Consider the following 288358-nt stretch of genomic DNA (forward strand, 5'->3'; position numbering starts at 1 on the left):
ATCATCAGCAAAGAGTGATAATTTGGTTTCCTCATTGTCTACTCTAATTCCTTTAATCTCTTTTTCTTCTCTTATTGTGAAAGCTAGCATTTCTAATACAATATTGCATAGTAATGGTGATAGTGGGCAACCTTGTTTCACCCCTGATCTTAATGGGAATGGTTCCAGTTTATCCTCATTACATATGATGCTTACTGATGGTTTTAAATGGCTGCTATTGATTATTTTAAGGAAAAGTCCATTTATTCCTATACTCTCAAATGTTTTTAATAGGAATGGATGTTGGATTTTATCAAATGCTTTTTCTGCATCTATTGAGATAATCACATGGCTTTTTGTTAATTTGGTTATTGATACAGTCAGTTATGCTAATAGTTTTCTTAATATTGAACCAGCCCTGAATTCCTGATATAAATCCTATTTGGTTGTAGTGTATTATCCGGGGGATGACTTTCTGTAATCTCTTTGCTAATATTTCATTTAAGATTTTTGCATCAATATTCTTTAGGGAGATTGGTCTATAATTTTCTTTCTCTGCTTTTGTCCTACCTGGTTTAGGTATCCATACTATATCTGTGTCATAAAAGGAATTTGGTAAGAATCCTTCATTCCCTATTTTTTCAAGGAGTTTATATAACATTGGAGTTAATTGTTCTTTAAGTATTTGGTAGAATTCACATGTAAATCCATCTGGTCCTGGGGATTTTTTCTTAGGGAGTTGATTAATAGCTTCTTCTATTTCTTTTTCTAAAATGGGACTATTTAAGCAATTTACTTCCTCCTCTGTTAATCTGGGAAGCCTATATTTTTGAAGGTAGTAACTTTTAATTTTATTAATCTCTCCTCCTACTTTTAGAATTTCAAGTTTGGTATTTGATTGGGGGGGGTTTAATTTGCTCTTTTTCCAGCTTTTTTAGTTGCAAGCCCAATTCATTGATCTTCTCTTTCTCTATTTTATGCAAGTAAGCCTCTAAAGATATAAAAATTTCCCTTACCAAAAAAAAAAAATTCCCTTACTACTACTTTGGCTGCATTCCACAGATTTTGCTATGTTGTCTTATTATTGTCATTCTCTTGAATGAAATTATTAATTGTGTCTATAATTTCCTGTTTCACCCATTCATTCTTTAGGATGAGACTGTTTAGTTTCCAATTAATTTTTGGCCTATTTTCCCCTGGCCTTTTATTGCATATAATTTTGATTGCCTTGTGATCTGAGAAAATGCATTTGCTATTTGTGCCTTTCTGTATTTGATTTTGAGGTTTTTATGCCCTAATATATGGTCAACTTTTGTATAGGTTACATGAACTCCAGAGAAGAAAGTGTACTCCTTTCTGTCTCCTTTCAATTTTCTCATACCTATCTTTTCTAAAATTGTGTTATCTATTTCTAATTGTCTAGTTCTGAGAATTTGGATGCTATACCACTTGGCACATATATATTTAGTATTGATATTGCTATGGTACCCTTTAGCAAGATACAGTTTTCTTCCTTATCTGTTTTAATTATATCAATTTTTGTTTTGCTTGATCTGAGATAAGGATGGCTACCCCTGCTTTTTTTTTTTTTTTTTTTTTTTTTTTTACTTTACCTGAAGCATAGTAGATTCTTCTCTAGCCCTTTACCTTTACTTTGTATGTGTTGCTCTGCTTTAAATGTGTTTCTTGTAAAAACATATTGTAGGATTCTGGCCTTTAATCCATTCTGCTATCCATTTTATGCTTAATGGGAGAGTTCATCCCATACACATTTACAGTTAGTACTATTAATTCTGTATTTCCTATCATCTTATTATCCCTAGATTATATTTTTCTCTTTCCTTTTCCCTTTTCCCTCCTCCCCAGGATTTAACTTATGAGCACCACTTGACTCAAGCAGCCCTTCCCTTTTGGAGTCCCTCCCTTTTTCTTATACCTTTCCCCTCCTATTTCTGTTTTCCCTTCTATTTAGCCTACTCTTTTTCTTTTTGCCTTTCTCCTCTCACTTTTCAGCAAGGTGAGAGAAGTTTCTCTGTAAACCAAATATGTCTAATATTTTCTCTTTGAGCCAAATCTGATTAGAGTAAGATTCACACAATGTTCTTTCCCTTCCCTTCTTTCTTTTAAATATAATAGATTTCCTTTGAGTCTTTGTGAGCTGTAATTTCCCTCATTTTACCTCCACTTTTCCCTTTTTTCTTGTACAATTCCCTTTCCACCTCTAGTTCCTTTTTTATATAATAACAGTAAAATCAAAATATAATACACTATGTATATCTAGAATAGTTCTCAAGAGTTCTTTTTACCTTTTTTATGCTTCTCTTGAGTTCTATATTTGAAAGTCATATTTTTTTGTTTAGCTCTGGTCTTTTCATCAGAAATAAATGAAATTCACCTATTTCCTTGAATGTTCATCTTCTCCCCTGGAAGAACATGCTCAGTTTAAACGGGTTGTTTATTCTTGGCTGCATTCCAAATTCCTTTGCCTTTCAGAATATCAGATTTCAGGCATTTTGAGTCTTTAATGTCAATGCTGCTAGATCCTAAATGATCCTTATTGTGGTTCCTCGGTATTTGAATTTTTTCTGGCTGCTTGTAATATTTTTTCCTTGGTCTGATAGTTCTGAAATTTAGCCACAATATTCCTTGAAGTTTTAATTTTGGGGTCTCTTTCAGGAGGTGTTCGGTCAATCCTTTCAGTGGCTATTTTACCTTATGATTCTATGACATCTGGGCAGTTCTCTTTGATGATTTCCTGAAAAATAGTATCTAGGCTCTTTTTTTCATCATGGTTTTCAGGGAGTCCAGTAATCCTTAGATTGTTTCTCCTAGATCTATTTTTCGGGTCAGTTGTTTTCCCGAGTAGGTATTTCACATTTTTTTCTATTTTTTCTTTCTTTCTTTTTTTTGTTTTCCTTGACTGATTCTTGATGTCTCATTGAGTCATTCATTTCCATATGTTCACTTCTGATTTTTAGTGAGTTATTTTCTTCCTTTACTTTTTTTTTTTTTTTTTACTTCTTTTTGTATTTGTACAATTGAGTTTTTAAATGAGTTGCTTAGCTCTGTGGATTTTTTTTTTTTTACATTTCACAAATTTTGTTTTCCTTGGAGTTATTTACCTTATCCATTTCACAACTTCTGTTTTTCAGGGAGTTGTTTTGTTTTTCCCTTTTGCCACATCTATCTTTTAATGAGTAATATGCCTTTTCCAAAGCCTCTTGAAAAGTTTTTATTTCCTTTCCCTATTTTCCTTCTAGCTCTCTCTTAAGATTCTTTTTAATTTAATTTAATTTAATTTAATTTTAGGAGAGTTTTGTGTGGGGACCAATTTATATCACCTTTTGGGGCTTCATCTGGAGACAATTTGCTTTTAATTTCCTCAGGGTTTGAAATCTCTGGCAGTGGCTGTGTTGAGCGTCTGCTGACTCACTTCTAGTGCTGGGTGGGTGTGGCCATATCCCATGAGATTCTGGTGTTTCAGGGTTCACTATTTACCTTTTGTGTTTGTGTTGGAATTTTTATAACTTTTCTGCTGATCTACTGGCTTGCAGCCAGGGCGGAGTGCCCAACACTGCTGGAGAATTCTCCCCCTATATTCTCCGCTCGGTGGAGTCTACACCCCACCCCGGGTCTGCATAGCGTGTACTGGCATCTATACTACTTGACTTGAGTCACTCTATATGATTCAGAGACCCAGTACCTTTTTGCTCCTCTTGTATTTGAAACTTTACTTCCCATCTCCATATCTTTTCACTGGCTACTATGAGAGGTATGCTTTTCATTTTCACCTCTGTATTCTGGCTCTCTTTGGGTGCCCTCAAGACTCGGCTCGAATGCCATTTTGCCAAAGGGTCTCTCATTATTTTTCCCCAACATCCCCCCTAAGAATACTTATAATGTAGTATCTTGTATATAGTGTTACATATTGTTTTCTCCTTTAAATATAAACTTCTTGTGGGCAGGGACTGTCTCTCTTTGTATTTTCCAAGTTTATTTAGTCATTCCTGGCAATACAGTAAGTGCTTAATAATTGTCTGAGATGACATACAACAAAAAGAGGCACAGACAAGCAGGACAATATTGAAAAGTAATAAGAAATTTTATACCAACATATCTTGCTAAGTAAAAACCAAGCAGAAATGGAGGTGCATGACTTCATAAGAAATTTTCTCTTTTCATGTTTTGCTGTAGTTTAAGTGTGTATTTTAAGTTCAGAATAAAATATGAAGTCAAAGGCATTTAAATTAATGGAAGTGAACCCAGTTTGTTATTACTCAGTACATGTTTTTGCAGATATCACTTCTTACCAAAATGACCATTTCTGCTAATGGTCTTTCTTAAAAAGCCTATCAAAGTAGGTTTGTTTCACTTTTCATTAAAGTGGTTTGTTTTATGAATAGAATAAAAGCATAAAAATTGTATGAACTACAAAAATTCATTTAGTCAAAAAAAAATTCATTTTTGACTGAAAATATAATATACCTGCTTATGGTCACAGGACGAATGATTGGCAAATAATGATTGAAGCACTCTACATTTTCCCCAGAATATTAGTGTTAATGTCATGAATCTCTGAAGAATTCACACTATTTGAAGTTATAATTATGTAGGTTATTTGGAAATACCTAAAATAATTTCAGAAAGAACAAATCAGGGGATACATTGTTCACACTAATCAGAGCATATATAAACCTTATTATATTACATGCCTTTAAAATACTCACCTAGTAAGTACCTTAACTGGATACTAAAGCCTTCCACCAGAAACACTTATTAGGATCTTGTAATGGATTTTTGATATACAGATTTCTAAACGTGGGAGAGAATGGATGTATAAGGAGTGCAATTTGGCGTAGCCAATTTGAAAGTAAATTCCCCCAATTCTTATCCTTTCAAAACTTTAAGAGTAATGTCCCGCTAGTGAAGAAATGGACTCAAAGTTTTGACCAGAAGTTGACAGAAAGTGAACTTGTGGCACCAAACCCATCTCTGAAACCCAGCAGCTCCAGGAGTCGGTATGTTAGGAGTTTGACTAACAGGGAAATAATAGCATTTTGCCCATAGCATATGGGGTGTGATCTGTAACACTGAGTTTCTCTCAAAGAAAGTGTCCGATGCCTTTGAATGTCCCCCATCGTTTCAGTAAAATACCCAGCTCATAAAATGATTTTTCCATTCTTTAGACTGTTTCTTCAGGCCAACCTTAGGCAAAATGGTAGGCCATCTGGACCCTCCAGATTGACAAGAGGGACCTGCTTCATGGGTTGAACTGTCCTGCGTTCAAACCAGTCCTGGCCAGCCTGTGGAAATTTTCATGTAAGTTCTGCGGGAAACTGTGGTGAGCTTTTTCTTCTCAAAACGCAGCCAGGTGATAAAAGTTCAGATCTTTTATTATCTCCAATATAGCCCGGTTAGCTTAGAGGCCTATCTCTCTGCTTGGTTCCAAGAGCTCTCTCCGAATGTCGCCAAATCCAAAGGTCTGGTCCTTCAGCCTCTGCCTCTGCTTTCTTCAGCCTCCAGTCAGCTCCATTCTTCATGTCATTCCCGGAGAAATCTCGACTTGTAGCGTCTTCACTCTGAAGAACTTCTTCGACTGGCCCATTGGCCTATTTATGCTCCTTCCAGAGAGAGGGATTATGGGTTTTCTCCCATAGTGCTCTCTGGCCCAAAGAGCTTCAAGGGAGGTATGAACTCATTGAACTCCAATGAGTAAAGGTGTGAACACAAGCCTTGTATTGATTAGTTCTACTTAGTACCTTGTTTCAGGTTCTGCCCAAAACATCTTCTTGTAAGATTAGATCAACTCTAATTAGTCAACAGTTAGTAAGGATTCCAACAAGAAACCTCTATCTTTTCTATGGTTTTTTATTGTTGATATGACACATATATTTCAGGTTTCATGTCACTTTCTGTTACTTCCCAGATAACAGATCGGGGGTAGACATAATCATGACGAAAGAGATGGGTAGGTATTGAAGCCCGGTAGGTATTGGAGCTCTACTTACTCCAGCCAGCCATTAGACTTCAATTAAATTTGAGAAAGGGTGTTCACTAGGGTATATATAAAGTAGCTACAGAATATCCTTCCAAATATGTAGAGCACACACACTCTCCTTCAAATATACATAGTAACCAAAGGAAGAAGTGAGATGGTGGATGAGAGTGAATCACATGTATAAAGAGACCAGTGACTTCTGGAGTTTCCCTCCAACATTTTGGCTTTCTGCTTAAATTTGTCTGTATTTGATCTCCCTGTATCTTTTAGTCCTCTAGATACATTCATTGCTTATGACTGATGTTGAAGGTGGAAGATGAGAAGGGGATCTTGTCCAAGATCCGATTGATGCTCTCGGTGCTTGCCTGAAAGAATTGCTACAACTTGCTTGCTATTTCAACCCTCCAGCTATTGTGGTTTGCCTAGATGGTCAGCCAGTCAATTCTCCCAGCTTTGGTCCTGGTCAAAGATGAGTTGAACAAAGGAATAGGCTCACAGGATATATACATATTTTTCTAAACCTCTTCATGTCTATTGATGATTGATAAATGAGGATACTGGAAGTAGGGAGCTCCTGTCTCTTTATTTTAATATAACTTTTAGTTTTATGAACTGAGCACCCAGAGTAATTGCTTATTTCCATCTTAGCAACCTGTCTAGATATCCACCTAAGTGTCGCCCACTGGTATCCCTCAGCCCTCTAGGATTAGCTCCCATTTTCACTAGAGATAGATAGATATAGAAGTAGATAGAGCTAATAGAGATAACTATGGCTAGATATAGATACAGAGATAGAGATAGATAGACATGTACTTACAGAGAAATAATAGATATTGATTACATAATACTTATATAAGTGTGATGAAAGTCAACTTGGAGGAAACATTTCTTTTTCAAGATGGCATTCAAAAGGAGGCTCAGCCTCTTGGATGGCTGCGGATCTGACCGACATCGCTAAGGCACCTTTGCCACCTGTCCAGCCACTTGATACCATAAGCGACAACCAAGAGCAGCTGTCTCTCTATGTGTTTAAACATATCTATACACAAAATTTTGGTATGGTTGATATTTGGGTGCAAAGAAAAGTGATTTGGGGGGAGGCAGTGTAGGAACACCGTATTTTTCAGTATATTTCAATGTGTTATGAAGAATAGGTTTTATATGTCTTCCAAAGTGATGTGTGTGGAGAGAAGTGATATTTATAATTTTTTGAAAATCCCTTCATCAGAGAATCAGGTGACATCACCCTGACCTGGGGCTCAGCCCCAGCCTCTGGTACTTTTCAGGGTTGTAACCATGGCTAGTTCCCTTAAGCTCTGTGAGTTATAGAGTAATCCATGTGCTATTACATTCTCCCTTCTCGTTAGCAAAATGACGTTTAAGAGTAGCAGAGGAATTTGTCAACGCGATTGGTAGCGTAAGTTTTCCCTCACTGGGTGATGGGCACTGCGTCGTCACCTTATTCTTGGCCTTAAATCTGGGTGTTTTGGGGTGTAGGGTGGTGCCATAAATGTAGGAAGCAGTTCTTTTTTATGGCCTGTACGGGTATAAAGAGCCATTGATTAGGAAGATCAGGCTCATCTAGAGAGACTTAGTTTAAGATAACACCAAGACTACACTGGAACACTTTATCCCTTTGGCCAGCATTGGAAACCTGCCGAGATGACTCGGTGTGAAGCTTGCAAGTGACTTTGGAGAGTTAGATGTGTGCAATCTGGGAGCAGGGCTGTCTGAGAGCAAGAGAAGTGGGGAAAGGAGCCCTGAAAGAGGGTTGGGCAAAGGAAGGTGGAGCATAAGATCTCTGAGGGTTCTGTCAAGCTGCAGGCCTGGCCCTTAATTAGCATGCCTTAATGATCTTAAGACCATTCTCCTTTTTGGCTTCAAGTTCTCTGTGTGTGACATATATGGACTTTTTCTCTCTCACACCATCGGATGCTTTGTAACTCTAACTGTTGGGTTTTGTTAGTGATATATAAGAATGCTGATGACTTATGTGGGTTTATTTTGTATTCTGCAACTTTGCTTAAGGTGTGGATTGTTTCTAATAGCTTTTTAGTAGAATCTCTGGGGTTCTCTAAGTATACCATCATATCATCAGCAAAGAGTGATAATTTGGTTTCCTCATCACCTGCTCTAATTCCTTTAATCTCTTTCTCAACTCTTATTGCCAAAGCTAGCATTTCTAATACAATATTGAATAGTAACGGTGATAGTGGGCAACCTTGTTTCACTCCTGATCTTATTGGGAATGGTTGCAGTTTGTTCCCATTACATATGATGCTTACTGATGGTTTTAAATAGGTACTACTGATTATTTTAAGGAAAAGTCCATTTATAAGGAAATACTTTATCTTCCATCAGGCTTGGCAGGGTAGGTTGGTGCTTTCTCCTCCCTTTCTCCCCATCCTTTGTGGTTTTGAGATTTTGAGTTGTAGCTGATCTCAGAACCTGGCTAGGTGACCACAAAATCATTGGGAAACAAGAAAACTTCAAGTCTTGAAGTTTCACCAGTCCCTCGCTGCCCCCACCCCTCATCTCCCAAAGTGTGATTTCTAACCTCGACTTTGCAGCAAGGATATTTTTAGCAGTGCTCAGTATTCCCCTGGGATTTGAGGAAGAGATGGAAAACAGGTCATTTGGTAGCAGTGTCACTTACAATTAGATGTAATGGGGCTAATCGGCAGACCAGCTCTGGCCTGGAGCAGGGGGATCTGGGATTCGGGGGTTCAATTAGCTTCTTGTCTCGGGCTCTTTAGGCCTCCATCCGAGAATCCAGCAGAAAAATTCCTTCAACTTTATATCCGATTCCTCTCAAAGGTCTGCCCAAAAGGGGAAGAAAGTTACTTAGCCCGGTGTCCATTGTATTTATTTCTTCCCCACCAAAAAAAAAATGTTTCAAACGCAAAAACCTCCTAAGGAAGCACATAGTAGCCAAGACTTAAATCAGAGTCAGGAAATTGATGATCCTCTCCAGGGGAGTTGATTCATTAAAACTAAGGCTTGCTAAGTGGGACTGTTACATTCTATTTCACCAGCTGACTGTGCTCTGTGCAAATCACTTCCTGAAGATTCATGTCTTCTGGCAAGGCTGGCCAACACTTGAGCCAAACTCCCATCAGAGAGCCATCATCTCGTTGGAATCACATTTGCAGGAGATACAGGGGCATTTTGTCCCCCTTTGAAGGATAGTTGGAGCTACTTAAGGAAGTCAAGTTCCTCTGTGTTTCTCAAAACCCCTCCCAGAAAGAACATCTTTGCTGATCACCTAATCTCAGGAAAAGAAAAACAAAACCTATGAGTTATACAAGAGACCCAAGCACATATTCTTGTTTTCATGTGTGAGCAGCCAGCACAGGTAGGTCTGGGGGAAGTTTTCTTCCCTCCAATCCAAGAGAGCCTTACAGAGTGTCACAAGCTCAGTAGGTGCAGAGAGAAATGGCAAGTGAGCAAAGTGTTCCCTTGTGGCAGATGGGCAATTCTTTCAACTTGGTGGCTCACGAAAGGGACTTTGCTTCAGTATCCCAAAGCACGAGCACTTGAGCTCTTAGGCCCAACTGTCAGGAAAAGGAGCCAGGGAAGCTCAGCTTAGGTCCAGAGGTGCTCCATTGCAGATGTGCAAGAGACCTCCATTGCAAAAATGGACCTAGTCTCTGAAAATAAGGTAGAGTAAAAATCCAGCCACATCAGTTCCAATCCATTAACCAATAGAAAGTAAATGGTAATTTTCCACCATATTGCTTAGCTTTTTAAAGACCCAGGGAGATGCTTTTGGTGAGGAAGAATGATATAGATGAAGAGACAGAGAAACAGTAGTCAGACAAGGCAGAGAATCAAGAAAGAAAAGAAAGTTTCCAAAATCCAGGGAAGAAAGGGGACACCAGAAGAGATGGTATTCAGTAGTGTTGCAGGATGCAGAGAAGTCCAGAGAGATTTGAATATGGGACCCTTCGGTTGGGCGGTTCAATGCGAGGTCTTTGGTAACTTCCCTCAGAGAGAGAGAGAAGAAAGGCTATCGAGGTATTGATTGTTGACAGATCTTCTGCAAGTTTAATTGAGAAGGGAAGGAAGGAAACAAGCATTTATTAGTTGCCTACTATGTCATGCACAAGTGCTTTACCAGTTTTATATTATTTGACCTTTTCAGCTACTCTGAGAGTAGATGTTTTATTATCCTTATTTATTGGTGAAAAAAGCAAGCCAGACAGAAGTTAAGTGCCTTGCCCAGAGTCATAGAGCTAGTAAATGTCAGTAGTAAAAGTTCAGAATTGAACCCCCATCTTTCCAACTCCACAGCCAGTGCTCTATCCACTGGGCCGCCTGGCTCCCCCTAGGAAGCAGAGTAAAGGTGAAGAATAGTGGCTGGTGGGCCGGGGAGGATCTACTGAGGGGATTATTTTTTGTAAGGATAGAGGTGGGACCGGAGCATGTTTATAGTCAGCAGATAGGGAGAACTTGAGAGAATATGGTAAGAGGGACAATCTGTTATAGAAGGCAGGAGAGAATGAGATCAATGGTGCATGTGAAGGAAGGGTTAGCATCTCAAAGCAGAAGGGCGGGCTCCCTTGTCATTAAAGTCCATAAGAAGTGGAGACAATTGTCAGGTATATGTAAAGCCAATAGGAAGTTCTCAGTGAATGGTAGCCATTATTTGTTTGTTTTTTGATGAAGCAGAAAGCAAAGTGTTCAGCAGAAAGAATTGGGAGAAGTGTTATAAGTCGGAGGAGAGAATAAAAGGTTTGTAATGGTTGCCCTGGGGTGTGGGAAAGGGAAGCCATGAAAAAGAATGATAGGGCTGCTTTGCTGTGGAGCAAAATTGGGATGAGATTAACAAGCAGAAAGTGAAGTTGAGTCCGGTCACTGGTGTTCCTCCATATCCTCCTGTTCTGTTTGGGAACAGCATGTCAGATGGCATTCAGGAGGCAAATGGAGGCAATAATCCCCGGGATAGGATCTGCTCAAGTGACATGATATTCACGGGAGAGTCTAAGGGAAGCAGTCGAGCTGCTTCAACAAAGGGTCAGGATTGTTTAGTGAGAAGGGTGTGGCCACTTTGGGGATGATTACCAGGGAAAGGATAGAGGGAGAGAGGGAGAAAAGGGAATGGAAAGGCTGCAGAATAATTTTAGGGGCTATAAGATATAAGGGAAAGCTGAAAGATTTTGATAAAGGAAACAGAATTCTTGAGCATCAGAGTGGAATTACTTGTGTGTGATCCAAGGAGACTGGGAACTAGGAAGGTAATGTCGATAAGTATATTGAAGTCCTCTAGAACAGAGGAAGCGTGTCTGTGACACATTAGCTCTTTGCACGTGGAAAAGGCAGCCATTCAGAAGCATAGCTCCTTCAGAAGTCACGGAGGCCACAGACTACCCGGCAGTGGCATTCGGTATGATTTCAGGACACCCTTAGTGATGGGAAATACCCTTTGTGATTTCATCCATCACCTTGCTGGTTGTGATCCCCCCCAGTGAATTTGTGTTTGTTGGATTGGCTTATTTTTGCTCCCTTTGGCTTGCCCCCAATAAAATGGAACGTATCTGTGGGTAGGGACTGTTCCGGTTTCGCTTTTGTCTTCTTAGTCCAATGTGGCATATAGTAGGCACAGTTAAATTTTTTTTTTTTTGGTAGAACCAAAGAATGGCAGGTGCTCAGAGAAGAAGTCTTGAGTATATCCTAAGTTGGTACGAGGTGGGAGATGGGAGTAGAGATAGACACAATGGCTTATTTTTCATGAACTAATCTGGGCTACAAATTTGACATGAAATCTGTGAACAAAGATTGATAAAGTGAGGCACTGGATCCATTGAGGGGAGAAATTCCCTGGCATGGCCTGCTAACCAAAGTTGATGAGTTGATGACTCAATTTTAAGATTCCACAACAAACCTAAGGCAGCAAGGTTTACCAGGAGGATTTTAGGATTTCTCTTCGGAGGTCCAGCTTCCAGACCCAGCTTTTTCTCCTTACCGTTGGAGTACAGTGGAAAAAGTGTTGGCCTTGGGGTCTAGATCTTCCCTTCTAGATCTAAATCCAAATCCCTTTGTTTTCCTGGACTTCAGTTTCTTTGTCTGATGAAGGGGTTGCGCCAGCCCTTTGAGGGCCCTGATCGTTGGCACTCTTTGTGGCTAGATTTTACCAGTAGGTTAGAAGCATCTCCATATAAGGGAAGTCTGTTGTACAGGCTTCAGAGCAACAGAGTCACATGTGGGGGGCTGCCAATTGAGCACCTACCTCGGTCTCCTCGTCTTCGAAGCCACGGATGTGTACAGTGGAGAACCCCCAGGAATATTTGAGAGCAGCCTCCTTAGGTAAGGGTAAAGACACCTGCCAGCTCCGCTCACCAGCTGTGTGCTGGCCTTTCCCTGGCAGGATCTCATTTGCTCCGGGAACGTAGGTTGAGCCGGCTCATTCCCCTCGTTTCCCAAGTGAGGAAACTTATGGGCAAAGGTTAGAGAGTCCAGTCTAGAGCTCGGTCAGATGTGCTGACTAATCTTCAGCTTTTTCAGCTCCTAGTCTAAGACAATCTCCATGACCTCACTCTGCCCCATTGGTGATCGGTCTATCAGAGTCCACTAATCAAATATAGCTTCCACCTTCATTAAATACAATATGGCAAAATAAAGCTCTCTGAGAAAAGCTTTGCATGGGAAATTTCCAGAGACTCTATCTAGAGGGCTGTTCAGAACAATAAGAGACAGCTCCCCATTGGCTGTGTGACTGTAGAAAAGTCACACACTTTCTACGGTCTTGGGCAACTCTAGACTAAAGAGCAGGTGCTGAACTTGATGAGATTAGATTCAGGGAACCAAATGATGAGGTTAGGGTTCCTGGTAGTCAGGGAGTTAAATGATGAGGTTAGCGGCAGGTTCGGGGTTCAGGGAACCAAATGAAGAGGTTTGGCTCCCCTAAATCCCCCTAGGATTAGGCACAAGGTAGGGAGTTGTGGGAACCCCTTCTGGTGGCGCAAAGGTCCTTCGTAAAGGAATTTACGAACCCGAAAAGCTAGACTGGTAAAAAGAAGTTTATTATAGGCATCGCGAAGTCAGTCTTTGCTATGCATGAATAGAAAGACTGAATTCTTTGGTGGCAAGGCCCCGAAAGAAGTAAAGTTTCTAGCAGAGAAATCTGGACAGAGGTATAGAGTCTCATTAGGGAAATAGGTGAGGATAAAGAGAGAGTAACTCTGAAAGAGAATATTCCAGTGGGCAGAGATTGCTACTATGCCAGGAAGAGAGAAGAGTTTCCTTGGCATGGCATATTAGACCCTCTGCAAGGAGAGGGTTTAAGATAGGCTCTTCTTATAATAGAAGCCTTGGCTCCAAGCCGAGGGCAGTTCCCGGTGGGGGGAGTTTGGGCTGGAATTGAATAGAATTGAATGAGTCTCCTTAATTCAGTAGGATTGGAATTCTCCAGCTCTGGACTCAACTAGCCCCACCTAGATAACAGAATGTTATCCCACAGACGCAGGGTTCAAGGAGACTCTCTCCTTCAAGGAGTTTTAGAGAGTTTCGGGCTCCCTTCGTCAAATTTCCTTGGCAGAGGGAACTTGTTTATCTTGATCTCCTTGTACTGAGGAGATCACAGATCTGGAAATTCCTCCCCCCCCCCAAAAAAAAAAAAATCATCAGATCCCATTTAGCAAACATACTTACAAAGTACATTACCAGCTAAACCCAGAACTGGAGAAGATAAACAGAAATGATCACATTCTGTTTGGGTGATGGGGACTCTTAATAGAGAGTTCCTACTAGACAAAGAAATTGGCCTGATCATTTTGCAGAGAAACCTTGTACTCCTATAATGAGCATTTATTTTCTTCCTAGTAAGTGCCCTGCCTTGGGGACACAGAGATAGGTGAAAGTCCCTGCCTTGAAGGAGTTCATACTCCAGGAAAGAGACCAAGTGCCCAAATAAGGAAAGAAAAATGGACATAGCAAAGAAATATCCTTGGAGAGTAGCAATGAGGGTACTAATGCTAACAGGATGGGAGGAGAGTTTGGGTTAGCTGTTAGCAACTAAGCAGAGTCTGAAAAAGGGAGTTAGGAGTTCCAAGAGAGACAAAGGTGAGGAGGGAGGATAGATATTACAGGCAACAGAACTGAGAGATGTATGGGATGCTATGTCACAAGTGGGAAGGTTTGGTTGGACCGTAAAGAGGGAGGGTGGAATGTAATGTGAAATCAGTCTGAATAATAGGTCGGAGCTTTTGATTACACACGAAGGGAGCCGTATCTTGGCGAAGCCATTGAAGTTTTCCCCCGTAGGGATGTAACATGGTCATATGTGTGCCACAGGAAAATCATGGTGAAAAGTATCTAGAGGTTAAACTGAAGAGGTGAGAGAGTTGAGCCAGGCAGGCCCAGTGAAATGACTATTGGAATAATCCGTGTGAGAGATCGCGCCGGACCGTGGCATAAACCAGATTATACTCTTTTGATTTCATTCCTCTCTTGGAACTATAAGGAAACAAATAGAATATCCTATAAGACTAGTCATGCTATGGAGTGAAAGAAACTGGAAACAAGCTAGTTGTGAAATGGCTACACAGACTCGTTCTGAGGGACTTGCTGTATCATCATAACGAATAATGAGAGAGTGAGAGAGACAGGCTGACTCACTCGCACGCTTTTTATTAGAGAATATGAGAGGTGAGAACCTCAGAAGCCATCTCATCCAACCCACGTGTGACATGAGTGCCCTCTTAAACTGTAACATGCCTGACAAGGTTTTGGTCATTGTAATGTTCTTCTTTAAATTATAATGTTCTCTGGGAGCAGGTTTCTTGGTGAGCTTCTAGAGGCAGCCTTAGTTTCTGTCCAGTTTAATCACCCCAAATGCAGCCAGGAGTTAAAGTCCAGTCCTTTATTGTCTCTTCCAAAATAGCCCGGTTAGTTTTCTTAGAGGCTTATCCCTCTCCTTGGTTCCAAGCGACTTGGTCGCTAGTCCTTTGCCTCTGCCAGCTTCTGCCTCTAGCTCAACTCCAACTCCTTTGTTCTGCCCAACTGAATCCTGGCTTCTCAATCTCCCAGAGTGCTCCCAGTGGGCTTGTCCTTTTATATGCTCTTTTCGATGTGTGAACTCAAAGGTTGACTCCTCCTCTGAGAGTGGGATTGTGGGCTTCTGACTTGTGAATCTTCTCCATTCCTCTCTGACTTGTGCATCTTGTAGAACTCCAATGAGTACTAAATACATTAGTGAGCTAGAGAATTATTAAGTACCATGCTAAATTAGATAACTGACAGAGCACCCTGTAAGAATTCTAACAGGTCGTGACCACTGCCTGAAGCCCCTCAAAGAGAGGGAAGCCTCCTGGGAACCCCAGATAAGCATTTATAATGACAAATGCTTTCTGTGAGATGATCCAGACTGAAAAACATACCAGAGCTTCCCTAGAGCTAGAATCGTAGACTTAGACCTGGACTGTACATCAGTCACCCATACACAACGGGAATCCCTGCCGGAATATGCCCGATGAGAAATTTGAGCAAGCCATCCTTGTAATAATGCAACTCTGAAGTAGTACTGGGGTGTGGGGGAGGTGGTAGAGATCCAGCTTTATTGCCGTGGCTGCATGAACTCCTCCAGGGTGCCGTCCTTTCCAGTTCCTTAGGTGGCAGCTCCTTGACCTGCTTGTTCATGTCTTTTCATAAATCCTCCTCGGAGGCTTTCCTCTAGATCATATAGCATTCTCTAGTCCAGCATCTCATGGTTCACAAACGTTTACACACACACACACACACACACACAACACACACACACACATACACACACACACACACACACACACACACACACACACACACACACACACAAAGATGGAAAGGGATTTAGAATGACTTTCTACTGAACTGACCATTTCATATTTGTGTCTAGATTACAAGCTTCATAAAGCAGAAACTTTGCCTCTTAAAAAAGTTTTCTTAGTTTTAACTGAATTCAAGCTTAGCAAGATATCTTAGTAGTCATTTATTCTGGCTAATGCCCCAAAAGAAGGACGGAAAGGAACAAATACTTATTAAGTGCCTATTATATGCCAGGCATAGTGCTAAACACTTGATAGGTGCTATGTTATTTGATGCTGACGATCACCATGGGAGGTAGGGGCTATTATTATCTCCATTTTAAAATTGAGGGAACTAAGGCAAGCCCATTAAATAATTTGTCCAGGATCACACAGCTATCGAGTGCCTGAGAACACATTTGAACTCAGGTTTACCTGAATCCAAGGCCAGCACTGTCTCCATTGCAGCACCACCAAAGTTCCTTTACATCGAGTGTATGGCCATCTGGCTTCTGAGGGAGGCGAGGCTCCTAGCTCCCGAGGCAGTCCATTCCACTTCTGGAGAGCTCCCGATGTAGAGAAGCTTTTCCTGGCATCGAGCCTAAAACCATTTCTCTGCCGTCCTCACATCTCTTTCCTCTGTAGCCAAACAGAACAAGTATAATCCCTCTTGTACATGACATCCTGTGAAGTACTTGAAGATGGCTCTCGTGTTCCCTCTCAAGTCTTCTCTTCTTTAGGCCAAGTATGATTTGTGCTACATGGACACAAGGCCCTCCCCGACCTGGGCACCCTCTTTTGGCCACTTTCCATACGATCAATATTCTTTCTAAGCTGCCGTGCCCGGGATTGCACGCGCCACTGCAGATGTCGTCTGACCAGGGCAGAATACGGGGGATTAGCACGTCCTCCTTCCTAGAAGCCAGACGCTTGTCTCTCTTAATCCCACACCAAATTGCAGGAGCTTTTTCAGGTGCCTTATCACACTTGCCCATATTGAGCTTACAATTCATTAAAACCCTCAGATCTCCTCACACTTCACCCATCTTTTATTTCTGAAGCCGATTTTGTTGAACCCAAGCATAAGACTTTCTCTTTATTCCGATTGTGTTTCCTTAATTTATTCGGCTCAGTAATCGAGCCTGTCGAGATCCTTTTGGCTCCTGACTGTCAACTGTTGTGATGGCTATCCTTAGCTCCGTCATCCAAAAATGTGAAGAGCGTGCCTTCTATAGCTTTAACCCAAGTTTTTGAAGAATATGTTCAATGGCAGAGGGCCTGGCACAGATTCCGTCTTCCTGGTGGTGATCTCACCTAAAGGTGACAGGGAACCACTACTTGCTTCTCTGTGCCCCTAGCCATTGAACTACCTTCATATCCTTCTAGTCGCACTGTCGTCCAGCCTATTTTTCTCTCCATCTTTTCCAAAGAATAGCATCACATGTTTGATGAAGCACTTTGCTAACATTGAGATAAACTAGCTCAATATCATTGCTTTAAGCTTCTAGTTTTATCTGGTGTGACCTGTTCTTCTTGAAGTTGTGCACATCCTGTGATCACTATTTCCTCTTGACATGTGTACCAACCATCCCTTTAATAATCCATTGTTAAATCTTTCCAGCAATCAAAATCAAGCTCTCTCTTAAAAAAAAAATGGACATTTCCTCTTCACCAGTCCCACAATACCTAGATAGTGTGATGGTTGTAGAATGCTGTGGTTGTTTAGTCATTTTCATTTATGGCTGACTCTTCGTGACCCTTTATGTGGTATTTCCTTGGCAGTGATACTGAAATGGTTTGCCATTTCCTTCTACAACTCATTTTACAGATGAGGGAACTGAGGCAAACCCAGTTAAGTGAGTTGTCCAGGAGAAGCAACACACAAATAGTAAATACCTTGAATCCAGTTGTGAAGCTGGGCCTTTCTGACTACCAGCCCAGCACCCTATCCACTGTACTTTTTTTTTTTTTTTGAGACAGCTAAACAATTCTTTTCTTGCTGAATGCAATCTTGGGAAATTTTGACTTGAAAAAACCTGCAGCACAAAAGTAGACATTTGGAAAATCAAAGAAAAAATTTGCAAAAAGACCATTGAAGTCATCAATGAAAGATTTAATTCAACAATGATTTTGTAAGAGTGTAATATGAAAGAACAAATTTCCAATATAAAAAGTAATAAGGGGAATCCACAATAAATGTTGAAAATCCAGGAACTTGATTTTCCTCTATTTCTATTTGAGCTTATGAAGTTATCTGTTGAATTTCTAAGGTTTTTCATTTGTGTGATCAATTTCTCTCTCTCCTGTGTGTAATCTCTCTCTCTCTCTCTCTCTCTCTCTCTCTCTCTCTCTCTCTCTCCTGTCTCTCCTGTCTCTGTCTCCTTTTGATGAGATTAGTGTTAGGGTGATCAGGGACTTAAAAGAGGAGGTTAGGTTACCTGGTTTGGGGTTCAGGGAACCAAATGAAGAAGTTTGGCTCCCCTAAATCCCCTTAGGATTTCATTCAAGGTAGGGAGTTGTGGGAACTCCTTCTGGTGGGGCAGAAGTCCTTCGTAAAGGAACCAAAAAGCTAGACTGGTGAAAAGAAGTTTATTATTGGCATTGGGAAGTCAGCCTTTGCTATGCGTGAATAGAAAGACTGAATTCCTTGGTGGCAAGGTCCTGACAGAGAAGTAAAGTTTCTAGCAGAGAAATCTCAACAGAGAGGTATAGAGTCTTGTTAGGGAAGTAGGTGAGGAAGATAAAGAAAGGGTAATGCTGAAAGAGAATATTATTTCAGCGGGGAGAGGGTTCCTTGGCATAGCATGCCATGGCATGTTAGGTCCTCTCCAAGGACTGAACCCCAGGTAGCTGTTTTTATAAGGAAATCTGAGACAGAAATTTGAGATTCCCTCAATGCTGTCACTGCCCCCAGGCCTAGATGAGACCGCTTACTGGGAGTGGTCAATAGAAATCCAGATGTCCTGCTAAGTGAGATTACTTCAACTAGTCCCACCAAGATAAAGCACTTTATCTTGATTCCCTGGGAAAGGTTTTAGAGAGTCAGGGTTCAAGGAGAATTTCTCCTTGAAGGAGTTTTCAGAGTTTCAGGGTCCCCTCATCTCTTTCTTTCTTTCTTTCTCTCCCTCTCTCTCCCTTTCTTCCTCTCCTCCCCCCCCCCCCCAATATGTGTCTCATCCCCTTCTCCTTCTCTTTTACTACTATTAATCTTGAAAGTTGTGAGTTGTTCTGAGGACTCCTTTAGCTACATTCCATGAACTTTGCTAACTAGACTCTGGCATCATTAACACAAGAGGCTAAATGCTGATGGCTACTTCAAGAGGCCAGTGGATGAAAACTGAATATTTGATAGAGGGAACTCGCTCTGGGAAAGGCATGATGTAGTGATAGGAGACATAGTCTGGGAGTCCATGTGCCTTGGGTTCTTACCATTCCTCTGACACATACTGGCCTTGGGCAAGTCACTTAACCTTTCACTGCTCACAGATGACTCAAGCACAGAATAATTCTCCAGCTAAATAGGTGGTCCTGAAGGAGGGAGAAGTGGTATTAGAAGTGTGCCTTGCTGAGATCAGAGGTGGGAGCTCTTCTAGAAAAAGTCCTGATTAAGGAGACAGCATGCCCACAGGAACAGGATATTTGACCAGTCAAACCTGGATTCAGATTTTCAGCTTGGCTAAAATTATAGAAACTCTATTTCCAGTTTTCTTCTGGTCTCCCAGTTTAATCTGGCTGTCTAGCTCTTTGAAATCACCCCTTCTTTTGTAGGTGTTCCCTAACAATGTCTTTAATACTCACTGCTAGAATTTTGCTTGAAATTCAAGTCACACTGTTTTTAAAAAAAGTTAGGACCACATGAATGATTCATGGAAAACAGGCCCTGGCCATTTTTACTTCTTCTTTACTGACTGCTTTCCTTGACATGTTTGTCTGTAATCAGATACTAATAATGTGATTTAAAATGTTTACCAGTAGTTTTTTTTTATTTTTAAAGATTTGAATTCCAAATTCTCTCTTTCCTTTCCCCTCCCCCTCATTGAGGAGGCAAGCAGATTTTATCTAGATTGTACATAGGCAGCCATACAAAATATATTTCCATATTAGTCATGTTGTCATTAGTCATACAATCCACAAAAAAGGGAAGAAAAATAAAATAAAGTAAAAGTGTACTTCGATCTGCATTCAGACCATCAGTTCTTCCTTTGGAATTGGATAGTTTTCCTCACGAGTCCTTCTGAATTGCCTTCGATCACTATCCCTGAGAATAGATGAGTCATTCATAGTTGATCATTTACGATGTTACTGTTACTGTTTCAGCCATCCCCAATTGATATGCATCCCCTTGATTTCTAATTCGTTGCCACTGCATAAATATAAATATTTTTGTACATAGAGATCCTTTTCCTTTTTTATCTCTTTAGGATATAGACCTAGAAATGGTATTGACGATCAAATTGTACACACAGTTTGCCCTTGGAGCATAGTTCCAAATTGCTCTACAGAAGGATTGTTTCAGTTTACAACTCTATAATAGTACATCAATGTCACAATGTTTCCACATTCCTTCCCACATTTGTCATTTTGGCAGGTGTGAGGATTCAGAATTGTTTTAATTTGCATTTTGTTAATTAATAGGGACTTAGAGAATGTTTTCATATGACAATTGAAAGTTTTCATTTATTTTTCTGAAACTGGTCTGTTCATAGCTTTGATTTTTTTCTCAGTTGGGGAATGACTTATATTATTATGAATTGGACTCAGTTCTCTATATATTTGAGAAACAATGCATTTGTCAGAGAAACTTAAAAAAAATTTCCAGTTTTCTGTTTTCCTTATAAATTTGGCTGCATTAGTTTTGTTTGCACAAAATCTTTTTAATTTAATGTAATCAGAATTATTCATTTTATATCATCATGTTTTTTCCCCTCTTCTTTGGTCTTACATCCTCCTTTTATCCATACATGTGACAGGTAAACTATTCCATGCTCCCCTAATTAATTGCTGGCATTACCTTTTATGTCTGTATCATGTATCCATTTTGACAATATCTTGCCATATGGTGTGAGATGTTGGTTTTACCTAGTTTCTGCCAAAATGCTTTCCAATTTTCCCTGAAGTTTTTGTCAAATAGTGAGTTAGTGTCCCAAAAGTTTAGATCTTTGGGTTTATGAAACGTTAGATTACCATGGTCACTTGCACCTGTGCATTGTATACCTGTTCTATTATACTGATCCACCAATATGCTTTTTAGCCAGTAGCAGATTGTGTTGATGATTAACACTTGGTAATACAGATTGAGGCTAAGCTACCTTCCATCACATTTTTTTCATTAATTCCTTTGATATTCATGTTCTTCTAGATGTACATATATACATATGTAGTTAGTTTCCTATCTGTTAAAAGCTATATATATATATAGCTTTTTATTTACAAGATATATGCATGGATAATTTTTCAGCACTGACAATTGCAAAACCTTCTGTTCCAACTTTATCCCTCCTTCCCCCTCCTCCAAATGGCAGGTTGACCACTACATGTTAAATTTGTTAAAGTATATGTTAAATACAATATATGTATACATATCCATACAGTTATTTTGCTGTACAAAAAGAATCGGACTTGATTGTGGTGAGATCATCAAAAGAGAATAAAGAGTGATATTAGAAAAGAGAGTCTAGACTACAGAACCTCAAGGGAATGTCCACATACACCAAACTATAGTTATATGGTAGAGAAGGAGCCCATGAAACAGAAAAAAAAAAAGTTGGAGGTGAGGGTACTATCTATCAGAAAAGGTCCTGGAGGAGCAACGTATGGGAGTCAGAAGAACAAGTGGAGTGTTTAGCAAAATGAAAGCCTTTCATCATCGACTAGAGCAGAAGAAGAAGAGATTGCTCAAAAGAAAGGACATTTCAATGCAAGTGAAGCTCTTCTTGCTTGAAGGAGAGCTTTGGTGTTCTCTTCTTTATTATAATAGTTCTCTCTGGGAGAGCAGGTTTCTTGGGGAGGTTTTCTGGAGCCAGCCTTAGTTTCAGTTAAAGGTAATAATCACCCAAATGCAGCCAGGTGCTAAAAGTTCTGATCTTTTATTACTTCCTCTAAAATAGCCCAGTTAGTTTTCTTAGAGACCTATCTTTCTGCTTGGTTCCAAGAGCTCTTGCAGTTGTCCTTTGCCTCTGCTTTCTCCTCCAGCCTCCAGCCAGCACCAATGAATCTGACTCCATCTCCGAGTGTGGGCTTGTGGGCTTCCTCCCAGAGTGCTCCTCTCCGACCCCTGGCAATGTTGGGAAGTAACTAACTTGAAGCTCTAAGAGCTTCTATATATATGGTCTCCCAAAGGTTGACTCCTCCTTCTGGAGCCAGGGATTAAGGGAGGTTTGAATTCACAAAGTTACAAAGTTAACTTGGTAAATCTCCCATACTTGTGAACTCCAATGAGTACTTAAATACTTCTTGCTTCTATGAGCTCTCTAAAGGTGTGAACACAAGCATTATATCAATTCCATTGAGTTAACACTAGGATTCTAACATCTCCCTAGAGTTATCACCTTGTTTCAAGTTGAGTTAACACTAGGATTCCAACAGAGAGCTTTTTTTTAACATCTTAGGGAGATAAATATAACATGCTAACTATCAAGTTATTCCTCATTTTGGCCACATGACCAGCCCTATATCATGTTTGAGCAGACATTTATTTGAGGACCTTTATTTTAAGTTCCTTACAGCTATGGGGGCTGATTTGGGGTATGAGTAGACTGCCATTTTATCAATGAGAAATTCCAAAGATTAACAGAAGTATGGAATCAGGCAAATGTATGATAGAAAAGATGGGGTGAAAGATTACAAAAGAATGACTTCAGTGTTCCTTCCAAGGGTATTCTGATGATGGTGAGACTAAAGAGGCGGGCTTTGAGCACAATTAAACCAACTGCCTGAATCAAAATTCCAGGAGGATCTGGATGAGAGCCCCATGGTACAAACAGCTTTGGCTGAGTCTGAAACTAACCCACTACCGTAGAGCATCCATGTGGATGAGGTCAGAGATTCAATTTAGCATTGCATCATTATGGTGGTTCTGTATGAGATTATGATAAGCCACATCCCAGTTTTCATCATAAAAAATAGATTGGTTCAGATTGCATTTGTCTGAAAAAAATATATTTGCGTGGCCTTCATTTCCAAATAGGTCTCTCCTGTCTCTCTTCCCCAAGTTATGTTTAGTCATGAATAAAGACTAAAAAAGATCTAGGAGTTGAAGTTGGGGAGGGAGACAGAGCAAAAAAAACTAACAAATCCAGCAAATCTGACACTTGGCTGTTCCACATCCCTAGTTCCACATATCAAGGTTGTAGTTTGAACACTTTTTCCTCCCCTTTCTATTTGTCCAACTTGGTACCGGTTTTGATTTTCTCTAACCAGTTGGTGATTTGTGACTGTGTGGTTGATTAGAAACAACTCCCTCATTTATAATTAGTTTCCTATCTGTTAAGAGAGAATCAATTTCATTTTTTGTGATGTTTAATGCTTACTATGTCTCATATCTTTCTCACAAAAATGATTTGTAGACTTGTGATATCTGTATAGTCAGTATGTGTTTGGCTTTTTCTCTATCTTACCCCCAATCACTAATGTCCAAAATAGCTTCCAACATCCTTACCTATTCCCACCACTGTGTTGAAATCATAGATCATCATAGTTCCATTGTTTTGTTTTGTTTTGTTTTGCTTAATTTGCAAGAGCCTTTGCCGAATATTGTCAGGGTACTTTGTTTTGTTCTGGATTTTCTCTTCATCTTCTGCAGTATATGATTGTTCCCATTATTGTCATGGTGATCTTTTTGCAGATACTTCTCAGATGCAGTAGAATACTGCATGCCAAGAAATCATTTCTCATTGCTTTTGGATGCCCAAGAAAAGCCTACTTTGCTAGTTAGACACACTTATTTTCTCATCTGAAAAGAATATTGCTGTTTGTTTCTGGTGTCATTCATAGCTAAAAGAACAACCTGAAAACGATTTGGTTCTTTTAGTAATAGGTCCATTCAATCATTTGGACAAGAATCTCATATATGGAGAACCTATAGTAAAGCTTTACTATTTCTAGATAGACTTCTGCTTCTTTTTATGCCCCTGCTACAGAACAGTAAAGGGGTCTTCCAGAAAGTTTGTGATTTTCTTTTGTGTCCCTGGCTAAAAAAATTCACCAAGTGGTCAGTCTATTAGCAAGGAACTCCTTTGTGCTTAGTTATGCTGATCCTTAAAACAAAAAAAAAAAAAAAAAAAAAAAAAAAAAACTAAGAGATTTTTTCTGACTTTAGACCCATGTTGGTCATCTTTTCAGAATTCTAGAAACTAGACGTCACCTCCATGGTATAAGTTGGCATTGAAATGAGATTTTTGTAGAGTTCAGGTTAAAGAGTATAAATTTATAGTGAACTCACATAGCCTGATCATGTGATTTTCACTGCAGTGTAGTGTCAGTAGTAGTTAAAACTGAGAACTTTAATGAAATGCATATTCATCTCCCTTCTCCCCGCCAAAAACAAAACAAAACAAAACAAAAAAACAACTAGATCTCAGAAAACAAAATTAATCCAGCCATAAGTTTATTCCCAAAGGAACATTTCTCTGGTCCATATGGATTTATGCATGAGTTTGACTGAGGCATGGAAATAGCTTGCAGGCTGTAGTAAACTGTTTATAAAAATAAGGAAAGGAGGTACTTTACCCATCTCCTTCAGTGAGACAAATGTGGTCCACATAGTCTAACCAGGGAGGGATAAAATGATTAAAGAAAATTACAGACATAGCTAGAGATATGTCCACTTGTTCATTGTCAACTGAGTGGAAAGATTGAGAACTAATTCATTGTCTCTTATGTCATGGAACAGAGTCCTTTCTGTGTTCTGCTCATATGAAAAAAGAGGTCACTGGCAGATTTGGCTTTGTTATACTAATCAGAGGGAAAAAGTAGGGCTAGAAGAAGACCTGGGATTCTTAGAGAACTAGAAATGGTTATCTTGGGACAGTAGTATATGGCAGTTGCAGCTAGATGGTACATTGAGTAGCATATTAAATATGGTATCAGGATAACCTGAGTTGAGCTTCAGCTTCAGACATTTTCTAACTGTGTGACACTGGGAAAATCACTCTTTTTCCCTGCCTGTTTTCTCATCCATAAAATGGGAATAATGAGTAACAGCTGCTTTCCAGAGTTGTTGTGTGGGTAATATGAGAGAATCTCTTTTAAAAAGACTTGCAAAACTCAAAGCACTTAATAAGTACATAAATGTAGTAGTAATAGCGGTACTAGTAGTAGTAGCTATCATCATCTTGCCTTGTCAGCCTTAGAAGAGAGTTCTTAAATAATATTCTTAGATGATATTACTAAATAGAAGTGAAACTGTTACTAAATATAATAGATAATATTTATAATAGAAGTATTAAGAGCCCATTAATTATATGAATTATATTTATTTGTACTTGATATGATGGTTTACTTAGCTCTAGATTCTGAACAAAAAAGTAATTGAGATAATAGCTTCAGCAAAGTGGTGGTATACAAAATAAATGTGAGGAAATAAAATCACCTGCTTTCCTGTATATGATTAACAAAACACAGGAGAGAGAGCTAGGAAAAGTAGTTGTGTTTAAGATAATGAATGCGGTATATAAGAATTAATTTTCCAAGACATACATAGGAATTATACTTTCAAAAAATATTACTGAAACCAAAGGATCTAGATAATTGGAAAGTTATTCAATGTTATTGGTCGGACCATTCCTATGTAGAGAAAATAGCCATACTACCCAAATTATAGTATAGATTTTAATGCCATATTAATTTAAATATTATTTTAAGTTGTAGAATTTAGAGAAATAATTGAATGAATCTAGCATAACAAAGGGTCAAGATTATCTAGGAATGTAATATATTTTCCATTCCAGGAAAGGAGACTAGGAAAAGGATGGAACCTAGTATAGCCAGATCTCAAGCTATTCAACAAAGTCAACATGAAGAATCTTACTGGCCATAGAAAACAATAGAGTAAATGAGTAGAGTGTTATTGTTGTTGATCTTCCTTCATTCTCAAAGAGGATCCCTGATATCGGGAAGGTAATGACTTGATTTGAAAGTGAATTAGATTTGATTTAAGTGAGTGTAAGTGTGCAAAGTCATCAACTTCCCTCTCCCTCTGGAGGCATCCAGAGGCAAAATAGAGATCAGGACCGCTTGAGATAACCCTGGATGCAGTGGGAGACCTTGGACTTTTTAAAGCTAAGATCTTCAACAGGTCTCAATTTGTCTGAGGCAACTGCCTATTCTATGATTAAGACTAAGTAAAAAATGAGGCCAAAAATGGCTTTATAAAGTACAAACTACCAAAAAAGGGGGCTTCTAATCTCACAAAAATTACTATGGAAAAAAAGAAAGGCTTCCTAAGTAAAAATCATTTGTATCATCATTTTCCACATTGTAGAACAATGTCAGGATTTTGAAAATTACAAAAGAAAAGGTCTTGTCTTTCATAGGTGTGGATGGTTAAGGGAAATAATTGTAGTCAGGCATGGGATAGATGAAATCATGAAAGGCAACATAAACAATCTTATTGTATCAGATTGAAACTTTTACACAAGTTAATGTATTTAGAAGTAGAAGAAAAGGTAATTAGGTAAATTATTGGGATGAAAATTCTAAGAAAAGTCCCACATCTTTAGGGAATCAAGATGAATGTGAAAGATCAAGATCCACATAGTTATATGAAAGGAGATCATAGATTTAGAAGAGAGTTTGGTTCAGTGAATTTGTTTTCTTAAATATTTTTATATTGGTTCTCTTTGTAATCCTTTGGATTTTGAGATCATTCTGAGAAGGGCTCCATTACTTTCCCTAGAGAACCCAAAGGGATCCAGGACCCAAAATGATCTTAGAAACCTTTGATTTTTTTAGGAAGAGGAAAAACATTGTCTGAAGTGTGATCTCATCAGTTTTGGCTCTGAGAAGGAATAACTTAATCATTCAGTTGGGGGTGGAAATCTATTTAATCCTATCAAGAAGTAGGAGGAGAAAGAGGAAAAGGAAGGACAGAAACACTAGGAAAAAAGGTAAGCAGAAAGGGGGAAGGGCTAATAGAAAATAAGGTAGTGGGTGAGGTGGGCAAAAAATTGTGTGTACCCTTTGACCCAGCAGTGCCATTACTGGGCCTGTAGCCCAAGGAAATCATAAAGGAGGGAAAAGGACCCACATGTGCAAAAATGTAGCAGTTCTTTTTGTGATATCAAAGAACTGGAAAGAGAGTAGATGCCCATCAATTAGGGAATGGGTAAACAAGTAGAGGTATATGGAGGTGACGGAATATTATTTTTGTATAAGAAATGATGAACAAGCTGATTTTAGAAAGGCCTGAAAAGATTTACATGAACTGATGCTGAGTGAAACAACAGAACCGGCAACACATTGTACACAATAACAGTAAGAATGTGCGATGGTCAACTATAAAAGGCTTGGTTCTTTTCAGTAATTCAGTGATCCGAAGCAATCCCAATAGCCTTTGGACAGAAAATGTCATCTGCATTCAGAAAAAGAACTAAGGAGACTGAATATAAATCAACACATACTATGTTCACTCCTTTTTTCTGTTTTTTTAATCACTCCCATGGTTTTTCTTTTTTTTGCTCTGATTTTTCTCTCCCAATGTGATTGGTAAAGTAATGTGTCTTAATAATAAACATTTAAAAAGAAACCTTAATCTTGAGGAAAGGATCATAAAGTTTAATCAAAATCTGTACCTTTTATAGATTAAAAACGTGGGTCCCCAGACATGAGGTGACTTATCTAAAGTGGCAGAGAGAGTAGGTGGCATTTTTTTAAAGAATTCTATTGTATCTCTACTTGTTACAAAAATATCAATGAATTTCTGTGCATACACACGTACATAAATGCATACATCTGTGTGTATGTGTTTGGATATTAGGATCATCTTCTTATCATCTCAATTATTTGGCAGATTGCAGTATCAGGAATAATTTATGTAGCATTGGGTTTAATTCTTTGCTCTTTAATATTGGATTGAAGCTATCTCAATCATGTTTCGGTTTGATTTGGGTATTATGATGTGGGTATTAATGACGCCCATAAATACTATCTGAAATCTCTTCTGAGGCCGCTAAGTGATCTGTCCTGGAGACTCCATTCCATATCTTGATTAAGTAGGAATCTTCTATTAAGGAGGCTGAGACAAACTCTGATTTGCAAAGGGGAGTCTTTTGGGTCTTTGTTGACTGCCTGCCCCTTCCCCACCCTTTCTTCTTGTTTGTTTGGATGGTTTTCTTTGATTCCTTATTCTGAAAAATGTGACGGCAGTGGTCCCCCTCCCAATTTCACCCTTCTTTTGACCTACTTTTGGAATTCAGTGAATGATTTCTTTTTTCAATGGTCTTCAAAGTGATTTTTTTTTTTAATTAGATTTGCCTGTACCTCCAAGCATGAAAATATTGAATTAACTGCTGTCTTCTCTTCCTATACGGATTTATTTTTCTTTCTTAAATTTCTCTCTTATTATTAAATCTCTCGTAAAATTTAGATTTTCAAATTTTTTCTGCTATCTTTTGTTTTGACGCCACCTACATTTTGTAATATACCCTTTTCCCTGCACTCCTCCCCCCCAAGAGCCATCCCCTTTAACAAAATCAAACAAACAAACAAAAAGCAGTGCAACAAAATTAACACATTGGCAAACCCAGCTTTATATATCATACTCCCAGCATTTTGCAAACTGGGGAAAGTGCTTTCCCATTTGTGTCTGGGTCAAGCTTAATGATAATTTCACAGTATAGCTATCACTGTGTCTGTTGCTTTCCTGGTTAGGCTTGATTCATTTTGCATCAGTTTCTATAAATCTTTCTGTGTTTCTTTATACTAATCATATCCTTTAAAACCTATTCTTTAAAATACAGTTAATTTTCCCTTAATTACCTTGAGGTCCTACAATTTTTGTAGTCATTCCCTAATCAACAGTCATCTTTTTGTTGCCTGTTCCTTGCTCCTCCAAATAAGTGCCGTTTATGGGTGCTGTACCTTAAGCACATATCTCTCTGGGGAATTTACTAGTGGTATCACTAAGTCAAAGGCTTAGGATGTTTTAGTCCATTTCCTGGTATGATTTCAGGTTGTTTTTAAGAATGGTTGGACTAGTTCCCACTTCTACCAAGAGTGTATCAGTGTGTCTTTCTTTCGTAATTCTCTGGGTGGAAGGCAAAATGCTGGGGCTATTTGGATTTGCATTTTTCCTGTTATTAATGAATCAGAGCCTTCTCTGATTAGTTTTGTCTTTTACCTACACTCTTAGCGATTTCTATTTTCGTTGTGTTACAGTTTATAGAGTATTTCTGTTTTTTAAAATTTGTAATTTTTCCATGCCATAGACATGGTCTAGTTTTGTAAAGATGTGCCAAAAACTCAAAATTTTCCCAGGTTTCTCGAAAACTATCTCTTTGCCGTTTCTTCAAGCACAATACTGTTCCATTAAGCATAGCATATACAATAATTTAACCATTCCTCGGTTAGGGGAAAGGAACGAGCGTTTATTACGTGCCGGGCATGGGTACTATTATCTTCATTTCACAATTTAAGAAACTAAAGCAAAGTATTTTGGGCTTGCCAGGGAATAAATATCTAGGGAGTGCCTGGAGGTGAGATCTGATATCAGGTCTTCTTGACTGCAGGACTAGCATGTTAGCCACTAAGCTACTTAACTGCCTCTAGTTTCCAGATCTTTAGAACCACAGAATGTTGCTGTAAACATTTTTATATAAATAGATCCTTTTTCTCTTTTTTATTTTTTAATCTCTTTGGGGTACACTCTTTGCAGCTTGTGAAACATACTTCCAAATTGCTTTGCATAATGGGTGTGTGTTAATTTGTAGCTCTGCTGATCATGCACAAACATACCTGTTTCCAGGCAGATTGGCCAACATTTATCATGTTCTTTTATCGACTGCTTTGCCAATCTTATGGATGTGGAGTGGAACCCCCAAGATATTTCAATTTACGTTTTTCTAGTTATTAGTGATTTGGAACATTTTTTTTTCTTATGACAACAGACAGCTTGTATTTTCGGCCTCCTTGAGAACTACTAGTTTCATATCCTTTGACCGTTTTTGATTAAGTCATGACTCTTATTCTTATAATTTCTAATCAATTCCTTTTGTCTATTGAACATAAAATTTTGATCAGAGAAGTTTTATGCAAAGATTTTCACAGGTACCAGTTTCCCTTCCACTCTTAACTGGTTTGTTTGTGCAAAAGGATTCATTTCCTATATTCAAAAGAATCTATTTTGCCATCTGTGACCTACTGTATTTCCCTGAGCGCTTTCTTCCTTGATTTTCTCATTTTCTTGTTAAAGGACCTTTTCTATCTGAGTGATAAATCTTTTTAACCTACGTCATCTTGTATATGGTGTGGAATGTTACCCTAAACCTTGTATATGGTGTGGAGTATTACCCTAAACCTAATTTATACTAGGCTCTTGTTGAATCCCAAGTCCTTGATTCCAGTATTTAGGGTCTTTGGTTTACTTTAACTTTTACTTTACTACTTGGTTCGTTAGTTGTGTAGCTAGTCTAGCCCACTGATTCACCCCTCCGTTTTTTAACCAGCAACAAATCATTTTGATGGTACTTGTTTTGTGGTGTAGTTGGAGATCTGGTACCTCCAGGCTCCCTACATCCCTGGTTTGTTGATTATTCCCGTTGACTTTGATTTCTCAATGCAAATGTATTTCTTAATTGTTTACTATGTATAAAGCACCATACTAGGTGTGCCGGCTAGAGGCAAAAGGGAGACTGCATCTGCTTTCAAAAAGGGGAGCCCACGCTTGCAAGTCATGTGGAACCACAGTTCATGGATGGCTATGTCTTTTTGATAATGTCATCTCCACTGCCAAAAGTATAGCAGTTTCTGAGCTTGAATCACCAAGGATTTGGTGTAAGCCCACGAGGGGGAGGGCAGATGTGTTCCGCTCGGATTCTGCCAATTGTACCGTAACTTTCTCTCTGGGAGAACACTGAGATACCCAAGAGAGGAGCCCACGCCAGCTTGGTTATTAATAAATTTTATTAGCGGGATTAACTGAGGGAGTTCACCCCAAAGCGGTCAGTTGTCCTGGGTGGCAACAATACAGAGTTATACGGTGGATCCCCACGCTAACCCCAGCTTTGGTATTACAGAGAATCAGAACGATAGCGTGATGCCAGGATAGCTCAGGGGAGAGTGCAAGTTTTTTCCCAAGGGACAGTTAGAGTCGCTTTGGCCGTGGACCTTTTACTTTGGAGTCACGGGTCACTTTCCCATTCTGGTCCCTCCCTTTCCACTTTGGTGACAGGAATTTTCTTTGCTGTGTCTCTCCACGGATTCTGCCCGAGATGATGACTAAGGGCGCTGGGCTGTGGGCCTCGCCTGTGGCTCTTCTTCGGGACGCCTCGTCCGGTCGGTCTGCTCGCTCTCGCGTTAGTATTTGTCGGTCCCTTATGCATAAGAGTTGCTTCCCCGGATGGTCTGTGCTGGAAACAGAATGAATACCAGTATTATTGAGTAGATAGGAAAGCGAGAGAGGCTGCAAGAAATAAATGAATCTAGATGGTGGGTTCCGCCCACCCATAGGCAGTGAATTTTTGTAATTATTTCGACCTGCCTTAATTCATGTAAGTTTTTTAGTCGCATTCATCTAGTTCCTGTGAGCGTCGGTGGCTAGATTGTCAGGTATTTTGTAGTTGGATCTCTTCCTGCCGAGTTTCATCATCTGTAAACAGAAATCTTACGGATTTCTCTGTGTTTTATAGGATGCTTCTTTGCTCGGCTTGCTTCGATTCAATGTCAGTCGAGTCTAGGGAATCTCTCAACTATATTGCATCATCTGCAACAAGCGGGAATCTTGTTTCTTCTTCTAGTGTGCCTACGCCTCTTCTGGTTTGAGCTTGTGTTCTTCTCATTTTTAATGGAATTATCTCGACTTTATCTTATTACACAGAAGCGTTGCTCTCGGCTCCCTAGTGTTTTTAAGAGAACGGGAGTTAGATTTTCTCCAACCATTCTGGGCATAATTCAGACTTGGTTAAACTGTATTTTGTTTGCATAGTCATGTGTATATTGTTCAGTTTTCCTGTCAGAAAAGACTGTCCACATCTTTGGGCTTTAAGTTCACATGAAAATCTCCTGCTATTACTTTGTTAGAAATAGGTTGAAGTTTTCCGTTCATTGGTCATGGTTCCTTTAAGTACAATCTAGTTTGCTGATTTCTAGGTATTGCATATTCTGTTTGAGACTCACGGGATGTGTATTTCTTGTCTCTCATTTGGTCAAGGAGTCTCCCCCGGGCTGCCAAAGCTATTGGCTCTTTTGTTTATGTGACAGGATAGTTCACAATTAGATACTCCCTTGCGACTTATTGGCAGACATTTTCGAACGGAAAGCTTGCTGGCTACTCCGATGATTTTCGGTCAGACGACTTTAATCAAGTAGTTGGTGTCTTTGAGTTGACCCACCGTGAGGCCATTTTCAGTTGTCTAGGGGGTCTCTCGTGGAAGAATCGTTTTATCGATTGGCTTTTTGGTCGTGGTTGTTTTTCATTATTGTCGAGTTTTGTCCGTGACTTAAAACAGACTAGGAGATGTCACAGTTGTAAGATTTCTCCCTTGCCCTTATGTCATAAGTTGAAATTTTGTACCTCTTCTCCCCCACCTCATTTTAAATATTATTTTGTCTACTAGCTCTTTGGTAGTGGACTCATGGCTGTCGTCGTTTTTTTGTGAAATGGCCAGATGTGACTCCAAATAAAGAGTGTGTGTCGGGGCGGGGGGGGATAGGGGGGAATGGCGAGCACAGAAATGATTTACTTTGGGCCAGGTTATTTCATTTGCTTATTTATTTCTATGTTTTTAAATAGAAATGGATGTAGTTACATTGTAGCAATCTTTTTCTTCTGTGGGAGGGGAGAGGGAGGGAGGCAGAGGGACGAGGGGGAGGGAGGAGAAAGAGAGGGAGGAGGAGGGAGGAGAGGGGAGGGAGGAGAGGAGAGGGGAGGGGAGGGGAGGGAAGAGAGGGAGGAGGAGAGGGAAAGGGAGGGAGGAGGGGAAGAGAGGGAGGGAAGGGATGGGGAAGGAAGAGAGGGGAGGGGAGGGGAGGGGAGGGAGGAGAGGGAGGGAGGGAGGGAGGAGAGGGAAGGGAGGAGAGGGAAGAGAGGGAGGAGAGGGAAGGGAGGGGAGAGAGGGAAGGGAGGGAGGGAAGGGAGGGAGGGGAGGGAGGGAGGGGAGGGAGGAGAGGGGAGGAAGGGAGGGAGGAGAGGGGAGGAAGGGAGGGAGGAGAGGGGAGGGAAGGAGGGAGGGGAGGAAGGGAGGGGAGGGGAGGGGAGGGAGGGAGGGGAGGGAGGAGGAGAAGGGAGAGGGAGGGAGGAGAGGGGAGGGAGGAGAGGGGAGGGAGGGAGGGAGGGGAGAGGGGGGGGGGGAGGGGAGGGGAGGGGAGGGGAGGGAGGAGGGGAGGGAGGGAAGGGAGGGAGGGAGGGAGAGGGGGGGGGGGAGGGAGGAGGGGAGGGAGGAGGGAGGGAGGGAGGGGAGGGAGGAGGGGAGGGGAGGGGAGGGAGGAGGGAGGGAGGAGAGGGGGGGAGGGGAGGGGGAGGGAGAGGGGAGGGAGGGAGGAGAGGTATATAAGATAAAAGGTGCTATCATACAGAGTTCTCTTCCTTTTCCCTTCCCCCCTCCCTCCTCCCTCTCCTCCCTCCTCCTCCCCTCCCCCCTCCCTCCTCCCTTCCCCCCTCCTCCCCCCCTCCTCCCTTCCCTCCTCCCCCCTCTTCCCTCCCTCCTCCCCTCCCTCCTCTTCCCTCCCCTCCCCTTCTTCCTCCCTCCTCCCCTCCCTCCCCTCCCTCTCCTCCCTCCTCCCCTCCCCCCTCCCTCCTCCCCTCTTCCCTCCCCTCCCTTCCCTCCCCACCTTCCTTCCTTCCCTCCCCTTCTCCTCCCCTCCCTCCCCTTCTCCCCCTCCTCCCTTCCCTCCCTCTCCCTCTCCTCCCCTCCCCTTCTCCACCCTCCTCTAAATAATCTCCTCCCTCTCCTCCCTCTCCTTAACAATCTCATACTAAAGAATGATTGGGTGAAACAGTAAATCACAGACATAATTAATAACTTCACCCAAGAAAATGACAATAATAAGACAACATACCAAAATTTATGTGATGCAGCCAAAGCAGTAATAAGTCTACTTGCATAAAATAGAGAAAGAGAAGGTCACTGAATTGGGCTTGCAACTAAAAATGCTAGAAAAGGAACAAATTAAAAACCCCCGGTCAAACACTAAACTTGAAATTCTAAAAATAAAAGGAGAGATCAATAAAATTCAAAGTAAAAAAACTATTGAATTAATTAATAAAACTAAGAGTTGGTTCTATGAAAAAACCAACAAAATAGACAAACACTTAGTAAATCTGATTTAAAAAAGAAAAAAGGAAAATCAAATTGTTAGTCTTAAAAATGAAAAGGAAGAAGTTGCCACTAACGAAAAGGAAATTAGAACAATAATTAGGAGTGACTTTGCCCAACTTTATGCCAATAAATTTGATAACCTAAAGTGAAATGGATGACTACCTTCAAAAATATCGCTTGCCCAAGTAAATTGCTTTAACAGTCCCATTTTAGAAAAAGAACTAGAACAAGCTATTAATCAACTCCCTAAGAAAAAACCCCCAGGACCAGATGGATTTAGAGGTGAATTCTACCAAACATTTAAAGAACAATTAACTCCAATGTTATGTAAACTATTTGAAAAGATAGGGATGGAAGGAATCCTACCAGATTCCTTTTATGACACAGACATGGTACTGATACCTAAACCAAGTACATTGAAAACAGAGAAAGAAAATTATAGACCAATCTCCCTAATGAATATTGATGCTAAAATCTGAAATAAAATATTAGCAAAAACACTACAGAAAATGATCTCCAGGATAATACACCATGACCAAGTAGGATTTATACCAGGAATGCAGGGCTGGTTCAATATTAGGAAAACTATTAGCATAATCGACTCTATCAATAACCAAACTAACAAAAATCATATGATTATCTCAATAGATGCAGAAAAAGCATTTGATAAAATCCAACATTCATTCCTAATAAAAACACTTGAGAGTATAGGAATAATGGACTTTTCCTTAAAATAATCAGTGGCATCCATTTAAAATCAAACATCATATGTAATGGGGTTAAACTAAATCCTTTCCCAATAAGATCAGAAGTGAAACAAGGGTGCCCACTATCACCATTATTATTCAATATTGTATTAGAAACGCTAGCTTTGGCAATAAGAGTCGAGAAAGATATTAAAGGAATTAGATTAGGTAACGAGGAAACCAAATGATCACTCTTTGCAGATGATATCATGGTATACTTAGAGAAGCCCAGAGATTCTACTAAAAAGCTATTAGAAATAATCCACAACTTTAGCAAAGTTGCAGGATACAAAATAATCCAACAGTTAGAGTTACAAAGAGAAATTCCATTTAAAGTAACTACCGATAATTTAAAATATTTAGGAATCTATCTGCCAAGGGAAAATCAGAAACTTTATGAGCAAAACTACAAAACACTTTCCACACAAATAAAGTCAGATCTAACCAACTGGAAAAATATTAAATGCTCTTGGATAGGGCGAGCAAATATAATAAAGATGACAATACTACCTAAATTAATCTATTTATTTAGTGCAATCAGACTCCCAAAAAATTATTTTGATGACCTAGAATAAATAACAACAAAGTTCATATGAAAAAACAAAAGGTCAAGAATTTCAAGGGAACTAATGAAAAAAAAAAATCAAATGAAGGTGGCCTCGCTGTACCAGATCTAAAATTATATTAGAAAGCAGCGGTTACCAAAACCATCTGGTATTGGCTAAGAAATAGACTAGTTGATCAATGGAATAGGTTAGGTTCAAAGGACAAAACCAGTCAATAACTTTAATAACCTAGTGTTTGACAAATCCAAAGACCCCAGTTTTTGGGATAAGAATTCACTGTTTGACAAAAACTGCTGGGAACATTGGAAATTAGTATGGCAGAAACTAGGCATGGACCCACACTTAACACCGTACACCAAGATAAGGTCAAAATGGGTTTGTGACCTAGGCATAAAGAATGAGATGATAAATAAATTAGAAGAGCATAGGATAGTTTACCTCTCAGACCTGTGAAAGAGGAAGGAATTTGTGACCAAAGAAGCACTAGAGATCATTATTGATCACAAAATAGAAAATTTTGATTAAATTCAAAAGCTTTTGTACAAACAAAACTAATGCAGACAAGATTAGAAGGGAAGCAATAAACTTGGAAAACATTTTTACAGTCAAAGGTTCTGATAAAGGCCTCATTTCCAAAATATATAGAGAATTGACTCTAATTTATAAGAAATCAAACCATTCTCCAATTGATAAATGGTCAAAGAATACGAACAGACAATTCTCAGACAAAGAAATTGAAACTATTTCTAGCCATAGGAAAAGATGCTCCAAATCATTATTAATCAGAGAAATGCAAATTAAGGCAACTCTGAGATACCACTACATACCTGTCAGACTGGCTAGAATGACAGGGAAAGATAATGTGTAATGTTGGAGGAGACGTGGGAAAACAGGGACACTGAGGTATTGTTCGTGGAGTTGTGAACGAATCCAGCCATTCTGGAGAGCGGTTTGGAACTATGCTCAAAAAGTTATCAAACTGTACATACCCTTTGATCCAGCAGTGTTTCTACTGGACTTATATCCCAAAGAGATACTAAAGAAGGGAAAGGGACCTGTATGTGCCAAAATGTTTGTGGCAGCCCTCTTGGTAGTGGCCAGAAACTGGAAACTGAGTGGATGCCCATCAATTGGAGAATGGCCGAATAAATTGTGGTATATGAATGTTATGGAATATTATCGTTCTGTAAGAAATGACCAGCGGGCTGATTTCAGAAAGGCCTGGAGAGACTTACATGAACTGATGCTGAGTGAAATGAGCAGGACCAGGAGATCATTATATACCTCAACAACACCACCACTATATGATGATCAATATTGATGGACGGGGCCCTCTTCAACAACGAGATGAACCAAATCAGTTCAGTAGAACAGTAATGAACTGAACCAGCTACACCCAGCGAAAGAACTCTGGGAGTTGACTATGAACTACATACATAGAATTCCCAATCCCTCTATTTTTGTCCGCCTGCATTTTTGATTTCCTTCACAGGCTAATTGTACACTATTTCAAAGTCCAATTCTTTTTGTGCAGCAAAATAACTCTTTGGACATGTATACTTATATTGTATTTAACTTATACTTTAACATATTGAACATGTATTGGTTACCTGCCATCTGGGGGAAGGGGTCGAGGGAAGGAGGGGAAAAATTGGAATAAAAGGTTTTGCAATTATCAATGCTGAAAAATTATCCATGCATATATCTTGTAAATAAAAAGCTATAATACTAAAAAAAGAAAAAACACCAAGAAAAACCAAATTGGACAACTTTAACTGGGCCATGCATCTAGAACCTGTTAGGCAGAACAATGGGTAGGACTCTGGACCTGGAATAAGAAATATCTCAATTCAAATCTAGCCTCAGATAGTTATTGGCCATGTGATCCTGGGTAAGGCAATTTCTTAATGTATCTATTTCTTCTCTATGTAACCGGAATATTAATAGCATGTACCTCCCAGAGTTGCAAGAATTAAATGAGACTATATTTGTAAAGTGCTTTTGCAAAACTTAGTAAATCATCTACGTGTATGTGTGTGTAGGCTTCTTATCATCATTATGCAATATAATCTAATAATTTACAGGTGTAGTACTATATTAAACAACCCAATAACATTCATTTAAAGGAGCCCAAATCCAAAACATCATGGACAATAATGAATAAAAGAAGGGAATAAGACTTCTAGTCTTCAAATTATATGATAAAGCAGTTACTGCCAAAATCCTATCATACTGGTTGAAAGAAACGGGAAAAATATCATAAAACATAGGGAAGATTTTGCTTTTAATTAATCCAGTGTGCACTATAGCCTTAAAACTAGATGACCTGGAAGAACAGTCCCTACTTGATAAGAATTTTTCCAGGAATTCCGAAGTAGATGGGGAGGAATTAGGTTTGAAATGGTTCTAACTTTTCTACCTGTACTTGTTGACATTTTCTGTCCTTCAGATGCCTCTGGCAATTAAAGCCATTTGCACTCCAGCTCCTCTGCACCCTTTCAGCCTTACACACCACTTCCTTTAATGCCCTCTCTAAAACAGCCATGATGACCTCTATGCAGGTCCTGAGATGGAACATTCTGTCTGCCACCTTGGCAGTGGTTCTCTTCCAGGTCTGTTATGTTCCCGTGTACCTTTTGAGCTTCCTTCAAGAGTTGGCTCAAATCTCCCTTTCTGTGGTACTGAGCTAAGAGATTTGAAAATAGATACTAACGTTCTCTCAGACACGCTGGTTGCCCTATTCTTCAGTCTTCCCAACTCGCGTGCCCTGTGTTTGCCCAGGCCCCCTCCGTCACTCGCATAAACAGCCAGACCCTGGATCTCGCTAGGATTCGAACTCTGCAATCAAACACTGGAATTCCTCTGTCCTCCGAAAACGTTTATTCCTTCTTATTCTGCCATCCAAGACCCTCTTTTCTTCCTGCTGTGGCTTACCACAAAGCAGCTAATGACTACCCAACCCTCCATTTGGAAGTCCCTTGCTCCCTTGTGCCATCACGGCTCATGGTTTGCCCAAACCCCACCTGGATGATTTTCACCATCAACCTCCATCCTGTCTCCCCTTCCTTGCCGAATGGAATTGGAGGGAATCCTAGAACCCTGGGGCCAGGTCTTCTCCAAGTGCAATTATCTACCATACCCGGGGTTCCTACTACGGACAGTGAAACTGAAAGGCAGAATTAAGGGACTAACTTGATGTGGAAGACAGGCAGTTCAAAGGAGACCTTGAACCAAGAACAGACGATTAGACCAGGGGAGCTGAAGCACACAAAAGGAGAACCAAGTGTATTCTAAAGACATTAGTATTTCTGATTTCCTTCACATCTCCAAAGAAGGGCCAGAGTGAAAACGAGCAGTTTTCTTGATCCCTCTACTGGCCAAAGCATCTTTCTTGCCATAATTACCTAATCTTTTTTTTTTCCATCAGATTTCTGACTTCATTGGTTTTAAGGGCTCCGTCTGAGGAATTGCCACTCCCGCTGGAGATCAGCAGATCCCATATTCTTCTAGCTATCTAGTGCGTGTGGCCTCAGCAGTGTAACAGACACTCTTGAGGGGAAGGATCTATTCCTATTTGGCTTTGTGTATCCGGGGCTTTCTTTAGCATCTGGCATGTGAGAGACAGTTGGAAAATACTTGACCCATTGATTGATAGGATGTGTAGACAGAGCCACAGCTCAGTTTGCTCATCCTTTCATATTCCCTAATGTGGCACTAATGTTGGAATACTTGAGCTAGCTTTCCTCTCTAATCTATTGAAAAAGGTTAGAAACTGCCATTTTGAAAACTCAGTGAGAAGAAATTGATTCCACAAAGTTTAAGCCCCTCTTTTTTTTTTTTTTTTAAACTACGAGGGATGACACACTAAGAAAGCTTCCAACTTCTCCCTTACGGGGCTAATAAAGTCCTATGACACATCTGAGCAACACAATGAAATAAAGGTAGAAGTTCGTAATTTGATTATTAACGCCTCTCTTACAATAATATGCTAAATGACTGTGTAAATTATTGAGTTTATATGAAAGAAATCTAATTGCCATAACAGGTAGAAAATAGTAATTCTGAATAATGGGTGTTTAAAAAGTAATTTCATTTTAAAAAAGTACATGCTGAGAGTTGCAGATCGTGAAACTGAATCGGGAACAAGGAGAAACTGATTAAATATTTAAAAAGAGGGTTTTCTTTGCATTATGGTACAAATGAGATCTCAGATTGTCATAACAATGTGACAGGATTCTTGTATGATCTACAGTCTTATAAGTAACATGACATAATTTATGACTGTCATTTTGCCCTTTGATCTGAAACAGTAAACAGCTATTGTACCCATCTGGTAAATCTCGTTAAAGAAAAAATATCAGATCCTAACATTCATTTTGAAATATGTTCCGCACATCATTAGCACAACAACATCCCATTAGGAAGTCTTCATTTTTATCACTGATGACATTTGTTTTAGAACACTTATTCACAAGATTAAAAAAAATACACCGAGGAAAAAAAGACAGAACGTTCACCATGGAGAGACTGGTACCACTGAATCTGAAAGCCCCCGGGGAAACTGCCTCCTTCCAGGGGAGGCTAGCTACATCTAACAGTTACACATCACAGAATGAAATTCAGGAGCAAGAGGGAAAAGATACCCGATCTCCAACTCATCCCATTTATGAAAGGACGATACGGCGGCCCAAGTCGAGGCCTTAAGCCAGCTTCTCCATCGTCTCCTCCATCTACGGTGGGGAACACCGGGCCCGTGAAATCATTTGGTCTCGCCCTGCCAAGGTGACCGCGGTTCCAGCCATCTCATTGAGGGTGAGGTAATTAAATGTTTGACCAAATCTATATAGCAGGCTCATTCTTAAGCTGCTAATTTTGTATAGTCTGCAAATGATGTTATAGATACTCAAATGGCCCTTGGCAGAAAAAAGTTCCCCACCTCTGATGTCCGTGAAGAGTGATGGGTGATAACGAGTGTCAAACCACCCAGAAGGATCCAAGCTCCTACAGTGAGGGTGGACCTCAGAACTGACCTAGGCCATCTCTCACATGACAGAAGAGGAGCCTGAGGCTCAGACAGTGGGAATGAGGAATGGCAGAGCCATGATTCCATCGTGAACGAGTAATTTTTTGCTTCAAGTCCCATTCTTTTATTAGAGAATCAAACGTATTGCTAAAGAATTGGAAGATACCTGACAGGCCAAACTGATTATTCATCTAAAAAGACAGCATTTAGCTTCTTAAGTGTCATATGTTCAATTTTACATTTTATGGTTTCTTAAAAATAAATGTTAGCCGATACCCAGATAGCCAGTCACCACAGGCAAATTTTCTCTTGCCTGAAAGTCATCAGCCTGAGATCTTTTAGCCATGTTAGTGTCCCAGTTCATTAACTTTTATTTGGGAGTTTCTCATATAAAAAAGCAATGAGAAGATTCTCTTCTGAGTATCAAAGACATTTTTAGGGACCAGAAAAGATAGTTACCTCTCTATCAGACTTTCCAGGAGAACGTTAAGTGGACCGACCGCGTGGTGTCAAGAAGCCGACCACATAACAAATGGGATCCTCCAACAAAACAGCTCTAACCACTTTTGTGATCTTTGTCATCCTAGGAAGTCATAGATATCAAGAGAATTAGAGTCACTTTGACTCCAAATTGATATGTGGTCACTCTTGGAGGTTTTCTGGAGATTTCTTTCCCTTCCTCCCTCTTTACCTTTGTCTTTTCTCCTTTCCCCCTTTGCTCTTCTCTTTCTCCTACCTCCTCCTGTCTTGTTCAGTTCTTATCTCACAATGTGCTCATAAACATTGCAGACTCCAGGGGAGGGACTGTCTCTGAAGAGGACTTTGCTTTAGTTGCTGGGGATTCCCCCATCTACAATCACCCATGGGTGCAGGGATATGAGAAGCTCATGTCCAGCCCTTTTCTCCTTTCCACCACTGTGGTTTGCCTCCCACTGTCAACATGTCTCGTGTGACAACAAGGCTGCCCTTGCACAATGACTCCTTTTAGGACAGCACAAATGCACCGGCTGGCTGAGATGTGCCGGTAGGCATACCTGACCGGACTAGACGATTGGGGAACATGACCAAGAGAACACCGTAAATATTAACAGAGACTTAGCTCTTCTCGGCAATCCGATGATTGGAGAATTCCAGATCATCCAGAAGCCTGGTGGAAAATGCAGTCATCCTCCAGAGAAAGAACCATGGAGTCTGAATGGAGATGAAAGCATACTATTTATACTTTTTGGTTTTGGATTTTTCTCTCTCATAGTTTTTCCCTGTCATTCCGATTTGCCTTTAACAATGTGATTAACGTGGAAATGCATATCATACGATTGCACGTGTATAACCTACATCAGATCATTTGCCATTTTTTTCTCTCTCTGTCCTTCCATTCCCCAAGATGGCGATCAAAAATCTCATAAAAGTAAATGTTGAAAACTATCTTTACACGTAATTGGAAAAAACAATACTAGGAAGTGCTAGATAAAAGTCTATGTCTGCTCGCATGACACATGGAGATAGGTTTTATGTGATTGATTGCACATACATAGCCTGTATCAAATTGTGAACCTTCTCAATAAGGGAGAAGGGGAAAAAGGTAAAAAAAAAAAAAAATCAGAACTCAAATTTTTAAAAATTGAATAAAAATTGTGGATATATGTAATTAGTGAAGACTAAAATAGTAATGGTCTCCAGTCTCTTCCAGAGCCTCTATCCCCTTCCAACTCTATCTTCCAAGGACCAGTTACCAGACTATCTCAGAAGCCTGCTGGACTAAAATCAGGTAGAAGTAACCCAACCAAGTTAAATGTGTTCATTCCAGACTAAGAAGGACACATTCCCAACATCCCATTTTGGACACCGACTGACCGTGCGGCCCTATCCAAGTAATCTAACCTCTCGGTGCCTCAAACGACACCACCAGATGCCAAGTTGCAGAGAAGAGGCTCCTCTGCACAGCTCCAGGGAATTTCTCACTGAAGTCATTGCACTAAATGCTAACATGATCATGTTTCCCTCAGATGCAGCCACGGAGAAAGAAGACTGTATCTGGAATTAGTAGGACCACTGTTCACATCCTAGCTTTACTAGTTAGAATTTGGGTACTTTAAACAAGTCACTTAACTTCTCTAGCTTTAGTTTTCTTTCTAAAAAAAGATGGGTATAGAATTGCATGACTAAAACCTCTTTCAGTTCTCAATCTTTGATCTTATGATCTAAAAAAAATATCCAAAGTCTGTAAAAAACAATATGGGAAAGCAGTAAGTCCCGCACACAGAAAGGCCAAAGTAAAGTTATTACATTAGCCAGCCTTCTGGCTAATTTAAGAAATACATACAATAAAACATAGCTAATATTAATATGTGGGTTTCTGAATCAATGTGCCACTGCCATGGGACTGTACCATTGGGAGAACCCATTTCTACTGGAGTCTGACACCACTGTTCTAGTCCTTGGGGCCTGGAGTTAGGCATTTCCCTTGAGGCATCTGGGAAGGCCATTAGAGAAAAGGATGACACGGGTGACTGTGTCAAGGCCATTCTGGTTTTCCTTATGGAATAAGAAGAAGAGGCGAGCAGCAGGCCGCACTCTCTGATGGTTTGACTTTTGGGTCCTCACATCCTCCTGCTAGCTCGTCACCTCCATGATGGCAGGAAGTGTGTTCTCTTATTTGCTCCATCTAGGAGCTCTATGTTTGTTAATTTGTTAATAAATGCCACGATTCTGAGCCAAAGAGGAGTCATTCGTTTTGTAAATTCAAGGGTGCTTTGGGATGTGATTTTTAAGTTCACGTCATTATTGGTGTCCATGGCCCTTTATCATCATGGCAAAGCTCAATGATTAGAGTTTTTAGATGAGAGAGGCTTTTGTTTATCTAATTACAGAAGCCCTGAAATCCTGCCACCCATATGCTGCAGTCTAAGGGTCACCTTACACATCAAAGCAAATTAGACTACAATAGTGATGTCCAACTCCAGTAGAAACAGAGGCCCCTAAATGGTCCCTAAGGATCCTGGCAGTAACATATTGACTCAGAAAACTACAAAGTAACAGTATCTGAGCTTCACTGGATCTATTTATTAAATATTTTCCTAGTACATGTTAATCTAGTTCGGGGCACAGTCAAGAGCGTTGGAGGCCGTTCGCTCCTCGGCAGTGTCTTTCTTACCTTTGCCATATATAATTTCAAAGTTCCATCATGGCCTTCTAAAGCTCGATGTTTTACACTTCAGTAAAAGGAAGAGGAAAAGGACAGCCAAGTCCTCTTTTCCTTTCCACCCGTCAAAAGCCGACAGAGGTCATCCCCATGTTGTTCCACTTGGGAGTCCTTCAGGAAACCCACTTAAGCATCTATAATTGCTCTGGGTCCCACAAGAGAGGCTTAATCAAATCATTTTCTGTACTTTGCAATCTAGTTTTATTCACACACATGTGAGATTTCTTGATGTTATTTATCACTGCACTCACCTGTTGGTAATGAGGTACAATCCCAAAGAAGAGGGTAATGTCATTTTTTTGTCAAGATGTCTAATGTCATTTGCATTCTTCTCCAGTACAAAGACACCTTACTAGTGTTCATTTTATTTTGACGAATAAATCAAGGTGAATTTTTACAGGTCCTGGGCTTGACCCATTTTTACCATATTAGCATATTTGTGCATCTCACATACGCATATGCAGGATACACAGATAAACAAAGGAAAGGGGTGTGTGTGTGTGTACCTTACTTATATTTTACAAACCATTTGCCTTAGTAATTTCTACTGACAGGAATCTTTAGTAACTGAAACCATGGTCCTAGCCTAAGGTGCGATTTCTGACAGCCTGTCGTGACTCACTTTTTTCAGTGACTGCTTGGCATCCGGAGGCCATGTGGCCTCCGTCTCAGACCATGTTCTCCAAAGAAACGAACGGAATGGGAAACTTACCATTTGGAAATTCCCGAACAGACCATTCAACTTTCTCACCACATGAATTTTATACTCCTGAGAACAACACTCTGAGCTGAAGAAGGGATCAGATTTTAATTAGTTTGTCCACCATTAACAGAGAGAAACCCATCAAAACAAGCCAGCAACTCAAGCAGAAACCTCTTACTTTAGCCATTTAAATGAGAAAACCTGTTCTCATTAGACCTAACCAAGTGAAGATGGCAATTCACTTCCAGTCCCACTCTTGCCATCTACCTTTGAGGCCCTTTCTTGACCAATTAAGAGATCCCTTGATTCAATTTGAAATATATATATGTCCAATGTGAGGAGGGAAATGATTCTAGTTGAGATAACACTTTTCTGCTCTGTTGATTTTTCTGTATAGTTCTCATTTCTCAAAAGTGCCTGTATTTTAACAAACTCCTGAGGAAACAGAAAAGCATTATAAATGTAATCTGCCACCTGCTCCTACCATGGAAAATGTAGTTATCTGACCACTTAAAGGGTTAAGGGAAAAGAAATACTCAGGTATCATATTCTTTGTGAAAAGGCAAACAAAAGCAAAGCTTAAAAGAGAAGACATCAAATTTCAATCCTTATGAATGGTATTAAAAGAAAGTGGGGAAAAAAAAAGAATGGAAACAAGAGAATCTTTTTTTTTTTTAATTACTCTAATGACTTCCAAGTCCGATATAAAAAAGTATTACTGAATAGTACAGACAACAAAGTCTTCAGCAGTCAACCTGGTTGGGAATTTAGTATAGCTGAAACAAGAGAGGAGCTTGAATGAAGTCTGATGGAATTTTAAGCTGCTGTTTGAATCTGATTTGTCAAGTGTCAATAAAAAAAAAAAAATGTCACAAGTGTCATTTCCAAAGCAGATGTGCAGTACACACTGGAAAGCAGTAGCTCCCAATCATTCTGTAGAACAGCCATCTTTGGAACATCCCCAAATGCTATGGATCCCACCTATGTTATTTATATCCACGCACTGCCAAAACACATATTGACACAAAAAGCTACTTTGACTGCAGGAAACCTTTTACGGGAATTTGTATTTCACGAACAACATCAGCTTTTACACACATTTGAAAAAATAGCCCGATATTTATGTGAGAAATGTTATTCGGTTGAAAGCAGATACTTGGGCTTATTTCTAAAGGTAAAAGGCCCCTTGCACTAATACTATTGTCTCCTTCCCTCCTGCTCCCACACCACCTCCAGTTCTTAGCCCACAGGCTAAGACTACTGAAGGAAAAGATTGAAAATTCTCATGTATTATATACATCTAGACCCCCAGGAACCCCCAAAGCCTTAATCCAGCTCTGGGTCCCTCTCATTCCTCCTTCATTCACTTGTTGTACATTTACAGCCAAAAGGAGCGTGTGGGGATGAGAGAAAGGAGAGGGGATGATCCCAGTAAACTCAGATTGCAGAGCAACCACATCAGGTTACCAGCATTCAGCTCAGTTCCATTAAGCAGACATTCATCAAGTACTACCTACACACTGGGCATTGGAAGAGACTCATGATCGTCACAGACAAAAAAGAACAATTTCTGCTCTCAGGAAACTTCTACTCTCTGAAACAGGAAAGAACACAATGGACACAACTAAGGTAATAGAAAGTAAATGCAAAATAATTTAAGTGCAAGGGACTTTGAAAAACAGAAGAATCTGGATGCTGTAGATCAGTAACTCAGGAAACAGTTTCCCAGAATTGGGGAAATGAAGAGATACCGATCAAGTGCCAAAAAGAAAGGACATTCCAAAATTAAAAACTGCCTATTAATACTAAATCTACAGAGACAAAAGGAGGATTTCTACAAGGTGCCTCAAGAAAAAAAAAAAAAACAACATTTACCAAGGAAATAAGGTTTAAATAGTATTATTTACAAGAAGCCCAGGCCATAAATCCAAAATTATCTACCTAGTAAATCTCAACATGCTTTAACAGACTTCAAAAAGTTTACAGAGATGTATCCATTTGTGGAACCCTTCCTACAAAACAAACAAACAACCAACCTCCACAAGGATAAGTATTTAAAAACAACCGAGTTTTAAGAACAATTCTAACATAAGGTGAGGACTTCTGGAGGATGATCAAGGGGCGGTATTACCGCTATAGGTCAGCTCCTATCTTTGAAAAAGGAAAGTCTTAAGTTCAGATAAGAATCTGCACCTGTGAAAGAGACCCACATGTGTACAAACGTTTGTGGCAGCCCTTTCTGTAGTGGCAAGTAAGTGGATGCCCATCAGTTGGGGAATGGCTGAATAAGTTCTGGTATCTGAATGCTATGGAATATTGTTTTATAACAACTGACCAGCAGGAGGATTTCAGAGAGGCCTGGGGAGACTTGATACCTAAGTTCTGAACTGAAACCTAATTTCATCACAATTAGTTCTTCTTTCCTGCTTTCTTTTGAAAGTTTTTTGGTACATTCCCCCCACCCGCAATTTCATTTTGCCATTACATTCTCTCAAAATTCTATTTTTCTAAACCATTTCAAAGTACAAAAAATGAGGTATCAGGAGCTGATGCTGAGTGAAATGAACAGATCCAGAAGATCATTGTACACAGTAACAACAAGATTATGCGATGATCAATTCTGCTGGACGTGGCTCTTTTCAACAAGGAGGTGATTGATGCCAGCCCCAATGATCTTGTGATGAAGAGAGCCATGTACATGAAGCAAGAGGGCTGTGGGGGCTGAGTGTGGATCACAACATAACATACTCTATTTGATGTTGCTTGCTTGCATTTTATTTTCTTTCTCCTTTTTTATCTTTTTGATCTCATTTTTCTTGTGCAGCAAGATAATTATATAGAAATATGTATGCATATATTGGATTTAAAAATATTTTACCATGTTTAACATATATTGGATCATTTTCCATCTAGGGGAGGGAGTGCAGGGAAAGAGAGAAAATTGGAACACAAGGTTTTGCAAGGGTTAAAGTTGAAAAATTATGCATGCTTATGGTTTTGAAAATTAAAAAGCTTTAATAAAAATTTAAAAAAAAGAATTTGCACTTCTTCTGGGTCATTTTTCATTCATTCCTGATTTTTTTGTGAACCCATTTGAGGTTTTCTTAGCAAAAATACTTCAAGAGTTTGCCATTTCCTTCTCCAGCTCATTTCATAGATGAGGAAATTGAGGGAAACAAGGTTAATTAGCTTTCCCTGGGTCACAAAGATAGGAAGGCCAGACTTGAATTCACAGAGATGAGTCTTCCAGACTTCTGACCCAGCATTCTAAGCAGTGAGTCACCTAGCCGCCCTCGTTTGAACCTAGGGCCTCTCATTCCAAATCCAACACTCTTGCCATCTCATCATGACACTTCTTGCAACGAAGCATGAGGATCTTATCTGAGCTAAGCAAGGGAAAGGTGGAGGGAAAGAGTTCTGTGTAGAAATTCAGTTATTAAAATAGTGAACCCAGCCAGTAACAGGTAAGATGAGTGTGTGTGCCTGAGGTGGGGAAGGGAGGTAGTGGGACACGACAAAAGATAGAATGCCGGAGGGGATTTCTGTAAGCAAAATCAAATAGAGAGGGGTCATCACCAAACCAGTGAAAAGATGGCCAGATGCAGAGAGACCCTCCACAATCTCATCTAGTCCAAGTAAAGGACAACAATCGGGACTGGGATCAGACAGTACCAAATAGAACATGTGGGGACAAAGAAAGAAATATTCTAATAACATGGATTGGGGACCAAACAGACATAACCAGCATAACTGTAAATGTGAATAGGATGAACTTGCCCCCAAAAGCAGGAAAGTGACAGAATGGATAAGGAAGCTAAAAGCAAACATGGTACAATCAGCCAAAAAGAGATACATTATATACCGGGGGATCCTAGTCAGAATCAATTAGATTATCTTATGAAACCTTACTGATAATTCTGGAAAACAAGTTGGAATTACATAAAAAGTCACTAAGTTATTTTTATAAAACAAGAGCACTTGGAGTATCCTAAGAAAGTCAAAGCCCAATTAAAAGTTCTATTGATAGAGAAAAAACATGGTAGGCAAGAAATAAAGGCCATTTCCATTAATCAATGGAATATTTAGGGAACCAATAAACTAACTGGTATAGTAACAAAATATTATTGTGCAATAAGAAAAAACAAATATGAAGAATGAGAAATTTGGGAAGACATGTGTGAACTGGTACAGAATGATACAGGGAGAACCCAACGAAAACATACAGATTGATGCATATAATGCAAAATATAAGAAAAAATCAAAAATCTCATCAATAAAATTAATTGTGGCTTCCAGAGAGAACACACAGACATTAATTTGTAAATTCTAAATTGAGAGAAATATAATTTTGGGAGAATGTAATGACAAAGTGAAATGGGGGGGGGGGGGGGGCGGAGGGGAATGCACCAAAAAAAACTTTTAGAAGGAAGCAGGAAAGAAGAAATAATCGAGATCAAATTAGGTATCAGTGCAAAAATACTAAAAACTTTCAAAGAAAATACAACAATATATCACACAAGCATGTCCATAGTGTAATGGAAAGAGCACCCGATTTGTAGTCAGAGAAAATGGGTGCAAATCCTAGTTTTATCACTTTGGAGCTCTGTGACGTTTGGCAAGTTACAACTCTGGAATCTGAAGGAGGTCCTTGGCTTTCGAATTTAACACTTGCCACTGCAGGAAGGAGAGTTCTTGCTTTCTTAACCCTAAGCAGCATTAAAAATGGAATGAGAATAATTTAATATAAGGACAATAATATTATGTATCACTAACAAGAAAAATCCAAGCTGTATTATCAGATTCAGAGGGAGCTAATAGAACAAAGTACTTGATTATGCTAGCATTAGAAGTAGTGAAATAGAATAGGAAATCTTCCCATAATATCATGCAAATATGTATATCAAGTCACAAGCTCATATTCAATATGATGGAGATAGACTAGAGGCCTTCAACTTTTTTTTCCCCGAGACAAATGGGGTGAAGTGACTTGCCCAGGGCCACACAGTGAAGAAGTGTTAAGTGTCTGAGGCTAGATTTGAATTCAAGTCCTCCTGACTTCAGGGATGTTGCTCTATCCATTGTGTCACCTAGCTGCCCCGGAGGCCTTCATCTTTGAAGAAATGTGAAACACGGGTGTCTACTGTGGGCATTCCTACAGAATACATTTTTTGATAGGTCAACAAAGAAATCAGTGGAATTCTAACTGACCCCGAAGAAGGTAAAATCTCTACTTGAAAACGTCTTGATGATATGTCTTGAAAACCCACAAAATCCATAATAACAAGAGGTAACATGATTTTCATAAAATTGGGGCTCCCAAATAAACTCAAAAAATCCATCTGCATGTACCATGATCAAAAAACGATAGAATCTGCTCAAAACAAATACCCCTTATGATGACAAAAATCTGTCAAAAAGTTGCTTTGGGCATCTATTTATGAAGGTATACTACATAGAAGTCCGTCTACAAAGAACTTCTTTCAAATTAATTTGACAAAAATCAAAGAAAAAACCAATCGCTTGCAATTTTAGAGAGGAAAAAATCCATAAGCAAAGCCAGATTACAGAGGGTGACCTCAAAGAATGGTCCACACTTGTAAGAACGGTGTCAGGGAAAGTAAAAAGAAGCTGAAATTGGCAGGAAAGCTGAGGAGTGTGATGACCGCGCTAGCACCCAGGACACCTCAGAATCCGCCGGAGTCAGGATAAGCAAAAGTCCTCAGTCTTTATTCTTGGTCTTTAGACACGGATTGAACAGGATGGAAGGAGAATCTCCACAACTGCCTTCTCCCTCGTCTACTGCAAAGAATGCTAGAGAGGCTAGTCTTACTCTACCCCCTCGTCCCTCCTACAATCCTCTGTATACACCAATCATTGAGCCATCACAGGAGAGTGGAAAAGACCATTTTCCAAGTATATGCCCATAGAGTATTGTCCAATCGGTAGTTAGCCTCAAGTGCTCGGCAGTCCTGACCTCAGTGCATCGACTCAATAGTTTCCGACCTCTACAAAGGAGAACCAAAAAGACATTGTGTTTGGTTTTTGATATACGGATGGGGGGAGAAGGAGGGTCACAGAAGTGATGGTTCTACTGTCCAGGGTCAATTGGATTATTATGACACACCAAGCAGAAGAAGCTCTGAACCGGAGATGATAGAACCAAAAATCTAATAGAAAGTGAATAGCCAAAATGAATAAGGAGCCAGGAAAGCAACCTCCAGCCCTTGCTAACTTTGAGTCTCCTGGTTCTTCAAGCACATGCTTTGGAAACAAAACGTCCAGGAAATGGACTTGCTTCCCACTCACAGGGAGAGTTCCCAGGGCAAGGAAAACAGGGAAAGTTCCTTGGACTAGGAGAATGCCAAATACTCCAGTTTTCTCAAAAAAGAAAGAGAACAGAGCTATGGCAACATCAAGTAAATGTAATTGGGAGAAATAAAGTCTTACACTTCGATTCCAAAATTCAACTGCATAAGTTGAAGGCAAGAAGGACATAAATATATAGCAGTTGCTTTGGGAAAGGATATCTTGTTTTTAAAGGATGATAAACTCATTATGAGTGACTCGTGTAAGATAATGATTTAGTAAAGAGGAATTAAGTAGGTACAGTTGATAATAGAGAGCTAGACCTGGATTAAAGGAAGACATTTACTGTGACCTGGGACAACTCACTTGACTTTACTGTGCCTCAATTTCCACAACTGTAAATTATGCAAGGCAAACTTACTAGCTTTTAAGATCCCTTCTTTAAGACTATGATCCTATGAAAAGTCAATGTCTGACTATGTGCACAGAAATAGCACTTTAAATGCACTGAGGAAACCAGGTAGGTGCAGAGGAGAGAGTGTTGGACTTGGAGTCAAGGTGACCATTGTCGATTGGAGTTCTGTTGCGCACACTTACACCTAGGGACACCACTAAACCTTTCTGGATTTGGATCTCAGTTTCCTTATCTGCAAACTTGTACCTTGCTCACAGGATCTCTTTGATGACCGAATGTAATACCGTTCAAAAAACACTTTGCAAATCTAAGAGCACTACCTAAATACTAGCTGTTATTATTATCCTTAGTGGAGAATGTTAGGGAGTGACTATGTTCAGACCACATCTACAGCAGCGTGTTTGAGGAAGGACACCAGCAAGCTGGAGGGTGTCCAGAGAAAGGCAACAAGAAGGCTGAGGTGGGCCTTAAGTTCATGGCATGTGAAGATACTTCAAAGGTTTGGGAGAGTACACAATACAGGCCATACTCTGTGTTCCCATGTCTGAAGGACTTTCACATGGAAGAGGAATCAACTTTTCCCAGTCCCAGTGACCAGAACTAGGAGCCGGAAGTGAAAGAAAGTAAAGTTGGGTGTGATTGGGGAAGGGGGAGGCAAACGGCACCTACAACAAAACCGACTCCCTGACAATAAGAGCTGTTCCTGTGTTAGCTCTCAGTGTTACCTACCTATTCCAGTCCATCCCCCGCCCCGGGACCCGAACACACACATACAAAAGCCTGACTTTTACTCTGCCTTCCTCACACAGTACTCCCATGAGACAAACCATTTCAGTTGGGTTTCAGTTGTGCCAGGTCACCCCCTTCTCCGTGTACTTACTAGGCAGCGGTATTAGGATGGGTCTAACTTTCCTGTTCAAGCGCTGGCAATGAGGCTTCTTTGCTGAACTTGTGCTTCTTGAGATTCACCTGCAACTGGGTCTGTCAGGGAGAGCAAAATGAGAAAAAAACATCAAGGAGGAAAAAGAAAATCAAATAAAGCAACCGTTATACCCAGATCTCAGATTTAGAGCCCTGAAGATAAAACCTGGCTAGTTCCCAAAAAGGAGAGCTACAAAGTAGAAAGCATAGTAATCAAGCCCACTGAATCTAAAAGATCAGGGTTTGTTAAACTTACACATAAGAACTGGGGAATAGAAGGCTTTCTTCCACAGAAACTTCTGGGGTCATTGTGGGACTGTATGGCCCAAAGCTTTTTTTTTTTTTTTTTTTTTTTTTAAAGAAAGGGAGGGTGATCTTACTAGATATACCCAACCCAACCAACTTTAACCCAGTAATGTATTTTTATGAGCAATTTTTTTTATTTTTCAGTTACTATTTTCTCTGCCCAAATCCTTTATATTTCTTACCATATATAAAATGACAGTAAAATATGTAAGTCTATTACGTAATTAGTATTATTTTCTCTATTGTTTGAGGACAAGTAAGAGAGTACGTATCACTATAGCAGAGTGCCTGCTGCCTTGGGGAGCGGGGAGGTAAGAGAGAGGGAGAAAAAGTCTTACAAAAATGAATGTTGGAAAGTCCCTTTCCATGTATTTGGAAAAGAAAATACGATTGAAAAGTTGATAAAAAGAACTTGAGCACTGCCCAAAGGCTCTCTTTGAATTTCAAAAAAGGTGGCATTTAAAAGTATTTTTACAAATCATACAGACCTGGAAGAAACCTGTCTCAACTCTCGAAAAGGGGGGCCTTTTTTAATCCATCAAATAGGAAAAACAATCCTCGGCATAAAATTTGATGGTATTGATTTTAAAAAGATAAAAGGATTTTTCACAACAAATGCAGTATCTTTTCAAATAAAAATAAACAAATGATGAAAATACGGGTCTAAATATATCTGTCTAAAATCCAGCATCTAGGAGGGAGTGATAATGCATACTCTGAAGTAGTCCCAAGGACCAAAGAGAAACTGGCTGTAGCCAGACAAAAACTTCTTCAGATTCTCTAATAGAGAAATGCATATCAAGGCAATTTTAAGATACCTTTCAGATACATTCAAAACACAAAAACACACAAAAATGAAACCCAAGATGGTTGGGCTGGGGGAAGGTAGGTTCTTTGTTAGTGGTGCTGTAAAATGCCAAAAACCTCCCGGTGAAAAGTCTAGCATTACGCGTTAAGAATAAATAAAGGCAATCCCTCATCATCCTTTTGGACCGAATGATTTCAGTGCTAGGACTCCATCCCTTAAGCATCACTGAAAGGGGGAAGATGACGTATCTATGTAAAGCTATTCTCTTTGAAATTGCAAAAAGAAAAACTCAGAAGTGCCTAATTGCTCAACAACAGACAGGCTATTCATAAAATAGAATATTATGGTATGACACAATGATAATGATGAACTATACATAGAAATATGGAAAAATTTATATAAGGAGGTGCCAGAGAAGGAAACTGAGGAAACCAGAGCTGTACCACACTGACATCTATCCACACATATACATTTCAGAAAGGGAGCCAGAAAAAAAAAAGCTGTTTGCTTATTATTTTTTGTTGCTGTTAATTCTGATTGCGTCTACGAGTTAAAACCCAAATATAACAATCAAAGAACCGGCAACCCTCTAACATTTCCACACCACCAAACTCCAGAGAGGCTGGAACACACCATTCACCAAACCCTCTTTGCAGTTCCTTTGCTTCATTTTTTGCTTATTCACTTCACCTGGAACTCTTTTCTTCCTCTATGTCCAACTGTGAAAATGAACTTGATCTAAAAAAAGGATCCACATACGCAACAAGGTTTGTGGTATCCCTATTTGTAGGGGCAAGGACGTGGAAAGTGAATGGCCACCCATCAGTTGGAGAATGGCTGAATAAGTTATGGTATATGAATGTAATGGAGTATTATTGTTCTGTAAGAACTATCAGCAGGATGAATACAGAAAGGTCTAGAGAGACTTACACGAACTGATGCCGAGTGAAATGAGCAGGACCAGGAGATCATTGTACATAATAACAAGACATGACGATCTATTTAACATGTATGGGACTACCTGCCATCTGGGGGAGAAGGTGGGGGGAAAGAGGGAAAAGTTAGAACAGAAGGTTTTACAAGGGTCAATGCTGAAAAATTACCCATGCATATATCTTGTAAATAAAAAGCTATAATAATAAAAATAAAAGATTTTATGATGATCAACTGTGATGGACAGCTCTTCTCAACAATGAGACGATTCAGGCCAGTTTCAGTGGTCTTGTGATGGAGAGAGGATCGTGGGGACTGATGGTGGATCACAACATAGCATTGTCCCCTTTTTTGTCGTTGGCTGGCTTGGTTTTTTCTATTTGATCGGATTTTTCTTGTGCGGCACGATAAATGTGTGTAATGCCGAAGAAACTGAACAAGATAGAGATTAGAAAGTATTTAATAGTTTATTAAATGGGAGAGATATACTGGAACCAAATGGATCCATGATTTGGTCCCAGGGCTGAATGAGACTATCGTCTCCAAGAATCCAGCCAACAATGTGAGTTCTCAATGACATATATACACGTGCCTCAGACACAGGGGGTAGACTGAGGCAGGGGCAGAGTCAGGGTGCCAAGAGTGGGAATGGGACTCTGACAGGGTAGGATGAGCCACATGGAGCGGGGGATGATATAATTAGGGGGAGGCACCCCAGAGATGGGGAGAGGCATCTTGATAAGAGAGTATTCTTATTCTAATAGCATTCTGATATTTTAAAACATAAGATCTTTTATCCTTATCAAGTATTCTGATAAAGAGGGAGGGGAGGTTTTGCAGAACCAGGGAAACCGAGGCAGGACAATAAAAGGGAACTGTGGCGTAACATGTGGAAATAGGCTTACAAGAGTAACATAGGTTTAACCTAATTTGGATAACCCAGGGGAGGGTAAGATAGGGAAGGAGAGTGAAAAATGTGGCACATAAGGTTTTACAAGGGTGAATGTTGAAATCTGTCTTGGTATGTGTTTTGAAAAATAAAAAGCTATTATTAAAAACAAGAAAATGTCCTTGATCCTTCAAAGGCCATCTCTTCCATGAATGCTTCACTATCCCCCAATATACAGTTAGCTATCTTTCTTCTGTCTTTCTATCATATTGTGGACTGTTTTTATACATAATACTCAATTTATATCCACACTTTTGTTTTTTGTTTTTTGTTTTTTAATTTAAAATTCATTCTCAAGGCACTATGCTAGGCACTGGAAATTCAGAGGTAAAGATATTTTGCCTTAAATTATAGACAGTCGGCTATCAGCTGGGTATGTCCCTTATCTGCCTTATCTGTCTCTGATTCAAAATGTGCATCTAATTTCACTATCCCTTCACATTGGGTCATCTCCCTTTAGGCCCACTCATAGCTGCCAACATCCTTTCTACAATATGGTTTCCAATGCAGACATAAGGAGATACACTTGTGGTTTATGCTGACATTTCTTGCTTTGTTAATAAAAAGGTTTGTTCAATTAGGCTATAAGTAGGATGGGGAAAGGAGAAAAACTGTATACTCACTCATCCTCTCCCTCCCCTCTTTCCCTCTTTTTCTCTCTCTCCCTCTCTCCTCCTCTCCCTCCCTCTCTCTTCCTTTCCCTCCTTCTCTCCTCCTCTCCCTCCCTCTCTCTTCCTTTCCCTCCTTCTCTCCTCCTCTCCCTCCCTCTCTCCTTCTTTCCCTTCCTCTCTCTCAAACCAAAAAAGAATCATGAGACTTAAAATATCATACTGCTCCAGATATGGTCTGACTGGGCCGTGACAGAGCTAGATCATCCCCTTCCTTTTTTCAGGCATCAGGCCACTATTAATATAACCTCAGAGTGCACTTTTCCCCTATGCTTTATTAATGTGATTGTGTGGTACGACATGCAGTCTAGCAACCATGATTTACTGGTCTGTCATTGTCCTTCTCTCTTGGTAGATCTTACAATAGTTATTTTCTCAACTATTGTTAGATTCCTATTTATAGTATGGAATTAATTCCTGTGTCAGCTCACAATGGAGGACAAACTGGCCAAGTTTAATTTCTGAGCTGCTCCTATTTTGGAGGAGAGAAGACCCGGTAGCCAAGGTGGTAAGCCTTGTCTGATGACTGGCCGATCCCACATCATCTACACTTCCCATTAAGCAGCCTTTCCTTGCTCGGGTACTTGTTCTAATCACTACATATTATCATTTTCTAAATCCAGTCTTTAGAGGGAATCATTCCAATGCTGGCCTAGCTACTCCCTTAGAGGCTAGCCCATGGAGAAGGTTGGGAGCTGGTCCCCATGGGGGACAGGAAGAAGCTACAGAACATTTTAGAGTCCTGAACAACCACAAGAGAACAGGACTCAGGGGCCGGGGCGATAGGGCAGACATAGCCAGTCTTTACTCTTGACAGTCTTTGGCAAACCAAGCTATTACCTTGTGATTGTGGGAGGTCAAATGCTCCAAGTTCCTGGGGAAGGCTTCCTTCCTCTTGCCTCTCTCCACAAAACAAAAATAGCTTTTTTGGCACAGCTGGAACTCTCCAGTTTTCATCCAGAGCAAAAACATTTGCAATGTTAAGTGCAGAAGTATAAAGACTGCTCTGAGTGAGCCAGGAGATGGGAGAGTGTAGGCCATAGTAGTAAAAGCAAGCACAGAAGAGAGCCACCATGGTAAGGGGACCCTGAAGGTGGCAAGTGGACAAAAGAATGGGGACGTGGCCCAGCCAAGGGCTATAAGGCTATGGTATCTGCTTAAGAACAACATCACCTGTTCTCTGATTTCATGCAATAGGGTGAAAGCTGATTGGCACCATGGCAATTACAGTTCTGTCCACTGGCAGCCATACAGTTGAGTCATACAGTGTTGGAATCCTAGTGGTAACTGAACTTGAAACAAGGTGATAACTCAAGGGAGATGTTAGAATCCTAGTGTTAACTCGATGTAATTGATACAATACTTGTATTCACACCTTTACTCATTGGAGTTCACACGTTTGGGAGATTTCAGGGTTTGGTATGAGATATCCGAATTCACACCTCCCTTGAAGCTCTTAGGGCCAGAGAGCACTATGGGAGAAAACCCATAATCCCTCTCTCTCATATCCCACAATTCTTCTCTCTCATATATAAGAAACAGACAGAGGCTCTCGGAGAGAGTTCAGCTGAAGATTGAGAAGGGAGCATCAGTTCAGTTGAGGAGAAGCCCTCTCTCGGAGGCACAACCAGATTCATCTTCATCTCACTCCTGTACTTCCCCCACTGAGACCAAGCTGGTCTGAAAGACTCGCCAGAAAGCTAGCCGAGCCCCAAGTGAAGGAGACGAGAGAGTCATTCCATCTTTGTGCTGGCTGGAGGCTGAAGAAAGCAGAGGCAGAGGCTGAAGGACAAAACTGCAAGAGCTCTTGGAACCAAGCAGAGAGAGAGGCCTCTAAGCTAACCGGGCTATATTGGAAACAATAAAAGATCTGGACTTTTAGCACCTGGCTGCGTTTTGGAGTGATTATTACTTTCAACTGCAACTAAGGCTGCCTCCAGAAAACCCCCCTGAGAAACCTGCTCTCTCCCAGAAAGAACCATTCTTCTTATTATTTTAAAGAAGAAAAAGAACACTAACAATACAGTGTTAAAGATCAGGCTCAAAGCATCTAGAAGTCACTTTAGAGATCCTCTAGTCTAACTACCATTTAGGAATTACAGAAACCAGGGCCCAGAATGGGAAGTTAAGTGCCTAAAGCAATGTGTTAGTCACTGGAAAAGGCGAGAGAAGAAATTAGGGTGGAAGTTGGGGTTGTGAGCACTCCTGGCAAGGGGAACATTAGGATTTTCACAAATAAAACACTAAAAAAGTCTTGAGCACTCTGAACACATGAAGGCTACACAACTACCCATGTATCCACATCTTTGACTTCCCTATTAGAATCCAGGAGTCCTGCATCCTCATTCTCCATTCTCTCTGTGGTTTACATCGGGGTTCTCATCGTCACTGCTTTTGTTAAAGCAAACCACGTTAAACCATGATACCATTGTGTCCCCCAAATCAATGGGATCTGTTTCTACTGTTGTATATTGCTTTTTTTCAAGGCAACTGTATATAAAAGAATGAAGTACAAACATTTCAAAGGAAGGAAAAGAAAAGAAAATTCATCCGAAAATACCAAGCTGAGGGCTCAAATTATATTTGAATTTCAAAGAAGACAATGTCAAGGACTTGTTAAGGCCACAGAAACAAAGCTCTCATCACTCCCCTTTCTTACTTCAAGTCTGTCATGACTATCAGAGTGTAGGTGGTCGTAAACGAGAAAAAACACCATATCAAGGCCTGGTTGGTCCCTCAGGCTTGTCGATGTGAATCATGGCTCTTCCCTGGGAATAACCAATAGAGACAATTTTTGTTTGGTAAAGACCATGACTAACACTTGGCGGCCAGGCCTGCAACTTGTTTACAAGGTGTCCCTGAAGGCTGCAGCCCTACCACTTAGGAAGAGAACAAGGATGTTTCCTATTGTATGAAAAGATACAAACTCCACCATCGTGAGCTGATGAATCCAGCTTCCAGTCTTTTTCATAAAAGGAGTTGCATAAGGAGATGGGGAAAGCTTCACTGCTATTTCCTAAGCCCCTTCTTCATTATGAAACTGGATTTCTAAAGTGAAATTCATATGGCATAGGAGATAATGAAAGGATGCTGAACTATCTTTGCCTTGCACAAGAAATGATTGTGTCTTTTACACATCTTAATCTTGATGAAGCAAGAAGACTGTGCTTTGCCAGTTCACGTAAATACAACATTTCTCATAGGAAACGAAGAACATCTTCATGAATTCTACTGAGGTGTTTTTAATTTTTCAATTTTTTAAAATCCATTTTTTTTAACTTTTAGAAGATTCTGATTTTCTTTTTTTTTCTCCTTCTCTCCCCTTACCAAGATGGCAATCATCTGATGTAGGTTATACATATACAATCATATTAAATATATTTCCACATTAACTATGTTTTTTTCTTTTCCTATGGTTTTTCCTTTTTGTTCTGATTACTGTGTCAATTACAAAAAGGAAAGAAGAAAAACCTATTACGAGTATAAAAAATGAAAAGGGTGAACTTGCCACCAATGAAGAGGAACTTAAAGCAATAATTAGGAGCTATTTTGCTCAACTGTATGCCAATAAATCTAATTGAAATGGATGACTAATTACAAAAATATAAATTTTGCAGATTAATAGAAGAAGAAATAAAATAGTTTAATGATTCCATTTTAGAAAAAGAAATTGAACAAGCCATCAATGAACTCCCCAAGAAAAAAACCTCCAGGGCCAAATTGATTTATAAAGTGAATTCTACCCAAAATTTAAAGATCATTTAATTTCAATACTACATGAACTATTTGGAAAAACAGGTGAATGAATCCTACCTAATTGTTTTTATGATAGATATAGTGCTGATACCTAAATCAGGAAGAGCTAAAATAGAGAAAGAAAATTATAGACCAATTTCTCTAATTGAACATTGAAGCAAAAAATCATAAAGTGTTAACAAAGAGAACACAGCAACTTATTATTAGGAGAATACCTAATGATCAAGTGAGATTTATACCAGGAATACAGGATTGGTTCAGTAAAATGAAAACTATCAGCATAACTGATCATATCAATAATGAAATGAACAGAAATCATTACTGTCTCAATTTGAGATTTGAAAAAAATACAGCATCCCTTTCTAATAAAAAAGTTAGAGAGCATAGGAACAAATGGAGTTTGCCTTAAAAAGGTATCTATCTAAAGTAGTATCTATAAGAAGTATCTATCTAAAACCATCAGCAAACATTATATGTAATGGGATAAGTTAGAAGCCTTCCCAATAATATCAGGGGTGAAAGGGATACAAAATTACTATTAATCAATATTGTACTAGAAATGTTAGCTTTAACAATTAGAGAAGAAAATAAAATCGAAGAAATTAGACTAGGTAATAAGGAAACAAAACTATCACTCTTTGAAGAAGATATGATGTGTATATTTAAAGAGTCCTTAGAGAATCAACTGAAAAAAGTATTTGGAAAAAATAACAACTTTGGCAAAGGTTAGGATATAAAATAAACCCGCATAAATCATTGGCATGTCTATAGATCACCAACAAAGTCCAGCAACAAGAGATAGAAAGAGAAATCTTATTTTAAATGACTGTAGACAACATAATATATTTGTGAGTCTACCTGCCAAGAGAAACCCAGAAACTTTACAAACACAATTATAAAACACTTTTCCCCAAAATAAAGTCAGATCTAAACAACTAAAAAACTATCCATTACTCATGGGTGGGCTGAGCTAATATAAAAAATTAATCTCCTTATTCAGTGCCATACCAATCAAACTGCCAAAAATCATTTTAAAAGGCTAGAAAGAATAATGACAAAAGTTAACCAGAAGAGTAAAAGTTCTAGAGTATCAAAGGAACTATTAAAGAATGCAAAGGAAGCTGGCATAGCAATACCAGACCTAAAACTGTATTATACAGTGACAGTCATAAAAACCATTTGATACCGGGTGAAAAATAGAATGGTGCATCAGTGCAACAGGTTATATACACAAGACACAATGAAGGATTATAGTCATCAACTGAAAAACTCATGGATTCCAGATTTGGATAAGGACTCACTGTGTGATCAAAATTGCTGGGAAAATGTAAAAAATAGTAGGACAGAAACTAAGCATGGACCAATATCTCATTTCCTGTACCAAGCTAAGGGTCAAAAGGGATTCATGATATAGACATAAAAAGTAATACTATAAGCAAATTAGGAGAGCAAGGTGCAATACCAGCAGTAAAAGAGACAGCCTGAGTGGTCACTGAATTCCTTATACAAGTATTTGCAATTATGGGTGTGCCACAAGCAATAAAAACAGATAATGGACCTGCATATACTTCTAAACATTTTGCACACTTTTGTGCCCAGTATCAGATTTTACACAAAGTGAAGTTCTCTCACCTGTCTCACCCTACCCCTTAATCCTTACCTACAATTCTCTTAATCCCAAACATTGAGCAAGCATTAACTGTGAGAAGAGCAATTCCAAACATATGTTAATAGAGTCATTGTCTTATTTCGAATAGGTAATTAGCCTTAAGTGTCCGTTGTCTCATTCAAGTGCACCTATTCAGAGTTTCAGCCCTTTACAGCAAGGGACAATTTACCAGCCAGATCTTTGGAGAAGGAAGGAATTTATGACCAAAAAAGAAGTAGAGAACATTATGAAATGCAACATAATTTTAATTACATTAAATTAAAAAGGTTTGCTACAAACAAAACCAATGTAAATATCTGAAAGGAAGTACAAAGCTGAGAAATAGTTTCTATATATCCAATGTTTCTGATAAAGGCCTCATTTTTAAAATGTATAGAGAACAGGGTCAAATTTATAAAAATACAAGAATACATTCCCCATTTGACAAGTGGTCAAAGGATATGAACAGATAATTTTCCTATGAAGTATAGCTATCTATATTCAGATGAAAAAATACATCACTATTGATTAGAGAAATGCAAGTTAAAACAACTCGGAGGTACCACCTTACACCTATCAGATTGGCTAAGATGACAAGAAAAGATAATGATAACTGTTACAGATTATGTGGGAAAACCAAAACATTAATGCATTGTTTGTGGAGTTGTGAACCAATTCAGCCATTGTGGAGAACAATTTGGCCTATCAGACTGAGCAAACCCTTTGATTCAATAGTGTCAATACTGTGTCTGTATTCCAAAGAGATCATAAAAGAGGGGAAAGGACCCACATGTATAAAATTGTTTGCAATTATTTATTTATATATATATATAGATATATATATATATATATCTATATCTATATATATATATATAAATAAAATTTTATATTTATCTTTGTTTTAGATTTTATTTATTATTTATTATTTTATATGATACAAATATGTTATTTATAATATTTATAACTATAATAAACAATATATTAATATTTACATATACTATAATAAATGATATATCATTTATAATATTTATATATTTATATATAAAACTGCAACTCCTTTTGTGGTGGCAAGGAATTGGAAATTCAATAGATGCCCAATTATTGGGGAATGGCTGAATAAATTATGATAAATGAATGTAATATAATATTATTGTTCTATAAGAACCTATGAAGAGTTTAGCAAGTATTAATTGTCTAACCTGCATAACACCATAAGAAATGAAATAGGTCCATTTCAGAAAAGTCTGGAAAGACTTACAGGAATTAAGGCTGAGTGAAATACAAACAGGAGAAAATTATACGCAGTAATAGCAATATTATAAGAAGATCAGCTATGACAGACTTAGCTCTTCTCAGCAATATAGTGATCCAAAACAGTTTGAGAGATTTGGGACAGAAAATGCAATCCACATCCAGAGAGTGAATTTTGGAGTCTGAAGTATATGGATTGAAGCATACTATTTTTACCTTTGTTTGTTTGCTTCCCCCCACCCCTCAGCGTGATTTTCCCCTTTTGTTCTGATTTATCTTTTACAACACAACTAATAGGAAAATTAAATGATTTTAGATGGTTATACATGTATCACCTATACAAGATTGCTTGTTGTCTTGGGGAGGGGGGCGATAAGGGAGAAATGGAAAAAAAAATTTTGGAACACAAAATCTTAAGAAATAAATGTTGAAAACCACCTTTACACATAACTGGAAAAACTACTATTGAAATTTTTTTGTAAAGAAAGAACATTCCCTCCATCACAATTCTTATGGTAATTCTTTACCATTCGATCCTTTTCATTCAATGATTTTGTAATATTTTGTTATGTGGAAATATGTCTAAGCAGGGTGAGGGCTTTTAAAAAATGTTTAACAGTCCTTTTACCCCAGGAACATACAATTAGGGAGATGGAATCACCCATAGTACTCAGGATGGTGTTATGCAGGTTAGACAATTAATACTTGCTAAACTCTTCATAGGTTAATGATTCCTATAGCTCCAAACATGGCATGTGGCCCTTTCTCATCTGCTTCTCATAATCCCTAGCTTCCAGAAAGGCTCAAAGATTATGTGCTGTAGAACACCTTCAATTGTTAGCTTATTTTCTCTGATTGGGTATCTGCTTAACCAGCCTCTTCTCTCCAAGCCATTCTCCATAAAGTAGTGTCAAAGTCAAGTGCATATTCCCAATGCACATGTCTCACCATGTCACTGAAAAAATTCCATGTTTCTGGCTTTTAGGGTTGAAAGGGGTTTCTCTTTTAAGGAACTTCATGACTTGGTCCATACCCTCTACCACTAGGCATCGTAAGTTTTCTCTGGAGAATCCAAATGCCCTCCCCAACAGAAGGCCTTTCCTAAGCCCCCCAGTTATAACAACCTGTTCGGAATCACTCACCCTCATATCTGTCTTGACTTCTCTATGTTTATGATTTCTGCCCAATGGAACACCAGTTCTCTGTCAGTTTGGACTCGACATCCTCAGTGTCTTGCTAGGCCCAGGTAGACAGTAGGTACTTAATAAATGCTTGCTCAATTGGATCGAGTTAGACAATCTGCTAGGCAAATGTGTGATCATCTAATCTGGCTGGGATATAAACTCAGAAGAGTTGGCAAAGAGGACAACCCTGAAAATTTCTCATTTGAAACTCAACTCCTCTTCCATCTTGTCATCAGCTTTTAGTGGGCTGCTCGCTGATAGAAAGAAATTTGTCCACAGTAGCTTTGGGCCCTGAAATGCCTAGAACAAGTGTGGTCCTAAATTAGGAAAAATTTTGCCAAGTTATTCCTCAGTGAAGCCAAGTGGTTGGGCTCCTCGGTCAAAAGCCAGGTTGCTCCTTAATTGCTACGGAGAAGCTTTAGTACCACTAGGATGACAACATTTGGGCAGGATCCACTTGTCAGAGAAGTGCAGAAGTCAAAGGGCATTACCGGCTGTACAGAATATAGATACCGACTCTGAAATTAAGCACACACCGCAGGATGCCTGATGCAATTCACTGATGTGAATTGTTTGACATACCGAGACGCTCTCTGGACAGGCTAATTTTAAAACGAGACACATTGACCAATTGTCCATTCAAAATAAATCTATGTAATGCAGGATTTCCAAGAGATAGCTAATTTGTTTTAGTAAAGTGTCTGAGGGTGAGTATTTGTCTATTCTAACAGCAATATCCAGTGGCCCTCGAGCCGCTGTCTGGTAATCAATCATGCCGGACATGAGCAGACTCCAGATAAATGCCAGGGAACTCATTTGTCTCAAGAGGAGTGCCACAGTCTTTAGCATAGCCCTTGGCATGAAAAAAGGCTTTCATTTCCAATGAATAAGACTATCTGTGAAAATAATCGTGATGGTGACACCGATGGTGATGATGACACCGATGGTGGTGATGATGGTATGTGCAGTAGGGAAAGAACCGTGGTGAGTGAGGTAGAAAGCTTGCCTGAAATGGAGGAGTTGCTGTTAATTAATTCTCAGAGAAAAACAGCAGGATATGCAGAATGAAGCCTTGTGGTACTGGCATTAGGAGAACAGAGCATGGAGTACACCAGGCTTTGTCTGCAGCCATCAAACTGTGTGCATGAGTGAATCTTTCAGTTAATCACCTAAATGTCACCACAGCAGAGTAGGTGGGAGGGGAGGAAAGAGGGCTCTATGGAAACCATAATTACTCATATTTGTTCAGAGAATACACTGGAGCTTGAAACTAATAATGGAACTCTTCCATGCTAGTCCAGGGTATTGGGGAAATTTCAAACTAAAAGAGACAAAAATGAAGTCCACATCCACTTATTCAACAAGCTTTTATGAGGAGCCTGTTGTGTGCAAGTTAAAAAACAGAGGGGAGTAGTGCAAAGAACACTGATGTCAGAGATAGTAAGAATGGGGTTCAAGTCCCAGCTCAGTCACAGGGTTTTCCTGAGTAGATGATTTAAATACTTTATGTCTCAGTTTCCTCACCTGTAAAAAGGGAGTAATAACAACCCCAGTGCCTTCTTTATAGGGTTATTGTGAAGATGTAAATAATATACTTAACGTATTTTATAAATCTTAAAGTGTCATGTCAATATCAAGTATTATTACCCACTACTATACACAGTAAGCATTATTTGCCTAGTATCCCTGTGCAGACAGCTACAGAAATGTGCTTCTAATTTAATTGATTGGTTTTTGTGTCTCTATTAGGGAAAAGGCCCATTTCTATTATATAGTTTTGCTGCCGGTCAATGATAAGTCAGGGACTGTTTTGGAAAACTGCAGACTTCAAATTACTTAATTCATTAATCATTTTGGAATATCAGGAAATAGTTCTATTGCTTGAGCTCAAAGCTTAATTTCATCTAGCTTGATCTTCTTGGAAGATACAAAAGACTGGCCCTTCATCTCATTCTCCCAGGAGTAATCATTTCCCAATACATTAGTGTCTGATTGGTCATCACTTCCTCTTCTGAAGTGAACAAACATTCATCGAGTATCACTGCACAGCAGGCATCTTGCTTAGCACTGGGGATACAAAAAGAGACAAAACCAAACCAACAAGTCCTCCTGACAAGGGACTCGCAATCTGATATGTGAGACAACATGAAAACAACTCGGCTATGCATCAGTAACAGACAGACATGACAAATTGGAAATAACCAGTGAGGAATGGCATTAACATCGAGGGGCATTAGAAAAGATTTCTTGCAGAAGATAGGATTTTAGCTGAGATTTTTTAAATGCCAGCAGGTACACATGACAAGGGAGAAAATTTCCACAATAGGGGATACTCAGTGGAAATATCCAGAAGCAGAAGACAGAGAATTATGTTCAAGAAACAGCATGGAGCTCAATGGCACTGGATAACAAAGCATGTAAGAGAAAGAAGATATAAGAAGACTGGAAAGACAAGAAGGATGGATCAGGTCATGAAGTGCTTTAATAAAGCATTTTATATTTGGTGCTGAAGCCATCGTAGTTATTTAACAGGAAGGACAGGGGAAGTGAATTATATGTCAGACCTGTACTTTAGGAAGCTCAATTGGTAAATGAAATGGTAAATTAAAAGTGAAGTGGCATGGGAGGGAACCGTTCTCCACAATTGTTTAAAATCCAGTTACTAATGTTAACACTGGATGATGTATGTGAATCAGGCTTTGACACAATGATTAAAATGGAAGAAAGAAACTTGGTGGAAGGTAGAACCAAGATATTGGAGTGGAGTAAATATAGGGATTCTCCTGACCTGTCCCCCAAATCCCTCAGATACCTTTAAATAACAATTCTAAACAAATTCTAGAATGTCAGAATCCACACACAACTACCCCCCCAAACAATTATCCAGCTCATGATGGCTTAGAAGTTCAGCAGGAAAGATTTGTCACACCAGGGTGACACAATTTAGTTCAGGCCTTATCAGCGAAGTCTGAGCCCCAACAAAAAAGGAGTAGCCTTTTGGATCAGCAGTGGCAGAAACTGCTTCTGGAGCTCTCAGCCCACAGATTATAAAGAGGTTAAACAAATGATCAGAAGGAGATCACAGGGGTCTTCTCTTTGCTAGCACTGAGACAGGACTCAGTTGCTTTGTACATACTAAGATCCAGATCACAGTCATGGGTGGCAATCTCAGGGTGCTGAAGAGCAATAGCACACTACAGCATGTGGAGACTCTCCTCACAGTGCTGAGGCAGAAAAAGCGTGCTTGTGTTCACTCACAGACCAGAGCATAGCCACAAGAATAGTAAATCCATCCCTTCTTAGCTCACCCTGGAAGAACCTACAAGTAACTGACAACAGCTGCACAAAAATTCTGAAGCTTATGACAGTTCACTATCCACCCTGGAAACAGCCCTATTTCAACAAAGAGCTGAAAGTCAAGTAGTAGGCTGGGAAAATGAGTAAACAATAGGAAAACAATCCTGACCATAGAAAGTTATGGTGTTGACAAGGAAGATCAAGGCACATCAAAAGAAGATGAAGTCAAAAACTCAATCCTGAGCCTCAAAGAAAAATATGAATTAGCCTTAGGACATGGAAGAGTTCAAAAAGAAAACTGAAAATCAAGTAAAATGGGAGGAGAAAATGAGTGTGATGGAAGAAAATCAAGAAAAACAAGTCAACATCTTAGTAAAGGAGACACAAAAAATACTGAAGAAAGTAATACCTTAAAAACCAGATTAGGCCAAATAATAAAAGAGGTACAAAAAAAGGCACTGAGGAGAAGAATGTAGCCAAATGGAAAAAAGGCACAAAAATTCACTGAAGAAAATAATTCCTTAAAAATTCAAACTGAGCAAATGAAAGCTAACAGTTTTATGAGAAATTAAGAAACAATAAAACAAAACCAAAAGAATGAAAAAATGGACAATGTGGAAATATCTCATAGGAAAAACAACTGAGGGGGCAGCTAAATGGTGCAGTGGATAGAGCACCAGCCTTGGAGTCAGGAGGAAAAACAACAAACCCTGAAAATAGACCCAGGAGAGAGAATTTAAAAATTACTGGCCTACCTGAAAGCCATGATAAAAAAAAAAGAATCTTTATAGAATCTTACAAGAAATTATCAAGAAAAGTCTCCTTGATATACTAGAACTAGAGACTCAAATAGAAATCCAAAGAATTCACTGATCACCTCCTGAAAGAGATCCCAAAATTAAAACTCCCAGAAATATTGTAGCCAAATGCTCCCAAGTCGAGGAAAAAATGCTACAAGCATCCAGAAAGAAACAATATTATTGTTCTATAAGAAATGAGGCACAGACTACTTTCAGAAAGGCCTGGAAAGACTTACATGAAGTGATGCTAAGCGAAGTGAGCAGAACCAAATGAATATTATATATAGTAACAAGAAGATTATGTACTGATCAACTGTGAAGACTTGGCTCTTTTCAACAATGAGGTGATTCAAAGCAATTCCAATAGAGTTGTGATGAAAAATGCTATCCACGTGCAGAAAGAGAATTATGGAGACAGAATGTGAATTGAAGCAAAGTACTTTCTTTCTTTCTTTCTTTTTTTTTTTAATAATAGCCCTTTATTTTCAAAACACATGCATAGATAGTTTTCAACATTCATTGTTGCAAAACTTTGTGTTTCAAATTTTTTCTCCCTTCCTTTCCCCACCCATTTTCCTAAACAGCAAGTAACTCAATATATGCTAAACATATTTCCACAATTATCATGATGCACTAGAAAAATCAGCTCAAAAAGGAAAAAATGAAGAAGAAAACAAAAAGCAAGCAAACAGCAATAATAAAAAGATGAAAATACTATGTTGTGATCTTCAATTCCCACTGTCCTCTCTCTGGGTGCAGATGGCTCTCTCCATCACAAGCCTATTGGAAATGGCCTGTACCACCTCACTGTTGAAGAGCCACGTCCATCAGAATTGATCACTGGTACACAGTATTTTCACCTTTTGTTGTTGTTTGCTTATTTTTTTTTTCTTTTCTCATGTTCTTTCCCTTTTGTCTGCTTTTTCTTGCACAGCATGACAAATATGGAAAAATATTTGAAAGAATTGTGCATATTTAGCCTATATCAGATTCTTTGCTGTCTGGAGTGGGGGAAGAGGGAGAAAAATTTGGAAGACAGGGATTTGCAGGGGTGAGTATTGAAAACTATCTTTGCATATAGTTAGAAAAATAAAATACTATTAGAATAAACTTTTTTATTAAAAATAAACAATTCAAGTATTTTTGAACCACAGCAAGGATAACAAGATTTAATCACTTCTACATTAAAGGAATAGAGGGTTTGGAATGTAATATACTGCAAGGCAAAGGAGCAATGCTTACAACCAAGAATCACTTACCCAACAAAACTGAGTATAAACCTTCAAGAGGAAAACTGACATTCAATGAAATAGAGGACTTTCAAGTATTCTTGATAAAAAGATCAGAACTCAATAGAAAATTTTACTTGCGAATACAAGCCTCAAGGAAAGCATGAAAAAGTTATCAGGAAAAGGAAATTGTAAGGGACTTAAGATTAAACTGTTAACATTCCTATATGGAAAGATGATATTTGTAAGTCATAAGAACTTTCTCATTATCAGGACAGTTAGAAGGAGTTTATGTAGAGGATAAGATGCGAGTCAAACATGAAAGAATATCTAAAAAATAAAATTAAGGGGGAGAGAGGAATGTACTGAGAAAAAGCAAAAGGGAGAGGTAGAATGGGCTAAATTATATCACATAAAAGAAACAAGAAAAAGGTTTTTACAGTGAAAGGGAAGAAAAGGTAGGTGAGGGGGAGTTCTCAGAACCGTATATATATATATATATATATATATATATATATATATATATATGTATATATATATATATATATATATATTATATATATACACACACACACACACACACACACACACACATATAATTGTATATCTCATAGAGAGAACAACATACTTATTCATTTGGGTATAGAAATCTTATCTTACTCTACAGGAAAGTAAAAGGAAAAGAGGATAAAAGAAAGGAGGTGACAAAAGGGAGGGTAGATTGGTGGAGAGGATAGTCAGAAGCAAGACACCTGAGGAAGGACAGAGTGAAAGGAAAGAGAATACTTGGGGAAAGAGAAATAGAATGGATAGAAATAGCATTAATAACTATGAAAAAATCTAAGCCATTTTCTCTTAAGGCCTCATTTCTCAAACATATAGACAACTGAGTCAAATTTAAAAAAAAAAGAGCCATTTCCCAATAAATAAATGATCAAAAGATAGAAACAGCTTTCAGATGCAGTAATCAAAGCTATCTACAGCCATATTAAAAAAATACTCTAACTCACTTTTGGTTGGAGAATTGCAATTTAAAATAATTCTGATTGAGATATACTACCTCACACCTATTGAATTGGCTTATAGAACAGAAAAGGAAAATGACAATTGGTAGAGGGGATTTGGGAAAAATGAGACATTAATGCCACTGTTAGTAGAGTTGTAAGTTCATTCAACCATTTTCAAAAGCAATTTTAAAGTATGCCCAAAGGGCTATAAAACCAGACACACCTTTTGACCTAAAATACAAGAAGAGATCTATATCCCAGAAAAGATTAAAAAAAAAAAAGTACCTTTGTCTACAAAGACACTTATGGCAGCTTTTTTTTTTTTCTGGGAGCAAAAATCAGAAACTGAATGGATGTAAATCAGTTGGGGAATGGCTGGAGAAGTTATGATATGTGATTGTGATGGAATACAATTGTGCTGTAAGAAATAATGAGTGGGATGCTCTCAGGGGAAAAAAAACACTTGGATGCAAAGTAACAGCAATATTGTAAGATCAGTTGCTAACGACAGCTATTCTTACTAATATAATGCTCTAAGACAACTCAAAGACTTATCATGAAAAAAGATCCCCAGAGGGAAAAAAAAACTGATGTTTTCTGAACACAGATTAAAGCATATTGTTTTTCCTGAGTTTTTTTAAACTTGTTTTCTTCCACAACATGACTATTATGAAGTTTTATATGACCACACATGTATAACCTATATACAATTGCTTGCTTTCTCCATAGGGGTAGATGGTGAGGAGGGAAGAAGGGAGAGAATTTGGAACTCAGATTTAAAAACAGATGTTATAATTTTTTTTTTACATGTAATTGGGAAAAATAAAACTCTCGCTCTATAGATATGCAAAATATAGACACATATTTATATATGTATATACATATACAAATAGCTATAAACATGCACACATATACACACACATTAATACATATACATATATGAGGAAAAAAAGAAAAAAAATGGAAGAATAGTTTTCTGATCCTAGCATCATACCCTATTTATATCACCACATCAGAAAAATGTGATTTCACTGGCACTGGAAACTCCCATCAATGACACATCATAATCTGTTTCTAATGGAGTTGATAAACACTAGAGTTGTGTGAGGTTCAGATAGGCTGCACATGGTCACACACATCTAGTACAAATCTATCATATATTTTATTTTATCATGGAATAATTGAATGTTAGTGTGTGTGTGTATGTGTGTGTGTGTGTGTGTGTGTGTGTGTGTGTGTGTGTGTAGGTGAACAGCTTGAAAAAACCGTCAAGGAAGACTATGTTTAAGATAACATATGAATTATTATATATAGATATTAATAACAAATTATTCATTGAAAAGATATCCATCAGTGATGTTTATAATCACTTTTCTAGTACTAGAATAATGGAATCGGCATTCAGATAACTGGATTTGTTCCTGATTAAGTAGGAATTTCTGTGATCAGAGTCTACTGCCATCATTTGGTGATGGTCTCTTTTTTTAAGCAATCCCACAGATTTCCAGACTGTTAGAGCTGGGAGTGGCCCAAGTTAAGTCAATAGTTCTTATTGCTGGAGTGATTCTTTTCCCAAGGTAGGTGCATCATCTGACAGCCATATTTAAACCAGGATTTTTCTACTCATCCATAAGATATAAAAAATCACTTTCTAAAAACTGATGGACCTTGACAATATTACCAAGCTTTAAAGATGATGCACGTAGGACAAACTTGAATGACAACCAATATAATTCAATACCTTATAAACTAATCCAAAACAGTAACGATTCAGAGCTCTCTCTCTTCGGAGAGACAGCTCCATCCAGCTATTTCTTGTTTCAGTGCTGGGGATCTAGCATGACCTTTTCACTTGTCTGCTTGTCTCTATGCAGGTGGTGCCTTTGCCTTCACTAGTGACAGAGAATCCTTGCAATGACTGCTCCCCAAATGAGGCAGAAGAAATAACTCAGTGTGCCTCCTGTCTTACATTTTGTTTCTGTTTTTTGCCAAGGCTGAAAAAACCCAGAAAGAAAGTAATTATTACTAACAGGGGAATTTACACTGAATATAGAAAGCTCTCTGTCACTACTTCTCCATAATCAGCAGGTAATTTTCCACTTTACTATGAAATAGCTCCCTCCCCCCATAACAGGTATTTTACAGTAGTAGCTGAGGAATTGAATCCACACAATAATGCTTCTTCTTTGGAAATAACCTTTTTATGAACTTCCTTAGCAGGAGAAAATCTTAAAACTTACTCTTGTAAAGGGTCTGTATCTCTGAGCACCACACTTTTAAAACAAGATTTCAAAATATTCATCTGAAGTGATTTTATCATGGCTTCATGGATGAGGAATCAGGGCAACTTTGGATTTTCACCCTCCTCCACACCAGAGTAAATTACTTCAACAAGTAATACTTCCGTTTTTAACAGAATATGTGGCACAAATGAGTTAGAGGAGCCATCATGTTGTTTGCCACGCAACTCCAGATGGCAGGAATGATCAAGAACAGAGTAGGCATTCAGCTACTAGAAACCACAAGCCAGAGGTTGGCACTGCCTCATGGAAACAGGATGAAGTTGAAGGAATGACAAGTAATATGGCAGAGTGGAGGAGAGGGAGCTAGACTCAATGTAGGGAAGATGAGTTCAAACGCTAATTCAGGAACTAACTGTGGGATCCCTGGTAAGTCATTTCACTGTCTTAGTGTCAAAATGCCCATCCCTTAAAAAAGGGAGGGGTGGACTTGATCACCTTGAGATCCCTTTCTTGTTCTAAAGGATGATGATCTTACGAACACGGTCTAATCTGGAGTCATCATGAGGTAGGGGGTGGGAAGTGTCCAAGGAAGACTGGAGTCAAGAGAAGGAAGAGGGGCTGATACACATTAGCTGACTTTTTCTATAAATGTAACCCTCTCTACCTTCAAATCCAAATTTCTACTTATCTATTGCAGAAGTATCCATTGCAAACCTAGGACTATACATTTTGTTTTTGCATATATAGAGAGAGAGAGATGGGAGAAGAGATATATTTCAGAATAATGAGTTTCCTTTGTAACAGTATACATTTGAGAGTCTGAAAAATAATTGATAGGTTCACCAGGCTGCCATGCCTAGGGAGTCGATGACACACAAAAAAGGTGAAGAATCCCCAATTCTGGGTGTGAGGGGATAGCATATACTACAAACACATAAGTCACATTCTGAATGGCTTGGCTTTGTTTTTTACACTGAGGGCACAGTATCTGTGGAGCAATCATTATGAAGGTTCAGACTACTCTGGGAATTCTCTCAGTAGCCACAGACTACTGTCTTTGGGGAAAGAAAGCCAGGTCTTCTCAGAGGAGATCTATTGATGCCATATATTCCTACTACCACCCATGCCAGAGAACTATCAGGGTCAGAAATAGCCTGAAGTTCCATCTGCATGCTGGAGAACAGTGAAAAAGAAGTGGGCAGATGGCTTTTCTGATATTTCCCTGAATGCTCCTGTAGGCAAAACCAATGAGGAACTGCATATGTCTGAGTACTGTAAATACAGGGCCTTCACATGCTAGAGTATCTCTCAAAAAGATAGTCCGTTCAGCTCAACACCTTTTTTTTAGAGAATTTTTGAGCTTGCACAATTTCCCAAAGTTGTTTCTAAAACAAAAGGAAATAAAATTGCACCAGCCAGAATGGTACAACTTCTGCAGCAAGAACAAGCTAGCTCTGGCTGTTTTCATTTAATTATACATCTGTATGACTTCAGTCTTATAATTAAAACAAGGGCTCGCTATTTCCCTGAATGACAGCTAACCTGGTACATTATCTTATGGAAAGAAGCCTCCTATGTTTGTCCAATTTTGTATAGAAAAGGGTAAAAATGAGTTTTCTTATGATGCCTTTGAGAAAAGATGCTTTGAAACAAAATCAAGTTAAGGAGTCATGATGATAATGGATGGGTAAGGTCTGTAGTCTCCTAAACTTCCCCAGTTGTGTGGCTTCACGGGAGCCCAGACACCTCATTCTCTCTCCTCGGGATGTGGTGATCAGCTGGTGGTCTAGGCTCAATCTAATTTCCTAGAAGTATATTCCCGGAGCCTCACATATGGGTATTAGCAGCATTCACTGACTCTTGCTGACCTTTTATTCCAAAAGGAACATTTGGTGGATATTCTCATATAATTTTTTATGACATTTGGCCAATCAGCTCTGTATTCAAGGGCACATTCCTCTTCCCCACTGAGCGGCTATGAGAAAGAATGATCTGAAAAGGGGAAAGAGTACAACGGAAGCTACGGCTGAATTTTAATCTGTTCAGAAATCCAGACAGCTTAATGCCAACAGACGCAAATAATAATGACAAGGACAAAAGATCAGGATGCAACGCGCAAAGCTCTTTTGCAAATCCCTTCTTTGTGTCTTATACTCTGTGCCTTTCTATAATCTGTTGTACTCAGAATTTCAATTTGACAAAACATGAACAAAGTTTGGTCTTATGTTCAGATAAACATCTCTAAATTTGACAGCCTGTCTCTGTCGGATCTGAGCTCCAGAAACTTCTTGAGTTGTCGACACTGAACTGAAAGTGTGGAGGAGAGAATTTGGAGTAGAATTTCTTCTTTCCCTGTAACAAATGGAGATATTGGGGACCAACCAGGCCCCCAAATTCGTCAAGCAGGTGAGAACCTGCTAGATACATTTAGGCGACCAGGACGCCATTTAAGAGACTTGAGTACTTGAAAAATAAGAGTGCCACAGGCACATCAAAAGCACACTAGCTTTTTATTAGTGCCTGTTACATGCTGGACATTGTACTATAAGCTGGAAATACAAAAAAAAGCAAAACAAAAAAATGGCCTTCCTTCTCAAGGAGCTTATTATACTCTAATGGGAAAGACAACATGTAAACAACTACATAAAACAAGATATATATGGGGTGAATTTGAGGTTGTCTGAGGGAAGATAACATTAAGGAGAAGGTGAGATTTTAGTTGAGATATGAGGGAAGCCATGAACTCGGTGTGGGATATAGTCACTGAAAATGTCTGTGGTCTGGAGATGGGCTCTTACCGTAAGTAACAGCAAGGACTCTACTGTTACCTCGTTTCACAGAAAAGGCAAAGGAGTGTGTGGTAATTAAAAGATCATTAGAAACTTTGAGATGAAGCATTTTGGTTGAATGGTGTAGTTGGCAGCACTAACGTAAAGAGTTAAGAAAAGAATAAAAGGAACAAATACCTATTTTAGATAGTATTCTCAAGAATTTGAGCCATACAAGGGTGGAGAGATAAGGGATAACAGCTAGCAAGGAAGGGCAGATCCAGTGAGAGGGTTTTGTTGTTTTTTTTTTTTTTTTTTTTAAATAATAGCTTTTTATTTTTCAGAATCCAGGCATAGTTTTAAACATTCACCCTTGCAAAACTTGTGTTCCAATTTTTTCTGCCTCCTTCCCCACTTTCCCACTCCCCTAAACAACAAGTAATCCAATATAGCTTAAAGATGTGTAATTCTTCTAAATGTATTTCCACATTTATCATGCTGTGCACGAAAAATCAGATTAAAATGAGAAAAATTAAGAAAGAAAATAAAATGTAAGCAATCAACAACAAAAAAAGTGAAAAAATGATGTTGTGGTCCACACTCAGTTCCCACAGTCCTCCAGTGAGAGGGTTTCTGAGGTTGAAGGAGTATGCTTAAAGTCTCTCGGGAAGCTACCTGTAGACAGGGAGCAATTGAAGGAGGGGAGAAAGAGAAAGAAGAAAGAGAAGGATTGAGGGGAAGACAGGGACAGACACAGACACTATGACAAGGAACAGAGATAATTCTCTGCTGGAGAAGACGGGATAAGATTGGCTCATCTGTCGCATATAAACGGCTTTGCCTGAGCAATGAGAAGGAACACATCTTCATGCCAGAAAGGGATGAAGTCTCAAATAGTGGCAGAGGGCATCGCAGGGGAGTGAAATGAGGAGGAAAGAAAAGAGTGTTCTCAGTGAATTAGTCTCAGTTGTTTGAAATATGATACTACATTCTCATTTGAGAGACTGGGGAGAAGTTGAGAGAGATTTAAGGAGGGATTAAAAAGGTTAGAAATAGCCACTGTGGTGAGTGGGATAGTGATTTCCACCAGGCTGAATTCTCCTCTCCCAAATCTCTTTAAAAACAATGGCTTTCAACATCTCCCTTTGCCACAGATTAGTCCTACCCTTGTTCCATGTTCTTCTTTGCCCTTCTGTGTCATGGAAATGTATATGATTGACACAAATATGCTTCTCTAGGCCACAGATGGCAATCAGCACTGGTGGAGAGAATACTAGAAGGCCCTGTCCATGGTGATAAGATCACAATATTCCCTGTGATGATAGATTTCTTCTCTTTTTTATGTCCCTCATAGTCACGTTACTTACGAGATAAACTAGGAAGATAAAACAAGTGCCATCTGGAGGGGAAGGGAGTGTCTTACTGGTGAATTTTGTTGGGGCACAAGTCATGACGACGACCACACATATTTAGGTACTAGTCAAGCCATCAGAAAGGATGGGCAAAATCAGTTGGGCAGTATGTGGTTTTGGTCAGAGTGAACAAAGGATAGAGTCTGATCAAGGAGGAGATAGGCACGGTCCAGTTGAGCACAGGGAACAACCCTCCCCAATAAAGTCATGTGGAAGGGTGCCATCGCTTTAGTGTTTTTTCCTCACCCATGTTATAGGGGAAGATGGCGCAGGGAGAAGAAGGTCACAACAGGAAGCTGGGAGCCCAACTATCCAGGTGGTAGAAGAGCATGATGAATAATGATCTTGGAAGAGGTACTCTCAGCCTCAGATATCAACACCCAACCCTAAGCACAGCTCTGGGTCTGAGCCACAAAAGCAGAGCCAAGTTTCCAGATGGAACTTCTTATCAGAAGGTCAGGAGCAAACCCACAGCAAGCTGCAAGGCAGGATCTTGGATCTGAGGTGCTAACGTAGGAGTAGAGATGATGAATAAGACATCTCTGCTCTTAGCAAGGTCACAGGCAAGAAGCCAATAGCATCAGATGCTAAGAAAACATGGAGAAGGATGAGGAAGAATTAAGTCTATTGAATTTGTTGATTATAACATGGGATGATGAGCACAGCTTCCAGTGAAAGGAAGACCATCCCAACTCAGGCCTGAGAAAGGGCAGGAGAGACCCAAAGGTCTGAGAGCATCTGCCGATACATGGCAGTGTGTCGGGAGAGAGAGAGAAGATGAAGATACGAGCCAAGAAATGACTGTGAGATTTAGGCCATGGGAACCATCTTGGGAGACAGGAGGAAGCTTCTTTCTAGAAGAAAAGAGGGAAGGCACAAACAAGGTGCTCCCTTCTTAATGCAGCTGTATGCCATACTGGACAAGAAGGAAGGACCTAAAGAAAGGAAGGAAAGTGAGGGGAAGGTCGAGTAAGAAGAAAGGGGGAAAATAAAGAAGCAAACAAGAATTTCTAAGGTTCTTACTGTGAGTCATACATGATGCTAAGTGCTGGCAAAAACAAACCAAAAAAAAAAAAAAAAGAGGCACCTTCTCTGAAGAAGCATATAAAAGAGTTTTAAAAAATGGGAATGGCCAGGGTGGGGGGTGGGGGAGGAAGAATGAAGATTCCCATTGAACTCAGGAAGATGAATGGAAACCAGCATGGCTCCCTGCATAAAATGGAGACTGTAAAAGTAACTTACAAATGGGATAAGGATGCTCCATACTGGAGGCAGGAAGACAATAGAGCCCTGTCTCAGACATTTACCAGTTATGTGATCCTGGACAAGTCATTTAACTGCTCAGTCATGATTTTCTATGCTTGGTTGGTTCTTGTTTTTCCATTCTTTTTTGTCCTTTTTGCTAAGGCAATTGGGGCTAAGTGACTTGCCCAGGGTCACACAGCTAGGAGATGTTAATTGTCTGAGGTCGGATTTGAACTCAGGTCCTCCTGACTTCAGGGCTGGTGCTCTACCCACTACACCACCTAGCTGCCCCTTGTCCTTCATTCTTAAAGAAGACCAAAATGACATCATTATGTTGGAGTCAAAGCAAGTCTGACTGTGGTTAATCAGAAGGTCAGACACGTAGTTCACGTGAAAATTTGAAGTGGATACATACATACAGATATATGCATATACACATATATAATTCAACGAAGCAGATGCTGTTATTCTCAATTTACATACATATATAATACTCTGGAAACATTAAAATGCTGCATAACCATCACCTTGGAAGATGATGTGGATAATGGTAAAAACACTGTCATCTACTCTTTTCTTTCTCTCTTGTCCACCTTGTGGATCTCCCTCATGGTAGTTCCCATCCATATAAAAATGGTTGCTATCTGTACACACAGCTAGATTCCCATATCGCTTTCCTGATCCCCACATAAGCCAGCCCGCTTCCCAGAATACACAGGCAGTCGCAAGCTGTAATGTCACAGCAGACAGGCATCTGCCCAGTGGGTACTGTGAGAGTGGCAATGCGAACATATGGAAGGCTCAGCATCAATATGCACCCTGAGTTTTCCAAACAACCACGAGCAGTGACTAATCCATAGCAAGGTCACAATTAGTTGAGTACCAACTATGGTTTAATAGATATTTCCTCCATTATGTGGAATCGATTAATATTCATGTATACTGTACTTCTGTCATCTTATCAGTTCCCACGAGTTCACCTATCATCTCGGTGCCCATGACTCCCAAATCTTCCTAACCGCATCCGTCCCAAGTACCAGTCTAACATCTCCAAAAACCTACTGGACATTTTCACTCCCATATCTACAGGTATAGTAAAATGAACATGTCAAAACTCCAACATGCATGCCTGCACATCTTCCCATTTCAGTTGATGAAACCATGATCTTTCTAATCACCCAGCTTGACAAATATTATCAGTATCCTTGACTATGCCCTCCATCAATCCAGATGATTCAAATTGCCAAGTCTCACTGATCTTCACAACCTCTTGTGTTCATCCCCTTCCTTCCAATTGTAACTTTCATCATATTTTCCTCATCTACTGCAACATGCTTCTAATTTGTCTCCTTATTTCAAGCCTCTGCCTACTCCAATCCATCTTCCATTCAGCTGCCAAAGTGATATTCCAAAAGTACAGGTCTTACCATGTAACTCCCATGCTCAAAGATTTTTAATGGCTCCCCATTATTAGAACAAAAAGCAAAGTCTTTCTTGCAACATTTCAAGCTCATGGAATTCTGGCTCCTATTGATAATTCTAGACCTATTTTAATATGATCACCACATTCTACACCCCAATCCAACCAGTGGACTACAGCTTGGCTATATACGACTTTCTATCACCTGTCCAAATGACTTTATGTAAGTAATTCCCCCCTACCCCCATGTCTGGAATTCACTCTTATCTTACCTCCTCCTTGAAGAATCTCTGGCTTCCTTCAAAGCATAGTTAAGCTAGTATCTTCTCCATATGGGGCCTTTCCTGATTATCCCAATTACTAGCACTTAGCTCAAAACTGACCGATTGCCTTTGTACATAATGACATATCTGCTCAAATGTTATTTCCCCCCAATAGAATGTAAGCTTCTTGTAGGCAGGGCCTATTTCTGCTTTTGTGTCTCTATTGCCCGGCACCTGGCACATTATAAGTACCTAAGAATTGCTTGTTGAATTGAATCACATTGGATCAAGAAATCCAAAGTGATCGCCCATTATAATAGTGCTGTTATCAGAGCAACTGAACTATTATGCTTAAAGGATACCCTCAGGAATACAATATTTGCCATTAGTAAGGCATTCTTTCCAATACCTGTCACCTATGTAATGGGAAATATTAGCACTTTCAACAAGGTTCCATCTGCTTCCTTATTACTACATTGGTTTAAAAAAGTGGGAGAATGAACAAATCCTGATTCTAATTAAGTTTTTAAAAAAGATTAGAATTGGGGAAAATACTTGACATAATTACTTTTAAAAATCACACAACAAACAAGATTGTGGTTAATACATGGCCATTTTGTCTTATTGCATCTATTTGGAGCACTGCTAAATCACAAGGTATATAGAAAAGCTGTTTCCACACATCTGTCACACAGGCACTGGGTAGTTCTGCTAAGGTTCCTGATGCACTTTAATCCCACTTCACCTCAGGCCAAGCCTCAGTTTCCTCATTGTGAAAACGAGAAGGTTGAAGCGCATAACTTTTGAAATCCCTTTGAGCTGTAAATCCACAATCTTCTGTGTGTCTGTGTGCACCTGCTGCAATTATTTCAAACCTCTATGGAGGTCAGCGAAAAGTTATTCAGAATGAGTCATCTACTCCAATATGCCTCAGGGTCATAATGAATGAAAATCAATTAAGCAAGTATTTACCAAATGCCTACTATGTACCAGGGACCAAGCTAAGTACAGTATACATATGTGCTATTTTGTTGTATGATATAATCATATATCTTATTATTATATATGTATACACACACACACACACACACACACACACACACATATATATGTAGTGTGTCTATATATCGTATAATACATGTTCCAAACTTTTGGTTGTGTTATACTCAATATCCCACATATTATCTATGCCTGTATTAATCAATAGCTTCCTAAGTAGCCCCAGAAGCTCAAACTTTTCAGTCTTGTTATGGTGGTACTTCACACTAGCCCCTTACATACGATTATGAATGCCTCCATACATCTGTGATCTAATGCCACTGGTCTCCTGGCTCTTCTTTAAATAGGAGTGATCCCTCAGCTCTGGCCATTGTCACCAACTGTCTCGCATTTCCTCTTCGTGTGTGCCTCCTGGCTTCTTTTACTCCTCAGTGAAAATCTTACCTTATCTACAGGGCCTTTCTCATTTCCCCTTCATGCTAAGACTTTCCCTCCATTGCTTATCTTCAAATTAACCGGAATACAGCTTGCATATGCATACTTATTTGCCTGTTGCCTCCCAACCACTGTTTGCTCTTTGAGAACAGGGACTTTTTTTTTTTTAGCCATTCTTGGCTTGCCAGAACTTAACACAATGTTTGGCACACAGAAAGTGCTTAAAATATTTAAGGACTGGTTTCAAAAGCTTCAAGTTGACTATAACAATAAAATGAGAGAAAAAGAAGAGAACCAAGAAAGAAATGGATGAGAATTAAACTTGTGAATATCCTTTCTTGGTTCTCTCTGTGTGTGGCATTCTATCTCCTCTGCCTCTATGCCTTCACATAGGCTTTCTTCCATGATAAGAGTATTCTTTCTCCTTACCTCCACCTCTTAGAAATTCTAGATTCCTTCAACCTCAGTTCAAGTGTCACTTCCTATGAGGGACAGGGTAAGGCTTGAGAAGTAAAAAGACCTGGACTGGGAACCAGCTCTATTATACATTCCCCCGGTGACACTAAGGCAAATCACTTCTACTCATTCATTGGGCCACTATTTTCTCTTCTACAAAACAACACTAAATGACCTCAGAATTTCCTTTTAGCTCTAAGGCTATGATAGGAAAAGATCTTTCAGGATTCCCCCAATTGTGGGTACTCCTGTCAATATAACTTTGCATTTATTTGGTGCATATGTTGTATTGACTTATCTCTATATATACACTATTCCTCCAGAATTACCAGGAGAATGTTGGGGCAGGGAATATTAGTTTTCTGTCACTGTAACACCCCTGCCTATTACAGTATCTAGAAACTAATAAGTGCTTAATGAATGCCGTTAGGAATGATGAATGTGTCCATAGGATGCCAATCACTCGATTTTTTATATTACTCTTACTTCTGATAATACTATTGATAGGGGAGCAGAGCCAAGATGGCTGAGAGTAGACATGTCTCTATCTGAGCTCCTCCAAGTGTCCCTCAGGATCAGCATAACATAAAGCCTCTGAACTGGGTTTGGAGTGACAGAAGCCACAAATATTTGGAGTACAACAAATTTCCAGAAGAAGATATTTTGGAAGAATTTCAGAAAAGATTGGTTTCAATTGGACAGGGAAGAGGCTGCACAGCACAGATGCAGTGAAAGGAACCCAGGGCAGTGAAACAGGGCTTTGTGGTATCCCAACCTGGGGAATCTACTGGGGGGCTCTTAGACTACTCTGTCCTGGTTACAAGGCAGTCAATCAGCAGATTAGCTGTGAGATACCCAAAAGCAAATAGTGAGCCACTGAACACCAGAAAAATACAAGACCTGGAACCCAACACTGGAAATGAATTAGCAGCACTGGCCTCAGGGCAAACTAAACAGGCCATTGCCCCTCTGCCCTAACAGCAGATTTCAAATAAAAAAAAACTGAGCAAAAAAGCAAAAAGAACACTGACTATAAATAACTTTAATGGAGAAATACAACAGATCTCAAATCCTGAGGCAATCACCTTCAGATGAAGCCCTAAAGCCTGATATGAGTTGGTCCCCATTTCACAAGGCTCTCTTGGAAGAATTCAAAAAGGATCTTAAAAGAGAGTTAAAAGAAAAATGGGGAAAGGAAATGAGATCTTTGCAAAAGGGTATGAAAAAGGAAAAACAAATTATCTGAGGAAAACTCCTTAAAAATAGATTTGATAATATGGAAAAAGCACATAACTCCTTACAAAATAGATATGAAAAAGAAACCAATTCATTGAAAAACAAAATCTGTGAAATGAAAAAAAAAATGCAATGAACAAAATACCTCATTTAAAAGTTCAATTGGCCAAATGCAAAAGGATATAAAAAAGCTAACTGTAAAAACAATTCACTAAAAATTAAAACTGAGCAAATGGAAGTCAATGACACAACAAGACTTCAAAAATCAAACAAGACCAAAAAAAAAAAATGAAAAAAAAATAGAAGAAAATGTAAAATACCACATTGGAAACACCACTGGCCTGGAAACTAGATCTAGGAGAGACAATCAGTGGACTTCCTGAAAATCAGGATGAAAAAAAAAAAGAGCCTAGACATCATCTTTCAGGAACTCCTCAAGGAGAACTACCTGGATGTCCTAGGACAAGAGGGTAAAATTACCAATGAATGAATTCATCTTTTCACCTCTTGAAAGAGACCCAAAAATGAAAACTCCAAGGAACATCATAGCTAAATTTCAGAATTATCAAATCAAGGAGAAAACATGGCTAGCAGCCAGAAGGAAACAATTCAGATATCAAGGAGACACAATCAGGATTGTCCAGGAACTACCAGCTTCCACTTTAAAGGATCAAAGGACATAGAATCTGATATTCCAAAAGGCAAAGGAACTTAGATTGCAGCCAAGAATAAATTTCAGAGAAAAATATGGACATTCAATGAAACAGGTGAATTTCTTTTATTTCTAGTGAAAATGCAAGAGATGAATAGAAAATTTGATCTTCAAATACAGAACTCAAGAGAAGCAAAAAAAGGTAAAACAAAGAAAAAAATCACTTTCTTTTAAAAGGTAGAAAGCTTCTATCCCTATATGGGAAGATGATATGTTTAACTCTTGAGATCTGTATCTCTGTTATGGATACTTAGAGGGTGCAGGTGTAATTTGATTTTATTGTGATGAATCTATAAAAAAAGAATCTATAGGAAGAGAGGGAATTGGATTGGAAGAAAAGGAAAACAGAGATAAAATGAGGTAAATTACATTTCATGAAGAGACAAAAAGGACCGATTACAACTGAGGGAAAAAAGGGAGAGGGATGAGGATTGTGTGAATCTTACTCTCATCAGATCTAGCTCAAAGAGAGAATATCAGACATATTTAGTTTCACAGAGAAATGTGTCTCACCCTATAGGGAAGTAGCAGAGGAAAGGAGAGGAGAAAGGGGGAGGCTAAAAGAAGGGAGAAGAGTAGTAGAAAGGTAAAAGTATAAGAAAGGGGGAGGAGCTGCAAGAAGGGAGGACTGTTTGAAGGAAGGGGTGGTCAGTAAAAAAATACTATGCAGGAGGGAAAAGGAAGATAAAAGTATAACTGGAGGGAAACAAAGATTGTGGAAAATACAGAGTAATTTTATCTGTCAATGTCAATGGGATGAAGTCTCCCATAAAAAAGAAGTGGACAGGAGACTGGATTAAAAGCCAGAATCCTACAGTTTGTTGTTTAGAAGAAACACATTTAAAGCAGAATGATACATTTAGAGAAAAGGTAAAAGGTTGGAGCAGAATCTATTATGCTTCAGCTGAAACAAAAAAAAAAATAGGGCTAGCAATCCTAATCTCAGATCAAGCAAAAGCAAAAATAGATCTAATTAAAAGAGTTAAGGAAGGAAACTATATCTTGCTAAAGAGTACAATAGATAACGAAGTAATATCAATACTAACCATATATGCACCAAGTGGTATGGCATCCAAATTACTATAAGAGAAATTGAGAGCTGCAAGAAGAATTAGACAGCAAAACTATACTAGTGAGGGAATCTCAACCTCTCTCTCTCTCACAAGTAGATAAATCAAACCACAAAATAAATAAGAAAGAAGTTCAGGAGGTAAATAGAATTCTTGAAAAGTTAGGTATAATAGACTTTTGAAGAAAATTGAATAAAGACAGAAAGGAACATACTTTTTTCTCAGCAATACATGGAACTTATACAAAAATTGACTGTATGTTAGGACATAAAATCCTGAGAATCAAATGCAGAAAGGCAGAAATAGTAAATGCATTTTTTCAGATCATGATGCAATAAAAATTACACGCAATAAACGACCAGGGGAAAATAGACCAAGAATTAATTGGAAACTAAATAATCTAAAATAATAATAAACTAAAGAATGAGTCAGTGAAACAACAAATCATAGACACAATCAATTTCATCCAAGAGAATGACAATAATGAGACAACATAGCAAAATTTGTGGGATGCAGCCAAATCGGTTATTAGTGGAAATTTTATATTGCTAGATGCTTACTTGCATAAAATAGAGAAAGAGAAGATAAATGAGTTAGGCTTGCAACTAAAAACTGAAAGAAAACTATTGAATTGATAAACAAAACTAAGAGTTGGTTTTATGAAAAAAAAAATCTCAACAGTTAAACCTTTGGTTGATTTGATTAGAAAAAAGAAAGAAGAAAATCAAATTGTTAGTATCAAGAATGAAAAGGGAGAATTTTCCACCAATGAAGAGGAAATTAGAACAATAATTGGGAGTTATTTTGCCCAACCATATGTCAATAATTTTGATAATCTAAGGGAAGTAAAGGAATACTTCCAAAAACACAGATTGCCCAGATTAATGGAAGAGGAAATAAAATACCTAAATAGTCCCATTTTAGAAAAAGAAATAGATCAAACTATTAATCAACTCCCTAAGAGAAAATCTCCAGAGCCAGATGGATTTACATATGAATTCTACCAAACATTAAAAGAATAGTTAAGTTCAATACTATATAAACTATTTGAAAAAATAGGGAAAGAAGGAATCCTATCAAATTCTTTTTATGACACATTCATGGTGCTAATAGCTAAACCAGTTAGAATGAAAACAGAGAAAATTATAGACCAATTTCCCTAATGCCATTGATGCAAAATTCTTAAATAAAATATCAGCAAAGAAATTACAGAAAGTCATCCTTAGGATAATATACCATGACCAAGTAGGATTTATACCAGGAATGTATGGCTGGTTCAATATTAGGAAAACTATTAGAATGATTGACTATATAAACAACCAAATTAATAAAAATCATATGATTATCTCAGTAGTTACAGAAAAAGCATTTGATTAAATCCAACAGTCATTCCTATTAAAAACACTAGAGAGTATAGGAATAAATGGACTTTTCCTTAAAATGATCAGTAGCATCTATTTAAAACCACCAGCAAGTATCAAATGTAATGAGGACAAACTAGGACTATACCCAATGAGATCGGGGTGAAACAAGGTTGCCCAATAACATCACCATTATTATTCAGTATTGTATTAGAAATGCTAGTTTTGGCAATAAGAGATGAAAAAGAGATTAAAGGAATTAGAGTAGGTAATGAGGAAACCAAATTATCACTCTTTACAGATGATGATAGTATATTAGAGAATCCTAGAGAACCAACTAAAAAACCAGAATCAATTCACAACTTTAGCAAAGTTGCAGGATACAAAATAAATCCACATAAATCATCAGCATTTTTATATATTACGAAGTCCAGCAGCTGGAGATAAAAAGAGAAATTCCATTAAAAATAACAGTCAACAATATAAAATACTTGGGAGTCTATCTACCAAGGGAAAGTCAGGAATTATATGAACACAACTACAAAATACTTTCCACACAAATAAAGTCAGATCTAACCAACTGGAAAAATATCAAGTGCTCATGGGTAGGCCAAGTGATTATAATAAAAATGACAATACTACCTAAATCAATCTACTTATTCAGTGCCATACCAAACTCCCAAAAAATTATTTTACAGATCTAGAAAAAATAGCAATAAAGTTCCTCTGGAAGAAGAAAAGGTCAAGAATTTCAAGGGAATTAATGAAAAAAATGCAAATGAAGGTGACCTAGCCATACCCTACCTAAAATTGTATTACAAAGCAGCGGTCATCAAAACCATTTGGTATTGGCTAAGAAATAGAGTAGTCGATCAGTGGAATAGGTTAGGTTCACAGGACAAAATACTCAATGACTATAGTAATTTAGTGTTTCACACACCCAAAGACCCCAGCTTTGGGGATTGAAGAACTCACTATTTGACAAAAATAACTGCTGGGAAAATTGGAAATTAGTATGGTAGAAACTAGGCATTGACCCATACCTAACACCATATACCAAGATAAAGTTGAAATGGGCTCATGATTTTGATATAAAGAGTGATATTATAAGCAAATTAGAAGAACAAAGAATAGTTTACCTCTCAGATCTGTGGAGAAGGAAGGACTTTTTGGAAAGAATTAGGGATCATTATTGAACACACAAAAACATTTTGATTATATTAAGTTAAAAAGTTTTTGTATGAACAAAACTAATGAAGACAAGATTATGGAAGCAATAATGGAAGCAATAAAGTGGAAAAAACATATTTACATTCTAAGGTTCTGATAAAGGCCTCATTTCTAGAACATATAGAGAACAGTTATCTAACTGAAATTTATAAGAATTCAAGCCATTCTCCAATTGATAAATGGTTAAAGGATATGAACAGACAATTTTCAGGTGTAGAAATTGAAACCATTTCTAGCTATATGAAAAAGTGCTCTAAATCACCATTGATCAGGGAAATGCAAATTAAGACAACTCAGATATCACTACACACTTCTCAGATTGGCTAAGATGACAGCAAAGATAATGATGACTATTGGATGGGATGTGGAAAAACATTGTTGGTGGAATTGTGAATGGATCCAATCATTCTGGAAAGAAATTTGGTACTATGCTCAATGGGCTATACACTGTGCATACCCTTTAAACAAGCAGTGTTTCTACTGGCCTTATATCCTAAATAGATCATTAACGAGGGAAGGGGACCCACATGTGCAAAAATGTTTGTGGCCGCCTTTTGTAGTGGCTAGAAACTGAGCGAATACCCATCAGGTGGGGAATGGCTGAATAAGTTATGGTATATGAATGTTATGGAATATTATTGTTCTATAAGAAACAATCAGCTGGATGACTTCAGAGAGGCCTGGAGAGACCTACATCAACTGATGCTGAGTAAAATGAGCAAAACCAGGAGATCATGGTATAAGGCAACAACAAGATTATACGATGATCAATTCTGATGAATATGACTCTTTTCAACAGATGACTGAGGACAGTTCCAATGATTTTGCGATGAAGAGAGCCATCTATAGCCAGAGAGAGGACTGTGGGGACTGAGTATGAATTACAACATAGCATTTCCACTCTTTTTGTTGTGCTTTGTTTGCATTTTGTTTTCTTTCTCATTTTTTTCCTTTATGATCTGATTTTTCTTGTGCAGCAAGATAATTGTATCAATAGGTATACATATATTGGATTTAACATATATTTAACATGTTTAACATATATTGGATTACTTGCCATCTAGGGGAGGAGGTGGGGGATGGGGGAGAGAAATTTGGAACACAATGTTATTCATTTTCCATTTTCACAGGTTTATGACTGCCATTTTGTTTGCAACAATTATCCATGCATATGTATTGAAAATAAAAAAAAGCTTTAATAAAGAATAAAGAAGAAGATAATACTATTGATTGCTTTGACATCATATGGACATATTCATTAATTTAATGAGCATTCATTTTTCCAAAAATCATAACAGCCTCATTCCTATAGTACTTTAAGATTGACATTAAGCTCCATGAGGTAGATGATATAGGTATTTTCATTTTTATGAAGAAGAAATAAACTCATAGAAGTATTACCTGAGTCCAGCTACTTAGGTTACTAAAATGTTTACCCAAGATACTCATAAGATTAGTCCATTTTCCTGTGAACATCTGTGGATCCCATTGAAGAGCTTTGGTCAACTTATGACCTCACTGTATGACTATAAAAATAGATTATTAAACAGCCATCTTTTGAGTTGGTATAATGTTCAAGGACAAGCCTTCGAAAAAAAATGGGCATTTTTCTTAATGATTTGATGCTAACAGTTTAATTTCCTTGATTTAAAAGCTCGTAAAGTTTAACAACTTGATTATTCCATTGAGACAATGAATCTTGAACAACACTGCCTCCAAAGAGTTCAAAGTTGTGGGACACCAAATTGGCAATGAGGAAGTACATGATGAGCATAAATGTGCTATAAAGTGTTATGATCAGTGCTGACTTTGATCTTCACCATTTCTTAGAGAGATCCAAGCTTTCAAAGATTTCTGCTGTAGTTCCAGAAGAAAGTACAAATTTGGTATTAACAAGAAAAGGAAAGATGGAAAGAGAAAAAGGCTTGATCAACCTGTCTTATGGTCTGGATACAGTAGATTTGTTCCCAGAATTCCTCAGTAGTAAAATTAAAGGTCTGCCCTTGAAGATGGAACAAATTAAGTTCTGTAAAATTGAAGGCAGACAATTTTACCCAAGAAGAAACAAAGTTATGGTGGGCTTCATTCCCACCAAGTGCTGGTAGAGGATGTGAATGTGAATTCATTCAAACACTCCTTCCATCTGCAAATTTCAAGAATCATGAATTTTAAGTGTGGATTTTCTTTGTGCCAAAACAGATCAAAACTCCCGTATGATTTATAGATGGTCTCCATAAATTGCTATGATACCCAAAACTCATCCCCCTATATGCAATCCACTGATGAACCTCTTAGCTAAATAGGTCTTGAACCATAGGCCCAGTCTAACCCTAGGCCAGCACTGAAGTATTTCTAGTTTGGTAATATATATCAGCTAAGTTCATTTTTCAGCCCCATCTAAAACGTATTGGTCCCCTTTTCCGCCTTAGCAAGTACATCATAGAGAATAGAACTGGGTGTTTTTTTTTTAAAGAAAAGTATAAACCATACAGGAGCATAGGGTTATCCTTTTAGACACCAGTTATCACTGTATAAGTTGGGATCTGGGGGAGAAGGTATGAGATTTGGCTGAAGCTTTAGCATCATTCAAGAGCTAATTGCTTTCTTTCAAGCGACTTGTTTGTTTCTCCAGAAGAGGTCACCTGACTGAGAATTCTGACTAGTTGAAACCGTTACAATGGGTGTCGGAGTAGGAATGGAGTCCCATGAATTTAGAGATGCATCGTGGGAGTCATATAGTCATTAGATATATCTAATTTCATAAGCAAGGAAACACTTTTCTTAATTTAAAAATGGCTTCTATCTTATTGTACAAAGTGTAAGTAACATCATCTTTATTTCAAGTTACTTTTGAGCAAAGACAAAGAATGCGGGACTTCAAATTGGAAGACCAAGATTCAAATCAGGCCCTAACACTTACTAGATATATGACGTTGGGTAATCAATTTACCCTATGAGGTTCCATCTTATCATCTGTAAAAAAAGTAATCACATAATTCATCTCATGCTACCTTCCTTCCAGATCTGTTGTGAGGAAAGCCTTTTGTAAAAACTTAAAAGTGTTACAATGTGCAATTGTCAATGCTGAAAAATTACCCATGCATATATCTTGTCAATAAAAAGCTATAATAAAAAAGTGCTACAATAGATACAGGTTACTATACAAATGTGAGTCAGAGTTAATGGAGAATTATTTTGATTTCTTTAGTGTAGAAAGTTACTTATTCCCTTAACTTCTCTGGTCCTCAGTTTCCATACTTGGCAAATTGAGAAGTTACACTAATTACCCAATCTGTATGGAACTCTTCCAGATTTAGTAGCTCTCATAGTTATTATTTTGTTGTTAGGCCTCTTGATAGTTATTATAATGCTTATAAAGCTTTCTCAATGATAGACAATAAAAAGTTACCAGTGTGTTTTGGTACTAAGAATAATTCATTATGGCCATTTCATGAATGAAAACTGAGTCAAGAAGATGAGAGGGACAGATAACTTGTGAGTTACTTCTGTTCTCCAGTGCTACCTGTGTAGTGTCAAGAGAACTGATGAAGTTCTCCAAGCCACTTGGGTGGACTCTTTGTTGTCAACTTGGGCCGGATTATGGACACAGATCCAGGAATGGACGAGGTGTTCTCTAAATGGGTGGAGGGGAATCATCCCTTGGAACTTGAAGATCCACTAGAACACCCAATACTTCAATGAACCATAATATCATCAATGCAGTTTCTTTCGCCACAAAAGGAGACTTTCATCAGGAGGTAGACCTCATGAGACACTAAGGCCAAAATAAATTGCTTCCTCCTTGGCCAACCTAGTAATAAGTCTTTCTGATCTAGGCTCCTGCTCAGCCATTTTACATGTATTTCACCACTGAGCTATCCTTAAACCTTGCTCTCCACTGGCAGAGACTTGGAGACCACAGGGTCCCCATAGGCCACCAGAAGGCATTGGAGTAATTGGTGATATGATTGCCTCAGAAGGCCATGTGGCTACACTATATTTCTAGATACTGCTGCAAATAAAGCTTATATCTTTTCAGTTTCTCTGCCTAACAGGTAAAATTTTGGCAAGGGAAAGATTTACTCAGACAATAGAGCCATCAGTTTTTGATCAAAGATGTGATACCTATTGTCTTTGTGTATGTGTATGAATTAAGATAATTTTTCCAGAATTATTTTAGCAATTGTTGTTGACGTGTTTTTTGAACAGCACGTTTATTACAAACAAAATGGCACTCATAAACCTGCAAAATCTACCTGAATGTTTCAAATATTTTGTCTCCATTAAACAATAAAAATGTGACAGATTATGCTTTGTGTATAGTAATGAAAAAATTAAGTACACTTCAACAATGGTGAGTTTGGATCAGCAGGATGATTTCAGAAAGTCCTGAAAGTGAAAGTACAGCCCAAGAGAACTTTGTACACGCCAACAAGATTATGTGATGATCAACTCTGATGGATGTGGCTCTATTCAACAATGAGGTGATTCAGGCCAGTTCCAATCATCTTGTGATGGAGAGAGCCATCTGCATTCAGAAAGAGGATGACTGTGGGGAGTGATTGGGGATCACCATATAAAATTTTTACCTTTTTATTGTTTGCTTGCTTTTTTCTATTTTTTTCCTTTTTGATCTGATTTTTCTTGTGCGGCATGATAAATGTGGAAATATGTTTAGAAGAACTGCATGTGATTAACCTACATTGGATTACGTGTGGTTCAGGGGCAGGAGTGGGAAAAAGGCTAGGAGAAAAATTTGGAACATAACTTTTGCAAGGATGCTGAAAACTATCTTTGCATGTATGAAGATAAAAAAGCTATTATTAACAATGGTGAGTTTGTCTCATGACAAACCCCTTAGAAATTTGGGTGAAAGTAGGGTAGAGCTGGTGAATCGATTCTTTGGAATGTTATAGCAGTTCAGCACAAACCTATTTCTAGTCTAGTTGCTAAGACGACTGATGATTTGTGGTATGGCTTCCATTTTCCTCATGACCAAGTCATCAAACAAATTGCTTACTCAGTGACTAGCCTATGAACCATTAGAATCACAAGAATCACCAAGAGGACAACTGAGGGCCATGTTATGTAACTTGTACCTGAATAACAATCTAGGTCCAAGCAGATTCAGTCGAGTCCCTATGCTAAATGATAATCTTTGAAATATGTGAAGCCAGTTATGTCTCCCCCAAGCCTTGTCTTCAAGGAGATTAGTTACCTATACTTCCATTAATATATCCTGCAATGACAGGATGTTGAGGACCTCCACCCTCTGCCTTGATCTCTTCTAGTCAAGCTCCAATGTGTTCTCTATAATAAGTGGCACCAAGACCATAAGTGTTTGTCCCCTGACCATGGCAGAATACAGAGGGTATGGTTTCTCTATTTCTAGAAATTGGTGGATGGAAGATGTCTCATCCTAACTCTAATTAATATGATTACAAAGTGTTAGGCAGTCTTCTTTTGATTCTTTGTTGCAATGTTAAATGCTCTTTGATGCAATCCAGAAGGACAGAGTCTAAACAAGCTAACAAAATCCCTAGGGCTTTTATAGTATTTAGTGTAGTGGTAGAGGGCTCTAGGCAAGGCTTTGACAGTAAACTATCTGGGAGGAAGTAGAGGGGGAGAAGGAGAGGAAAAGGGAGAGGGCTCCTTTTCTTGTTCTTATAAGCTGTTGGAGTTGATAATAAAGTCCCTCAGAGGCAATAACAGTTGTCTTTGAAGCAATAGGATTCAACAAGTCTCACTTATAAAAAGATGTACAAAAAAAGTCATTGACGATGGAGGTGGCTTTGTAGATGTTGATCCTTTTTATAAATTGAGAACTGTCGGCTACGGGCCCTACAAATAAACTGACTCTCAGAGTCCAGCAGAGAGCTGTGCTTAAGAGGAACTTCATGATGATTCTACGGAGAGAGAAAAAGACTTCTAGGGACTGTGATGTACTCCTTTGTGACGGGCGGTATTTTCACGTGTACCTCATTACCATCCTGTTTTAAATTTGAAACTACTCTCTCCAATAATCTTGTGTGTATAGGGCAAATGTTTTCCCCCATCCTAGTTGGTGGGGTGTTTTGTTTTTTACCAATTGTTCTTAAAGTTCACACTTAATAAATTTACTCAAAGCTAACTGAAATCAAGCTGACTCATAGATTTTATGGGTCAAACACGGCACTTCTAGATTTCTAGTCTTGAGTAGTAGAAAGTTGCCTCTGGTGATCCAGCCCAACGATGTGAAAGGGAAATGATGAAACCGACCCCAGAGGTGTGCTACATAAGTCATTTCTTAATGTAGCCAAAGATAACATTCATTTCTTTTGGTGCCTATAAAAGATTAATGAAATAACGATTGAAATGACAAGTCTTGAACTTTTCTCTTCCCAACAAATCAGTGTTGTCTCATATAAAGCTGGTAGCCCACTAATGCCCCCAGAATATCTGCAGGCAATTCGTTCTTTAGTCAGACTTTCCCATCTGAGGCTTCTGAGCACCATCTTTTGAACGCAAGTATAAAACTTAATATTTATCCCTTCAGTTTCATCTCATTAAATGTGGCCCCTATGATAGCCTTTCCATCTCTTTGGGGTTTAGGCTAAGGATTCTCTGCTAGAAACTCTGTCCCAACATTGTCTCATGTGCAGATGTGCTAAGCTTGCCATTTCCGCATACATGCATCTGTAAAAAACATAAAAAACCACATGGGGCCAAAACCAAATTTCGGGATACTCTACTAAAGACTTTCTTGCTTGCTAACAGGGAACCATGAATGATGATTCCTTGCAACCAGGCATTGAAGTAAACAGACAATGGGCTTCGGCCGGGCCTTGGAGAGTAGGGAAGAATAGCTTGAAGTCATCACCTAAAAGAAGGCACTATTCTTTTGAAAAATATGCAACCATAATTGAATAAGCATTCCACACAATCACAGAACTCCTTTTTATCTGGCAATTAATCATCTGCTCTGAACGTTCTGACAATTATTCTGGTTAAAAGCACAAAAGCCAGGCACATAAAGTACCACAAAGAAGGTGGAGAATGGGCAAGGCAATGATCCAAAACATCAGTGATTGATTTAATCCCTGTTTAAATCAGCCTTCAAGAAGCCTGATCTAAATACATCATGACATTTATATACCTGCAAGCCAATTAATGCAGATCTGTGGATGCAAGAACACTTAAAATCTTAATTGAGTGTTCAGCAATCAATGCAATGTTGAGCCTATGGGGGGAAAATAACCCCAGAGCAAAAGAAAAAGAAAAAAAAATCCCACCCACAGCAGCAAGAACTTGGAGCTGGCTCCTCTCCAGGGATCTCTAACCCTCTAAAGTGCTGACAGCTGAGCATGCAAATGCAGAAACTCTGTCTGTGGGGCATTGGGCTCAGCGGAAATTCCAGGCCAGCACTAGAGGTGGCAAATTCAAGGAAAATACTTTTTGGAGCATCATGCCCCTTCTGGGAAGTGAAGAAGCTATTTCACGATTGCAGGAGGAACCGCAAACCTGCCTTCTCCCACCACTGCATGTGCCTTTGCAAACCATGAAGCCTAGTAAACTGGGACTTCCATGGATCTGGTCCGGGTTGGACCAAACGAAAATTCACCGGCCAAAAAAAAATTTGCCTGGATGGACTGTGAAGATTTCTTTCCAGCGTTATGAGTCAAAGAGTGGTGACAGTAATCCAATATATTGCCCAGCATTCAGAATCTGAAGACCTAAGCTCAAACCCTGGCCTGTGTGTCTGTCACTAAGTCAATTAATTTCTCTGGGTTACAATTTCCTCTCCTAAAAATGAGGTCAGGAGACTAGGTAATTTCTAAGAACCTCTTTTCTTTCTCTAAAGCTATGATCCTATGACAATCTTCATGAGGCAGGAGAGAATACACCTCCGTTTTTTTTTTTTTTTTGTTTGTTTGTTTTGTTTTGTTTTTGTTTGTTTTTGTTTTGTTTTTGTTTTTGTTTTTGTTTTTACTGGGAAAATGTATCAAAACTTTTCTGAAGCGAGTGCAAGGGATAATGTTGTAAAAAATTACCCTGTCAGGGATTCTGTCAATATAAAGTTATTATTAAATAAAATAAAATTTAAAAAAACTTTTCTGAAATGCCTCCTTCTCCTCAAGGGTTTATCAAAATCCCTCCCACTTGTCACACTGGTACATTTCTTGGAAATAATTTATCAAATGAGCCAATTCGCCGAAGCTAACGTTTGTTGAGCCCAAAGTCCAAATTAACATCAAAATAACATCTGGGAATGGATCTCCCTCCTATCTTTGGGTCGTTGGCAGCAAAGGAGTGGTGAGAGGGAACTCCCATCTAGTCAGGGTAATCGAGAGTCAGGGGTATATCATATAAATAATCTGACTGTGGTTCAGAGAGTCGTAGCTTTAGAAGTGGAAAGTACCTTAGCAGCCTCCACAAAGCCCAACACTTCATTTAACAAAGAAGGAAACTAAGATCTAGAGTGGTTAAATGACCAGCCCAGTAAGTATCTGAGGCAGGATTTGAACTCCAGTCTTCTTTACTGTAAGCCCATTGTTCTCTCCACTGTGGCACCTAGAAGCCTGGTGCATTACACTAGGATAATACCCTTCATTCTAGGAACTTACACTACAGCAGATTGAGTAACAATGGCCCTTGGGAAGATCTGTCTCTGGAGAAGGTTTCTGTCTACTACCAGGACTCAAAAGCACTCTTCCTTCCATTCTCTGGGCTCTTGGAAGGCCATCATCATCTCTAGGAGAGACACCACACAGCAGCCAAAAACAACATCCTGGCTTTGAGAGTAAGAAAACCTCTGTTTCTGTTTCTGCAGAGCCAAAAAGAATAAACAAAGATCCATTCAATGCCCCAAAGTATATAATTAGAGTAGGTGACAGTATTAATGGAGTCTAGGGAAGCAGAAAAGCTGCAGCAAACAATTAAACACTGGGGAAAAGAAGGCCTAGTGACTAGGAAATGGCAGGAAACCCTCTCAATGGAACGCCTGAAATGGCTCCAACCCAAAGCAAACAATTTCAAGAAAACATGACTCCTGACCAAGAAATTCTGGCTACCATGTCTGAAAATCTCCCGGTGCTTTTTTTCTTGATTTTTTCCTGGAACAAGTCCTGTTGCATATGGCCACAAGGGAAGGCTGGATAGTAAGACCAGCAAAAGGGATAAATATGGACAGTAAGATCACTTCCATGGGGATGGCATCAATAATGGTTATTTCATAGCCCCCGAAATCACCAAGAACCAAATTTTTTTTTTAACAGATAAGCCATTAATCCACTGTAAGAAAATGAGTCCAGAACTAAGATGTGACCTCAACTCACAAATTGTACAGTTGGAAGCAGGCAGTGACCATCAGGTCTAATTTCTCACTTGCATGACAATCCCTCCTATATTATTAATCTCATGACATACATTTACCACAGGCTTAATGTGTACAAAGCAAGACCTCAGGAACTGAGGTTAAAAAGTGTCAACCAATCCTTGTCATCAGAATGCTTGCATTCCACAAGGGGAGATACAATATCTACCCAAAAAAGTGTAATACTAGATGGGATCTGATAGGATCAAGGAAAAGACTAGAGAAAGAACTCGAGGAAAATTTCAGAAAGGAGAGATCAGAAAAGGTTTAACTGAGGAGGTGACTTGGAGCTACCAGGTAGTCCAGTCAGCCATCACTGAAGGGGACTTCACTACTTTGTAAAACAGTCTATTTCATTTTTAAACATCTCTAACTCCATTCACAAAACACAGCTAGCACTTATATCATGCTTTAAAGTGTGCAAAGTCTTTTGTATGTATTATTCCATTTGAGTTGAACCTTGTAAAGTAGGGGCTATTATTACCTCCATTTTACAGATAGGGGAACAGACTGAGCAAGATGAAGTTGCTTACTCAGGCTCACATACCTACTAAGTATCTGAGGCAGGATTTCAACTTGTCTTTTGAACTTCCAAGTCCAATGTTTTATGTACAATTTCACAGAGGAAGGATATGCAACTGGATGGGCAACTTGTTAAATTATTCCATCAGCAGGGCTTGGAGGGGTGCTACAGAGAGGCAGTATAACACAGTGAGAACAGTATTGGATTTTAGTATTGGAGAGACCTAGTTTTCAATCTCATACTTCCTAGCTGTGGGATAGTATTGAGCGTTTGAGACCAGGACTCTTATAGCTCCATTTGTGGAGACCCAGACGTGAGCTATATTCCGAGATTTCCCAGGACAAATTCTGAATGGGGGCAATATCAGTTAAAGAGTCTGGGAACTTGGGATGACCCCCAAGCCTTTGTGGAACCCACAGCTTATGGGCATTGGTCTGTGGTTCAGACGATACATCTGGTCTTGACTTCATCTGGTTTCTCTGATGGTAGGAGTGATAGAAAGAGAGTATCTCAGGTTTAAGAAAGCAAGCCTGTGAGAAAGGAGAGCACCTCATGATACCTCCCCACATGCCCCTAATTTGTATTCAAGAAGAAGTTTCAGTCTCACCAAATTCAGATGTCTATGTGTCTTAAGATAAATTCTTTTAATATGGTAATGGGTCACTCTTGGTGAACACTGCCTTAATGAGGCCAGTTCTTTTCAGTTTCCTCATTTTCAGATTTACAAAAATCAGTCTAATAAACCAAGCTCCAAAAATTGGGTACAAAACATTGGTACCTTGATCTCTAAAACAAAAGGCAAATGCCATACCTATAATTGTGAAGCAGAATGATGTCTGTCCACATTCATAGACTACACAAGGGATTTGTGAGCATATATTAGCCAAGTTAATTTAAAAAAAGGTGGCTGGTAGATGTGAGCAGGTTTCCACACATTACAAATGAGAAATTAAGTCAGAGAAACAGTTTTAAAGGAAATCTGCAGGGAAATGGTTGACAGAGCCAAAAAAGCAACCCGGGCACAAAGAAAAAAAGGCAAAAATGGCCAAGGATGCCAAGGGACGGCAGCCAGTGCCCTGGTATGATCACTGGGAAACCCTATGACAGATTGAGAGGAGGCCACATGCAAGAAGGCCACATCCTTCTCATAGGATGAGAAGGCAGAGACGGGTTGCAACGAGCATCATTCCTATAGAGGAGATCACAGATTCACCAATGGAGTATAAAAACAATGAGAAATACCAGAGTGGCACGAGCTTTATCAGTTGACAATGTACCTTAGGATTTTTTGAAGTAAGAGCATGGTCACATGTGCCAAGAATCTGCCCTGATCTGCAGGTTGACCTTTAGCTACAAAAATTTAGGCAGATCTTTCAGAAGATGTGACAAGACAAAAACTTATACCCGAAGAATTCAAAACTTGAGATCAAGCGTCCTGAACCTCGTGTCCCTGAACTTTTTTTTTTTTATTTTGATCATTGGGTTTCCAGATGATCAATTCTCTCTACAATTCAATATATTTTATTCATTTCAAAACTTTTGTGGGGAGAAGGGGTCCACAGGCTTCACTGGACCACAAAATGGGTCCATGCACAATAAAGATGAAGAAGCTCTGCCTTAGATCAAGATAAAGCAACTGTGGAGTCCAAAATATGTCTCAGGCTCCAGCGGCCTCAATTCAAGGATGTAAGTGGAGGCTGGGAGAAGTCTGTTCTCTATTCCACCAAACAACCGAAGCTACCCCAAGTATCTTTGCTCTCATGAGATTCACCATTCAAGTAAACATAGAATGATAGATGTGAGCTGAAAGGGACCTCAGAGCCCCATATTGTAGAGTTGAAGAAACTGCGTCCCAGAGAAATGAGGTGACTCGCCCTACGTCCCCTTGACTGCCCCGAGGTGGCAGATATGCCTGTCCCCTTGCTGACACCCTTAGCAAGTCCATATGGACTCGTGTCTGACATACCCCAGTGGCATACTGCTGCCTTGGTAACCACAAGTGTCTCTATTTCCCACTGAAGCAAAGGTTATCCTTTGAAACATGGCACTGAATCGCTTGTTGATTTCCATCTCACAGAAGTCATGATTTGGAGTAACATTTTTCCTTTCCATGGGCTTGGAGATAAATAAATTTTCCTCTTCACAAAACCATAAGCCAGAATAAATGTAGGTTTTTCCTGAGTTTCTTAAGCAGAATTCACATAAATCTTTCATTTAACTGTTTGACATCGTTGAAAGGGGCTTGTTAAGGAAGAAAAGAAGGGGATATTCAGCAAAGACAAGACCTGACGGCCAAGATAAGCTCTCATGCTTCCAGACAGACCACAAAAGCTCTGACTCCAGACTTTAAAACAACAACAAAAGCACCAACTCTCCTCTTATGTCCCCCAAATCACTGTTATAACTAATACCAATGGATTCTTTTATTCTCTCCGAGCAACATGGCAAGTCAGCATTAGTTAGAGACATGTTTGAATGTTGTTTGGAGCAAAACAAAACCCATCCTGTTCAGTTGCTTCAGAAACCACGTCTATCAGTGGCATGGCCTGTGGATAGTGAGAAACGTGCGCCTTCGCTGAGGGCGTGCGATAGAAGTCAAGCAAGGCCACACTGAGCTTCCTTTCTGCCGAGTAAAATTGCCTTCTCTTCTCCGAATGAACCAGAGTGTCCGTCTTGGACCCTATTAGAAGTAATCTGTCAGTATAAGAGGAGATGGGTTTTGTATAGGCCTCCCAATATCTCACATCCTGGCCGGTACATATGGTCCCCTCCTCACCTATTACTTTTCTTCCACTACTTCTGTCATCTTCCAACTACTTTTAGTTTGAAATGAGTGAGAATTCTCTCTCACATAGACTCTACTACAATGAAAAATGATTTCTTTATGAGAGAAGAAATGTTATTAGCACAAAAGCTAGCAATTATACAGCACTTTAAAGTTCACAAAGCTCTTCACAAAGGCTACCTCACATGATCCTCATAACAATTCTATAAGATACATGCTGTTATTATTTCCATTTTATAGTTGAGGGAACTGAGGCTGAGAAAGATCAAATGGTTTGCCCAGAGCACTATTCAACATCTGAAACTGAATTTGAATGGTTAGTCAGAGTCTTTGACTCTAAGAGCAGGGCTCTATCATCCAAAGAGGATTGGTAACATATCATAACTGGCTTGTCATTTTAAAAATCCAGGTCAATACAATTAATATTAAAAATCCAGCACTCTGGAAGAGAAATATTAACAAAACTTGCTCATGTGATCAAACTTATGTGTTATAGCAATAATTTAACGGACATGGTCCACTGGGTGGGTTAGGGAAAATTGCACTGAATATATTTAAACCTTTGCTGGCTTCCTACTGCCTCCAGAATAAAATCAAAGCCCCACAGGTGCTTCTCCCCTCTCTGGGCCTGGAGCACATCCTAGCATTCTTCCCTTGCTTCCCCACCATAGTCCTTCTCTCCTTCTTTACTTTTACTCTTGGCATTGTATCTGCAGTTTTGTTGTGATAAGGAACACGCCTACCACCACCACCAAGGAAATCCCATGAAAGGTAAAGAGAGAGAGAAACCTATCTTCAAAACTCACATCACCTAACGCATACATATACCAATACATACCTAACACATACCAACACCTTTCTGGGACCTTCCTGGATTCACTCAGAAAAAATGACTAGAACACTCGGTTATGGATTTCTCTCTGTTCCCCTTTGTCCAATCATTTTTTGGTATATTTGACCCTTCAGGACCCTGTTTGGGATTTTCTTGACAAAGATACCAAAGTGGTTTGCTGCTTCTTTCTCCAGCTCATTTTACAGATGAGGAAACTGAGGCAAATTGGCTTAAATGACTAACTCAGGGTCCCACAACTAGTAAGTGTTAGAGGACAGATTTGAACTCGGAGGAATTTTCCCTGACTCCAGCTCTGGTCCTCTACCCACTGCAGTGCCATCTAGCTGCTCACTTTTCCTCTCTAACGCTTTTTAACAATTATTGGAGCCCCCAGTGAGGGCCTCCTTTTGTCAGTGAAGATGGACATCTATGGTACCAATTTCTAGTCTGGGAAAGTCACTGAGTATTACAATTACTAGTCTTAAAGTTGGTCACAATTTCTAGTCTTAGAGTTTCAGTGACTAGTCCAGGATCAGAGGCAGTATTTTGTCTCAGGCCTTCCTAGGCCCTTGTCAAGGATGTTACGGTAATGATTCCTCAGTGTATGGCTTAGACTAGACAACTGCTGATGATCTTCCCAATTCACACATTCTCCGAGTCTGATTTAGAGAGGGAAGGAGAAGGAAAAGGAAGGGAGTCTTATACTAGTCATTATTTTCTGCTGTGATTAATTAAAGAATGACCTTAATAAATGAGGAGGAAGCATACAACAGAAGCATAAGTCCTGGCTCCAGAGGACTAGAAATGGAATCCTCACCACCATTTGCTGGACAGCACCCTTGCTCTCTTCTCTCACCTTCATTTTCTTCACCACAGTTCAGGGAGGAAAAGGCAGAATTGTCCTCAAAATATCTCCTTAGTCTGACTCTTAATTAATCAATGAGCTCTTTTAATATTTCTCAAACTCAGCCTGACAAGAGCTAGCATCTCTCATAGGAATTGGAGGAAACCGTTTCTGCTACATGGAAAAAAAAACATTAGTTACGGGACACCCAGAAGAGTGCCCATAATTGGAAGAAGCCCTGTAGCTATTAATGATGATCTTTGGGAATGCTCAAAAAGGAGACTGAGCCAATCGATCTCCAAGTAAAAGGTCTATTCCCCCCTTTCATATTCCTGGCATTCAGGTGGCACCTATGGAGCATCAAATGACTTGTCGGTTCTGTGAAAGAAACCAAAGATTACTTTTGGCGTCAAGACGAGGAAAAAAGATTTCTATTTCCTGTGACCTTTAGATATCACAGGGACCCAATGTTTGTGCCAAGGTCTAACACCCAATAAAAGGTCAATACAATTACCCATCCTTTGGTCAGTTGCTTCCCACAACTGAAATTACGTGATGAGGAAATAGTAAAAGGGTGATCCAACTGACAAATACCAGCTTCCTTTTCATCTCCACAGCCCTCTTTCTAAGAGAAGACTAGTGCTGGTGAAGCACAGTTTAACAGCTCAATGGGTTAGAAACTCATTTCCTGATGGTAGATGAAAAACCACATGTACAGAAGGTGAGGGGGCCTGTAAGGAACTTTTATTTAGTAAAGCTCTCTACCACCTGTTACTCTGCTGATGGTCAAAAGTTTTTCTTCTTTGAAAACAGTTTTATAGATGTACAGCTGGAAAGGATCTCAGAGGTCATTTGCTCCTACCCATACAGATTATGAAACTGGGGGCCAAACAACTTGTGAGGTTGGCAGGGCAGCATCGGAAACAAAATTTGAACCCAGTTCCTATGGATCCAGAGCTGGGGCTCACTCCACAAAGCCATTCTGCTCTTTACTGACTTCCCTCCCACTTTGTTCCCAGGAAGGCTGGTTCTTCATTTAATGCAGAACTCCACAACTTGTGACAGAGTCCAGAGCAGGTCACAAAAGAGAGAAAGCAACTAAATGGATGACAATACAAGGTGTACCATCCAGACAGGCTATGTTAACAGAGTGCCAGACACCTACTTTACTCATGGAGTAAGACCGAAAATTACACCCACATCTCCACATCATCACCAAATGATAAAACAACAACAACAACAACAAAAACAACAACAACAACAAAAAAAAAAACAACTAATTCTCTCCCAATACCTAATACTGAAACTGCTCTTTTCTGGGTACAAAGGTTACAATCCTCTGGGAACCTCTATGCTGTTATGGTGGGTAAGGACAGCAAAGGGTTTTCTCTTTGCAGCTTGGATAGGGAGTGGGAAGGACGGAGAATGATGAGGGTGAGGAAGTTGTTCTACATAAACACAACTCACACAGAGGATGTGCATAGAAGGAGAATGACATGAGATATCCCCAGAGTCTAGAAATGAGAACATTTGCAAGAAACAGCCCAAAGAAACAGAATATTAAGGAGAAGTAAGGAAAGAAGACAAGGAAGGAGAATGAAGACAAGGAAGGAGAATGAAAACAAGGTGCAGTCCATTACTGGTCAAGTGTCAATGATGGTGGGAATGGACAAAAAAAAAAAAAAAGAACTGATGTTTCATCTCAACATCTCCTTGCTATTATTGCTTACTCCCCTGCATAGTCTGCCCTTTTCTGATAAAATTTCTAAGGCAACTTTTAGGGGCAACTGACTTCTCCCATCTTCTGAAAAATTTCAACAAGATTTGCCACCATTCCCACCCCACCCCATGCCAAAGATGATCAAAGCCTGGCCGCTTCCTGCTGAGACTAAAAGTGGGCAGAAGAAGTGGAGGAAAGGAAAACAAGCTTGCTGCCAAGCAACCCGGCCGTCATCTTGCTTCCTCACCTCTCCTTTGGCTCGACTTTTCCCCACATGGAAAGAATGTGGGGTCCTTTTTTGCACTGACGCACATTCCTAGTCAATATATTATTTCCTACCAAAGATATATGTCACTCCTGGCATTGATGAGACTTAATTGGTTTTTCAGGTTTCATTTGGGGGCAGATGGAAGACGAGAACAGAATGGAAAGTGCTGTTGATGCCAGAAAAAATCGACTGTGGTCACAGAAAACTCTGGCCTCTTTAGTCTGATCCAGGATATGAGTTCTCCACATGTGAAAGTCCATGAAGATCTGGGATGTGGGTGGGCTAAGAAATTAGGCCATGTTCTTTTTGGCTCTTTCTATAGGAGCAAAAGAGCAAATTATACTAGACATAAACCCATTCTGTGGGTTTCTGGGACTGGGAGTATGTCTGCAAAACTAGCCTTCAAAGGAATTTTCTGGTTAATAGTTGGACCAGATAGTCAATATGACTTATCTCTAACTTCTGTCACATTGTGCATCCCAGGATATGAGTGAATAGATGTTGAGGCGTTATCCTGGCACTGATACGCAATCAATAACTTTCCTGTTTTCCCAAATTAGCCACTTCAGACAGCTGGTAGCTAGGCGTACCATATTAGGACTTTACAAGTGGCAGATGACAACAGTTTTCTTTTCTCATGCACAACAGCTAAGTAGAAAATCAGGGAGGGTGAGAAAGAGGGTCTTAGAAAAGGGAACTGCGACTAGGGTCAACAGGGCTGGTTCCATCCCACACTGAAGAAGGACTTCCAATCGACAATTAGTAGAACTGGTACCAAGATGACCTGAAATATGGCATCTCACAGTTCCATAGCAGGGTGGGCTATGAACATGCATAAATGTTGGGTCATATTTTCTGCTTTTTACAATAACCTTTGTAATGAGATTGTGATAGTGGGAGTTTAATGCCTCATATATTATTAATTATGCTTTTCTCCTACTTTGACCTTTTAAATATTCTGCATTTTGGTCATTTACTCCTCCCTAGATAATTGCTTTACCTGTGGGTAAGAGGTGACATTCGCAGTCAAAAGCAAAAATACAATCATGGAAAAGGTTCACCATTCGATTTAGGGGAGAGTATTAATTATTAAACCATATGTGTATGTATAATTATGTGGGCATTTATTATTCAAATATACTGTTTATATACTCCATTTATATTTCCTATTAGTATACCATCATTTCTACTTTTAATTTAAAATGCTTGAATCTATTATAAAATCTCTTTACATATATATATATATTTCTACCATATTAACCAATAATGACTCACACCAGTTTGTCCTTGGTTTGGCATTTCACAAATTCACTATTTTATATTTTTAAATAACTCAAAACTGTGACACCCGCATGAGAGCTTTAAAAAATAAGTTTGTCGTGATGTCTTATTTATTTTTATGTGACCAATTTTCCCCAGTACCTCTGACTCCCCTGTCAGTCATCCCATATACCAAAAGGGCAACAAAACAAGGAGAAAATAAGCAGAGCTGATCAATATCCTGGAACAAGTCTGCAAACATGAGCAATGCTCAATTCTTATAGACCTCTCTCCTCTCCCTTCATTGTCAACATGGTTCATGTCAGTACAATGCTAAAGGATAGAGAAAAGAATGGGAAAAGATTCACTGGCCAAACTATTGTGGAACTCCAGGTAGATTTTTTAAAATGTTCTTGCTCCAGAGTCCTCTACTTTTTGTGATGTGTGTGTGTGTGTGTGTGTGTGTGTTTGAATCTCAGTGTTTTTAAATGTGACCATGGTCGGTAAATACATCCTCTGCTGTCTGATGCCATTCAACTCAATGAGGTTTTACTGTGCAAAGAATGTGCCAAGAATACAAAGACGAAAAACAAAAACAGCCTCACAATTCAAGAGGATGGCACACCCCTGATCAAGAAATAGCAATGGTTCCCCCTTATCTCTAGGGGGAAATATTCTCTCCTGAATATGGTATTTTTAACAGCCCATCACATTCTAGCTAGATCTCACCATTGCAAGCTTGTGGCTCGTCACTGCCGTCAGTGCCTTATGTTCCAACCTACTTAGCCCACACAATCTTCTTCTTGATTGCCATTCCATGTTACATCCATGACTTTGCAGAAGCCCTTCCACGTGCCTAGAATGTTCTCCCTTCTTCACCTTCACCCTTGGAACTCCTAGGTTACCATCTCCTACATGAAACCCATCTTCTGATCCTTTGTCAGTGCTCAGCGTCCCCTCATCCAGTCAGAAATCACTGTGTTTGTAAAAAGAATAGCTAGCATTTATTTGCTTAAAAAATCTATCTCATTTGACTGTGCATACCCTTTGACCCAGCAGTGTTTCTACTGGGCTTGTATCCTGAAGAGATCAAAAAAGAGGGAAAGGGACCCCAACATGTGCAAAAATGTTTGCGGCAACCCTTTTTGTAGTGGCAAGAAATCGAAAACTGAGGGGATGCCCATCAGGTGGGGAATGGCTGAATGAATTATGGTATGTGAATGTTATGGAATATTATTGTTCTGTAAGAAACGACCAACATTCTTTGAGAACCCCAGAGATTCTACTAAAAATCTATTAGAAATAATCCACACCTTTAGCAAAGTTGCAGGATACAAAATAAACCCACGTAAGTCATCAGCATTCTTATATATCACTAACAAAACCCAACAGCTAGAGTTACAAAGAGAAATTCCATTTAAAGTAACTGCCGGTAGTATAAAATATTTGGGAATCTCTCTGCCAAGGGAAAATTAGGAACTCTATGAGCAAAACTACAAAACACTTTCCACAAAAACAAAGTCAGATCTAACCAATTAGAAAAATATTAAGTGCTCTTGGATAGGTTGAGTGAATATAATAAAGATGACTAAAGAACTAATGAAAAAAATCAAATGGAGGTGGCCCAGCTGTAGCAGATCTAAAACTATATTAATATAAAGCAGTGGTCACCAAAACCATTTGGTATTGGCTAAGAAATAGATTAGTTGATCAGTGGAATAGGTTAGGTTCGTAGGATAAAATAGTCAATAACTTTAATGATCTATTGTTTGACAAACCCCCAAACCCCAGCTTTGGGGATAAGAATTCACTGTTTGACAAAAACTGCTGGGAAAATTCTAAATTAGTATGGCAGAAAGTAGGCATTGACATTTAGCACCGCACACCAAGCTAAGGTCAAAATGGGTTCATGATCTGGGCATAAAGAACGAGATTATAAATATATTAGAAGAACATAGAATAGTTCACCTCTCAGACCTGTGGAGGACCTTTCTGACCAAAGAAGAACTAGGGATCATTATTAATCACAAAATAGAAAATTTTGATTATATCAAATTAAAAACAAACAAAACTAATACAGACAAGATTAGAAGGGAAGCAATAAACTGGGCAAGCATTTTACAGTCAAAGGTTCTCATAAAGGCCTCATTTCCAAAATATATAGAGAATTGACTCTAATTTATAAAAAATCAAGTCATTGTCCAACTGATAAATGGTCAAAGGATATGAAAATTTTTTGAATGAAGAAATGGAAACTATTTCTAGCCATATGAAAATATGCTCCAAATCATTATTAATCAGAGATATGCAAATTAAGACAACTCTGAGATACCACTACACACCTGTCAGATTGGCTAGAATGACGGAAAGATAATGCGGAATGTGGGAGGGGACATGGGAAAACAGGGACACTGATACATTGTTGGTGGGATTGTGAACACATCTAGCCATTCTGGAGAATGATTTGGAACTATGCTCAAAAAAATTATCAAACTGTGCCTACCCTTTGATCCAGCAGTTTCTACTGGGCTTATACCCCCCAAAGAGATACTAAAGAAGGGAAAGGGACCTGTATGTACACAAATGTTTGTGGCAGCCCTTTTTGTAGTAACTAGACACTGGAAACTGAGTGGATGCCCATCAATTGGAGAATGACTGGGTAAATTGTGGTATATGAATGTTATGGAATATTATTGCTCGGTAAGAAATGACCAGCAGGATGAATACAGAAAGGCCCGGAGAGACTTACATGAACTGATGCTAAGTGAAATGAGCAGGACCAGGAGATCATTATACACTTCAGCAACGATACTGTATGAGGATGTATCCTGACGGAAGTGGATTTCTTTGACAAAGAGAAGATCTAATTCAGTTCCAATTGATCAATGATGGACAGAAGCAGCTACACCCAGGGAAAGAACTCTGGGAAATGAATGTGAACCACAACATAGCATTTCCACTCCCTCTGTTTCGGTCTGCTTACATTTTTTATTTCCTTCTCAGGTTATTTTTACCTTATTTCTAAGTCCGATTTTTCCTGTTCAGCAAAATAACTGCATGGACATGTATAAATATATGTATTTAACTTATACTTTAACATATCTAGCATGTATTGGTCTACCTGCCATCTCGGGAAGGGGGTGGGGGAAAGAGGGGAAAAGTTGGAACAGAAGGTTTTGTAAGGGTCAATGCTGAAAAATTACTTGTAAATAAATATCTTGTATATCTTTATATCTAATAAAATATCTTGTAAATAAAAAACTATATATTTTTTTTAAAAAAAAGAAAGAAAGAATCAGCAGCATGATTTTAGAAAAGTCTGGAAAGACTTATAGGAAATGATGTTGAGTGATGTGAACAGAACCAGGAGACCACTGTACAAGGCAACAAGAGTTTACAATGATCATTTCTGCTGGACGTGGCTCTCTCTTCAACAAGGAGATGATTCAGACCATTTCCACTTGTTTAGTGATGATTGAGCCATCTACAACCAGAGAGAGGGCTGTGGGAACTGAGTATGGATTGCAACATAGCATTTTCACTTTTGTTTTGGTTTGTTTGCATTTTGTTTTCTTTCTCTTTTTTTTTCCTTTTGGATCTGATTTTTGTTGTGCAGCATGATATTTGTGGAAATATGTACAGAGGAACTGTACATGTTTAACATATACTGGATCACTTGTTGACTGGGAGAAGGAAAAAATTCAAACAAAGGGTTTTGTAGGGGTGAATGTCAAAAATTATCCATGTATATATTTTGAAATAAAAAGCTATAATATTTTTAAAAAGAGAAAAAAGAAATCTATCTCATTTGAGCCTCAAAAAACCCTGGGAAGTAGATGCTATTAGGAGCCCTATTTTACAGACAAGATAACTGAGGCATACAGAAGTTGTCTTTTGCCCAGGGCTCCACAGCTAATATGTGTCCGAGATTGAATTGGCACTCAGGTCTTCCTGACCCCAGTCTGTCACTCTATCCACTAGGCCCAATACTTATGTTGCATTTGCTTCTTTGTGTTTTAGTTATTTCCTTTCCATAACAGTTCAGCTCATGAGGGCCATAGTAATTCGTTTTTCTGACTACATTGCCAGAACCTAGGACATTTTCTGTTCCATAAAAAGTGCCTTACTGCTTGGCTATCCTCTGAAGGAAGGAACTTCTAGTCTTCTGAAAGAGATACTATGGGCTCAGTGCCATATAATCACAAAAGGCAGATAAGGTTATTAGCCCCTGAGGTGGGTGGAGAGGTGCTATCAGTGAATGCTGACCCTTAAAGGCTCAGGGATTTCAAGAGGTGGGGAAGAAGGAAGGAAATATATAGGGAAATAGCAAGTTTGAAATTTTTGGAGAGCAGGGACTGTGTATAATATTCTGGCCTCTGGCACTCCTGTACCTAACTTACAATGCTTTCTGCAGATGGAATATTCACTCTAAAGGACTAGTAGTAAAGGCCAAATAAGTCTTCAAAGGCCAAAGGAAAGAACATTTAATGGTGGAATTCCAGACAGAGCGATAGTCTGATCAGAGAGCTTTTTCTTTTATCAATTAGAGGTCTCACTGAAACCATCAGTGAGGACTTAAACACAGATTTTGAGTTCATCATAAAATAAAAATCAACTTTGATGTGGCTTCTATTGAGAATGATGAATCGTTATTTGAATTTGCACCCACTGGGCCTGGAGTAGTTCCTGGCCTGTACAGTAGGAGCTTAATGTCTGCAGATTGAATAATGTACCAAAGCAAATCATTTTCAAACCAGGGCTACCAATATAAATGTGGATAAGAGTTACTTGAAACCCCAAAGAAGTGAAGGCCATTCCTAAAGATGAACTGAATCACATTCTAGCAGAAGGAAAACCTTGTGGCCATAACTGCTGTCACTGTTAGGAAGTTATCTTTGAGAAATTACTGAAGACCAGCAGAGTATGGGATGGGAGGAAGAAACAAAGGATGTCTCTCTTCACCAAAAGAGCAAGAAGGTCAATACTTGTTGAGCTGGACTTCAACTCCTGAAAAATTCTAAACCAGATTACTTGGGAGGTGGCTTAGGTGTCTGAAAGACAAATAGTAAAGCCAAAGTGGCTTCATCAGCTATACCTCACGTCAGCTAAAGTACATTTGTTCCCAGGCTATTAGATCAGGACATCTAAGGAATACTGTGGAGATAGCATAAAAACGATGTCTGCAAACCATTTGACATCTCACATCTCACATGCCATCCTTATAGACAAGAGAGGAGTACAGCCTGAATGAGTTAAACAACTCCAAGAACTCCCAACTCGTTCAGAGGTCATACCACCCAAAGTTGTGTGGTGGAGCACCAACCTTCCACCTTTGTTTGTGAAGTACAAGTGGAAGAATATATTTCATATAAGAAAGTTCAAATGAAGATCGAGTCATAAGAGGATACCCTACAGAAAGTGGACACAGAGTATGAGATTTGCACTTTGGTGGTAGACAGACACTACATGGTTGATTCAAAAGACAAAAGGAAAGAAAGACTTCAAACAGATTAGAACATTAGAACAGGGTTCAAGGCCAAGAGATCAAAGTGAATGTAAATGTTAAATTTTAAGTCTTACAATTGGGTTCAAGAAATCAATTGCACATTTAAAAGATGAAGGAGGGCTGGCGGCAAGATAACATAAATGAGAATTTGGTAGTCTCCAGGCTCAACATGCATCAGCAGTGGGATGTAGAAACCAAAAAGCAAACATGATCTTGAGGTCTTTAGAGACACACATCATCTCCTAGAATAAGAAGGTGAGAGAGCAAATGTCTTCCACCCTTTTCAGATCTTTGAGGTTCTTCACACCACAGCTAAGGCAGTAGTTATATTTCTTAGCAGCTGAATTTAAGAAAGACATGCAGAAGCTGGAAAGAATCCAGAGAAGAGCAAGTAGAAACACTGGAAGCTTTTTTTTTTTTTAATCTATTCAAGGGGCAGGAACAGTTGCAAGAACAGGGAGGATTTAGTCTGCAGAAGAGTAGACTCAAGGAAAGGATGATAGCTGTCTTCATATACTTAAAAGGCTTTCATGTGGAAGAAAAATTACATTTGTTCACTTTGGCCTCGGGTGTCAAAAGCAACAATTTAGCAAGAAGCAAATTTAATCTTTAGGGAAGAAAACATTTTCTGAAGTTCAGAGCTATTCCAGAGTAGAATGGGCTCCCCCGGGAGGCAATGGGTCCCTTCCACCAGAACTCTTCATGACACTTCATCTGTCAGACTAGTAATCCTGTCAAAGAAGGAAATGAGTTTCATGTGATGTGATCTTTTCTTGATGATGCCGCGTTGGCTCGTTGTGACCACAACTTCATTTGTGTGTGTTCCCTAAGCATCTCTTTAAAAAATATTCTTATATCCTACTAGTGTCCAGAGTCAAGGTCATTGACCTAGAGCTTTCAGATTTGCTCTCTTTGGAAAAACAGAATATCATCTCCCCTTCTTCGGTCCTGAGGCACATCTCCTCATCTCCATGATCTTTCCAAGTGAATCACTGACAATGACTTGATTGGCAATCACATCTGCTCTTTCTTAGAGAACTCTGGGATAGAATTCATCAGAGCCTAGTGCTTCAAGCTGAACAAATGCACTCAATCAGCCAGTGAGCAAGCATTTGTTGAGGGTTTTCAATGTGCCAGCCATGAAACAGATGCTCTCTTATTTTCTTCAGTATCCATGTCCTATTAAACATTTCCATCGTTGTCTTTGAAATACAAACAAAGAGGAAAAAGAAGCAAAGAGGTGACCAGTATTACCTTCTCTTTATGTTGACAAGATTTTATTGAGTTTCCCTTCTATCCTGGGCTTAAATCTCCCTTTTGATTTTAATTCGTAGGTTCTTAACTATTGTATGTTTGAACCCTTTCAAATATGCTTTCCCCAGACTAGGATACAGATGCCACTGTGCTCAGTTTCCTTTTTCTTATCCCAAATTCCACAAAATTCCCATTGTTTTTCCCTCAGCAGTTCTTTGTAGGAAAGAATGAGGTCCAGAAGAGCAGAGCCCCTCAAGCGTTCTTCGAGTCCGGGAGGATGGGAGTGTTCTTAAGGCAAACCAGGAAATTCTTAGCCATTCTTTATCTGGCAGAGAGCATGCTCCAGCAGATGTAGAAATAATTGAAGGCATCCCTCATCACTACCTAACCGTGCATCTGTAGAATGCTTTGGCTGTTTCCAGAACTTTCTATCAACTTCCTCTTCCATCCCATCATGGTTCCACTGAACTTCTCCCAAACGCTTTGTACGGATGCTTTCCTCATCCCATGCCCTGTCTACCTCATTTCAGAATACAAAGTGACTCAGCCTCACTCCATCTCCATTTACTTCTGTTCCTTTTGAAGGAAAATCATTCTCTAGTGGGGAAGGCCCTCTGTCCTCTCTGAAAAGAAAGAGCCCACGATTGAGCTACACTAGCAGATTCTCAGTGGGAGAGGGAGGGGACAAGCAGTGATTCTGTGCTAGCTGTGTTAGATACCACGCTAAGCATTTTACAAATATCTTCTTGGAGCCTCATGATGCTGTAAGAAGGTAGAGGCTATCGTGATCCACATTTTATATTAAAAGGAAACCAACTTAGATAAAAATGAATTGACTTGCTCAGGGTCACAAGGAAACTAAAACCCAGGAAGACAGCTAAGGAAATGATCTTGTTTATATGTTTATAAGCACACACTTGGAGAAGGAAATGGCAAGCCATTTCAGCATTTTCACCAAAGAAAACACCAAATGGGGGCATGAAGAGTCAGAGGCGACTTTATTATCTCCCACAATAGAATTTCAACTGCCTGAACACCACAATTACCTCATTTTCCCACTTGTATCCCCAAGGCTTGGAACTCAATAAGCACTTAAGACATGGTTGGTGACTGGTTGAAGAGTGGCTGTTTAGCCTGAAAAAGAAAAGAAGGAAGAGCATTCACAAGATCATGGGATCACCTCTCAAGAACTGGAAAGGACCTTGGAAGCCAACCAGTCTACCCTTCTCATGACAGAGAGAAGGAAGATGGACATGATTCTAGTTTTCAAATATCTGAAGCTTGGTTTTACATATATAAAAAAAAAACAACTGTGCAACACTACAAGTTACTCCTAGGGAAAAAAAAGTCTTTAGGTGAAGAGGAACATGTCTCAATACAAGGTGTAACTTTATCACTATCTAATATGTTCCCAATATGCTAACTCAGGCAGGAGAATTTGCCTTCAATGGCTTTGGAGTTTATGAGATACTGTCTAGAGGAGCCAGACTCAAGCTCAGAGCTAGATAGGAGGACATCAAATACCTCTTCTAATCCTGTTTCTAGAGCAGAATTTCCATCTTTTGAAAGGTATGCATGTGTACCAGGTGCATGAAGTCATATGGTGGAAGAACTGTAGCAGTGATCTAGAAATCGTGCAGAGCAAGAACTTAACCAAAACTTCTTTAATGGCACTTAATGGCAAGCACTAAGGATAGAAAATATAGCTAAACCTTCCCATCACAATCCAGGAAGTCATGTTTGCCAACTTGAAGGCAAGGTAAGGTCTAGACTAAAGTGCTACAAGATGATCGTGTAAAAATCACCCCTTGCTCTGTCTTTTGGGATCCCTGGCTGCCTTTAGACCTCAGTCTTAAGGCTACCTCTGGCAGGACTTCTGGTCCACAATGTTCTCTACTTCCTAATTCTTTTGGGTATCCTTTGTATTTAATAGCACGATATCAGCTTCCTAAGGGCAGGGGCTATTTGGTTTTTATCTTGGTATCTCCTGCATCTGGCGCAGAGTAGAAACTTAATAAATCCTACTGAATTGAATGGTAGAAGAGATTATTATACTGAATTCTGATTTTTTACAAAATGATTTTTTTCTCACCAACCCTGGAGTACCTGCTGTTACTTGAATTCTGAAGTGCTGGTTTTGTCTTCCTCTCCCAGTTTGAGAAAGTTTGAAGCAAAATGTGCTTATGTTATCAGGACCAAATGATAAGTAATTAATAGAAACTATGAAGTTCTTATCCTCTGGTGGAGGGAGAAGAAATGAGGAAGAAGAGGAAAAGGAGGAGGAGAGGAAGATAGAGAATAGATATTGGACTGGATGTACCGGGATCTCATCCAATGAGTCATTAATCATATTCTCATACAGAACATGAAATAGAAGTGGTAAATAACTATCTTCCAAGGAAGCTCAATTCTGTTGAACCTTTGCTGAGATAATTTTCCTTTCAGATTTTCTGACTTAGACGCCCCCTTGTGTGTTCAATGACGTGGGTGACATTTGGTTTAATTTTCTTAAATGGAAAAAAAGATGAAAAAATTATGATTAGCAATGGATGACCAGCCTTCTTGGAGAGATAACATCTCGATGTTTAAAATGTTGCCATCTGCATATCCTGATTAATTCATACAACAAATGAATCTTCTTTACAGAGCAATCAGTCATATTACCGAGGAGAGCTCACACTGGTAAATAGTGCCCAAAGATTGCAAATGGTTTTGCCTCCCTGCAAAATGTGACACGTGCCTGTTCTAATACTCTCTTGTTGAAAAAGCTCAAGTTCTTTGCTTAACTCTAGAGAATCCAATGTAGAAAATGTTTAATCACAAGTGATTTCAGTGCTATTTTATGGAAGTAAGAGAAAAAAGTGCTCATTTAATGCAAAGTAACTTGTGCAAAAGCAGATTTTTAACTTGGTGTTCTGCTAGATAGTTCTGCAATTCTTTTTGATAATCACCTTAAAGACTTTTCTTGGAGAAGATGGAAATCTTCTGACAATGCTACAGTTTCTTTAGGAGAGCAGTGAAGGACAGGAAAGTATATTAGAAATGAAAGTACATGTCTGGCTTCTAAAACTTGATCGGATTAAAGTTGTGGGCACAGATCTTAGGACATGAGTCATCAGAATACGGCAGGGTCATTTTGGGGGGCAAAAGAGGGCCATGCCAGAGTTCCACATGGCTACCATCACTGACTTAAAGTCCTCAGAGAAAAAGCACCATCTGTCTTTTGCTCTGTGTCCTGGGAACATGTTCAATTTCTAAATGGAATGTCACCTAGATAGAACAAAGAGAATCGCTCGCCAAATTGGCGAGGCCACATTTTACTCTGAGATGTGAAATGCATGGTACCTGAGATAAGCCTTCAAAGGAAACGATTCAAAGTAGAGGTGAGGAAGGAGGTTGTCCCAGGCATCAGGGCCCAAAGATTATGAATACAGGGTTAGAAGGGATCTGAGAGGTCAGCAAGACCATGCTTTGACATTTTCTATTAAGGAAAATGAGACCAAGAAGCATGTTGCTCAAGATCACACGGTTCATGGGACCATACATTAAGATCACAAAAGGACCTTTAAGGCCCTCTGGTTCAAAACCAGTTGAAGAAATTGTGGCTGAGAAGTGAAGTGACTGGTCCAGGTAATAGGAAGCATTTGAACCTAAGTCTTCTGCTTCAAAACCCAGTTCTCTTCTCACATGATAGCAGGAAATGTATGTCACATAGAGGAAATTATAAGATCTATTTGGCTCTATTCTCTAGTCTAGTTCAGAAAGGAGGAGTAAAACAGAAGGCACCAGCATCTTGAAACCCTTACCGCTTTCAATGAAGGCATGTCATATATTCCCTAGCTGTCCCTTCTCATTAGAGATTCACATGTCCTGGGCTCTGCCCTTTTGAAGGTCCAACCCCCCCACCCAAGCTTAACTTGGATTTCAATGTCTGCAGTGGGTAAACAGGCAGCGATCACCGGCATTGTAAGAAAGAAAAAGACTTCACTTAGGCTACTGATCTTTCAATTACAAAATTATAAAGACATTGCAAAACATTCCTGGGGGACATTCTGGTGATTTTCTGTGACTTTCCAGGGAATCAACGGTCAAATTTCATTACCTTTTAGCAAGTATGTCTTGTAAATTCATGACTTTCCAATCTCCACTTTTGAATAATTGGAAATTATCCAATTCAATTCAATCCAGTAAGCATTTTGTTACTTACTATGCCTACCGGGTGCCAGGCACCAAGGACACATTATAACAGTACCCTGTCTTCAAACCCTCAAAGAGCTTACATTCCTATGGCTCATAAGCAGATCGGAAGATACAAAATGCAAACAAAACCATTGCATGCTCGTGATTCTTGTCCTGAGCCGTACGTAGCTAACTTAGATGTCAGAACTACATTACTATTTTTTTTCCCCCTAAGGCAGTTGGGGTTAAATGGCTGCCCGGGGTCACACAGCCAGGAAGTGTTCAGTATCTGAGACCAAATGTGAACTCAGATCCTCCTAATTTCAGGGCTGGTGCTCTGTCCACTGAGCCATCTAGCTGCCCCTACTACATTACTTTTCAACTACAAATCCCAGAAGGCCAGTTAATTCTCAATCCACTACTGTATACAAATCGAGTCAGGCATTCTAAAAGCAGAGGTCAAGAGGGGCAGTAGGCATGTACCCTGTAAAGAGGCAAACAGGTGAGTGATGGAGAGACCGAAGAGGATATAGATCTTCTCCCTTTCCCCTCCATCAATATCCCCCAAAGTCAAGATCCCCCCCGACTGTCTATCTGAAATGATGGATAGCATCCCAACCTAGAAAATGACTAGGAGAGGGCCATATAAAATTACATTTCAACCACAGACCCCAGTCTAGCTTCGCAGACAGTGGCCGCTCTACTCTTCTGTCTGCATCCGGGGAAGCCTCGCCTGTTTTCCCATGCAGAGCATGTTTAGCATCGAATCTCTTCTCTGACACCATAGTCCCTTAGACTGGATAAATCATATCCCACAGTCAAATCGCAGAGAGGTAATTCTGCCACCATATGTCGGGACCCAGAGCTCCTGCTAGGATGGGCAACATTGCAGATGATATTGGCCTCTGGAATGTCCATCCCCTTCCTCCCCTACTTCACACTCATCTCCCTCAAAGAGCCAGTGCTCCAAATCCCTCTTCACGCTCTGCCTAAAAAGAACATTCCCAGAGAGCTCTTTGCCAAGGCTCGTGATTCTGAGTCCACAGGCAAGCCCCTGCCAACCTGGACTGGGCATCTGCTGCCAACCCTGGGAGGAGAGACAGATTTGTTAAGCCACCACTGAGTTGGCCTAGCTGACCCAGATGGGGGGCTGGAAGAGAAGGATGAGAAGAGACACAAAAACTTCCAGGTGGAGAGAGAAGGGCAACACATTGAGTTGGAGGCATGCCGAGAATCCTCTTCCATTTTACTCTAGATGGATTTTTATGGCATCTCCAGCCCAAAACACATATTCCATCCTAAGATGGAGCCCCACAAAGATAGGATCCAAATTCATTCCCCATGAACTTTCCCTGAGATATTGAGCCGGAGTTCCAGCATAAATGGATGTGGATATCTGCACGCTTGTCAACATGCACACTATTCTCCCTCATCCCCCAGCAGAGCTACATCTAGAATCCATTGGAAGGCAAGGAAGCATACAGGAAGTTGGATGATGGCTTCATTTTGGAGAGTTTCAAGAGTTACAAGAATAGCTAGGATTCCCAGAGAACAGGATTAATGACCAGCCATAGCTTATGAGCACCCCTTTTTAGTGCTGAAATGAGCCTAGAGCAAGTAAGGCTTTCGCCCAGGGCCTGACAATGAGAAGGGCTATGTGTTCCCATCTACCATCCCTGTCCCCCAACCCTAAACTTGTTCCACCCTCACTCGCAAGGCCTTGTAGTTAGAGTGGCCCTTTCTCCAAAGCTTCTTGCCTCAAACTCCTGCTGAGCAGAGAACTTGACTCTCGCCTAGGTGGGCCCCAACTCTATCCAGACTATCCTGTATTCCCTCATTCCTTCTCTCCCCTGAGCCCATTTGTCCCAAACATCTTCACTAGTTTTTTTTTTTTTTGGGGGGGGGGAGAGATACTTTTTAAAAAAATTTTATTTAATAATAACTTTATATTGATAGAATCCATGCCAGGTAATTTTTTACAACATTATCCCTTGCACTCACTTCTGTTCCGATTTTTCCCCTCCCTCCCTCCACCCCCTCCCCCAGATGGCAAGCAGTCCTATATATCTTAGATATGTTGCAGTATATCCTAGATACAATATATGTTTGCAGAACCGAACAGTTCTCTTGTTGCACAGGGAGAATTGGATTCAGAAGATAAAAATAACCCGGGAAGAAAAACAAAGATGCAGATAGTTCACATTCATTTCCCAGTGTCCTTTCTTTGGGTGTAGCTGCTTCTGTCCATCATTTATCAATTGAAACTGAGTTAGGTCTCTCTGTCAAAGAAATCCACTTCCATCAGAATACATCCTCATACAATATCGTTGTCAAAATGTATAATGGTCTCCTGGTTCTGCTCATTTCACTCAGCATCAGTTCATGTAAGTCCCTCCAGGCCTTTCTGAAATCATCCTGCTGATCATTTCTTACCGAATAATAATATCCCATCACATTCATATACCACAATTTATTCAGCCATTCTCCAATTGATGGACATCCATTCAATTTCCAGCTTCTAGCCACTACAAACAGGGCCGCCACAAACATTTTGGCACCTACAGGTCCCTTTCCCTTCTTTAGTATTTCTTTGGGATATAAGCCCAATAGAAACACTGCTGGATCAAAGGGTATGCACGGTTTGATAACTTTTTGGGCATAATTCCAGATTGCTCTCCAGAATGGCTGGATTCGTTCACAACTCCACCAACAATGCATCAGTGTCCCAGTTTTCCCGCATCCCCTCCAACATTCATCATTATTTTTTCCTGTCATCTTAGCCAATCTGATAGGTGTGTACATCTTCACTAGTTGGCAAAGCTCTGCCCCACAGAATCCAAGTCTGGCCTAGAAGCTGACGTGTGTCTGGGGCTCTAGGAGGCAAGACCTGTGTCTCACAGGATCACCTGTGAGCACCTCTACTTCCCTGCAAATAAGACAATGTTTACCAACTGCTTAGCACCAGCATTTAAATGACTGATCTCTTCTCACCATCATTTCTATGTGGCAAAGAGATCTGGTTTAAGGTTCTAAAGGGGATTAACCAAAACATTTGGCTTCTGACAGTCCAAAAGCTATTGGTGCCATTTGCAACATTTGCAAAACACTTCCTTTCCCTGCACTAAGTGACCAGAGAGGTATAAATGCAAGGGCACCCCAAGAAGGCAGAGCAACTCCTAGTTTCTTAGTCTCTTGCTTTAGCTGAATGGAAAGAGTCCCAGTTCAATATGCCACTGACTCTTTTTCATGCTGTTCTATAAACTACCCGAACGGCCACACCACTGAGCCAAAGAGGGAAATAAATAGACATCATCAGGGGGAAGACACCTGCTGTTCACATACTGGGAAGACATATCTCCACTGCAACCCATCTAAATGAGCTAACGCTTTGTAAACATGTTTCCTAAAGCTGGAACTTAATTCGTATCTTTGCAAAGTCTTGACGGGAACTTTGAGCATTCAGAGGATGTGTCTTTTCTAAATAACCAACTGGCAGTCAAACAAGTGACCCATGTCTTTAGATATAAAAAGAGCCTTAGACATCATCTAATCCAATCTTATTTCACTTAACATATACAGAACTAAGATAGAGGGCAGTGAAGTGATTCCCTTCATATAATCGAGCTAAAGGCAGAACATGGCTGTGAAACAAAACTGGGTTCCTTGGAGAAGGGAGCCAAGACTCTCTCCACCACGTCATCGTGACTTCCCCTTAGCATGAGTCAAGTCAAAGGGGAAAAGACAAGATGACTAAGTAATCTATTGCAGGAAGAGGTGGGATCAGAAAATGGATTCAAATGTCTAAGTCACATACATTTCACTGAAAGGTCAACTTTATCGTGTCTATGCGTACAATTTTAAAAGAACTCAGAAAAGCCACCAGAACACTGGATGGATTCCCTGTGTTATGGGTCAACTCACATGCAGATATCTGCATATTTAGAGGGAATATCTGCATAAATGACATTGCAGATCCATGGAGTGATTAGATTTGTTTGAGAACAATTTAGGGATAGGGAAGATGGGATAAATAAATGGAAGCTAGCAGCTTAGAGAATCACAGACTCTCAGAGCTCTAAGAAGCCATCTAGTCTTTACCTCTAAGAAAGGAAAATCCCCAAACCAACCTCACACAATTATAGAGCTAAAGTTGGAAGAGACCTTAGAGGTTACCTTATCCAGCTCCTTCAATTTTAGAAGAACAAACAAAGATGCTGAAGAATTAAGTGACTTACTCTGATGCTGAACCATGTAATGGTACCAAGGCCTCTGGTGGGAAGAACTTTCTTTTCTGGGTCAGTAGTAAATGTGCCTACTAAGTAGCAAGGGCTCTAGCACCCCAAGAAGCACTTGTCAGGCCCTATTTTTACAGAGCAACTTACTGGATTTAGACTGCAAATATGGGTCCTACCCATATTGGGGGTGGGAGAAGGGCCCTACCACTCATAAGGCTCCCAAGTATATCCATTCTCAGTGGCAGTTGGTCACTGGTCAGTAGTGATGATAATGATGATGATGGCTGGCTATTTCTTCCCAATGACCACTCATCACAGTCATGAAGATAGGTTCTGAACTGAAAGCTGGTACAGAAGGGATTCTTCTCAAGGACTCTTTGGTTCAGGGTCCTGGGCTATTTCCACCAGAGTGTGAAAGGAGACTGCAGTCAAGGAGGTTGTTCTGATTGGTTCTACTATTAGTATAGTGTTTCTTGGGAAGTCTATGCCATCGATAATAAGCCTTTCAATGACTGCTCTGTGCCAGGCAGTGGGCACAGTGCTACACACACACACACACACACACACACACACACACACACACAGACCATCTAATATTCCATCCCATCTGGCTGCTTCTTTAAGTTTCCTTTATGGCAGGAGGAAAGGGATGCTGTTAGAGGCACGAAAAGTCTTCCAACAGAAGTCAGTTCAAGCAGAATGCTTGTTGGACATGTTGTTGGAGGGGTCATAGGACTGTAGCTATAGAGCAAGGAAGGTCTTCAGAGGAGATCTAATCCATTCACTTAGCAAATGAATACACTGAGTACCCCTGTGGAATTTAAGTGACTTCCCCAAAGTCACATAGGTAGTGAGGATCAGTGGTGCAATTTCAATCCAGTTCCTCTAATTCTTAAACTAGAGCTCTTTGTCCTGGAAAAACTCAAGAAAAACAAATGTAAAGCCAGTATTATCATTCTGGTATAAATTGGCCTACTTGATTTCAGAGATCCCTTTCAGTTTTGAGAATCTGTTCCTTTCACATGATTTTTAATAGATTTTAATCATGTCTTTCTGCCTTCTTATCATCCTCTCAGAGAACCATGCTCATTAAGAAAAGGGAAGAAAAAATTCAACCAAACCCCTCGATACACTAGCCCCACATCACCTCCCCCCTAAAATATTTGATGTGATGTACAGCATGTCACAGTCACAGATTCCCTCCCACCCCCCATCTCTTCCTGCAGATGATTTTCGGCAACTTTTTTTAACAGACAACAGTGGGCTGTGTGTGGACTACTGCTCTCAGAGTACCTTTCTACTGCCCGTGACAAAGGAAAATTGACTTTTGGAGGAAAATGAAAAACAAAAAGACCAAAAAAGAGTTTCATTTGGGGAAATGGAACAGTTGAGAGCACGGGATTGAAATTACCTCAGAAAACATCCATTTAAATCCTGCAGTGCTTAACAAACTGTCCCAAATCACAGCAGATGAGAAAACAGGAGTCAAGGATGATTCACACATACACGTGCAACTCTGATTTCCGTGGCCAGCCCTTTCCATTGAACCCCTTGAGTGTCCCCTGCTCCCCCTGCAGACGGCATGGACAGACAAAGCAGAGGACATGCAGGCCTCACATCTATGGAACAGAATAGACTGGTCTGTCTGACAGGAAGTGAGAAGCTCAGCCTTCCATCCCTCACTCCCAGCACCATGGCATAGGAAGGTCCCAATCACTGGGAGCAACTTTTTGCCACTTTACTGTTCTGCTCAAGAGCTCTGCTGCCATTTTCTTGCTTGTTCTGTGGATTACCTTACAAGATGATTGCTAAGCTTTTATTTGACAGGGTCATTTTACCCTCCAAGATTGGTATGAGATATTTAATTGCTTTAAAGGTTGTTGTCTCTCCCCATCCTCCTCCTACGACCTCAAGTGCTCTGAACAGCTAGGCAGAAAAAAAAAAGAAATATTACATTTGGACAACCAGGTTGGGTTATTTCCTAGCCCCACTTCCTCACTCCTTGTAACTCTCTCCCTGTCAATTCTCTTTTCTTTCTGCTTAATGTGTATACAGTCTTTGCCCCAATCTGAAACACCCAGGGAGTATCTGGATGCAAGCTCGCAGAGTTCAAATCCAACACTCTCTCCACTATGTCACGTCCGTTTGGCTTATACAATTCCTTGATACGTTTCTGAATTAGAGAAACTCGAGTATAAAATGTGGCCTCGGTTCCTCGAAATCCCGGCTAGCTTAACTTCCATTTGACCTACAAAATAACAATGCAAAGAACAAATGTTTTGAAATTAGAAGACCTGGTTTCAAATGGCACTTCTGTCACTTACTACCAAGTGACTTCACCTCTCTTGCCCTCAGTTTCTACAACTATAAAAGTAGGGAGAGTGTTGCACTTGATTACTCTGAAAGTTCCTTCCAACTCTAAATCTACGTTTCAATGAAATTCCCAAATTGACATGGGAACAACTTGCCATGTTCATTTCTGCAGTGCACAGAGAAAATGGTTGTGTGTGTTCTTCCTCCTAAGTCGTGCTACACCTAATCCTTTCAGTCCCATTATCCTGGAAATGTGAATCCTCCAAATTTGACTACGACAGCAGAAACATCATCTTGGCTATATAGACCGCCAAGAAATGCCCTGCAGAACCGAGTGCCCATTCGGAGCTTTGGTTTGCCATCCTGATATCTCTCTGGAGAAACTTGTCCCTAATGTAAATAACGCCTTCCATCATTGGTGTCCAAGCTGTGCAGGAACAAGGCACTCGGAACAAACTTCTCCTGTCATCATGTCACATTAAGGCCAGAATCCCACAGGACACAAAATCCCCATGTTTTACTTCAGGCATCCAAAACGCCTCAGCCTAGTCCCTCAGTGAGGAGATAAAATGCCTTCTCTCTATGCTTATTTTGTAGCTATGCCTCTGGGAAAGCACAAAACCACTGACTCCCTCCTCACTTAGCCTGTTTATCCCTTTTGCTTCCCTACCCAGAGGGGTTTTGCATGCTTTCTGCCTCCCAAATAGACTGCACAGCATCATAGGCTTAGAGCTAGATGGGACCTTGAAGACATCTTGTGTGACACCATTCACTTTACAGGTGTGGAAACTGAGGTCAAGGGAGGGAGGAGGAATGAACCCAAGGTCATGCAGATGGGGATCGAGTTGGCATCTGAACACTGGGCTTCCAATTTCAAAACCACTGCATCCAGATGCTGCCCTTTTAATTAAAATAGCATCAAACAATGTGTTTTTAATTTTATAGTGTATCAAATATCATTACTACTACGCCTTCCCCAAACAACTTAGCTCTAGGGACAGATGTTTCAAAACGAAACACTCCTCTCACCCTATAGACACTGAGATTTGGAGAAGAAGTCACCTTTAAAGGAACCTGGGAGCTCAGCAGGCAATCAGCAAAGTTCAAGTCCAGAGGTGGAGCTGGGAGGACAACAGTTAAGTAAGGGCTGGGAAGAGCCAGAGGTGAGTTGGGAGCAGTTAAGCTCAGCCTCCTACCTGATCTCTCCTGCCTCCAATTTACCTTCTATACCATTGCCAGAAATTGAGACCGTGTGCTACAAAGGCAGGGATGCTATCTTTGAAGCCACAGCACCTGAGCTCAGAACGTTGACATGTCACTTGAAGTGGGACCTTGCACAAGTCATTTCTAAGGGTCAGATGGCTAACCTGGAAATGAAAAAGTTCCAATAGTTGGTTTCTTTGGTCCCTCCCAGCTCCAAATTCATGATCTTCTGGTCTACCTAATGTTTAACCATGTCCATGTCTTGCCTCTGACCCAAAGTCTTCAGTGATCACCCTTTCCTTACTGGCTTAAATTTTAGCTTTTTGGTCTGCCTTCACCTTCATTCACAATATGACCAAAAGAGAGTCTCAAAGTTTGATTTATCCATATGTATGCTCCAGCCGAACTGGGCCATCAACTCTTGGCTCAACATGCTCTCGTCTCTAGGACGTTTCGAACAGTTTGCTTTGTAAGAAATAGTTTGGCCCATCTTCTCCAACCATCTTGAGGAATGACAAAAAGCCCTCATGTTCTCGAGCACCCATGTCAACTCCTCACTGAAGCCTTCCATGTCCCTCCATCCTGAGCTTCTAGGGATTTCTCCAAATCTTCAGACATAACATTACCCTCATCCCTCTCTTGTTCCATAGCTCCTGTATGGCTCTATTTGTGAATCGACCCTGTTATTGAACTGGAAGCTTCCTGTGGTAAAGGATGATACTCTGTTAAGATGCACTGTCCCCATGGCTCCTGGTACAGCAACTTACAACCATAATCCCAACTCTTGTTGAGGAATGGCAACAAACGCATGTAGGGACTCGTTTCATTAGTTTCATTCCGCCCCGCCCCCCTTTTTAGGGATCTCAACGACTGTCTAGGACATGGGATTTTGTCTGTTTCCAAGATTGCTTCTTATATGGAAAAAACCTTCCCCAGGAAGCAAGTATAATTGAAATCTGAAAAAGGAACAATTAGCCATAAGACCATGATTAACTCCTTTATACACCCCTCCCTGGTGTAGCCCAGTGCTGTTCCCAGAGGCTGCTATTTAGGATGAAACACACAAACCAGGAGCCTACCCGGGTCCTCAATAGCGGATCCATTTTCAGGGTTCTACTATTTTAAATTGGGAGGGGCCATTTGTTGAGGCAAGATTAAAGCTCCATGGAGAACTAGAGAGGGATGGATCTCTAATAGTTGCCCAGCAGCCTCAGTTGCCTCAGGTAGCTTTTTCTGCTATCATCCTTCCCATCCTCCCTTTTACCCAAACTCAATTTATGCTGTTAGACACAGGGCAGGTTCCCTACTCCTTCACAGAAGGAGAGAAAAATTGAAGGGACCAGATGCTCACTGGGCACAATCTTACACCCAGTTGGAGGGGGGAAGGCGTCTATGTAAACAAAAGCTAGAGGAATCGAAGGAAATGTTTTCAAACTCACACAACATATGGAGAATTGCGGGGAGTTTTCTTTTTGCCATCACAGATGCTGCCCAAACTTGTTTTTTTCAAGCTAGTCTACCATTTTCTTTTAGGTTTCCTAAATAAAATTTACCTGGCTCCTTTCTGATAAATCACTCCAGATTGTCTTCAGCATCTCTCCTTTCCACCTCTAAATTTCACAGAAACCTCAGGGGCCATCTAGTCTCTCCTTCACCTGACCAAAAATTCTCTCCTAGCCAACAAGTGGTCACTCAGCCTCTGCGGGAAGAATGCAAGCAAAGGGTAATCAACCCCCTCCTGAGACAGCACATTCCACTATGGGATGGCACTTATTTTTAGAAAGTGTTCGTTTTGCGATGAAACAAAATGGACCTCTTTTATTCCCATCCATTTCTCACTTGTCTTTAGGCAAATGCCCCAAGTTTAGAAAACAATCAAGAATAAGGCAAGGGAGAAAATCGGACCTCATAGGTATCACTGAGACTTGGAAAGATACAGCTAAGGATAGATAAGAACTAGGAAATATAAAATCCCAGGAGGCATATGAAATGCTCAAGACCAATGGAGACAGATTCAACAAGGAGGAAAGATGAGATGATCTGCAACTAATATAAAGATATAAGGAACGCATCACCCATTTGGGGTTTAGGGGGAAAAAAGACAGAAGACAAGCAAGGTCAAATGTAAAAATAAAATAAGGGTGTGGCAAGATTTTATTAAAAAGTGCCAGAAATGCTAAAGCTCAAAATGAACTGAGATTGGTGGGGGAAACCCGGAACAGCAAAATGGCTCTTTTTTAAAGCTTCGTTGGGAGAAAAAGGAAACTAAAAGAGGCAAGAGGATCTCAACGTGGGCGGATGAGAACAATTAATAACAGTGGAAACAGAATTGCTTTATTCTTAATTTTCTATTTTCTCTGTCAATGAGAATGGTCTCTACATTAGAAATAGCGAAATAAAAGTGCAAGACAGGGGGAAGATACTCAAGCTAAGTAAAGAAATAGTGATAGAACGCTCAATTGCCTTAGATGAATTAGTCACCTGGCCCAGGTGAGGGCCATCCGAAATAATTGGCAGATGGAATTGTGGAGCTACTGTTGGAAATATCTAAAAAATGATGGAAAATACGAGGGGTATCACAAGATGGGAGAAGGGAAAACACCCCAATAAAAAGAGACAGGGACAGGCAAAAAGTTTACAAAACTCTAGTCCAGTGAGTTTGGTTGTGATAAAAGGGAAATTTTGAGAAACTCATTCAAGAGATGACTGGCAGACATCCAGAAAAGGAAGCGACAAACAGCTATCATGGTTTCATCCACAAGTCTCACCATTCTAATCTTATTTGCTTTTTTTACCTAAATCAGTGGATGAAGAGAATGTTATTTGACCTTATATATAATTTGACCTTAATTCTTTTACAGAAGATGGAGAGAAGAAGGTTAGATGATAAAAGAAAGAAATGGATGTCAAAGCAATTGGGTCACTAGATTCAGAGTTTTGTCTTTCAATATTCAAAGTCAATGTGGAAGGATACCTCCAGTGGAGTAGACCACAGATCTGTGCTCGGCCCTATGCTGTCTGACAGTTTATTCAGTGACCTGGCCGATGAAAGAGCGGGGATATACCCCAATTTGGACTTGACAAAAGGCCGAGAAGGATAGATAATACAGAATACAGAGTCAAGTTCCAAAATAAGACACTAAGAGGCTGGAATATGGAACCGAATGCAATAAAATCAACTTCAATAATGAAAAATGTAAAATCTTGTACTTTAAGACAAAAAGTCAACTCCACAAAATGTAATATGGGGGATGCAAAGATAGAAGACATTCATTCTGAAAAGGATTTGAAGGGATGAGTCAAATATCAACTCAGTATGAGTCATAGGTGTGATGCTTCTGCCAATAATACTAATAGGCTCTTGAACGGCATTAAGAAGGGTGTGGCTTCCAGGAATGGAGAGGTGAGAGTCCTATCATGTTCTGCCCCTGTCACACCTCATCTAGAGAATCATGTTTAGCTCTGGCTACTATAGTTTAAGGACACTGATAAGAGGGAGAGTGCCTAAAGGAGCATCACCAATACAGCAAAGGATGTTCAATAAGATGGGAATTGGTGAAAATGACTGGACACATTTACCCAGAGTCAACAAGACTAAGTTGGGAAATGGTTGTGATTTTCCAATTATTTAAAGGAGTAACAATCACGTGGACAAGAGTATGCATTTGTTTTCTTTGGCCCCAGAAGGCAGAACCAGTACTAATAGGTATGAATATTCAAGTGGACGTTTAGAGCAGGATGTCACAGAAACAACAATAACAATAACAACATCAATCAGAGCTGTCAAAAAGTACTAGGGTCTTTGCAGATAGTTGGCAAGTTCTTCCTTTGAAGTCTTCAAGCAGGGGCTGAATGAATAATCATACAGTAACTTATAGCATATGTATCTTTCGGGGTACAGGTTGATCTAGACAGCTGCATGGTACTTTTACAATCACTATTCTGCAACTCTGATCCGGTTCTTACCTTTGGGGACAAGCAAAAGTCAAATCCTTCTTAAGCATCCTAGCCTTTCAATACCTAAAGACAGCTATCACATCCTCCAAAAATATTGCCTTTCCTAGGCTAAACAATGCCCAAGTCCTTCCTATGGTAATGGGAATATGGAAAAGTCTCCAGGCCCCACAATAGGCCGATCACCCTCCTATGGACACATCACAGTTCATCAATCTTATTCTTAAAATATAAGGATGCTACATTCAGAAGTGACTAAAATGGTCCAGATGCAGGACTATGGTGCTGAAGGAGGACTCAATCTCTTCTCACCCCAGAGGACAGAAAAGTCCTACTGTTCTCCAGCCTGGTCAGACTCCACCTGGAGCATAATGCATCCTTTTAATGTACCCTAGGATTCTGTTAGTCTTCAGCCATCAGATCAGCTTGTAAATCACTGAGCCCCCACGATCCTCTCCATGAAAAAATTCATCTTGCCACATGTACTCAGTATTGATAGTTGGGATGATGATTTTTTGAAAACAAGTATTAGAGTTTACATTTATCCTTGTTATATTTGTGACTATTAAACGGGATTCATCATTGTAGCCTATCAAAGGGGTCTTGGTCCCTTTTTCCTTTCTTCTCACTCCCCTTCTTCTGGTCTCCCAGAAATTAGAATTCGCTTCTGCCTCTTCAAATACTGTTCCTTCCATTCTTTCAAAATAACCCTCATTCTCTCTATGAAGCTAGAGATTAGACAGGTATTTCTTCATCCCCTTCACCTCTCCCAGGAAGAAGACGGACCCATATTTAATGTAAAGCTGTTATTTGATTTGGCAGAAATACAGAAATAGTACCAACTATCCAATTACTACAAAGGTTTTAATACCTCTTCTGTCTCCTGAAAGTGGAGCCTCAGTACACATGCTATGCTTGCTCACTGTAGTGAGCACCTCCTGCAAGTCACCCTACCAAGACACCAAGGCCCACCTTGATCAGCTGTCAACACTTAGCTACCTCTGATCAACCATATCACCTTCCTACAAAACCCTAATATAAATTGAAGACGGCCCCAGCAGCATTCTGTGGAAGTCTTTTGTAATTTCCCATGCCCTCTCCTCACTACTCTCCCTTCTGAAGTTAAGTCCTTTACCTGAGCTCTAAGTTCCATTCCCTTCAACATCTTCCAGTGCCACATTATATCAGCTGTTATTAAAGAAACCAAATGATAGTTACATCATTTATAATCAAAATTCAGAAACCTAAAACTCAAATACTCCTCTGCTCTCCAAAACACTCACCAAATGCTATTCCTTTAACTTCAAAAACATCTCACTGGCCTATCCTAGCCCATGGCTTTCTCATCTCCCTCCTGCCTGGGTACCTTGCCAATTCATCCTGTAGCTGGATTCATCTTTCTGAAATTTTGCTTTCATCATGCCATTCCTCCAGTCTTCTGGAACTCCCCCTCCCCCCCAAACCTTAAGGCTAAAATTAAAAGTGCAACCTCGACCAATCGAGGTCCTACACCACTAGCAGGCTTTTCATCCTCATCTCTTACTACTCTTCTTTCATGTCCCCTAGTCCAAACCTGACCAATCCCTGTTGATCCCTGCATACCTCGTCACTGAACTCTTTGGTGACTTTACCCATGTCACATATTGAATCAAATCTGCCCTTCCTCTGTGATCTAGCCCTCCTTCATGTTTTCAAATTTTTGTATCTATGTCTCATTTGGCAAAGACAACGCATGTCTCCTCGCATTATGGGGATCAGCGTCCAGGGAGTATCTTCTCCTAGACAGTAAACTCCTTCTAGACAAGGCTCTTGTCTTGTTCTGTAAATTGATCCTAACAGGCATTCAACAAATGCTTTTGGAACCAGTGGAATCCACTTGGAGTCCTCAAGACATAAAAGTCAAACCATGGAGAGCAAAGAAGGGGGCAGGGAAGGAAATAGGGCCTCCCTTCTCCTCCGGAAGTGCATTGAGATTTCAACTTTCTGGATGTCATGTAGGCAAGGAATAAATTAGGTGGAAACCCACACAATTACATCAAAATAGACTTGATAAAATACTAGCTATAATAGCAATAATGGGCATGTATAATTCTGGTTCAGCTGAGCGTGTCAATTTGATGCAAATGCTAGGAAAACTTCTTAGCCATTCTAGGTAAAAGGATTTTGTATTCTATTAAAGGCTACAAAATCCGTTCTAACCATTTCTCTCTCTCTCTCTCCTAATCTCTTGTGATCCTTCCCTTGAGGATGCAGTTTCTGAACTGAATTATATCTAAAAAGAAAAGTAAAGAAAAAAGAGAGTGAACTCAAAGGCTTCACAAAGTTTCTAAATCAACAAAGACACTTATTCACCAGCAGGGGGGAAAATGCCCAGATCCCAATTTCGACCTTCTGGGCAGTTTATTGCTTGTGTCACTTACACCCACTTCAGAGAGGGGAGAGTGGGGCTTAGTTGATGAAGATCATAACTAAGAAGGCATCTGAACATATTTCAGCAGGCTGTGTGCTGGAATCAACAGCCAGAGAATTTTGATCTGGGGATTTACTGCTGAAGTGAATCAATTCTCCCTCCAATGATATGATTTTTAGACCTGTCTTAGCTAGAGAAAAAACAAAGCAGCTTTTCTTTTGGAGGAATAAGGGCTTACACATGTGCTTTTCCTTTTTTCTCAGTCTTGAAAAATATTTCCATCTTGACCATGCCATTTTTGATATTTATGACATCATACCCTTTTAATTCCAAGATTTTTTTTTTTTGGTCTTTGCTGTGAAGAACATGAAGACAGCCCAATGTGGAAACTACCTCCTCTTCTATAGACTGGGAACTCTTCTGCAATTTCTAGTTATGGAAAGCTGCTTGGGGTGAGGGAATGGGAAACGAGCTGCTGAGCGACTGTCCCAAGATCACAGGGCTAGTAATTATCAGGGGCAGAAACACAGAATCATAAATTGAAGCTTCCAAAGGACCTCGGAGGTCACCTACTCTCACACTCTCATTTCACGGGGAAAAAAACCCGACACAGAAAAGTAAAGGGATTTTTTGCCCGAGGTCACCAAAGACGTGCCAGATGTGGCAGGTCCTCTAGCTCCAAGGCCAGACTCCTTCCCATCCTGTGGAGTGCCGCTCTGGCTCCTGATTCACTCTGCCAGACTTGCTCTCAGCTCCCAGATGATACAAAGAAAAAGCCAGGGAATGTATATATGTGTGTATGCGTCCAGGACTCAGTGAATATTTGATGTCTGCTAAATGAGGAAAAATGTCAAGGGATTCTTTCCAGCGACAACAAAAAGTGTCTGGGCAGTGATGCCTTTCCCATCGCATACGCACATATATATGCGTGTGCATGCATTGGACGGTCTCTAAGACTTATTTCTGTAGAAGGACAGCATTCTTCTTGGCAAGGGAGGCTGAGAGACCAGTTTATTCAGGTGCAGATCTTGGTTTCTTAACCTAACCAGACTGGCCAGGCAAGCAATTTCCCAGCCGTGTACTGGATGAATTAGTTTGCTTGTATTCAGAGGGCTGGAGGTGGGTGGGAAGAGGAAGGGGTTTCAACCCTTCAGCTGTCATGGAGGCAATATCAAGAGCAGGCTCTTGGGGGAGTGAAGGGGAGAGAGGACGGAAAAGTATCATCATCGTCTGAGATTTTCAAGCCCAACCTTCCTGTCAGGTGCACAGCTCAACAAGCTGCTTTCACATACCCAGAGAACAAAGCAAAGGAAATTGGGGCACAAAGGATTAGGAAATAAAATGGAAATTTAACTGCCCAAGGGCCAGAACTGAGCACAGAGGAAGAAATGGAAGGGGACAAGAGTAGCAATAAGAACAACTTGTCTCAGAGCCTCTCTATTTTACTGTTTCGATCTAGGGGCTGCACCATACTGTTGCTCTCTACACTGTCACGTTCTCTCCTGTCATTTCCCCTTCCAAGTTGAGATGTTCTGATCTGACACAATCTTCATGTCTGATCGGAAAGCCATTTGTCCACAGTTTTACTGTTGAGATAAGTCACACTTTTCTAGGCTCAGAGGCAGGAACCTCAGGTGCTGTCACTTCATGGCTAGAAGAAATTGGACACCGGATTATAATCAGCAGAGGGTCCAGAACAGGGTACACAATACAAAGGGAAACACCTATGTACTCAAGGTTCTTTTTCTTGAGTTGGGGTGCCAGTTCGGGAATGAGGGGAGGGAAGTTGAAGATTAAGGAACTACCCTGGACAATTATAACACACCCTAAGTCCATTAATATAGCAACCCAAGTAGCAGGTGAGATCCACGAGGAAAGAAGTTTAGGAACTGAGGAGAGCAATCCAATTTGTTCAGGTTACATTTTCATGCCATCAGAAGTTTAGCTGGTCCCAAATGGCATGAAGAGGGGGTGCTATACTTAGCTAACTTGACTGATCTATAATTCCAGCAATGGTGAAATCTATAGGATCCCTCTGTACCGAGGTCTTTCCATGCTATGACACCCTCATACAGGTTTTTTCCAGTGATCTTCATCCAGAGAGCCCCTCCATGCCCACAGATCTTGTTAGCCACTGTGGTGCGCTGGAATCCCATGACTTGGGCTCAGATTTTGCTGTATGCCCTTGGACCATTCACTTAACTTCTCTGTATACCCCAATTTCCTTATTTATAAAGGAAATTTGTAAAATGAGGAGAGTGGACCAGATGACCCTTGAGGTCTCTCTCACCTCTAGTTCTAGCATCCAATGTCCTTTCATTGGTACTAATGTTTGTACTGTCCTTTACTTGAGAGAAAGAGAAAGAGAAAAAGAGAAAGAGAGAAAAAGAGAAAGAAATAGAGGAAGAAAGAGAAAGAAAGAGAGAGAAAGGGAGAGAGAGAGAAGAAAAAGAAAGAATGGAGGAAAGGAGAAGAGGAGGAAATCAAGATGAATTTTATGGATGCCTGCCTGAGATTGATGCTTTGTTTCCAGTGTATGCCACTATAGCAACTATTAATTAGATTATCACATTTACAGCAGGTCAAAAGCAATAATTAATTGTATGATACACTAAGGGGGAAAAAGTCTTTCTCTCTCATCATTTATCTCAGGAACAATAATAACCTCCCTTCACCTGACTCCTTCTCACAAAGTGTCCTTGGAATAACTAATGTTCACACAAGGAGAAGCTGCTTCTCTTGCGGGTCAGCAGCTCTGCACATGGAATGCTCATCATGGAACGAAGACCAGGGCCTACAGCTCCAGGCTCCCTTGGGTGGTCGTCTAGTAACAGAGCACTCCATGGATGGATAGACATGTGAATCTGATGGGGATTAATTATAGCTCAACAAGAAAATGTTAAGTTAGCCTTGAGTTAGGATCACAGTCACACACACACACACACACACACACACACACACACACACACACACTCACATACACAATTAGAAGAGCCCTCAATGGCCATCTCATTCATCATCCAACAAGATATTCCAATTTCACCATCCAAGAAAAACTGATCATCTATGGACCTTCAGGGAAGTCCAGGATTCCCACTTCCCATTGAGACCTGGTTTTGTTAGCAAGCTGTTCCCCTTCGTGACTGCCAGTTCAGTGCTAAATTTACGACACTATCTTCTTCCTTAATAAGGACAAAACTTTGTGTCCCACTTCTAACACATAGTAAGTGTGCAATCCAGGATTATTCATTGCCTCTCTCACTGCCCACAGTTACTAAGACCACAAATATAAGGAATTGTGTTCTTGGGAGAGCAAGTGTGGAAATGCTGATTTCATTTGGCCCCGCGTTCCATTTTTTTTTTTTTGATAACCTTCAGCTTACTTTTAAATGAAAAAAAGTCCCTCTGCTTTAACCAAAGGCATTATATTGCTACTCACCATTCTTGTGGTACTGCCCAATATATTAATGTAAACAGTGGCTGAACCTGCATCAAATAGGACAGAAAGCACTGGCGGTCTTGCCCTACCATGGTTTGTCTAGACATCTCTCTGAGGCAGTGTCCTCGGAGCATGGCCAGATCCTATTTTTATAGAGTACTCAAGTTACTGCAATAGCCCACACTTTCCACGTTGGCGGCCAACCAGTGACCTTCCTCAGATTAAAAAAAAATGATGGAAACTGAAATGTAGGCTACAGCAGAATAAGCACTGATCTGCAAACTAATAGAGGAGCATTCTACTTCTGCCCCTGCCACTGACTAGCTGTGACATTCTGGACAACTCATTCATCTGTTCTGTATCCCAATCTTATATTTACAATGAAGGAATTGCAGTATGGTCTTTCTAGGGTCCCTTCCACATCTATGATTCTCCAAAACTTTCTGTTTGACCCTCCTCAAATTTCTTTGGAAACCAGCCCACACAAAAAAACAGGAAATCAAGAAACCTACTAAATTTTCCTTTTTGGATATCCCCTTCTCCTCCACCTATGAAACAAGTGGTTAGGTTTCTTTTCTTTCCAGAATTGCAGAATTTTTTCCTCAATGGACATTTATGCATTTGCAACTTTCTTCATTTCTTTTGGAGTAAAATGTCAGTCTCCATCAAGTCCATTCTAATGTCTCATCATGGTGTGGAACTAAGCCCGGGATCTGAAAAGCTAGGGCTGGACAGCACCAACTCAGGCAGTCTCTAGCATACTGGAAAGGATCTGAGTGTGATCCGGGCATGGATTGGGCTAGGCAAGTAAAGGATGGATGATGAATATTTGGCCTTGTCAACTCATTTAACAAAGCTACCTACAAAGTGGCTCTGGCTTCTGTGTCATCTCTTGCTTCGTTGGTGACAGCAGCATGGTGGCAAAAAAGGAGGATAAACAAAATAATAAGAAACATGCAACTTTTAGACTGGCTGTCAATTTTGCCTTTGGTATTGGTTCTGTAATGGTGAACCCCCTGATCAATATTTCCTGGAGTGTTTCCTCATCTCACCTCAGTAATCAAAAGTACTTGCAGAAGGTTGAATGAAAAGTTGAATGAATGAAGGTTAAAATTCTTTTTTTTTTTGTGTGTGTGTGTATGAGAGAGAGAGAGAGAGAGAGAAAGAGAGAGAGAGAGAGAGAGAGAGAGAAATATATATACTTTGAGACTTTACTGCAAACTGGGAATAGGTCCCTCAACTTTGCCAGAAAACCAAAGCCTACCTATCATAAATACCAATATTTCTCTGTTGATACTGTATGTCTGAGTTCAGGCAAAACACGGGCACCAAAGGATCATTCAATAGGCAATGGAGAGGTGGGTGTAGTATATTGCAAGGCACATTAACAATCAGAATTCATGTAGCAGCAAGCACCAGAGAGATGGCCAACGTGACAAGGAAGTGGCCTGCAACCAAAACATAGGCCAAACTGAACACTTCACTGGTAGCTACATAATGTTGAGAGACAGAGGAAAGAAGGTCTAGAACAAAGTGGGTAAAATCCCAATGAAGCAGTTATGTGTAGGCACTAACGAAAATGCTCAGGATCATGACGTGGAAGACACTTGCAATGGGAAGTCTCTACATGGAGATCAAAGATTCATCTGACAATCAGTCTGCCAACGGACATTTTTAAATGTAATGTAATGTTTTGTTTTGTTTTCTGACAATAACCTGAGTCCCAGATCACCATACCAAAATCTTGTTACCAGATAAGGGTTTCTTAACATTTTTAATGGCATGAATGTTCCCTCTTTAGCAGTGAAAACTATGTAAACCTTCCCTAAATGCATAAAACAAATGCATAAAATAAAACACAGATGATCACAAAGGAAACCTTGTTTATTTAATCAAATAAACAAAATCAAGATATCCTTTTTTCTTATTTCCAAGTTAACACACCCCTGATAGCTATGCATTTTCCCTGGATCCCCATTTAAGAATCCCTGTGGTAACATGAGCAAATTTAAATTCATAGTTCATCAGTGGCAAGGATAGATATGATATAAGGTCTCAACCAACTTTGTGGGAAGTAGGAAAACTGTACATGCATCTATAATGGAGACCTGGGGGGTGGAATAATCAGTAAATCAAATCTGCCAAATTATGTGGCTGGGCTCCATTATGCCATGGTGGTGTAACCTCAACCACTGAGAGAAAGGATTCTCTAAATCCTTCTTCTATTGGCTGTTCTCAGCACCAGGAAAAACCTGAAACAACTCTGTCATGCCTAGTTTCACAAAAACTCCACTACAACCCAACTATCAAAGGAGCTAACTCATTTAAGACACTTTTCACTATCATTGGGTCCCTTTCAAAAGAGGATTTTTCAAGCACCTCTACAATGTTGTGACTGAAAAGTTATCATCAAAATAAAAAGACCCCATTGAAAGATACAATGGAAGAGTTCTCCATATTCAATAGGTGATAGAAAACTAAAATAATTAATTCTCCATTTCTAAAAATCTTCAGCTAATTCTTTCAACTCTAAGATCAATGTAAAACTATTTTTAAACGTGAATACTTTTATTTAAAGCTCACTCCACACTAAACATTTCACACAAATAAAATAAAAAATTTTTTAAAAAAACCAAATATTCCTAGATTTCAGAAGAGGAGAAGGGTTTCCCCACTTACACCCTAAAAGAAATGCCTTGGGAATAACAATTTAATTTGCTCTCTTCTAATTTCCAATTCAAGTATATGTGTGAAACTAGATAAGTATTCCTGCAAAATTGGTAATTTCCTATACTTCTTTATCATCATTTGACCTTGAATTTGTGATAGGTTTATACCCATTTAACTGGTTTTCTCAAAAAGAGATAACTGAATGTAATTTCTGGTGTCTACACTTGTGGAAAATAGAAAATAATACCATTTGGCAAAATGAAGCAGGCCAGCTATGATACTTGCGACTACAATAACTCAATGAGCCTAAGAAGAAATTCATTATCTTTCCTCTTTAACTAATTTTGTCCTTTTAATTCCAAGGCCCCAATCTTTGCCACATCTCACTAATTTACTGCCACCAAATTGCTGTCCATTGTTGACTTAACGATGCTTCTTTAATAAAGCCTCAAACATTTTCCTTCCCTTCCACTGCCTTGTTCTTTCTCCAGATCCTCCACATCTCTTGCTTAAACTGCTCCTTCTTCCTTCAAACTGGTCCCCTGTCTCCTGAAGACCTTTTTTTCCCCCTTAAATTGTATTTAAACCCCAATATAACAAAAGAAAAAATTGTCATGTGTGCAGAAAAGTTTGAGAGAATTACAAATATAAAGCAATACATTTCTATCTCAAGAATGTCTATATAATAAATACTATATTGTTTTCAAAGAAATCCATCTTTTCTTTGCTTTCTTGTAGGTTTTCTTTTGTCTGCTGCCTTGAACTTTTTTATTTTCCCCCCATTTCTCTCCCAAGAAGACTACAATTCAGGATGGATATTTACACACACACACACACACACACACACACACACACGTGTATATATATGCACAGACATACATACCTACTTACACATACCATACCATACATACAAATATTCATTCATATGCATGTTATTTCCAGTTGTTTTATATTTCTCTGAAGATGGACAGGATCTTCCTTTGTAAGTCCAAGACTTTCCATTTTTTCCCTCAATCCATTAGCTCAACATTTGCTACATCACAGCATTATCATAACCTTTTACCATCCAGTTATTTTAAATAGTCTAAAACAATAGTTATTAATATGGCTGACATATAATGTATTGACCTATTTTTCTTTTTTGATTAACTATTTTAGTTTTAATTTTTCTTCTGAAATCATAATTAAAACCCTTGATTTTTGCATCATTCTACTCCCAATCTTTATTTTATGTCTGTAGGTAACTCATTTGTATAACATTTCCTGAAAGCAACATACTGTTGAATTCAAATTTTTAATCTACTATCCGTTTCAATTTTATGGGTGAATTCATCCATTTCACATTCAAAGTGATAATTATTTGTTGTTGAGTCCCCTCTTTGAGTCTTCCCGCCACATTACTGCCAGATTGGTAGCCTTTTCAAAGACATTCATCAGGTAGACCAGCATGGTAGATGACATTCTGTAGACCTGGAGTTGAAATAATCTGCATTCAAAACCCTCCTGAGAAACTCACTGGCTTAGTAAACCTAGACAAACCACAGTTACCTAACTGCAAAATGGGTATAATTCCTGCCACATTCATTTCACATGGTGATCTTGAGGCTCAGGTGACATCATGTAGGTAAAGTGCTTTGTAAAATTTAAAACACTACATGCCACTCATGGTTGTTATTTTCAAAAATTCTCAGTGAAAATGATCTTAAGGGGAAAACTGAAGTCCCTATCTTCAAATGTGGACTCTGATATATACTCCCTAAGGGACCTTGGACAGGTCATTTTCCTTTTGTTTTAGGTTTTCCCACTGTAAATTTCAAGAGCAGGACCAAATAAGCTTTAAGTTTCCTTCCAGTTTGAAAGTGATGATCCTATAAGCAACTTAAGGGATAAAATCCAAAGTCCCTTTACCTGACAATCAAAGCCCTGTGCAATTTCATCTCTAAATAATCCCCTTATATTTCTTCCACACACTATATAATTATCCCCGGGTACATGTGGGCCAGAGAGACTGGATAGGAAGGACTCTACCATTGACACCTACCTATCTGAAATAGTGGCCAACTACTCAGTCTGCAGTTTATCTTACCCCATCGTCTCCAGAACATCTTCCCTGAGGATCTCAAGAATGCCATGATCTTCCCTTCCCAAGATTTGTCTATAACTCTCACAGGGAGCACTCATCTACTGTGGGACATAAATACCCTTGTAATGGATTCAATTATTCCTCTTGCACACTGGTTTGGTTCATTTATCTTGTGTGGCTTGTCTACCCAGTTAAAGTATAAGTACCTTAAGAGTGAAGTATAGTATCTACACTTAAGAGGTAGCATGATAACTTGAAATCACAAAGACATGGGTCATCTTTTCTCCCACTTTCAAAACTTACTAGCTGTATGTGTCTCCCTTTCATCCTCTACTTCTTCTTCCCTAAAGTAAGGATAATAATAAGGCCTGCCTCCCAAGGAACTTGCAAAGACCAAAGAAGATGCTACATGTAAAGCATTGTGCAAACCCCAAAGCATTGAAGAATGTGAGTTACTCTTCCTTACTAAGATATTTTGTCTATACCCCACAGTACTGTACTTGATATTTGTTCAATGAATAAGCAAGACAGACAAATCCTCTCTCAGCTTCAGTTTCCTCACCTGGAAAATGGGGATATTAATGACACTTTTCAAAGAGTTGCCGACTCAAAGGAGATGTATATAAAGCATTTTACACAACGAAAAGGACTAAATTAATGTCGTTAATGGTATCTCCCCTTTCAAATATTCCTAGCCTATTAAAGGAAGCAAATAAGAGGGTCAGAACAGAGCAGAGATGGAGAAATGTGAGAAATGTAGAGCTAGCATCTGCCCAAGGTTGCTTTAGGTTGTCCTGTTCTCAGGAAGGGTATTTGCTGAGCTGTTGAAAGCTTGGGGCTCATCATTCCTTTCTCATTCTATATAAGCCATTATCCTTAGCTAACTTTGGTATATTTATAGAGATTGGAACTTTACTTTCCCTGTCTCTGGACAGATGATAATATGTGTGTGTGCGTGCATGTGCGCGCGCGCACACACACACACACACACACACACACACACACATGATGAGATTGGAATATTTCTCATAGAGATGTAATTTTACTCTGAGTTAACTTTCTGCCAAGCGAATACAGTTCATCTGATCTCGAGAAATGGAAGGATTATGGAAATAAGAATTGCCAGGATTCAATAATTCCTTCTGTCTCTCCCTGTCAGGGAAAAAGAGAACAGCAATCTAATTTTCACTGAAATATTTGGACTTCGTGCCTGAATGTACCTGTCATCTCCAGCCCTTGAAGAACATACCTATACATACACAGACAACTCATGAGCCACACTCTGGTCTCACGTGATTGGCACTTGTCATCTGCCCCCAGGGCTGCCTGCCTGCTTTTTCCAGTGGATATGCAGCAAGGTAAGAAATGGAAGTCTTTTTAAAATATTCATTATTTTTATTTTCCCCATAAAATAAAAGACTGTGGAACTGGAAAGGATCAGAGATATTATCCAATTCAATCTTCTCATGTGACAGATAAGACTGAAGTCCCAACAGGGAAAGGACTTGTGCATCACGTAGCTAGTTACTGACAAAAGGGTTCTTAGAATGCAGATCTCCTGACTCTTGGTCTAACTCTTTCCCCAACCAATGCTAAAGAATCTTTTCTATACTTCAGAAACTTTTGACACTTTTTGAAAAGGGCTTGAGCCTGTAGGTCTGGGACTGCAGGTCCTATGACACAGACGGAGGAGGAAGTTAGGGAGCTAGGTAGTAACAAAGAGCCGCAGTCAAGTCCTAGCTACAAATGAACTTGCTTTCTACACTGGCATTGCCCTTAACTGCGGATCATTCTACTTGGCAGAGAGATCAGGTCTTGCTGGCTGAGCTACTTTTTAGTCTTTCCTAGTTTTTCTGTTGTATCAATTAATTTCTATGGGCCAAACACCTACAGGAAGATGATCGTCTAATTTGTTATCATTTATCCATTTCCCATTTTTCTGTCATTGCTCACATAAATGAAAATATTGGATGGGAGTCCCTTTTCATTACATGCTACAGTATCTTCTTCTCATTCTTCTTTCTTCTATTTATACTGATGTTGGTTGTTGTTTTACAAGGCTTTCCACACCCAACTGAATTAGAAATGAATCTTCGATTGGTATAGTCATTTCTTCTCTGATATAGTCACTATCCCTTTTCCTAACATCACTATTTTCCTGACTTCAGGTTGGTCATGCGTTTGCTAATTGTCTTAGAGAAAATATTCATGCCAGAAAGAAAAAAAGAACTTTTGTGCCATCTTAAAGCCTTTGGACTCTTTCATTTCTTATTCCTGAGCTGCATTTCCAAGGTATTCTTCCCCATTCTACCTTATTCCAGCCAGTGCAATCAACTTACTGATTACCAAAGCCTCCCTACAGGCTGGGATGATCTGTGTCCCTATAGTCATCATTCCCTCCAAGGAGACAAATCTCAACCCATTCTTTTCTAGCCAGCCTCAGTAGATTAGGTCTAGAAGGTCTCTATAAGCATCTAACCACCATCCCTACAATTTACTGGGGGTCTTCCTTTAGTCCTCTAATCACATTAATGTCAACATTCAGCCCTGCTGTTCAGTGATTGGCTTTTGTTATTGATACTTGACTGGAATCCACTTCCTTCCCGTTTATGTTTCTGTAACAGCTGACTCTATTCCATATCTCTAATAAAATATTCTATTTAATTCTAAACATCCCGTGATATTCCATGACTTGCAGCCATGGAGAATTGACAGTTATTCTGTTTCAAACTGGATGCTAATAGTAATATGGGGGTGAAGAAAGGGGGAATCCCTTATACATTTGGCAGCAGCTCCCCAGTGGGATAGCAGACTGAGAAAGGCCAGGGGTTGGAAGGACCATTCATCCCAGTGTTGTTGAATGCTGGAAGGTCTCCACTTGGGTCTCAGAAATGAAGGTGAGCGAGGCGCTGTCACTGGCTTGATCCCTCTGCCACATGCTGACCCTTCTCTCTTGCCCTCAGAATATCTTTCTGCTTCAGCTTGGCTGGTTTGTTAGGCCCAACCACGTCAGCTGATTGGCAGATAACAAGGGGGACAGATCCGTGGCTCCACATGGGTCGCTTCCCTAGATGATGGATATGAGTATCCAGGCCAAGAACAAGCCCTTTTATCTAGAGGGTACATTTTTATATAGGACTTGAAGGAACTTTATAAGGCAAGTTGATATCAAGTAGACCAAAACATAGATTTTCTCCTAGATTTTTTTTAAAAAAAGGACACAATGCTCAGCATAAGGCTGACCTCAGTAGGAACACAATATGTTTCCATCATAAGGAACTCGAGAAAGCCCCCGAAGATATAGAATCTTTAGACTCCAGGAAGGGCTTAGACTGCTACTAAATACTCATCGAGTACTCTCAATAATCAAAGTCAGAAAGTGAACTCTCACACAGTGAACAAATATCTTTACCACAATGTCACCTGAGTAGTCACTCAGACTTGCTCGACAGCCTCAAATGCAGGGAAATGTACCACCTCTCTCTCAACCCAATCAAGTCCATTCCTCAAAATGCAGTTGTACAAAGCACAAAGAGTTCAGTTTAAAAGACAAGGGACAATTTATGATTAAAAAACACAAAGGGGAGAGATTCAGGAAGGTGAATGGACAGTCTTTACTAGGCACAGTTGGGAAACAAAAGCAGAACATTTTTCAGCTGTGAGCAAGGCTGGTTTGGGATGTACAACCCAGCAAGTTAAGCCAGCAAACACAAGTAAAGGTATCTGGGAACAACCAAAACTTTAGCTCACTGAAGGCTTCAGATTATCTCCTTTCAGCAAAGAGGCTTACTCTGTGTCCAGGGCACCTGCCTGATAGGGCAACTCATCACAAACAGACGTAGTAATCTCAGAGATATTTTCATACCTCCACTCATCCCATGGCGCTTTTGGAAAGCTCTAACCATCAGCAAGTTTTTCTGATACCAAAGCTACATCTCTCTTCTCACAACAAAGTTCCAGACACTGCTCTCACTTATGACATCTAGGACCAAAGAGATGAAATCTAGTCTCTAACATGGATCGGTTCTCTTCTTTGTCTTTTTTTGTTCAGGCTATACCACCCTCTGCCTCCTTTTTTTTGTAATGGATGTCTTTCATAGTCTCAAGGCTGCTGTCCTCTGGACACTCTTGATCTTAGAAATATCTGGACATATAGAAATTAATGAGCAAGTTGTTGCTATTATTGTTCTTTAGCTAGGGGATGTGATGGACATATAGTGCCCTGGATTTGGAGAAGGAAGGGCCTTATTTCAAATCATGCCTCAAACAAGTGCTCACTTGTGACCCTGCACATGTGACAAACTCACCTGGCCTGAGTTTCCTCATATGTAAAATAGGGATAAAAGCTCCTAAAACTCATATGGTCATTTTGATTATCAAATGAAATATAAGCAGAGCATTTTGGAAACCTTAAAGCCTGACAGAAAAGATAGAAAATTGCTACCAGTGCCTAAATGTTAAAAAAAGAGAACCCTTAAACATGGAATCAGTTGACAGGTGGCATTGTTATAGTCTGCCTCTGTTCACATGGGATGTTTTGTGGGCTGTGTCTATACCTCCAACACCTAACAAGTTACCTGTCACTCAAAAAAATTTTACTAAGGAAACGAGAACAATTCAACCAAACAATTTGTGGTTTTGCCTTGGGCTCGAGAAAACCAATCATAAAAATAATGGAACCAAATGGCTACCATCACTTCTGTTTTGGAATCCTTGCTTCCCACACTCAGAAACAGTAGCTTATTTGACTACATCCCAGAAGAAAAAGAAAACAAAGTCTAAAATGTGCCAAAGCATTTACCTCCAGAGGCAAGGGTTAAACCAGGTTTTACATGGCTTCAGAGCTGAACTTCTGAGAGGTAAACACTACCCATCAATTCAAGGACCCATGAGATTGTCAGCATGAGTATTCCATCTCCTAATGAAATAGGAATCCCTCTAACTTAAAAGATGGGCTTCAAGGCTTTTTGTGACCACTAAATATGATTTCACTAAAAAACATAACTTCCTTCAAACTCTTGCTATAAGTTCTGTCTATATTCAGGGAATGAAGTGGAAAACTAAGGCAATTATCCATATAACTGGACCTCAACTAATCCCTCACACCTGAAATGTAATATCTGGGGCAATTTGGGTCTAGTTTGATTTTTCTACTCTCCATAAGTGACTTACTTCTTCAGCTCACTTAGAATATTGAGGTGATACCTTAGAAAAGAAGTCTCTTTTATTGCTTTTCCTCTCTCTACACTGTTGACAAGTCAATGATGAAAGTCGGAGGCATGCGCCCCCTGATTTGGAACTGCTTCTTCCAATTCAGCTTTTGAATCCGATGAAGGAAAGACAGAAAAATCCAGAATGTGAGTTGAGGTATGCCGAGTTCCCTTAGAAGTCAGGGAATGCAATCTTTCCACACTGGCTAAGTGATACTATTAACAATACACCAGGTGATTTACTGTACATCATCTTGAATAATATAAATTTTTGTAAAGGAAAGACTGAGAATTTTTTAGTAAACTAAGAACTGTCAAGATATCTCATCTATTTTTCTGCTTCAGGTAGGAACTCTTTGAGTGGATATGTCTACTTCTATTTCTGATTCCTAGATGATGACCAAAATGGAAAAAAAAATTAGGAATTATGGAAAATGAGAAGTCTTGCAAAAGTGTGTGTGTGTATGTGTGCGTGTGCGTGTGTATATTTGAATATTTCCAATAAGAAAACCCCCCTCTCTCCCTGTAGAAATTAGTACGTGAGTCTGAAACTAACAGTCTTACATAGTTACTTGGGTAATGAGAGGCTAAGTTACTAGCCCAGAGTCACATAGTCAGTCTGATTCAGAGAGATGCCTAGAATTCTGTGACTCCAGGTCTACCCCCTATCTACTCTATTAGACCTTATCTACTGTAACCCTTACCTTCATCTTCTCCCCAGTGGAGATCTCTCAGCTTTGCCAGGTGAGTTTTTGTCTCGTCTTTCCAGGGTCCAATCCTTCCTGCCGAGCTAGTACCCAAACATCTCATCCACTTTCTTTTAAGCTCTACATTATGAGTTGTGTTCTTCCATTGAAAGGTAAAATTGCCAAGGACAAGGACCATTTATCTTGCCTGCACCTGCATTCCCACCACTCAATACAGTGCTTGGTACACAGCACTTAAATGATGAGGTTCAGAAATGTTCCTTGCTTTGCTCATCATTGAGCTTAATGTAGCTTAAATAGCGCTTAAATAAAGTGAAAGATTAACAGGAGAAGGGACAATATGGAAGCTCCAAGTACTCTAGGAGGTAACAAGCCACAAATATCTTTCCACTTAATTTCCCCAGAGTTTTGACATGACAGAAATGTTGTAGGGGTCCAGGAAGACTACTTGGCTAAAATGTAAACTTGAAACTTGAAAGTTTCATAGAAAGAGTAGTTAGCAAGGCAGTGTGGCAACATAGTTAGTGTGGTGGGTTCTTCAGGAAAAACTTGCCTCCAAGCTAGTCTATGATATTCGTGAACCATGTGACCCTGAGCAAGAACCTTAACTGCCATGGGCAACAAATTCAGACTTGCCCATTAAGTTATAATGAGGAGCAATCTGGGTTGGTGGAGAGGGTTCTCCCACTAAAAGCTTTCCCTACTGACAATATTCAAGTGAAAATGTCAGTTATTATTAGGCTACGTGAAAGAAATGGTATCTACTTGACACAATATGTATGAATAATACCTGTTATTGGAATAATTAGCACAATGTTATACACTCTACATTGGATATGCCCTTTCTTCACATGTTGGTGACATTTAAAAGTGTTGCTTTTATTTTCATTTAGGGGATAGGGTGGCAAAGTGTTTCCCAGCTCCTGGTAGGCAGATTTGTGTAAGCCAAAAAATGACAAGATGACAAGCAAGTGAGAACAGAGATGAGATTTCTCTAACTCTGATTTGAAAGTTGGAAGAGCCCTTTGAGGTTATCTAACCTAATCTTTACCAGATCACAGAGTCTGCCCATGACATTGCTTGGCACTTGGCCATATAACCTCTGTTTGCAGGTCTCCAGTAAAATGCTCCTTGAAGTGGATCATTACCAGCTTGGACAACTCTCATGTTAAGTGTTTGCTTGTGTGAAACAAAATCGGCTCCCCTGTAACATTCAGTCCTGGTGTTAACTCTGGCCCCAGGGAAGCCAACCAGACCAAGTCTAGTTCCACATTCCAGAGAACAACCCTTCAAGTCCCTAAAGATTTGTTATAACCTTGTCCAATTCTTGACTTCTTTACCTCTGACCTAGTGACATGCTCTTCCTTCAATTCATCTTCATATGGCAGTCTAGGTTCCGTTTTCTACATACTATATCATCGGTCAGCTTAGTTTTATAAAGCATCCCTCCCACTCAAGAAGTTCCACTGCCTCTCCATTGCCTCCTGAATCCAATAGAATCCCTTTTGATTAATATTTTAAAGTTCTCAAATTTTCAACCTGTGTTCTATTTCTTATATCATCAAAATTCTCAAGTATTCTTTCTCCATCTCCTCCCAGAGAATCATCCTAATAACAAATATTATGTTTTGGAGAGGAAAAAAGATTGGCACAACAGCTTGATACACTGACAAAGTCCAAACATATCTACAATGTGTAGTATCTGTGCGTATACCACCTTCAGAGGGAAGGCGTTGGCTGTGTCCCCTCATATTTTTCCAGTTGGGTTCTGCATGATCTTACCCTTTTGTTATAATTTACTTTTTAATTTTTGGTATGTAATCATTCTTTCCATTTACGTCATTGTAGTTACAGTGTATATTGTTTTTCTGGCTTTACTCATTTCACTCTGTATCAGTTCTGATTCAACACACATTATTTCTTACAGCACAATATTTCGTGGTGTTCATGTATCACACTTTGTTTTGTTGTTTCTCAATCAAAAAACATCTACTTTGTTTCTACTTCTTAGCTATCACAAAAATGGATGCCATAAATATTTTTGGTATACATAAAAACCAAATAGAAGACCATTTTTTTTATCAATGATTTCTTTAAAGTATAAGACCAGTAATGAGGTCTTTGGTTCAAAGAGCAGAAACATCTTCCATATTTATTTGCCTAATTCCAAAACAGTGGAAGCATTGCACAACTCTTCTAACAATGTCTAAGTGTGCCTTTCTTTCCATTCCCCTGTAAGCTCTTTTCTTTCTGAAACCACAGAGATCATCTTCCCCTTATTACTATTTCTAGACTTAACTCAGACTCAAGCACATTACAAATTCTTCTTTTTCCCTTTTACCCTTCCCATCAATATACTCTTCCATGTTATAATACATACCCCCCCAACATACAATTGGTTAACCCATAGGCAGGGTGTCACTAGGTTATGTCCACAATGCTCCATGTTCACTTAACTGTTCATTGAACTATACTACCACTTTTACCCTTGACTCTTTGTATACATCTCCAAAGAACTTTCTTACTGGTCTCTCTGTTGTTACTCTAGTGCTCTTGCTATCTCTGGTTGATTTATTAATTCATTCTGCCTGCAGTTCTGTTGTTTGAGGTGTCTGAGAAGCAAATGTTCTCTTGAGCTCTATTTTTTTCTTAGAATGTTTCAAATGCCTTATTGAGCATCCATATTTTTTTCATTTATGGGTAAGCTCAGATTCCCAGTGTACATTATGCTGGGCTGCCTCTTGAGCTCCATTGCTCTTTAGAACACATTATTCCATTCCCCCCCACAATTTCTGGTGGGTACAGAAGAGGTTTACATTATTTAAATTTCTGTTGCATTTGCAAGTCTTTATTCTGATCCTTTATATAGCTTGTTGCTTTTGAATTGTATCATTAAATTTAACCACAATGTATCTCAGAGATTTCTCTTTGTGTCATTATCATTGCTGCTTTTTCTAGGGGCTAAATTGTAACTTCTTTCAATTGGTATTCCATTTTCTGTGTTCAGAAGTTCTGAGCAGTTCTTTTATATTATTTATTGCATTACAGCATAAAGGATTTTTGTTCTGTGTGTACTTCTGGAAGTCCTATGATCCTCAGGTTGTCTCTGCATCCTGTTTTGAAGATCAGAATGTCTTAGCTGCAGAGCAAGCATATTTTAATATTTTTGTTTCTCTTCTTCTAGATGGTCCTTCATTTCTGCATATTTGCATTCCCATTCTGTTGTTCTCTTATTTCACCATCTCAAATTCCACTTTTCCCATACTATCCATAATTTTTGATGTATAGTACATAAATTGTGCTGTCATAATTCTTGTTTCTCTTTGGAACCACTCAGGAATGTGTTGTGGTTCCATGTTTTCGCATTTTACAGGCTCTTCTCACACCAAGTGTTGGCTCATTTTCCTTTGTTTAATACTATTTATTCATCAATGCCTAAACTCATTCGCTGGTCTGAAGGCTGCATTTCCTCCCATTGTGTTTTCTCTGTTGATTTCTTTTGTCATCTTCACAGTCTTTATGTTTTCTTCTTCTTGAAATCTTTGGTATTCAGCATTTTAACCCTGATCTTCTCCTATTTGCTTTCTGACTCTGTAAAAGAAACTACCAGTGGAGAGGCCAATGACACTCCCTTGTGCACAGAAAGCCTGGCACCATCTGTCATCACCAACCCAATACTTTCAATAATGCTATCTTTTGAATTTAAGTATCTATTATTCATTCAAAAGCAGTTAGCAAGCAGAAGGCTGATCTAATTCAATAATACTCAATCACAATTCTTTACAATACACCAACAACACACCTTCAATCCAATGAAGCTCATTACAATTTTGCAGTTATGTAACATGTACAGTTATGAATAGCTATGTGTACACTCATTCTAGAACATCTACATAAATGACCCAAAAGATTCGCATGTAGTTCACATGATTATAAATATGTGGGATACTTTAGGGGTTGGTTGTACCATACTTGTGGCTTATCATTCAAAGGATCTAGATGTTTGTTATTAGGCAGAAAAAGCCTCCTCTACTTTCTTACAAAGGAGTGGGAGAGATTATTAGCATTACTACTATCCTATGCATAAAATTTCCAACCAATAAAAAAGCTCTTAAAACTATCTCTAACTTCCAGAACAACTGAGACCAGCATATTAGAACCAAGGTCCAATTTATTATTCTCCAGCTGATTGCCAGGCTCTCTATTTCTGATATAGAGACTGTGATTGATCAAGACATAGAGAAAAGTCTTCATTCAGCATCTCTCTGATTACTTCCTATTCTGTAGTTATCATGTATGTGTCTACTTTTTTGCATGTTGTCTCCCCCCATTACAGTGAGATCCTTGAGAGCAGGAACAGGTTTTTACTTTCATTGTATCCCCAGAGCCTAATTTAGTACTTGGTACATGCTAAGGGCTTAATAAATACTTGTTGCCCGATTATATATTTTACACTTAATTTGTTGCATACATGTTCTCAATATCATACATTCTCAGTGGAGTGTAAGCTCCATTAAGGAAAGAACTGGCTTGCTTTTCTCTTTACATCTCAAGTGATTCCTATAGTAGTATATAACAAGCAATAAAGTGTTTGCTGACTTGAGTGTAAAAAGGGTCCCATCAAACAGTAAGATGAGTCAGCACCTTGGACAGAGAAACTACAAGAAGCCATTTCAATCTAACTTGCTTGGAAAAAAAGTTTTTTTCTACAAATCATTGGTCAGAGTGGCCAGAATCATCAATCAGAAGTCTAAACCTTTGCAATGATCCCTGACTGTCAAGAAATCTAATCTCATTATATATGGTATGCTATGTGTTTGTGTGTAAAAATATACGTGCATGTATAGTTGTAGACATACACATGTATATCTTTATATATACAATATCTACAACATATTAATGTAATAATAATAGTAATAATGAAAAAATGTCATCTGCAGACATCATATACATAATCATGTCATTTATAATCATATGTTAATATATAAATTATACATATATTATATAATTTGGTATTAATGTACAAAATATTATATAAATGAAAGGTATTCTATAGAAGACACAATGCATGCACATGATATATGTGCACAAATATTATATATTTACATTTATTACTTGACTTATTAACATAATGACAAATATGTGTCTTTCCCCAGAAAAAAGATGAAGGAAGGTTCCTCTCTCTTTTCCTTGCAGATATTGGGGGAACACTGGTATGAAATATTCTATCTACTTCTAGATATACTCTCAGTTGATTTTGCTGAACTATTTGCTGTAATTGTTACTGTTGTAAAGGAGGGCTCATTGCGTGAGGGAGAAAAGAGGATTATGAAATAAAAACACAAGGCATCAATAAAATGAAAAGACCACGTCACAGCAATTCTTCCAACTACTGTATCGTAAGAGAGAAGAGGAGGATATGGCTTCTGTCTTCAAGTACTGCAAGAGCTGTCATATGGAAGAAGTATTAACTTGCTCTGTTTGTCTCTATAGCATGGAACCAGGAGCCAAGGGCAGCTGGGACACAGAATCAGGTTTCAGCATAGTCTAAAGCAAAATGTCCTGGCAATTAAAGTCATGTACAAGTAGAGAAGGAGCTGCCTTTCTAGGAAGTAAGTCCCCCTCAGCAGTATTCTAGCAAATACTAGATGGCCTCTGATGTCCTGCCTAATAGTACTTCGGAAAGCTAGATAGAGATACTTCTCCTTAGCTTTGTTGGCTCCTAAGCAAAGCTGGCAGGGGATGCTCTGGAGAACATTATTCTCATATATCATTAGTGGCATAGAGGATCCAGGTACACATTTTTCTTGAGAAATATAGCAATAATCAAAAAGTTGCAAAACTGACTATACCTTTCTGCCCAATGATGCTATTGCTCTCTCCCCAAAACAATATAAAAGGGGAAGGGGAAGCTTTCTGTATAAAATTAGTCACAGTCGCTTTGTTTATAACATCAAAAACAATTTCAAACACTGGTGTATCCAACATTTGAAGATTGCCTGAATAAAATATGGTATATTAATGTGTTATGGAGGAGCCAAGGAGATATGGGAAGTCTCAGAATAAAATCCTTAAAACCAGAGCTATGCATAAATTGATACCACCTATACTGTACATATTTCAAAGAGAAAAAAGGGAAAAGAAGGAAAGAAGGAACAGTATTTGGAGAAAATACACATTAAACAATAAATGATGACAGCAAGAACAGCTGCCACTATCATTGCTACTAACATTTATATAAGGCTTCTAAGTCTACCAAAAACACATGTATTGTCTCATGTGAACTTTATGACAACTAAGTCATATAGGTGCTATGGGAATTCTCCACACCCTAAAAATGAGAAAACCAAGGCCAGAAGCATGTAACAGAGCTACTAAATGTCCGAATCAGTATCTGAAAATAACAAGTCTTCCCAGGTCCAATGTGCACTGATCCATCTACTAAACCAGTTTCCATCTGGCACCATCTGTATTTGATTAGCATTTGTGGAATTGAATTTGCTTCTTATTGTTGTGACAGAAGAGATATGTCCTAACAAACTCAAACACACATTCCCTCTTGCACATTTCCCAAAGACAATTAAAACAGAACTTCTAAGTGTGACTGGCACGGATAGGCAATGTCCTTTTTCACTTCTGACTCTTCCTGATTATTAACTGAAAGTGAATTGGAATTTTGACAGTACAGTACCACTTTTCTCTATTTTATTTCCCCTGAATTTTGTCTTGACAAAGTTGACTCTCCTTATATCATTGCCATCCTTGTGTATATTAGTTTCTGTTCTGCTTTATTCACTCTATCATCCAAGTAAGTTCATATATATTAACTTGAATTCTTCATATCTGTCATTTCTTATATGGCACTGTAATATTCCCTTACATTTATATGACAATTTATTCAGCCTCCCGCCAATCACCAGACATATATGTTGTTTCCAGCTTTTTGTTTTGTAACTGCTTTGAACATTTTTGTACAGATGGATATATTTTATGTTTTTTTCTGACTTAAGGAATAGTTCCATTAGAGAAATATCTACATCAGTGAACATGAACAATTTAATAACTTTTTTTCTGAAATTCCATTTTTTCTCAGAATGGTTGAACCTTCTTATAGCACCACCACCAGTGAATTAGCAATTGTCTTTCTACAGCCCCTCCAACAATGGTGTTGGGGAATCACGTGAACCAAAAACAGAGAGCAATGGTAGCAAAGATGTACTTTGGCACATATTAGCTAACAAATTGCTTCAATAGCCCCTCTTCTCTTTGTGTGAACATACTTGAAAATCTCCACAAGAGAATATTTCTAAAATGTTTGGGCTAATTTAACAAATATTGTCATAGACATTTCAACCATGTAGCAAACTCTACTCCCCAATAAAAGTTCCTGTTCAGCTGGTAAGATTCTAGGGCAACGTGATTGGTAACTAGGCTACATAAGCAACAACACGTAAGTATCTGACAGAAGAAGCAGACTTGGATATTGTTAATCATTTCTGAAACATATTTTGGCTTGATAAAATTGAATGAAAAAAACAAAACAAATATTTGATATTGAAATTTACACTTGGACTTTGAGGGTATCAGTAAACAAAACTTTTGCCTTTATATATGGGATTATGGTGTAGTTGCTACTTCATATGCTTCAGATTTAAAGAAAATCTCATGTCAAGTGCCAAATTTTGAGAAAATGGTTTTCCTCCAATCATTAATGAATACAACACTCTATACTTAAGTCTAAAGGGGCATTGCACAAATAACACCATCTGCAAAAATCAACTGACTTAGGTGTAAGAAACAGTGTTAATAATCAAACTTGTGTTACCATGTTTTATTTTTGATCATTGTTTACAAAAATTTAGTTCTTAAATCTTGTACCCAGTCAAAAAGAGTGGTTTAGGTTAGGACATCTTGATGACTTTTCACTAAGCTAGGATTCTAGCCTCCCCCGTCTTTAGCTAAATCAAAGGCAGACAATACACAAAGTGTGAAGAAATCTTGGACCAAGGGTTTAAAAATTCTTCCCTGACTAGAAAAGTCTTCAAATTTTATTAATATATGTTTCCAAAACCAGAGATCCTGGACTTGCAAGAACCAGGATCCACCTTAGAATTGTCCATCACAAATTTTCTCTTTGGCCTCTTCCCATACCAAGGGCTTCCACTGAGAATGAACATCAGCTGGGGTTCATTTCCAGTTCTCTATGACAAAGGAAAAGACCCCCGATTACCAAAAAAAAAGCATTCAGGTAATAAGCATCAAAAATAGAATGTTCTTTTTTTTTTTTAAACCAAAGAGTTCTTTTTCTATTATGAGTCAAGACGAACTGTTTATCTCCCTTTCCGGTATATTCTGAAGCACTACTAACTTATTTTACTACCTCCACATCCCTCCTTTGTTGCAAAGTGCTGGGAGGTAATGAGTCAAGAGTACTGAGTTTCTGGGAAGCTCCACCTTGCCTCAATATTTATACAGTGTTCCTGACTACATATAGTACTGTTAAGGTTGGAGACACACTGCCCCCAAAAGAAAAGCATTCAGGGTTTGCAGAGAATCAGTCATCTTCTTCCAGATCTGCACACTCCTCTTAAGTCACCATACCAATGACAGAGCTATGCAAAGTCATTGGTTGAGAGAATATAAGCTCATTGATGGCGGGAACAATTTGATTTTTGTTTTTGTATCCCTAGTGCTCAGCATAGTGCCCTGCACATTGAGAGTGTTTAATATCTATTAAATTGTATTACTGTCCCGTCCAGTGTTTTCCAGAACTGGTTTCCACATGCCTCAGGAAGTCTGCCATATCCAAAAGTCTTCCAAGAGTTTCAACGAGAAACTCCTCCATTCCATCACTCCGTGGCTACCATCTTATGTTTTTGCAGCTTCTTGTCTAGTCCCCAACTCCTACCTGGTATCATCTTGCTTCAGTCTGGCTGTTGTTGACTTCTGTTTCTCATAGAATCACATGGTTCACTCTTCTCTGAGGACCACATGTTTCATTCGTGTACATCATTTCTTGGAGTTATGGTAGGGATATATGACCAAGTGGATTTTCTGCCAGGTAACCCAAGCATCTCTATATTCTCTGTGTTCTTCTCAGCTTTGGCTCTGCCTCTACCAGGCTGTCTCCCTCTTAAAAAGCCAGATCTAACCAGATAGTCCAAGCATATGAATTTCCAGTGAATGGCTCAGTTGTCCTTAATAAGATATCAGTAGGCCAAAAAGTACCCAGGTAAAACATCATCAGTGTTCCTCATTGAAGAGAAACAAGATGAATTCTGGAAGACCTTCTGGACATTCCCTCCAATATCGTTAATTTTGCCATAAATAGAAATTCACATCTCTGGACAAACCCTTTGTACTTTGTACACAATAGGCTATCAATAAATATTTATTGAGTAAAATGAATTAATGACAGATTATAAATAAACACAGAGGCATTTCCAAGCAATTTCCAATAGGAAATTGCAAAAGGAAAACAACACTACAGAATGACATTTTATGATCATATGCTAAAAAAAGGATAAATACATAAAAGAAGTGTTTCATACAAAAAGGGTTTGGGCCACTTGTGGGCATGCTTTCTTGCTGACAAAGAATTCTAAGTCAACATTATTTCTTCTTTCCATGACAACGGTTTTTTTTTTTTAAACTTGCCTCTTACACAGAATGATGAATTTCCCATTCCCAGGAATGAATCAATATATGATTGTTCCAAATCAACAACATTTCAGTCTTGTACTAAATGGGAAGCTCCACTGTTCAACTGTGTCCTTCAGAAGTGATATTAAGCAGCTATGCTTTCAACTCATGCCTGATGAATGCCTACATCGAGAAGGGAAAGACCCAAGGGGAAGGTGTAAAAAAAAATAAAACATCCTAATATCTGGCCAACATACTCCATCTTACACATGATAAATTGCCTCATATCAAAAAAAGAAGACTATGAACTATTATTAAATCTGTGATAGCTTTATTCTTCCCTGTACCAATATTTACTGGCCAGCCCAATCCACTTTGATAAATATCATTCTATGACTTTAGCATGCAAGGTGCTATGTCTTAACCTTTACCAAGAGAATACCGCCATGAACAAAAACAAAATCAAACACACCACACAAAGGGCACTGACTTTCCCCAAATCCTTAGCCAGTAACAAGGTAGGACCAAATCAACCAAGAATCTAAAGGCCTTCGCTCTATGGCCCATTCCAGACCTATTGAAATGTCCTATTCACTTTTGTTTCTGTATTATTCTGTTCCTTCTTTACTTCTTCTCCTTTATTTCTCTTTGAAATACATACAGTATAGCTGCTATCAATTTGTGCATGGTTCTGGTTTTAATGATTTTATTCTGAGACTTACCAATAATTCTTTCCATATTTCCTCGTCATCTCCATAACACATTAATATACCATATTTTATTCAGGCAATCTCCAAGTGTGGGACACACTGGTGTTTGAAATTGTTTTTGATATTATAAATGAAGCAACTGTGACTAATTTTACATAGAAAGCTTTTCCTCCCCCTTTTATATTGTTTTGGGGATAGAGCAGTAGCATCATTGGGTAGAAAGGTATATTCAGTTTTGCAACTTTTTGATTATTGCTATATTTCTCAAGAAAATGTGTACCTGGATCCTCTGTGCCACTAATGATATATGAGAATGGTGTTCTCCAGAGCATCCCCTGCCAACATTGGATCTTTACCATGTTTCACTATTGCTACGATTGTAGTGAGTATAAGGTATAATCTTAAATTTACTTTTATTTGTATTTCTCTGAAGAGGAAATTTAAACATCTATTTATGTGCTTATGAAATTTTGTATTTCTCCTCTGTAAATATTCTTGTGATATACTTCGACCACAGTTTCACTGAGAAATGCAGTCTTGCTTTTATAATAATATGTCACTTCCTTGTAGATTTTGGACATCAGAGCCTTTTGTTCACCACAAATTTTTCCCAATTCTTCCCTTAATTTTAAAAGATACTTCCTTACATAGTAAAAAAAAAAAGATAAAAATCCCATAACACTTTGAAAACCTTCTCTGTACTACCTATGTTATCTCTACTGATCAAATCTATTTTGTTAATTAACAAAAAGTTCAACACCTTAAGAGAAAAAACTAGATTTTCTTCCAGTTTTTAATTTATTCAGATTTAAATAGTGCAAATGTTATCTGTTTTTATTAACTATCTAGTTTTCCCAGAGTCTCAATTGCTTTTTATTTATTATTGTCTCTTTTCTGCTGCTTTCCATAATTATTGCTTTGATGTATATTTTGGTAACAATATCACTCCCAATTTTCTTTTTCATAATTATGGATATTTTGTCTGTTTGTTTATTTTTCCCTATCAATTGTATTCAATCAACAGATATTTCTGAAGCACCTGCTTATTTAGCAGGCACTGGGTATACAACAAATATTAAAGCTCCCCTCTCAAGGAGCTTTTATGCAATTTGGGAAGAAAATAATAAATGCGTACATATATAAGTAAATGCAAAATTTGTACAAGCTAGTGAATGAAGTAATACTAGCATTTGGGGAGTTTAGGAAAAGTCTCATTTAAGAAGAGGCCTCTGAGCTAAGCCTTGAAGCCAAGAAGGGTTTTACAAGGCACAGCTGGGGAAAGTGAGGCATTTGAGACATATGGGACAGTTAAGGGAAAGGAAGGCAGACAGAAAGTGGAATAGCATGTGGCAAAGAACAGCAAGAAGGCCCATTGCAATTATATGGAAGAAGAAAAGGATGGAAAGGAGATGATGGACACTCTCTATTCCTCAAGACTCATCTGATGCATCACATTTGACATGAGGCCTTTGCAGATTCAAACTCCTGCCCGCCTTCTATAGCCTGGATTAGAGTCCTTTGCACAATTTTACATGTTTTCTGTTTTTATTTATACTGTATTTCCTTAGATATGTACTATTTGTTTTACTGTTAGAATGTCAACTTCTTAAGAGCAGGAATTGTTTCATTCTTTCTGTTTCTATCTATTTCTATCACCGAGCTTAAGAGCTTGGTGACTGATTGGAAAACTATGACATTAAAACTGCTGATGTTTTGATTGTCACTGAATTTAATCAATTAAATTACTTTGAGAAATAAAGTTGCCTTGCCTGTATTTGCTTGGCCTATGATGAGCAAGGTCTCTGTTGGTCAGCCTATCTCATTTTTTCATCAGCTGTACGTAGAAGTGCAAAAAATTTACTTTACAGCCTGATAAATTTCTCAAGTGATTTATTATCTCCTTTAATTTTGGGATTGACAATCCTGGGCTTTCCACATAGGTAATCATATCATCAGCAAAGAGATAATTTAACATATTCAATGCAAATACTTAGTCCTTCGATTTTTGTGGCATATTGCTGCTACCAAGACTTCTAAGAGTCTGATGCAAAAAAGCACTGATCAAAGTAGACATCCCTAATAAACATTTCTATTAAAATGAGAATAATTCAAAGCATATGAAGCACACTCTGTGGATGGACTGTTGTAATCCTCATTCAAAATGGCAGGTAAAGCATCAAGGAATAGCAACTGATCACTTCAGGTGGGGTTGGATGAGTACACATAATGCACACTTGCAGTTCCAAATAACTTACTTTTAATATTGCTGAAGTATTTTCATCTTATATTTTTTACCTTTTTTTTACATAAAGGGTTATGTTTTACTAATGGGTAAATATACTTCTGATGACAAGATCATATACTTTGTATTTTACTTGAAAAACTTTAATATATTAATTGTCCCTTGGTATTAATTTATACTTTTATCCCTAGATACTCCATTCATAGATTCTACTTGCTAATGGTGGACCCCCCCATCTCCTTCCCCTTACCCCTTTTTTGATGTTCTGCTGTATACTGGACATTTTATTTGGCTCCTTGGAATGGCTAGTTATGAGACTGGTTTTTAGGTTCCTTTTTTAAAGATTTCTTTGAGCTAGTGATCAGGATCACATTGGCTAGATCCCTTGGTACTTATCTCTGCTTTGAAACTGTCAATGAAGAAGAAGTTAGTTTTTTCTTTAAAACTCTGAGAGAATTCTTATGAATCCATCTGGGTCTGTTTTCTTTTTGCTGGGAGCTATTTTTGTTTAATAGCCTGTCTAATTTACCCTTTCAGATAGCTTTATTTAGATTCTCTACATCTCATTTGACTAGTCTGGGGTTCTTATATTTTTATAATTCAACAACCATTTCTTTCAGGTTCACGAACTGATTAGCAAAGAACTATAGATAATAATCCCCAATAATTTCTAAAATATTTTTTGCTTTTGATGTAATCTTCCCATTTTCATTTCTAATTTTGGCAGGTGTAGTCATTATCTCTTCTTTCTCTGCCTAGTCTACTTCAACGTTACTTGTGTGAATCTTTTAATGAAACAACTAAAATAATTTATTTTATCAATGGTTTTCTTTTTTCCAGTTGTAGTGATACCTACTTCAATTTTGCTCACTCTTCAGTTTCCAATATTTCTAAGCGACTACTTTCCTAAGATATCTAAATGCATACAAAGCATTATTTTCTTTTTTTCTATTGATAAACATTAATAGCTTTGTTATACCTTGATCTGCCATGGTGTTTCCCATACATTTTCATATGTACTATCAGTATTATTTTTAATATCATCTGATTTTTTTTCTTTAATTTTTTCTTTTACTCAGTCATAATTCAACAAATCATTTCTTAGTTTCCATGAAATCCCATTCCTTTTATTCATGATATTATTATTTATTGCTGCTTTTATTGGGTTATTATCTATGTGTAGTATAGAATCTATGTTCCTGTGTTTGCCTAGATGATCCAGTCTGTGATCAATTTTTGTATAAGCATCTCGAATGCTACAAAGGGCTATTATATTCATCAATAAGCATTGATTCTATGCTTATCCCATTGAGTTCACTCCATTTGTCTATTGGATCTATTATGTTTAATGACCCATTTAACTTTATGATTTCTTTCTTATACACCATTTGGTTGGATTTATCATATTGATAATGGAGTGTTAAAATATGCCCCAATTTTTATGTTTAAGTATAACTCCAAGATAATTGTAAGATGTCCCTTTATTAATTGCATATGTATTTAAGATTTCATCATTTTCTCTTAGTATAGAGTCATTTAAGTTAATATAATGTTCTCATTTATCTCTTGTTTCTTCTACTTTGTAACCAATTTGTTCAATCTCAGTATTGCCACATCTACTTTTCAAAGTTTGAGAATAACAGGATATATTTCAGATCAGACTTTCATTTTGAGTTATCTTTCTGCATTAAATACTTTTTCTTTAAGCAAGATTCTACCAGAATCTACTTTTTAATCCGGTCTACTATTCTTCATTATATTTTTGTAGGGGTTGGTGGTATTGGTACTGGTGGTGGTTTAGCTCATAGGAATTTAGTGTTACAATGAATAGCTTTCAAAGGACATTCCATTCACTCTCTACCAATGACAAGAATTTTATTTTCATATATTTCACCCTCCAATTTGGAATTACATCCAAAGGGCTGTCAAACTGTGCATACCTTTGATCCAGCAGTGTCTCTATTAGGTCTATAACCCAAAGAGATTGTAAAAAAAGTGAACAGGCCCCATGTATGCAAGCGTGTTTGTGGCAGTCCTTTTTGTAGTAGTAAGGAACTGGAAACAGAGTGGATGCCCATCAATTGGGCTGAATAAATTGTGGTATATGAGTGTTATGGAACATTATTGTTCTGTAAGAAATGGCCAGCAGGAGAATTTCAGAGAGGCCTGGAGAAACTTACATGAACTGATGCTGAGTGAAACAAGCAGGACCAGGAGATCATTAAATACTTCAACAACAAGACTATATGATGATCAGTTCTGATGGACCTGGCCATCTTCAACAACGAGATGAACCAAATCAGTTCCAATAGAGCAGTAATGAACTGAACCAGCTACATCCAGGGAAAGAACTCTGGGAGATGACTAGGAACCACTACAAAGACTTCCCCATCCCTCTATTTTTGTCCGCCTGTATTTTGGATTTCCTTCATGGGATAATAGTATACTATTTCAAAGTCCGATTCTTTTTGTACAGCAAAATAATGGTTTGGTCATGTGTACTTATTGTGTATCTAATTTATACTTTAATATATTTAACATCTACTGGTCATCCTGCCATCTAGGGAGGGGGTGGGGGGAAGGAGGGGAAAAATTGGAACAAAAGGTTTGGCAGTTGACAATGCTGTAAAATTATCCATGCATATAACTTGTAAATAAAAAGCTATTAAAAAAAAGGAGAGACTTACACGAACTGATGCTGAGTGAAGTGAGCAGAACCAAAAGAATATTGTACACGGCAACAAAAAGATTATGTGACAATCATCTCTGACGGACTTGGTTCTGTTTCACAATGAGGTGACTTAGGCCAATTTCTATAGATTTGTAATGGAGAGAGCCACCTGCATCCAAAGAGAACTATGGGGACTGAATGTGGATCACAATATAGTATTTTCATCTTTTTATTGTTGCTTGCTTTTTTCCTCTCATTTTCCCCCCTTCTGATCTGATTTTTCTTGAACAGTATAATAAATTTGGAAATATTTGCACACATGCAAATGTACACACATATACATGCATATACATATCCCAACTAAGGAAAAGTTCTGAACAATTTAATCTTTTCTTAGCAAACATTTTATCTTGATTTTTAAAAAACATATCTTTTAGACTTAGACACTATTTCAGTGTTCAATGTCTTATTTTGAAGATGGCATCTAGGGTTTCTACCAGCTCTACATTTATGATCTTGTGTCTTTCTGCACATTTGACATATCCATTTGCTTCTCAAATATCCATTTCCTTTCTTCACACAGCAAACTAAGTTTTGCAGGGGAGAAAATTCTGTTTATGGGCCACGCTTCTTAATTTTGTAAATGCCCATCTCAGCAATCCTCCCTTGTTCTATTTGAAAATGATGCTGTAGACTTAATTATTGTTCTTCCATAAGTCATCTTTGAACTTCTGGCAGCTTATAAGATGCCAAAGATTATAACAAAAGTTATACTGTGCAAGAAAAATTATCCAGTGCTTGGCTATGTCAAATATCAGGTTCTTTCTTATGGATTTTTTTTTAATCTCCTGGCTTATTTTGTGTTTGTTTTGCCAAGATTGGGAAACTTCTTTTGGATAATCACCTGATATCTATAGCAGTGAGACACCATTGTTCTGAAACGAATAATTCTGAAATTGTCTCCATAATCATCTAGCCTCCACTTTTTACTTAGGTCTCTGTGTTATCCCATACTTTGGATATTTCATGATTGTGGTCCTATATTTCCAGATTCTCTGAACTGTGTTCAATTCCATCTTCCACCCAAGTAATCAAGCCTCCTTTTTTGTTGTTTCTCTGCATTAAGGGAACTTTTCCATCCCCATTTTAGTATTAAGAATATAGTTTTCTTATTTAGAGGTTTCCTATATAAATTAAATTACAGGCTTAGTCCTTTTTTAAAGTTTTCTGGGTTTTTTTTAATGTCTCAATTGTCCTTTGATTTCTGCATGTAATTATTTACTTTCTCCACACTCTTCTCTTATAAGATAAAATTTTCTTACCAGTGACAATTCTTGTCTTATTGCTTGTATTTCTTTGCGTTTGGATGCATCTCAGGCTATCTTGGCTGGTTGACTTCCTTTTGTATCATTTCTAATACATTAGATAATTATGTTGTTTGCATTATTTTTAATTGTATCAACCTCCTCCTTTGTTACTTTTTTATAATAAGTGGATTCCCTTAAAATTTAGCTTTTTTTTTTAAAGCTATTTCCTATCCTGTGCTTTCTTGTTTAACTCTGTGGTTCTTTGAGTTGAGGAGAAGGTATTTAAGGACCCTGGATTCCTTCAGTCCACTCACTTTCTGATCAGGTTCTAGAACTGAAGGTGACATTGTCATCATTATTATTTTGATATTATTTTATAAAAGTGTATTTTCTCTACCTTCAACTCAACCTTTTATGTTCATGGTTGTTGAGGAAATATTTCAATTAAACTTGTTTCAAAAGTAAACATTTTCTGTCGAAGAGGACCTGGGAAAACTCTAAGAGTAATGCATTGTTGGTGGAATTGTGAACTGATTCAAGCATTCTGGAGAACAGTTTTGGAACAGCTATCAAACTGTGCATTCCTTTTAACCCAGCAGTGCCTCTACTAGGCCTGTATTCCAAAGAGACATAAAAAAGAGAAAACGAACCACGTGTACCAAAATGTTTGTAGCAGGTCTTTTGGTGGCAAAGAATTGGAATTTGAGGGCATGCCAATCAGTTGAGAATGGCTGAACAAGTTGTGGTATATGAATATAATGGAATATTATTGTTCTATAAAAATGGTGAGAGGGAGATCTCAGAAAAAAAAATTTGAATGACTTACATGAAGTGATAATTGAATGAAGTGAGCAAAACCAGAACACCATACACAGTAACAACATTTTACAATGATCAACTATGAAAGACTTTGCTCTTCTCAGTAATACAATGATCTAAGACAATTCAAAGACTCATGATATAAAATGCTATCTACATCCAGAAAAACTTTGTTTTGTTCTTTTGCTTTTTTCCCTTTTTCTTCTAATTCTTCTTTCACAACATAACTAATGTATCAATACGTTTAATATGATTATGCATGTATAACCTATATCACACCGTTTACCACCTTGGGGGGGATTTGAAACTCAAAATCTTATAAAAATGAATGCTGAAATCAATTTTTATCTATAATTAGAAAAAATAATACTATTAAGTGACTGAGAAAGAAACAAAAAAAAAGAAAAAGAACTAAAAGGAAAAATACAAAAGTCAACATTTTCTTTCTAAGCCTTGGACCAATTTGTTACAAGTGAAATGTTTTCCAACTATAAAAAAGAGAAGGATGCCTTTGGAACCACAGAGAATAATTTATGCCCTGAGAACTCCTTGAATTCCCAAAAGAATTATGGCATGGCAGTTTGATGCCAGAGACTATATAATAAGAAAAAGATTAGAACCCCTTCCTGAAAGATGACATTGTAGGGTAAATAAAAAAACTGGGATACTGATATACTGTTAAGGGAATTGTGAACTGATTCAACCATTATGAAGAGCAATTTGGAACTATGCCCAAAGGGCTGTCTAATTGTGCACATCCTTTGAACCAGCAGTACTACTGTTCATAAAGGAGGGAAAGGGACCCACATGTACAAAAATGTTTATGGGAGCCTTTTCTGTAGTGGCAAGAAAGTGGAAACTGAGCGGATGCCCATCAATTGGAAAATGGCTGAATAAATTGTGGTATATGAGAGTAATGGAATATTATTGTTCTGTAAGAAACAATCAGCAGGATGATTTCAGAGAGGCCTGGAGAGACTTACGTGAAGTTAGCAGAACTTAGAGAACATGATATACAGCAACAGCATTATATGATGATCAAGTGGCTCTCTTCTGCAAAGAAGTGATTCAGATCATTTCCAATAGACTTGTGAGGGAGAGAGTCATCTACATCCACAAAGAGAACTACAGGGACTTGTGGTGTTCTCTTTAAAATATAATGGTTCTCTGGGAGCAGGTTTCTTGGGGAGATTTTCTGGAGGCACCCTTAGTTTCAGTTCAGAGTACTATTCACTCCAAATGCAGCCAGGTGTTAAAGTAGTTCTTTATTGTTTCTTCCAAAATAGCCCACTTAGCTTTCTTTGGTTCCGAGAGCTCTTGTTGCTAGCTTCAGCCTCTCTCTGAATCTTGGTTCTGCCTGACTGAAGATTAGCTTCTCAATCTCGCAAACTGAACTCTCACTCTGTCAATCTTCTGAAGTGACTTCTAGCTCTAGCTCAACTCTTGACTAGCGGCTTCTTCTGAACTGATGCTCCTCCACTCTGAATCTTTTCAACTGACCCTGCTGACTGAGCTCAGCTGTTTTTATGTTCTCTCAAAGACTGACTCCTCCTCTGAGAGTGGGATTATGGGAGGTGTGAATTCACAGAGTTAATGTTGTGAATATCCCATACTTGTGAACTCCAATGTGTGAGCTCTAATGTGTGACCTCTAATGTATAAACTCTTAAAGGTGCAAACCCAAGCACACAAGCATTGCTTCCATCAATTCCACTTAGTACCTTGTTTCAAGTTCTGGCTCATAACATTTCCTTGTAGTATCAGATCAATCATACTGAACCATGCTAAATTAGACAATTGACTTATCACTTTGTAAGGATTCTAACAGGGACTGAATGTGGAATACACTATATTTTCACCTTTTTCCTTGTTGCTATTACTTGCTTGTTTTTTTTTCTCTCAATTTTTTCCTTTTTGATCTGATTTTTCTTATGCAGCATGATAAATAGAAAAATATATTTAGAAGAACTACACATGTTTATCCTGTATTGATTACTTGTTGTCTAGAGGAGTGGGAAGAGGCGAAGGAAGGAGAAAAATATGGAACAGGCTTTGCAATGATGAAGGTTGAAAACTATATTTGCATGTATTTTGAAAAATAATAAGCTGTTATTATAAAAAAATAAAGATCTTCTCAAACCTCCTCTGAAAAAACCCAACCCTTCCTGAAGTGTTTCCTGTAATCTTAACAGTATGGCAAGTATTCCCTCAGCATACAATTAGCTACACAGAAGTACGTGAGGCATACTACTTGCTGTTGCCATAAGAGCATGACCAGCATTCTCATAAATCCCATCTTGACAATAGATAAAAAGTAATAGGGCAGGAATTCCATGAGAAAAGTGTTAAATCTTTTAAAATAGCTTTTTATTTATAAGATATATGAATGGGGATTAATGACTTGGAGCATCTTTTCATATATCTAGAAATAGTTTCAATTTCTTCACCTGAAAATTGTCTATTCATATAATTTGACCATTTAGCAATTGGAGAATGGCTTGATTTCTTATAAATTAGAGTCAATTCTCTATATATTTTGGAAATGAGGCCTTTATCAGAACCTCTGACTGTAAAAATGTTTTCCCACTTTATTGTTTCTCTTCTAATCTTGTCTACATTAATTTTGTTTGTACAAAAGCTTTTCAATTTGATATAATCAAAATTTTCTATTTTGTGATCAATAATGATCTCTAGTTTTTCTTTGGTCACAAATTCCTTTCTCCTCCATAGATCTGAGAGGTAAACTATCCTATGTTCTTCTATGTTATTTATAATCTCATTCTTTATGCCTAGATCATGAACCCATTTTGATCTTATATTGTTGTGTGGTGTTAAGTGTGGGTCCATGCCTAGTTTCTGCCATACTAATTCCAATTTTCCCAGCAGTTTTTGTCAAACAGTGAATTCTTATCCCAAAAGCTGGGGTCTTTGGATTTTTCAAACACTAAATTATTAAAGTTATTGACTATTTTGTCCTGTGAACCTAACCTATTCTACTGATCAACTAGTCTATTTCTTAGGCAATACCAAATGGTTTTGGTGACTGCTGGTTTATAATATAGTTTTAGACCTGGTACTGCTAGACCACCTTCATTTGATTTTTTTTTTCATTAGTTCCCTTGAAATTCTTGACCTTTTGTTCTTCCAGATGAATTTTATTGTTTTCTAGGTCAGTAAAATAGTTTTTGGGGAGCCTGATTGGCACTAAATAAATAGATTAGTTTAGGTAGAATTGTCATCTTTATCATATTTGCTCGCCCTATCCAAGAGCACTTAATATTTTTCCAATTGGTTACATCTGACTTTATTTGTGTGGAAAGAGTTTTGTAGTTTTGCTTATATAGCTCCTGACTTTCTCTTGGCCTATAGATTCCCAAATATTTTATACTATTGGCAGTTACTATAAATGGAATTTCTCTTTGTAACTCTAACTGTTGTATTTTGTTAGTGATATATAAGAATGCTGATGCCTTATGTGGGTTTATTTTGTATCCTGCAACTTTGCTAAAGTTGTGGGTTATTTCTAATAGCTTTTTAGTAGAATCTCTGGGGTTCTCTAAATACACCATCATATCATCTGCAACGAGTGTTAATTTAGTTTCCTCACTACCTACTCTAATTCCTTTAATCTCTTTCTCAACTCTTATTTTTTAAGCTAGCATTTCTAATACAATATTGAATAGTAATGGTGATAGTGGGCAATCTTGTTTCACTCCTGATCTTACTGGGAATGGTTCCAGTTTATCCTCATTATATATGATACTTACTCATGGTTTTATATAGATGCTACTGATTATTTTAAGGAAAAGTCCATTAATTCCTATACTCTCAAGTGTTTTTAACAGGAATGGATGTTGGATTTTATCAATGCTTTTTCTGCATCTATTGGGATGATTATATGGTTTTTGTTACTTTGGTTATTGATACAGTCAATTATGCTAATAGTTTTCCTAATATTGAACCATCCCTGCATTCCTGGTATAAATCCTACTTGGTCATGGTGTATTATCCTGGGGATGATTTTCTGTAATCTTTTCCCTAATATTTTATTTTATTTCTCTTTGTATTTCTAACTGTTGGATTTTGTTAGTGATATATAAGAATGCTAATGATTTATGCAGGTTTATTTTATATACTGCAGCTTTGCTAAAGTTGTGGATTGTTTCTAATAGCTTTTTAGTAGAATCTCCGGGGTTCTCTAAATATACTATCATATCATCTGCAATTTTAATTTCTTTAGAGTGAACCACTTTCTCTCCCTCAAGAAAATTGTAATGAAGTCATTTAAATCCTCCCATGTTTCCAAAAAAAAAAAAAAGAATTTGTTGAATCTATACCAACCAGTACCTCATTTGGTTGCAGGCACATTACTATTAGAAGACAAACACAGAGTAAGATAATGACAAGAGATAAAAGGAAGAGAGTAACAAGAATAAAATATTCTATCTAAATGTGTTGCTCCTGCTCTGTTCAGTAGAGCTTTCTCCTATCTGGCCAAGTAGTGAGCAGCTAAGATGTGTTACATTCAGCTGACAAGCCAATCAGAGGAAACTTACTACTGATATTTATGTCCAGAACTTTGCCATGGGATCCATTTTAAGTATTCAGGTTGATTTTAACTGTCATTGAAACAGAAAATTTTAATTTGGAACTGACTGCCCAACAGAGGCCCTTCAAAGTTTAGGTTTAAACTAAAACCTAGAGACTTAACTGCAGTGATGGAGGATGAAGGGAGCTTAATCAGGAGAACAATATACCCCCTTACCACTAAAGGAAAAGAGTCCTGAATCATACCTCACTCTAATGACCAGTCTTCACCCTAGAGAACTGAGAAAAAACAAACAAACAAAAAAAAAACATTCCTTCCTTTTCGGAGTAATGAGATGTGGAATTATGGATGTGGAATATTGCATACACTACTAGATTTACTTCCTGTACTAACTGGTTTTGGTCGTTAGCATTTTTTTCTTTGTTATAATTAAGGGTCAATTGAGTAGGTGTAGGCAGTAGTATATCCAGAAATGATAAATATATAAAAACAGAAGACATTATTTTAAAAAACACTAGATATATTTTATAAGTCAAAAATATGTAAACAAATTAGACCACTTATGCATTCCATAAAATGACTCCATAATTGTAATATTTTCAAAGCCATCATATTAAACAACTGTTAAGCAATAGCTCACTACTCTAGCAGTTGAGATGATCTTCTTGTTGAAGCTATCTTGTCTATTTATTTTGCTCAATTAAAAAAAACTAAATTGAACCAATGATCAGTGATTGGCAAATATCTCTGCTGATCTCTCAAATGCCTTCTATGTTATAAGTTTCTTACTGGAAGTCCTCTTTGTTTTAAGTGATGAAATCTACTCTATTGATATTATTTATCAAATATGATTGATCTACTTTCCTCCTTTCTCCTAATCACCAGCCAATAGCAGATACAACTAAAACCTTTCAGCCTAACAGGATGGTGCTATTCGGGAATGAATACTATATTAAATCTCATCAATTAAGTTTCAGGCTCCATCAATTTATTCATCAATAATATAGTTAAAAAAGAAAAACATTCTCAGGAATACGCACTCTTTCCCTCAAAAGGGCCATTTTACTTTCCATCCTGATTTCCCCCCTTTTTGAGAGTCCCACAATACAATTCTTATTAAGGCTGTGCTAATCAGGTAAAGTCTTCTAAAATGATTTTTCAATAATGATGATGATGACCATCACAAGAGAAATAGGAACATTATGACACTACAGATCTGTGGTCTCAGAGAAATGAATACTCACTCACTCCAGTGAGGCAGGCTACATTGTATTCTTGCCTTCTCATTCTGAGATTCTTGACCACATAATCTCAGAAATTCTCCTGAGAATAATAGTCCAACCACATGGAGACTTTCCTAGGATTTACAACATCTCATGGTCTCCAGGGTCACACCAGAGATAGCCATTTATAATTCCTTACTTTTGCTGTGTGATTGGCCTAGAGCCTTTTCTTATTATCAATGACTAGGATTAAATGTAGAGGCAAGTACAGCCTAGTGGAGAGAGAGATCTGGCTTCAAAGAAAGGAAGACCTATATAAATGATCCACCTCTGTCATATTGTGTGACCCTGAGTAACTCATTTCCCAGGCAACTCACTAAAAATTTAAGTGGCAGAATAAGTGCCGATTGGACATGGAAAGGAAATTCCTCAGAATTCTGTAGAAGATCCCTACGCTGAAGTCAGAGATCCAATCCAGGAAAAAAAATTCCTTGTCACTAGTAACATCCTCAATCCAGGACTTACAAACAACAATCCAAAACATACTTTGAGTGGTTAAACAAGCAAATGAATGAGAATTTTTGACAAATTTCTATTAAGGTAGTTAGGAAAGTTTGTAAGAGGCCAAATTCCTCACTAGTACTCACAAAGAAGTCCAGTGTGGACCTCAAAGGGGGTCCTGAATTGTCTAGAGCTTCATTTGGGTGGAATTCAAGTTCAATCCCAACTTGACACTTAACCTAGTCTCTTATCCTGGATGGCCTTCAATTTCCTTGTCTGTAAAATGAAGGGGGCTCAAAGGGCCCTTAAAGCTCTTGATCTCTGATCCAATGATCCAAATGGCCAGCTGCCATTTTCACCAAACTGTGAAATGTAATAAAATATTATAAACAGTATGTGAAATATCAGATTCTAATGCTAATGGTCTTTTAAAAAATCCATACTAGCTAAATGTGTGGATTTCTTCCAGAGTAATCAATTATTTACATTAATCAAAGAGCTAAAATGCAATAATGCTACTTGTTTTTTCAACAGGAATAAACATCTAGCATCATAATCATCTTTCTAAGTGAAGTGACCTATTATTATTCAGGTATTCTCCCTTGCACAGAAAGGTGCTGTTTAATATATATTATGTGTGTATATGTGTGTGTGTGTATTATAAATACCAATAACTATATTTGGATTAAGCAAAATTTAGTTTTTTTTCTAATGCAGAATCCCCCATTCAATGGGAAGCTACAATTATTTCATCAGGTCAAGAAATAGTTTTCTGTAATGTAAGTGAGTACTAGAAAGGATCTCTGGGAGAATAAGGTACTAGAAATACATTCTTTGCATATTCTTCGTTTAAAAATAACACACCTTGCCGCAATAATATCAGTGGCTCAAATCCATCTATTAGAGATATTAAACACTTAATGGAACTAAATGATACTGTTGACCAAGTTCTTTGGCAGCAACAGTGGCAAGAGCATCCACCATCTATGGAGGGTCTAGCCGTCTCTTAGATCCTATGCTGAAGAAATCTGACTTTTATTTTTCTATGTTCCTAGCTGTTTCTTTGACTCGCTGACCCTCTGACTGATTACTTGCTAATCCTGAAGGACTAATCCCCTTCAGCAGCTAGATGGCCTGCCAAACTTGCAGTCAGGAAATCTCCTCTTCCTGGGTTCCAATCTGGACTCAGACATTTACTAGCTGTATGTGACTCTGGGCAAGTCACTTCATCCAGCATGCCTCAATTTCCTCATCTGTAAAATGAACAGGAGAAGGAAATGGCAAACTACGACAGTATCTTTGCCAAGAACACCCCAGATGAGGACACAAAGAGTCAGATATGACTACAATGACTGAACAAGAAATGGTCAAGTATGGACAGAGGTGGGGAGCAGAACAACCAGTATACTTAAGGGCTCTGTACTATCTTTTAAGGGTCTGGGAAAACAACAGCAAAGTGGAAAGAAAACAGGGTGTCTAACTATGTAACCTTAGATTATTTTACCTCTGTAGGACTCAGACTAGGCTGATGATATCAACTAGAGAAAACAAAAAGGCCCACTTTAACTTTGTGAGGGGTAAGACAAGAGTCAAAAAAGGGTGTGAATCAATGCTTAGGGTCAACGGCATGGTCAAAGATGACAAGAAGCTTAATCTACTAGAAGTCATTATCTCAGTAAGGTGAGGTATTTGAACTTTGAAGGACAAAACTAATAGACAGGTGACAAAATGGACAGCCATCTGATCTGGGCCACAGAGAGAATTGAGTTTAGATCCAGCTTGGGCAAGTCTTTTAGCATTCTGAGTATCCTTTGTAAAATGAAGAGGTTGAATTTCATGGCCTATAAGACCCCCTTGACATTTGGGTCTACTGGCCTATGACTTTAAGTCACTTCTTTCTAACATGATGGGGTTGGACTAGGGATGTCTAAGTTCCTTCCAGCTCTGAATCAATGATCTCAGAAGCCTCAAATTGGTAAGGTAGTCAGATGACATCCAGCCTCTCTCAATGATGTTAGCATACTAAGCCAGGAAAAAAAAACAACATATAAGGACAAAGAATGAGACGACAGGCGCTTCCAGTGAGCCACTGGGGTGGTCTTCCAAAGCTCTTGGGCAAGAAGTAAGGGCCCATAGCATTGGAGAAGGGAAAATGTCTCCTTTGGAAAGAAAGGAGGATAAGCTCTACAAACTATAGATTAGTGGGCTGGACAGCAATATCTGGCCAAATGTTACAACACATTATTAAGAATATGGTTTCTGAGTACCTAGCAGACCAGTGATCACCAGAAACAGCATGGTGTTACCAAGAAAAGGCATGCTGGTCTATCTCACTGCCTTTTTTTATGTGGATAAGTAGACTAATATATAAGGGGAATGAGGTAGGAACAGTGCATTTAAAACAAAATACCACATGCTATAGTTGGGGATAAGATGGAGAGCTGTCGGCTACAGGATAGCATTGGTATGAGGATTTGGATCCAGGGATGTACCTAGAACAACCAAATTAGGCAGATTTATGGTCCAGTGTCTTGGTGCATGGATGACTAACAAAATGTCTAAGGGATCTACTTTTTACTCTGTGTTGATTAAATTTTATTAAGAAAAAATTTATTGATATCTCTATTTCACACTGCCAAAATTTTCCCTTGTGCACTCCCTTCTTCCTCTGGGGTACTGAAGGATTTTTTAAAGAGAAAAAAGGAGGGAAATAAGGAATAAATTCATCACAACTGATCAATGCATTGAAAAAAGAAATCTTATATTATATGCAATGCTCCACACAAGTGCTTCCTAGTCCCACCCACCCAATCTCTGCCTACAAGAAGATGGAGCTATCTTCTCTGATCTTTTCTTTGGCTGTTAAACACATGTAACACCAACATGGATAAATACGTAAATGACACAGAATGGAAAGAGATATAATCTTCGTCACAACAGCGTACTATGGCACAAAATTCTCCCACAAAATCATTCCATCTTGGATTCCCATCTAAAGTAGTTTCTCTTTGGAGGCAACAATGGAATTTTGTCAGAGGATTTCACCTACAACACGGATCCAAAGGGTGGCATTATAGCCAGATGCCAGTGTACTACAATGATACATTATCCATTTGTAGCTTTAAAAATCAGAGCTTCTATAATCTCTCCTCATATGATAACTACAGAGACTCCCTGTATATTTTCATTTTAATTAAAGGGTCATAACTTCAAACATAATTTGAGTTCTTCCTGCTGCATGCAGCAGAAATCAGCTTTAGTGGAACAAGGAAGAATATTTCTTTCACTGAATAAAAAGTAGTAAATTCTCCATCTCCAATTCTCCTCTGACCCTGGGATCACACATTGAAGTTGACATTTCAGCACATTCTATCAAACCCCCTCCACTGCAAAAGAGTGAATTACTGCAGAAGGGGAACAGCAAAGGAAGACCACGCAGGGCCATAATTTGCTGGTGCGAGGCAATTGAAAAAGCTTGAAATGGTCATCAAATCATAGTGCTTTCCATTTCTTTCATTTTCTGTTCCTTGAAATAAGAGTTGGGTAAACAATGCTGTGGGTTCAAATTGGCCTTCCCTAATGCAGCTTTCATTGACAACACTGCTGAAGTAAAACTCCTTTAAAATCCATTCTTCTAAAAGATGATTCTGAACTGTGACAGAATTACAAGGAACAGAAGTTTTGTCTGACATAATCTGCCCCCGAGCTAAGGAAAGCCAGAGCAGTGAGAGAGTGCTTCAACTAAGACCCAGGAAACCTGCCAGCTCTCCATAACCTTGAACTTTCTCCCAAAGTTGTACAAATGCATAGCATATAGTAACGATGAGACTGGCTAGCCAGATTTCTACACCCAGTAGAGTCCACAGGCACAGTGGCACTTCTGTGCGCAGACTCCTCAAGTCAGCTGTGCTTACAGTACATGCGCAAGTCATCACATGCAACACTCGGAGGCATTTGCTAATAATTATCTATGTTCATTCCTGTATCTTGGAATCTATTTTCTTACTGTATTTGAGGGACGAGCATTGTAACCCATGTTAATGACAAAACAAGCAATGGCTTTGGAGCATGGGTTATCTTCTCACTTTTGGAGGGTCTCTCGACATGGGAGTACAAATATCTAATGTCACCTTTCTAACAATCCCTGGTAGATGCTATACTTATTCTTATTTCACACTAATTCTAGAAAAGGCTAAATGACTTAGTTGGGGTCATACAGTCAGCAAGTCTCCGAGGCAAGATGTCAAGTTAAGCTTTCTATTCCCTGCGCCACCCAGATTTCAGATGGCTAGTCATAGAAATGGGAAGGACATGAAATTTTCAACAAGGTCAACCTTCTATTTGGTATTTTTTTGTGTGGGGGAAAAAGGCCCAAGAAATTGTTCATTTCTGACATCCAAATCAAAAGAAAAGGCTACAAATTAAATCCCTGTTAAGCACTGCTAATTAAATCCCCATTAAGAAAAAGAGTCATTTGTTCTTTACGTGCAAGTTCAATTTTAGAGTTTTTCCCTTTACTGTGTAAATGAATGACTAATAACAGATATTAATTAGCTAAGGATTTTAATGATTTTTATTACATTTATCTTTATGAATAAGGACAAATATTTTAAGGTAACTAGATAGTTACCAGAAGGAGAATTTAACTCAACAAGGCAAAAGGCCTTTTTATCAAGATCACTTTTGAAAAATAAGTGAATTCCCACTCATCAAGGCCAAATAGTCCATTGTACAGTACTTTAAAAAACGGGCAAATCTATCTAAGGATCCATTAGATAATAATTAAGAATCCCCAGAGGTCTAAGAAATACCTCCAGTCTGTAAAAAGTCAAACATAAGATCCATATTGGAGAAGAAGGCAAAAGTAAAACTCCTAAAGAAGTTCCAGCACATAGCTAGAGCTCAGGGGATGAAAACATGTCACTGAATAGAGGCTGTTCCCAAAGTATGTCTTCCGTCAATCTCAGATTGCAAGTCATCTTTAACTGATCTTGCGGGGCAATTCTTGGCCCTGTGTTTTTCTTCATGACTCCAAAGGTCTCAATCTATTATACTGATGACTTCCTCTGGGACCTGGAGGACTTTTTTTTTTTTTTTTTTGCTATTAAAGAGGTACCAAATGTAGCATGTAGTATCCACCCACCCTTAAGCAATTGTTCTACTGCCTTTCCCACTCATACATTCCCTTGACTCTGGCACAAAATTTCTAGTTATGGCTCTACTTAAAGTGCTCTGAAAATGTTATTCTGTCATAAAACCAAGTCACAATTGAAGAGTAGGAAAAGAAAGAAAAGAGAATAGAATAAATCTTTAGGAAAGCAACTATCTTTCTGTATGTTGAAGAAGTGAATGTTCCAACACTTCCCATTAAACAAAGAAACCAAGTTGTTGATTAATAAAAGATTAATGAATAACGTAACAAAGCATTCATTGGCACAGCACAGGTTAAAAATTGCAGCATAAATTTGATATGAGCATTGAGAAGCCGCCTTCAGTCTCCCAGGAGTGTCATCAATGAGAGCAGTCGAATGGTTTGCCCAAATGCCACTTGGCAGCTAATTGATATTGTTCTTTCATTGTCGGAGGTGGAGCAAGCCTCCTGGTGCTGGGAAATGGAGGGTGTCACTTTCCTTTGGGGATCCCAGCTCTGCACACATACCTTTCAAAGGGTTGATGCAAGCATTTGAAGACGATGTGTTTTCTATGTCAATTTTCCCCACAGGAGTCAGTGTCACCAACAAGATTGAAATGCCTCGACAAGGCAGCTCAAAATACACCATGCAGAGTGCAGCCTCTACAATGGCAAGCAGGTGGACTGTTTCACTGCTCTTGGGGTGGCACTAGGAATTCAAATTTGCAGAAACCTCGGAAGAAAATGTTCTAATTTGGTCGGCTAAATGAACACCTTGATTTTTTATCACTTCTTTGACACTTTCTTGTGGAGTTATAATGGGTTTTGTTGCTTGTCTTTTTGAGTAAAACTAGCTAATAACATGGCCTGTCAAGCTTGTCAGTCAGACATCACAGCAAGCCGTTTCTAAAAGTTCACCTAACTAGACTGTACAAAGGAAGGGGGGGCCCTCAAAAATAAAATTTCAAAATCCACTTATTAAAGTATGGTGTCAGAATTACTTAGCATTTTAATCAGTTTGTGTTTTCCAAGAGTTTTCCATTGATGGGCTGAAGAAACTGCAGTGTATGAATGTAGTAGAAGGTTGTTGCACCATAATTGAGAAAGATGAAGAGTTCTGAGAAACACATAGATGAACAGATGCAGAGTCAAGTGATCAAAAGGGAAAGAGCAATTTTTATGATGACCACAATTATGTAAAAGAAAATAATACTGGAAGACATGAGAATGTCTATCAAAGCAATCACCAAACATGACTTAGGAGGACTGGTGTTGAAGTGTGCCCTCTTCGCTTGCAAAGGCGATGGACCCCAGGAACTGAATGGGGGTATATACTGTCAGACACAGCCTATGTTGCTTAATTATATTTCCTGATAAAAGGGAAAGTTTGATCAGGGAGAGAAAGGACAGTATCTGGAAAGGTACACTAGTATAAACAAAGTAACCAATATATTTAAAAATATTTACATTAGTAAATACTCCACACATCTGTGTCATTTTAGTTTTCCAACTCCTACACTTAACAAGGATTATGGTCCTTAGGAGAAATAGCATTTTATAACAAAATTTCAATCACCCACATGGATAGAAGCAAAGAAAAGAAAGGTAAATAAACTTGAGAAGGCCTTATCCCCCTTTTTTGGGTTGACTTGTTTAGTAAATCATCAAACTTATCAGGTGCCTTCTCTTTGCAAGGTGCTGGGCTAGATATAAGGAGTAACAAGAAAGGAGGATTTGCTTGAGAAATTTACAGTCTAGTGGGGATGATAAGGCAAATGCACAAATTGCTAGGAGATCACGTGATGGAGAAAAACGTTCCAGCTGGAGTCACCAAAGTACTCCTGTAAGGCTATAATTGGTTCTCAGTGTGGTCCAAAGAATACCGGGTTGAGGGGGGGGGGGGGCTCTGAAACCCTTTCAGAGGATCTTAGAATCAAAATTAGTTTTAAAGTCTATTATGGTAAATATCTATAAATATAACCCACATAAACAAAAGCTCTTTGGATACATTCTCAATAATTTTTAACAGCATAAAGACACTGAGAACAAAAGTTTGAGAACTATTGTGCTATGGGACTTGAAGGCATACATAAGAACAGAGCAAGGAGAGCCCTGCATCAAAGATTTCAGGGAAGTCATAGATAAGACAATAATCTTATTACTGGGATGTACAGCCATCTACAGCTGATGACCAAAGCTGACCATGAAGAATGTCAACAGACTCATAAGATAGACCCATAGCATACACCAGGCACAGATAATACAAAGACAAGATAGAGCAAATCCCTGTCTATACAGAGTTGAAATCTGATTGGGAAAAAGAGCATACACACATACAGATAAATAAATATTTAAACATATACAGAATGATTAGGGAAGAAAAGCACGAGCAATGAAGAGGACTGGATTAAGAACTTGGCTTTGTATGGGAGGTCCATGGAGGTGAGAAAGAAAGGCAGTTCAGGTTTGAGGCAAAACCAGAGGCACAGTACCATCAGTTTGGTTGGAACTTAGATTGCTCAGTGGGGAATAATGTGAAATAAGCCTGGAAAGACAGATTGAAGCCAGAATATGAAGGGCTTTAAATGGCAAAGGGAAGTTTTATTTAGATAAGATGGAGCTATGGGAAGGGTTTTCAGCAAAATAATGTCAAAGGCAGATCTTAGCTTCGGGAACATCAATTTGACAGCTGTGTGAAGGATGGAAAGAAGGGAGGCAGGATGCAGGGAGACCACCATGATGTTACTGCAATAATCTAAGACAAAAATGCTAACATATAAATGAGAAAGAAGTGTAAAGCTCACTTTGCCTAATATGCTCTATTTCTAATGTTACAAAGGATTTTCAAATTCATCATACTCAAAAGAGAAACTTGCAACCTTTATCCAGTGAAAACCAACTCTTCTTCAAGCCCTTTCCATTTCTGTAAAAGGTTCCAGCCTCCTTCCAATCACCCAGGTGCTCAACCTTTGTGTCATCCTTCAGGGTTTACTCTCTCTCGTAAATGTCTATTGCCAAGTCTTGTATTTTTAGCTCAACAAAAACAAACATCTCTACCCTTTTCCCTTTACAAGGGCATTACTTCAGTTCAGGCATTTATCATTTCTCCATTGGACTGGTGCCATAACTTCAAAATCAGAGCCTCTGCCTTAAGTCTCTCCCCACTACAATCCAGGCTACAATCAGCTGCCAAAGTGATTTTGCTCAAGTGCAGCCAGACTACTGTATCACACCTCTATTCTCCAAAGGTCATATCTTACTTTCAGAATCAAAAATAAACTCTATTTGGCATTTAACGCTTTGCACAATTCAACCTCAACCTGCCTTTTCAGCTTAGTGCACATTACTTCCATTCACATCAATTGCAGTTTAGGCAAACTGGTCTTTTCCATGTCCTTCATGGAAGACTCCTCCAAAGTTTTATATGAACCTTTCCCCACGTCTGCAATGCATTCACCTCCACCTCATCCAATACAATTTTTTTCAAGGTTCAGATGACTCTCATCTTTTTAAAGTCTGTCTTGACCTCTTTAATCACTAATATCCAGTAGCTTCTCTATAACTGAGTCTTATGGACTAAGTTTCTTTGGTAACCGCTCTTAACTTTCCAGTCTACTTACAGCCTCATCGCATGGTAATGCCTTGCCCACACACCTAACAATTCAGATGAAAAACCCACTGTTGGTGCCCAATAGCACTGGATTATGGGGGAGGTCCTTTAGGGGTTTGGATAATCATGCTAACTATGATAAAGAAACACAATAAGGCTATTGTAGCCCCTCAGTTCAGTGTGATCCCCAATGTCTCAGTATAAAACTTGAGGTTCGTATTAAAACAAACAGGAAAAAGGTTCCCTAGTAACCCAGGGGATCTAGTACCCACAATCCCCAAGGCTTTTATTCATAAAAGTTCAGACATCTCTCACTTCCTTCATCACTCAGATCAATAGTCAATTCCTGTAAATTACCTTTCTCATCAAAGGCATGCAATTCCCCGCAGCTGCGTGACTGCCATTAAGTCTCTTGAGGAAGTTGTGTCTATCTTCTCTTTTTAATAAAACCCCATCACTAAACCCTCTCTAGGTCTACAAGGTTTGGTAGTAAGAGCTCAAAACAAGAACAAAACACCCCTAAAACACCAAAGCAGATCCCATTATAATCACGCCCAATCACTTAAAACTAAGGTGAGGCTCAAAGAAAAGAGGAAAATTCATTTTCCAAAGTTTGCAAGAAGTGGGAGAAGATCTTATTTTTAAGATACAAATGGAGACTCTTCTTTCAGCATGTCTCTTGGAAAACGTGAACTTTAATGCTCTCCTTAAAGAGGAAATGGGGCCTGGGAGCAGTCTTGCTTCTCCAAGATGCTCACAAAAATGCTGGCATAAGCAAACTGTGCTTCAGGAAAAATGCCAGAGTTCAGACTGGTCCAACTTCACGAAGAAGTTCACACATCTCTGGAGGCAGACAAGGGCTTAAATGATTATAACCTCTTCCTATGGAGATTTGGGTTTTTCTACTTTCCAGGCCCTCCCACCCCAGTGACGTAAGTTAGCAGAATACTGTCAAGAGTATCTTTGGGAACAAATTGGGCTGAAGACTTTTCTGAGGTTACTGTACCCTGATAGATGTGGATTTGGAGTAACGAAGCTGTATGGATAGATTTTTTTAAAATAATAGCTTTTATATTCAAAATTTCAAAATATATGCAAATATAGTTTTCAAAATTCACCCTTACAAAATCTTGTGTTCCAAATTTTTCTCCCTCTCTTCCCCCCCATTCTCTCCCCTAGACAGCAAGTAATCCAATATAAGTTAAACATGTGCAATTCTTCTAAACATATTTCCACATTTATCATGCTGCTCAATCAGATCAGACTGGAAAAAAATGAGAAAAAATATAAGATGTAAGCAAACAACAACAAAAAAGTAAAAATACTAGGTTGTGATCTACACTCAGTCCCCACAATCCTCTCTCTGTGTGCGGATGGCTCTTTCCACCACAAGTCTATTAGAACTGGCCTGAATCACCTCATTGATGAGAAGAGCCACGTCCATCAGAATTAATCATTTAATCTTGTTATTGTTGCGTACAATGATGTCCTGGTTCTCCTCACTTCACTTAGCATCAATTCATGCAAGTCTTTCCAGGCCTCTCTGAAATCATTCTGCTGATAGTTTTTTATAGAAAAATAATATTCCATAACATTCAGATACCATAACTTATTCAGCCATTCTCCAACTGATGAGCAAGGGATAGGTCTTTTTTCAAATACTGATGAGTCTGTTAAATCCCCAAATGAGGAGAGAAGGAAGGGTTCCGAACTCCTAAGAAACTTCATCACTTTGACATCATGCCTGGAAGCAGAGCCCCTCCAAACAAATAACTTTGAGAAGGAGAAGAAAAAGGGAAGAAAGAAGAAGAGGACAAAAGGGAATTTAATGAGATCCATGAAATGAATGAGTAGTAGGGGAATTCTTAGATTTGAAATGAACCCACAAATGGAGCCTAAACTGAACTACCAGACACATGGACAATCACTTGAAATCGTTAACTGGACAATATCAATAAAATGACTTTTGTGTAATGAAAATGGAATACTAGATAACTATAAATATAGAAGTATATAATTATTCATTCCATTATGTGTGTTCTGCATTGGGATCATTATATCATGCACCAAGTAACACTCATTGATACAGGCTGCGGCCTTCTTATAATCAGCACGTGTATTTTCACTGCCCTATTGGATCACTAGCAATTTTGAGTTTTCTATGATCCTCGTGTTCCATAATTTATAATTATGAAGCAATACAAGGAGAATACTAGTATTAAAAGGGAAGAATGGGGTATAACACCAATCTGTTAATAGATAGGGAAGAATTTATAAGAGTGTATACAGTGCCTTAATGATTTATGCAAACTATTAATACTATTAAATGCTATTAAATATCACAAATTATGTAACCTATCACTATGAGATGCAAAAGTTGACCATTTACTAGATATCTAGAAAGATACAAGAAGATAAAGATGACCATTTTTTAAACTTCCCAACTAATTCTCTTTGGCTGGGGCAGTCCCAAAATGAACTGATTGATCTGGAGTTGCCAAGGCACATGGGAGTAGCACAGGCTCTCCGACAGTCAAAAAAGGTTGGCAGCTAATGTCACAAAACCCCAGGTATCTGTATAGAGTCTGTGATATGCAAATTCTGGGACAAATATCCCAAATATCCCCATTTATTTAGGGCCTGGGAGAAGGCCTTAATACTCTGTTGAACCAACAAGGATTTCTTTATTGCTTATGCATAATTTATTATGAATCAATAAGACAATTACAGAAATCTTTGAGGACTCCTCATATATCATATCATAACGCAGCTCTAGTCACGTAACATCGTTCTCGGCAACTTACACATGCTCTTTATGCCCCTATATTATTCATCCAACATCTCTGTCACACAGTAGCCTTAGATGCCTTCTTAAGCCATGTGTCTAGAAAGGTGCTTTTCTGCAGGAACGTGGACCCTATGAGAATAGGTATTGTTGGTTGTTTTGTGTTTATATTCCAGCAAATAGCAGGCACCAATTCAATCCTCGTTTAACTGAATCAAAAGGGACCAAAAGGAGCCAACTAGGATGGGAGAAAGAAAGGGAAGGAAGAAAGGAAAGAGGGTAGGAAGGAAGGAAGAAGGAAGGAAAGTGAGGGAAGGAGAACGGGAGGGAGAAAAAGAAAGGAGAGAATGGGAAGGGGGCTATGGGAAGAGGGGGAAGGAGAGACGATTTATTAAGCACCTACCAAATGCTAGACAACATACCAAGTGCTTTACTATTATCTCATAAATGCTTGAGTGGCTATTTGTCCCAAAGAGCCTTCTGCAATACAGTGTGAGAAAATAGTCCATGAATCCAAGGCTTTCCACTAACCAAGGAGGATTTATTCTACCACTAGTTTGCTGGTCAAGGTAGGCCAAATGCAAAGTGGCAATTTGACAAATTTATCATGATGTCTATGATTTTCAAGTAAATCACACACTGAAGTCTGCATTTTCATCCTTCTAGCAACTGGAAAAATAGTTTAAATGCAAAAGAGATGTTCTGTATTATAACTGAGAAAACTACCCTGGCCCAATTAAGCAGGAAAACATGTGAGGTCAGTTTTAGCCAAGCTGGCTAACCTTCCCCTTCCCACCCCCTCAAAAGCCACGTGTTAAGAATTATAAAATTTAACTATGACTTGTCCATTTATCAATGCTGCCTAGGAAGTTAAACTCAGCTGGGGAGATTGTCATTCTTTTTTTCCTAATGAATACTGGCCAAATTATATAATCATCTGTCCAATTACAAGAATATTACAAAAATTAAGATAATATTCAGGGGAATCAAAACAAGAGTAAAGAATAAACTTCTATTTCAAGAAAATGTCTTTTACTTTCTGACATTCAAAATGGAAATGCCTTCTTCAGGAACATTTAGCAATTGAAATGAATTTTTGCTTATTACTACTTTAATCATTTTCTATGAACTAAAGCAATAAACTTTGGACTTATTTAGACTTTAATCTTAGTTCTAAGTAATTATAATTTTTTTTTTACTATTGTGCTAAAATACCCCCTCCCCCCAAAATTCTCTTCCCCTAATGGATCCTAAGATGCAAAGCTTTTTATACTGGAGGCTCAAGAGGGGGAAAACATGTTTTTCATACATAATCTACACAATTCCTTCTAGTTCTAAATACATCACTCTCCTTTTTAGAGAGAAGTAAAAGGAGGCTCAGAGATACTGTTGCTTGTACAAAGTCCCCCAGATAGCACAGGGAAGAAGTGCAACTTGAATCCATGGCCTCTGACTCTAAATAGAAGAGCTCTTCCAGTGAGTCATCATGTGACAAGAAACACAGAAGCTTTTGCTGGGAGCAATAGCAATACAGGCCATTCCCCCGTTACTGCCTCTTCTCCTCCCAGGACCACACGCTCCCTAGCTTCTAATATATTTCCAGAAGAAGAATAACACAGTGACTAGAATGTTAGAGTTAGAAAGAAGGTGACTTGGATGCGGATGTTACTTGTGACACTTATTAGCTATGGAAATCACTTAACCACTGAATCCCAGTCTTATCAACTATCAAACAAAGTTATTAGACTAGATGGCCTCTAAGGTCTTTTCTAGCTCTATAATCCCAAGATGCAATTTGCCTCATCCAACTGCAAAAATAATACTTTTTCAGCCCTCCTCTAAGAATTGCCAAATATGTGGTGATTTCTCCAGCTTATTTGGTCTTTAAAGGTTGGGATACAACAGAGTTGGGGACAGGAGCACTGTGAATCACTAAAAAATGAAACACTAAGAAATGCTAAGCGGATGGGAACTGAGACTCAGTATGGGCATTTATAAGTCAAGTCACAGTCTTTCAACTTTGAGTATATGGAGCCCAGGAGGCAACAAACTGTATGGTAACAGAGCACTGAGATTAGCCTTAGAGCGCCCAGGTCAAAGCTTGGCTCTATCACCCAAGTGACCTTGGGCACTTCACCTCTCTGGCCAGAGTTTCTTCCTCAGTCAGACCACATGACTTCTAATAGCCTTTCTTGATCTAAAACTAGGAATTCTTTTTAAGGTAAAAAAAAATGCAGCATGAACCAACACTGAGTGAAGTGAGCAGAATCAGGAGACCATTGTATATGGCAACAACAAGATTATATTTCTGACATGTTTAACATATATTGGACTACTTACCATCTAGGGGAGGGAGGTGGGAAAAGGTGGGGAAAACTGGAACACAAAGTTTTGCAAGGGCTAATGTTGCAGAATTATCCATGCATATTTTTTTTATATTTTATTTTATTTTATAATAACTTTATATTGACAGAATCCATGCCAGGGTAATTTTTTTAAAAAACATTATCCCTTGCACTCGCTTCTGTTCCGATTTTTCCCCTCCCTCCCTCTACCCCCTCCCCTAGATGGCAAGCAGTCCTATATATGTTAGATATGTTGCAGTATATCCTAGATACAATATATGTTTCATGCATATGTTTTGAAAAAGAAAAAGCTTAAATAAAAAATAATCAATCAAAAAAATGTAGCAGATGCCCTTGGTATAATTGTATGATTAGTATCCATTGATAAGAGATGATCCATGAGGAGCAAAAGCTCTGAATCAGATGATACTTTTAGATAAATTTGTATTTTATTCATCACAAGAGCATCTCCATACATTTGAATATGAGTCATGCCTCTATGTATTAGACATTATTTATTCAGTCTCCAGAAGGTACATTTGCTTATTTATTGTACTGAGTCACGGATGGAGGCAAATGAAGCTGTGGAGCATCCTTCAGAGACTGGAGGTTTTGCTGAAGCAAAGCAAGTTTCTATCTTCAGTGTGGGCCCACAGACCCCTTTCTGGGCTCTTTGTAACAACGGGGTGGAGCATGAGGAGGATAATAAGAGGAAAGGAGTAGACAAGGCCCACAGGCTGGGAAACATAGACTTGATTTTACATACCACTTGGAATATAATTAATCTGCCAAAAGCAGAAACTAAAATGGTCTACCAGCATCTTGGCAAATAGGCAAGGGAAACATGGAACCGTTAACATTAGATCCAAATTGGCTTAACACATTTTCTGACCTCAAATCTAGTACTCTTGGTCACTCCCCAGGCCAGGTCCTTTATTTTAGGGATGAGAAAAATGATGTCTAGAAAAGTGAAATAACATTTCCTGAGTTGCATAGTAAGATAGTGGTTTAAACAACTAAAGTTCACACTTTAAAAAATTATTTAAAACTTAAATGCAAAGTAAGAAAAAAAATACAAAAAGGAAAACAGAAAAAGAAAAAAAAATCTTATGTTCCCAGCAGAATACCAGGGAGGATTCAAAATATGTAACAGAAAATTTCTACTTCAAAAAAGCATATATAATAATAGAAGACGTTTTCATGACTGTCCATTTTTTTTTTTTTGCTTCCTTGTAGGTTTTCCTTTATTCTTTGCTGTGCACTTTTTGCTTTATTTTTCCCCGTCATGCCCCTACCTTCTTGAAGCAGGCTTCAGTTAAGCATATATATGTTTGAATATATGTAGATATCTATTATCTATATATACATGTATCCATACCCAATACATACATCTATATACACGTGTATGTGTGTGTATAAATATATAAATATTTATACACAAAAATACACACATATACATATATACACAGGCAGCCCAAACAATATTAATATGGCTAATATATTATATAAATTTCTCTGGTGATTGAATCTTTCAGTTTGACTTTGAGCTCAACTGATGAAGTTAACACTTTGTGAGAGTTCCCCAACCCCTAGTATTTTTTTTTCACTAAACACCACTGACTGCTTCCCTTCCAGGTCCCTATTTTAGATATCAAGCAGATATACCTTAAATATGCCCAGAATAATTGGGGATATGAGGGGAGGCAGAAGGCCTAGAGCACAGTGTAATGTATTCCCAGGTTGCAAATAGGCAGAGAAGGGATTATTAGCAGCTACTTGACTAGACTGTCAAAGGAAAGTGCTTTTTTGGAGGCATCACCCACCCAAGAAGAATGGAATATCTAAAGATGTTAAAAAAATTGGGCACAGAATTTATAAATGTTTCACAAAAAGATAATTGACCAACTTACACACAAAGGACTTAGGGCTCCATGTAGCCCTCATTATATCCCTCTTCCATTATATCCCCCCACAACTTTATGAACCCCATCATCTTCCTCATATTACAGAATAGTTACTACTTTGTGTTAAAGAATACAGTATGATAAACCTAATTTAAGGGAAGTCTTCTGTTTTCAAGGAACTGAAAAACCAATTGGGAAAACACAACTATAAGAGAGAAGATGATTGTAAGCTGCTTGAGACTAAGATGATTTCAAGTTTTTGTCTTGATATCAACAGCACCAAGAGAAGCATTTTGTTCAGAGTACATATCTAAGCAAATACTTATCAAATTAAATCATAGGGGTAATGTCAGAAGCCAAAAGGAGGAACGTACAAGATAAATCTTGTCAGCACTTGTTAGAAAGAACTCTAGTTGGGGTGAAATGAATGAAAGCATCATAGAACAGCTGGCAATTAAGAAGGTAATGGATTAGCGTGTGCCAAACCTTCCACACCTCTTGTTTGGACTGTTATTTTTAATGGGATTTCTTCATTTGGTCCCACCAAGTCTGAACTGCAAAACTGTTACTGATTATCTACAATCTTTCCTTCAGACAACTACCCAACTACGCACTCTAAATCACAAGTCTGACTATAGTGCTCCTCTGGTCGAGAAACTTCAGTGGCTCCCTGCTACCAATTCCTGGGATTGGCTCTTTAAGACCTTCACCAAGCTCTGGCTCAAGACTGCTTTTCCGGGTTTACTTAATAACTGCTTTTCATATATTTTTTTTAAATAATAGTGCATGGGCTGTCATTTCAACTTGAAATTCCAACTCTCATTTTTATGCCTTTGTACAAACAGCACTCCATGAATGAAATGCCCTTCCTTTTCATTTCTCCTTTTCTGCCTCTTAGGATCCTCCTTCATGACTAAGGACATGGGTCATTGCTGGCATGAGAGTGTCATTCAGTCATTTTTTCATTTGTGTCAACTTAATGATCCCATTTCGGGTTTTCTTTGCAGAGATACTGGAGTGGTTTGCCATTTCCTTTTTCAGTTCATTTCACAGAAGAGGAAATGGAGGCAAACAGGGTGAAGTGACTTGCCCAGGGTCACACAGCTAGTAAATGTCTGAATTTGTTTTCAATTCATGAAGCTGTCTTCCCAATTCCGACTCCAGTACAGCACCATCTGGCTGCCCCACCTTCAGAGTACAGTATGGAAGGAGGGAAAAAACATACACCAAACCCTGGATGTAGGGTCAAAGAAGTACGATTCATACCTTACCTATAGAACTATTGAACTATGCCTATAGAACCTTGCCGATTCCCTAAATGGCATTATCGAGGTGTTTCCACTCTCTCTAAGAGCGAGTTCTTCATCTGTCAATGAGGGGCTTGAAAGAGAAGGCTTCTGAGGTGCCTGTGACTCCATTCCACATTCCTCTAGCTGTTACGGAACTATGTGCCATTAAAGATCCACTGAACTGCCCTCCTTGAGGGCAGGAATTGTTTTGTTTTTGTCTGTGCTTCCCCCCCACCCCCCCTGCACTTAACACAGTGAGCCTGACACATAATAGTATAGATCCTTAATCAGTGCTGGCTGAAAGGATGAAGAAATTAGGATGCAAATGCCAAGGTGAAGAAGTTCAGGAAGTCCATTTTAAAAAGGACCTCAATAAATGAGATAACATCAGCACATTCACCCTTCACTTGCTTGAAAGAACCCTCCCCTGGGAAGACAAACCAAATAATACAAACTGTTCCCTGAGATAAAAGGGGCCCAGTGCTACAGCAGCATATGTAAATATGACCGTTCAAATATTCCAAGTTAATATTGTTTTTTTGAATATTTTCACAAGCAAAGAGCAATATAATCAATCATTGCGGGCTGAGAAAGATAAATAGCTGAAGTTCATTTGCTGAACAAGTTTATAAGTTATAACAAGAAAAGCAAAGAATGAAGGCCAAAGGCACTCTGGCTCAGCCCAATGGCCATGAGCAATGTAAATCAACACGGGTACTAACTTCCACTGCCAGGAGGAGAGGGGAAGCCATACTCATTTTATCTTTGTAAACATGATGCATGGGATAAGGGAAGAACTAAAGTCATCATATCTTAAAAGGGCTAAGTTCATTTGACTCATTGCCACACAGCAGATTCTAAAAGGGCCCAAGTTGAGAGGCAGAAAATTTGGTCTCTAGGTCAGTTAGTCACAAGTGTGAGTTTGGACTTTCCTCTCTCTGGGCTTCTATCAGTGCACTTCACTCTCAACGGGAATGAACGTGGGGAAGAGGGGAAACAAACCCTAGGGGACCAAGCTGAGGTTGCTATTGCCGTTCAATAGCTTAAGTACTATTAAGTTTAACTTACTGTTTGGAAGTCACCAAAAATCCAAAGAACAGTAACTTCAAAGTAATGGAGACAAAGTTCTGATCGTCCTGTGTTAGTTCCAGCACTGTTCTCCATATCCTCCTCTAGAAAAGAACAGGACTGTATTAGTTGATCTCGAAAATTCCATGCTGCTTTAACACACAATAATTATACATTGGGAGGAAAAGGCCTTATGTCAAAGTCCCTCTTGTGCCAGGCAATAGTATAAGCAGACTGGGGTGAATGAGAATACTATCTCACACGATGGGTCAAGAATTTGAAAGGACTTGTTTTTATTAATTGACAGCTATGATAAATATCCCTTATTCTCTCCTGTCCTTCCTTCATTGTTCTTCCTTCTCCTCTTCCTAACCGCTATGCTTTTTTCTGCTGAAATGAGATCTTGTTTATTTAAATTACAAAGAAAAAGTGTAAAAAACATCAGACAAATTTATCATCAAGGGAAAAAACGTGAGGGGCTGTCATATAGCAAGAACAAGGGACAATTAATGAACAGTCCATGTGCTTGCTCCATTGCTACCTTTAGGATATCAAGACAAAATAAGCAAGGACCCCTAGCTGGTTTTGTAGTTTAGGTAAGAAGGTAGGAGCAGATACGGATGAAAGTCCATGTATAGTTTATAGTATGTATTCTTGTGGGCTTGACCCCAGAGATCACAAATCCATCAAAACACCGAGCTCCATGGTTAGATTTTCTGCACAGCACATTGAGATTATTCCGATATAAATCTAAGTGGTACACATCTACTGCAAAACGATGCCAAGATTAAAATCTAATCAATGGAAGTTGGATGATTTTCAGAAAGAAGAGGTTGGCCACATGTAACTTGAAACTGTCAGCTGTAAATGAAGAGTGAGAAATAGCCCAAGATGAAAATGCAGTTTGATACTGGAGGGGCCCAATAAATAAAAAAGTGAAGCTTGTCAACATTTTGCTTCAGGAAGTTTGACGATACCCATACCTTAATGTCACCAGCATTCATGGAGCCCTGAAAGAACTGTCAAAAAAAAACCCCTTAAATAACATCACCTAATGGGAGAAAGTAAATATAAAATGGGACCTACGGCATAACTCTGAAGAACACCATGACATTACTGGAAAGTGATGAATCTGTCACACCACACTGGGAGTGAATACAGAGATGAACAGAAAGCACTTCTTAATGGTGCTCAGAAAGCCAGTTAAATATATTTTTAAAGACCTCTGGTCAAAAACATCAATCCTTCTGAAAGACCTTAACTGAAGGTGGATGGTTTCATTTCATTGCAGGCAGATAAGCAAGTTCTGTTTTTGAAAGGCACTGAAAGTCCAGCATGGCAAACTTAAATCAGTTGTACAGCTCAGGTTGGCTCCACCTTTAAACGAGTATTTTTTTCCCCAAAGCTCTTAAGGTCAGTACAGAATACCCATTAGCCTATAAATACACAAGACAGATGGTCACGCCAGTTAGCTCCATTGAATAACCTCTTACACAGGAGGAAACTTTCATCAGGCAATATTTCATCTTTGGAGAAGATCCCAAAATACTTTCAGAAGTTTCAACAAATTCTTTGAAAAGGTTTCTTCAAACCATTTCCGTTGCTATTAAAGATGACACAATACGACGATCATAAATCTAGAGCTGGAAAGCACCAAGAGGCCAGAGTGTCCAAACTCCTTTTAGAGATGAGGAAACACTGTCCCACAAAGCTTAAAGGACTCTGCCAAGGTCATTTGGGTATTAAGTAAAGACTGCATTTGAAAAAGAATTTTCGAGCATATGTGGGGAAAAAAATAGGATCAAGAAGAGATCAATTTTGACCCTTAATTCTTAGAATCAGGTTTTCCCCCAAGCAAATGGACACAACATGCATAAAATTGACATCTTCCCCAAAGCAGCCATTACCTCAGGTTTACCCTAGTTTTGAAACTCTCAAAGCATGTTCTATTCCCCAGAGAAAACCATTCTCAAATACCCAATCAAGAAAAAACTAACAAACCTAAAAAATCCTTTCCCAGGGCTCTAATATACTGAAAAATAATACAGTATTTGTTTTTCCTGCTATGTCATTACTTGGCAAATTGAGAAATGTTTCTCAAAAGTGAAGGCCTAGAGTTGTTAGATGATATCTGTCAGACAAAGGACTTTTAAAACTTGTACGAATGACATAGAAAGATAGACTCAAGCTTGTGAAAGACACTAATCATTTCTACTCCTTTAAACAATGAAAACTATAGCACAACCAGGAACAAGACAAATGTACATCTCACGAGGATATCAATGCATTTAAAGTATTGGAAATCCTTAGTGCGCATTGGTATTAATTTAGACTGAAGTAATTAAAATAATCACGGTTTGTGCAGTGACTTTCTAATTAAAGATATGCCTTGCAGATCTAATAGTAAACCAATAACTGAACTGGCTTGTATTTTTTATCTTTCACGCAGTTAATAAGTCTTAGCTTCCTAGGTAGAAAGCTATAAATAACAATAATGGATAGAGAAGAACTTGACATAGTGTCATCCACAGTTACAACTCACCAAGATCCATCCTCAAATCACTCAACAGCTAACCTGGCAGCACCCAACATTGTTACTGGATAACCTGTGCATCAAAGAAACGAATCTCTTTGCCAATTAAAAACACCATGATTCATGGCAGACCGGGAAGGGAAAAAAGTTTTAGTAGCTGCCATCAGTGACTTTGTTTTCCAATAGTCAACTTAGCTGAGAATTAATATACCTATCAGAGAGGCCAATTAATATTAGAGGATACTAATTAACCATGTTCCAATGGGGAATTCAAAAGATGATTCAACACCAAAAGTCTGATATTTTCTCAATGATGAATAGCACACAAGCTGCCGGAATTGATTCACAGGCCGTCAATAACACATCAGTGACAAATTTAACAAATGTCAGTAATTAGCGTATCGACACATGTTTAAGTTCAGAATTTTCATACTGCAACTTCAAGGAGAGTTTAGCACATTAAAATATGTCCAAGGAAACAGCCAATCATGGGGAATAGCAAACTATTCTAAACACTTAAAATAGGACTGGTCCTTACCCCAGACTAACGATCAGCATGGGAGGTGGTGTGAGAAATAGGTGAATCCATAGTCTTTTCTCTTCAGTCCGTCTTTCATTGCTATTCCAGCTTTCTAATCATGCTACTCCTTCGCTCTAAAACTACCAGTTTCACTCCCCCAAGCCAATCAAAATGCAGTCTTTTAAAAGACTAAAACAATTATAATTCTAGGTTCTTAAAGAGTGGGCTGATCTAGCAGAAAGTCCAACAGGTTTCACCAAAGGGAGAAAAATTAAGGACGTCCCCATAAGCAAATGATACTGACCAAGGACTAATATCCTATTTCAAGGACATATATTTCTGGACTCTAGAAATGACTTGGATATGCTATTGGCAGAAATATCCTTGGAAGAACTGTGGCAATGGGGAGACTTGTGGTCCAGGAGACCACATCCTTAAAAAGGCAATAAATGGAAACATCTCAACAACTTGATCGCCAATCCCAGGATGGTCGGGGCCTCCAAACAACGCAACTAATTTCATACCTGAACAACAATATCCCCATTAGTATGCCTAATATGATTCAGTCTCCGCTTGAGGGCTTCCATGGGAAGAAGAAAGGGAAGGAGGCGGGTTGGGGGGGGGGGAAAGAAAGCAAAGGAAGAAGGGAGGTAAAAAGAGAGAAGAGAAAAAGGGAGGAGAAAAGGGAGGGAGGAAGGAAATAACCATTAACCACTTGCCACATGCCAAGTACCGGCTAAGTGCTTCAAAAATATTTCATTTGACCCTCAGAACAACCCTGTCGAGGTAGGATATTTTTTCCAGTAGAGGATAGACAGATACTGAGGCAGATAGTAGTTAAGTGATTTGCCCAGGATTGTACAGCTAATTAAGTATCTGAAGCCAGATTTGAATTCTAGATTTTTCTGACTTGAAGTCTAGATACCCTCTCCACTGTACCACCAGGCTAAGAAGTCCATTAACCCCTGAAGTGACTCTTTTTACCTTTACATAGATCTATATAGTGACTGTTTTCTTTATATTAAACCTAAATTTCAGCTAAATTCTAGAAAGCACCTCAGCTACACGCGTACAGGAAATTAAATGGATGAAATTATAGGTCCAAGTTAAAAAAAAAAAAAGCGAACAAAAAAAGCCCTAGTTGGGAAATATGAAAGGAGCTTTTGAAATACAGTTGCCTTATTCACAAATGGTTCTTTCTTGAAGTTATGACAAAATTTTATTAGAACACATGCATTTAAATATTTAAAATGGTGTAAAAATAACTACGAATAAGTTGCTATGTCTGGGACCTTTTTTCCCCAAAGAAATTAAAGTCATCCTTTAGATACATGATGACAGATTTATTTATTTTTATTTTCAGATGCTTTGCTGCAGTTTGTTTCTCATCTGCTGCCATGAGAAAAGAAAATTTTTTCAGCACACATTAGCCACCGACTCGAAGTGATTTTCAAATTAGGAGGCTTTGAGTTAATTCGTTTCATCAAAAAATAACATCTTTGAGGTTGAACCCTGTAAAAAAGTATATTCCCTTTCCTGAGGACTGACTTTCCCAAATTCCCAGTAGACCAGGTATGATTTCAGAAATGCTTATTAATCATAACTGACCTAGAATTATAAGAGCAAATTTGGTAGGCAAATTAAATAGCTTATTGGAATTGTAGTCAATAAACATAGGACAATAAAAAATACAGCAAGAAAGCAACCATGGGATAGTGCCCACTGATCTGATCCAAAGAATTTGGCTAGGGAAAATGAGGGGAGGAGTGGTAGAAAATGGAAAGAGCACTAGATCTAATTGCCTTGAGACAGGACGAGACGTACGGAGGTAAACACACCAGTCTAAAAGGTAGACTACACCATTTGATAATCACTGGTTACTACACCCTGGCTGTAGTCTTCAGGTTATTGTACTAGGTGGCAGCCTGTGTCAGGAAGTAACACGCAACACTGGTCAGCCAACATCTTAGGGGTAAAGCCCCAATGTTAGTTATGACTCTGAGATAGAAAAGGGCAGTGAAAAAAGTCAAATCGCTCAATTGAACCTAAATGTTTCATTATTATAAGGATCAATCTGGGTCCCGAAGAAGAACTATGAGAAGACATTCCTTCTACTTTTTTTGTAGAGGTGAGAGACCCTGACTGGGGTACACCACATACTTTGTCATATTTATTCCATTTGTTAGCCTTTGTTGAATATTTTTTCCTTGTCTTTGATATATATGTATATGTGTGTGTGTGTGTGTGTGTGTGTGTGTGTGTATAAGAATATGTGTGTATATATATATATTTTTCTTGTCTTTGTTAGAAGGGATGGATTTTGGAAAAAGTAGTAGAGTGATACATTGGGAAATGAAGGGATATATAAAAGCAAAAGAGATCAATAAAATATTTAAAAATAGAAAAGTCAGTGGTTCAGAACAGCAGCTCCATTAAAATGACTGAGCTAGAAAACAAGCTATTTTGTCACTTCCCCTTGCTCTTATATTGGATTTTACGTGCTGTCCTCATTCTAATCTCATTCTCCCACAATTAAAGGCCTCAAACATCAGCTCTTCATCACTTAGGAATCCACTGATATAAACAGGGCCTCTACAAATCTATGACTTGTGTGAGAAATAACAAATATGAAGAATTTAGAGGAGTAGAAAGATATGAATAGATACGGTGTGAAACATGCAGGGTTGTGAAAACAATGTGCACAATGATAATAACAATGTAAAAAAAAAAGAAAAGAAAAATTAACTTGGATTTTGCTGATTTATAGGAACCAAAAGTTCTCCAGAGAAGAGCTAAGAAAATACACCTTCCTGCTTCATTGAGTCAGGAGACTATGGGTAAGGAATACAACATACATGTCAAATAGTAGGTACACTGATTGATTTGGGTGACCTCCTTTTTTCTTTGTTTAAAAAATTGGTAATTATAAGGAGCGGCCCACTGAGTAGAGAGAGGATATATTTAGAAGGGAAGGTGCTAAAAATAACTACATTGTAAAGAAATCTTCAACTAGATAAGTAACCACAGATTTGAAATTCAATTCAGAATGTCTGAACATGTGCGAGGAGCTCTAATTTTCTCAAAAGATAATTTCCTTTTCTTCTCAGTAGGAAGACTAGAAAATGAACACAGCTATAGCATCTCTCTTAGCTGGTTAATAGAGCTAGCTAGATGGTGCAGCAGATAGAGCATAGGGCCACGAATCAGGAAAACTTCTCTTCATGAGCTCAGATCTGTTTTCATTCTAGCTGTGTGACCCTGGACAAGTCACTTCACCCCTGTTTGCCTCAGTCTCCTCCTCCGTAAAACGAGCTGGAGAAGGAAATGGCCAATCACTCCAGTACCTCTGCTGAGAAAATCCCTATCAAGCCACGAAGAGCCATACCTGACTGAAATGACTGAACAACAACAAGCCAGTTGATGCCGAGATGTCTTTCTGGACTTTCAGTACTATCTACTCTCCTGCCTATCTGCATTCAAAACCTCAGTGGTCTGTAGATCATGCCATGTGACTCACTCTTACCACCACAAAGTCTCATCATATTGCTGAAAACAGAGGAGGATTAGGACCAATCTACAATGAGACTCCAAGAGCATCTGAAGATACCCTTGCCAGGGTGGAGGGGAAGCTAAGTCCCCAGTGGCGTTTCCAAGTTGAATGATGTCTGTGGTCTCTTTGCTGAGGGCTGTTACCATTTTGCACAGTGGGTCCGGAGCAAAGGCCATCGATATTGAATGGCAGTGATCAAAAGACTGGCCAGTGGTCTAAGGCATGGAGGTAGGGGGCAGGGAAGATTGGCAAAATGCAGCAAAGTACAGGGATGTGTAGAGAAGACTGACGTGAAAGGGGTCCTTCCAAGTTGCCAAGCAGTACCATTTTCCTATTCACCTCCAGCTTACAAATGCTCACCTTCTCCCAGTTAAGAGGGTTCCGCTAAAGGTCTGAATATGAGTACTTAGGAGAGCTTTCTGGCTTTTGTACCTCAATATGACTGGTCTTAGAGGTTTTACACATTGCAGCCATAAGCTAGAGCAGAGTCACAGTGGGGGTAAGGTAGAAAAGCAATCTTATCCTGTGGAGCCAAAAGGGAAACCAGACAGATCTCTTTGAAAAGTTAAAAAATAAACTTTCAAATTCTTTCACATCCACAGGAAGTCCAGGATAAGGTGCCAACTCCCTCCTACATCACCCACCACCAGTATGTACAGTCATTCAGTTAATATCCTTCCTTTCAAAATTAGTCACAGCAATTCAGGGATATTGCCATAGACATGAACTTTATCTTTTAAAGAGCAAACGCATCACCACATTAAGAAATAATTAATATAGAAGGCCTCCTCCACGTCTTGTCAGAAATTCAACTGCCATTAACATTATTAGCAAATGATAAGGTTTTTTGAGTAAGCACTGGGCTTATTCATCTGTCCCCCACTCCCAGGCCCCCAGCTGCTCTGGGAGAACGCCATGCAAACAGGAAAATGTCACCGAGACTCTGTTCAAATGGGAAGAGAGCCATGGAAATATATTGCTAATGAACTGCCCCAATTAGCAGGTTCGAAGCAGGGATGGGTATTCAATTCAGGAGAGAATGGTTGCTCCCAGAGCCTGACAGAAGGATCACATCACTGATAGCCCATCCAGGCTTCAGGCACCCAAAAAGAGCCAGTTGATTGATGCGCTCCTTAGCTGGATCGAGGGCATCTGGCACCATTTGTAAAGTTTCTTTCTTTGCCCTCTTTCTTGCATACAGTCCTAGTGACAATCACACTAACAGGCTGGGAAACGAAGGGGGGAAGTAGAGGGAAGAGGGTATCATTCATACCGTTTTCCTGCCTCAAGTACAAGCATCCTGTGCACCTGCAATCCTGGGAAGCTTTCGAGAAGCTTAGAAGGAGCGATTTTGTCCAATGCCTTTTTTTGCTCTTCATACACCTATACAGCAAGACTCCCAAACCACGCATTCAAAGCAGTCCCTTTTTGGGGCAAACTCTTTCATTTATGTGTGGAAACAGATGCTGGAGAAGGCCAAGAAGCTGCACAGGCTGTTGGCACTGGGAGCTAATAAAGGAAACAAAGGGAGATCCAGAACTGGAATTAATGAGGCCCCACGTGGGGCATACAGGAAACACCTTCACTGGTTTCCTCCAGGGTCACTTTTGGGATCCAGTGGTCAAAGGAAAATGATAAACTCAGAAAGAACAGGGACTGAGAAACAAGGTAAAATCTGACAATCTTTCTAATCGGGGGTGCTCCTTATTTCCTTAAGGAAAAGGCCTAATTTAATCACTCTGTCTACACTAATCAACACGCCCTGGGATTCCAAACCACTTGCGGTTGACACAGAGCAACCCAAAGGAAGACTGACAGCTCCTGTTGCTGGTGATGAACCTGAAATGACAAAAATCAGCCTGGCTTGGACAGAGAGAACTCCTAGTTCAAACAAAAAAAAAAACTGGCTTCCCAAAGGAAAAGACACCATGCCTTCTGCTAATAGCATCCACCCAGAAGTTATTCTCCCCTAGGATTTGTTGCTTAAGAAGTCATTTTTCCCCTTGCTTTTAGCACCTCCACCTGTGCCTGTTTCTTTCTCACCTCCACATCAGAAAGCTCCTTGTTTCCTTCAGGACTGAATTCAAGCACCACATTGTGTACATGTACATGTACACACACACACACACACACACACACACACAATTTTAAAGTTTATTTCACTACATATTTCCCAAGTACATGTAAAAATAAGTCTAATATTCATTTAAAAAGTCAATTTTGGTTAATAATTTGAAATTGATTATGGAAGATTTTCTCGATCCTCACTACTGCTAATCACCCTTACCTCCTCCTTCCAAACTAGCTTATATTTTGGAAGCTCAAAGCATAGAGCACTAGGACAAGCCAAGGGAGCTCCATGAGACTGGGCAGCTCACTTGGTCTCCATTTGCCCCACTTTTCTCAACTGTGGAACTGTGTTGATGATTGAACCTACTTTCTAGGGTTATTGGGAGGATCAAGAGAGATAAAATTATGGAAAGAACTCTGCAAGCCTTTTGCTATTACTGTTACTACCAGCACTACTACCATCATCACTACTACCACTAACATTACAGCTTTTTATTCTGTATATACTAATAGACGTTTCCCCCATCCCCCAGTAGAAACATAAGCCTTTTGGAGGCACAAGCTTTTTATTTTGGTATTAAGAATACATTCTTATTGTTTCTACTGGGCTTTATCCCAAAGAGATCTTAAAGGAGGGGGAGGGAAAGGGACTGTATGTGCAAAAATGTCTGTGGCAGCCCTTTTTTGTAGTGGCAAGAAACTGGAAACTGGGTGGAAGTCCATCAGGTGGAGAATGGCTGAATCAGTTATAATACCATAACATAACCATGAATGTTATGGAATATTACTGTTCTGGAAGAAATGACCAGCAGGATGATTTCAGAAAGGCCTGGAGAGACTTACATGAGCTGATGCTAAGTGAAATGAGCAGGACCAGAAGATCATTATGTACTTCAACAACAATACTATATGATGATCCATTCTGATGGACGTGGCCCTCTTCAACAATGAGATGAACCAAATCAGTTCCAATAGAGCAGTAATGAACTGAACCAGCTACGCCCAGCAAAAGAACTCTGGGAGATGACTAGGAACCACTACGTAGAATTCCCAATCCCTCTATTTTTGTCTGCCTACATTTTTGATTTCCTTCACAGGCTAATTGTACACTATTTCAAAGTCTGACTCTTTTTCTACAGCAAAATAACTGTTTGGACATGTATACATATATTGTATTTAACATATACTTTAACATATTTCACATGTATTGGTCAATCTGCCATCTGGGGGAGGGGGTGGTGGGAAGGAGGGGGAAAGTTGAAACAAAAGATTCTGCAATTGTCAATGCTGAAAAATTACCCAGGCATATATCTTGTAAATAAAAAGCTATAATAATAAAAAAATCAAATAAATTTAATTATCAAAAAAAGAAAATAAAAAGCTTTATAAAAAAAGAATAGGCTCTCGATAAATGTGTGGTTGACATCTACTGAGTTGGGCTTTCTTCGGCTGTATCAATAAGCTCTTATTAAGTACCTCTATGTATCAAGCAACATGTTAGACACTGAAAGATCCTCTTCTCTACTCTACTAGTAATGGACATCTACCTTGGCCTACGCTTTCCTTCAAACATCACCAGAAGCTGCAGTTAATCTCCCAAGATGAAGAAAAACTCATTCCACTAGGTTTCCAGGCTATTTGACAGTGGGCACAAGCTACCTAACTTCTTTCACCTATCCTAAACATCCTTAAGGAAATGGCCCACTCCATCACAGCTGGGAAAACAGTATCATTGCTCATGAGCTAATTTTCCCTCCCCTTATATCTCTACCACCATTCATCACTATACAAACTCATCAGGCCATTCAATCCAACAGAAAAAAGGCAAATTTCCATTATTTGTCCAGTTGAATTATAGTCACCCCCCCAAAAAACATTTTTTCAGTACCCTTGGGGACTTGAACCCTTCTGGAGCAGGAGTTTTTAATCACTTTTTGTGTGTCATGGTCCCTTCTGTCAGTCTAGTAAAGCCAAGGACCCCAAATCAGAGTTATGTTTTTAAATACAAAACAAAATACATAAGATCATAGAAAAAGTCAAGTGAATTGAAATATTGCTATTAATTTAAAAAAATTCAAGGACCCCAGATTAAAAATCCTTCTTCCAAAAGACTATAGTGCATAGGTAAGAAAAAAATATGAATGATAAGAGCTAACAAGTAGGAAAAACAATCAAAGATCCTCCTTCCAAAAAGTATGGAGAGCAGGGGATAGTTTGGAGTGACTTATATAGAAAGCAGAGTGCTAGTTATCTTTGCCACAGTTATCCGTAAATGAAGTGGGAGGTTGTTCTTCCTACAAGGCAAGGAGGGAGGGCTCACACAATACCTCTCAGCTGTCCAGAGGATCAAGAACAATTAAATGTTCTCTGAACAACACAATGACTTCAGTACCAAAAAAATAAAAATAAAAAAGGCTAAGGTGAATCCTGAAGCAGAAGATCTGTGAGTGGAAGAATGTAACCCAGAAGGAAAGGAAGAAAGAGGAGTACAAGTGGTGACTTGGACCAGGTAAAAGGTAGGAGTTCCCCCCCGCCACTCCCATAGAGGAGACAGCTGGAAGTTCAGAGCAGTTCAGACAACAACCCCTAACAATAATAACGAATGTACTCAAAGCGTACATGGCTCTGGCTTCTGAGTGGCCTACATCCTTTGGCCTCCTTCGTTCTATGATCCGGAACCACATTTTCAACAATATGGAACCCCTAGCAAAAATATCTTCGTGCCACCAAGGACTCGGCTCCATCATGGAATTCCCTAATATGTCTTACTAGCACCATCCAAAACAGGCGGCTACCTTGCAGTCACTTTACATTAAATAAAGATTTATTAAAAGACTTAAGGAGGATGGTACCCTTTCCCCAAGAGCCATGCAAATTACTAATCACTTACTGTGATCAATTTGCAGGCTACTCTCGGCCTGTAGTTCCATGTTGCTCCCAGCAGCTAACATTCAGTTCCTTGTTTGAAGTTTTTGGTTCCTTGCAGGTGTCCCTTGGCATTCCTCTCTAGCACAGCCCTTTCTATAGAGAAAAGACATGATGCAAGGTTATAGTTGGTATTATGTGGCCTGCTTAAACAGATTCTGTTACTGACTCGGAGAAATAGGAATAGACAACAAAATATTTCTCAGAGAAATTTCTCTCAACAGGAATCATGTACGTGACTCTTCCTCAGTTATGTCTCCATGCTGCACCCTTTTTCCTCCTTTTCTTTTCCCTCTTATTTCTTCTATTTTATTAATTTTAGAGCATAAGCGACATTTATTTTCATAGTAGCCGATTCCCTTGCAATTGTCATAGCAAGGCTCGGTGCTTGCCCAAAGTAACACGTCAAGTAAATTAAAGAGCCCCACCTTTCCCCGGACTTTGCCATAGTCATTGTGGAAGGAGACCCACAGAGATAAGAGCAATTTCATATTTCAATCTCTTTCATGAATAGTTAACACAAAAACACACTGGTGCAAGTTTTGGGGCAACCTCCTGATAATGAGCATCTCCTAATTGAGCGAGTCTAGGCTTAGGAGAGCAGAAGTCCAATTTGGCAGCAGGCCTATACCTCCATCCAGACCTCACACTTCACTGGAATTGCCAGGGAGAACTCCTGGCCACATCTATTACCGGGAAGAGCCTCACACTGGGACTCGGGTAGAAATCCAATGCTTTCGCTCTGTAGGCACTGCTCTCTCTCTCTTAGCATAATGGTACCAGGCATTTAGACTTAACAGTTTACAGTACACTTTATAAATATATTTTATTTAATTCTCAAAAAGGTTCAGCATAGTAAGTGGTACAGACATCTTCATTTCCATCTTCGAGATGACTAACAAGAGGAAAGTGGAGACTTGCCACCCTAGATTATCCAATGTGGAAGTGAGGAAATACTAACTCAAATAAGACTTTGCTACCTTAAAAAGTAGAGCCTCTCCAGACTCACAGTTCCCCTAGAAATCTGCTATTTTGTGGACTCATTTTCCCCTCCACATGAAGCCAAACAGTATGTCATCTCTCAAAAGACTTCCCAATACCACCTGCAACTTTGCCTTTGCCCATCTCAAAGATGGAAATTTTTTGAGGGGCTGTAGATCTCCTGGGTCAAATGAATTTTTTCATCCTACAAAAGTCAAACTACAGCTAATGATTTTTGTAAGCATGCGCCATCCTTTGAGGCTATACTTTTAAGATATTTAAGGAAATACACATTTTCCATAACTATCCCTTTTTTATTTTCCACTGACACCAGCATCCCTAAGTGGCCCATTTCCAGGCCTGTGCTCACACAGCTGGGAGAACGGCTTCATTCTGTGCTATTTCCAGGGCTCACTCTGCTCTTTCTTGTGAAAATGAGCCTCGGCCTGCCTTACTCCCTCCTCCCCATCCTCTCTCACTCTCATACACAGAGTATACTAAGGTACAAAGAACTGTTTTCCATTACAATCTTCATGCATCTGGAAATCCTCAAAAGCAACTTGAAACTCTTCCAAAGTTTATGTGCTGCTGTCATTTAAACTTTTAAACATATTTCCAGTTAGTATGCCCAAAATATCATGGCAGAACTCATGGTGAGCATCATGACTAGGAAGAGCCATCCTGAACAAATGATACATAACCAAGTGTGGTAATGGGGAAGGAAAGAGAAGAGAACTTGTATCCCCTGTTCTCATCCCCTCCTTCTAACCCTGCATACACTAGGATTAAACCTTACCTCCCTCACAGTAACACTTTTCTCAGGACTCTGTTTCTCTCCCATGGGTAGCCCAAGAGGCTCATTTCCTGTCATTCCCCAAACATATTGTCATAACTCCTATTGCCAAGCTTTTCCACAAACTGCCTTCCAACTTGTCAGTTCAGCCCACCCTCATCTTCATACCACAGAAGCCTGAGTTTTATTCAAAGCCTTCCTTCCTACTTCTTACAAAAGGCCTTGGCAGATGCCTTTAGGTATTATACTTTTCCCTCCCTCCCCCCCCTCCCTCCCTCTCCCTCTCCCTCTCCCTCTCCCTCTCCCTCTCTCTCTCTCTCTCTCTCTCACACACACACACACACACACACACACACACACACACTTTTTTGAGAGCAATTGGGGTTAACTGATTTGCTACCAATAAGTGTTAAGTGTCTGAGCCCAGATTTGAACTCGGGTGCTCTTTCCTCTAGGGCCAGAGCTCTATCCACTGCACCAGCTAGCTGCTCACACTTGCCATTTCTCAAAAAAAATCCTCTGTATTTACTCTCACTGATTATTTTATAAAGGAAAGACCTTCATGATAATGGGGAGGAAGGAGCTGGTTTCAGTCCTGAATATGGGGAAGGTCCAACTTGCAGCCCTGCCTGTACTAGGACACAACTTTCAGCACCTCATGTTGTTCTCTAAAACTGCAACTTAAATCTTCATTAGAAGTGAGGATGTCTTTAACCAATGAAAGTACAGGACAGACTGAAAACAGGCAGACTATACAAAAAGTCTTCATTAACTAGTACACAAATAATTTGAGAGAACTAAAATTTGGGGATACCCTGTTTATACACACACACACACACACACACACACACACACACACAGCTATACTTCCCAGTATAATATAATTTTCCCAAAGTAGAGTTGTCTTTGTAAACCCAAGGTCAAGTTGAATGGGTTCATTCAAATCCGCAAACATCTGTTAAGCACTTAGAAGTCCAGAGTCCTATGACCAACTGTTAGCAACACAAGCCACTCTGACACTTAAATCCCCAAGTAACATGCATCTCTTCATAACAAGAATACTTTATAATACTGAGCGCAGATTTATAGTCAATGCACTCACGTTCATCATTATGGGTAGATGTTCCTACAGGATGTACTCTCACACCCCACATATCCTTGGTCCATATCCTTCCCTTACTATTTCATTAAGAATCAATTCATAGCAATAAAGGCCATGTTCTACCACCCTGTAGGCATCTGTGAAGAACTGGGGCCAGCCAGCAGTTTCATTCATTCTCCAAACACAACTGGCCCATCTCCTTTTCTGATCTTGTTTTTAAATAGTACTGTTAAGTACTGAAGAAGCAGTATGTTTTCCCAAAGCAGTCCTATTAAGGAGAATTTGTAGAACCTCAAACCATCCCTATTTCTCTTAGTATTTGTATATCACTTGGGCATAAATGATCTTGACAGTGCCTTAAAGCCTCCTTATTTAAATTAATCAACAATTATATATTAAGTCCCTAGACAATATGTCGGGTCCCATATTTTAATGATAGACATACATGACAAAGAATTGGAATCTGGAGGGGGTCTTATTAATAAGGGAATGGCCAAACATATAAATGTATTTGTATGTATACATACATATGTACACACACACACACAAATATATATATATATATATATACATATATATATATATATGTATATGTATATGTAGGTATTAGGTAATGAAATACTATTGTGACATAGAATAATAGAATAATATTGTGAAAAATGGTGAGCAGGTGGATTTCAGAGAAGCTTGGGAAGACTTATAGAAACTGATGCAGAGTAAAGTGAGCAGAACCAGGAGGATGTACACAGTGCACTGTGCGATGATCAACTATGATAGACTTAGCTTTTATCAGCAATGCAATGATCCAAGACAATTCCAAGGGACTTGTGATGGAAAATGCTGACCACAAAGAAAGAATTATGGACTCTGAATGCAGATCAAGGTATACTGTTTCCACTTTTTCTCCCCCTTATCATGGGTTTTCCAGTTTATTCTGCTTCTTTCACAACATGACTTATGTGGAAATATGTTTAACATAGTTTAACATATAAATTAACATTTATAATCTATATCAGGCTGTCTGCTCCTTTGGGGAGAGAAGGCTTGGAGAGCGAAAACTTTGGAACCTAAAATCTTACAAAGGTGAATATTGAAAACTATATAAGTATTTGGAAAAAATAAAATACCATTAAGTTAAAAAACCAAGATCAACAACAAAGGGAAAAACACGCAGCATGCAGTTGTCAACTTTAATTCCAAGGGAGTCAGCCAGAGAAAAAGCTATAAAATCTAAATGCAGATCAAAGCATACTATTTTCATTTTTTTTATCTTTCTTTTCCCCCTATCTTGTGAGTTTTCTCCTTTGTTCCAAGTCTTCTTACATAATGAGACTAAAGTGGAAATATACTTAACATGACTGTATATATATAACTATATCATTATTGCTTACTGTCCTGGGGAAGCAGAAGGGAGAAAAACCAAAATCATATAAAGATGAATGCTGAAAACTATCTTTACATGTAATAAGAAAAAGATACAATTAAAAAAACAAAGATGACATACTAAAATCACAAAAATGATACACAATCACACACACTAGACATAGGGCTATCTATATACATACAAAATATTATGAGTATGTACACATTTGTATTGTCTCTCTATACACACACATATGTAAAGTTTTAATATAGAGTTAGTGAATATCAATAAACAGGGTAGTTAGGGAGGGAAGAAGGGTACTAGCAGCTGGAAGGAAATAAGGAAAGCTGTCACATGTCCTTCTTCATATATAGCCTAACACTAATGCATATGGGTTCTTTGGCTACATGAAGAGAATACGGGGAGTGCTGTGACCAGTTCCAGAAATTCTATTATTAGGAGAATGTCAAGGATCAAAATGTGTCAAAAAGAGGGAAATCAAGTTAAGGGACTAAAGAATATGTCAAGTGAGTACTGAATAAAGGAACTGTCAGTGCTCAGCCTGCTAAAGAGAATCTCAAGGAGGCCATCAGAGCTACAGGATAGCAAATCTATGTTCTAGAATCTGAAGGCTCAGCTTGAAGAAGTTGCAAGGTCAGTATTGACAAATGAGGTACCACTTCACTCCTCTCAGATTGGCTAAGATGACAGGAAAAAATAGTGATGAATATTGGAGGAGATGTGGGAAAATGGGACACTGATACATTATTGGTGAAGTTGTAAACTGATCCAACCATTCTAGAGAGAAATTTGGAACTATGCTCAAAAGGCTATCAAACTGCATACCTTTTGATCCAGCAGGGTTTCTACTGGGTTTCTGTCCCAAAGAGATCTTACAGCAGGGAAAGGGACCTACATTTGCAAAAATGTTTGTAGGAGCCCTTTTTGTAGCAACAAAGAACAGGAAACTGAGCAGCTGACCATCATCTGGAGAATGGTTGAATATGTTATGGTATATTATATGTTATGGAATATTATTTTTCTGTAAGAAAAAAATCAGCAGGCTGATTTCAGAGAAGCCTGGAGAGATTTACAGGAACTTAAGCTGAGTGAAGTAAGCAGAACCAAGACAACAGTGTATAAAATAACAACAAGATTATGTGATGATTAACTGTGATGGACTTGGCTCTTTTCAACAATGAGATGACTTAAGGCAATTCCAACAGATTTGATGGAAAGAAGCATCTACATTCCGAGAGAGAACTATGGAGACTGAATGTGGATCAAAGCATAGTATTTTCACCTTAACTTGTTTGGGTTTTTTTGTGTGTTTTTCCTCCTTTTGGTCTGTTTTTTTTTTTTTTTTTTTTGCACAACATGAGAAATATAGAAATATGTTTAGAAGAACTGCACATATTTAACACTGGATTGTTCGCTGTTTAAGGAAAGGCGGAGAAAGGGAAAAAAAGCAGTATTCAACATTCACCTTTGCAAAACCTTCTTTGCATATATTTGGAAAAATAAAATACCCTTAAAAAGTCAGCCTTGACAAGTAGATTTCAAGAGGCAAGTCTAAGCTTGATGGAAGGAACAACATCCTAGTCACAATCATGGCTGCAAAGTGAAATATCTGCCTCAGAAGATTAGATGAATTGGATGGTTAGGTGCCTGTCAACTCATGTCCCATCAATTCTTTTTTTTTTAAATAAAGCTTTTTATTTTCAAAACATATGCATGGCTAATTTGATAATATTGACTCTTGTGTTTCAGATTTTCTCCTCCTCCCCCTTAACCCCTTCCTTAGAGGGCAAGCAATTCAATATAGGCTAAACATGTTAAAATCTATGTTAAATCCAATGTGTATAAACATATTTCTTTCTTTTTAAATTTTTAATAGCTTTTTATTTACAAGTTATATGCATGGGTAATTTTACAGCATTGACAATTGCCTACCTTTTGTTCCAATTTTTCCCCTCCTTCCCCCCACCCTCTCCCCTAGATGGCAGGATGATCAATACATGTTAAATATGTTAAAGTATAGATTAAATACAAAATAACTATACATGTCCAAATCATTATTTTGCTGTACAAAAGGAATCGGACTCTGAAATATTGTACAATTAGCCTGTGAAGGAAATCAAAAATGCAAGCGGGCAAAAATATAGATTGGGAATTCAATGTAATGGTTCTTAGTCATCTCCCAGAGTTCTTTCACTGGGCGTAGCTGGTTCAGTTCATTACTGCTCCATTGGAACTGATTTGGTTCATCTCATTGCTGAAGATGGCCAGGTCCATCAGAATGGATCATCATACAGTATTGTTGTTGAAGTATATAATGATCTCCTGGTTCTGCTCATTTCACTTCACATCAGTTCATGTAAGTCTCTCCAGTCCTCTCTGTATTCATCCTGCTGGTCATTTCTTACAGAACAATAATATTCCATAACATTCATATGTCACAATTTATTCAGCCATTCTCCAATTGATGGGCATCTGCTCAGTTTCCAGTTTCTGGTCACTACAAAGAGGGCTGCCACAAACATTCTTGCACATACAGGTCCCTTTCCCTTCTTTAAGATATCTATGGGATATAAGCCCAGTAGAAACACTGCTGGATCAAAGGGTATGCGCAGTTTGATAACTTTTTGAGCATAGTTCCAAATCACTCTCCAGAATGGCTGGATGTGTTCACAATTCCACCAACAATGTATCAGTGTCCCTGTTTTCCCACATCCCCTCCAACATTCCCCATTATCTTTCCCTATCATTCTAGCCAATCTGACAGGTGTGTAGTGGTATCTCAGAGTTGTCTTAATTTGCATTTCTCTGATTAATAATGACTTGGAGCCTCTTTTCATATGGCTAGAAATAGTTTCAATTTCTTCATCTGACAATTGTCTGTTCATATCCTTTGACCATTGTTTAAACATATTTATAAAATTCTCTTGATACACAAGAGAAATCAGATCAAAAAAGAAAGTAAATGAGTAAGAAAACAAAATGTAAGTTAACAACAACAAAAAGTGAGAATGTTATGTTGTGGTCTTTCCTCAATCCTCACAGTCTTCTATCTGGGCGTCGATGGCTCTCTTCATCACAAGATTATTGGAGTTGATCTGAAACATCTCATTATTGGAAAGAGCCACGTCCATCAGAACTGATCATCATATAATCTTGTAGTTGCCATGTACAATGATCTCCTGGTTCTGCTCACATCACTCACCATCAGTTCCTGTAAGTCTCTCCAGGCCTCTCTGGAATCATCCTGCTTATAGTTTCTTACAGAACAATAATATTCCATAACATTTATATACAATAAATTATTCAGCCATTCCCCAACTGATGAGCATCCACTCCGTTTCCAGTTTCTTGCCAATACAAAGAAGGCTGCCACAAACATTCTTCTTTGGACACAAATTACTTCTTTCTCCACAGATCTGAGAGGTAGACTATCCTTTGTTCTTCTAATTTGCTTATTATATCACTCTGTATGTCTAAGTCATAAACCCATTTAGATCTTATCTTGGTATATGGTGTTAGATATGGGTCGAGCCCTGATTTCTTCCATACAAGTTTCCAATTTTCCCAGCAGTTTTTGTCAAATAGTGAGTTCTTATCCTAAAAGCTGGAGTCCTTGTGTCCCATCAATTCTTAATACTTTAGAGAACTGCAATGGTGGGTATTTCCCATACCTCAGCAAATAGAGGGCCATACTCCTTTCTGTCAGGCTAGACCATCAAGAGCTCCCATACTCCAAAGTTATCCCAACACCAATAAATCCTGTGACCCCAATTCATTAAGCTAAGGAAGTTAATAACAGTTTTGGCTTTCTACCTCTGTAACTGTTCTGCTGTCAAGTATACATGGACATCCATGATATATGACCTAAGGATGAAGGTGAATATCTACTCTACAAAAAGGAGAATTCTATGAATTCCTAGGTTTCAGAGCAGTGATCTGTCCATCTATATCTAAATAGACATTATATAATTATTTTTTAATTCACAGATTTATGTTTTTAAAATTTTTACCCAATGAACACATTAAAGCATAAACATTTGCATAGTGGAAATATGAAAATTTATGATCTCTTTTCTTTATGTGTTTGGATAATAAAGTATGTTTACTGAACACAGCCATTGTGAGTTATGTGCTCATGGGGGCTGAATAAATGAATTTTAAGAAGATGGTCTTAGAGATGAAAAAATTAAACACTCTCCTGTCATGGGTGGGGGTGAAGGGAATGGGATGGGGGGACTATGGGTGCAGTATGTTGCATACATCTTCAGATACAGTTGCTCTATCACTTGGCAGTCCTTAACCATTTTCTACCATTGCAACAAAAGATGAGTTGGGAATGGTCAGGGAGTAAGAAGGAATGGAGATTATATGGAGGCATATCAATGAAATGACAAAGTGAAAAAATCCCAATAAGATTTTATAAAACTCATTTTAGTGACTTTTACTGCTTGGTTTAGTTTATAGGACAGAAAACAAACCTCAGTCAACATATTTTTGGCCTTTTCTGTCCTTTCAGCCAGGGAAAGAAACATTTCAAAGGGCTATGGTGGGCCCATCTCAGAGCATAGGATTTCAAGCTCAAAGGGTCCTTAACAAAGGGCCTACATTTCCATGTTTGAGGATTCCCTTTCCACTGCCTCCTTTCAGTGCAGCAGATATTGTTTTTTGAGAAAACACATGAGTTTGTGGATTTCTTGGAGTAAGTCAGCAGTCCATCTCAAGTGGCTAAGACCCACAGGAAGTTCCAATTTAATCCAATCTTTTTTTTTTAAATCCATGAGGGCATATGCCCCTGTCTTAGCCACTTCAGTTCTCAGAATGTGTTTCCACATCTCCCAAAGCGGGATTTTCAGAGTCTATAGGAGATAACCTCTGGAAAGGACTCCGCAAAATAAATAACTGAATAGGTTAATTAATTAATGACTATTTGCAAGATTCAAACCTGGAGGGTCACTCGATTGTTTACTGGCCAAAATGGCTCGTTTGCAAATCTGTCAAAAAGGGAGAATCTAGCACATCCTTCACTTACTTTACTGTTTCCCTTTCCACATTCAGAGCTATCAGGAGTGAGATAGACCTCCTGCCATCTTCTTTAATTCCTGTAGCTTTAATTACTGTGACTCAGAGAGGCCATGGCTTACCAGCAGAGACAACCCCAATGGGGGTGGGGAGCATCACTTCAACAAGAGGATAGGCCCTCTTCTCCCATAGCAGATGAGAAGACAACTCACCAAATGACAAGAATCAAAGTATAAGGCAGGAATAGGAGATCAGAACACTGGACTAAGATCAGAAACATACGTCTTTAAATCTCAACTAAGATACCAACTAGAGCTATGGAGCAAGAGCTTTTACAATGTCTGAGGGATCTTGAGGAATTCACATCTTTGGCTAATCATTTTCTCACCTGTAGATTTGCAAGATTAAAATGGATAAGCCATGAAGTCCCTTCCATCTCTATATGGAATTTATCAATAATGACTCTGAGCAAGTCCTGACCCAAGTCTCAGTTTCCCCCCTATATTAGAGGGACAATAATGGGACAATAACAAGGAGATGAAATTCAGGTGGGAGGCTCAGATGCAAAGCATGTATTTTATAAAGCACTTTCATGACCCTAAAATGTGGTATAATATTAACTCATTATTAAAGCAAGTTTTAGAAAGCTCAACATTGTAATCACAAAGAAAATCTCTGTCCTAGAAATCATAGGTAAGAAAGTATCTTTCTCCTTTTGCTAAACAAGTGCGGGACTATGGGTATGGAATATTGCATGCACTGTCAGACTGTTTTTCTTTGTTAGAAGACAAAGCCCACTGAGTTAGTGGAAATGACATGATATAAATATAAAACTCATCCATAAAACTTGGAGAGTGGGTTTTAACCATGCATATTTATTTTCAGATTGTATTTTATAAGTGTGCCTGGGATTGTCTGAAATACAAAATTAAAGTCTTCCCTACTTTGACTTGCCATGGATTTTTACCTTGCTCTAAGTAATTTACCCATGGTGTTATACACAAATGTGTGTGTATATGTGTAAAATTTCACATTGATTTTCGTAGGAATTCAGAGGAAAATAAACATATTTGCCCCATGCAGATCTAAAATCAAAGGTTGAGTTTGGCACTACATTTGCTCATCACCCGAGAATGAAAAGGGAAATTTATGCAGGTTTATGAGAGGCCATAGACAGGCAATTTGTTTAAATATGGAATACACACAGTCCACTGTCACAGATGACACTTATGGTCCAAGAGGGCCACAGCTCTCGCTTGTGTCAGTGCCTGACACCTGACAAACACAGGCCTCTCCAGGAGGTGGAGGGGACTGCCAATCTCCTGCTGCCAGCTTATCTTCAAGAGCTTTGATATAAACCCAAATTCTCCATCAGAGAATCAAATCTCTTGTGGTAGCAGGAGCCAAAGAAACTCACTTTGCTTCCATTTTGCTTGAAAAGTGTTCGCCTTTTGTTTCTGCTCGCTGTTGAATGAAATAAGCACTGTTGGGGTAACGCAAGTGGACAACAAGAAGGCGCCACTGGAAGGCCATATTAGCAGGGAGTCATCAATGTGTCCCTTGGCACATATGAGAACCCTATACGGCTGATGACAAAGATGGGAACAAAGGAAGAACTTGAGACTGGAAACTGACTGTCACACTGATAGAGGCTTCCGATTTCTTGGTAAAAAATGGAACCCAGTGCCTGAAATACTCCAAGGAAATTAGGAGCATGCATTGTCAAGCAAATGAGGCCTTTTCTTGAGCTCTTATTATGTGCCAGGCATTGTGCTGATCACTAAGAATATGTGGAAAGGGGAATGCAAGGAGATGAGATTTGTGTGGGAAGGACAGCTAGGAAATAGACTGGTATATGAGAGATCCAGGGTAGATAGATGGGAAGCAATTCAAGAAAGGAATACTTGGGAAATTAGGGGGCAAGGACCAAGAAAAGCCCCTTGGAGGCTTTGGATTCCAAATCTGTCTTGAATGACGTCAGGGAAATTCAGAGGCTGAGGCTAGTGGGTAGATATTCCAAATATGGTGGACGCCAAGTACAAAAGCAAGGAGATAATAACAACAGCTCAGTAAACACAGGCTAGTGCAGAGACAGAAGCAAAGAAAGCAGTCCTCTCTATCCCCAGCCCCTGCAAAATGCATTCTTTCCAGCATTCCTATCTCTTCCTCCATCACACCTCAGTCACACCATCTGACTAACCTACCTCTTTTTCTGATTGAGCATTTCTTCGATGCTCTCTTTTACATCACTTTCTCCACACTCAACCCACTTTTGGTAATATGCTGTAGTGCATTCACACCCATGACACGCTCATTCCCTCCAGGAACATTTGCCTCGTCCTCCATGGCTCTCTCGGTCACTCACAATTCTGATTCTTTGGAGACTATGATGCTCCATGACGCACAGCCATATAGCACCCTGGGGGCATATGATGGTCACAAGAATATACCACGATGAAAAGTGTGCACGAATCTGGGAAACCTTCTAATTCCATTTTTTGTTTTATTTGTCACAGGCGCTAAACAATGTGGTGTTGGCCAGGAACACGAGAGCCTCTGCAGAATTAACAATGAGTATCACTCGGAGAGCAGTGAAGAAGCGTGTGTTGGCCAGGAGAAAGCTCCAACTGAGAACAAAGAAGAACCGAGGAGAGAATAGCATCAAGGAGTTGATAGAAGATAGAAGAAAGAAAGTAGGCTGCAAGTGGCAAGAGCCAGGACCGAGATGAAGGAAACACTGCTGGGCCCACAGTGGCTGGGGCCATCGCCCTCTCTCCTTAAGCATAAGGACCCCCTTTGCTCTGGACCCAGGTTCGCAGTCCAAACTAAGGAGAGTGCTGGGGGAAACCTGGTTTCTAATGTCCATGGGACCTCACACTGTTCAGTTCATCTAAACACCCAGCTGATACCCTGGGAAGGTTTACTTAAACATCTAGATTTTCCCCAAAAGTCAGCCAGAAAAAAAAGATACTCAATGTGAAATGTGAATCGGAAATAGAACAGGCATTTATTTCCTACTATCCAAGGATTGGACCCAAGAACTCACTGATACAAGGACTTCAAACAGGATCCCCCAACAACTTGGAATTAAATTAGTCTTTGCATGAGCAGGTATCGAAATCTCACCAGAATACATGGTGTGCTATAAGACAGCAGGTTAGGCATTTTACATTTCCTTGTGGTTCTGTCTTATCCAACTCCTGATGGTTACTGCAAAAATGGGCTGGACTCTGTCCTCTCTGCTGAGGAAGTCTCAGCTCTCATCAATCAGCTCCACCCAATGGAGCAAGGACCTCTAGGTCTCTCAAAATCACAAAGTTGCCTCCAATCTTGGCCATATCTACCTAAAGTATGGCCAGTCACCGATTCAGTAAATAATATGATGCAGCAAAGGCAGTCAGGGGTTGCTAGGTGACTCTACGGTCCATGTGCAGTGACAAATGCATAGTCTACACTCTAGAGACAAAGTATGCTACCCATCATAGGGGAGAAATAAGCCAAGAGCTTTATTTCAGAACTGCCTTTTCTTTAGCCTGAGACAGCGCCAGATAGCCCCAGCCCCCACACAGCTGTCATGGAACTGGGAGGGGAGAAATGCAAGTTAAAACAACTTGGAGCTATCACCTCACACCCATCAGACTGGCTAATAAGACAGAAAAGGCAAATGATAAAATGGTAGAGTGTGGGAAAATTGGGACACAAAGACACTGCTGAGAGTTGTGAACAGATCTATTCTGGAGAGCAACTTGGAATTAAGTCCAAAGGGCTATCTAACTGTGCACGCCCTTTGATCCAGTAGTGTCTCTATTGGGTCTGTATCCCAAAGGGATCACAAAAAAGGGAAAAGGACCTAAAGGCACAAAAAGATTTATAGCAGCTCTTTTTGAGGTGACAAAGAATTGGAAATTGAGATGTCCATCAACTGGAGAAGGGCTGAACAAACTGTGGTACATGAATGTAACGGAATACTATTGTTCCATAAGAAATGATGAGCAGGATGATTTCAGAAAAATTTGGAAAGACTTACATGAATTAATGCAAAGTAAAGGGTTCAGAACCAGGAGAACATTCAATATGGTAAGAGCAACATTATGTAATGATCAAGACTTAGCTTTTAGTAATATGATGCAAAACAACTGCAAAAGATTCATGCTAGAAAATTCTATCCACATCCAGAGATAAAACTGATGAAATCTAAATATACATGAAAGCATACTATTTTCCCTTCTATGTATGTTTTTCCTTTTGTTCTATTTCTTCTTTTATAACATGATGAATATGGCAATATATTACATGATAGCAAATATATAATAGCTATCAGAAGGCTTAGTGTCTTTCAGAGAGAAAAATTTGGAATTCAAAATTTCATCTGAAAATACTATTCATCTTCTTAAAAAACTCTACAACTTGAGGCAGCTAGATGGGAATGTGCATAGAGCACTGGTCCTGGAGTCAGGAGAACCCGAGTTCAAATCCAGGCTCAGACATATAACACTTACTAGCTGTGTGATTTGCCCAGGATGGGACTCTACAACCATATCGCCTATATTGTTGGGGGTGGAGGCTAAGGGGGAGTGGTGATTTTCTCAAATGGGACTCTTCAATACTGATGAAATAGGTCCACAAGTCAAAAACTACCTTTAAACATATATCAAAATATTTAATCCACAAAAAAATACTTTTCTGTGTATTCACACACACATACACATATATACATGTATATGATGCAGCATGCAGAGCAGTCACATCCCAATAAACTATCTTGGCACATGGGCTGAACCAGATTGAGGGTAATCAACAGTGAGATGTGGGGGTATGTATTTCAAGCTGATAAAGACTTCCTCAAGTAAAATGGGAGGATGAGAATATTTTATTTAAATAGCTATGAAGGCAACTGGAGCAGGTACAGTGAAGTACTTTGGTGCTTGGGGAGGCTATGAAGATACCCTGATCATCCAATGCATCTTGAGCCATTGCCAGTCATCTTGATTTTTGTCCTGCCACTAGATTTCGAAGACTCATGAAGGAAGAGTACTCTAAATCAAGCACAAAATATCACTCAGGGTATCATTAATTCTCTTTAAAAATTAAGGAAAAATTACACACAGAGACAACATATATTGCATGGTTGTTTTAAGCAAAGAGACCTCAGAATCTAAATTATCATCACTACCACCACCATGATGTTTTACCACCACAGGTAGCTATTTTGTTTTTCTCAATCCTTTAGCTTCTACTAATTTTCCAACTTTGGAATCAAAAAGCCAACTCCAAATACTAGATCCAGACAGCTGTGTCCCCAAGACCACTTTTGCCCATTTTTTTTGATGGCTAGATACCCTGCATAAATAGAATCAAAGCTTTGGTCAACTGAAGTCCTCTATCTTTCCCCTTGATCTCGAAATATAGTCCTTCTTCACCAAGATATCAAAGCACAGCCTACTTAGCCAATACTCCCCAGATGTCTTGTAAAGCCTCAGAGCTTTACAAAAGGCTTCCATGATTGTTGTCAATTTCCTTCCAAGATGTTGGGCAGAGGTCAGTGTGCCCAATTTGACATTGCAGAGCAGGTCACTGGCAGTACCTCCATACCCTTTAAAAGTGGCACTTTGTTTTCCAACTAATCAAAGATGCATTAGGACCTTCCAAATAACTGAGTAAATTGGACAGTCTCAAGAACTAAAGATATCCAAGAGACAATCATTTTCTGTGGAAGATGTGCCATTTAGGAAGCCAGCAGGTTGAAATTATATTCTTGTTAAAGTCTGATTATAGAGGCACATCCTTAGATTTGTCTACAAGGGAGAGGGTATGTCTCCTATTTCTTATATATATTTCTCATGTTATCGCCAGTTTTTTGCAAAGATGACCTCCCTGTCATTATGTTTAAAATGGATTCTCAGGTTCCCTGCTCAGCTCAGATACCATTTCCTATATTAGGTCTCTCCACGTATCAGTGTGCTGCTTCTCTCTCTGTCATTTCATAGAATTGTAGATTTACTTATCAGAGTACATCCACTCAGTAGTCCATAAGCTCCTTCGAAGGATTTCTCATTTTTTTTCTTTTTATCATTGGTATCTAGCATAGTACCTTATGTACAATAGTCACTTAATGTCTGTCAACTGTATTAAATATAATGAACCAAATGAAGGTGGTCAGTGGAGTCAGACTAGATCCTCTGAAAGGGATTAGATACTTTTAGTGAACTGCAAACTCACTGTAAGTTAGCAGTACAAGATGGAAGCCGTGAAACCTAGAACACACAAAGAAACAAAGGATGTGGTGCTAGGAAGGCAATGTCCTTCAAAAGTCCTTCAAAAAGTCTTTCAAAAGTCATAGTCAGAGTGAAAAAGACATTTTGGGGCATAGGGCATGAGAGAGATTATTTGCTTGATGAAGCAGATTTCTTATGACTGTTTCATCTTTCTTGTTATTCTTTATTTAAGAAGAAAAGTGTGAAAGAGGGAAAATAAATGCTTATTGATTGAAAAAAACAAAAATCTAAAAAAGCAAAAGGAAATATATGCCTCATTTTCCACCTAGCAATATTTCAGGACAATAAAGGAAAGCTGTTTTCATCAGATATGAATGAAGTTTTCCAAGTAGCCCCTGTACCCTTTGCAGGATCACATTTATTGGTCCCTTTTGCATCTACTCATATTCTGCTAATCAACTTATTCTAGCCACCTAAGCAGCCTTTTCTCTTTCTCCAAAGCTCCAGCACTTGGCACCCTGCTTGGCACATAGTAAACACCTACTAAATGCTTGTCAATGGAATATCGGGAGGCTCAAACCAAATAATAGGAAGCATTTTGCTTAAGAACTATTTCAGTATGTATTTATGATAACTAAGACTCAAATTGACTCCCCATTTAAAAGCACAAAGTTTAAGATGCTTTCAGAGACTTTGTTTTTCATGAAATAAAGGGGTGAAACAAGGCCTTGTCCAAACAAATATAAGCCCCCAAATACAGTGAGAGCCCTGAACATGCACCCCCCACCACTGCTACCAGTTCGCTAAGTAGGGTAGGTTGTTCTCTCTAACCTCTATCATTTTACATGATATGGCCTACCTCTGTAATGTGACCACATTGGCAAGCACCTTCATAAACAAAGCTGGAATGAGTTTTTTAAGCTCTCCAAGCCTATGTTATTATTTCCTTCATCCTAGAAGGAGAAGAATTTTCCAATGGGCTCTTCCTCTCTTTGGCTACTCTCACCACCCTCTTGCCATCTCTTCTGGGCGTTCTTTTTATTTCTTTTTTCCCCTGTGCAATCTCCCTTTATCATGCTTATATTCTAAGGGATTACTTTATTTTCTGGGATTCAAAACAGAGAGGGAAGGAACATGGAAAGTTCCCCAAATTGACTACCGTAGCTCAGCTTCACTGAGAAGTACATAATAGTAAGTCAAATTGACCATATTTTAAATGATAGCATATCACCCTTTTCCACAAAGCAATTGTTACAGAATCATATGGCTTTGTGCGAGTTAAACCTGAACTGGTGAAAGTGAAGGTTAAAGAAAAAAATCCAATGAGAAGAAAGGATATAGGAAAGTAGACATTTTTGTGTGATTACAACAGCTCTAACCCAGTCTGTTTCAACCAGCTGTCAACTCTGGACATGTTGAGAAACAGATAAAAGAAAGAACGCTGACTCAATCAACATTTTCTAAATAAACACAATCAATGTAAAAGATTCAGCATAATGAGAAGATGGAAACTAGCATATGTGGCCAATACATGTTCTTTGCCAAGTAGCGAGAAGTGGTATTTGGGCTCAACTTCTGGGAACTTGAGAAACATTAAAGAAGAAGCTAACAGAAATTATGAGTACTAGTGTCTCTTCACCAAAAAAAAAAAAGGCAGAAAGTTCAGGACACAGTGAGCCTACAAAGAACTTGGAGGAAGATCAAGCTAGAACCACATCTTTCTGGTGACATTTGTAGGATAATAAGCAGATGTGGACTAGAAGAACTCTGTCAACATTCCTGTAGAGATCTGTTATCACTAACAATTCTGAAAAGGGCCACCCTTGGCCTCTCAAGTTTCAGCAAGCAATGTGAGAAAAGAGGAGCGGCATATAAAATAAAATAAAGAAAATCAGTTACACTGGATAACTATGAACCAAGTGTTTCCACTGGAACTGATGAAATTTTCAAAACGGTGGAACTAATTTTCAAGACAGTACAGAGAAGATTCCAAAAGAATGGCAAGGATCACAGATGCTTTCCTTGGTGTTTTCAGACACACATACACACACACTCGCTCTCTCTCTCTCTCTCTCTCTCTCTCTCTCTCTCTCTCTCTCTCACACACACACACACACACACACACACACACACACACACACACACAGAAAGTCAAATGCTACCGACAGTTAACCTATATTCTTATTTCCAGAAAGTCTTATGAAAGTGGCCCATGGTCCATGCATGCAGCAAAGGCATATTTGAGAAAAAGATAAGCTGGGAAGAATTGGGGTACCACAGATGAAATACACACATAGTAGACCACAACTAAATGGGCATGAGTTGGCAAGCATGGTGATGGTCTTATTACTACGTATGAACAGGAGAATTAGTCTCCAACTGGGCGAAAACTCAAAATGCTCCAATTCATATAATAAATCGTATTAAAAATCAGGCACTAGAACATACTCTTAGACCCCTTCCACTTCAACCCACACCTGAACAATTAACCCCCTTTATAAGATACCTGACAGTCATACAACTTTGGCTGGAAGACCCCAATGATGGCGAACTCATTACCTTCTGAGGCAGCTCATTCTATTGTGTGGTAGCTCTGTTAGGATTTTTTCTCCTCCTCATATCAAGCCTAAATCTCTCTGCCACTTTGATCTATGATTCCTAGATCTTCCCTCTGGATCTAAACCGAATGAGTTTAATCTCTCTTCCATATGGCAACTCTAAAAATACTTAAAGACAGTTATTGTCTCCCTCTCCACACCCCTCCACATGTCTTCTTTTCTTCAGGCTAAGGAATTACTAACCATTTGCTGAACTCCAATCTAAAAATCCCTACTTCATTCATCTCCTCTTTTCATCACATGGGCTCATCAAGATGGAAGTCAGTTCCTAGCATAATGCTTTGCACATACATACTAGAGAATACTAAATCCGGTCGTTAAACTTAATTGTTTCTCCTCCCGTGTATATGTCCAAGTCTGCCAATATGTAACATCCCAAATTGATGTAAGAGCTAAAAGACCTCAAAAGAAAGCTTGTAACATACTAAATGGAATGTCAATCAAGGACTGACAGTGACACAAGGATCTATCTCATGAAAAAAAAAATTAAAACCCAGAAAGCATGAAGGGGTTGTAATCAATACTAGCGAAGGGAATACCCATACCTCGTAGCTTCCAGGCCAATTTAAGTATCGAAATAAAGGCTGAGGAAGTTATGCTCACTTACTTCAAAAAATGTTTGGAAATACCCCACTGCTTATTGGGAAAACATACACAGATGTTCCCATTCAAGTTACTTAGCGGTGGGCGATTTTAAGAAATTTCCAAGCTGGCAAACATTGTCTGGGCAGCTAAAAAATGCCTCTCTAAATAATGCCCAAGATCATCTTGAGAACTGTCTTCCTTTTAGCGGTATGATGATAGTCTGCAATAGCCACAAAGATAATAGAGGATCATGGAAAGATGGTGGGCTTGAAAATCAAGGCTCCTGGGTGCCTTGTAAAGCTGAGGCTTATACCCCAGAATTTTTGGTGTACAAAAAAGACCGCCCAAAATCTAGGGTTCCAGACGGGTGTTCCAATGTGTCTGGAAAGAAATAGCAGGCTCGGGTCCATCTCCAGGTCCAGGGGCAAAGTTTATCAGACTACTAAGGCTAATTCAAGTGAAATAAGTTCCAAAAAAAGTTCACAAAGAACCAGATGATGCAAGAAGATAAATTTATAGAGAAAAATTAGACAGACCAGGTGCTTCATGTCACTGATATGCTAATTTTATGGCTCACAGGTGGACTTGAGGAGTGGTCTGGTATGTATCTCATTATCTAAGAAACTTTGTTATCAAGGACCAACAAATGGTTTACCTGACATACAGCAATATTTGCAGAACTACAACACTCCCCTGGGGATCATCACTACATCTCCCCTAGAAGCTAGGAGAAGAAAAACATCATTTTAACTATGGCACTCCCACGGTCAAGTGGTCTTAGGGTTATTGCTATATCTCCCCCAGAAGCTGAACCTCATCAGAATGACCTGAGCAAGTGATAGAACTATCTGGGCCTCAGTTTTCCTCATCTGAAAAAGGAAATTGCTTATAATAAGATGGGAACAAACCAGACACTTTGCTAAATGCTTTTAAACGTATCACATTATTGGTAATTATGTCGAAATTAAGTCCAAAAAAGGAAAAGAAAATATAAGGCATTCCATGTAGCTAAATCGTTTATATCTGTACATGGGAAGATGATACCTGTCACTCCAAAATTGTAGCACCAATAGTAGAGCTAGAAGGAATAAACAATGACATAACAAATGAAAGGATGAGAAAAAAAGAGTACACTGGGTGCAGAAGGAAGGGAAAGGGCAAATGGGTAAATTATTTTACGTAAAGAGGCAAGAAAAACCTAGTATACTGGATGGAAAGGTGAGAGGGTGAGGGATGGGCACTGCTTGAACCTTACTTTCATCAGTATTGGATCAAAAAGGGAATAATACACAAAACATGTTGAATACAGAAATAAATCTTACCTGACAGGAAAGTAGAAGGGGAAGAAGTTAAATAAAGGTGTGAGGACTGACCCAAGAGAGAGGACTGGAAGAGCAAAACCCTAGTGAGGAGTCAATGGGTGAAAAGACAGGATAAACATGAGGACAAATATAAGGGAAGGAAATACATAGTATTTGTAACAGTGAATGGGAATGGGACAGCTCTCCCACAAAACAGAAGCAGGTAGCAGAGTGGATGAAAAACTAGTATCCTACAACAAGGTGTTTACAAGAAACATACTTGAAGCAGAGAGGTGTTCATAGAGTAAATGTAATGGGCTGGAGCAGAATCTATTATGTTTCAGCTGAAGTAAAAAAGCAGGGGTAGCCATCCTGATCTGAGAGAAAGCAAAAACAAAAAGACACCTACTTAAAAGAGGAAAGGAAGGAGACTACATCTTACTGAAATGTACCATACACAATATTAAACATATATGCACCATGTGGTACAGCATCCAAATTCTTAAAGAAGAATTTCAATGAGCTATAGGACTGTGACCTACCAAGAGATAGGGAAAACTATGCAATGTAAAATAGATCATTTTGATAATAAATGAAAAAGCTTATGCTCAGACCAAACCAATGTAACCAAGATTAGAAGGAAAGCAGAGAGCTGAGAAACTATCTTGACAGCAAATAGCTCTGATAAAGGCCGCATTTCTCAAATATATAGAACTGAGTCCAATTTATAACTATACAAACCATTCCCCAACTGATAACTGGTCAAAGTATTAAAAGACCACCATTTTCAGATGAAGAAATAGGCATCTGAAGAAGTGCCCTGAAGCACTTTTGATAAGAAAAAATGCAGATTAAAACAACTGTGAGATACCATTTCATACCTATCAGATTGGCTAATATGACAGAAAAGGAAAACGATAGCTGCTGAAGAGAATGTGGGAAAATTGGGACACTGATTGGGGGCACTGTTGATGGTGGGGTAAGTGATCCAATAGTTGTGGAGAGCAATTCGGAACTATGTCCAAAGGGCAACCAAACTGTGAATACCCTTTGATCCGAAAATACTGTTACTAGGGCTGTATCCCTAAAAGATCATAAAAAGGGAAAAGGATTTCTAGCTACAAAAATTAGTCATGGCAGCCTTCTGCATTGTGGCAAAATAGTGGAAACAGAGGATACTATCAAATAAGTTGTGACATACAAATGTAATGGAATACTATTGAGTGATAAGAAATGATCAACAGGCAGCTTTCAACAAAACCTGGAATGCTATGGACGAACTGATGCAAAGGCAAATGAGCAGAATCGGGAAAGCATTGTACACGATATCAGCAACAACCGGGTGATGATTATTAGCGACTAAGCTCTTCGCAGCAACATCATGATAGGAGAGAAGTACAAAGAATTCATCAAGGAAAACACTACCCACATCCAAGTAATGAACTGATAGACTCTGAAAGCAAATAGAAGCATACCTTTTCATTTAATTGATTCTTTTTTTTGGATTTTTTTTCTCTTTTTTTCTGTGTTTTATTCTTCAACTATGACTAATATGAAAATGTTTTACATGATAACACATTAAAATCCATATCAATTACCTACCCTTTCAGAAAGAGGGGAGGGGAAAAGAGGGAAAAATTTGGAACTCAAAATACTATAAAGTGAATGCTAAATATTCCCTTGATGTGTAATTGGGAGAAAAACAAAAAAAATATTAAAAAGAAAAGAAAATAACCACAAATAAGGCTACTTTTAGGGTCAAAGCAAGAGGTAATGGGGGTGGAAGGAGGGTACAACCATGAGAATGGACAAAGGTGGCCAGACTGTCACAGTGGATGGAGGACTAAATCGCATCAAAGCTGTGCAGAGCAGTATGAATGAAAGAAAGCACACAGGAAAACAGAGAGCTATGCTGTAAAGGGCCAAGGAAAAATTTGTCTTTGACACCAATCATGGGACTCTATAAAGAGTGGCCAAGTTTGGCTTAAGAGTCTCCAGACACAAGGTAACAGAATGAGGAGGAAGAGAAGGACAGCAACAAAATTAATGACTAACCTTTATAAAGCACCTTAAGGTATGAGACAGGAATAACAGATGCTCTCATTGACTCCTTATAACATAGGTATAGCTCATTAGCCTCAGATTACAATTTTGGAAATTGAGGCTTAAGAGCAACTAAATGTCAGGCCCCAAGTCACCCAGCTGCTGAGAAGCAGACAAAACTCACTATGTCCCTTAAGCCGTTCTGTACAGAAACCACACAAGCACATAGGGCCTCGAGACACGAAGCTGGCAAGTAAGTCGCCTGAGAACATTGGCAGAAAGAGAGGGGACTAGGCTGTGCTTTGGGGTCTTTTTTTCCTATTCAATTACTCAGCCCTTCAAAAGCAAAAACAAGAAAAAAAATCCAAACCCTTAAACAGTTAACTTAGAAGACAGACAGAGAGAGAAAGAGAGAGAGAGAGAGAGAGAGAGAGAGAGAGAGAGAGAGAGAGAGAGAGAAAGAAATCTGAAAAAAGGCTTTTTTCCCCCTTCCCAGAGAGCAGCACAAGGAACAACAGGAGACAAAGAACACCAGCTAAAACTACCAAAAGAGAGCTTTTAATACTCTTAGAAGGTGATTGAAAACCTCTTTCTCTTCTCAGCCTCGGGCCCCAGCAAATCCCCTGCCTGCTAGGTAGGCTCTCCAGGGATAAGAGCTTCCACCAAGCTATACTCTCCCTGGTAGGGGGCCCTTCCCATTGGCCCTGGAAATCACACTGCCTGGGCACCTGCCTAGTCAGTCTATGCATAAGCCCAGCTGGCTGCAGGGGCTAAGGGTTACCAGACTGCAGCTTGGGCAGGCAAGCAGGCTAGTGCCAGAAAGCCAAATGGGGCCTCTTACTGTGTCTCTCAGCAAGGAATCAAGGCAGAAGACTAGGCAGGGACCAGGGAGGCAGGAGGCATTTAATGGAATTACAGATATCTCTTTCCTTGATTTAATCCCCTCCTTGCACTACTAATAACAGAACATTTGGTGAAGAAAATAATAAAACAACATTTTAAACAGTGAATGTTAAAGAGAAAATCTGAACTAAGGGACTGTAGTTATTAGTACTGCCTCCCCCCCCCCCCGGCCATTTTAAAACAGCAACTATTGAGGCCAGAGAAGATTTCACAATTCAACACTGTTCCTAAGTTTCTGCTTAGTGCCAGGCACTGTCCTAGGTTCCGGGAATACAAAAACCCAGGAACTGATATTCTACTACATAAATAAGCAAATCTCGGACATTTCAGAATAGGGCACAAAGCAAGGATAATTGATGGGAAGCCAAAGAGGACCCGGGGCCAGGAGAGGCAGCCGATCTGAGCCTTGCACACTGAAGGACAAATTGGAAATAGGAGAGCATGGCAGGCGTGGAAAGTGGTTTTTACTAACATACGAAAGGGGGAGAGAGTATGGAATTGGGGGGATGGAATAGGAACAACTTGTGAATACTTTTTGGCATGGACTTCAGGGTCAAATAAAAATCAAGCTGGAAAGTAGATGAGAGCCAGATTGTAAAAAGATATAAAAGTAAGTTAAAAGCTTATGTCATATCCTAGAGGCAATGAGGAACCACTGAAACTTTTAAAGTAGAGGAATAATACCATAATGCCTGAGCCTTAATACACTGATTTTGCCATGTACAAGATGACTCGGAACGAGGAGAGAATACCATCACAAGAGATCGTTGGAAACTTGTCACCATGACCCAGACAAGGGACAATGAGGGCCGAACAAGGCTGGTATCAGTGGCAATAGAGAGCACGGCACAAATAGGGAGCTATTACAGACATCAGCGCTCCATCGGTTTTTCTCTGAACTAAAAGGGAAGCGGCAGATAGGAAAATTGCAAAGAAAGAAAATCTTAAATGCAACCGGCTCTTTTCAATCATTTGCCAACCACCTCTTCTCCAGCTCTTCCTTTTACTGTTCTCTTCTCATTTTCATCTCTTTAAAAAATAGTTGACTTTCAGCCATACAAAATACTAGATGTGGACTCCAGTGATCGCTGGGTGCATTATTCTTCAGTCGAAGAGGATGCTAACCTCACAGATTAATTAAGACAAGCTGTTGACATAAGAAGACTGAAATCACCATATAGACATTAGTTATTTGTATAGTTTAATAACTCCTTCCTCTACTTTAAAGGCAGAGTAATCGACAGATGGAGCAAATGCAAAGAAAGATGCAGGTAAATACAGGGCAATCAATTCCATTCTACAGTAATACAGTTAGAATTGATAACACTCACAAAAGCAACTAACCTTCTGCTTTTTATCACAGGATTTATAATTTTATTGATATCTTTCGATTTTATTTCACCTTCATTGCCTAATCTAGCCCTTCTCCTCTCCCAGAGGACCACTGCATATGACAAAAAATAAAAAAAACAAAGAAGGAAAAATTATTTTAGCAAAACCAATAAGGAAAATGTCTGACATTATATGCAGTGCTCACCCACAGTATCCTACCCTTATGAAGAAGGGGAGAGGTGAAATCTAGTTCTATGGGTAGGGAGGGAGTTGAAACTTGCTCAGTAGAATCCCACAGAATTCAGTTCCCAATTTTTTTTGGAGTCAAGATGTATGTTATTTTCCTTTTTCTGCTTACTTTACTGACAGTTTAGGTAAGCCTTCCCATACGTCTCTAAATCATTCATATTTGGCATTTCTTAAGCTACAGTAATATTCCATTACATTCTCCAACCAACAGATGACTATTCTGATTCCACTTCTGTGCTGCTGCAAAAAGAAGCAATCTCACCTTGCCAGGCCCTGCCTGAAATCCCAGTCGTGTCCCTGAGGTTAAATTTTCCCTACAAAATCTCATGGGCTACCCTTTGCCTTCCTTTGGGTCAGCCAGCCACGACATTCTATGTCTATGTATCTTTCTCCTGCCCCCATGCCACATGGTATCTTTACTAACTCCACCAAGCTTCCAAAGCCTACTTCTCCTCATTACAGATAACTCACTTAGGGTTTTATTAAGTCCCTCTCAGGATTTAGCTTGCCAGCTAAGAGCATGCCCCAACCTCATGGGGTACTAGTCTCTTTTTACAGGGGAATGACAAGTTCCACTGAGGAACTTGGCTTTCATACACTCTCCCACTCTTTCATTTTTATCATTCCTGGTCTGTTGAATCCCTTCATTTTGTCTGTAATCTCTCCGCTAAGTAAATCTCCCTCTTGCCAAGGAGAATGGCCATTATGAATTCTTCACATGAACAAAGCCCAACTTTTAGTATCTGTCATCATCTGGTGTCTAGGTCACCCACATCACCTTGGTCCTCAAACCATTCCGAATGAGTCTCAGCTCCTTAACTACTCAAGTTATGAAGAGGGGAGGGAATTCTTGTATCAGGATGAAATCAAAGATCCTTCCTTGGAAAAAGGCCCTTCAGAGGCTGTAGACCAAACTAGTATAGATCGGTTCCTTTGAGAGCCTTAGAAGAACACTCTAAATAGAGGAACTTGGCCAGGAAACTTTTGGGAGAGGGAATCATCAGGTCCTGAAGGTCCCAAAGAGCAGAAGGGAGGAGACAGTTTGGACTGGGGGGTTAGAGAAGAATTAACAGGTACAAGGCTAAAGCCAAGAAGGGAAAGAGTAAATAAGCCCGGAGGGAGAAAGAGGGGGGTGAATTCCAGGAACCTAGAAGAGCAAAAAGTAACCCAGTCCCAAGTTCACCGAAGAGACGCTTCATCAGCCAGGGAAACTTGGCTGGAGATAAGCAAGAATGGGGAACACGAGCCAGGGGGCAAACCCCAGGTCAGAAGGAGACGGCTGTCTCTTCAGCCAGTGGCCTTGCCTTTCCCAAAGAGAAGGAGCTTGAAGCGGTATCATTTATCAAGCTAGCCACACACATCCTTAACCTGCTCACAGACAACAGCTGGAGACTTGAACAGGAAGAATTATTTGGAAATGGGAATAGCCTCCCGCTTTGCAAATGTCCTTTATAAAAAACTGAGCAGATGAACCTTTCTTCCACGAGGGGCCTCCTGGCTAGCAGCCGGACCCTCCTCCTAGCCAGAGAAGAAATATATATTTTTGTCAGGACGTGGCCTCTTTTAGTCCTCCCCAGGCAGCCAGAGGGCAAGAATTGGGCCCTTTTTGCCAGAGACCTGGGAATCCAAGGGATGACAAAGACAGGGGTCTCAATCTCAAACTGCCTGTGTCCAGTGGCTTGCTCTTCCTCCTCCCCCCATCTTTTAAGGGATAAATAACACGTACTGCAAACTAACCTGTGGAGAAGAAGTTAAAAGAGAGAGTAGTCTTCAAGGATTTCGGCCTGACCACAGATGATCCATCTTAACTCTTCACCTCTCTCCTCTCCATCACAGCTTCTGCTAATTAGGAAGAGCCAGCACATCTAAGGCCCCTTTCATTTTGGATTTTAATTGGTAAAAACCAATGAAGTGTGTGTGGGGGGGGAGAGGGAGGGAGAGAGATTAGTGTCCTGGCTGAGTTCCTACAACAGCAAGGGTGCGTTTTCACCCCGAGCCCTCTAAAGTCTCAGACCTTTTTAAGTACCAATTCCTGACCTTAGCTTTACACATGCAAAACACAAAACAAAAATCTGAAGTCAAGACAGGTGAAAAGACGTGGGATATGGAGTTGGAGGATCTGCATTAGGGCAAATTTCGGGAACTCTCTAGGCTTTGTTCTCTGTAAAATAGGTAACCTCCAAAATCTCTTTGACCTCTTAAAGTCATTCTTTAAAAAAAAAATCCCATCCCCAAGAAGGGAATCTTGCTAGCATTTCCCTAGAAATCCCAACATCTCTTCCATGAGGGCAATTCCAGGAGTAACCTTTGCTGCCATGTCAATGGTGCCTTAATATGCTGATCTTATCATTCACTGGCCTTTCAAACCCCAAGACTAAACTACATTTTCTTTAATAACAATAATAATTACAAGGAAAAATTACATTTGTAACAGGTACCGAATGTCATACTACAGAGCTCATTACAACACTGCCCACCTGGAGAGATTGAAAGCCCTCATTGAATATCAAAATCCTTCCTAAAAGATGCCCCATTTCCATTTCCAACTCAGAAAAAGCCCTCATTGAATATCAAAATCCCTCCTAAAAGACGCCCCATTTCCATTTCCAACTCTGGTTTAGTAAACTCCTACCTTTAGGATTTCAAGCAGTTCCATGTTGTCAAGGCTTAAGGGCCTTTGAGGATGAGGACATCCCCGGGCTTCTGCTAAGGCCCTCCTGGAGACACTACTTGCAGGTGGGGGCTGGGGAGGAGAGGACAGGTAGTGGGAGTGCCCCGGGTAAGTAAAGGGAAGCTAGAGGTTGGTTTCAGAGCTGTTCTTAAGTCTCAAATGCCTCTGGGATCCCTTTGCCAGGCTCCATATGGGTGTTAATGAAGTACATCCTGAAATCAGCCAGGAAGGCCATTGACCTGCTCCTTCTCAGAACCTTGTGGCATTCCTCCCCTCTGGCATTTCAAATGAGACGATATTTGTAAAGCACTCAGCTCAGCCCCTTCACATGGTGAACGTTTCATAAATAATTATTCCCTTGCCTTTCGAGCTACAGAAAGTATAGTTTTGATCTGAGTAAGACAGGCTCAAGGATAACTTTGTTAAAAGCTCCCACTTTTCATCTAGGCTCATTTTTAAAGCTCATTGGGCTTTACAACTGTTTCTACTCTCTCCTTAAAGTTGATGACTATCAAGTGCATTTCCCTTCAGATGGCTCTTCCAAACCATTCTTGTTGGCTCCCCCTTCCATTCAAAATAGTATTTGGGGCCTGCCAGACTTTGCCCAACATCCTATGGATGGAGTGAAGCTCCTAGGCAGGATATAGTTCTACTCTAAGGCCACCTGGCCTAGGGAGTGCTACGGTACCACAAAGAATCCCAGCTGTCAGATAACAATCTGTTGGTCAGTAATGAGGAGCTTTTGGAGACGATCAAAGCATTAGAATTCAATAATGGGGTGCATACCAGACCACTGCTCAACTCCACTCCACCTCCTCAACTTTCCCTCTAAGCCATAAAATCTACTTATCAGTGGCAGAAAGCATCTGGTCTCATTTTTTCCCATACATCTGTCTTCTTGCTCCTGATTGCTTGCTAAATTCTGGAACTTAGCCTGCTTCAATTGGTGTTACGATTACAAGAAACTTGGCCCCCTGAAGCCTGCAAATTCTTTTGAGACACCCCTGTGACCCCTAACCTTTTGGGGGGTCTCCTTTGAAGCCTAACACGATGAGTTAGATAGGATCGTGGAAGCCTAGACTGAGAACTAGGGTGTTCCTGAATGCAAGACCAGTGACCAACCTACTACTGCCTCCTTGAGGGTCCAAGTTTGTGTTCCAGCAGATTTAAAGTAACGATTTGCTTTTTCTTTCTGAATTCGTTCTGCTCTCCCCACATTACTAGACCCAGTTTCCCTTGGCCTTGTCTTCCCTAATCTCTTTCCCCATCCCCATCCCCATCTTCCCTCTTCTCCCCCCACCAGGCCTTTTTTCAAACACAACAGAATACCTGCTTATTTGCTCCAGAGGCCCAACTCCTAAAATTTCTAATTGAGACTCCAAAGAACTAATCTTCACATTGCAGTCTCTTCTCACTGAACTGGAAGCCTGGAGATGATGGTCTAGGGCTTGCAGAGGGAGCCAGAGTGAAGTTAGTTAACGAATGTCACCATTTACTTGTCACTAGGGTCAAGGTGTTCATAGTTCTTGAGCTTTTCCCTTAAATCCTATCTTCTGGGAAATCGGTTGTACAAAAGTCAGGAAATTGGAGATGGGTTTATAATTTGTTATTATTTTAGTAGTTAGCTTTTTGACGAGGGGGAAAACACCCCAGGAGATTACATCCAGCACTAATGCAATTAGTGACAGCACCTGACCTCAGTCTGCCCGTGTGTGATAGAGCAGCTGCGTGGGTGGGTGTGGATGGCTTACTGTGTGTATATAATCTCTAATAGCAAAATCACTGCCGTTTCTTTTTTTTTTAATCCCACTGAAATCTGTTAGCTTTGCAGCAAATATGTTCTTATAGCCTCCTACTTGGTGCAGACTAACAAGATCTTCGATTTTAACAGTTGCACTCGCTTTTCTGAGTTCAGACAATGGGAGACAAACTTTAAGTACGTCCCAAGTAATGGGCCTCGGTCCCCCACAACTGCATTCCGTTGGGCAATTAGAGCTTGCTATTGAAGGGAGATGGAAGAGGCTGGCTAAGTCTGAGTTTTTCATGAAAGAATTCTTTTCTCACTGAAAAATGTTCTCCCCTGCTTTCTTTCTTCAGAAACCAAAGGAGGTTGCTCCAATTAGAAAATGTATATTGCTAATTCAAAAAGGGGATTTAAGTGGACTTTGAAACATTCTCAAGTTATGTGAATATCTCTTGCCACAAAAGCCGAACGGGGGATTATTCTCTTTATATGGAAGACACAACATGGAATCTATTAACCCTGAATTAATTTCTGTAATTTTTTTTTCCAGAAGAAGGGGCTATTTTAAAGGCAGCTGCATAATCCAATGTATTTAGATAAAGGGGAGGCATGGTGGATACAAGGCTAGCTGCTGAATCAGGAAAATGTGGGTTCAGGGCCTCTAGGAAAAGAATACTCTCAATTGTAAAGAATGTGCCAATCTGGATGGGCAGAGCAAGACTCATGAAGGTGACTCATGAAGACTTTTTTTTGTGCCAGTGCACCCCCAAATCTGATATGCTTGAGACCCTCTCAGGGGATCCATGAGATCGGAACTATGTTCATAATAATAGTAAAATATTTTGATTTCCAGTATGGAAAATATTGGTAGATCCCACAGAAACAAAAACTCTTTTGGTTTCTTCAATAATTTTTCAAAGTGGAAAGCAGTCCTGAGACCAAAAAAAAATACATAGATATATAAAATTGGGAACTGCTACCTTATATCAATGAAATCGCTGGTCTAATCCCTATCACTTTATGTGTATGTGCATAATACATATATACATATGGACATATATGTATATAAATACAGAGATGTATATCCATGTGTCCACCTGTACATGGATTGTCTGCACATATACACGTGCAGACACACGAATTGTACATATAAATACATTTGGATATACACATTTCTCTCTACTTGTGATTTGTGACAGCACTCTAAAATGGGAAAAAAGTACTGGATTGAGGGTCAAACTTCATTGGTTCAAATAGCACCTCTGCTATTTACTAGCCATGTGCTCTGCTTTCATGGGGTCTTGCTTGTCTTTTCAGAGAAATGAGAGTGAGATCTAATAACCTCTAAGTCCTTGATGAGTTGTATAATCTCAAATGGACAGAGTATATACCTGCTGAGGAGGCTCCCTCAACACAATTGTACTACAATTTGTCACCTCAGAGAGCTGGCTGCGAGGCTGAGGTCAATGGTCTTGCCCAGGTACTGATGGCCTATGGCAGACACAGGACTTGAATCCAACTCTCCCTTACTCTGAGGCCTGCTCGAGAATAAGACTTAGTGGAAAGTTGTCAGAAAACAGTACAGTAATAGAATGAGAACAGGACTCATGTATAGAGGTCACAGGATTCAGTAATGTAGTGCTCAAAAAGCTTTAGAGAAGTAGAATCAAACTCAAATAGAAACTGAGCCACTAAGTCCCAACACAAGGATTTCTGCTTTTCTCATACAGATTTAGAAAACCACACATTCATATTATCTATGTTCTACTGTATGCTTATTTATTTTGTTAAATATTCCCCAGACCCTGGGTGTCTGACACCTTTGCTTTGGAGCAGGGGTCCTTAAACTTTTTAAATAGGGGGCCAGTTCACTGTCCCACAGACTGTTGGAGGGCCAGATTATAGTCAAAACAAAAACTTTGTTTTGTGGGCCTTTATATAAAGAAACTTCATAGCCCTGGGGGAGGGGGATCATCGTCCTCAGCTGCCGCATCTGGCCGCGGGCCGTAGTTTGAGGACCCCTGCTAGAGAATCACAGATTTAGAGGTAGAGGAAAGGAATCTTAGGGATCATCTGATCCAACTCCTCATTTAAGAGATGATGAAACCAAAGCTAAGACTGGTGGCGTGAGAAATAAATTTCAATGAGCGATGACTACAAATTCACGTGTCTGTCTCGGGTACTGGGCCTCAGTTTAATAGCCGTCCCAGTGAAGTCATCCTTGTAATGGGTAAGGGCTCAGTTCTTAGATAGTACACAATCTCTCCTGCCTTGGTCACATGGGAACCTTCTGCCCAACTTGAGCTCAGTCCCCTTGCATCCCTTGTTTCCTAGAGTTTGGAGTACAAAAGGTTTGAGTTAATCCACTTCTCTTCCCAATAAATCATGCTACCTCCTCTGATTTAATACCCAGTAAACATGGCATAGTGGTTAGAGTGTTGGGCTTGGAACCAGAAAGACCTGGATTAGATTCATTCCTTTGACCCTTGGCACCTGTAAGACTGGAAGGAAGCTTCTTGACCTGTGTGCACTTCAGGCAAATTCCTAAGACTTTTTGCCTAGGTCACAGACAAGTTGTGATCCATTTTGGCAGAGGGAATTCCCACACTGAAAGTTCACCAGCCACAGATTTGTCAAGTATTCATGTATATTACCTTAATATCTGCAGTCATGAGGCACAATGTGTTAAAAGATGGAAGATTATGAGAGGTATCTCATAAAACAGAGAATTAATGGAGAGTAAAAACCAATTTAAAGAAAGGTTGGCAAGAGACCCAATTAAGCAAAGTCATCTCAAGGTCATTTCTAGATGAGATTCAAAATGGGACATCCTGAGCCAAGTCACGATGAGGATTAAGAGTCAAAGTTCCATTCGTGTGGCTTACTAAATGATATAAGTAAAATAAATATCAAGGGAATTTAACGGTTGAGTGCAAACTCCCTTGTCTCACTGGCTTTCCTAATTAAGATATACTTGAATCCCCCCCCCCCATAATGAAGCTATTTTCCTAGAGTTAATGGCCCTGTGTTTTTGTGCTCTACGGCAGTATTCCCCTAGCTGACTTGGTGATCAGAATTTGGCCATCAATGGGAGGTGATCATACTTGGGTGCCTGCCCCAGAACTTCTTGGGCACTTGGGAACTTCTATAGTCCTAGTTTAGTTCGGTCTGTGCCACAGTACCGGAAGGTTCGGGAAGATCCGCAGACATGCCCATCACAAAGGACAACAAACAGAAGAAAAAGAGAAAAGTTCTGCAAAGGTGATTTTTAAAATAACAAACTATTTGCGATCAACAGTAACAAAGCTACCACCCTTGGAATCCATGTCACAGCTCAGAGTGCTTGTGGAAGAAGCAGAAATGGTTCTAAAGGAAATACAGATAGGCACAACACTCTGACTTGACCCAATATACCCAAGCAATATAGTGGCACAACTGGACCTATAGGCAGAAGACCCAGGTTCAAATCTTGCCTCAGGCATTTCTTAACTATTGGTGCTAAGCAAGTCATTTAGCCTTTCTGTGCCTCAGTTTCCCCATTTAGTAACTAAGGAAATTGAACTTTAGGGTCTTTAAGGTTCATCCAGCTTAAAACTAAGATACATATATAGATAGATACATACATGTATCTATCCATATGCAGAGAAAAGGAGGAAGAGAGAGAGAGAGAGAGAGACAGAGAGAGACAGAGAGACAGAGAGAGAGAGAGACAGAGAGAGAGAGAGAGAGAGAGAGAGAGAGAGAGAAAGATAGAGAGAGAGAGACAGAGAGAGAGAGAGAACGAGAACCAAAGTGTCTGCTTTGGAGTCAGAGGACCTGGGTTCAAATTGTGATCTTGCCAATGGGCAAATCAATAACCCTCTCAGAGTTCTATACAGATTGTTAAGTCTAAGTAAGAGAGAAGATAGTTTTCTCATTGAAGTCTTCCCTATGCCAGTGAAAACAGAAGAAATCAACTAAATGTGAAAAAAATCTCTGACCTTAATAATATTGAACAAGGCAACTGAAATCATACTGATGACTACCAACCTATCTGCCTACTTTGCCAACTGTATAAACTGTTTCTTCAGAACAACTGATACATGGATTGAGGATATTCTCAATGAGAGCACTGGGGGAGATCATCCAGATTTTCACAGTACCGGTCTACAAGAGAACACATTTTTAGCATCACATCGATGACCAAAGATAGAAAGAATGCAGAATCCTACCGTACTCACTGTTTGTCTATGGGATTTCTGAAAGACCTATTAGAGGGCAGAGAATACTGGGCAGGGAGGCAGGGAAGAAAGACTCTGGGCCTGATTTTAAAAATAATAAAATAGCCAGCATTTCTATAGCACCATAAAGTTTGAAAAGCACTTTGCAAATAGCTCTCATTTAATTCTCACAACATCCCTGGGAGGTGGATGCTATAATTATTATTCCCATTTTAGAGATGATGAAACTAAAGTGAACAATGGTTAAGTGACTTGCCTAGGGTCATAAAGTTAGTATCCCCAATCATATTTGACCTCGGGTCTTCCTGCCTTCAAAGTCCAGGGCTCTGTTCACTGCTGCACCACCTAGCTGCCTTGAAGCAATACAACCTATTGGTTCCCCCATTGATGTGTTTCTTGCTTCCACTTCTTTATTCTGTATATACTTTGGTCATTGCTGTCTCCCCAGTTACGATGTAAACTCTTTAATTGATGGCACTTGTGTACCCAGCACCTCACAGACTATCTCACATGTAATTATGCTTAATAAATGCTTACCAAATGCTTCTTTGTTACCACTTCTATAATATTTTGCTGTATAGAATCCTTTTTTTTTTTATCATTGACCACCTTGGGAAAAAAATAGGTAGTTTCTGAATTTCTGAGACAAAGGATCTGGACATTTTAATCGTATTCTCAGATCAATTCCAAATTGCTTTCCAGAACAGTTGAACAAATTTAGAACCCACTCATAGAGCATTAGTATGCCAATCTTGCCAAATCCACCTCAGGACTGTTTCATCATTTAGGTCAATTTGTTTGGGGAGTGAGGTGAAATTCTGGAATTGTTCTGATTTGCATTTCCCTTACTATTAGTTATTTGGAACATGATTTTACATTTTGCTAAAAGTTTGAAATATGTTCATATCCTTTCTATCCTAAGGAATGGCTTTTGGATATATGCGTGCATGTGTGTGTGTGTGTGTGCGCGCATATTTATATGCAAATGTGTATGTGTGTATAAGTATATATTATATATGTATAACTATATATAATATATATAAAGTATATATATATCTGTTTGCTGTATATATTAAATATCAGAACTTTCTCAGAAATATCTGATGCAAACTTTTTTCCCTGTCTGTTTACTTTTTATCCTACTTGTGTAATTTTGGTCACAATCTCATTTGTTGATAGTTTTTAAGTGTTTGATTTTCTACATCAAAAAACTGCTCTAAAAGGAACCTTTTAAAAATGATCTCAACCATGTTTTTGGCAAAATTATACAAGACTCCTTAAAACAACCTTGCTTGATGACCTTCAGCTCAAAAATAACAAGTGAGGCATAAAACAGTAAAATGTACATTTCACCCAAGGTACTGACAGTGAGAGAGGGGAAATAGCCCAGGTAAAGAGGAATTTCCAAAGACGTGGTCCTCTACATGCTCTTGTTTGTGGTCGAAATGGTGTTGACTGAATCAACTTCAACACATTGAAGACCTTCCTAAATAAGATTCATAAACCCTCCAAAAATTTTGCCCTAATCATCCACAAGAAATTTCAAGTGGATGAAAAACTGCGATTGCCCCAATTATGATATAGTGGGTATCATGACCATTATGCCATGATAGACAATTTATTGAGACCGTCCTCGAATAGACGTGTTGGTCGGTTATTTGGCTGGTCGTTGTCCTTCATTCTCAGAGGACCAAATGGCTTCACTATGTTGAGGTCAAGGTAGAATAGGTCTTGACTGTAGCTGATCAGACCACTAAGGCTCTGCCACAGGTTGAACACAAATACTCCGTGGGAACATTTGGAGCAGAGATGTCTCTAAATCTACACAAATCTACAATCATGCTTTATTCACAGAGCACAGTGCCTTCTTTGATATGGGGACATCTTACCGAGTGATCCTGTGCCGGTGTCTCCCGTGCCTTACAATCGATTCCAAAGTTCTTCAGGGAGACCTTAAGAGTGTCCTTGAATCCCTTTCTGACCTCCAGGTGAGCATTGGCCTTGTGTGAGTTCTCTGCAAAACAGTCTTTTAGGCAGGTGTCCATCCGGCATTCCAAGGGTGTGGCTTACCCAGCAGAGTGGCCGCATCTACAGAAGAGTTGGGATGTTTGGCAGGTCAGCTCAAGAAAGTATCTGTGTCCAGTACCTTATCTTGTGGGGTAATCTTCAGGATATCCCTAACCCAATTCAAATGGACACGATTGCATTTTCTGGCCCGGTGCTGGTAGACTGTCCAGGTTTTTGAGGCACACATACAACCATGAGGTCAGCACAAAGGCTCTGGAGAATTTCCATCTGGTGGGCAGGCTAATGCCTCTTCTTTCCCAGTTTCCTTGGGAGCTTCCCAAACACTGATCTAGCTCTGGCGACACATGCATCGATCCCGTCGTCTCGAGAAGTCTACTGCCGAGGTCAGTGAACTTATCCACACCATTCAAAATTTCTCCATTTGCTGTAACTGATGGTTCCGCACAGAGATGGGGTGGTGCTGGCAGTGGGGGACCTGTGCTTTCTTGGTATTAATGGGCAGGCCAAAATTAGCGCAACAGCAGAGAACTGATGCATACTTTGTTGAATCTAAGTCCCAGAGCCTGTATTGAGTACGCAATCATATGGGAACAAAAAGGCACGCACTAACTCTCCCTATACTTTAGGCTTGGCTTATAATCTTTTCAAGTGAAATAATTCACCATCAGTGTGGTAGCTGACCTTGATATCATGATGACACATTTTCTCTCTGCATGTCTCTTTCTGTCTGTGTGTATCTCTCTATCTCTCCTCTCTCTCTATGTCTCTGTCTCTCTGCCTCTGTCTCTCTCTGTCTCTCTGTCTCTCTTTCTTTTTCTCTCTCTCATACAAACTGAAAATGGATGATCAGAGGCCACAATTAACTGAGAAGAGAAGAGAAGAGAAGAGAAGAGGGTTAGAATACCATTGATAAAGTACAAAACTCCTTTACTGCCTCCAAACTTCTCCTAGAAGCAAATGCCTATCTTTTTAATAGCAATCTCAGGCAAGTGATTCATGGAAGACTGCAGTCTGCAAAGAATAAAAAATGAGTGCCACTCAGATGGCCATGGATAGGCATGTGGTACACATGAACTAACTATACTACATAATAAATGAGGCGCTACATGGAAGAAATGAATTAAAAGTAGTCACTGAATAAATTCATAACTGGACAGCTAAGTGCTATAAAAATATCATCTCATTTGGTCTTCACAATTAATTTCACATGTAGGTGTTATTAGACCCATTTTCCAGATGAGGAAATTGAGGCAAACAGGAGGTTAAATGATTTGTCCAGGGTCACACAGCTACTAACTGTCTGAGGCTGGATGTGAACTCAGGTCTTCCTGATTCCAACCCAACCCTCCATTTACAGTAGTACCTAGTTACTTCTAAAGATAGGCTAGTCATATGATGATGATGAAAGATAATTGGAGGCCAGCCAGTGGGCTTCACTGCAGTCCTCACTGTTAGGAGAAGACAAGGAAGGCCTTCGGTCTCTGGGTGGACACCCGATAACAAGTGAATGGAAATACATGGATCAACTTCATATGGGACAAGTAAGTATGCATAGCTTGGGGTCCGGCATTGTTGGATAGATATCAATTTAAACAACAACAACGATGCAGATATCTAAATTGCACTTATAGCAATAGGGGTGGGGAAATACAGTTTTTAAAAGGTGGTTATTACCTAAGCCTGACAGTTTGGGTTTTTTCCCTCATGTATATGTTGAAGCCTAAATGGATTGGTACTTCCAAGAAAGCTCTCAACTCATTTGAATCCAGAGAACAAACCCAGATTAAAAAAAAAAGATACAGAATTTTGTTTATTCACAATAGGTATTAGGAAGATAGACCCAGCACTAATTCCATTATTGTCCCATTAGAATATGTAGTAATTAACAATCTGTATAACATAAATGAATTAAGACATATAAATATTTTAAAGATGATTTTTAAATTTCCTTTTTATGGATCTTAGTTCTAGAGAGATAGCTTCCTGCAGGAAAAGCAATTAAAGTTGGCATTATTATTGCTATTGCTATTATTATTATTTTATTAGATTGGTATACTAGGACTCAGTTGATTATAAACACAATTCCAGAGAATATGGCTCTCAGAATTGTGAAAGTGAACAGAAAAGTCATCTCTCACTGGAAGCGGAAAGAGTAAATCGACATGGAAAAATCATTCCTCCTTTGCTTATTTTAAGGCTTTGTCCACTGTGGCCCAGAGCTACATAAGGCTCCTTCTCTGCTCGCCATGTTCTGAAGTTCTGTAAAGATCTCCATGGGAACTTAAACAGGGTGTCCCAAAAGTCTTAGTGTCGTTTTATGTTTTAATAGCTTAGAAATGCATCGAGATTTTTAGGACACCCAGTACAAGAAAACTTTCCCTTGGCTCTTACCCCTTAAACTCATTTCCAATTACTTTACTTACTTCCCCACTGAACAAACCATCTCAGGAAGAATACCAAGAAGTAGAAGAATGTCTAAAGAAGGGCTATGAGAATAGTGAAGGGCCTGTAGATTCAGAGGAGGGTCAGTTAAAGGAACTGAAGCTGTCTAGTTTGCAGTAGAGAATGCTCCAGGGAGACAAGTTAATGTCTTCAACCACCTGAATACTTTTGTGCAATTTTGCGGTCCTGATGAGAATGGCAGATCTGTATTATTGGTCTTAGGGTCTTCATTAGTGTACCTTTCATCTCTAGCGCTGCTGTCCCCTTTTGATGGTGTTCCTAACCAAAATGCTAATGGGCTGCACCTCAGTTTGCTCCATAAGCAAGCCCCTGCTAGGAGTTAGCCACTTATTATTCAGGGCCACTCACTACCTAGCTAATCTCGCAGTCACGGTTTGGTATTTGTTGTTAATTAAGCCATCTTGTTTAACTGTAATGGATTCATTTACTCTCTTTTAAAGTATTTATAACTGGTCTTACAAAGCAAGTAAGTTCCCAGAGGACTGGGCCCTTGCCATCCTCATCCATGAGTTCTTCATAAGGGTCTAGCAAAGGCTGATAGACCTCGGAGGTCCTCATAAACGTCTGATCATTTTGTTGGATGACGCAAAGTGCTGCTACCTAAGGGGAATCTGAGAGAAGCCCGCCCAGATATAAAGAGCACAGACACATCCATCCATCCCTCCGGCTAGCCGTGATCTTCTTAAAGTCAACTCTGAGCCCTGACTGGGCATTTTTTCACTTGGGGTAAAATAGTTGTGGGAGGAAGGCTAGTGGTAAAGCAGATCACAGTCCGAATCCAGATACAATCCTATCGGAAGAAGGAACTGCTAACGAATCCAGCCTAGGTCACTATGGAAGATGGGACCTGAGTGGGAGACTTTGGCAGTGAGAGCTCAGTTCCAGGCAAGGGACTGGGATCCTGGCAAGTGGTACAGGCTGATCAAATAGAGGGGAGGGGAGGAGCTCAGAAATAAGCCCAAATCTTTTGCTCAAAAAAAGAAGCCTGAAAACTTTGGCTCGTTTGTAACAAGGTGGCTGCTACCATATGAAAGCTTTCCTACAAGACCAACTACTGGCTTACCCGGTTGGAGATTAAAACTCTTCTGAAGCAAACAAACAACACTGAATCTGGGGCAACATAAAAAAGTGACGGCCTGGTCGCCCTGCCCGAGTTACAGCTTTGAAACAATAGCAACATAAGCACAGCAACCAGCGGGTTGATGTAGATGGTATGCCAGCATCAAAATCATGGGCTTTCCAAGCCATTCCTCAATAGCCTATGAGATGGGAAAAGAAAGGGACTAGAAGACAGTAGGATATCAATTAATGTAGGACCAATGAGTGAGGCAACTGTAACAATGGCGAACTCGATAAGTGGCTCCAAGGATGCACTGATGCAAAACATGGATCATCGTAACATAGCCATCAATTTCCGTGGCCAATAAATCATAGCGGTGTACAACAATTACCAACAGCTTTGCTGCCGGGGAGACAAATGAGCTGGGCCATAAACACTGACAGGTCTAGCAAGCAGTAGTCACAGCTGCCAGCCCATGGGTGTGAAGTCAGTGTGGAAAGGATGTAAATCATGGGTTGGCACGTTCATTCACACGTATGGGAATATACTGCCACAAAGGGGGAATGACACCATCTTCAAAGAGAAGGCGAAAAGAGGCATTCCAGTTTGTTGCTCTGTGGGAAGAAGAGCCCTTCCTAATCTGGATCCTCAGATGAGATTGTTTAAATCCCATCTATTGTTCCAAAAGAGGATCCCCAAAACTCTGGCTCATTGGTGAGGTGGCTGGTTACCATATAAAACCTTTCCTACAAGACCAAGTATCAGACTATTTGGAGAAATGAAGCTCCTTTGAAGCAAACAAAGAAATGCAATTTTGTAGCAGAGGTAACAGAATATATAAACTAGAATGTTCTAGAATGATCTATAGTAACAGGCTCAGAATGTCATATCAGAAGACCTGAGTTCAAGACCTCTGCCACCTTGAGCTTGTGTCCTGGCCTGAGTGCCTTCATCGAGTCTCAGTTCCACCTCCCGCCAAATGATGAGATGGACAAGATCACTTCCAATGTCCTTTTCATTCTATGAATTGAGGCAACAATAATGTTCTGGGACTTGGTTTGACACACTACAGAGAGCACTAGGCCAACTGTGAGTCAGGAAGATCTGTGTTCCATTCCAGCCTGACATTTATTAGTTGTGCAACCTTGGGCAAACCACTCAAACTATGAATCTGTTTCTTCATATGCAAAATGGGAATAATAATAATAATAAATGATAATAACAATACCTCAGAAGGTTATTGTAAGGCTCAAAAGAGATGTGTCAATCAAAAGATTATAGAATGCTTCGTTTCTACAAAAATTATATTGAAAAGAAAATCAATAATGCTCTTTTTAGGTACCAAACAAGAAAAACATCTTTTAAAAGGGATTCCTATATAAAGAAAGAAAGAAAACCAAGCTGGAGAGAAAGGCTAGGGATTTTTTTTCAAATTAATCAATATTTTTCTAATCTCTTATGTATAATTTACCCTCAGTTATTATGGCTTTTAGCAATCAGCAAGTGAAGTACTCTGGTGTCGAAGTCTATGGTAAACTGGCATTAGTACAGGTCTTTATTTAGCTGAACACCCTGATAACTGCTTCCATTTCCCACTTCTGGTTTATGTGCAGACAGTTTTGGGGTAGGCTCAGAACCTCTATATTTCATACTTCATTAGTCACCAAACACCCAAAGTGGATGTGTCTGGCCTATGTGGGAAATTGATTAAAAATGGTTAAATTGGAGAAATCGTTTTTAGAAAAGTTATGCAAAGAAATTAAGTCCAGTAAAAGTTGAGAAATCATGTAAATCTTATGTATTTTTTTTCCTTTTTAACCTAGTCATTTGTAGCATTTGATTGCTTTTCCCAGAAGAAAAGAAAGGAAAGATTTGGACTTGTTTAGAACTCATCAGGGGAAGCCAAACTAAATTTCTGCCTCCATTCCCTTCCACTTCAAATAGTATCAGACAGAAAGCTAGGAAAAGTTTGGTTTATTTTTCTGCTCCTTATCCCAGAGATTTCAGACTGTGAATTACACCTGAGAAATAACTAAGTTCCACTGACCATTCTTTTTTGCTTTAGTTCAACTATAAAAAGACTTACTAGGTATCTGCTATGTGCAGACACTGTGTGTATGTCTGAGAAACTAATGAGACAGAGATGGAGAGAGAGGCAGAGGACGGTGAGGGTGATGAGAATAGGATGATATTGAGCTGGGCATGCCTAGAATGAAAGGAAATATTCCTTGATTTTAAGAACATTATAGTCTACAGGGAAATACAGAATAAGGAAGAATGGAAATAAGCATTTCTTCAGAGCCTCTGTGTGGGACAAGACCACCAACTCAAATAAATCAAATAAATTTAGTAGATTTCTCAAGGTAAAAGCAGACAGGAATTTTATTACAATCTCATGAGAAAGGGCATCTCCCTTCCCACAGGCAGGTAGGCAAGGAGAGGCAAAATCCAGTTAACAGGCAAGAATTATACAGGGGCCTGGCCTAACACCCCCTATAGGCTGGACCTTTGCCCTGATTAGCCAGGACCAATGACCTCACATTCTAAGTCATAAATGAGGAAAAACATTCAACCCAACCACATCTTTAGGATTACTAAATTGTCTTCTATGGGAGTTTCAGTGCCAAGGCGACCCCAACTTAATCTCACAAGAAAAGATCCAGGTCCTTGTAAACCACGTGATCTCTGGAGAAAGAAACCTGGCCCTGGGGCACAGCTGACCTTTACTCAGTCTTTAGAACCCTCTCTCCATCTTGTGCCGCAGCTTTCACAGTTCACTTCGTTTGCTTCCTATGTGCCAGGCACTATGATAGCTAGGTACTTCATGGATATTTTCTCATTTCATCCTCACAATGATTGTAGGTAGTTGCTATTATAGTTTCTGTTTTACAGAGGAAGACTGAGGCAGACCGCGTTAAGTGATCTCAGGGTCACATAGCTAGTGAGTGTCTAAGGCTACATGTGACTCCAGGTCTTCTCAACTCCAGGCCCAGTGATCTATTCACAGTGCCACCTCACTGTTTCCACTGTTTGCAGAAAAGGAGATGAAAGGTTTACAGAAATGTGAACAGTTAATAGAAAATAATTGGGGGAAAGGAGAGCTCTAGCAACTGTGGGGACCTAGAAAGGCCTGGTTCTCAAAAAGTTGGTGAAGATCCCCAGATTCTGGTCAGGTCAGATAGTAAGCCAGCATGTGGACATATTTGGAGTGTTGGCTTATGGGATCCAGAGGCAAGTTAAACATTTATTAAAAGATCCCAAGAACACCAGAGTTTGTCCCACAAGAAGAGATAAACAGATATACAACATCTATCAAACTGGTTTTATTTTGTTCTGTTTAGGGGGTGACATTGAATTTGGAGTTCAAATCTTGGTCCTCTCATGATTACCTGGATTGTGACCTTGAGCAAGATATCCACATTCTTGGGCCTTGGTTTCTCTAGCTATAAGTGAGAATTTTGAACGAGATGAGCTCTTCATTTTTCCCCCAGCTCTAAACTGTTGATTTTATGATTTCCAAGTAACTAAGAAGAAAGACTTCTGAAAATTGCCAGAGAATTCAGCCTAATCCTTTTCTTTAGATCTTGCATAGTTTTCTGAGGCTGGGGGAGGAAGTTCAAAAACTTCAAGGGCCTCCTAAGTCCGGCTACCAGAACAATTTCAAGGCCAAATTAACAGGAGAGCCTCACTGTGGCCTGGCTTCGTCATAGTTTTGCTATTTTCCCCCCTTGAGTGTCTATATAACATGGGCTAATGGGTTCTATTCAAGAACTTTTAAGAAGTAGAATTATTCAACCAAGTTCCAGAAGGTCTTGAGTCAGATTTCCAAATGGACCCAGAGAAGAATGAATGAAAGCCCCATATTTTGACAGCAAGCAGAAAGGCCAGTTCTAGTATGTCCAAGAAAATAAAGAATCCTATAATTGTAGGTAATAGCATGATAATTCCTTTGTAATCATTTGTAAATGGAACTGTGGCTACCTTTTCCTTATCTTTTCAGCCTAGGTTTAAAGAAAATAGGTAGATTTTATTTTTCCTCATGTAAGGAAACCCTTTTTAATGATTCAAAAGCCATCTAAAAGAGACAGGGAAAAGGAAATCAATTAAATGCCTTGAATGGGTGGTGATGGGAGTAGTAGGCTTCCGAGGGAATTCTTATTCAAACCCCACTTGGACTAGATTGCATCAGAAGTCACTTCCAATTCCAGGATTCTATGAATCTAGAATTCTAGGGCTATTTAAACACTATAAAGATCTGAGCTTATATCTTAATATGAAAACTTTCACTGTGGACCCAGACCAAAGTATGTCGGTGACTTAGTAAGTCTTCAGGAATCGTCTGAGGCACAAGAAGGTTGAACAGCTTGCCCGGGGTCACACAGCTAGGAGCTCTAGAAGGTGCTACTTCAATTCAGGTCATCTTGATCCCAGATCTCTGCACTACCCCAAACTGCTACAATTGATTCTGCGAAGTTGGGAATTTAAAAATGGCAACCGCTTTTTATGGGTGGCAGATATACCATTAGTATGGAGTAATATTAACTTTACCATCCAGGGAATTCAAAGGTTCTATAGCCCATTCTCTATCACTGAATACCAGAACTATTTTTGTTCAGTTTCTGTTTTATCACATAAATGATAGTTTGCTCTCTTCTCTTAATCTTTTTATAATAGACTTTGAATTAGTTTGCATGTGGGATGTAATTTCACAAAGGTTTGGGGGCAGAAGTCTTTCACTTAACATAAATTGTATGTGAAGTTGAATTCCAACAAGTAAAAATAATGGGTCATTTCCCCTTTAAGATAAAATAACTATTACTACTGCAGTTAATTGTTAAGACATCAGCACTCCATTAATTAGGATTGCAGTAACCCCAATTCTTACCTAATTGCTTTTATTTTTTTTTCTCTGGCTAAAAAGAGCTTTTGGGAAAGATTTTTTCTTGTTATAATCAGGAAGGTTACATACCATCCAAAGCTTTTCTATTATTTCATTAAATTGGGTTTAGTAAAATTGAACATTACCCAGCATGAGAAAGGTGTAGATTATGATGCTGGTGCCAGCCTTTCAACTCTGTTCTCCCAGGGCACTCCCCAGGGTGCTGCTGGGTACCCCCTTAGCCTGGATCATCCTCAGCAGAAAGTGTCACAACATAATAGGCTGCCACTGTAAAATTTCCCTTTGTTTTCACAACGTTTAGTTACTCTTCTTCCCCTTCCTAGTACTCTAGTCCAGCCAGTCTAGCCCATACCTTTTCTTTCTCGCCATGACTTCCAGTACCTTTATATCTCCTTGTGTGGTAATAAAATTAATAGCTTTCAAAAATGTGAATAGACTACTTTGCTATCTCCACAGTTTTGGATACTGGCGACCACTCTCTCCTTCTGGAGGCTGTCAGTTTCCCCACTTACTAAGTCACTCCCCTTTGCTGGTTGGCTATTCTGCCTCTCTTACTGATCCTTCTCAGTCTCTTTAGCTGACCATTTTCTGTTTCCTGTTTTCTTAATATTGGTATCCTGGCATGTAAAGTTCCCCACAACTAGCTCCAAGGCACCTTTCCACTTTATCGTGTATTACTCTACCTTCTATACTCTGAATTCAAGTCAAGTTGAACTATTATCTGTTGTTCCCCAGACTCAACATTCCCTCTTCTGCTTTCCTCCATTTCCATTAGCTCTCACCCATGACTGGAGTTTTGTCTTCAAATTTCCTTTTCTGACCCTTGATTTTCATTTCAAGTTCAGCTAAGGTGCTACCTTCTAAGCAATACTCTCAGCAGATCCTCAGTTTTCAACTATTTCTACAGCCCTTTGGATAATCTTGTCTTTACCTCTACACTTCATCTACTTCGCTTGTTGAAAATTTGTCTATACGTATAGGGTAGCAACCTAGTAAAGCATAAGATCCTTGAGGTCAGGGACTGTGAAGCAATTCTGAGGCAAAATATAAATGACTTGTGGTGTGGGACTCTGAATTAGAGAAGCCCTGTCTTTCAAGTGGATTTCAGTGTTGAGTTCTCCAGAGATATTGTCACCTGCTTATCAGGCCCAAGTCAGCTGTCAACAATGCTGAATTCCAAGCTGGGTAAAAAGTCTTCTATTTTATATGATAGAGTCTAATGCAAGAAAGGATTGAATTAGAAATGAGCGACCTGAGCTATGGAAAACAATATTTTTTAGATTTTTAAATTTTATTTTGTTGAATATTCCACAATTAAATGGAAAAATGTTTAAATCATTAAAAAATTTGAGTTTCAAATTATCTCCCTTCCTCCTCCCTGAGCATGCAAGCAATGTTCTTTCAATTACACATGTGAAGTCATACAAAACATTTTTCTTCTATTAGCCATATTGCAAAAGAAAAGAAACAAAAGAATAAAGATAATCTTTTTAAAGTATGTATCAGCCTGCCTTCCGAATTCACCAGTTTTCTCTCTAGAGATGGATAGCATTTTCCATTGTGGTTTCTTTGGAATATTCTGAGATCACTGTCTTGATCAAGGGACATAAGTCTTTCCCAGGGGCTCATCTTTACAATATTGCTGCTACTATGTACAGTGTTCTTCTGATTCTGTTCACTTCATTTTGCATGAATTCACATAAATCTTCCTAAGTCTTTGAAGCCATCTTACTAATCGTTTTTTATATCACAATAGTATTCCCTCATCCTATAGACAATTTGTCCAGCCATTCCCCAAATTACTAATTCTTTGCCACTACATAAAATATGTGTTATAAATATGTTTGTGTGTGTTGGTCCTTTTCCCTTCTCTTTGATCTTTCAGATACAGACCTAGCAGAAGTATTTCTGGGTCAAAGGAAAAACATAATTTTATAGCCATTTGGCCAAATTATTCTTCAGAACGGCAGCTGTATTAGTTCACAACTCCAGGAATGTATTAGTGTCCCACATCCTCTCCAGCATTTATCATTTTCCTCTTCTGTCCTTACAGCCAATCAGATAGAAGTGAGGCAGTATCTAAACGTTGTTTTAATTTCTATTTCTCTAATCAGCTTCCTGTTTTCCTTCCAGTTAGTTTGCTTGTAAAAAAAAAAGTTCTCTTTTCTTTAAATTTCATGCAATCATCCTGAGATACTCTCTATTCTTTATTTGTTCACAAACTCTTCCCTTATCCATAAATATGACAGGTGCATTTTTCTATATTCCCCTAATTTATCTATGATTTCCCCTTTTATAGCTAAAGCATTTATCCATTTTGACCTTATCTTGGTATATCACACATCTTGGTGTGAGTTCTATGCCTAATTTCTGCCAAGTTACTGTTTAGTTTTCCAAGTAATTTTTGTCAAATATTGAGTTCTTACCTCAAAAGCTTGGATCTTTAGGTTTATAAAACACTGTATTAATGTGATTATTTATTATTGTGTATTTTGTATCTAATTTATTTCCATGAACCATCATTCTATTTTTCAGCCAGTACAAAACTGTTTTGAGAAAATCCTCAAACCTCATATATAGTTTGAAATCTGGAACTGTTAGGTTGCCTTCTTTCACATTATTTTTCCATTGATTCCCTTGATATTTCTGATCTTTTGTTCCTCCTAATGAATTTTGTTGCTATTTTTTCTGGTTCTATAAAATAATTCTTTTGTCATTTGATTATGATGACACTGAATAAGTAGTTTAGGTAGAATTTGCCATTTCTATTATAATAGCTCAGTCTACTCATAAACAATGAATATCTCTCCAATTGTGCAGATCTGACTTTGTGTAAAAAGTGTTTTGAAATTGTGTTCATATAATTCCTGTGTTTATCTTGGCAGGTAAACTCCCAAATACTTTATATTGTCTGAAGTTATTTTCAATGGAACTTCTCTTTTTATCTCTTCCTTCTGGATTCTGTTGGTAATAAGTAGAAATTGTGATGATTTCTGTGGCTTTATTTTATATTCTACAACTTAGCTAAGTTTGTTAATTCTTTCAACTAGTTTTTAAGTTGATTCTCTAGGATTTTCTCAGTATACCATCCTATCATCTGCAAAGATAGGTTTTTTCCTCATTGCCTATTCTAATTTCTTCAGATTTTTTTCTTCTGGTATTGCTCTAACTAGCAATTCTAGTACAATACTGAATAATAAGTGGGGATAATAGCCCCGATCTTACTGGGAGGTCTTTAGGCTTATCCCATACAGAAAATGCTTGCACTTTGTTTTAGATAGATAACACTGCATTTTAAGAAAGGTTCCATCGATTAATATGTTTTCTGGTCATCTGAATAGGAATGGATTGTATTTGTCATATGCATTTTCCACATCCAATTGATATAATCATATTGTTTTTGGTACTGGTAGGGTCAATTATACAGGTACTTTTCCTACTATTGAACCAGCCCTGCATTCCTTCCAGGTATATCTCTTACTTGGTGATAGATATTATTTTTGTGATATATTGCTGTAATCTCATTACTAGTATTATCTTTAAAATTTTGCATCGATATTCATTAAGGAAATTGTTCTATAGATTTCTTTCTCTGTTTTTGTTCTCCCTGCTTTAGCTATCAAAGCCATATTTGTGTCATAAAAAGAATTTGATAGAACTTCTTAACCTGTTTTTTCCTAATAGTTTATACAATACTGAGATTAACTGTTCCTTAAATGTTTGATAGAATTCAAAGATTAATTTATCTGATCCTAGAGATTTTTTTTCCTCTGGAAGCTCACTGATAGTTTGCTCATTTTCTTTTTCTAAGAGAGGATGATTTAAATATTCTATTTTCTCTTTTCTTAATCTGAGTAATTTATATTTTTTGAGAATATCCATCCAGATCAATTCTGATAGAAGGGACTCTTTCCAACAATGAGATGATTGAGCACAGTTCCAATGATCTTGTGATGAAGAGAGCCATCTACCCCCGGAGAGAGGACTGTGGGAACTCTCAGTATACCATCCTATCATCTGCAAGGATAGGTTTTTTCCTCATTGCCTTTTCTAATTTCTTCAGATTTTTTTCTTCTGGTATTGCTCTAACTAGCAATTCTAGTACAATACTGAATATTGGACCACAACATAACATTTTCACTCTTTCTGTTGTTGTTCACTTGCATTTTATTTTCTTTCTTTTTTGATCTGATTTTTCTTATGCTGCAAGATAATTGTATAAATATGTTTACGTGTACTGCATTTAACATATATTTTAAACATGTTTGACATAGATTGGATTGCTTGCCATCTAGGAGAGAGGATGAGGGGAAGGAGGGAAAATTTTGGAATACAAGGCTATACAAGGGTCAATGTTGAAAAATTATCCCTTCATATGTTTTGAAAATAAAAAGCTTTAATAAAGAAGTAAATATCTATCCATTCACTTAGATTATCAGTTTTGCTAACATGTAATTGAGCAAAATAACTCCTAACAATTACTTTAATTTCATCTTCATTGGTGGTGGATTCAACCTTTCCATTTTTGATACTGGTAATTTGGTTTCCTTTTTTCTTTTAAACCAATTAACCAAAGGTTTATCCTTTTTATTGTTTTTTTGTTTTTCACAAAACCAACTGGGAGCATGGTTGTTTACATGTTCAATGACTATTTTTTCCCTTTTTGCCTTTGTTAGTCACTCTTCTGATTTTCAGGATTTTCATTTGGTATTCGATTGAGGATTTAAACTTGTTCTTTTTTGTTTGAAAAGTTGAGTTGACAGAGGAAAACATGTTGCAAAAATTTCATGAAATTTTATTGTGATATGGACAAATCTAAATAACTCTTACTGCTTTTACTATGGAATACCATTTTATTAACATATGAAAATCACATTAGGGAAATCCTCATCTATGCTTAAAGGTATACTTTGTGTTTGACAAAAGACTTCACTTGGACTTACTGGATGATTAAAAGTGTAACATTCTTCTTTGGTTACTTTTACAACATGCATGTGACAAACCCATAGAAGTCATTTATGTGATTTTGTGGTTGGATATCTTTTCTTTATTCTATCCATTCCAGTTGCTTAGGCATGCCCATCGTACATCTCTTTTGAAAGGGGTATTGTTGGAATCCTTACTAACTGCTAACTAATTAGAGTTGATCTAATCTTACAAGAAGATGTTTTGGGCAGAACCTGAAACAAGGTACTAAGTAGAACTACCCATAATCCCTCTCTCTGGAAGGAGCATAAATAGGCCAATGGGCCAGTCGGAGAGTTCTTGAGAGGAAGACGCTACAAGTCGAGATTTCACTGGAATGACATGAAGACTGGAGCTGGCTGGAGGCTGAAGAAAGCAGAGGCAGAGGCTGAAGGACCAGACCTTTGTATTTAAAGACATTTGGAGAGAGCTCTTGGAACCAAGCAGAGAGATAGGCCTCTAAGCTAACCGGGCTATATTGGAGATAATAAAAGATCTGAACTTTTATCACCTGGCTGTGTTTTGAGAAGAAAAAGCTCACTACAGGGTACGATTCTATATCATTCTATTTTTTTCTAATTACTATTTGACATGGAATGAATTTCATCGGTAGGAGTACAAGACAGTCCATCAAGAATTCAGAATTTCAATGTTTGCATATGAACACCTGAAATGTGTTATTTTAGCCTCAATCAAGGTATTTTTTGGGCAATGGGTCCATAAAAGGAGCTAAATATTCTACTATATCCTTTTACATTTCTAGAATAATAAGCCTATGGTATTTATATTTTAGCAAGAGATTTGACTTGAGACATTAGTCTCAGTATGTTTAAAGGTTATATATACATGTTCTCATAATTACCTACAGGGACCTTGAGGGAGAATATCTACTGTAAAAATCTCACTTTCAAATTTTCTTTCTTTCTTTTTTCTTTTTTATTATTAAAGCTGCTTATTTTCAAAACATATGCATAAATAATTTTCAACATTCACTCCTGCAAAATCCTGTGTTCCAATCACTTTTAAATGCTACTAGAATCAAAGAAATTTAAAGGGAACTAATTCAAAGAATGGCACATTGAAGAGATGTATGATGGGACTTGAAACTTCACATCTAGGTCATAGGTATTACCTATTGTTAACTACACTGCCACAGGCCTGAGTACCCAGTACTAGGTGTTCAAATCATAGTCTAAAACAGTTGGCATAAACTGAGCCTACCTTTGGAAAAATCCCCACAGTATAGTTAATATTCTGAAAGTATTGACCTTTCTCTTCTGAGATGTCAGATTTTACATTCATTAAACACATTAAAAAATATTGGAGTGACCCCTTAAAAAGAAAACAGCTTTGTAAACTTGAACTTGTCAAATAGAAAAAAGGTGACATACTAAATAAGGAATAACTGGAAACTCATTTTAGACTGATGACAAACTTCATGATCTTTAGATACTTATAAGGAGAAACCCAGATTTTATTTGTTTTTTTTGGGGGGGGATCTGTTGCACTAAGAATGTGTTTGAGGGATCCTTAGATGAGTGTGTGCCATGACTGTAATGATGCCAAAATCCAGAGGAACATTTCATCTACAGGTCTTTTCCTTTCTAAACCTGACTCTTTTGATGGGCCACACATTTTCAATCAGGATTGATCAGGATTTTAGATGACATTAAGCATTTTGACTTTATTTTCCTATAAAATAGCATTTGCCCCTTCTATGTCTTGTTTATCTGTCTGCTCATCTTTGACCCCATCAGAATTTTGTCCTTGGTTTCTTAGGAAGATAGTGTTAGGAAGAAAGCTGCCATATGAGTGCATATACCAATGAAGTAAGTCTTACTTAGATTAACTTCTTTGTTTATACTGCTGAAGAATTATAGTCAGCTATGAAATCCAAGAGCAAGTTAAAATTATTCTTAATATATTTATGCTTCTAATAGAGACCAAGGACCCATTTAAGATCATTTTCATAGATGCAAATCTATCCAAGAACAATGGGTTTTTAAATTAAGAGTGGCCCAGGTTGATTGATGATTTTAAAAATGAAATACCCGAAACCTGTACTCACTACCATACGTCTTTTGTGGAAAAATTTGAAAGCGAAGTCAAAATGCCTTTTCTTTTCTTAATGCATTAGTCTTGTAAATGATTCTCCAAAAGCAGTATAGGGATATTTTATTTTGAAATCCCTTATTAGATGTTGACATTAAGTATATCAAACAACAGGACTGGTTCATCAAGCATTTTGTTTCAATGCTACCACAACATTACTCAACCTAAAGTTTTCATTTTAAAAATACAAATTTGTATTTCCTACAACTAAGATGAGTATTGACTTTTAACAAACAGAAACTGATCGGTTTTGTTAAGGAGGAAAAAGGTCCTTCTGTTGGATTTTAAGCAGCTAATTCGTGTTAGACTGTTTCAGTATACATAATTTCTGTGTTCCAGGATATAACATAAATCCTTTCTGCATCAATATCGATGCAAAATATTGATGCAATGAATCATGAAAAGAAAGTTTGTACTTAATAAGAAGGTCCTTTACACTGCAGTTTTTTGTATGTTTTAAAAAAGTTATTACACTTGGAACTATGCTGAAGCTGTTCATTAAAATAAATAAAACGCTACAGGTTGGAAAATCAAAAGAGGCATTTAGAACTCCAAGTTAAATGAACCAAATAGAGAGCAGCAAGATACTTGTAGGGAATCAAGTCACCAGGCCCAGAAGAAATGACCAAAGTAAATCTGGAGCTACCTCCCAAAGCCTTTTTAAAAAATCAGGAGTTGGTGAGGTGTTAGAGAAATTGATGTGGACTAATGTATAGATTTTTTAAAAAGAGGATAGACTTTTGAATCTATAGGCCTATAAGATTGATTTCCATTGCTGGTAAAATTCTGAACATATTATCAAAATGATGGTCTGTAGGAATACAGAAAAGGAGTCAGTAATCCATAAGATGTCACGTGGATCCATCAATAGTGACAGATTCACATGATCAGATTTAGTTTGATCAAGCCAAGTTCATGCCATTGCCCATTTTGACAGCAATTAGTCTACTAGATCGGGGAAAACTAGAAACATACACCTGGATTTCAGCAAAGCATTTGACAATTTTCTGCTTCAGTTCTGAATGAAATAAAAAGATGTGGGCTAGACTGTCTTGCAGTTGACTGGAATCAGGCCAAAATGAAATACTAGCTCCTAAGGACAATTACTAATTGATCCATGTTGACATGGAAGGAGGTCTCAGTGGAGCACCCTTGGAATTTGTTCTTGATAAGTGGAAAAATACTTTATTATTTATTAATACTACTGGAACTTAATTTATGTATTTAGCAAACTGTCTAACCCAAAGCTTACAATAGAGGTCAAGATGACCTTACAGATGCTCCAGAGAAATCAGATGACTGCAGGCAATACTTGTATCCCACCTACTTCTTGTTTGGGGTCAAGCCAAAGCTTGTTTGGGGTTCCTCACTAACTTGTATTTCCAGTCTCCTAAACTATATTGAATATTTATACTTGCTGACATAGCTCAAGTGACCTTGCCTGGAAGCTACCCTTTTTGGAAACTACCTGAGTATGTGCAGATGATCTGTGGCTATCTTTGTGTGAACTCTATATGATATAACCTCATAAAAATTCTGGCTCTTTTGGTCCTTTGCCAAATGACCCAGTAAAATTCTAAATCTTGTTTCCAGGTTTTGGGAGCTGTTTTTGACTAAGAACCCCTGTGCGCTCAGGTTCTTTATAGTAACTTCTTTTGAGATCTCAAGAGTGTGCTTGTCAAATTTATATATTCAATTCAATTCAAGAACCATGGATTAAGGACCTCCCATCCAAGGACCCTATGCTAGTCCTGGCAATATAGATTAAAATGAAAGTGCTCCTGCTTACATTCTACTGGAAGGATCCAACATGGATGCAGATCAGGAAAGAAAAAGTCTTTTGGAGGGCAAAAACATTCTAGAGATAAGGATATGTCATAGCAGACATAGGAAGGAGATAAAGGTAATCATGATGACAAGTAAGATTTCTAAGAGGAAAGAATGCATTCATGGCATGGTAGGACATCTTGTTCATAGGGTAGGAATAATGGACCCATACCATACAGAAAAGGATAGGCTCTGATCTTGGGGTACTTGTCTGTATCCAAAAGAATTCAGATCGTTGTGTTCACTTCTGGGACGTCTTTTTCAGGGAAGGACAGGGACCATTTTAGGATACACAAGAGTAAGTCTAGAGGAATTAAGACTCAGTGATGTTTGAACCAGAGGCTGTGTCAATTGAACAAAGCACCAATGGGAAGACTTAACTTCGAGGTGCTCTCCAACTCAAGATCCTATGGTTCTCCTCCCCTGGACCTTCTATTCATTGCTTCTTTTCCAGTGCTTACTGGCACTTCATTCTTGACCCTCAAAGTTAAGTAAAAGAAAAAACCCAGGTGTACATGTGAAAACTCTCACAAATGGTGGCTCACCTGAGAATATCTCCCTCTCCTCCAAACTCTGCAGACTGTAATTCCAGTTTTGTGAGTTGTACTCACTGTGGGCACAACTGTTTAATTATAGGTGCCGGGAATTGTGGAATCTCTTTTCTCTCCTGTGTTATACATAAATTGCCTCAGAAAGGTAACGCGGCCGACAATGGCCTTAGAGGAAAATCATGAGGCATATTTCTCTTTGCTATGTTGATCTGTAATTGTGGTGGAAGAGAATACTCCAATTTTGACATTTCTGTCCAGCTTTCCAGACAATGACCTCCAATTTTCTGTTCGCAATTTTTAACGTTCGAGGCGACAATTGGAGATAATTAGGTAAATGATAATTAGGCATGCAGTTATGGTAATCGTGTAATTATTAGGAAGGTAATTAGGCATGCAATGGAGGTAATCAGGCACTATTGTCAAGTTTGTGTGAGCAACTATAGCTATGGAATACACAAGATGTTGTAAACAAATTTTTTATGGCCAAATTAAAAACGTGACCTCACTTTTCAAGGGGCAGATTAGTTCTAATTTTTGGGGAGTACAGCCTCAACTGTTTTTCTAGTCCAAGTAGCTACTATTACTCAAATTTCAATTCAAAATTCAATTCACAAAGTGAACTGAAAAAAGTTGTTTCCCAGTGACAAAAAAGGAGTATTTATTATATTTTTCAATAAAGGAATCTTCACATCTTTAAACTCAAGCATATCTTACATTTCTTGGTTCTCTTTAACTAAGTAAGAAAAAGAACAGAGATATAATGATCAAGTTTCCATTTCAGAAAGTGCTACCTGTTGCTATATTCTCTTGGGGGTACAATGGAGAGAACACTGAACCTTGAGTCGGGAATGCCTAGCATCAGGTTCTGAATCGGACACTTAGCCTGAAGCTGGGCAAGTCATGACTACTTCTTAGATTCAGTTTTGTGGCCTGGCATACAGAGCTGATGGTAGCAATTACCTAAGAGAGTTGTCCGGTGGTTCCAATGAGATGATCTATGTGAAATGCTAACAGAACCGAATGTCAATCGTGGTTGTTTGTTATTACTGTTATTTCCCCCAGGATTTTGCTAGGGGCATGCAAAGACCTCTGGTTCCTGCCCCATTTAAGCAAAAAGACTGCTCAGAACCAGCTGATTCATTCATCCCAGGGAGTCTGGCTCACCGATCATGCTGTCATGTACAAGGGAAAAAGTTCTCCTAGCTCTTCATTTGCTTTGCAATAACTTGGGGAGAACCGGCCCCATCATCTCGGGAAGAGATCATTTGCATTGAGGAAGCTTCACTGACCTGTGCAGAGCAGGGCCAGTTTGACAAATTACATAGTCTTAGAGAGTCACTTGCAACTCAGATGGGAAGCGACTTCATTCCAGTTAATAAGTGTCCCAGGCAGAATTGGAACCCAAGTCTTCCTAACTCTAAGTCCAGCACTTCATTCTCTAGCCAGGCTGCAACCTCTTGGAAGCAAAATTCATCATCACAGTAAAGAAAAAAAAACTTTTTCATTAATGTCCATAAAAGTATTTTCTTGTGTTTCCAAAGAAAAGTGCGAGGGAACTTCTGACAAATTTAAATCATAACTACATTTTAGCTTCTTAAGTACAGCAGTGCTTTTCAAACTTTTTTTTCTCAGTATCTTTATGCAGTAAAATTACTGAAGATCTGTCCAAAGAGATTTTCTTTATGTGGGTTATATTTATAGATACTAACATAACAGAATTAAAAACTAATTTTGAATTCGTAGACCCTCAGAAAGACTTTCTGAGACCCCCCTTCCCAGGGTTCTACAGACCATATTCTGAGAACCACTGCAGTGCACGATGGGATTGAGGCAAGGTTATGCATAGGAGAGATTGGACCCAAGATGAAATAAAAGAAAACTCATTTAAGAGTCAAGGACAGGGCCAAATTCCAGGACCGTCTTTGTTTTTGTTTTTGTTTTTCTAAAGTTATTTCCACATTTATCATTTTGTATAAGAAAAATCAGATCAAAAAGAAAAAAAATGAGTAAGAAAAAAAAGCAAGCAAACAACAACAAAGTAAAATTGCTATGTTGTGCTCTACATTCAGTCCCCATAGTCCTCTTCCTGAATGCAGAAGGCTCTCTCCATCACAAGACCAACTGGAACTAGCCTGAATCACCTCATTGTTGAAAAAAGCCACATTTAACACAATTAATCATACATAAACTTGTTGTTACTGTGTTTCTCCTGGTTCTGCTCATTTCACTCAGCATCAGTTCCCGTAAGTCTCTCCAGGCCTCTCTGAAATCATCCTGTTGGTCGTTTCTTACAGAACAATAATATTCCACAACATTCATATATCGTAACTTGTTCAACCAATCACCACCAACTGATGGGCATCCACTGAGTTTCCACTTTCTAGCCTCTACAAAAAGGGTGGCCACAAACAGTTTTGCACATGTGGGTCCTTTTCCCTCTTTTAAGATCTCTTTGGGCTACAGACCCCGTAGTGAGACCTCTGTACCAAGGCTATGCACCGTTTGATAGCCCTTTGGGACGTAGTTCCACCTTGCTCTCCAGCCAGCATAACATTTTTTATAGGAACCAGGACAGAGGATTTTATTTCTCTGCATCTCAGTTTACTCATCTGGGGAAATTAAGCTTTCTGTTTCTAAAGATACTTAAGTCCCTGAAGTAGGAAGATGGAGAAAGTCATGAGCGAGAAAAAGAATAATGTGATAGGAGATGGCGAAAGAAGAAAGACAGGAAAGGAAAAGGAAAACACAGGAAAGGGTAGGTGAAAGGGAAGGAGAGTGGAAAGAGGGAAGAAGAGCTAGAGAACATACACGCACATGTATACACACATCATATATGTGTGTAACATATGATATGTACCATCCATATAACATATATGTCTCTCTGTATTATAATACACTCACATACCTTCACTTTATTCTGATAACTAGATCAAGTGCTGCTCAGGCCTGGATGGCCTGATTCATGCAGCTCTCCTGCTTTGCTCTTACTACTGCCGCCCAATGTGATGAACATATCCACAAATGCTCATTGAGTCTCTGCTTGGAGACCTCCAGTGGTGGGGGGAGCTCATTCTCTCCAGTGGCAATCCATTTCAGTTATGGATATTATGATAGGAAGTTTCACTTACATCATGCCTATTTTTAAGTCTTTACAATATCAAGCAATCAATCATTATCTATCCCCCCCCAACTCTACCCATCTTCTGAATCTCATATTTGGGGACCTAGAAAACACTATGATCCTTCCAAACATTCAGATTTAAAACCTTGATGTCATCCTTCACTCTCCAAGTCTTACTTCAAATATGTGCTCAGTGGCCAAGTATTTTCATTTCTTTTTCCACAGCATCTCTGGTATCTGACCTCACTCCTCATTCAGATACTACTTTAGTTCATTCATGCTATCAGCATCAACCTCCTAGACAAACACAAGGGTCTCCTAACTGGTCTCCTTGCCTTGAGTCTTCCTTCCTTCATTTTCCACACAACTTTCCAACTAATTTTTTAAGTACAAGCTAATCATACCACTTCCTTAATCAATAAACTCAGATGATTCCCTGTATTACTTTTAAAATCAAATATAAAGTGTTCTATATAAGGGTTAAAGGTAGAAGTACACTGGCAAGCTGGATCTATGACATACTTTTATTTTTTTAAATTTTTATTTAATAATTACTTTATATTGACACTCGTTTCTGTTCCGATTTTTTTTCCCTCCCTCCCTCCACCCCCTCCCCTAGATGGCAAGCAGTCCTTTATATGTTGGATATGTTGCAGTATATCCTAGATACAATATATGTTTGCAGAACCAAACAGTTCTCTTGTTGCATAGGGAGAATTGGATTCAGAAGGTAGAAATAACCCGGGAAGAAAAATAAAAATGCAGATAGTTCACATTATGACATACTTTTAAAATATCATGTGTGTTATTTACATTTTCTACACCCACTTTCTTAAGTCTAGACAATGACAAAACAAGAAATAAAGCTCTGATTTGTGTTTGCTGATTTCAGAGGCATAAATGCTCCCACTGAAAATTTAACAATGGGTTCTCCTGAGTCAGTTCCAGAGGGCTCCAGCACTCCTCTGGTTAAGCTCTTTACATCCTGGCTCTGGTCTATATTTGCAGTCTTATTATATACAATTTCCCTTTCTGTACTCTTTGATTCAGCCAACTAGTCTGGCTGTTCTTCCTATAGAAAGTCCATTTCCCAACTCTGTGCTTTTGCTCTGGACTGTGTCCCATAGCTGGAAGGCCTACCCCCTTGCTTTCCCTTTTTAGAATCCCAGTTTCTTTCAAAGTTCTGCTTACACACTAACTTCTAGATGAAGCCTTTTCTGATCCTCCCAGCTCCTAGTGCCCTCCTTCCTCAATTTACTTTATATTAATTTTGCATAAATACACACTATCTCTCATGAGAGAATATAAACTACTCGAAAGCAGGGATTGTTTTATATCTGTATTTTTCCTCAACACCTAACACAGTGCCTGGTACACAGGGGGCACTTAGATATTTAATGGATAGATCAGTTGAATACAAGAATGTACAGTTCAGTAGATGTTGAATGGGTGCAGCCGATGGGTAATGTGTTTGGGCCAGAAGTGAAAAGAAGGAAAAGAGCAAGATGTCTAGTATCTGGGAAGTTATCCAGGGTTTTCAGTGATCTCCAGCCACTTCCTGCTACAAAACACATCCTTTTGACAACAGAAAACTGGGGCAAGGGAGGAGGTAGCCTTGAAATTCTTTGAAAAAGTGACAAATCTAAGACTTTGGATGGTACACTGCAGCCTCCTATCTTTTTTTTTAAATTAAAGCCTTTTATTTCAAAACATACATGGATAATTTTTCAACATTAACCCATATAAAACCTTGTGTTCCACTATCCCCCCTTCCCCTCACCCCTTCCTCAGATGGAAAATAATCCAATATATGTTAAACATGATAAAAATACATCTAACTCCAATATAGGCATACATATTTATATAATAACATTGTTGCACAAGAAAAATCAAATCAAAAAGGGAAAAAATGAGAAAGAAAATAAAATGCAAGCAAACAACAAAAAGAGTGAAAATGCTATGTTGTGGTACACCCTTAGCCCCCACAGTCTTCTCCATGGGTGAAGATGGTTCTCTCCATCATAAGATTATTGGAAATGGTTTGAATCATCTCATTGTTGAAGAGGGTCACGTCCCCCAGAGTTGATCATCATACAGTATTGTTGTTGAAGTATATAATGATCTTCTGGTTCTGCTCCTATCTTGTTGTCTTGGAAAGTGAGCATGTATTGACTCACAAGAAGCCAGGGCTGACCCAGATATCATGTCATTTGTCTTGCCAATCTCTCCCCCTTCCCTTCCTTTTTCAGACTGGTCTTCTACTGAATATATACTCCAGCACTGAGGGGAGTGATCCACTAGATTGGGAAACTCCATCCTAAAGATGAGCTGTCCTGACTGATCATTGGCTTACAGAGTTCAAGCCTAGAGATACCAACAAATCTTGCTCCTTCAACAAGAGGCCAACAAGTCCTACACCCTCATTTTACAGATGAGAAAACTGAGGTTCAGAGAGGTGAAGTGACTTGTCCAGGGTCACATAGCCTGTAAAATATTCAGAAATGAGACTTGAACTCAGCCCTTCTTGATTGCTGATAAATGCTGATAATACTGATAAATGACTCCAAAAAACAAATCCACTATATCCAGCCAACCCCACTTTAGGCCATGTTTCCCTCTGAATCCATTCATCTAGCAGTAAATCTAGGCTCATCTGAGCATCTGCCATCTGCACACATAGCCCTCCCTCCCTCCCTCTCTGTCTTGCTCTGGAAACTAAATCAATGCCTCCATTGCTACTGGAAAGGCCATGGTAACTGATTTACTCCCACAATTCCAGTCATCATATCTGTGACTCCCCCTTCCTTGGTCACCACTCCCCTATATGTGACTTCTCCTTGATCTCAATGTTAGTTCCTTGAAGGAAAGGACTGTGTCACTGTTGTATGTCTATCTCCAGCATTCAACACAGTACTCTCCCATGGTAGATGCTATTAACATGCTTTTTCATTCAGGAAATCAATATTCCTCTGGTAATGTTATAAACTTATGAAATAATAAGACCCCTTGATTTTCAAAGAATAGAAATCACAGGTGACCTAAAGGCAACAGAAAGGAGCATAGTGGGTTACAAAAGACTGCATTTTTGTTAGTATGTTATTTTCCAAATACATGCAAAGATAGTTTTCAACATTCAGCTCTGCAAAACTTTGTGTTCCTGCCTTCCCTCCCTCGCCCTCTCAAGACAGCAAGCAATCTGATATAGGTTAAATGGGCAATTTTTCTAAGCATATTCACATATTCAAAAAGACTACATCTTTTATCAAAGTCAGGCATTTATTAAAACACCTGCTATGAGCCAGGAACTGATAAATTAAAAAAAAACAAATAAAATGATCCTAACTTTCCATGATGACCTATATATAAGAAGCTGAGTAAAAGGCACTGTAAAGACTTGATATGTTCGAAAAAGGAGCTGAGTCACTCAGACAGGAAGAGAGGGAAAGATAACAGATGGAGAGCCCACAAGTTGCACCAGTATACACAAAACCTTCAAAAGAACCAGGGAAACTTTTCTTGTACATTGGGTTAATTCTCCATAACGGATTGATGGAAGGCCATGGGCAAAAATCACCTGGGATAAAGGAGAATGAATGAGTTGTGATGTAATTTGGTAGACATGTATTGGTATTGTCTACCGAGAATAACGAGACTGCAGAGCTAGTGATGCATAGAAAATAAGCATATGCCCCACCCCATTTTGTAGGAGACACTGGAAAAAAGGTAGTGACAGCGGAGTACCACTGGGGTGAGAACAAAGAAGGGTATTTAAGGGGCTGATCCCGTGGGGAGACATGTTTACAGTCAGGGTGAGGAAGATCTAGGAAAGGAGAGGTGCTGAGCTAATCTTTCAAAAGATGGTAGTTTCAAGCCTAAGAAAGGGATAGAGATTCCTTCCTTCCTTGCCATTCCTTGATGGCGCCAGCAAAAACCCTGTAAATATCTTGTTGAGTCTTCAAGGAGTTGCCATAAGACGGGCTTATGGAGATTCCTAGTGACCTTGCTCTACCTTTGACCAGAATAAATCCCAGTTCTTGGGCTTCCTACATTCACTGGGGCTTCTGGTTATATTTGCTCAAACTTTCAAATCTCTCAAGCAACAATATTCCTCCAGCAAACTTTGCACTAATGTTTCATGCCATATTGGATGCCTCCCCTGTTCATGGCATATGAGAAAGGACATCATAAACAGAGTGGGGGATTAGGGGAAGTGCTAGTCTACACCCCACTGCTTAGCTGCTGTTCAGTGGGGTGCTAACGAGAGCTCTTACAGACTTCCTCCCAAACTCTGTTTGGGAGATCTCCCACCTCACGATCATTTACAGAGGAAGAGCCAACAGTCTCCAGGAGACATATTGGCTGGCATTTCATTTCTGTGCATATAATTTTCTAGAAAGCAACGGGAATATGGGACTTGGCTTCCATCTTCTACTTTTTCCACTAGATTTTCAGTCTCTCAGTGATTCTTCCCCTATTTCCCCTAATATTACACTGGGGAGCTTGCTTATAGTAGAGTAATAACCTTTAACCTTTTGTATGTCCTGGTGAAGTCTATGAGGCCCTTCTCAAAACAATGCTTTTGAATGTATAAAATTAAATATATGGCATCACAAAGGGAAAAAATTATACTGAACTACTTATCAAAACAGTTTTTAAAAATAGATTAGAGGACCCCAGGTTAAGAACCCTTGGTACAAAGTCAGCTTGATGCTTTCCTCTCAGACTTTTCCCTAACTTGTCTCTGTTTCTACCTCCTAGCTTCCTTGGCTTCCTACAAGTTCCAAATAAGATCTTATCTTCTATAAGAAGCCTTTACCAAATCCCTGAATTTTAGTGCCTTCTCTCTGTTGATGATTTCTCATGTATCTTGACATAGCTTGTTGAAACTTAATTGTCATATATGTCATTTCCCTTATAAGATGGTGAGATCCATGAAAGCAAGAACTCTCTTTTGCCTTTTGTATCTCCAAGGCTTAGTACAGTGCCTGGTGCTTAGTAGGTGCTCCCTGAATATTGATTGATTCATTGACTGACTTACTGGTGAACACTTCTTTCACACTTCTAAGTTTTCTCTCATCCAAAAACTTCCAAGTTTTTTGAAGGTAAGTGACTCAAGGATGTGTGTCACATGCATACCATAGCCTCAGCCCTTGACATAGGACCGACCATATGACAGGAGCTTAGACACAGTTGCTGTACTGCAGGGAGAGCAAGGCTCCAGTGTGGTCTGCATAACAGCCTGCTGAGACTAGAACTGCTGCCCAGAAATGCCTGATCGATGAGAATGGATTTGTCCACTTAAGACACAATTTTCACGGGCCACAAGTTGTTAGTGCCATAGATGTACACAAAAGAATAAATTCATGCAAGATGCAAAGTACAAAGTTAAATATTTAGCAACTCTTTCCCATGTTTGTAATGCTATCAAGAATGAATGCTGCTTTTATAGAAACACTTTTTAGCCATCAAATCATGGCTTTAATAATACACATTTTAATACATTTATTTTTACTTTCCAGTTAGAATCTCTCACTAGAAAAACTTTTCCAAAATAATGTTTTTAGCATTCTCTGAATCACAAGCCAAAACATTGAGGCATATTTCTTTTAAAATAATAATAACTAAAAAAAATATTAACTTTTAAAAACAGCCAAAGAGTTAGTTCTGGGACAGGGCTCATTTCGTTGAATATTGGAAGGTGATCATCTCAAATATACATTACCAGCTGGGCCCCAGTTCCCCTTAAAGCATTTTGTGACCATCACACAGAATCACAGACTTAGTATTTCCTTGTTGCTACATGTGGCCTTCCACCTCTGGTATTCCAGCTCTTAATTAGGATGATCAAATCCATATTACCATTGATACTTTGAAGGGCATAACAATCTCCTGCCTATGTTTCTACCCAGAATCCTTGTGATTCCCAACAGTAGGCTGCCCAGGCCAAAGCTCCCTTCCTTGGCCATCTACTGTCAGCTCCCTGGCAACCATCTGAGTTAGTTTCATTCCTTCCATGTCCCTCCCATTCTACCTTATCCTTCCACCTCATGCTTTTACTATAGCCCCCTCAAGCCTGACTTATTGTTGCCAGAGCACTCTTCATATTGACCTGAGCACCTTCCTACCAAAAAAAGGATTCTGTATGAATTTTTTCACTGAATTTTCTAAGTTGTTCCTCCTATTAGAATGGAAGCTCCTTCAGGGAAGGAAATGTTATTTTAATTTAAGTGAACTGAACTAAAAACATCTATTTTAACTCAGTTTCCCAGAGCACTAGGCTAGAGCACTAGGGCTGGAGGCAAGAAAACTTGTGCTCAAATCTGGCCTCAGGTACTTACTATTGGGGATGATTCTGAGCAAGTCCCCTAATCTCTACCTGCCTCTATTTTTGCAAGTGTAAAATGGGGATAATTAATAGCACCTTTTCTCAGGGTTCTTATAAGTATCAAATGAGGTTTTACGTGTGTGTATGTGTGTGTGTGTGTGTGTGTGTGTGTGTGTGTATCCACAAATGTATGTATATACATATGTATATAACTTTTCCCCCTCTTGTCTGGTCTTTAATTGTAATCTTTTTAAAAATAATACTCTATTTTCCCCCAAATTACATGTCATGACAATTTTAAGCATTCATTTTTACAAGATCTTTGAGCTTTCCTTTTAATCTTGATTGCACTGGTTTTGTTTGTACAAAACCTTTTTAATTTAACATAATCAAAATTCTCTATTTTATATTTCACAATGTTCTTTATCTCTTGTTTGGGCATGAAACTGTAACTCAAGTATTCCTTTAAGAATTTTTATGCTATACCACTTGGTGCATATATGTTTAGTACCGAATATTACTTCGTTGTCTACAGTACCTTTTAACAGAACATGGTTTTTTTTATTTTTAATTAGGTCTATTTTTGCTTTTACTTTGTCTGAGATCAGGATTGCCTGCCTTTTCTTTTTTTTTACTTCAGTGGAAGCTTAGTAGATAATATCTGATTTTAAGCTCCTTTTTTGAGCTTTTCCATGAGTTCTTTCTGGGCCTGAGACTATTTCCTGCCTGTTTTTTCTTTGGAGTTTTGCCCATAAGTGTTTTGACATTTGTCTGAGTTTGTGTCTTGGTCTTCTCTGTCACCATAATAACCTTCTATAGATAGATTCTTTTTTGATGTTTTTTTTTTTTTTTTTTTTTTTTGGTTCATCTTTTTTTGGCTTTCTTGCTTTCTTTTAAATTTGAGCTATGCTTCTGGGGTAGTAGGAACACTGTCTCAGGCTTCTTGTGCCAGAGGATGCAAGGCATGGTGCTGCACTGATGATACCCCTAAGCCCTCAGAGCACTTTTTTTTTGTCTGGTGCTGTGCTGAGAGGTGGGGGGGGTCAAGGTGGCTGGCAGAGCTGGAGGCCATCTGGGTCTGGCACTTTACCTGGTGCTCAGCCAGGGTCCTAGTGCAGGCATCTGACACATGCTGAGGTCAGTGGGGTATTTTTGCATTTCTTCAGGGCTACATTGGAGCACGTAGTGGTTCTCGGAACTGGAGTCTGTCCATCCCCCTGGCTATGCGAAGACGAGCATCTTGGTGTTCATATTTGTTTGCTTCACCATACTGGGGCTCAGGATATCCCACTGCTTTACTAATGTAGGGCTTGCTAGGATGTTTTCAGTCTTGGACTGTGCTGTTCCCCTTTTCCCTGAGTGAGATGTACCTTTCTTGCCAATATTGCAAGATTTTTGGGCTAAAAATTGTTTCACCCCCTTTTTGCTTCCTCATTCCCTCCCTTCTTTCTTTTCTTACTTCCTTGCTCCTACACTTTCTTCTTTCCTTCCCTCCCTCCCTCCCTCCCTCTCTCCCTTCCTTCCTTCCTTCCTTCCTTTTTTCTTCATTCCTACCTTTCCTTTCTCTGCCTCCTATTATACATTCTTCTTTCAGTATTCAAAAACATTTTAATATGTTAGAAGAGTGGTCTTTTTTAAGAAGAAAAAATGTAATGTCTTACATTTGGGTCCAAAAAGTCGACATCACAAGTATAAGAGAGGGGAAGGGGGATTAAATAGGGGTCCCTTTGAAAAAGAACAGAGGATTGTAGTATGTCACAATCCCATTTTGAATCAACATTGTGATAGGACAGTCAAAGAAACTAAAGCATTTGGGGTCACAGTATAAGACATGGTATCTAGGATCCAAGAAGCAATAATTTGTTATTGCATAGCTTTCTTTGTTTTCTCTGATATTTTCTTCAGGAAGACATCAGTTGGAACACCACCAAGGGAGTCAAACGGAGAGCTCATCCCAAATAACAAAGCAACCCAGATAAGTCATGATGGATTTCTTGATTTCCCTTCCCTATCTCATTAATTACTTACCTTTCATTTCAGAAATAGATAGCTTGAATACAGCTACTTATTAAGGCAAGTTGCATTGTTTATGTGATGGTGAGATTTATATATCAGCCTTTCTCGAAAAAGCACAAAGGCCATGTACTTTGTAGAAGTTAATAAATGAGCAGCCTAATGATCGTGTCTTACAGCTAACTATATTGCCCTTGACTTTAGCAATGACATATTCTTATTCTTCCTGAGAGGAAAGAAGCAGATGGAAGTGGGGAGTAGGGAACGGACACCTAAGTTATGAGTATCGTTAACAGTCTCGAATCATTTCCCAGGAAGGTGGAATAGTCTTAACCAAATAGCCTTTACCTAAATATAAAACTCATCGCTAACATCCCCTAAAGCCTCTGCCTATCTGATACAATTCACTGAGTGCATTAGTCTGGTCCCCTGCATCCTACACAATGTCTCTCTTTCTCCTAGACTATGAAGTTCTCAGGAGAAAGGGATAAGACTTTGCTATGACATTTGCTTGACAACAGTAAACTGTTTAAAATGCTAACATGGATGAAGTCTTTATTTTGGCCTTGAAGACTTCTGGAGGACTCTGTAGGCCACAAGGTCAACTGGATGTACACTGGGGACAGAGTGCAGGTTGACTCGATTGTTCACCGATTTGGTTATAAGTGCTCTACATTTTCTGCTGATCTTAAAGCTTGTGTTAAAATGACCATCTTGACAGTTCAAATGCTTACTCACTTGAAATGTGAAGGTCTTGGAGAGACTTACATGAGCTGATGCTGAGTGAAATGAGCAGGGCCAGGAGATCATTATACACTTCGACAACAATACTATTTGATGATCAGTTCTGAGGGACCTGGCCCTCTTCAGCAATGAGATGAACCAAATCAGTTGCAATGGAGCATTAATGAATTGAACCAGCTACACCCAGCGAAAGAACTCTGGGAGATGACTAAAAACCATTACATAGAATTCCCAATCCCTATATTTTCACCCGTCTGCATTTTGGATTTCCTTCACAGGCTAATTATACAATATTTCAGAGTCTGACTCTTTTTGTACAGGCAAAATAACGGTTTGGTCATGTATACTTATTGTGTATCTAATTTATACTTTAATATATTTAACATCTATTGGTCATCCTGCCATCTGGGGGAGGGGGTGGGGGGAAAGAGGGGAAAAATTGGAACAAAAGGCTCGGCAATTGTCAATGCTGTAAAATTACCCATGCGTATAACTTGTAAATAAAAAGATATTTAAAAATTAAAAAAAAAAAGAAACGTGAAGGCCTTTTCCTTTTTATCATAAAAATGCAAAATGCTGATGGTCCCAGGGAAAATTCTAGGTGTGGACACAAGCCAAAGAATAGATCTCGGTGGAACATAATCAGTACTCAACTTGGCCTATATAACCCTTGGAGATAGCTAGCTGGCAAAGTGGATAGAGTACCATATGAGTTCAAATTCTACTTCAGATACTAACTAGATATGTGATCTTGGGTGAGTGCCTCAATTTCCTCATCTATGAAATTAGCAGGCTATATATAGCAGAATATATTATATTCTCTAAGGTCTTTTCTAACAAGAAATCTATGTTCTGCTGGTCTTGGGTCATGGATTATGGATACATGGAATCCTATCTTATAATTATAGCACCTAATATCTAGTAGTGTACATAGTAGGTGCTCAGTAATTGTTTCTTGTATGCATGAATAACCCTATATTTTCTATTTTCTTTCTCCTTCCTTCTCTATATAAAACTCTTAATATACATAACTTGATTTGCCCTGCTGCCTGAAATAATCCTAGATGGTCACTTTAAAGACAAGTGATCATTCCATGAGCTCTTTCCCCCTTCATTTCTGTATCACTCACTCAGCACTTATTGTATTGTGCCTTCTCTTTTCTTTTTTTTCTCCATAATTATAACTTTTTATTGACAGAATCCATGCCTGGGTAAATTTTTTTTACAACATTATCTCTTGCACTCACTTCTGTTCCGACTTTTCCCCTCCCTCCCTCCACCCCCTCCCCCGATGGCAAGCAGTCCTATACATGTTAAATAAGTTACAGCATATCCTAGATACAATATATGTGTGCAGAACCGAACGGTTCTCCTGTTGCACAGGGAGAATTGGATTCAGAAGGTAAAAACAACCCGGGGAGAAAAACAAAAATGCAAGCAGTTTACATTCATTTCCCAGTGTTCTTTCTTTGGGTGTAGCTGCTTCTGTCCATCATTGATCAATTAGAACTGAGTTAGATGTTCTCTTTGTCAAAGAGATCCACTTCCATCAGAATACATCCTCAAACAGTATTGTTGTTGAAGTATATAATGATCTCCTGGTTCTGCTCATTTCACTCAGCATCAGTCCATGTAAGTCTCTCCAAGCCTCTCTGTATTCATCCTGCTGGTCATTCCTTACAGAACAATAATTTTCCATAACATTCATATACCACAATTTACCCAGCCATTCTCCAATTGATGGGCATCCACTCAGTTTCCAGTTTCTAGCCACTACAAACAGGGCCGCCACAAACATTTTGGCACATACAGGTCCCTTTCCCTTCTTTAAGATCTCTTTGGGCTACCTTCTATTTTCTGCCCTGTTATGATCACACCTTGTTAGCCCAGCTATGCCTTGAGGACAAGGACTGGGTCTTACACTTTAAGAAGTAACCTCCCAATGCTTAACACTATACCTTGCCCAGAGTAGCTTCCTGACCAGTGCTGACTGAACATGCCCTTCAGCATAGGCTATCTTAGCCCATCGGAGAAAAGGTTTCACTGGACCTGGGCAATACACAGAGTATAGAGTCTCCCTTTCCCCTGAAACGGTCTGAACTCATTAAAATTTAGCAATGCATTTTAAGTAATTATCAGACAAAAAAAATGTTTCTCCAAACAACAATAACAACAGTGAAGAAACCTGAAGAGAAGAATGATATCAAGGAAATGGTGGTCAGGAACACACAGCTATTAAATGATTAATAATATAAATTATAGTATAGTAAGACTCAGTTAATTAGTGAAATCATGCTTTGAAGGCCATCAACATTTGGTATTTCTAATTATGGTATATCACTTTCAATATCAATTAGGACATTCCTGACGAGTAAATAATAATTGTTCCCTTGAGTGCCTGAGAGCTGTTCTCCAAGAGGTTACTTGGTTTTGCCATTTTAAAATAATCTCGTCATAATCTATAGGTTATGAAGAGCTCATTCAACTGCCACATGCAGGTTGATGTCAAGCGCTTTCAGATTGAACTGGGAGCAGCTAATGGGTATCAGGCAAAATGTGTCAACTGGAGTTTATCAAGTGGTAAGCCTATCGCTCGTGGTGATTAATGATCGGGTGGTATTTCAAACTTAACTAATTTACTAATGGCCACATTTGTGAATTGTTTCCTAGCAAAACAAAACGTGGTCTAATGACTGGGTCCAAACTTTGACAAACTTTATAATCTTGAATCCAGGACATGTTTCTTATCAGTCCAGTGGAGGCGGAGAGCTAAAGAGTAGAGAAAAGGAGGCAACATTGAGCATTTAGAGTGTTTGATGGAGAAAATGGATTTCTAGGAACGTGAAAGTTGCCAGCATTGACAAAGGCCTGAACTGGTGGCAGTAAAATGAAGCAGTGTAGTAAAAGGAATTCTTCTTTGTGCCCTTCTCCTCTAAGAACACCTCAGAGAGCCCTCCTTGGCCAATACCGCTACAGACATTCAGGACTTGCGAGATTTTCTTTCCCAGACTTGATAGGACCAATTGAATGAAATAAAAGAATATAACTCATTCAAGCATGGCATTATAATCCTCAGTTACATTTTTTTGGTGAGTGATGTAGCTGAAGATACACACACACACACACACACACACACACACACACACACACACTACAAAACTTGGTATAAAAGAGATTACATTTGGTAATCTGAAAAATGTGGTTTGCCTCAAAGATTTCATCTTCCATGTACTTCACTGGGCACCAAAAGCCCCCACGTGGTGAGCATAAGCCAGTGTACTCTACTCTAACTTGAATACTTCACGATGTGTCGAAAGGCTTTAAAAGAGAGGCAGTGAAGAGAGGGCCAGCCTTTGGGTCAGGAAGAACTGAGTTCAAGTACTGAATCAGACCCATACTAGCCATGGGTGAATCACTTAGCGATTCGGTGCCGCCAAGACCTCTGTAAGACTCTAAGTTAACAGACTAGCCATTAAACTGCACCAGTGGAAGGAGATTCCACACTGGGAGTTATTTAATGATGAAATAACAGTTTCAGAAAAATAATGAGAAAATCTTTGAAAGCAAATCATGAACCATTCCCTATTCAAATACAAAAACTCACAGAGACCTAGGAACATTTGCAGTATACTTGCCATATTGCCACATGTCCTAAGGTAAACAGCAATGTCTTTGAGAACATTTCCAAGCTAAGGTAGCAAACTAGGTATAAGGGGTTATTGGTACAAAACTATAGTGTGCTTTGTGGTGGAGTCATGGAGTCCCTTGTTTGCTGCTCCATTTTTAGTGTGTGCTTCTTAAAATGTAGGAGGCTACAAACATCATACTGCCAGGTGCACTGCTCACTGGTGGTGTTTGTACCTTTAAGCTAAAGGAATTTAAATATTTCCCAGAGTTTGGCTTTCTGGCAGGGATGTTCAATGTTCTCTTGAAGAGCACGAACATTTGCAAACATTTCACCAAATGCACAGGGACTTCCAGAGCCCTGGAGCATCATATGTGCAACCTGATTAGGGTGCCAAGCACTGGCCCCAGAGGTCTCCCTCTCTCTCTGGGTTATCCGTGAAGGGAGAGAGAGCTCAAAGGCTAAGGAAGAGGCGAAGGGAACATGATGGTACATGCGCTGTTAGACACAGTCACCACAGTGGGGAATGAGGCTTCATCTTCTTGAACCTTATAAAGAAGGGTACTTGTTCATTAGGTGGGGGTGTATCTAGAAATGACTGACTTAAATAGCTATAAAGCTGACTTTAAAAATGGTAAATCTAATGTAGGGTAAGAACATTATTCATACTACATCTGTGTGCCAAAAATTTAATTCATGAAAGATAAAGCGGGTCTTTCCTAATAAATACAAGAGAGAAGCAACAGGGGCCCTGCTCTAAAGGAGCTCACTGCCATCAGGCGTGCCTGACCTCAGTCTACCGAAAGCCGTACAAGTCCCATATTGCCAGGGACTAAAAGACAGAGAAATGACTAGACTTCACACCAAAGACGTCCTCTGGGTCCACACCATCTGGGACTGACGCTAAGGACTTGATGCTCACAGTGAGAGTTCAGTTAGTCCCTAGGGACCCATTCACAACTGGGACCTTTTGGTTCTGGTGGAATATTAGATCCTAAGCCTCCGGGAACCAGAAGGAGGACACCTGCAACAAATGGGATGTGTACCCATCTACGTTTCTGAGGAGATCTATCAGAGTTCCTGCTTCTTGGCATGCCAAGATACTAGGGAGCCACATTTCTATGGACAGAGTAAACAAGGGGCTAAGTGCTGGCTCTCTGCGCTGGGGCCGAGGCACCCCGAGAAGATGTCTAGCATATCCAGTCAGCACTTGGTGACCTCACCACTGAATCCCTGGAAACTCAGCAGACTTGGATTATAAATCCAGTACAGCTATAGGACTGAACATCACTTATTGACCTATTTGGTTGCCCTCTCACTTCCATTCATAAATCCCTTCATTTAAAGCAAGTGGGTGAACAACCTGGAAGCTGATTAAACTACTCTACCCTACGTGCTATGTTCAGTTCCCAGAGGACTGCAGTGAGAGACAGCCAGATCAACTGGTTCTTCTCCTATCCTGTGAAGGATACGCTCCCAGCTTGTGCTCTCCTTATCTCTGTGATTCAGAGCTTCTACCTCCTGGGGGAATAATCTAGGACATACCAATTTCCATATCTCTCCATGCACTCTTCCCCCTATCTACCTCAGCCCAAGATACCAGCCTCTCTCTTCCCACTCCCTTAGAATGCCAACTTTATTTTTTAGCAAATTCTAGAGCTTTTCATTCTTTCCATCTTCTGATATTAAAATACACCTGATCTCCATGGCTATCCTCTTCTCCAGTTCTGGGGGGGCTCCTTCTCTTATGTCTTCCTGTGCCACTTGAACCAGAAGGAAGAAGAGTCTTCATACTTCTTGTTTCTTCTTTTCACTTTCAGACTGTTCCTTTGCTTTATTACTCAGCCATCTTTCCACCTTTTCATTTCCTCTTTTACCTTTCCATCTTTCATTTTATTTTTCTACATCACTTGATCCAAACCTTTGTCAGCATCATTCTGAGTTCTAAGTAAGGGACAGTTCTGAGAGTTTTGCCTCGAGTCCAGATGTATAAAGGGTGCCAAAAGCTTACACCACTTAGTTGACATAAAGTGAAAGGATGATGGAGGAAGTACCACCCTCAGCATTGTGTTGGGAATACTTCTTCCTCGGCCTGCTCTGCTCCCATGGCAGAAGTGGGAGCCTTATCCTAGGGGTGTCTGCTCCTCTAAGAATCTCAGGAGTATCATAACCCAGAACAGCAAGACATTGTTTTGACTCACATTTCTCAGCTCACATAGCTAACACCACTTCTCCATTATTCTGTCGTTATGCTGCATTGGACACATTCACGCCAGCCATATGCTTCCCTATTGCCCTTTTGGCCTTTAAGGCAGTGCTCCCATATGTATTACATATAGTTATCCCTTCCACATCATGATCTTCCCCATCATGGTTTTGATATTTCATGGGTCAGCACAAGAAATTAAATGGGAATCTGGGGGGAGTTTTGCTCAAGCTGCACATAACACATGAAGGCCAGCCAAAAATAAAAAGTAAAAACTCAGAAATGCCTAAAATATACGTATAGTATTATCTAACATCAGATCCACTTTTACAACAAAGTACTATAAACACCCCATAAGAGAAAAAAAGAAAAAAAATCAGATTTCTTCTCTGGTACAAAGGGGGCATCCAAAAATTTTACATGGATTTTCCAGATCATGGGGTTGCTCCACCCCTTAATCCTCCCACCTTGTGCAAGGGATAATTGTGCAAGCAAGAATAAACTTTATCAGCGTGAGAATGCATTGACATCTATAAAATATTTAACCTAAAGGAGAGCTACATTAAAATAAAGAAGATTGTAAGGAGAGTCTTCATTCTCCAGGGCAGAATTCAGATGTACAAATGATCTTACCGTCTTCCCTTTTCCTTTGGGAATAAAAGCAGCTGTTAGGGTCCTATGTGATCTAGTCAGGCTCCGAATGAGATACAAGCTTGTCTTTCTCTCAAGGATTATGTTTATTAGTTCATGTTATGTTTTGATCAAAATGGAGTCAGGATATAGTTCATCCATTGCTTGTATATTTTGGCAAAAGCACCATAATCAATTACTTTCCTAAAAATATTAGATCGATGCCTAACCTCAAATTCCCCAAATATCTTCTAATGGGTTTCTTAAAAGCGAAACAAATCCTAACCCGCCCAACCCTATAAACTCCCTCTGAATGCATTTTATTTAGCTAAAAAAAAAAAAAATTTATATTGTGTTGCACAAAGTTGTCTGTAATTTGCATATCATTATGTATGATGATTTCTGATAATCATTGCTTCCTAAATGGCACTAAGGCTTAATGTCAACTCCTTAGAGGACAAAATATTGTTCTATGGTTGAGTGGTACTACAAATATGGAGCCTACACCAAAGTTTCTTTGCTAGATCATAAAAGTGGTAAACATGATTGGGTTTATCTAGCATATGTACTGTCACAGTATCAGAAAAGACAAAGGCTTAACATCCGACAAAGCCTTCACTGTAGCCTTTGTTTGACATGCACGAAAATTTCAGCTGCTGAGTGGGGACTACAAGTTCAGTTCTCCTTTCAGACTCGCTGACAGATGATATGCTGGAGAAGAAGATATGGACTCTGAAAGGATTGAGTTACAAGGATATATTGAGTCCACATCTTCCTTTAGGAAGCTAGAAAAGGTATGGTGGTTAGAGTGCCAGCCCTCAAGTCAGAAAGATCTGAGTTCAAATCCAGTCTTAGACACTTCCTGGCTGCATGACCTTAGGAGACTCACTTCGTTTCTGTTTGCCTCCATTTTCTCATCTGCAAAATGGGAGTAATAATAGTACCTACCTTACATGGCAGTTGTGAGGATCAAATGAACTATTATTTACAAAGTGCTTAGCACAGTGACCGTCACACTAGGTGGTATAAAAATGATAGCTCTTATTGATAACTACTAATTCAGATCAAAGCAAATTCAGGAGAAGGCTGTGCTAAAGAGGGAGATGGCCCAATAACATAATGAAAGTGTATCTTAGATCTAGAGAGGCAATTCATTCTGAGGCTACTCCACAGCACTGTAATGCAACTCTTTGGACCACTTGAAGCCTGAAACCAAATCAAGAAGCACATACATAAACTCTTAGGATTTATTTCAAGTGGATTTATTTTCTAAGTGAAAATGACATTTCTAACAGTTAAAGGAAGTTCCTTTTTACATATTCCTTAGACTGTCCTACATAATTTGAGTGTGTGTATGCATATATGTGTGTGTGTGTATTGTCCATATGATATATGTATATATATAATGTATATTATGACAAGGTATGATAGATTGACAGCCTTGAAGTCAGAAAAAAGTGACTCTAACCCACACTCAGGGCAAATCTCCAGATAATTCTTACACTCGGTAAATTACAGATGAGGATTTAAAAGATTTTTTATTTAATTTCTAAGATGCATTTTTCCTTTTCTTTTTTATATAATACCTTTTTATTTTCAAAATATGTGCAAAGATAGTTTTCAATATTCATCTGTGCACAATGTGGTTTTCCAAATTTTTCTCCCTTCCTTCCCCTCCCCTAGATGGCAAGTTATCCAATAAATGTTAAATATGTGCAATTCTTCCATACACATTTCCACAATTATCATGCTGCATGGAAAAATCAGATCAAAAGGGAAAAACAATGAGGAAAAAACATACATACCATCGGCATCTCTTAATCAAATTACCAATCACATCGGTGATGAATAGCTTGGCCACGCCAAGCTTCCACTCAAGAATCATCAATGGTTCCCATTTATGCCAGCTAAGTTCATCAACATATCCAGAAAATTATAGCTCTAATATCTCTATACACATAGACTAGATATATAGATATGTGTGTATCCAGTCACATAGAATTTACACTCATACCAAGAGGGTCCTCCAAACTATTTAAGCTTAAAAGTATAGTATGTGTCATTATTATGGCTGTATCTCAAAGAACTCATAAAAGAAGGAAAAGGATCCAGATATGCAAAAGTGTGTGTAGCAGCTCTTTTTGTGGTGGCAAAGAACAGGAAATCAGTAAATCCCCCATCCACTGGGGAATGGCTGAATAAGTTTTGGTATATGAATGTAATAGAATATTACTCTTCTATAAGAAATAATGAGCCAGCTGATTTCAGAAGTGCCTGAAAAGTCTTCCATGAACTGATGCTGAGTGAAGTGAACAGAACCAAGAAATCAATGGACACAGTAACAAGATTATATGATCAAATAAGGTCAACTTGGCTCTTCTCAGCAATGAGGTGATGCAAGGCAATTCCAATAAACTTGTGATGGAAAGCATCTTCCACATCCAGACAGAAATATGGGGATTAAATGTAGATCAAAGCATGGCCTTTTCATCTTTTCATTGTCATCATTGTTGTTGGCTTGGTTTTTTTTTTCTTTCTCGTATTTTTTCCCTTTTGATCTGAGTTTTCTTGCACAACATGACAAATGTGGAAATACATTTAGAAGAATTGTACATGTTTAACTTCTATATCAGATTTCAGGCTGTCTTGGGGAAAGGCAGGTGGGAGGAGAGGGAGAAAAATTTGGAAAACGAGGTTTTGCGAAGGTGAATGTTGAAAACTAACTTTACATGTATTTGAAAAAATAAAATGCCATTAATTTTTCAAATTATGATTTTGGGGCCATCCTGTCTATGCCAATCATCTAATTTTGAGGCTAAGATAATAAATTACACCTGTTATTTTGATTGCTGATAAATACAAACATAAAACTAAGCCAGGTTAACATGCAAGTTTTTCAACATGCTTTTTCACATAGGATTTGACACATTTAAAAAAGCAGTTTGAGAAGTTACTATACCTCAACAAAGTGTGTGGTGTGTTTGCTGTGACTTCTGAGCTTTGGGTTTGAAAGGTTAGCTCTCAAGAAGCAATTCTACTCCTCTTGGGTGCAAAATCTGTATTTCTGGTAAATTATGCCTGTATGTTGTCCCTCAGTCATGTCCAACTCTTAATTTAAAAAAAATATTGTAGTAAGTTTATTTTTAATACATATTGCTTTATGAATCTTGTTGGGAGAGAAAAATCAGAGCAAAAGGGAAAAATCATGGGAGACATAAACAAACAGAAAAAAGAAGTGAACATAGCATTTGTTGACTTACATTCAGTCTCCTTAGTTCTTTTTCTAGATGCAGATGGCATTTCCTATCCAAAGTCTATTGGGATTGCTTTGGATCACTGAACTACTGAAAAGGACCAAGCCTAGTTGAACATTACATATTCTTGCTATGATTGTGTACTAGTGCTAGTATTGTATACGTTGTGTACAACGTATTCCAGGTTCTGCTTGTTTCACTCGGCATCACTTCACGTAAATCTTTCCAGGCCTTACTATAATCAGCTTGTTCATCATTTTTATAGGATAACAATATCCCATTACCTTTAGGTACCACAACTTATTCTGCCATCCCCAAACTGATGGGTATCCATTCCCTTTCCAATTCTTTGCTACCACAAAAAGAGCTGCTATAAACATTTTTGCACATGTGGGTCCTTTTCCCTCCTTTATGATTTCCTTGGGTTACAGACCCAGTAATGACCCTGCTGGGTCAAAGGATATGCAAAGAGTGATAGTCCTTTGGGCATAAGTCCAGAATGGTTGGATCAGTTCACAATTACACCAACAATCCATTAGTGTCCCAGTTTTCCCACATCCCCTCCCAACATTTATCATTATCTTTTCCTGTCATCTTAGTCAATCTGAGAGATGTGAGAGGATACCTCAAAGTTGTTTTAATTTGTATTTCTTGAATCAGTAGTGATTTAGAGCATTTTTTCACATAATTATAAATGGCTTTAATTCCACCATCTGAAAATTGTCTGTTTATATCCTTTGACCCATTTATCAATTAGTGAATGACTTATATTCTTATAAATTTGACAGAGTTCTTTATATATTTTAGAAATGAGACCTTGAACAGAAAAACTGGCTGTAAAGATTTTTTTCCCAGCCTTGTACTTCCCTTTTCATATTGTTTCTGTTGGTTTTGTTCATGCAAGGCCTTTTTAATTTAATGTAATCAACGTTGTCCATTTTGTCTTTCATAATATTCTCTAGTTCTTCTTTGGTCCCTTCTCCAAAAGGTCTGATAGGTAAATTATTCCTTGTTCTCCTAGTTTGTTTATGGTATCATCTTTTATGCCAAATCATGCCCAAATATTTTGGTGTGGGGTATGAGATGTAGGTCTATGCCAATTTCCCTTTATCCCAGCAATTTTTGTCAAACAGTGAGTTGTTATTCCAGAAGCTGGAGTTTGGGGGTTTATCAAATACTAGATTGCTATAGGCCTTGATTATTGTGTCATGTGTGTCTAATCTAATCTATTTCTCTGATCCATCACTCTTTTTCTTAGTCAGTACCTAATGGTTTTGATGACTGCTGCTTTATAATACAGTTTTAGGTTTGGTACTGCTAAGCCTCAATCCTTTGTATTTTTTTTTTCATTACTTCCCTTGATATTCTTGACCTTTTGTTCTTCTAGGAGAATTTTGCCATTATTTTTTCTTGCTTTATAAAGTAATGTTTCGACACTTTGATTGGTATGGGACTGAACAAGGACTGAACAAGTAGACCAATTTAGGCAGAATTGTCATTTTTATTATATTAGCTCAGCCTACCCATGAGTACTTGATATTGTTTAGATCTGACTTTGTGTAAGAAGTATTTTGTAAGTCACGTCCAACTCTTTGTGATTCTATGAATCACAGCATGGCTGGCTCTTATATCCTCCAATAGCTCTCAAAGTCTGCCCAAGCTCATATATGTTGTTTCTATGATACTATCTTTCCATCTCAACATCCACTGTCTTTTATTTTCAACTCCAGTCTTGCCCAACATCAGGGTCTTTTCCAAAGTCCCATCTTTTCATTATGTGACCAAAGTATTTAATCTTCAGCTTTAGTATATGACATTCTAGTGAATGGTCTGAATTAATTTCATTAAGTGTTGACCAATTTGATTATCCCTGTATAGACCAAGGTTACTGGGAAAAAAGACTCCTGGGACATCATAACTGGTGACAGAAAAGAGCAGTAATAACTAGGGGAATCAGGAAAGGCAAAGAAGATGAGTCTTGAAGGGAGTAATGAATTCTAAGATGCAGAAGAAGGAAGAAAAGCATTGAATAAGTTCCTCCTATGTACCAGGTACTGTGCTAAGTGCTTTACAAATATTAACTCATATGGTCCCCAATTCAATCCAGGGAGGTAGATGCTCTTTTTAGTCTCCATTTTATAGATGAGAAAACTAAAGCAAAGATAGATGAAGTGAGTTGCCCAAGATCACATAGCATCTAAGGCTGAACTCGACTCAGGTCTTCCTGACTCCACAGCCAATTCTCTAGATGTTAAGCTACCTAGAGGCTTCTCTGCAGGTATTCCCAGAATACGGAGCAGCTTGTACAAAGGCATGGAGATAGAACATCAGGTTTGGAACTGGGTAAGTAAGGAACTCCAGCTAAAACAGTGAGTGAATGATGAAGGCTAATGTGAAATGAGTTTGGGAAGGAAGGCTGGAACCGGATTGTGACTGGTATCGAATGGCACGCTGAGAAGTTTATATCTTGTCCTAGCTGTAAGAGGCAGTCAGTGAAGGTTCTGGAATACAGCCAAGACATGGTTAGACCATGTTGCTAGAAAATTGTTTCTAATCAGACTGCAAACTCCTAGAAGTAATGCTTTCCAATTTTTATGGCCTCGATAGCACAGTGATGGGCATGGATGATGATGTCTCCCAGTTCACTACCAGGCCTGACAGCATCTTTGAATTTGGGGGCACCAAGGATATAAAGTAGCCGTTCTAAACATCCAGGGGACCATCACAGAGAGGCTATATCCCAGGGAAATGGTTCTCCATAGAGTTATGGGGGGCTGCTGAGGCATGGAAGACCCAGTGATGAAAGAGTCCATCCACATTCCCAAATCCTGTTTTCCCAGTTACATGTTTTTGAAGAAAGAGAAAATATGACGCGAAATAGGAGAAATGAAGGGATTTAATGTTCAAAAACGTGTCAAGGTGCTAAAAAACAATCTCGAGGGCAGAGTGGTACATTGGCAAGAATACTGGAGGAGTCAGGAGACACGGGTTCAAATTATGCCTCGTACCACCAGTCGCTCACCTTCTCCGGGCCAGGATGGATTAAATGGTTGCTAAAATCCCTGCTGATCTGAAATCAATACAGCTAGGAGTCAAGATTCAGTTAGGCATCAACTGACAGAGAAAATGTGGCAGCTAGACAAAAGGAACTTGCCCACCATTCTCCTGGGTAATCCATAATGGTTTGGGGGGATGAAAAGTTGTCATTCTTCCCTCTCTCCTGAATCTCTCCTCTTGTACAGGGAACCTCAGGGAACCTTTTTTTTCAAAAGAATCTCTCTCTTTCAAATAAGGCAGAATCCACCGATGAGGTCACAGGCTGCTGAAAACTACCAAATGGAACTCTTGGCAGTTTTGAGCTACAGCCCATACTCAATGGAACCTATATGGGGTGAATTATAAGATGGGGCAACAATAAATAAACTGAGTCTTTTTTTTTCTTCTGACATGCACTTCTTTTCTGGCGGCTAAGGAAGATAAAGATCTGACTCCAGTTTCTGATTCCCTAAGGGATGTTAGCAGTTAAGGCCCCAAGGCTCATCAGAGCATTTATTCACTGAGAGCATACCTAAGGATGAATTCCTTGGTCTGGCATCTCTGATGGGTTTTATTATTAATGTGAAAATGAATCTGACAAATTTTCTTTGTTCAAGTTATTGCCAAGGTAGTCAGGGAAGTAACTGAGCATGGAAAGAAATTAACTGAGAGGTAGTAATTTTTTGTCAATTTTGAGCATCTCATTTATAAAGCAAAACTTAATAACCTGTAATTCTCAGGCACAGTTGCAGAGTTCATCTCCCTGACTGTGGCAGGCATATTAAACTCAGATGTGAAAAATAACAAAGCCTTCTTCCCCTCCAGGTTGGATGAAATTTCCACAAGACAGTCTGTACTAGCTGCACACCTATTCTGAGAAGCTGAGGGAGGAAACAACCGTGTCTATGCGGGCTCGGCAGGGAAAAGCAGTCAAGGATCAGCAGGTGCACGCTGTTTTAGCCACTGGGCCCTATTTGATTTGGTTAATATCTGGACCGACCTGACAATTAAGCGGGCAGTTCTCCATTTGAGCATATTGCTCAGACGCCCCCTAAGTAAAAGACTCTGCAGCGGCATCAGCTGCAGAAATCCCATTATCTTGAGAGGTTCACCAGAATTCAGTTTCTCATGACTTAGGCTCTGTATTTGATAGGGATGAAGAAAATATTTAGGGATTATATGAAAAATTCATCTTTTTTTGGACCTATCCTCTAGATGTATCTCCTGTTCTAGCCCATACGAGACAAGGGAAGGTAACTCGAAGTAGAGGACACAGTACTAAGCTCTGCCGCTGGGGATGTGTGGCTTTGAATCAGGTTTCTGACGATAGCTATTTGAAATTTATCATCTGGATGACCATAAGCAAATCACTCTAGATCTGAACCTTACTCTTCTCCTTGGTAGAATGGGGAGAGTGATACCTGGAGGGGCACACACCTCACAGAAGTGGGGTGAGGTCAAATGAGATCATGATGAAAAGTTGCTTTACAAAGGTTAAAACTATAGAAAAGCTCGTCTTTTTAAAAGTCTGGCAGTGACACAAGAGTGGGATGGGGGGAGGCTGAAAAACAACCCCAGAGAAGGTTCTAAAGATAGGAATAACCTTAAAAGAGATTCACAGCAACAGGAGGGAGAGAGAGGGGAGGAGAATGCACTTGAACAAGGAGAGACTTTCTTTAAGGCGGGAGAGAAGAGGGCTGGGCAGAGGCCAGTATGTTGGGAGGGGACCTGGAGGAAATGGAACACTCCTTGAGAACAGTATCTTGGCCTTAGTAAGGCTGAGAAGGCAGAAGTGATAGGGAGGAGACAGAGAAACGTAGTCTGGAACAGTTGCTGTGGGTAACTAGACAGTGAGTTGACAAGGAACTAGTTGTTTTGGGGGCAGCCTTGCCCATTTGGGATTTACTTGGTAAGGCTCCTGGAGTGATTTGCCATTTCCTCCTCCAGGTCATTTGATTTTGAAGGAAATAGGGTGACGTGACTCGCCCGGGGTCACACAGGTGGACCCGTCTGAGGCCGAATTTGAACTCGACTCCTCCCGACTCCAAGATGGCACTCTATCCACTGTGTCCCCTAGCTACGCACAAATACGTCATCTCTCTCGGGCCTGACAGATCTCCAGCCAAATCACTAAGCTTAGTGTTCATGAATTTGGCACTGTTTAATAAGTTTAATGAATCTAAAACTTCCTCTACCTTATTGGTGTACCTACTGCTGGGGTGGGGCTGGGAAGGGGTGGGGTGAAGGGGGAAGGGTGAGGTTGGGAAAGGAAGCGGAAGGGGAGGGGCTACAGCAGGAGCAACTGCGCAGGCGCCCCTTTGCTTCCGACCTTTCACCTGTATAGCGTAACCAATCAAATAACACAAGATCCAACTACGCCACAAACTTCCTGGCGCCAAGAGTGTCAGAGCCAGACTCCTCAGCTCCGGCCTTCCCCTGCTATCTCCGCAGCAAAATGGCCGAAAAACGCTTGAAAAAACTGGCGCCAGCTTTTGCTGGGAGCGGTTTTGAACAAACAGTTCCAGCTCCAGTTCCAGTTCCAGTTCCAATTCCAGTTGAGGCTGCGAACACAGTGGGAGCTTTTCCTCAGAATCCTCCCGGTAGCCTTACCGAGGTAAGAGGCCTGCGTGACTTCCAGTCCCAGCCTTCAGAGGAGGCCTCAGCGCCTGCAGTCGAGCCAGTTGAGAGAGCGCGCGATTATATTCACCCCAGCGAGATGGGCCTTTTGGTTCAGTTGGAGGAGATGGAGGAGGAGAATAAGAGTGAAAGCAAGAATGAAAACCAAAGCAGTCTTTGTGCAGTTCCAGCAAATATGGCTGATGGGGCAGACGTGGCAGATACATCAGACCAGGCAGAAATGGAAGACCTGGGAGACATGACAGAGCTGGCAGATGCGTTGGACAAGGCAGACGGGTCAGCCGCTCAAGACAGGTCAGTTGGGACAGATGATTCAGACGGGACCACCAATTCAGACAAAACCAATGATTCAGACGGGGCTGACGGCTCAGAAGACTCAGTCGTGGCAGGCGCTGCAGATGCGGCAGGTGCGGTATGCGGGACGGATGAGGCTGGCGCGGCAGGCGGGATGGATGAGGCTGGCGTGGCAGGCGGGACGGATGAGGCTGGCGCGGCAGGCGGGATGGAGGAGGCCGGCGCGGCAGGCTGGACGGAGGAGGCCGGTGCGGCAGGCTGGATGGAGGAGGCCGGTGCGGCAGGCTGGATGGAGGAGGCTGGCGCGGCAGGCGGGTCGGATGAGGCCGGCGCGGCAGGCTGGATGGAGGAGGCCGGCGCGGCAGGCTGGTTGGAGGAGGCCGGCGCGGCAGGCTGGATGGAGGAGGCCGGTGCGGCAGGCTGGATGGAGGAGGCAGGCGCGGCAGGCCGGACGGATGCGGCTGGCGCGGCAGGCTGGATGGAGGAGGCCGGTGCGGCAGGCTGGATGGAGGAGGCTGGCGCGGCAGGCGGGACGGATGAGGCTGGCGCGGCAGGCTGGATGGAGGAGGCCGGTGCGGCAGGCTGGACGGAGGAGGCAGGCGCGGCAGGCGGGACGGATGCGGCAGGTGCGGCAGGCGGAGTTGTGCGGGTGAACGAGGTTGACATGCAGTCATGGCCAGAGGAGGAAGAAATTTATGGTATTCTACACCAATTCAAGTCTTGTAGAAGGGCAGGTCTGCATCCAAGAGAGGAGCTGAATTACGTGTTGGGCATCCTCAACATTCCAGCCACGGTGACCCGCCTTAATCTACATCATTTCTTGGCACCATTTCAAGAAGCCATCGAGGAGATAAAAATTATCAGAGACAACTGTGCTAGCCGGTATATGGCAGTGATCAAATTTAATGCTCAGGATGTTATCGATACCTTTTACGCCGTGTACAATGGCTGCTCCTTCAACGACTTCAGCAGTGAAATATGTCAGCTGGTTTACGTGGGGAGGTTTGAAGTGCTGCAACCAGAAAACGGGGCTGCCTTTCAGACAAAAGGCCTTATAGAACTTCCCAGGTGTTTCACTTGTCTGGAGAGAACCGGCGAGACCAGGAGAAGCCCTCTCATCTGGTTATGTGACCAAAGCTTTGAGTGCCACAGCCAAAATGCTCCTCTGTGTTGCCCCGTTTGCAGTTACTATCGGGTGGCACACGAAGAAGAAACTAGGTGTCTGGAGTGCAGTGCTCGAGAAGGCCTCCACACTTGTTTGATCTGTGGCTTTGTGGGATGTGGCCGAGAGGTGAGAGGGCACGCGGACAAGCACTTTAATGAAACAAAGCATGCCTATGGGATGCAACTAAATGACTGCAAAGTTTGGGACTATGTTGAAGATAATTATGTCCATTCAGACCTCCAGCAGCGCTTTAATGATATGGGACGATATGAGAGAGGGAGGAGAGAAAGAAATCTCGATCCTATTCAGCTAGAGTACTCATATTTACTCACAAAGCATCTTGAATCTCAGCAACTCTTTTGGGAACGGAAGATAACCCAACTAGAAAAGGAGACCGATGAGGAAATTGCCAGCATGAAGGCTAAACTCAGCTCCACAACCGACAAATGTAATAAACTGGAATATGAAGTAACTGACTTAGTCAGGGAAAAGGAAGCCGTGGAGGACAAGTGTGCTCTTCTGAGTGCAGAAGTAGTCAAACTCTTCAATGAGCTCAAAGAAGAGCAAGAGATAAACAACAATTTGAGAAGCAACCAACTTCTTTTACAAAACCAGCTTCAGGAGGAAGAGAGAGTTCTGAAGCACACCTGTGAAGAGATAGACAGCCAGATTTCTGATATCCAAGACAACATCAAAGATATCATCGTCTACTTAGAGACCCAGCAGAAAATAAACAGTCTGTCAGATGAAGCTGAACAGGAGACTCAAGAAGAACAGATCAGTACTGCTGAGGATGCTGCTGCAAGCTCCCCCCAGGAAAAGGAACTGTTCCAGAAGGACTGTGACCAGAAGGACAAGTGAACTCATTGATAACATTCATTCGGTACTGAAAGCGACCCAAGGGGTTGTGAAGGGATCACCTGCTCAGCAATATTTGGACACCGCAAGAGTACCGACTACACATCAGGTCAACAAATTGTTTTACGCCTTTGTTTACACAAAGCTTTGATTTAGCGATACTTTGAACCTATAAATGCTTTAACTAAACTTTATCTTGCTAGTGCATAATTTCCAACTATGTGAGGCTTAGACATGTTTATCAATATGTTGTTATATTTACATATAATATACTTAGAATGTATGCTAAGAAACTTTAGACACTATTAGTATTACTCAGACATATCCGTTAGCATTTTTGACATTTAGGATAGTTATGAGTCTTAGACACTGAGAAAAAGAAATTGAGACCTTAATGGTTTCTAGAAGTACCCACCAAAGGTCACCAAGAGCGGGGAGGGTAAGGTGATCTCAGCTAAGCTCTTGGCATTTGATAGAAGCTATACCTAAATAAAAAAAAATAGAGAAGTTGATCTAGTACCTTTGAAAACTGTCAATTCAGATTGGCTTCTTTACCAGTTTCTGGCCACCTTATGTACTCTGGAAACATGAAACTGTGTTGTAATTTTGACTATGCAAAGGTAAAGTAGTAGCAGCTGACATTGCTGTGGCATCCTTATATTTCTGAAATGTTTGATGGTAATCTCATTTGATTTGAACATGTGAAATAGGTGCTATTACCCTCACTTTATAGCTAAGTATAAACAGATGTGGAGAAGTTAAGGGATTTGTTTTAGGGTCAATCAGTTAATTTACAAGATACAAATCAAATCCACATCTTCCTGACACCATGTCTAACCCCAGAAGTTTTGTCCAGTGGGTCATCCTTCCTGAAATATTTTGTGTTCCTGGGGTACTGTGTTCACTGAATTGATAGTTTTACTATCCTTTTTTGTATTGTCCTATCTTTCAATTTTTTTTTAACTCTCACCAAATCATTTCAGTGACTACAGTTTTATAAAGTTACATGGAATCTGGGGATACCCCCTTTGTTCTTGCTTTTTCCCCCCGGTATTGTCCTTAAAATACTGGAAACTTTGGTTCTCCAAACAAATTTTATGGTCATTTAGTCTGGCTTTGCAAAGTAATTTTTTCAACTCTCAACAAATAATTTGAGTAGCTACAGTTTTGTAAAATTACATGGAATCTGGGGATACCCCCTTCCTTCTTGCTTTTCCCCCCCCAGTATTGTCCTTAAAATACTGGAAATTTTGTTTCCCCAAACAAATTTTATGGTCATTTAGTCTGGTTCTGCAAAATAATTTTTAACTTTCAACAAATAATTTCAGTGACTTCAGTTTTGTTGAATTACTTGGAATCTGGGGATACCCCCTTCATTTTTGCTTTTTCCCCCTATATTGTCCTTAAAATTCTGGAAACTTTATTTCTCCAAACAAATTTAATGGTCATTTAGTCTAGTTCTGCAAAATAATTTTTTTTAACTCAAATAATTTCAGTGACTACAGTTTTATAAAGTTACTTGGAATCTGGGGATACCCCCTTCATTCTTGCTTTTTTCCCCCAATATTGTCTTTAAAATTCTGGAAACTTTGCTTCTCCAAACAAATTTTATGGTCATTTAGTCTGGTTCTGCAAAATAATTTTTAACTTTCAACAAATAATTTCAGTGACTTCAGTTTTGTTGAATTACTTGGAATCTGGGGATACCCCCTTCATTTTTGCTTTTTTCCCCTATATTGTCCTTAAATTTTTGGAAACTTTATTTCTCCAAACAAATTTTATGTTCATTTAGTCTGGTTCTGCAAAGTAATTTCTTTTTTAATTCAACAAATAATTTCAGTGACTACAGTTTTATAAAATTACTTGGAATCTGGGGATACCCCCTTCATTCTTGCTTTTTTCCCCCAATATTGTCTTTAAAATTCTGGAAACTTTGCTTCCCCAAACAAATTTTATGTTCATTTAGTCTGGTTCTGCAAAGTAATTTTTTAAAACTCTCAACAAATAATTTGAGTGACTACAGTTTTGTAAAATTACTTAGAATCTGGGTATACCCCTTCATTTTTGCTTTTTTTCCCCCAATATTGTCTTTAAAATTCTGGAAACTTTGCTTCCCCTAACAAATTTTATTTTCATTTAGTCTGGTTCTGCAAAGTAATTTTTTTTTAATTCAACAAATAATTTGAGTGACTACAGTTTTATAAAATTACTTGGAATCTCAGGATACCCCCTTCATTCTTGCTTTTTTTCTCCAATATTGTCCTTAAAATTCTGGAAACTTGGTTTTCCCAAACAAATTTTATGGTCATTTAGTCTGGTTCTGCAAAGTAATTTTTTAAAACTCTCAACAAATAATTTGAATGACTACAGTTTTGTAAAATTACTTAGAATCTGGGTATACCCCTTCATTTTTGCTTTTTTCCCCCAATATTGTCTTTAAAATTCTGGAAACTTTGCTTCCCCAAACAAATTTTATTTTCATTTAGTCTGGTTCTGCAAAGTAATTTTTTTTAACTCTCAAGAAATAATTTGAGTGACTACAGTTTTATAAAATTACTTGGAATCTCAGGATACCCCCTTCATTCTTGCTTTTTTCTCCAATATTGTCCTTAAAATTCTGGAAACTTGGTTTTCCCAAACAAATTTTATGGTCATTTAGTCTGGTTCTGCAAAGTAATTTTTTAAAACTCTCAACAAATAATTTGAATGACTACAGTTTTGTAAAATTACTTAGAATCTGGGTATACCCCTTCATTTTTGCTTTTTTTTCCCCCCAATATTGTCTTTAAAATTCTGGAAACTTTGCTTCCTCAAACAAATTTTATTTTCATTTAGTCTGGTTCTGCAAAGTAATTTTTTTTTTAACTCTCAAGAAATAATTTGAGTGACTACAGTTTTATAAAATTACTTGGAATCTCAGGATACCCCCTTCATTCTTGCTTTTTTCTCCAATATTGTCCTTAAAATTCTGGAAACTTGGTTTTCCCAAACAAATTTTATGGTCATTTAGTCTGGTTCTGCAAAGTAATTTTTTAAAACTCTCAACAAATAATTTGAATGACTACAGTTTTGTAAAATTACTTAGAATCTGGGTATACCCCTTCATTTTTGCTTTTTTTTCCCCCCAATATTGTCTTTAAAATTCTGGAAACTTTGCTTCCCCAAACAAATTTTATTTTCATTTAGTCTGGTTCTGCAAAGTAATTTTTTTTTAACTCTCAAGAAATAATTTGAGTGACTACAGTTTTATAAAATTACTTGGAATCTCAGAATACCCCCTTCATTCTTGCTTTTTTCTCCAATGTTGTCCTTAAAATTCTGGAAACCTGGTTTTCCCAAACAAATTTTATGGTTATTTAGTCTGGTTCTGCAAAGTAATGATTCCCTTTATGGCATTAAGTTTACAAATTAATTTAGGTAGTATTGGCCTTTTTATTATAATTGGTACAGTACTGCTGAGATCAGTGGATCTTTCCTATTATTTGTCTTAAAGTAAATCTTAACATAGTATTGGTATGTTAAATGACATATATTTTATACATTTATCATTTATTCTGAAAATAATTTCTACTTTGACCTACTGATCATTCAAAATAACATATAGAAACATTAATTACTTTAGTGGTTTTATTCTGTATCCTGACATTTTATTTAAGCTATTGTTTGGTTAAAAAAATTTTCATTGAATTTCTGAGATTCTCTAAATAAAAGATTCTAACTGCAAAAAGAGATGATCACGGTTTTTAAGGTCCATTTCCTTTGCCTTTCAAAGAGTTGGCCCAACTTTGGTTTTCTCAAAAGGTAGGCTTCCAAATCATTGATTATGTTAAAATTCCTTGTTTTCTCCTTGTTTTCCATGTAGGATTGTATTCTCAACTTAGCAAAATATGTTCTTCTAGGCTATAAGGGACATGAGAGTAACTTTACTGGTGGGGGTGATAAGCAGTGACCCAATAGCAGCGATATAGCACACTCTGTATCAGGGTTTGCAGGGGAAGTGACTGGATAAAACAATAGTTATTAAATACGGTACGTCAGGCCGTGCTACACTCTGGGCAAGCAAGGCAACTTCTAGCTTCAAGGAGTTGACATCCTAATGGGGGAAAGAAAGACATAAAGGGAAACTGGAAAGGGAATTATCAGATACCCTTTCTCCCTTTGGTTTAGGAATGTCAGGGAAATGATAAGTGAAGTGTCACTCTGGGCAGGATAAGATGGAAGGGCACCTGTCAGGACCTGGCTTTGGGGTGGGGCAGTTGGAAATAAGAGTGGAGAACAGGGTCTGGTAAAAGTCCCCTGCCACCCTTAGCCCTAAGCTTGAGGCCCACAGTCAGGACTGGATGGGGGGAGTAAGCACCCAAAGCCCTCACTTCTCAAGTAAAGGAAATGGAGGACTGTCATTGGTAAGAAGAACTGCATTTTCCCACTTGTCCCCAGAGGAGAGAAGTAAGCAATGATAGAAGTTGTGTCAACGTAAGAAACATTTCCCAAACATTCAGAGCAGTGTGCCTCTAGAACAGGCTCCGTGGGAAATAAAAGCATGAACAAACGAATGAAAATGCAGCTAATAAATATTATATTCTAAAGAGTGCCAAGGAGCTCACATTTGAACAGGGGAAAACAACACAGAGCAAGGAGGTCTGAGCCTGATAAAAATAAAATCTTTTTTCAAAGTTGAACCCTTGGACAGGGTCAAAGATTGCAGGCCAGAACTTTTTTTCCCCAGATTTTCAGTAGGAAAGGCTACGGAGACTAAGGAGTTTGTGGTTGAATGATGGATAATGGTTGCGAGGGTCTGGCATGGAAGTGAGGTAAGTGGCAGGGGGGTGGGCTGGAGCCTTATTATTCCTGGGGCTTCTGACTTCTTACCTGCTTCTCTATGGCACTTGGTCAGCAGAGGATGAGATAGCACAGGTACCTCATGCAGGTATGAGGAGGAGGAGGTGGGGCAAGTTCTCTGGAATCACATCTGGACAGTGCAGTGGGAATTTTCCTTAGTTACAGGCTGGGTTAGATGACATCTAACTCCATTTCACCTCGAAGCTTCTCTTCAAAAATACCTAGTGGCTCTTTAGTGATCCTCTTATTAAAACTAATTCTGTGATACAAGTCTCTTTCTGGGCGTGCACCCCTTTCAGATATAAACTAAAGACTAAAAAACTAATGTGCACAAAAACCACCAGTAGGTAAACATGCATATGTCTGTCTGTCTTATCTATCTCTATCATGTATCTATGTCACTCTATCATCATCTATCTATCTGTCTGTAATCTATCTAGCGATTATCTATTATCTTTATCATCTATCAATCATCTGTCATCTGTCCATCGAGCACCTATTTATCATCTAGCTAGTGACTATAACTATCGGTCTATCATCTATCATTATCTATGTCTTTATCATCTATCTATCATCTATTTATAATCTATTTTATCTATCGTCTATCCCCTATCTACCTATCTATCAATCATCTAGCTTATTTAGAGATCTCTTCCCCCACCAAGCACAAGCCAGGCCTGTAAGCACAGGAGTTTGGCCATTGCTGAGCTCTTCATGTGGATCTGATGGGCAGCAGCAGTAGTTTGCTATAGCTCCATATTTCTTGGAGAAGGGGTGGGGCAAACTAGTTTTTTTTCTAAAGCTGTATAGCTCAGAAGCCATCCTCCTACCCTAGATACACATCTGTTTGCTTCTTCCCAAGGTTATCAGCTGAAAATCAAATGTCCTCAATCACATTTCTGTAGGTTTTAGAAAGGGTGTATTTACAAAGGAGTAAGAAGAGCTGGTACAAAACTCTGCCTCTGACCTTCCCTCCCCCACCAATCAATAGCATCCCCTCCTACAAGTACTGACATAGTCCAGGGGAAAGTGGGCTCAAACTTACAAAGCATATGTGGCTTAAAAAAAAAGGTAGCCCCCAGCTTCTAGTTGCAGAAGTCCTTTTCTTTCTTTCATGGGGTTCTCTGGAAGCCACTCTCCCCTTTGAGCATACATAATACTTATTAAGAAAATGGAAAACAGAAATCCATATCCTTTGAAGTTTATAGGATTGTCCCCTGACCAAGACTGGAGAGAGGGATAGGGAATGCAAGGAGCAGACCAAGGCTAAAACACAAATGTTCCACCCTCCCCCAACTCCTTTAAGGGGTTTAGCTGAAACATTTCCTCTTCATTTACTCCTCACTGGAATCTGGAGATATAGCAGATATTCCAATTTGGGCAGTTTGGGTTTGGTGCTCTATTTTATTTATGACTTACAGGACTGGACCACAAACTTTTTTTTCCCCCTGAGGCAATTGAGACTGGCCCAGGGTCACACAGCTAGGAAGTGTTAGTGTCTGAGGTCACATTTGAACTCAGGTCTTCCTGACTTCAGGGCTGGTGCTCTATCCATTGCACCACCTAGCTGGCCCTGTACCACAATTTCTTAGTTAATCTACACACTCTTCCAGCTGGGTGTCACCAGTTTCTTCAAGAAGATTTTACACTTAATTTCATGTTTAAGATCGTTTTTGCATCATAAGAGATCAAGGTCCCTCTTTATTTCCTTGAAGCACAGTGTGGTAAGCAGATTAATTTACTCAACCAAGCCCACTGTAATACTTATATGTTCTAGGTATCAGCAGGACATAAGAGGAATGAGTCCTTGTCAATACACCCTTATGAGCCTTTTGTGATTTAAGCATTTCTTTTGCAAGGAAGACCTAAATAAAGTCTATCTTCCTGATTTACTTTGGATACTGAGTACCTTTCTCAACCATTTAAAGAGAGCCTAGACTTCAGCCAAATCTAAACTTGATAGGACTTTCTAAAACTAGGGCCAGAAAAAGCCAAGGATAGTGAGGGAAAAAAATCTGATTCTTCTCCTTAGAGGCTAGATCCACCCAGGACTAAAGCCTGTTCTTGTGGAAACTGTGGAAGAGGGTTGCCTCCAGTATCCTGGCTCCAGTTGAATCTGCTACAACATTTGCCTCCCAGAAGAAAAAAATCCATGCTCTAGAATATCAACCCTATGCCATTTCCCAATATGTGCAAAAACAGCAAACTCCTTATTTAAGAAATCAATTAATTGAGGGGAAGAGAAAATTAATTAAAAGCAGGAATGGAAGTTTTTCCCCCTTAATACCTTTCCTGGATACCTCGAACAGACTCGTCCTTATAGCAGGTTCCTAACTGGTATCAGTTAAGCTTAATCAAATAACCTTCTGTCAGAATATGAATCTCGCAATATTCTCTGTAACTCTAGAGAGATAAAAATGCCAGGCCTAGTGAGTCTGGTACAGGAAGTTCCTGCCTTAGAAGTCAAGAAAGCCTAGTACAAATGTCAGTTTGGACTTTTATTGGTGTACAGTTATTCCTTCCCTGTCTCAGATGAGGCCAAGGAGGGGAGAGAAGGCTTAGGTGCAGTGCCACCCCGCCACTGGAAAATCCGTGGCAATGTTTTGGGCGCTCCCTTTCTATCAGAGAAGAAGTCGGAATTCTTATGATATTAGAAGATAAAATATGTTGATATCATACAATACAAAACACATATTTTATGCATTTCTGAGTTTCTAAATGTTTTCTGTGTCATCTGTGGCTTTTGCAAAACTCCCCCTAAATTCTGATTTAATTTTGTATACCAACCTGTGATATATCAAAAGTGGGATGGGGAAAATTCCAATGTGGAATGGTTAATTATGATCACAGGGAAGACATGTGACTATTCTGAGCCTCAGATTACTTGTTGCTTAAATGGTAGTATTAATATTTTTGCTGTCTTACAGAATTGCTGTGAAAAGATCACTTTCTCAATCTTACTTAGTTGTTATATAATGACATTTGGAAAGACAAAATACAGGAGCTCTGCAGTGGCTGAATTTGAAAGCTAGACCCTAGAAATCCCCACAAAAAACATTCAAGTAAACAAGGCTCCCTGACTCTTTGACAATTAGTAAAATAAAATTTATTATGTGAAAAATATTAAGTAGATTTTTAGCCACAGAATCTTTCTTTTGCTACTCCTTCATCCCCAGTGCCCCACAGCAGTTTATAGGATCCACAATTGGAAGGGACTTTAGACATCTTCTAGTCCAATCCCCTCATTTAACAAAGGAGGAAAATGAAACCCAGGAACCGCTTTCCCATTGACACAAAGGAAAATGGATGACCATGATTTCAAGGGTTCAAAGGATGCAACATGGTTTAAAAAATGTGTTTCAAAGTCTAAGAGTAAATGGATGCATTTTATTGGCTCAAGGACAAAAGATTTAAAGTTTTTCCTGTGAATAAAAACAACTTGTGAATAGTTTAGGTTCAAAGACAAGTGGATAATAATTTACAATCACCTCTTTTCTCTTTGTTTTCTTTTTCTTATGGCCTACATTTTTTTCCTGTAATAAACAGTGCCTCTTCCTACCTTTCCCCACCACTGAGCAAATTAAAAAAAAAAGGAAAGAAAAATAAAGATC

General features: G+C 39.1%; 1 long non-coding RNA gene across 1 annotated transcript; it reads right to left on the minus strand.

The window, feature by feature from the left end:
- Positions 1-30884: 30884 nt before the first annotated feature.
- Positions 30885-185432, minus strand: LOC127543209 (uncharacterized). The gene is made up of 3 exons (XR_007949156.1): positions 185337-185432; positions 52068-52168; positions 30885-31319 (listed from the first exon to the last, which is right to left on the minus strand). It is a non-coding gene; the product is annotated as an uncharacterized LOC127543209 (long non-coding RNA).
- Positions 185433-288358: the final 102926 nt, after the last annotated feature.

This window comes from Antechinus flavipes, chromosome X, assembly GCF_016432865.1.
Source record: "Antechinus flavipes isolate AdamAnt ecotype Samford, QLD, Australia chromosome X, AdamAnt_v2, whole genome shotgun sequence".
Taxonomy (NCBI): domain Eukaryota; kingdom Metazoa; phylum Chordata; class Mammalia; order Dasyuromorphia; family Dasyuridae; genus Antechinus; species Antechinus flavipes.